The following is a 288,358-nucleotide window of genomic DNA, read 5'->3' as shown; positions in this document are numbered from 1 at the left end:
CATTAAAATATTATTACACAGTTTTAATACATTTTGTTTTGTTCTAAAATATTTCTAGGGGATTGTTAACATAGTCCTTTATATATAGAGTAAATGTGAAATTTAATACTTAATAGAAAGTTAATTGTCCCTCTGTATCCATAAGTATTTAAGTATGGAATACATGTCTTTGGCTGTTATGAAAATAGCATCTGACAGAGTGGCAGGTAAGGACTAATCCTGACATTGTACAGATTACTATGTCAATAATACAACAAGCATTATTCAAAGTCCCTACTTTCAGGGTTTGGACAATTAGTTAAACACTTCATGCTTAAGGAAAAGGGTCCTTTCTTTCTCAAGAAACTTAATTTTTTTCTATGCAACTAATGAGAAGGATAAAAACATACCAATACTCACGTCTGAGGAATCTGTGTGCTTATAAGTGGGCAGCTGGTGAGGTGATAAGGTGCTGAGGAGGCAGGTGTAGTGAACGGATAGCACTTTGGGTTTGGAGTCAGAAGACCTGAGTTCTCTCAACATAGTACCGCACCTTTCTCCAAGTTATGTTTAGCAAAACCCTTACAAGGTACAATGTGCTGTAAACAATGTCAGCAAGCAGCATGAGTAGATTGATGACTTCTCATGAATCACTTTGTTTTGTAGAGTCATCATGTGTTCTGAGGGTACACGGGTAGAAGTGGCAGCAGGTTCTGTTTTTCATTTGTATAATTCTAAATACAAATACCAAGTATATTCTACAGATTTCCCAAAGGAGTGATATGCATGCTCTATGAACAAGTGGGTGGTGAGACTTAAATTGTTAGAAAGAATTAACACAAAGGTAGACAGCTGCTGACAAACACAGGAGACATAGAGATTGTCTCATTTCCTGAACAGTGTAAATCTAAAAGCCCTTTCAAGTCTTTGCTGATTTCTGTGGCATGGAGGGAGGGAGTAAAGAAGTGAAGGGACTTGCATTCTTGTCTCTTTTGACTAATTCTTGCTTCCAGACAAAGTCCTTCATCTATGCCCTGTGGGTTGATCCACACGTAGAAACAGCTTCTACTATGGAATCACACTTCAAAGAAAGTTACGTGAAACAGCTTTTTCACTAAATTTTTACTAAATAATCAGCTTGCTCACCTCACAATACTCAAAATCACACAGCCTGTTTCCCACCAGAAGGCTATTCCCACATAGCACCCTGACCTACTGCCAACTTCTTGCTCCCCTTCTGACCTTCCTTTCACTTCTGCTAACTCCCCTCTCATGATCATGTAGAGCAATATTTATTGCTAGTTTCTGTCTCACACTTGCAAATCTACACCCATAAAAATGCTGAGTACAAATTAATGATATCCATGCTCCTGTGAAAGTGCTTGTGTTTATATAACATAATCATTATTTTTCTGTTACATGTATGCAGTATTTTCTATCTGTAAATATTGCTGTAATAGTGTGCATTGGCTTATACAATGCTAAGATAAAAACTACTATTGGGGTCACTTCATAAACATAAGAGCATTCAGATTTTCTGCGAGAGTGACAGTTTGAGTAAAATTCTTCCCTTGGCTGTGCCTTGAAGGGTAGTTTGCAGGTTGCTCTTTGAACTGCCTTGACATTCTGCTGGGGTTTCTTAGTCATTTTTTTCCCTGAGTCATGCATACAGTCTTGATTTTTCTTCTTGTCAATTTGCATGGTGATGCTACTTGTAAATGCCATGCTATAGTTGTTCTTTCTTATATAGACTGTTGATGTTAGTCTAATGAAATTCATTCCTTGTGTTGTTGATTCTTATTTGTAAAACTCATAATTCAGCATTAGAACAGCTGACCATTCACATTTGCACAACATGTGTTGCAGCGTTTGTGATTAGATTTTGAATGATTTTTAAAAATCCTGTGCACATATATCATAGTTGTTGCCAATCTATGTGTTGGTAACATAAGGCTTTACCTATTTCCATATATGAGGCATCACTGCAAATAATGATGATCTTTGAGCTGAGTACTGGCAGTCCAATTTTAACAATAACCTTGAGTATATGTAAGGGATAATTTGTTTTATTTTATTTTTTAAAGATTTATTTATTTATTTATTTATTTATTTATTTATTTAGAGAGAGGGGGAAAGAGAAAGAAAGAGAGAGAGAAACATCAAAGTATGGTTGCCTCTTGCATGCCCCTTACTTGGGACCTGGCCCACAACCCAGGCATATGTCCTGATTAGGAATTGAACCAGTAACCCCTTGCTTCACAGGCCAGCACTCAATTCACTGAGCCACACCAGCCAGGGAAGGATCTTTTAAAATGTCATCAGAGAGCTCAGAGGTAGAGAACTGAAAAGCACATTGCACTCACCTTTACAACAAGAAAAAATCTAGACAAACTGCCAAGTAAGGAATTTTCAGATCAAACAACTAACTCTAAAAATGGGGAGAAACTTGCACCGGAAGGGAAAAACAGGACTCTGGTTTTGGATACTTGGCCAGATACCAGCCAGTAGGAAGTTGTAGCTAGGAAATTTTAAAATCAATTGTTAAAGTTCAAATATGGGCTAGTGTGAAGCCTTCAAAGGCCACAGAGATAAGGGGTTTATACCCCCTTATAACCTTTTTCTCCATGAAAGCCAACAAATGCCCATAGGGAAGATTATGGAGAATCCTGAAAAGAGTCCTCTGTGGTTCTTCCTAGGCAAGGGGACAGCAGTCACTGCCAAAACTCTCCCCAGATCCATGTTTTTTTCTCTCCCTTGTGGAAAAAAAGCCTAGATTTTAACAAGGAAGGGCAACAAAAAGTGTTGTATTGAGGACTGGCGAAAACCCTTTGCAGATAGGGAAGAAATAGAAAACCTCAACAGCTCTACAAAGAATTAAACCATGATTAAAACCATGGTTCAAAAAAATAAAATTTTAGGCTCAAATATTTCATTGGCAAATACTACTGAACACTTAAGAAGGAAATAATACCAATCCCACATAATCTCTTCCTGAAAACAGAAAGGAAGGAACACTTCTATACTCATTCTATAAGGCCAGCATTGCACTAATACCAAAACCTGAGACAGACATTACATAAAGCATCCCTCATGAACAGAAACTTACATGTTGTATATATGTGTGTGTGTATATATATATATATATATAAATAATCATGCAAAATATATAAAATAAGAACAGTATATAACAATCCAATGGGATTCATCCAAGGAATAAAAATTTTGAAAAGTCAATGTAATTCACTGTATTAAAAGACAATACAGAAAAACATAAAATCAAATCAGTAGTTGCAGAAAAATATTCAACAAAATTCAATTTCATATTATGCTAGCAAACAAACAAAAAACATTCAGCAAACTAGAAATAAAGGAAACTTCTTTATGTGGTAAAGGACATCAGCAGAAAACTTACAGCAAAGCTCATATTCAATATTGAGAGTCTGAATGAGCTTTTCTTAGGGTTGTGAACAAAGCAAGGCTATTATCTCTCACCAGTCATATTTAATAATATACTGGAAATCCTAACCAGTATAGTAAGACAAGAATATGAGATAAAGACATAAGGATTAGATGGGTCAAAATAATATGATCTTTATTTTCAGACGATAGAATTGTCTACTTAGAAAATCCCATGGACCCTCTAAGAGCTCCTAAATAAGTGAGTTTAGCAAGCTTGTTGTGCATACATGAACAATACACAAAGGCAATCATTTCCATATCTTAACAACGAATGCTTAGAATTTGAAATTTAAAAATATCATTCATAATTTCTGAAAAATTAAATAGGTGTAAATTAAACAAAAATGTACAGGTTCTGAATGCTAAAAACCACAAAGCTGATAAAATGAGTGGAAGAATATCTAAGGAAGAGATGTTTCATGTGCATCGATTAGAGGCTTTGTACTGTTACAATGTCAATTACCACCAACTCAATGTACAAAGTTAACGCCATCCCAGCCAAAGCCCAACAAGCTTATATTTTTAGACATCAATAAGATGATTATATAATTTATATATGGAAAAGGAAAGAAACTAGGATAACCAAACCAATTTGGAAAACGGATAGATAAGTTCAGATGTGCTTTTTGATTTCAATACTTACTATAAAGATGCAGTAATAATTCAGTAAAACTTTGGGTATCAGTGAAAGGAGAGGTATATAGATTGGTAAAACCAAATGGAGAACATAGCAGTAGACCCACCCAGACACAGAACACTATATTAATTAACTCATTTTGAATAAGATGTAAAGGCAAATCAATGGAGAAAGGATAGTCTTTTCAAGTAATGGTGCTGGAATATTTGGGTAATCATATGCAGTAAACCAAAAAATAAAAATAAACCTTAACAATCACCTCAAATCTTATTTAAAATTAATTAAAAATGGATCATAATCTTGAATATAATATGAAAAGCTATAAAACTTTTAGAAGAATACAAAAGAAAGAATCTGAGCCATCTTGCCTTTGGCAATAAGTTTCTAGGTATGATATCAGAAACATGATCTATAATAAATAAAAAACTGGCCCTGGCTGGTGTAGCTCAGTGGATTGAGCGTGGGCTGCGAGGCAAAGTGTCGCAGGTTCGGTTCCCAACCAGGGTACATGCCTGGGTTGTAAGGCATAACCCCCAGCAACTGCACATTGATGTTTCTCTCTATCTATCCCCCTCCCCTCTCTAAAAATAAATATATAAAATCTTTAAAAAATAAATAAAAAAGTGATAAGTACTGTACTTTATTAAAATTAAACTTTTATCTCACAAAAGACAAGGTTTAAGGAAATGAAAAGACAAACCACAGATTCAGAAAAAATATTTGAAGTACTATCCAATGAAGTAGTTGTTTTTTGAAATAAATAACTTAAAATTCAATACAAAAAATTAAATAAATGCACAACAAATCTGAAGAGATAATTCAGCAAAGGTATGTGAAATGGTGCACCATAGAAATGGCAAATAAGCATATAAGAAGATGTTCACCATGATTTATTAAGGAAATGCAAATTAAAAAAATTGATAGCACTGCACATCTATCAGAATGGCAAGATAAAGTAACCAAACGTTGACCATGGTACAGAGCCATGAGTGGCCATCTTGCCCACAAACTTAACGTATTTACTATCTGGCCCTTTATAGAAAAAGCCTGGAAACTTCTGGTATATGGGAACGTCATCGTACTTTTTTTTTTGTCAGCCTTCCATAAGTCTAAAATAATTTCAGTACAAGATAATTTCAAATGCCCTTTGATTGAAATCACCAGTACATTTTCACCATTGTTTGAGAGCTATTTGGGAAACGCTTTGCTCTGTTTTCATGCATCACCCTAATTAGTCCTCCCAGCAGCCCCTTATAGCTCATCTGATTTTTTTCCACATTTTATACCTAAAGAAAGTAAGGTTAGTTAAGTCAGGTGACTGACTGAAAGGCACGGAATTCACATGGTTAAAAATGTAGAACTGGAATTTTAAAGCAAAGTCAGTCTGAGACAAAAGTCTAGTACCCTATTCTGTCATCCATATCCATGGGTGAACCCCAGATATGAAGAGTCATTTTCATAAAAGGTTCAGAATTCATGTACTGAATGCATTCAGCACCTACTATGAGCCAACTTTTCTACATGTCTGAGATCAACATGTCCCACACAATTTCCTGAGATCCATGGGAGGGCGATTCCATCAGTCTCAGTGCTCCTGAACTGGCCTCGACCCCTTCAGAGCTCTGATCAGATTGATAATCAGGTAAATGTCCCTTCCCGAACTAGTTTCTTCTGTTACTTTTCCAGTTGCACAGATATATATTTCTTTTCAAAGGATGAATTCATACCCCCTTTCCCTTACCCTTATAACGTAGTTTTCTATTACTTAGTGGCTTCTCTGTCCCTATAGTCTTTTACTTTTTCGTTAAATAAATATCTCAGGCTTGAAGCTTATTTATAGGCCTTTTATTGTGTTAAATTTTTGAAACGTCAGGTTAACTTTTTTTAGATCATTAAAAATTTGTCTAAAATACCAGTTACCTTTAGTTTGTTGGTTATTTGCATTGCTAATTAATGGGAGTTTACTATACTTCTTGTCCTAATTATTAAGTATTACACATATGTTATAAACACATCCTTTAAAAACTAACCGCCCTGGCTGGCGTAGCTCAGTGGATTGAGCGTGGGCTGGGAACCAAAGTGTCCCAGGTTTGATTCCCAGGCAGGGTACATGCCTGGGTTGTAGGACATAAACCCCAGCAACCGCACATTGATGTCTCTCTCTCTCTCCCTCCCTTCCCTCTCTAAAAATAAATAAATAAAATCTTAAAAAAAAAAACTAACCCTGGAAAAACAAATCTATTACATACTTACTCATACTGAGGATTTCTGAAGAGAGTTTCCATTAGTCAAAACAAGAGAGGAAAACAGTCACTTTGGTCCCTGTGGATACTTTATGGTTGGGGAAAGAGGAACTTTTCCCCTGGAGGCCTGTAATTCATTTTAGTGGAAGTTTAACTCCGGTTGACAGTATATTTTCAATGTGAAGATAAATGACTGACAAAACATTAAGCCCCATTGAACAAAGTTAAGCATTCTTGCTATCTGAGCCCTGGTTTGACACAGGCAGAGGATGATTTTATTTGAGCCACACTTAGAATTCATGACAGACTCTCTTTCAAACACCAGATCTCTGATGGCATTGCTGTCTCTACATGATGCTTCGATTCCCCTTTAAGAGGATACACTGCCTGTCAGGGGCTTGACAAGTAAAGCTAAGGTTTTAATCACTCCAAAGGTGTGCCATCGCTGGAAAAGAACTGATGAAAGGTTAAAAGAATTATTTGAAAGAATTATTTGAAGGGCACCTTATTTCTTTAGTATCATCACACACTTAAATGAAAAGCCAATAATTTTATTACTGTCAAGAAGCACTTTTTCATTTCTATAGCAACATCTCCATAGTAACACCAGTTTAATTTGAGATAGACTACATGAGGAACACATTTCATTTGCTTATTCTCTAGGCCATTCCTACACCTGCTCAGTAGTGATATCAATATGCACATGATGAAGAAACTCAACAGCACATGTTATTGGGTGGGAGAGAAATAATTCTGATTCTGAAAGTGACTTTGAAGGTTACTACCCTGCAGTAACCCTAAATTTAGTATTTGCCTCCTCCTTAATGATGTTTATCCATAAATGATTTTCTCAAATTCCTTGGGCTACCTTGTTGTCAGTATCTCTCTAATTGTCAAAATCTACTTTCTCCGCTTTGAAGGTTATGATGACTTTTACTGATATTTTTGTGATTTTCTAACAGTCATATGCTTTCTTTTTGTCCTCTAGTTTGGTTACCTCTTTGTTGTTTTTAAAGGTTATTTTCTCACCTTCATTGTGTGGTCTTTGGTTCATATCATTTTGATTTCAATGTGAGACTCAGTACCTTTTCTTAAATTTTGCCAAGCAAACCACTCATAGAAAGGCATGTGAGAAGATGGATTTGACAAAGGTTTAGGAAGATGAAAGAACATGGCAGCAACACAGTTTCAAAATCAAATATATTTTTGGTTTTAAAAGTCTCTTGGCTATTTTAGTAATGAAAACATTTTCCTGTTACATTACTTCAACTCTTTGCCTTTCCACTTCTCTACCTCCCATGTGACTCCCCTTTACTCAAGGCCCACTTTAATTCTGTCATCTCCAGCCTTGTTCCAGCTGAGCCTCAGGTCCCTTCTTCCTACATGGTCACTTAACTTGTTTTTAAACAAAGGCATATTCCTTAGTGGGAAAAACTTTAATATTAACATTTTCTTAGGATAATTACTCAATCACGCTTGGATATCAGGGCAGTTTCATCTAAGGCCAGAGTGATCATCAGTGTCTTAGGCTCAATCATCATAAAATCACTGGCAGCCTGGCTCAAATTCTAGATTATCTAATTATTATTTTACCATTTCTGGTCTGTTTTGAATGGAGACAGTGCTTTCCATAGCACGATTTTGAAAATTAAAAGGCAAATGTTTGATACATGCTGAGTTCCTTTCCACCCTTTCTCTAAACATTTCATGAATTCAAAATCTGACAATCAGAGAATTACCTCCTCTGAGCCAGTGCCATCCCCTGTTGGATTCCACAGCATCGATTACAGTCTTCCTGCCTACACTGGCGCTCCTGACAGGCAATATTGCCACTTATTCTTCCCATTCCCAATCTTGGTTTTACCACTCTCTTTCTCCCTTGCATTTGGTTTAGACTGAATACCTTACCTGCCTTCTACTAAATTATTTGTTTGTTGTTGTTTCTTGCTTATCACTGCCACACTTTAACTTTTTGCAGAAGTCTGAGGAGTTGGGCTACGCAGCTAGAAGGGACAGTGGTGTCAGTGGACAACTCTAGGATAGGCCAGAAATACAAACAAAGCTGGTCTTGTGGGCATTGCTGAATGCAGCTTCCTACTGGTTGCTGCAGACAATGCTTGTCTGTCTAACCTTATGCTTCTTGAGTTCATGCCTTTTTGCATATCTACAGTAGTCTTCCTTCTAATAGCTTTCCTGATTATGTTATTGATTATATGTTGTCATGAGCCTCCTTTTTACTCATTCTTTTATTTGTACCTCATGGTGTCATAAAGTCGCCTAACAAAACACAGTCAAATTAGGAGGTACTTGAGCACAGTTTCAAAATCTGTTAAAGCACTAGGAACTTGCTGGCAGGTATTTACTGTACATGTAGACTACTTAAATAGCAGATATTAGCAAAGTGGCAGCTGGTTACATTGTTGGTGTAAGAAACACATGAAGCCCAAAGTTAGAAGCCATTGCTGTGGTTTTAGTGCCTTGTAGTGTCAGAGGGGAAAGCTTTAGTGTGCTTACGGTAACTTGTGTGAGAATTTATAACTGTAATAAACCAGCTCTTAAGCTTAACTTACAAATCTTATTTTTTAAAAAATCCACTTTCTGCTTAAATTAAAATATTCATCTTATTTTTTATTACTGCTCAGCTTATAGATTTACCAGACTAAACTCCTAGATTTTAATACAACTTAGTTATTTGATTAATGAACATCTTTAACTATTTCACACTAAAATCTTAAATCTACTATATCTAATTCTCTTAAAAATATTAAATACAGATAGGATAGACCTATAATTCAATTGAAAGGGACTTCATAAACTCTTAAATTTGTCTTAGAAACCTGAAAATCTGTACACATAAATTTAATAACATATTTTTTCACTGTAAATATCATTTTAAATAAAATATGTATATTTTACATTAATATAAATATAAGAAAACAAACTTTTTAAAAATATTTAAAATAAATAAGAAAGTCTATACTGTAACAGTTAAGATTCAGCTGTTCTCAGTGTTTTGCACAGAAACACACGGAATACTGTGTAGGGAGAATCTTTGAAAGGCTTTGAAGAATAGGGCATGACTGGAATTACTGAATTTAAAAGCAAACTACAAAGCTTGCCATCCTAGGACCAGAAAGTCTCTACATTCACAGGCATCTCTGCTGCCCCAGCTTTGTCTCAACACCTACAAAGCTGATGACTGGACTTCAGAAATGCCAAGTTCAGCTGCCCCATCTTTCCTTCTGCCCTTCTGTTTCCACAATGCTGCTTATCAGGCGGACACAGTAGCAGAGGGTGTCCTTTGTTTCACTTCTACCTTCCAAGTGTCCTGAGAGTATATCCAACTAGCAGAAATTATTTCATATACAGAGTCCTGGCTGCCCAGGAGCCTGAGTGATGTAATTTTTATGCCGTGGCCTTCAGAACAGGAGGCACTCAGAAAGCTAGAACATAGCCTAGTGAACCAGATTGATCAACTCCACCATAGAAGCTCATCAAGTTTTTAAAGTTACACATTCAGGTGAGAGATTTTGACCATTGGTCCAGAATTCTGGGCCATGATATTTGGAAAAATTATCCTCAAATACACTTTTTTATTACTTGGATCCATTCTGGCAGTTTGTCAACCAATTTGTCAACCAATCTGCTTGTATCAACCGGGGACCCCAAATTCAAGCCTTTCAGCTAGGATTTAATGTAAGTTTTACAACCCAGGCACTAAAAATTCCCAATCCAATTTTATCATAACCTCATAATAATTACTTTCCCAGCTTTTTATCATCTAACATAACATCTTTGAACTTTAACCTCTTACGTAGATTGCAAGCAATCTTTTCATTGTCTGATATAGAGAACATAATTTCATCAGTAGGAGAATTAAGTTTTTGTTATAGGTAAAACACTTTACAACATAGTTTTGCTGAATAATTTTCCTCTATTTTTGCTGAGATAATTATTCTCTTTAGAAACATGAGATTTAACCCTTGATAATTTTTTCTACTAAGATAATAGACTTCCTGCAAATCCTCTTCATCTGGTTCATAATGGGACACACATGTTAGCCTGGCAAGTTGAGACTGGATTTTAAAGGCCTGATAGCATCAGATACTGGTTTAAGCAGTAATTGCTCTCTTGGCAGTTGTATTTGATCTTTTATTAAAATAACTGATCACTTTTGGGTTTTTAAGAGTCATTTATTCATATATGTGTGTATATATACACACGTGTGTGTGTGTATTAATTATTTATTTATGTACTCACACCGTTACTGAATTCTTAGTGCCTTGAGGACTAACCCTCATTCTGTAGCCTGCCACACCCAGCACAGGTACTGTGCACATTGTAGGTCAGTGCTTTTCAGACCATTTTAAAAACTATTTCATTTTCATTGACATAATCATCTCTTTCTTTCTTAGAAAGTTATTTAAAATTTCAAAACAATCTACATGTATAACTCAAAACTAATTAAAAGTAATGCTAATTGTACAAGGAAAAACATTTTGATCCTAAAAGCTATTCATCTCTTATTTTCTGTGATATGAAGGTGTGTGTTGAGACTGCGTGCATGCCAGTCATGAGGCTTTCTATGCCAACAAGTGTGGAAGACACGAGAGACACATGTTTTCAACAGCAGACCTGTTACATACATTGTTTTCAATCCACTTAATGATACCAGATATTTGTATTATACTTAGTATACTTCTAGTGTTATTTTAAATCCTATGGATATGCTATTTAATTAGTCTCACAGCACCCCTAGGAGGTTGGCACCTTTATTATCCTGACTTTATAGATGAGGAACCTGAGGCCCTGAGAGGTGAAGTCACTAGCACAGGTGACACAACTAAAAATGGTAGAGCTGAGATTCAAAGCCAGGCAGTCAACCCCAGAGTCCATATTGTTATCTGTTAGGCAGTGCTGTCGATGTGTCTTTAGCCCCACCTGAGATTCTTTAAATGTGCTTTCTGAAGGTATATGTTCCTCTGCACAGATATACTCTGTGCTTAATAGAAGTGCTTAACAGAAAGCAAATTAAAGACACCAATTAAATTTACTATTTATTCAGTAAATTTTGAATTTATTTGAATACTTTATTTGTTTACTGAACACCAAACATGTAAGAATACATACTATTCTTCAGGTTATATATATTTTAATATGTATTAATATTTTGTTATCAATTTTGTATTTAAATAATTTATCAAAGAGATCTAAACATTTTCTTTCAGTTTTGTTTTTCTCCACCAAAGGAATTGAAGGGGAAGTGAACTGATTTTTACTCCTAGCACTTTCCTTGCTTATCTATTAATTCATTCTAACTCTGACTGGGCAGAATCCTGCTGTCTAGTGACTGGTAGCCAGCAGAATTGGGCATCATTCCATTCCAAAATATATATATTTATATTTAGGTTTGAGATAACTGAATTGATCAAGATAGGCCACCATTATACACTGATTTTTAATAAACTTTTTATTTCATAATGAATTTATATTTGCAGAGAAATTGCAAATGTATTATTTAGAGTTCTCATATACCTCACCCCTTGTTTTTCCTATTAGTAACATCTTACATCACATTTATTTATCACAATTAAGAAGCCACTATTGATACATTATTATAAAGTCCATACATTACTCAGATTCCTTTAGTTTTTATCTAACATCCTTTATTCAATCCAGGAGCTCATCCATGATACCATATTACATTTAGTCATTCTATTCCCTTGGGTTCTCCTGGGCTGTGAAAGTTTCTCTGATTTTTCTTCATTTTGATGACTTCAACAGTTTTGAAGAGTACTGATCAGATATTTTGTAGAATGTCTCTCAATTAGCATTTGTCTGAAGTTTATCTCATGAATAGGTCATGATTATGGATTTGGAGGAAGAATGTCACAGAGGTCAAATACCGTTCTCATCACATCATTTCAAGGTTACACACTGTGAGCATGACTTACCACTGTTGCTGTTAATCAAGGTCATGGCTGAAGTAGTGTTGGGGTTTATCCATAGTAAAGTTACTCTTTTCCCCTTTTTTCCTAAGAAGTTATGTGCAGCCACACTTAAGGATTTAGGAGTCATGCTCCATCTCCTTGACCGTGGAGTATATTCATAAATTATTTGGAATTCTGCATAAGGTACCTGTCTATTTTTTCTTATTTATTTATTCTTTTGTTTATATAATCATGAACTCACTTATAATTTTGGTTATAATCCAGTGTTACTTTTATTTATTTTCTTGTAGGGCAGCAAACTGCCTGGCCTTGGGTTTGTTTTCTAGAATTGCTGTGTTCCAGTTTCGGACATAAGTGTCTCTTTCACACACTCGTGTCCCTTTGACATACTCCTTCCTTGTGGATTTCTTTAACAGTTCCGTACTTTCTGGTACTACACAATGCTTCTCTGGGATCATTTTATGCATTTCCTGCCCCAGTGCTGGAACTGGCCTCTTCTCCAAGCCAGCAGAGAACAGAGTGGAGCTCTGTTTTTGCTGGTACTGCAAATTCAAATCTGAATGCTAGGTGTGCTCCTTGCTGCTGGAGTGTCATTGCTTTTAAGCCCTCTCAGATGGCAGAGCAAGAAAGTACGTGTGCATAGTAACCCACGTATATGCACATATCTATCAATACCTACATTTATATTAGTTTCCTAGGGCTGCATTAACAAAGTACCACCAATGAGATGACTTAAAACAAATAAATTTATTGTTTCATTATTTTGGAGGCCAGAAGCTTGAGATAATCAGAGTGTCATCAGAACCATGCTTCATCTGAATGCTCTAGGGAAAGACTTGTTCTATGCTTTTCTCCTAGATTCTCATAGCTTCAGGAAGTCTTTGTCTTCTAGATGTGTTTCTTCAATCTTCTACTTCATATGGCACTCTGTTTGTGTGTCTTCATATCATCTTCCCTCCGTGGGTGTCTCATCTCCTCTCTGTATCCATTCTCTGTTTTTCTTAAGACACCCATTATATTGGATTAAGGGTCAACCCTGATTACTTCACTTTAAATTGATCACCTCTGCAATGACCTTATTTTCAAATAAGGTCACATTTTAAATAACAGTAATTAGGACTTTAATATATGTTTTTTTGGGGAGACAATTCAATTTGCAATATCTATCTGTATCTATGTTATGCTCAACAGGAGTTCACACTGACATCTCCTCCTCTAATCTGTTACTGTGTGGACAATGAAAGCCCCCTCTTCTTGCTAGTCCATAACTTCCCAATCCAATAAGAAAAATGACTTCCATTGTGTAAATAAATCATAGCATTTTATTCACTCATCTACTGATGGACAAGGGCTGCTTCCAAATGAATACTACCCAACCATAAAAAAGAAAAAAGTTTACTTTTTGGATGGACCTGGAGAACATTATGCTAAGTGAAATAAGCAAGTCAGAGAATAACAGGTACCATATGATTTTAGTCATATGTGCAATTCATGAATAGAGTTAATCAACAAGCAAAATAGAGACAGACTCATAGCTACAGAGCAGGCTGACAGCTCTGGGGAGGGTTGAGGGGCAGAGGGATGGAGCAAAAAGGAAAAAGAGCGAAAAAGATACAAAGAACTCATGGGCATGGACAACAGTGTGATAATTGGGTGTGAGAGGGAGGATGGAGGTGGAAGAAGATATAGGACAAATGAATGGTAATAGAAAAAATAATTTAAAAATTTTTAAAAACAAACTCCTACCTTCTACCATCCATTTTCTTACTTCTTCAATTACAGTATACAGATATGGTGGTTTTAGAATTGTTAATCCTTAACCCATGAGAAACAAGTTTATCAGCTAAAATACTGTGTTTCTCTGCCATTTGTTTTTGGCTTAATCTTACAGATTCCACTCAGCTCCAGAGTTGCTTAGGTTAGCATCTCTCCCCCCATCCTCTTTAGAGAAGTTGTTTCATATGCTTGTAATACTTTTAGATTCTTTTGTCACAGTTTGTGCTTCATCTCAGGATCCCCCAACTGCCTAAATTATTTTTTGAGTTTGCATATGTTAAGGCTCACTCTTAGCTGTTGTGAAGCTCTGTGAATTTTGACAAGTGCATAGTGTCTTGTATTTGTCATTATAGTATCATACAGAGTAGTTTCACTGCCCGGCAAGTTCCCTTTCCTTGTATTCATTTCTAGAGTCACTGTGACAAAATTCCACAGATTGGGTGTTTAATTAACAGAAATTTATTTTATCAGTTCTGGAAGCCGGGAGTCCATGATTCAGCTGTTAGTAAGTTTGGTTCTTCTGAGGCCCCTCTCCTGGCTTGCAGATAGCTGCACCCTTATGTCCTCACATAGTCTTCCTTCTGTGCAGGAGCATCTCTGGTGGCCCTTCCTCTTCTCATAAGGACACCAGTCACCCTGGATTAGAGACCCCGGTCAAACAGTGTTATTTTGACTCAATCATCTCTTTATAGGCCTTATCTTCAATATAATTACATTCCGAGGTAATGGGGATTGAAACGTCAAGTATGGGTTTGGGAGATCACAATTTTGCCCAAGCAGTCCTTCCAACTATTCAACCCTCCTCCCCGGCCCCCAAACCCTGCCAGTTTCTGATTTGTTTACCATCCCTTTGGGCTTCTCCAAAGTGTCATATAAGAGAAAACTGTATCAGAAGTCTTTCAGACTGTCTTCTTTCATTTAGCACTATGAATTAAATTTTCATTAATGTAATCCAATTAACCAAATTAGCCATCATCAATTAAATTAATCAATTTAAGTAAGCTGATTAATTTAATTAATTAATGTATTTCTTTTTATGAATTTTAAGATTCATCCATGTCTTCACATATCTTGGTATCTAATTATTTCTGTTAATGAATAGTATTTCATTTATGTCTGTACCATGGTTTATTAACCCATTCATGTCTTAATGTTGGCAATTATGAATAAAACTATAAAATTTGTGGGCAGGTATGCTTGTGGACCTACAGTTTTAAATCATTTTTATAAATACCTTGGAACACAATTGCAGCATTGTATGTTAGTCAAAGCTATATTTCACATTTAAGAAGTTGCCAAACTTGGTCTTATAAAGTGGATGCACCATTTTGTATTCCCACCAGCAATAAATGAGAGTTTCTGTTGCTCTTCGTTTTCACCAGTAACTGGTATTGTCAAGTTTTTGGATATCAAGTGTGCTAACCAATGACTAATGCTATCTCATTGTTGTTTTAATTTGCATTTCTTTAAAGACACATTATGTTGAGCACGTTAAAACAACAAGGAGAGTTCCTGCTTCTCCACCAGAGACTGTTCCTGTCAGATACGAGAATATTAGCTATTCTAATATGTGTGGAGTGGTTTCTAACTACCAATGGCAAATATTAGTATACCTTCCCTGGTGAGGTATTTTCAAATCTTTAGCACATTTCTAAAATTGGGCTTCTTTTCCTAGTGCTGAAATTTAAGCATTCTTTGTATATTTTGGATAAAAGTCTTTTATTAAACATATGTTTCATAAACATTTTTCCAGATTTGATTTGTTAATAATTTGTTGTGGATTACAATGGTAAGTGCACATAAAAATGGGATTATTTGGACCAATTTTTTTTTTGAAAATTCACATTTCCTAAGTTTGAAAAAATGCTGGTGGAAGCTATAGAATTAGAGAATTATAGAAAATGTGATTTTATTTGATATCAATGTCTGGCAAACATATAATGAGATTAGTGTAATTTTTGTTATTTCTTAGTTTAGGAAGGTAACCATTCATAGTTAAGAAGAATATAAGTAGTCTTGGCCAGGTTGCTCTGTGGTTGTATCGTCTACCTGGACACCAAAAGGTTATGGGTTTGATCCGGTCAGGACATACACTTGGGTTGCCTGTTCAATCCCTGATCAGGATGCATATGTAAGGCAACAGATCGATATCCCTCTCTCATACTAATGTTTCTCTCTCCCTCTCTTTCTAAAAATCAATAAACATATCCTCAGGTGAGGTTTTAATAAAAAGGATATAAATAAATTACTTAGGATCACACAACTAATATGTGGTGGAGCTTTGTTTTAGGTCCAGTTTTTCATGCCTTAAAAGTTTATGTGTTTCCCACACAACAGATAGCCTTGCTAAGAATAGGGAAGGTGGAAAATTGTTTCATTAAAAGCCATATAGCAAGTCAGTAGTAAAGTTTCAAAACTATATATATATACACACACATAATATATATATATATTTTATATATATAAAATATCTGTATTATCTATGTAGATTAACATACATAGTCTAAGGTATGTAGTCAAGATTATATGTATGTGTGTGTGTATGTATTGAAAATAAACTTCCTAAGCCATACTCTAGTGAGGAAGATTGGGACTGGCACGTGCCCATTTACTGTGAGAAACTGATACAGAGTCTATACAACCCAATTCTATATTCTTTTTAGAACTATAAAGAATTGGAATGCATAGAGTGTATTTCTTTAATAGTTCTCATATTTATAATTTAGTATTATGAGAACAATATGTGACATTCTTTTGGTGAAAGAGAAAAGGGAAGGTAAAGAAAAACTGATCTTTCAGTGCTCTCGAGGTGGTTCATTTTTTATCAGTTAATAATGCAAGATAGCAGTGAAATATTCAACTGAGTTTTACCAAAGGAACTGTTCATTTTAAATATATCCTTATAAACTAAAAAGTTACAGAATGTGTAAGATGTGCCTGTGAATTTATGAATATAAAATTGACATAATTAAATTTTATTTTAATATCATGAGATGCTATGTTTATTGTGTGGTCAAAGCATATAAGCTAACTAGGACTTTAAATATAACAATAAAACTATCCATAGTATGAAAAGAGATACACTTTCAAGAATTTGTTAAATTATGAATGCTTATATTTAGAAAAAATGAATTTCTGTGTGAAAAAACATGGCATATTTTTATGGTATTAAACAGAGGATAAACATTTGAAGTAATTGATAATCTCATATTAATTGCCCCCAAATAACTTTGTTTTCTGCATATCAAAGTAAAATTATTGACTCAGTTCAGTTTTTAAAACATTGAACTTTAAAATATCAAAAATTGATCTGGTCTATGTAATGACACGCAAATTCAGAAATTGTCCTTTCTCCAATTGAGTTCTTTTCCCACCCAGTCTTCTCACATGTGCAGAGTGCCTTAGCAAACAAGACAAGGTTCTGTCATTTCAGTAACTCTCCCAGCTGTCAACACTGTGGGGGGACTGTACACCATGCCAGGTGGGCACTTGCATTATCAAAGGGAACACTTCATAAAGTATATGTATGTCTATTGACTGTGCTGTATATCTGAAACCAATACAAAATAGTGTCAAATGCAAACAATGTAATAAAATAAAATATTAATATAAAAATTAAAACAATAATAATTCTCCCAACAAGTATCCTAAATCTTGGAGGATTACTTCAGGTGCTCAGGAAATCTGGAAGCTGCACCTGTAGGTGTCAGAGCGAGGAGGGCAAAAGCCAGAGGGGTAAGGGATCAGCCAGTGTCAGCGGCATTACATTGGTGTGTAGTTTATCACAGCCTGAAGACACAGGGTCACCGTTTAAAAGTGTAAATCCTTGAAAAGCAGTGGTACCAAAGAGCAACAAAAAAGCTTGGAGTCACCCTGGCCAGGTGGCTCAGTTAATTGGAGTGTCGTCCTGTACACCAAAAGATCGGGGGTTTGATTCTCAGTCAGGGCACATACCTAGGTTGAGTGTTTGATCCCTGGTTGGGGTGTGTATGGGAGGCAACCAATCAGTGTTTCTCTCTCATATCTATGTTTCTATTTCTCTTCCTTTCCATTTAAAGTCAACAAAAGTGTAACAAAAAAGCCTGGAGTTAAACAGTCTGGGCTGAAATTCTGGGCTCCACCTTTCACTGGCTGGGTGACCTGGAGCAAGCTACTAGTATCTCTGAGCCTTACTTCCCTCCTCCCTGAGTGGGAGTAGAAGTAGTTCCTAACTCACCATGTTGTTGTGAGGCTTCAATGACGCCACCCTGTTTAGTTCCTAGCTGGCACTTGATATTAAATACTGTGTAGTAGGAGTAGCCGAGAAGCACCCTATTATAGGGCATACATTCATATTTTTGTTATTCACATCCTTTCCACATTTCTTTGCTATACCTTTACCTGCTTCAAAAATGGAAGATGATGGTCCTCTCTGTTTGATAAAAATTTGAAAATATGTTGTGCATTTTCCAAGTAAAAAAAAACTTTATAAAATTCCAATTGACCAATAAACCTTTACATTTGAATAAAATTTAGATTTTCTCCTGCATGTACCTTAATAATCTGCTAAGCTTGGAAAACATTGGGGAAGAGAGAGCTCCTAAGTAATGAAAAAATTGTGAACTCCTTAGATTTCATTTGCATTGTTAAAAATTTTCAAATCTCATATTTAATTGTGTTTTATCTTCTTTTGTAAGATGAAGCATCAGATCTCAACAAGCTTCATTGTAAAACATGAGGAACTGTTAAGAACTCTATTCTCTTGTCAGCCCCTTAGGCCCTGAGTGTATCTCAGCCAGCAAAAATCGCAAGGATGATTTGCACTACAATTTTTTTGAGACTTAAGTAATCAAGGAATCTGCTCTGGAGGTCATCCTGACAGTGTATATGTGTATGAGGCAGGGTGGCTGGTGAATCCAATTTGATTATAATTATCCTCTAAAATTTTGGTGTATAAAGCTTGATAGTTTTAGGAAAAGAATTCAGCAACTTTGCATAAGGACAGAAATCTTAAACTCCCCTGAGATTCAGAGTTACTAAAATCTATTTAATGGACAGAGTAGCCTTGACCAAGAGATGGAAGCGGGAAAGTGCATCACTAGGTATTAGAAAATGGGTGGAATCAGCGGGCTGGTCTCTGCATGGGGCCAGTGGTCTTGAAGTAAGCATGCATCTGACAGCGAGCCTAGTCCTTACCTAGCCACCTTACAGCAAAGGAAGACAAAACATGAACAAATCTGGTGTTATACTTTTGTTGACCCCAAACTGGCCATGGTCATTCAGAGGAAGGCAGCTACTGAAGGAGCCATCCTCCTTTGACACTTGAAGAATGACCGCATCCAAGACAGGCAGCTGCTGCTCTGAAATTGAGGCAGGAATTCTGATCTCAGCCACATGCTTTGAACAGGGTCGGAGGAGTGTGCCAGCCTTGGCAATGAGTCAAGGTTTATGCATCCTAGATGTTACATGGGTGACCAGTGTCTACAAAGGCCAGGTTAGGAGCAAACTAACTGGTTTGGTTGTGCTATCTGCAATTTTTATAGGGTTAATGCTATCTTGTAAGTCAGGAACAAGTAGGTCTGACAAATTAGAAATAAAAACACTTTGAGAATTCTGAGGATTATCATAGAATTTTTGTGACTCTGTGGAAATAGCCTTTATGCTTTAAAAAGTGATGGAATAGTAGGTGGACCCTGCATTGACAAGGAGTGAGAACCCTTGTGCTTATGGGAAGGAGGAATTCTTTCCATTTGAACCAAGCAGCCTCAACCAGTGAGTATATTTGTTTCGTATCATTGCTACAACAAACTATTGCAAAGTTATCATCTTAAAACAATACAAACTTATTATCTTATAGTTCAAAAGAAAAAGTTATAAAATTATTGATGATACATTCCATCTGGAAGCTTTAAAGAGTAATCCATTTCCCTGTCTTTTCCATTTGCTACCAGCCACGTTCATTCCTTGGTTTATGGTCCTGTATCACTGTCACCTCTGCCTCTGTCATCACATCCCTGTCTCCTGACTCAGACACCGGCCTGCAGTGTCCACGGCCTTATGGATGAGACATGAAACAAATTCACATGGACTACCAAGTCCTGTGGAGGAAAAGGGACAGCACAGCTACTCTCTCAAGGGGAGAGTGCCTCAGAGTGGCCTAGCCACTCTCTCAAGAGGAGAGCGCCCTGACCCTTGCCTTGACAGGATTTTATTGTGTTCCTTTTGCACAAGAATACAGGTAAAGCTCATTAATCATTATCAGGCAGTAAGAATCAAGCATACAAAGAACTCTGAGGGCCTATTTTGAGTCAGGGTCAGATAGCTAAAGAGCCATAAAACTTTGAGGAACAAACTCACTTCTTGCTTGGACCCTTATCATTTAATTGAGAGAATTCTAAACAAAGAAGGTTTCACAGGATTTTACATATTCTTTCTTAAGTCTGATCGCCCTAGGGAACCCACCCTTTCCAACACATGGCTGTACCTACCACTAGCATTGTTTCAGGCTTAAGGCATTGTTTCAGGCTTAAGTCAAGCAGGGGAAGTTAGGCAGCCAGGAGATTAGGAGACTTCTTGCAGACAGAGTGAGGACTCAGGCTATGTCAAAGCCGAGGGGCGAGGGCCCATCACCCCCTTTTGCTATAGCCCCCCAAGTCCTTCCCTGGGTGTTCCTAGTGATAGTGCCTGTCTTAGATCGTTTCCCCCTTGGGGAATCTTACCCATCATTGGCTAACCGATCAAGCATTGGAAGCCAGGCAGGGTGAAGTAAAAGGAGCAGAAGTGGTGCTCCTGCCAGGGAGATAAGCTTTGTCTCCTTAGTGGCTTCTGGTTTGAAGGTCCTTCACTTACCCTTAGCCATGGAGGGTTGCAGCTCCTGAAACCAGGCAGGGCAGTTCCCAACAGTTTCTGACTCATCTATCCTTGCATCCAAACTCTTTGAAGAAAAATGAAGCTCAGAGTAGGGGCATTAGGCTCAGGTAACCATGGGTTCAAATCCAAGCTATGCTATGTAATATTTGAAAATCATATCCCTACATGATTAAATCATTTTAATGGTTGATGGGAGTAATTACAGAAATGAAATGCAAAAGCTTGTAAATTTTATGATAAACATTAAAACAATTAAACTTAGGTTTTTAACTATTTAAAAGGTAGATAAGAATAATAAAAAACATGAAAGTTATGAAAATATGAAATATTCTAGTCCTGGCCTGGTGTGGCTCAGTGGATTGAGCATGGGCCTAAGAACCAAAGGGTCACTGATTCAACTCCCAGTGAGGGCACATGCCTGGGTTGCCGGCCAGGTCCCCAGTAGGGGAGCTTGTGAGAGGCAACCACACATTGATGTTTCTCTCCTTCCCTTCCTCCTTCTTTTCTCCTGTCTCTAAAAATAAATAAATAAAATCTTTAAAAAGTAAAATAAATAAATAAAATATTCTGGAAACAGAAAGTTAAAAATCAGTTCTTCCAAAAGAGAAAACATTTAAACGAGTAACAGAAGTAAGCTAACACATTGGAATTTTGTCAATAAATGTAATTAGGTTAAGCATTTTATGAAGTTAAGACTGTCAGTTTGGGTGTGAAAAAATTATCTAAGAAAGACACCTGAAACTACATGAATTGAATTATTGAAAGTAAATGAATGGACCTCATTTCTGAAATAAAAAGAATAAGCTCCAGTTGGAATTTTACTTTCAGGCAAATTAAGAAAGAGAAAATTAAATGGGCTAAAACCTGTCATTATATTTAAATAAAAATAATATTCATGTGTTCTTTCTGGTGAAGTAGCACAATATATTACTCTAAGGTCAATGGTTTAGGGAAAAAATAGAAACACAAATGAACTTCAATAACTGTTTTTGCTACTGATAGATTAAGTGGAAAAATGCAGAAAATCAAAATTACATAATTAATAAAAATTAGTTATTTTTTATGTGTTAAACTTTTTAGCCCAAAAGAGACAGCAAGCATATTTTTTCACTTCCATAAATTCTTTAATACCAAAAATTAGGTTACACAGTAAATTCAGAACATCCCAAATAGCAGAAATTATTCAAGATAGATGTTTTCCTGACCAAAATGCTATAAAATTTCAAATTTACAATTAAAATTTTGTTCATTAGGTTTATTGGAGTAACATTGGTTAATAAAATTATACAGGTTTCAAGTGTACACTGTATAATACATCATCTGTGTATTGCACTGCGTGCCCACCACCCAAAGTCAAAGGTTCTTTTGTCAACATGTAAATGACCCCCATTACGCTTTACTTCCCCACCCCTTTCCTCTGGTAACCACCATACTATGAAAACTTAGAAGTAAACAAAACACCCAGTATTTGTTACTTGAGACAACAACAAATCTTGGCAACAAAAAAGCCAAAGATCACTATTTAGAGAGAGTGTTGGGGTTGCTTAAAGTGGTGAAAAAATCAAATTCATAGTCAAATGTTTTTATTATAAACAGTGAGTTAAAGTAAAAATTCATTTGTAACCAAATCAATCATACTTTTATATGGATATTTGCACATAATTTCTTTAAATAGGTTTCTAGACATGGAATTATTGGGTTAAATGGCATGCAATTTTATATGCATTTGATTTGTACTACAATTTTATTTTCCAGAAATGTTGAAAAAGTAAAAATAACAATTATTGTCTCTGTTAGAATATAATAAAAATTGACTGAATAGACATCAATCCATTGTGTACAATCTCAAACTTTATAAGTATTTTATAATATCTAATATCAGCTCTATTGTTGAGCTTGCATTATGTAACAGAGTCAGCAACATGGTTTCATTGTAATAAACATGGTCAAATAATTTTGAAGTCAGAGTCAGTCTGTATTACCAAGCGTATTGAAATAACTCACATATCTGTGAGGGTTCAGCTGCTCCAGTCCTTCCCTGACTGGTGTGTGGTGTGATGCACCCCGTAGTTGGTTTGGACATGTGGCCCACTTTGGGACTCAGCTAGGCACTCGCCTTACTGCTTGCCATGGGAGACTCTGGAGAAGCAGCCTGTGGAACATGACCCTAAAGACCCAATGATATACGCTTTGTTCTCTGCCAAGCTGTTCTTGAAGGTGGAGAGTCAGTCCCTGGCTTCCCCTGCCCTTTCCCCTGCTACTTTCCAAACTGGATCAGGGCTCATTCCTGTAAAAAAACACATGCATCCTTGCACATTCGTGGGAACCTTTCAGTATTCTCTTCTTTTCTCTTAATTGCACCTCCATAGGAATGTTGTGTTTTAGATATGCATGTAAGTGTGTGCACACATATGTATTTGTGTGTTACATACATACTGGTACTTGCTCATTTTGGTTTATTTTTCTTTTGCACAAGTTGGCTGGGCACCAGTCTCCATGAGAGCTTCAGATGAGAAGTACTCATCAGCCTATGTCCCAAACTGAAAGGGAAATTCTTCTGCAGATGGGGATGATCAGGGTGGGGTCAGAGTGGAGGCACAAGTCACATTCTCTATACACAGCTATCAATTGCACCCCACTTCCCCAGTATTTGTCACTTTTCCTTCAGTTTTATGTATATGCTCACTTCTTGTAGCCGAAGGAAGACAAAACCAGCTTTTTGGTGTTCTTCATTGTTTTAGTCTTACATCTTGCAGTATATTACAGAGTTTAAGCCATTCATAATTTGGGAATTATTCTCCACAAAGATGTGGATGTTTCCAAAAGAAGGAAAGATGACACAGAACTGGTAGTTGACATCCTGAGATACTGTGATGGAGTAACCACATTCATCATTTCATTGGAGCTCTGACGATTGACAGTGTGATACTGACAAAAATTATTGATGTGCAGAAAAATGGAATGGAATATGCATTGATGCAGTTCTGAATTATGTATATGCTAATGGAAGCATTACAAATGAATGCAGAAGGGATACCTTTACTGCATAAAGGATCTGGGGAAAAGTTATTTCCAGATGGATTGAAAAATTAAATGGGAGGAAAGTATGAAGGAAAAGAACTTTGAATATACATACTTTCAAATAAATAATATTTAACTATGAAAGTGAAATTTCTTTATTTTGGAGGCTTAGATAAATGAATCTCAGAAACTTTATCACAGAAAGATGACTTTTGCAATTACCCTTGGAGAAAGAACTCCAGCAAAAAGAGAAATGAATAGTGGAGGAAATGACACTATGGAATTATATAGCTCAGCAAGTGTTATTATTGCTTTAACAAGCAACAGTAATAAACAGAAAGACAACACAAGACTATATAACAATTCAGAATTAAGTTTCCAGGTGATTCTAATGTGACTTGAAATATAAGGGATGTTGGAGATCAGAGAGGGCTGAGAAGAGTTTAAGGGAAATACATAGGTATTAATAAATTTATGAAACTGATAGTTAAAAATAAAGTTTGGGCTTTAATTAGACATAATTACACAGAGACAAAACTAGTATGCTTGCTTTTTAAATAAAATTCAAGATGCCATCTTGTTAAAAATGCACTGTTTTTTCCATTTACCCCTATGAAAGAAAAAATGCTGCCAACTACATAGAAGGGCTGACAATCAAGGTATAATACTTTCTCATCAGTTAGAATTACAATTCATATGGAAGAAGGTCTTTTAGACATTATCATTCTCTAAAAACATAAAAACAAAAAATAAAATAAAGCCAATTAACATAATTGTAAACCTTCCTCACACTGAATTTATCTTTTCTAAATGACTTTTTAGCTTGGCATCACTGATATTTGTGTTTTTCTGTGTAAAATAATTTTCTGTCCTATAAAGAGTGGTAAGAAATATATTTTAAGAATTTATAGAAGTGAAACTACTATGCATTACCCATTGAGCAGGCCTACTTTAGACCTCTGCTGGTTAATGTTGATAAGCATATCTAGTTTACCATCTCCATCAACCTTTTTTCCCATATCGTTTGGTTCCTAGGGCTTAAAATAATTCTATTCTCTACCATTTTCTCTAGAATTTTCTTCCAGACTTCTGACACCCATTCTGCTGGTTATGACACTGACACTTTTGATATCCCTGCATGCTCAAGGAATGACAACTATGTTACAACTGGGGCTTGGCCTACAGGGATCAGGAAACATGCAGACTACGGACTGAGGGATGCCAAAGTTTTGCCAACCCAAATATGTCTTTTGGGGTACTGATCTTAACGCTGGTTCTTTAGAAACAAAAAACTCAGAAAGAAATCTTGACCCTCCTTTTTTAACTGCCTAATGGGATCCAGATAGAAAAACCTGCTTAGAAGAAGATAGCATTACCTTTTGCATTATAATACAAAGTAAATGTGGCAGAAAGGGAGAAACCTAGCAAAGCCTGTTCCCTGGATTTCCCTCGGTGTCCCATTGCTTCTATGTGACCCACCAAGAACTTGGAATCCCAGACCCTTGCTTCCTTCTCTTTAGTTCCAGAATGGCACATGTGCCTCAGTTTGTCCTTGTCCTCAGGTCTCATATTTTTGAGGCACTCACACATGTAATAAACTTTGGACATTTTCTCATATTAATCTGTCTCATGTTAATTTGATTTAGCACAGCCAGAAGAATTTATAAAGATGGGAAGAAAGCTATTTTTTGTGCCCCCATTAGACCCATCCCAATTTTCAAGGTATTTTATATAAAATACATGCATTTTATAAACCGTGAAATACAACTTTTTACCAACTAACAATATTAACTTTCTTAATGTAAAGTAGGAAATCAGAAATAAAAAATGATAAAGAAAATATGCTAATATAGAACACTAAGCATTACACAGAAGAAAATCCCATTATAAGAGTGATTTCAATAGGTGTGAGTTTTACTAAAAAAAAAGTCTAAAGATAGAAACGCATATTGGATTGAAGATAAGATTTTACAGTGTGTTGTTGTTTTAGGCAAAAGACCTTCAAGAAATAAAATTATAAGTATTCTGTGAGGATTTAATATAGGGAATTAGTTATATTGATATATATGTTGGATGAGCAGCAGAAACAAAAAGAGTAAGTGGTGATATCCAGACACCAGAAGTTTGCTAACACTCTTGCACTGGAGTTCAACAGTCCACAACTGCCAATATACCGCCAATGTTGTCACATCCTGTTCAGTACCCACAGAGCCTTTTGGCCAGGGCTGGAACCATGGCCTACACTGTACTGTGGCTGCTCCTGATGCTGTACTGTGTGGCTGTGCTGTAGCCACTCCTGCTCTGTCACTGCCGGTGCTGCTGCTGCCTCTGAAGACTGACTGCTAGGCCTAGGAAGCAGGATGAGACACAACCCCTCTTCCAGTTTACAAATTCCTATCAGGGCTCCTATAAACAGAACTTGACAGGAAAGCAGTTGGCAAGAGATCCTGGGAAATCTTATTTGCAGACTTTCAGTCTCATTCAACACATAGCAGAATACAGAAGGGGTTTAAAACAAACATGCAAAAAATTGACTTGCATTAAAAATGGAAGGATATGGAAGTGTTCATTTATTAATTTAGTAAACAAATACTTATGGAAGGACTCAGAGTGTCAGCTCCTCTTCTATGTGTGGTGATACAGCAGGGAACAAAACAGACAAAATACCTGCTCCGCAAGTTTTTGACCTGTAAACTTAGGGAAGACCGACAACAAACAGAGTGAATAGAGAAATCCTGTAGTATGGTGAAATGGCAAAACCGCTACATGAAAATTAAAGTGGGGAGGATGGGTAGGAGATCACAATTTGTTAAAACATGAACCTGGAAAAACCATATTGAAAAGGGACGTTTGAACAAAGATATGAAGAGGAGAAGCAGGAAGTCTGAATGAATTTGGAAATATTTATTTTAGTAATACTCCAAGTAAAGATTAGGGTGTAAATGTAATAGGAATAAAGAAGGCAACTACTTATTGGTAAAACGACTCTTAGATCAAGCAGATACAGTCATTACATACATAATTTGCATAATACCAGTGCAGCTGAGAACATGTACAGCAATAATGGTTAGGGTAATGAGAAATATGTATATCAAAATTATAGTTTAAATTGAGAAATATACTCTTAGTAGAGATTTGGCTAAGAAACTAAGAAAGTATTAGTTCTACGTAAAAATGTACACCCAATAAGAAACATAGATTCTCTTAATTCATTCATAGGACACTCTACATATAAAGTTGTAACAAATGATGGGCTCTTTATACTTCCTGGGGAATGAAACTTGTGTGTCTCTTGGAATTTGGGAAAATATTTTAAAGATGAGAGATTGATGAGAATAGACTGTGGTGGCAGAGACAACATTACATAACAATTTATAGAGTTTGAGGGCACAGGAGTATGTGTTTCCTCTAAGCTTCCTGGTTCTAAGAGGAAGTCTGAAGCGGTAACAGAGCTCCAGTGATGGAGTCTGTGTGAGGCACACACCAGAAGACAAGAGCTGAGTAAAGAGTCATAACTTGCTGGCCAGGCAGAATGTCCCATATTTGAAAACTAGGTGATGGTGCCTCAGAAATGGATCCTTGTAAATGGGTCCTGAGTGAACCCCCTAAATAAGTTCTTCACAAAATCACTACATTAACTATTAACCACATTCAAAGGCCATCAAGAACAGACTACATTGGTACTCATTAAAGGAGGTCTTTTTGCCTTTACCTCTCTTCTTCTATTTTCTTCCCTTCAGTCAGAGTCAGCAAAGTGATTCTAGGAGGGCAAAGTAGAAGATACAAGACCCTTGCTATAAAATATAATAATATAAACTAAAAGTAACATGTCTCAGTGAAAGTAAACATAAGCAGAATTCACATAGAAAGAACTCAGTCAAGCCCTGGCTGGCGTAGTTCGGTGGATTGAGTGTGGGCTGCGAACCAAAGTATTGCAGGTTCAATTCCCAGTCAGGATACATGCCTGGGTTGCAGGTCACAGCCCCCAGCAACCACACATTGATGTTTCTCTCTCTCTCTCTCTTTATCCCTCCTTTCCCTCTCTAAAAATAAATAAATAAAATCTTAAAAAAAGAAAGAACTCAGTCAATAACATCTAAAATTTTTAATTATTTTAATTATACATGCAAATATGATTTAAAACATTAATTTGACTATCACAAGGACACAGAAAGAAAAGGAATATCAATAATATTAAATATAACAGAGAACATACTGTGTTTTCTTTTTTTTAAAGTGAAACAATTGTTTTGACCTTTCTGGAATGAAATTATTTATTTACTCATAGATCTGTCTCTTTCTCTCTAACATATATAGCACATATATTTTACTTTAAATTTACTAGAAAAATATTTGTAATTTTAAAATAAATACACAGTAAAATACAATCACAAAGAAAAAATGGATAAATTTAACTACATTAAAATAGAAAATTAAAAAGGCCACTATCAAAATTAAAAGACAAGTGGTAAATTGTAGAAGTTATTTGCAACTTAAATCACAAATGATAACTATCCAAGATAAATAATGTCTGTAAAATAATATAAGAAAAACAAACCAACCTAAGAAAATAGGCAAAGGCTTTCAATGGCTAATAAACATATGTGAAAGATTTCTAGATTTACTAATAATAAGAGCTTACAAAATAAACTACAATGAAATATATTTCTGTTGCTTCAGATTGGTAAGAACTGTATAAGTAGCAAGTGCTGGTAAGGAGGAAGGAAAGTGGGAATTCTCATTCACTTATGACCAGAGTATAAATGAGGCCAATGCTTTAAGACTACTTCTAAATCTGCCACATTTGAATATGTCCATAAGCTAATATCAAAAATTCCATTTTCAAGTATATTTTATCATGAGAAAAGGGCAAAGATTAGGAACTATATTTTTAAAAACCTACTTGGTTAAAGAATTTCAATATAGGAAGGAGAATGCTCAGGAGCTTGCGCTGGAGTTGATGCCTAATTGTCTTAAACACCAAAATGAGAGGCTTTTAAAAGGGACTCTGGGTAAATTAAAGACCTGTACTTCCCTATTCCCTACATGCTCACACATTGATTCAAGAATTTCTTGGTTGAAAATATGTATACTCACAAGAAACAAACTTTCAAAGAGAAAACTTATTACATATTTGAAAAGAGGTCAACCATATATTCTTATAAACAAGGCAACTCAATATTTAATCAGGATAAATATGTTAAGATTCTGATATTGTAGATCTGTAAAAGGGTTAGAGGTAGTTATTTAAATTGATAAAAAACATTTATGTTAGCTGAGTATTTAACTAATTAACTGACATGAACTTTTTTTGATTGTTAAGACTGATTTTGTTATCACATCACCGAATCATTATTTATAGAAAGACAAGAGCAATAGTTTTCAGTGCAGTATGATTTGTAATAGTAAGAAGAAAAAGGATGGCAACAACCCCAAATATCCATGAATAGGTAAAAAGAGAAATAAATTTTGGAAGATTTATACAAAGGAATATTATACAGCATGCAGAGTAAAATAGACCTAGAAAATAAAACTCAGAAGCCAAAGCTTGAGTGCTGAGTAGAAGTTATTTTTATTGCAAGGAAGGGCCCAATTCAACACAGCATATAAACTTTGATGAATGGGTTCAAGGGAATAAAAATTGGCATGGCTTTAAAGCTGAAAAATCTAAATCACTTCTGTAACACATTAGGAAAGCCAGGTCTCAGCTCAGCCTATGAGTGGCAATACCTGCCATGGCTGGGGAAGGCTTCATCCGCATGTCTCATTTTGACCTTAGCTTGGGAATTGGGCTGTCTGGCTACCTATGTTGTGTAATTGAGTTTCTTGGTTTGGAGTTATGACACCCAATTATCTTTTAATAAAGTCAGGGCTGCTTCACTGTCAGTAAGCTAGAGAGCCAGGTCAGGCTAAGAATCAACACAGGCCAACCTCATGAAAACAATATTTAATGCAAAAAGCATATTGCAGAACCATTAAGCATGTGTCATTAGTGTAAATTAAACAACATGTAAAAATGTGTTATTTTGAGCACATTTAAGAAGAACATTCTTGGGATGATTATACACTACCTGTAGATTGTGCTTGCTTAATCCTCCTAAGCACTGAAATCAGGAAAGAACATTCTAAGCATATTTAGCTAACTGAATTTATTTATTATTCCATCAAAACAAAAATAAATGAGGAGCTGCTTCTATGTTACAGGAGTTAAGTGTCAGAACCACCAGGCACAGGCTCTTTGTGTGATTTGTGGAGTCAGGGGTTGAAATTTCCATCTAGTACAATGTTGTGCTTACATGCCCTACTCACAGCTCATGCATTGTCAACGTAGGAAGGGAGGCCCATTCTCCTTCGAGCATTTTCACATCCTGCTTTCACTGCTGCAAAATACAGACACAAAGCTTTATGTTAGAGCCAGACAGCCTTCTCTGGAGGAGCCATTGCCTTTCAGGGATTTCTGGGGACAGCTCAACACATCAGTGTTTCTTTTTCACCTGGTGGCAATAATTCAAGGACCAGGGGAATCATTCAAATATTTATAGGAGCTACCAGCCCTGACAATACCTAGGCTCTCATCAGACTTAAAGAAAGGCAAGGACCTTTTCTGCAAAGGTAGTTACTTTCAAAAGACAAACAACATACACTCTCACATTTCTTTAATCCAAAAACAAATCCTCATATTTTTACTGAAGGTGTAGGTGTCCATGCGACAATGATGTTTCTGTATCCCAAGAAATTATGCTGACATTTATTCTTCAATTGTAAAAATTTTTCCACTCCAGGAAAAATGAACCCGGGGTTGACCAAGCTTCACATTACATCCCTGTCTCTAATTAATGTTTCCCAACTTGCAAGCCACTGGAACATGGTCCTCAGATCGGCTGCTGCAGCTGCTGGAGCCTCACTGGGTGGCCAGATCCCAAGGCGGTAATTTTCCCTGCCCTAACCCCAAGGCAGTAAACCGCTGGGGCAGCAATTCAAAGGCAGAAAATGTTCCTTCCCCTTTGCTCTTTGGTAAGAACTGTCTCTTTGCTATCCACTAATGTAAGCTGCATTTTCCTGTGTTATTTTGTTTTTAGATTTAGTCAGGACTGCCAAAGGCTTTTATATTCACAGCCAGACCCTCAGGTGTTGTTCTGCAGCAAGTTCCTCAATGGACCAGTTCAGCTTACACAACCTGCTTTCTTTTTTTATTTTCATCTCCCTGACTTTTAATAACTCAACCCATTTCCTCTTCTCAACTGTGTTAGCAGTGTGATGTAGAAAAGGATTCAATCCACTTCCCAACTGTTTGTCAGTAGGCATTTAAACTGGGTATTTTAAAATTTGCTTTTGAGCCAGAGCTTTAATAGAATGCAATAAATATTCTTTCATCCTTGCTGTGTTCTTTATCAGTTAAGTAAAGCAGGGACTGTATAGAATGTTTACTAGTGATATAATTATTTGTTGTCAGTAGCCAAACACCTGCTGCAAGCTACAAATTCCCCTAAAGTTATATTAATTTGCTTAATAGATGTACTAAGGCACAGATACATTCAATAAATATCTGATCTTTGATTGGTTATTTCTGACTATATTTGTACCCACACAAATTTGCTTAAAACGTTTTCAAGTAAATTTGGCAAGCAATTGGGTCATTTTAGGCAAAACTACCAAACTGATTTGACTGCATATTTTGACTGAATATATTGTCAAATTCATGATATTAAAATAGCAGGCTTGTTTGTCTCGTAATTGTGGTCCCTACCATTCAAATAGCTTCACAGGATCTGAGTCATGGCCATGAGTCCTTGCAGCCCGCTAACTATTCAGCCTTCCTCCAGGTTGACTCTGAGCAATGGGAAATTGATCGTTATACTTAATTCTAAATCCTGCTTTTATTTCACCATCTCCTACTTCATTCATATTGTTTCCTTCCTAGTGCCAATATTTCTGTATCTGTTTTATGGAGTTGAACATTTTCATCCCCTGATTCAGCCCTCACCAATCTCCTACAGAGGATTTAGGAATTTCAAGCTTCATTTGGCTCATTCAGTAATTTCGATTACTTAATTTCAGGTACAATATGAAGGGTAGATAAAAAAAAATCCAGAATTTATTTATAAAAAACTGTGTATTTATTCTTACATGTTTAACTTCAGTGACTTTCAAATTACTCTCCATTTGATACAATACACCTATTGAGATTTTTTTTCCACTGCTCAAAACAGTTTTTGAACTTGTCAGTTTTGATGCCTTTTAGTGCCTCTGCAATTTTTTGTTTTACCTCTTCTACATGGCAGAATGTTTTCCTTTGAGAACTTTTTTCATTTGGGAGGAAAAAAGCTGCTTTGGGTGAGATCTGGTGAATAGGGAGGATGGTGTTAGAGGGTCATGTGTTTTTTGGTCAAAAACTGCTCAACACTCAGCGCGGTGCGGGCAGGTGCATTCATAAATCCCCCATCATGAAATGGGCAAATGATTTGAAAGAGTCTTCAAAAAAGAAAATTCACTGAAGCCTGATGCCGCCTCTCACAACATTGCCAGCTGGTACACTGATACAGATGGGTCCCTGGACACCTACTTATCTGAAGAAGCTTGTACTACAAGGGTCCCGCCCCCCAGAAGATAATTCCTGTTTTGGGAGTTACCCTTTTTATTTACTGGCTCCTTCCTAATGTCCAATGTCAAGTAAGACACCTGTTAAAAAATGAAAAAGACAAATCTTACCCTTGCAGAGTTTGTACTCAGGTGAGGGAGACCGAAGTGAAGGCACACACATGAGATTTGTACACAGAGCAATAAGCACTGCCCGAGCAGAAGTCAGAGGGGTGGTGTGGGGTGGCAGTTAAGGACACTGGTTCTAGCAGCATTCCTGTACTGACCCTGCCACTTAGAAATCACGTAACTTTGGCAAATTTCTTTTATTTTTTTCATGTCTCAGTTTCCTTACATTTTAAATGAAGGTACTACCACTTTCCTTACATTTTAAATTGAGATGCTGCCTATGGCCATGCCTTCAATGAGTCTAATCTTATCTAAATTGAGACCTATAGGCTTCCTTCCTAGAATTATTATGAGAAGGAGGGAAATGATACACAGAGAATACTAGGCCAATTCCTGGCACGTAGTGTGTAGGCAATATATGTTGTTGTTATTAAGATTATAATTATTATTAGTACCTACCCAACCTTGGTAGGTAGAGAGAAGAGGGAATTTGTGACAAGTGGCAGGCTACTTTTTGGATGATTGAGAACAAGGTTTGAGCTGTGAGGCTTGGTTTGGCTTCTGGATATGCTACTAGAAAGCCATGGTTCCTCCACCTTTCTAAAACTCAATGATTTTTTTGTATGTTATACACATTGGTTTTAATAGTTCATTGCTTTTATTTTCCTCTAAACTTGCATTATGTATAGACCCTTAAAGATATGTTCTTTCAGATCTCAGTATTTAAAATTAATTTCATTATGTTACTAATGTTATTTAAATAAATGTCCACAAAAAAGAAATAAGATATAAATTTTAATATTTTAAAACTGTCAATTAAAACCAAAACAAATATGTCTTGGTTTTGGATTGGATTGCTTTGATATGTCTTGATTCATTTTGGTTTGATTATACAGAGTACAAATAGATAATGCTTTTATTCTAGCTTCCACTATTGCCTTAAACAGACTCTATGAGATTTTCTTCCTTAACCCTTGATGGTACATTGGAAAATTTTTTTTCTATTACTCTGGTACTAGAATGATACTATTTTAGGCACTAGAAAGTCCAATGCAGTTTTAATCAGATGGCCATGGATAACATCACAGTAATGGCACAGGTTGTGACTGTATACCACATGACTGGGTGTACTGTGCAGACAAGAATATCACTTCTGTGACATTCCTGCCCAACACACAGAAACCTGAATCATATCATGAGGAATTGTAGGGTATTCTGTAAAATATGTTGCCTATAATTTTCATAAATGTCAAGGTCAGGAAAGTCAAGGAGAACTTCTCCCAGAATGAAGGAAAGGGTTTCGGGGCTGGGTGGAGGCAGGCAAAGGTGGGTGGGAGGGAACAAGGATGTCTCTAATAGTGTTGACAATAAAGATAAAGGAAAAAAAAGAGACACAACAGCTAAATGCAATGTGTTCCTGGACTAGTTCTATTTGCAAAAAGGGCAAATTGGGACAAATGGAAAAATTAAGTGGAGTCTGAGGATTTGAAGCTAGCTATATTATCTATCAGTATTGATTTTTAATTTTTATTGCTGCATTACAGTTTTGAGGCAGGACCCCCCCCAAAACTGGAATTATCTTCTGGAGGGTGGCCCCTTGTGGTACAGGCTTGCCCCTCTAGGTGAGTGTTCTAGAAACCCACCTGTATCAGTGAACCACCTGGCGTTGTTGTGAGAGTCTGCATGCAGCTTTAGTGAAATTTTTTTGAGACTCTTTCAACGCATTTGACCATTTCATGATGGATGATTTATGGGCGCATCTGCCTGCACAGTGCTGAGTGTTCAGCAGTTTTTGACCAAAGCCAGCATAAGCCTCTAGCCCCACCCTCCTTATTCACCTGATCTTGCCCCAACCAGCCTTTTTTGGTTTGCTTGTTTTTTCCCTCAGATAAAAAAAAAGTTCTCAAACGGAAACATTTTGCCATGTGGAAGAGGTGAAACAAAAAATGGCAGATGCACTGAAAGGCATCAACGTTGATGAGTTCAAAAACTGTTTTGAGCAGTGCAAAAATCATCTTGATAGGCATATTGCATCAAATGGAGAGTACTTTGAACGTGACTAGAGCTGAAACATGTAAGAATAAATACACAATTCTTTTTGCCCTGGCTGGTGCGGCTCAGTGGACTGAGTGCTGGCCTACAGATCAAAAGGTTGCCAGTTCTATTCCTGGTCAGGGCACATGCCTAGATTGTGGGCCAGGTCTTGGATTGGGGGCTTGCAAGAGGCAACCGATCAATGTTTCTCTCACACATCTATGTCTCTCTCCTTCTTTCTTCCTCCCTCCTCTCTAAAAATAATAAAATATTTTTAGAAAAGAAATAGACACACTATGTTTTATAAAATAAATTCCATTTTTTGGGTCCCTAATTATGAGTAAAAAAATTCCTTGTTTAGAGAAATTTCTTGCTAAGGTATTTGATGATGATGAGACATTACATCAGAGCTTACTTTCAAATGTTTGTACTTGCAATTTTAATATTATTTAAAAGTTACTTAAAAATGTTCTTCAATGGGCCTGGAAGGAAATATAGATATGCATATGTCTAATACAAAGCTAAATAGAAACTTCAACTTATTATTTAATTCAATATTGGTTAAATACATATTTAATTTTGTTTATTAATTAAATAAATTGATGTTTAATATTTAAGATTGATTTAATATTAATTGATGTTAGTTAGATTAATTATTTTTGTGTCTTGTCCAGTGTAGTCCTGAACTGCAATATTGCAGACCTCCCGAGAAAGGAGCGTGGTCTGTTCTATCTTTCCCTGCTTTGTGTCCTGTTCCTAAGCTCTCCTGTTCTCTTTCCTCTCTGTCTAGGAAATGGAAAAGGTGTGTAGAAGAAAAACATGAAATCCTACCTGTCCGCTGCACACTGTACCATTCCCTGATCCTGCTATTGCATGCTCCAAAGCACTCCGAACTCCTGCCCTCATGAACAACACTCCTGGTGTAAGGTTCTTTGTGTATCATCCTAGCCCTAGTAACTTCTGAGTGTGCATTTGGTGCCTGGGAGAACTCGCCACTCCACTCTGTCGAGCTCTGCATTTTCAGGCTTTTCTCAGTTATGCTGTCTATCCCCTTACAGCTATCAAGGGCACACCGACCACTCTCTAGCCTTGGGATTCATCTTAACAGATGCCAAGCACCTGTCACCCTCCTGAACTTTGAAGAAGTCTCAAGTGCTCTGCTCTAATCTTAAGCGGCGTATGGCTTTTTGCAGTTCATCAAACATCTAACAGGAAATAGGAAGCCAATCTTGCACTCTGGAAATATTGCCCCAAATATCACAATGGAGCACTCTTATTCCCCTTCTTCTTTGGTCTGGGAGCATGGGACAGAGTGGAAAACAAACACCGAGGCATTCTCTAATTCTACACGTTTCCTTCAAACAATCTTCTTTCTCTTCTCAAAAATTCTCAGATATGTGATGGGATCATTTAAAGGTTTTTGGGTTTTTTTCACCTCTAAGCAAGTCAACCTCAGATTAATTTAAATAATTTCATGTTATGATAAATGATGTAATTTTTGCTGAAACTAAATTGAATAAGCAACAAGTACAAGCATGGTACTGATGATAAACAGAAATTCTTGATTTTTTCTCATTTATACAGTGTAGTAACTCATTTCTCCTATTTCCTTTATTCACTCAAACTGTCAGCCACCTTGATGTATTGGTCATTAGGCAGACTAGCGTGGCTCTCTTATTGGCTTAAAATTATAGTTTTTGACACTTACATGATTGTAAGACATTATAAATTAATATTTTCCAACTGTGTGGCACTTACAAGGTGCTCATTCAGGTGGTTAAGAATATCCTTTTTAAAAAATTATCATTGAATTGCATACCTGCAATATGTAGATTAATCCTAATTTACAAAGCATTGACATAGAGTAAATAATCTTTTGTTCTCTTCCAAATATAGAATCACTATGATTTGAACAGTATAAAACATTCCCTTGTAATTAGTCTTTTATATGGTTGAGGATACTCTGGTGCTGTCAAAATCAAATTCGACCTTTAAAAACATCTGACCTATTTTCTTTTTATAGAAAGTCACCCTTTCTCAGCATTTTTCCTAAAAAAACAGTACAGAAAACTTGCCTGCAGACATAGAGGAGACTTTTTTATATGTACAAGATATATTTAAGTAAGAGGTATGCAATATGAACCCCACAATATTGTTAGAGACAGAATGACCAATTTATTTTAAATTTCCTGAAATATTTTTCTATAATGTGACAGCCATTAGGGTTCCTGCTCCTTTGAGTATATCTTTGTAACTCCCAAATTTGAAGAAGCATGTGGAAGAAAGGGTGAAAAATAGGTAAAAACCACCTCCATGTCCCCTGACCATAGCTAATTTGTCAAATGTTGCTCCCAATGGCTTTAGCACCAGCTGAAGAGTTTACTGACCACATCAAATTGCTAAGGACCATATTTTCCATTTTACTATATTCTTTTATTTTATTTTTGATTCTAGAGATGGGGGAAGGGAAGGAGAAAGAGAGGAAGAGAAACATCCACAGGCTGCCTTTCACATGTGCCCTGATCTGGGACTGAACCCATAATAGAACCAGTGACCTCTCAGTTTGCAGGATCCCAACAACTGAGCCACAGCAGCTGGGGCCCATTTTACTATATACTTCAGTTTCACATGCTGCTGTATATGTAGCAGTCTCTCTCAGCAGACTCATGATGTTCATTCAGGAATATGTTGAATATGGATCAGCTAGTTGCTGAGATTTTCTGTGAAATCTTGTTCAAAATTTTGTAATAAATAAATAGCAAGACTACTGTATGGCTTTGACTAAATTTTATGGTTTTTCTGAGCCCCACATGAAAGAGCTTTGTACAGAGTAGATATTTAAAAACAATAGTCAAAAGCAATAGGAAATCAGTTTTCCCTCTGAGCAACGTAACTCAGGGCATAGTGGTTTCTGATTTTAATCTCTTGGGCTGCACTCCCAGATGCTCCTGCTTTATACTGGCAGTCTGCATTCTTGATTTTTACAGTCTAGGATTTGCAAACATGCTGTGCAGGATACAATTAACATTGGGTGCATCTTATTCTCAAGGGTGCAAATGTAGAGAAAAGTGATTGTTTTCCAGTAGATTGGTCTGAAGGATTTGCAAATATTCTAATAATAATGGCACCAGAAATGTTTCCAGAAAATGCCTTTTATTTTTGCTGCAGTGTATTTCCTGTTTTTCTAACTAAAAAAATTTAGTAATGGGGCTTATCTGAAACAGAGGCATAGACTTTACTTATATTTGTATCTGCCTATTTCTTTTTAAAATCAAAATGCATTTGTACTAATTTTTTTACTTTAATCTTTTTCTATTTTTTCCATTACATTTAGTCCCCTTATACACTCCACTCTCCAGCAATCATCACACTGTAGCCCATGTCCATGAATCTTCTTTCGTTTTTCTAAGTCCCTCCACCTCCTAACCTCCCACACCCCCCACTAGCTGTCATCTGCTCTCCATCTATGAGTCTGTCTCTGTTTTGTTTGTTAGTTCAGTTTGTTCATTAGAATCCACATATGAGTGAATCATATGGTATCTGTCTTTCTCTTACTGGCTTATTTCACTGTGCATAATGTTCTCCAGTTCCATCCATACTGTTGCAAAGGGTAAATTTTCTTCTTTTTATGGCTGTGTAGTATTCCATTGTGCCAATGTCCCATAGTTGTTTTATCCACTCATCTACCAATGGACATTTGAATAGATACCTCTCCAAAGAGGACATGTAGATGCCAATAGACATAGGAAAAGATGCTCAGCATCAGTAATCATCAGAGAAATGCAAATTAAAACACAATGAAATACCATTTCTCATGTGTCAGAATGGCTATCATCTATAAATCAATAAACAGCAAGTGCTGGTGAGGATACAGAGAAAGGGGAAGACTTTACACTGTTGGTGGGAATACAGATTGGTACAGCCACTGTGGAAAGCACTGTAGAGACACCTGAAAAAATTAAAAATGGACATGCCTTTTGACCCAGTGATTCCACTTCTGGGAATATATCTGAAGAACGCAAAACAGTAATTTGGAAGAACATAAGCCCCTATGTTCATTGCAGTGTTATTTACAATTGCCAAGATATGGAAGCAGCATTTGTACTATTTTCAATGAGAAATTGTTTTCAAATAGTTGTTTATTAAAGTTACCATTTGGAAATTCTCTTTTATTTATATTTGCACTAGGAGATAATAACCAAGAAATGTTCAGGTACAGCTGGCAGTTTAAAAAATTATATACTAACTGCGCCAATAAAGCTCATTAGCTTCCAAAACAATGTTCATGCTAGTTATACAAAAGGTGGGAATTCTATTTGTTTTTTAAGATCCTTATTTTGACCAATAACAGGGAAGTTTTAAGAATGAACTAACTTATGAAATAAGGCATTGTTATTTTGTATTTTAAATCACCAAGTGCAATTCAGTTACTATAAGATAACTTTTGGCTGATTTCAGCTTGCTTATTTTATATATAAAATCAATATTCACTATTATATTAATTTCCCAAAGTACACTATCCAGGTATATATCATATACTATGTGTAAAGATCCATAAGTGAAAAGGAAAAATGCATTCAAAGAGAATTATGTAAGTGAAGGGATCATCTTTCAATCAATAGCTAAAAATAACTGAGTCACGTAATACCACTAATCAAATCAAAGGAGAAAAACATTCTTAACACTGTTCTCATTTTCTCTTGGTAATTGGTTTTCTTTCTTCCTACTTTTGAAATTAGAAAAGGCTTAACAGTGAAAGTAAAAAAGCACAGAGAGAAAATGAGAATGTGACAGACCCACAAAATAAACTGGTTCTCTTCAGATTTGTTAATGACAGGCTTGCTCATGATGTCTGTAACTCTAGGAAATCTCATTCACTGGCAAAGCACCTTTATCTTCTTTGTAGTGGTGGCAAATCAGGTATATTTGACTCATGTTTCTTCCTTGCCTTTTCCTTTTTTATACAGGTCTGTAAGATTTGTGTTGGATGGCAAACGTTGAAGTAAAAATGGTCTTTCCTTGGATTAGCCTTTTAAAACTAGAGAATCTTTAAACGAGGGTAAAGCTGTGTCTTTCCTTAACATCCTGCTGTTACTTCTTTTCAAGCAACCGTGGTCTAAGTACTTCATAATGGTTGTCAGTAGACTCCTTTAGAGATGAATCACCACCAAAGAAAAAGTTCTCATCTCAGAGCAGTGGAGTGGAAATGTCTTTGTTCAAGGAATCTGGTCAGTTCCCTTGGCTCTAGTTTAAAACTATTTCTCAATTACTCTGAAAGCTAGCAGTCAACCTTTTACCTATGAATTGGCAGAGGAAATATCACAATTCTCTCAAATATTATAATTAGGATTTTCTCCCTATTTCACTTTTTAAATCTAATCCATCATTATTATTCATTATTATTATTATTACACTTTTACCATCATACCTGATATGGAAGTCATATACCTTTTTTTGGAGAAAATGTGAAAATAAAGAAATGTAGGGGGAGTATATTCTACCATCCAAAGATGAGAGTGTTAATATTTATATATATATATATATATTCTGCCAGATTTATTTCTATGAAAACACACACTTGACAAATTTGATACTTTCTTTGAAATTTCGATGCATAGTCTGGTTGCATAATTTATCATTATCAAACAATACATTATTGGTATTTTCTTCTTAAACATGATATTTAATTGCTTCCATAATGTGCCTGATCAGTTTTGTTAGACCTTTGCTTGCTTTATATATTTATTGTAAATAATATTGCAGGAAATATCATCTTAGGTGAATTTGTGGATGTCTCAAATTACTAATTTAAATAAATTTTCTAGAAATTAAAATGTTATGCCAAATGGCAAATACTTAAATTTTGATGTATGCTGCAAAATTGTCTTTAATAATGTGGATATACAATTCATGATTTCAACAGTAGAATGAGATTGTATTTTTCCTAGCACTCTTGTCCATGGTATTCACTGCACAGATAGATTTTAAAACTGTCTTTGCCTACATAATAGATAAAATTTAACCTCATTTTAATTTTAATGTAGTTGATAATAAAGCTGAACATATCCTCAATATCAGTTTCTATTTCCTCTTCTTGACACTTTTGATACTGCCTAATCATAGCATTTGCAGTTTTTATTTTGATGTGTAAACACTTTTACATATTCACCATGTTTGTCTCATATTTTTGTCAAACATTGTCTATAGTTTCATTTTTGTGTATTAACTGTGTAAATGGTATTTCTGAGATACTTTCACTGCACTTTTTGTAGTCAACTATCACCTTTTTTTGTCTTTGTATTTTCTGTTATTGCTTTGCATTTAGACCTTTTTCATATCAAGGTGATATACATCTATATATGAATTGGGAATGATCCTTATTTTTTTGTTCCCTGAAACATTTTGCTTAATCGGGAATGATCTCTCCTAAAGAAGATAAAATATTGGCCACTTGAACTGCTTGATTCTGATGATATTCATGGAATTCTACTTTTGACAACTTTTCAAAAATTCCCCAATATTATTGGTAGGATTGGAATTCACCTATTTTCAGTAAATTTTCTTCTCCAGAAAATTATTTATTTTACTGAAAATTTGTAATTTATGAACATAGAATTGTGTTTAATATATTTTTCTAACTTCTTTTGTTGATCATTTTAATTTTATTTCTAAATTTGAGTTTTTTGTGTTCTCTTTTATAAATAAAATACAGTAGCTAGTGGTTTGTTTGGTTTATAAAATTCTTCAAAAAATTTTATTATAATCTAACATGAGTTCCTTCACTTCTTATATTCTTTGGCATGGCTGCCTCGAATAACAGCTTTTTATATAACAGAAAACATTCTTTTCCATCCTTTCAAGTTTTTACCTTTATCAAGTCATAGATGTGTAGTATGTACTCCATAATTGTTCAGTGAATGGGCTATTGAAGACTAGAGGTCGGCCTTGACTGGTATGACTCAGCTGGCTTGGATTGTTCTGCAAAGCAAAAGGTCACCAGTTCAATCCCTAGTCAGGGAACATGTCTGGATTGTGGATTTAGTCCCTGTTCCAGGCATGTAAAAAAGGCAACAGATAAATGTTTTTCACATCGATGTTTCTCTCTCTCCCACCCTTCCCCTCTTTCTAAAAACAAATAAGTAAAATCTTTTGAGAAAAGAAAAGAAAAGTAGAGGTTAGGGGAAGGAGGAGACCAAAAGCAGAGTGATGCAGAAAGCATAGATCTCAGGAGAATGAACAAACAGAGAAGTGAGCAAATATTATATCCATGAGAATTCTTTCTTTGCCTACCATCCTACATTACACAACGTTTAGCTTTAGAGCATACAGATATTCAGTTCTAATCTAATGCCTAAGTCCTGGAAATGCAGAAAAGTTTACTAGGATTATTTGTGCCAGATGCTGTCATCTTTTTTTCACTGTGATCATTTTGTTTAGGGGCAAGATACCCACATTCCCTGTGTGTATCATATATATGTTTTCTTCCTTTCCTCTCCTCTAAGCATCTGATTCGAAGGAGTTTGGGTTGCTTCAAACAATTTTATCACTTTGAAGAATACCTGTAAGGTCTCTGGGGATACGTTTTAGACAGATATGACCAGTTTTAATCCAAAGCATGAAATATTTGAATAAAAGTTGACATTTGAGTACCTTTGTGAACGAAAACTTGTAAATCTTTTAGAGAATTTTTTAAACTTACTCTGAAGAGATTAATCTCATTTCATATTCTTCACTGATCCACGTAAATTTCCTCTGTACATAGCAGGGCCTTTACCAGAAACATTAGAAAATGTGACTCTCTCTTTTCCCTCAGCCATATGTTTTCTTATCTTGTAGGTTGTTCGCTCTGTGCAGTGAGTAAGGGAGAAAAGAGAGGCGCATTTAATTAATGTCTTTGCTCAAAGCCATTCATCTGAAGTTTCTTACATCCACTACCTATGTTGGCAGTACTTTTTATGAGGACTGACAGCTATTTCTGAGGCAGCACAAATTTAACCTGAGTGTGTAGACAGGCTTTCCTGATGACATGGTTGATTTCTGAGAGGGTTCTATTTCAAACAAGAGCATGATTTTGAGAAACGGTAGAAATACAGTGGTGCAGACTTATTTTACAAACTCTTCTAAAATCCTCTTTTATTAAAGTCTATTTTCAGAGCAAGTGACACTTAAGTTTACATGATAGCAGAACTTTTTGAATATTGCAAAAAGCTTTGTAATTAATTCTTTATAGATTTTATTTTTTGAGGGCCGCTTTAGGATCACAGCAAAATTGAGCATAATGTACAAGGATTTTCCATATGCCTGCTGCTACCACATGTACGTGGCGTCCTCCATTATCAACATCCCCAGCAGGCTGGCACATCTGTTACAATTGATGAACCTCTAGTGACACATCAGTTATCACCCAGAGTCCACAGTTTATTTACATCAGTATTTGCTTTTGGTGTTGTACATTCTGTGGGTTTGGACAAATGTACAATGACATAATTTTTAAAATCATGATTCATTTAACATATATTGCTGTTTGCATACTGCATGCCAGACACGGGATGTTGATGTTTCAAAATAAAATGTGTTTTTTGCCTGAGAGAAGAGGACCGTCCTATTGGGGAGACAGATGTCAAACCTAACAAAACAAAGTGTATATTTACATGTTGCAATGAGCATGTATGTGGAGAGCAGTGTAAAGAGAACTAATGGAAGATATCTTCAATGTTGTGTTCCTTCATTTTGGAAGAAGAAAATGTAAGCAATGGCTAGGATTAGTGAGAGAGAAAACAACTGTGAAATGGGATAGGTGTTACCTTTACACTGAAAATGGAATGACGTTTAACATTCAGTTTATAAAATGACTTTAAATCTTCTCAGTAAATAATTTACTTTCATCCCAACTCAGGTCACTTACATTTCAAAAAGGAAAAAAGACCCCAGCAAAGTGAAATTCATCAAAGTTATTTGGGTATCGTCTATATTAACTGTTTTTATTTTCTGGTACCTGTAAATATCCATATACTTCAAATATTTTATTCATGACTTATTAGGAAGTTTTTGTTTTTCCAGAAGAGTAAAAATGCCTAAATATGGACATAAGGAGAACACTGACTCTGTCCATTGTAAACCCCACAAATAGGGCTTGTAGTCTTACTGCCAACATTTTTTACAGGAAAGAAGGTTATAACTGAATGGGTGATCCAAAATTATTAGGATCTTGTTGAGAAGAGTCAACATGTCAGGCTCTTGCATGTCTCCTGGGGAACCTAGAACCATGATTGACCCCTAGCCAACCACTGAGAATGGGACCATAGGAAAGTTTATTTCTTATGTTAATGATTGATGCCTTTGCTAAGCACATGAGAAGTAAATGGTCTGTGATATGCCAGCGTGTTCAGACTGTTTTGCACAAACATCATGGCTGAAGATGTGCACCTGGTATCATTGTTGGAGTCTTGAGTTTCAGTTGTCATGGCTGGTTACACAGCAGGATGTGTCAATGTGACCAACCCTTCATAAAAGTCTTGGGCCTTGTGGATCAAACAAGGTTTCCTTGAGTAGAGACATTCTGCACACATCTCTTTGGTTTGACGTTAGAATGCTGTGTGTCTCTGGGCGGGGAAGAAAGTGGAAGCCTGAAATTGACCTCTCTGGACTCTGCTTCGTGCATATCTTTTCCTGCTGCTTTCAAGGCACACTCTTAATCCCTAATTTTTTATCTCTAATGCCATAGTCTTTACTTTTTTGTTTTTTTGTAAGTTTTGTTGAAGTATAACAGACATATAAAAAGTGCACAGGTTATGAGTATACATTCAATTAATTTTCACAAAGTCAACATACATGTTAACAAACCCCTAAATCAAGAAACATTATTACTGGAATTCCAGAAGCTCTCTTGAACTCCCTTCTCGTCAGCACTCCTCCCGAAGTTAACCACGATCCTGACATCTGCCATGATAGCTTAATGTATTTATATGTGTTTTGGAAATAGATTTGTGTTGTAGGTACTCTTTTTGTATATGCTGCCTTTTTTTTCCCTATTTTCTTTTTTTTTAATTTTTATTTTAATCATTGTTCAAATACAGTTTTCTCCTTTTTACTCCCAGTCCAGCCCCCCTCCCACCCTCCCCACTTCTCTCCCATTACCACCCTCCCCTTAGTTTATGACCATGTGTCCTTTAAGTTTGTTCCTGTAAACCCTTCCCATTGTCCCCTTAAATTCCCTCTTCTTTCCCCTCCGGTCACCGTCAGCCTGTCCTCTATTTCAGTGTCTTTGGTTATATTTTGCTTGTTTCTTTGTTTTGTTATTTAGGTTCCTGTTAAAGGTGAGATCATATGGTATTTGTCTTTCACTGCCTGGCTTGTTTCGCTTAGCATAATGTTTTCCAGCTCCATCCACACTGTTGCAAAGGGTAGAAGCTCCTTCTTTCTTTCTGCTGCATAGAATTCCATTGTGTAGATGTACCATAGTTTTTTGATCCATTCATTTACTGATGTATATGCTGCCTTTTGATTAGCTTTGGATTTATGAGATTCATTCATATTCTCATTGCTCAAAGTATTCTCTTGTATAAATATATACCACAACCTATCCATTTTATTATAGATGGACATTTAGGTTTTTCCTTCTCTTTGGCAAATAGTACAGCTATGAACATTCTTATATATGCTGTTCGGTAAACATTTCTTGGTATCTGGGAGGCACTGGTCCCAGGACCCCTGAAGAAACCCAAATCTGCAATGCTCCAGGCTTTTATATATTGGGTTGGCCAAAAAGTCCATATGGATTTTTTTCTATAAAGTAAAAGACACATTTTTTCATTTTCAGCAAGAACTTTATTGATTTGGATGTTTTGAGTATGTCGGCTATCTCCTGCTATTGGCTTCTAGTGGGTGGAGGCCAGGGGTGCTCTAGACATCTTCCAATGCATAAGACAGCCCCACAGCAAAGAATTATTTGGCCAAAATGTCAATAGTATCAAAAAACTTCGCAAACCACTTTTGACATGTTCAATCAGTCACAGCACCTCCATACACACTGCAAACCATTTTTGCATTTCAGTTGTGTTTTGCCTTTCTTGAAATAATAAAGCATAATATGCCAAAATGTTACATATTTTCTTTCATCTTCGATATTAAATGGCTGCATGAAAATTCACCAATTTTGATGTTTTCTTTTTTAAATGCACACTGATATGACAGCTGTCATAATATAACCTAACCAAATTGTTTCAAATGAAGTTATAAACAACTAAACACTTCTAGAGCCATCATACAGAAAACAAAGCAAAATAAAACAAACAAAAAAACCCCATAAAGGACTTTTTGACCAACCCAATAAAATTGTATGGTGTTTGCACATAACCTATGTCTGCACAGAGGCTACAACAGAGTTCACTTCCAAGGCATCTCATGCGTGTGGATTCAGCCTAGTGTTTGGTATGTGGTGAATTCAAGTTCAGCTTTTTAACATACCTGGGATTTTTGTTTTTTCTAATATTTTTGATTCATGAGTGATTGAGTTGTAAGGCTGGTTGTATAACATGGAAGTAAAATTGCTGAGTCATAAGGATTACATATGTTAAGCTTTAGAAGATACGATCACACAGTTATTGCCACTTCACATTCTAATGAGCAGGATGAGTGTAATAGTTACTCACCACATCCTGACAGCACTTGATATTGTCTGTTCACTCTTTTGTCTTCTTAGTCATTTTGGTAGCTATGTACAGAAGCATATATTATGAAGAATTTAAAAAGTTAACTGTAAATGTTTATTGCACAATGTATACGTATATCAAGATATCATCACACATCATAAATATGCACAGTTTTTAATTTGTCAATTAGACCTCAAAAAAGATGAAAAAAAAGTTAAATGTAGTGTGCATAATTTTACCAGTAAAAAATTATGTGTGCCAAATATAGCTTTCCTTTAAAAAAAAAAAGCTGATTTCTTGGTTCCTTCAATCGCCACTTCTGCCTAAGTAGAAAAAGAGATTAAGCCTGCTTATTCAAATTAACTTAGCCTCAACCATTTTAAACATTTCAGGTCAATTCAAGGTTTAAATTTATTTCAGAAATTTTTGAGCTCTCAAAACGTCTCCTCTCTGCATGCTGGTGTCTGGGTAGAGAATGCAGCCCCAGGGCAGCAGCAAATCTCCCTCCAGCCTGTCTCCTGACCTGGGCCGGTGCTCTTCCTCTGTGGTCTCTGGTTGAGGTATGGTTCACCTTGTCTTGTTTGAACCTCCACCACTTTCATGGTTTCATTCAGGATGAAGTGCCTCAGGCTGGTGTGACTGGTAGCCTGTTCTTTCTGTGTGGACCAAAGCTAGGGATTTTCTTCTGTCCCTTCTTTACCTCCCTCCTTCCCTGTCTCTCCTCTTTTTTTCTCTCCTTCTCTCCTTCCTCCCTCCCTCCCTCCCTCCCTCCCTCCCTTCCTTCCTTCCTTCCTTCCTTCCTTCCTTCCTTCCTTCCTTCTTCTTGCTATCTCTGCTACCTTTTTTCCATATTCCATCTGTAATATATGACATTGTTTATTTTAATGTTCACATTGTTCCATCAATATTTATTAAATAAATAACTTTTTTCTCTGACTCAGTAATTCCACATTGAATATTTATTTAAAATGTTCTACAAAGACTCATAGTGAAAAGCTGAACAGCAGAAGAGTTAAACAAAGTGAATGGTAAATTCATTTTGGTACATTTTTATATGCAATAGTATGTAGCAAGTAAATTATTTTTCCCATGAATATTTACAATTTGGTTAAATGTTCATAAAAAATTAGGTTAAAAAGTTGAACACAAAACTATGCACAATATGTCTGTACCTATACTATACACATACACAGCCTGAGTAATTTCCTTAACTCTTCTCTTACATCTTTCAGTAGATCTTTTACAAAAGTATGCTGTTTGAATCTCTAAATGCTGTGTTCTTTTACTTCACAGTATCTTTTCCCTTTATTTCCCATGGCTACCTTCCTTCCTGTTGAACATTGTAAGATGTACTAAATAAAACACAGATTGTTAGAAAACAGGGTGAATGAACTGTCTTTTGTCTTGCCCCTATTTATAAGTGGTGGTTAAATCTTTTTCTCAGATGGACAAAGCATAGGTTTGTTTAATGCATTTTTTCTAGTTCATATTCCAAAACCTGGTAAGTGCTCACAGGTGCAACTCTGCTTTATTGCAGGTTTATCTTCCTCCAACCTGTATCTCCTGATTATCTGCCCCTCTCAGCAGTCACTGGGCCCTGAAACACTGCGCAATTCGATATGCACAGCTACCAGAGCTCTTCCTGTGATGGCTTCCACTGTACTGATTTTCTTTTCTGATTTATATGAGACTTGAGTCTTTGAGTTAGAAGAGAGATTGAAGAGGATGTAAGAAATATATTGATATAAGCTTGGCACTTTTTCAAAGAGGCAGAACTGGGGACAAATGCAATGTTCCTTTATTATCAAGCACTGTTTTTTAAAATACATTGCAAATTTGGAGAGGAGATGGTAAGAGATCACCATTACCATCTACTCTGCTAAGGAAGCCCTCATGAATTTGAGAGAATAGTGGGATTCCATAAGTGGAGGGCATTCTATGCAGAAGAACAACGAAAAGTCTGATTAAGAGTATGGCCCCAGCCTTGGCTGGTGTGGCTCAGTGGACTGAGTGCTGGCCTGTGAACCAAAGGTCACAAGCATGGGTTGCAGGTTAGGTCCCCAGTAAGGGGCATGTGAGACAACCACAGATTGATGTTTCTCTCCCTCTTCCTCCTTTCTTCCCTACTGTCTAAAAATAAATAAATAAAATATAAAAAAATATGACCCCAAAATATACACAGTGTGTTCAGGAGAAGATTGTCATTTGCTAGAATGGGAGTGGAGCGGTCACTTGTAAATAAGTGATAAAAGAAAAATTTGAAGCCAGAGTCTAGAATACATTGTTTCTTCTCTTTTTGTTAGCATTTCTTCTTTTAATTGAAACTACATCATATTTTAGTATTACCATGACTAGACAGGTTGAATTTTATAAGAGATGGTCAGCATCACTTCTTTGCATTTCAAACGGTTGCCTGTTAGCTTGTCTTTCAATAGATACCAGACCCAACCACATTTCATCTCTACCACCTCAACCAGTTAGCTGAACCCACCATTGGGTCTCACTTAGATTGTTATCTTGGAACTTTTCTAACTCGTATAACCAGAATTTAGGTCTTGAGTGAATAAGAAGATTTGAGAAGCCTGGGCCAGCAGTCAGTGGGGGCCGAGTAGTAGCGATTCTGTAAATGGGGCTCATTCTACAACAGTTTCTTGAATTATGTTTTGTTCAATGTCACGTTTTGATATAGCTTTGATGATTAAAAAAATTATTCCTGGCCAGGCCCACTGTCAGTGTGCAGTTTGCATGGCCTCCCCACGTCTGGGTGCATGTTCTCCGGGTACTCCTGGTTTCTCTCACATCCCAGAGATGTGCCTGAATAGCCCCAGTCTGAGTGAGTGACTGTGTGTATGTGTATGTGTGTGTGTGTATGTGTGTGTGTGAGTGCATAGCCCTGTGATGGAAGAGCATCCTGCCCAGGATGGGTCCTGTCTTGTGCCCCAACCTGCTAGGAGAGGCCCTGGCCACTCTCAACCCTCAACTGGAATAAACTATTTTTCTTCATCTTTCTCAAATGTGTGTATAGCTCACATTTATTTTGATGTTTAATATTAGATGTGTTCTGGGTCTTTACTTAGAAGTTTGGTGATGTTTTTGTGACCAGAAATATGTGACCATAGAAACATAACTCTTGTTTATATCAATTATCCTATGGTAAAGCGGTTTCATTGTATACATAATTTCATATACATCATTTCACTTAAAGGTGCCGTTTCCAAGAACCAATGGGTGACATTAAGTGAGAACTTGATGTAGTTTCATTTCCTATCTGGCTCTACTGCCTTCTGTCTGCTTGTTTCTCTCACTGGTGTTACTGCCCAATCAGAAGAAATTGGTTGTACCTACACCCCTCGTTCCACTTTTTTTTTTTAAGGTAAGGCCCTAACCTTACCTTTTGAATATTCTTTCAAAAAGCTTCTGTGAAAATTTTCTCATAAATGGCATGTAGAATTTTGGAAACAAAGCTAAATGACAGTGCAAAAGTTTTTATGATTCCTTAGGGATTCCTGATCAAAGTAATATTAAGAAAACACTATTTTGAGTTATCCTCTGTCCAAAAGCTTCTCATCTGAAAGCTAGGAATGCATGCTTTACTGGGAATAATCTGAATTTTAGCTGTCAAAATTCTGGGTTATAGCACTGTTAATATTTTATTAGTTATATTTTATCAAAGGCAGATGAAGACTCTCATGCTGTAATTTCATTTTCCTCTTTAAGAGATCATACAGAGAAGTTGTCAAGGAATTTCCTCTTGTCTGGCATTGCAGAGAGGACCTTCGAAAGGGCACTTGCTGCCTTCTAACTATCTGATGCCTAAAGTGCCAACTTCCTCAGGCTTTCCAACAATTTGATTAAATTAAACTTGTCTCTCTTTACCTTTTAAATGCTATTTGGCTACAGGGGCACAGGAGCAAGCAGTGTGAGAACCTGCCCTATATCTTCATCCCTCTGAATCCAATCTAATTGCATATACCTGTCTGTGATGTGGTGCTGGGATATCTTTGACTAAAATGTAGAGACTAAGATTTGTGAAGTAAATTCTTTTATTTTTTCTGCTCGCATAAGGTGACCAGTGTGATAGTGTGACTGAATGAATGAGTAATTAGGCTTTTGGTTTTCAATAAGTGCTGTATAAAAGCCGAACTCCCAGCTGACTAACCCTGAGATGGAAACACGTTCGGGTCTGAGTGCCAGCACTTTACCTGAGTGTGAAGCTTTATTTCAGGTGTAATTAGACTAATTACACTGCAGGTTTCCTAGAGGAGATAAACTTCTCTGTAGCATTCACGTGAAAGCCTTTGTAATGTTGCATTTTCTGTTTACACATATTAATTTACTAGGAGATGGTTGTAAATTTTAATATGTTTTAGAAATATTTTCATGATGTATTTGAAATAACAAATGAAATATAGTTCCTCTTAGGTCTACAGAAAAAAAACTTATGTTTTTAACCCTTTAAGCATAAAAATAATAATAATGTACTCTTTTGTCAATTACCATGATGCAGTTACATGAAGGTAAAAGAACATTCAGTTTTGTTTTATTTTGGATCAGAGTCTGTTACTTCAAATAAAGAACAAAAACCATGGCCAGTTATAACATTCAATTATTTAAGTTGATTCCTAATGTGAAAGAAAGTGGAAGGAAAGGATAATAAAAGAAGGTGTTCATTGTGGAAGTAATTTTCTTACTAATGTGTATGATTCTGATATTGTTCTCCCAAAATTTGGAGCTCTTTCTCTTATATACAAAACATCTCTTACTAACAATGAAAACATATCGGTAATTTATATACTCTATTCAAAATACTGGATTTATGTTTATGTACATACATAATTTTTAACTTAGCATATTGCAAATCATTTAGTGACCAATAAAACTCCTCATGATGAGAAAAGTTTTTTTTTTTTAAAGGCACTGGGTCTTAGTTAAACCTTGGCTGTAGGTGCGCTGTTGTTACATGTTTACAAATGTAGTTGGCTAAAGGTGTGCCTGTCTGTAACTCACCTATCAGGAAGTATCCTGAGGGAAGTTTAGGTGTCAAAGCAAAGGGCCAACAGGAAGTCCTTTCTCCGTTCATTTGAGTTTAGCACATTATAATGATTGTCATTTATTTGTGCCTGCTCAGGTGAATCTGCAGGTTATATTAATCAGTTTTGATAAAACTAAACCCCTCAAAGTTAACAGATGGTTTTAAAAAATCCTGGAAAGACATCATGGTTTGAATATATTACTAATAACACAAATGCAAATAAACAATAAGAAAATGATGGAGCTCACACTTTTAAACTAATACTGGCTGTTTTTCAGCCACATTATGAGCTAAAGTTAGTAACATAATAATATTTCAGATGTTGATACAAATATTTAAGATGATCCAGAAAACTTTGAAATTCATACATTCAGCGTCATTGAGAATGAAAACTTGTCCTAACTTTATTTAACCTTGAAGTGTCAGCTACTCATGGTATTATAAAGCCATTGTGAGTACCAGGGCAGTGAAAAACTGCACACTTGCAAAAAGATGACCATGTCTTCAGTAATATTTAGGGCCACATAATAATTCATTACTTTATGAAACTTAATACAATACAATGAATGTTAATGAAAATTTTGAGGTTTCTTACTAGTGAGGGCAAAATGCCATGAACCATTAAGAAAAAAATTTGTTCTTGCCCTGGCTAAAAAACAAACAAACAAACAAAAACAGAGTTGAAATACTATATTGAAATTAATATGTGGACAAACTGAAACATATTTCTTGTTCAAAAATTCTATTGGAACATACATGGCTGACATTGATTAAAAGTAAAGAAACTAGTAAAATATATTTTAGGCAGTTGGGAATTTTGTTAGATAAATGGATCAATTTTTAGGTTTTTCAACATTTAGACTATGGCATTTGCTCGATTATGTGTGTTTTTGTGAGCAACCAAAAGAAGATATCCCATAGGAGATGTATTCTCAATATAAATAATTTGACTAAAAAAACTAACTACTTTTGTTTTATGGACAAAAAAACTACTTTGTTTCATGAACAAATTATATGCATATAACCACTGGAAAAACTGCTGATTTATTTAAAATTATAACAAAGTTTCTGGTTGTGGTTTAGATCTTCACAATTGAAATTCATTTATTATTTATAGACTTTGAAAATGAAATTGCAACATTTTCAAATATTATGAATGCAGTTTTGTAAAAACAAGACTTTGAAACAGCTGACCTCTTTGATTTTTTTAACATAATAGATGTGACCAAGGAAGTCTTTTTTAACTGCAGCAATTTTCTGATTGTCTTTTTGAAAGTGTTCAAAGGAGCTGACGACCAAAAAAAAAAAAAAAAAGAGATACATTAAAAAAGATAAGTGTATCAAAATTATCTTTTGGGGGATAGGGAGGTATATCACTACCTGGAAGATATTTAAAAAAATAACCATAATCACAGAATCTGTCTCTTCAAGTTAAAAGTGACACTTTAACAATTAGTAAGAAAATAAATGCTTTTGCAAAGAACCTTATATTTTGACAAGATAATTTTGAAAATGGTTTCTTGGAAATATTCCCATCCTTATGTAGCTCTGTTAACAAAAAGCATCGTATGCATATCACCTATGCATGTCTGGAAAGAGAATTTTCTAATCTCTTTAAAATCTCCCAAAGAAAAAGCTTTTGTTTAAATCTAAGTTTTTAATATAACATGTTTGTTGTTTTGTAAGATCTGATTGATATCAGGTAAGGTAAAATTTACTAGCTCAATTTCATAATTATCCTCTCTTACGGCCAAGATAGAAAAAAGGTACTATGATTTAGTAGAAGCAACCACCGAAACATTTTTTTCTATTTGGATTTATGTATTTTTATAGAGTGTATTTTCTAGGTTTCTGTGCAACCTGGTCAAGTATGTAATTGAGCTGAATTTATAACCAGACCTGGAAATTAATAAATCACAGAGTTTGATGCAGCTATTAATAAAAATAATTTCTAAATATTACACACTGGGGTATATATTCATTTTTTTTACCATTGAGTTAGTGCGGGATAAAAGTGATACCAAACTCAGGTTCCACTGCCTGCTGCTAGAAAGCCAATAATTGAGAGACAAGGGTTGGTAAAAACAAAGTATATTTATTTGAGAACAAGGAACCTGAGGAGATGGTGGACTGATGTTGCAAAAAACATCTTAAGAATTGGACACAGGCAGAGGTTTTTAGAATTAAAAAAAGAACAAATGAATCAGAAGGAAGAGATTTGAGTCCCCTGTTAACTCTGGGGACCACGTGTGAGTTGGCAGAGTCTGTTCAGATATTGCTTCTCTTTGCCCACGTCTCTGAGATACCAGCTGTTAAGTGTCAGTGTTAAACACCATCTAGTTGCTGAGCCTGTGGATCAAAGAGGAATCTTATATTTTCATTATATGAATACCTCCACAAACGAATAAATTTTTCCATCTGATTCAGTCTTATAACTGTCAGAAAAGTAAACTTGCCACCAGATTATGCAGATGAAGAGTTTTAAAAGATTACATAGGTGCAAGCAGAGTTCAGGGAAAGCGAGAGAGAGAGAGAGAGAGAGAGAGAGAGAGAGAGAGAGAGAGAGAGAGAGAGAGGGAGAGGGAGAGGGAGAGGGAGGGAGGGAGAGATGGTGATAACCAGAGAAAATGATATCGGAAAATTATCTCCATCTCAAGGGCTAAAGAAAAAGGGGGCTACAACTTAGAAGAGCCCAGCAAGGCCTGAAACCTGGCAGGAGGTAATTGCTAATGTGAACTGTAATCACAGAGGGACACAGCTGTTGTTGGAAGCATGGAAGAAATACCTTGACCACTTTGTGCTCCTACCACCCTTGTAATCCCTGTCTCTGACTCCTCTGGGCCAAAGCCAACCTGAGACCATCTGGTAAGCTGGGCTGGGTGAGCAGTGTACAGAGACCAGCCTGCTGAGGGGCCATGTGGGCAGACAAGGAGAGGGGACAAAGACAGTACATCGTCTCTGGGCCAATGACTACCACATTTTTTCCCAGTTGGATTGCTCACCCAAATCCAATTTTCAGGTCAACTGTCTACCAGCTATTTCCACATGATTTTTTTGGTCTTTTTTTTTTGCTATCCTTTCACAGAGAAAATGACTGAAAGCAAATTCCGTTTCCTTTTAATGAACCTGCCTGTGAACTGGCTTTACATTTCTAGTCATGTCATGCTTGCCTTACAATTTCCTCTGACCTCTATCCTAGTTCCACTCTTCTAATTCCAGGGCCGCATTCCACTTCTACCTTAATGCTGGGACTCAGTCAGTACTTCGAATCACCATACTTCTGTAAATTTAATGCCTCACTTTGTTTCCAATGCCACTCTCATTTTGTTTTTTTCTATTACCCATTTCCTAGGGGGTAGGGGGGCAGAATTCTGTCCTTGTGACTGGAATGTGGGAACCTGCTGGTGGCCTTCTGAGCAGCTGTTGTCCATCTCGTCTGCTTTGGTCTCTGAAGAGACTACCCCACCTTCCTGCTCTGCCCATCTGTTGGGCATTTTCTGGGTGGGCTTTCCCACTGCTGACTGTCTTTATGGACGCCCTCTTGTGGCTAGTGGTTAGGCTCTAGATGCAGTGTTACATTTGCTAGACTAGATTTTTTCTGAGCCTCTGTCCAAATCTGTACTCCCTAGTGCCTGCTTCATTCATTCCCACAAGCTAATCTGGTTCTGGGTGTTAGATTTTCTCAGTTGGAGGATTTAACTGGGTTGTACAAAGTTATGGAACTATTATGATCTATAGACTATGAGAGATATTGACTTAACTCTAGTTTACTAAGACAGATAGTTTATCTTTATAATCTAAAAAATTGCAACTTAATAAACCCTGGCTGGCATAGCTCAGTGGATTGAGCGCGGGCTGGGAACCAAAGTGTCCCATGTTCGATTCCCAGCCAGGGTACATTCATGGGTTGCAGGCCATAACCCAGCAACCGCACATTGATGTTTCTCTCTCTCTTTCTCTATCTCCCTCCCTTCCCTCTCTAAAAATAAATAAATAAAATCTTAAAAAAAACAAGAACCACTTTGTTTAAAAAAATAAATAAAAAAATAAAAATTTCAACTTAATCGTAAAAATATAAGATGATACAAAAAGATGGAGAAATAAGCACAATCCATCTATATTTATAATGCTAACATCCAGAAATAAAAGCTAATAATATTTGGGGGTGATAATAATATTACCAAATAATATTTGGGGGTAATAATAATATTACCTCAAATATAAGTAGACATATATAACATATTGCAATGGATACATCATTTAATGTGCATACATATACAGGTAATTATTTATATCAATTAGTTTCATAATCCCTTTGAAAACATTATATGCATATTTACAGATAAAATATGTATGGGAATATACTATATATATAGCCACGTGGTACATAGTTTTGTATTCCATCTTTTTATCTTAATATTTTTATGCATACAACAGAGTCCTTAATAATTTTGGAAAATATTACTTTATTTGCTGTACAACATTTTGTGTAAGAATGCTCTATGATGCATTTGGTTGCTTACTTTGTTGAATGCTTATGTTGCTCTCAGCTTTTTTTTTCATAACGTGTCTTTGTTGAATATCAGCTTTTTTTCCCTTCTTAGGACAGAGTCTTCATAATGTAATTACTAGGTCAAAGACAATTATACGTATGAAGAGGCTCTGGATTCGTACTTCTAAGCTGCTATCCCAACAACATGGACTGGCTTGCTCCTCTGCCAGCCCGCTGGGGTGTATGTTCCAATGACCCTCTCCTGCCACACTCTTTCTCCAGTCAACATTTCCTCAACTCGTGAGGCAGAAATGTCCTTGTTGTTTAAATGATGCCGTTTTTGATTCATCACAATCAGCAAAGATTTTTTGAAGATGCTACACTCATTTTTCTGTCTCACAGTCAGAACAAAATGAAGAACATCTTACAGTTTCCCTGTTGCCTCTCAAGCTTGTTTTCCATGGAATGTGTTTCACCTGTTACTTTGCTAACCAGAAGTCAGGGAGATCTGTGCCTATCATGGAGGAAAGTGGAACATGATGAGAGCGTGCAGCCACAAAAGAACTGACACCACCACTGCTGAAGCCCCCCAGGAATCGTGCTGAGTACTGCACAGCAGCAGGTGCAAAGTTCCAAGTGTGCTTTGTGGGCACAGGGTACAATGGAGGCTGTAGCTGATGAGAAAATGGAGCTCGTGGCCTGTGACGCCAGCCCAAAACCCACTTAACTTTCATTTGTTCGGCGATAAAAAACATCTAGAGGAACAGAAGAGTTTTAATTCCCTTGTGTAGCCTCTTATGAGTTAAGAAGATCCTTCCTTCCCACCCCCATTTGATAAATGGAATCCTGGTTGATTGAAATGTAAGAAAATGAAGCACTATAATGTTCTGAGGTACTTTTCTTAATTTTGAGAAATGAGCCATAAAATCCTTCAAAGTGTGCCACTACAGGCATATAAGCTTTCCTGTTGGGGGAATTAGCTCACTAAACCTATTTCTGATGTTGCCTATAAAATAGTAAAGCCATTCTCCTCAGTTTGTTCCATGAAGCTTTGCTTCTATTTATCAGCCATTCCCTCAATAAGCAGAAGAGGATCTTGAAGATATATAAGTATGAATGCTATCTCACTTTATTAAAGACAATAAATCCTTCATGTGAGAGTTTATAGTATAAGCTGTATAATCTCTGTGACAAAGGAAGGCTAAGACAATAGTAGTATTTATCTTAGTCAAAATAAAAGCTCAAAAATACTCTTCTCATGTTAATTTCCATCTTTTCCTGTCAGTAGCTTTCTACTACTTCTTATCAAGTTCACACCAGGGAATAGTGCAAAACAAATAGAGGAGAGTTTGTGCCGTCTTCACTCCCTTAAAAGAGAATAGAAAAAAAAAGTTCAACTGAAAATAGCATTTAAATCAAGCTTATAGTTACGACTTTGATATTAAAAATATGTTTTCTGAGTTGGAGACTGAAAACATGGATTTAACGAAAAGCTTTTTCAACCAGAATTTTTTTCTTTTAGAAGAATTTGCTGTTTTCAGAGGTAAGTTAATAATTCCCCTGATTTATATTTAAGTCTGAAAGCTGTATCATCTTGAAATGAAGCATTTTAGAGATAATATATACATAATACTTAAATTCCTTTCATTTTTGTGTCATGTGTAGCCTTTTGTATCATTTATAGTGAATTATGTCCTTCTTGAATTCATAATTAGTGAAGGGAGCAGATGGCTGGGATTTATTATAAAATGATGTACCCATTAAATAGTTACTTATGTATTCCTGATGATTGCTTTCTGTAGTGGGATAACATGAATATTTAAGGTGAATATCTAAAAGGATACAGAGTAAGTATATTTTCTCTATTAGGTTAACTATCCATATACATCAGAATCACTTCACAGTTAAGTTTCAAGTTATTATATGCTAACTTTGTGGGATTTTTGTTTCAGATCTTTTTCACAGATATTATGATATAGACATTTTTTAAGAGTCCTACAATACAACCAGCAATTTTATCCTTTTCCACTTTATTTTCAAATCCTTCCTCTATGAAAAGTTATTTTCAAAAGTATTTGACCTGATTAATGGCAATCTTCCTTCAAAAGAAGATATATTTGGGCATGTGCCTCATTCTGCTGTGGGTAGAGACAGGTGGCCTAACTAATCTTTTTTTTTAAATTTAACATGTGTTAATTCCATAGGGTAGATACATGATTATTTGTTACATTATTCTTCCCACTTTTCTGTACTTTTCCTAATTTTTTGAAACTACTTTTTCAAATACAGTTGACATTCAATATGTTTATATTAGTTTCCGGTATACACCTAATGGTGAGACACTTACGTAATTTATGGAGATCCCCCAGTACATCTAGTGTGCACTTGGCCCCACAAGTAGTTATTACAATGTGATGGACTACCTTTTGTATGCTGCACTTTACACCCCCACAGAGATCATTTTCTGATTCTGTTCTAATTCTCCCCAGAAGATGCTGAGGGTAACCAAGTGCCAGAGGTGTGTCTCTTTCTCCCAGTGGTTTCTACACATTCCCAGCCACACCATTACAGTCAGGTCATTCATTCTTACACATAAACACTTACACACCTGTTGGGTACCTGCGTTTACCGAGCATGCTTACTTTCTCTTGGCATACATTTTGCGATTACCTCCTGATAGCTGTTGGTGAAAAGAACATTTTAACTTTATGAGACATGAGATCAGGGGTGGGGGTAGTCAAGTGCAGTGCTTTTGAACACAATATTATTATACCTTTAACATCCAACTTTCAGTTGGTAGAATTGTTAGACTTAAAATATGGCTGTGGAATTACAAGGCTGTATCCCTTGACATTCTCGGAGAGAGTTCTAGTCTTTCTACACACCCAGTTTTTTGTTGTGTTGTATCTCTACCTTTTCTCTGCTTAAAATGTTCTTTTAGAGAAAATGGTGGACCAGGCCTGGTGACTCAGTTAGGCAAAAATTTAAACCATGGGTTCCATTTTCAACTTTGCTCTGTGTTTTCATGTTAGTTAGTATGTGATTGTTAGTCTTTGTTTGAAAGAAAATGGTATTTGTATTATGTAACAACATTTTCTTGAAAATTCTGGAAATTTCTGCTTTGACATTTAGAGAAATAAATATGTAGATGCATAATGCAATAGTCAAATATTATGTTTTCTTAACTGGGAAAGAAGATAGCCTTTGCAAATATTTTCTAAAAATATTACATCTTTTGTTGAGAGAAAAAAAATTCTGGGTTACTTTAACACATATAATGAAAGCAATACAAAGAAAGGAGTGATGTTATGTTTGCAGTAAACTCTGGCTGGGCCTTATTGGTATTCCTAGTTGTAACAAGCCTAACATTTTTTGTACCGACTACTTAATGAATCATCTCTGAAAGCGCAGAGATTTACCTGGAAGACTTCCAAACTGGCCTCAGTCCAGGCCTCATTATCTTCAAGGATTCCACTGTTTAAAAAACAACCAGAAGTTTGGGAGATGTGGATGTTAGCAGGATTAAGACCCTGATGGGTGTGTGTGCATACCTTTTAAGTTCAGAATCTTAACTTTGGCATAGAGTTTTTCTTTCACAGTCCTAGACATCTGGGGCGACCATACTAAAGACTTGAACTGATCGAGGAAGCATGTTAAGATATTAGATCAGGGTTCTCTCCCCACAGACTTCTGGGGGTACCCTTCTTAATAATGTATTCAGCTAAGATATTTTTAGTGGAAATATATCCATCTGTTCCTTCTCCCAGTTGGCCACTGTTCTCATATGAAATGTACCCCTTTCAAAGATATGGCTTTTGTGTTTGATACTTAAGACTTGGCCCATGAGTTTAAAGGACCCTTGGAAGGTGCTCAGGCATGAATTAATGGGGGTTGTAGTGACTAACTACAATGACTGGTGTCCAGACGATCTTGCAAATTGGCAAAAAAACAAAAATAATTGCTACTGATACTGTGTTGGCTCTGTAGAGGCAAAAACTTTTAGTTAAATTTTTTCATATGTGAGAATATTGCATATGTATATAATGTATATAAGGGTATATTATGTGTTACATATACACATGTTACATATGTATATTATTGTTGGGAACCGCCCTGCCTGGTTTCAGAAACTGTAACCCTCCATGGCTAAGGCTGGGGGAGCGACCTTGGACCATAAGCCACTAAGGAGACAAAAGTTTATCTCCCTGGCAAGAGCATTGCTTCTGCTCCTTTTACTTCACCCATAACTGGCCCCCAGTGCTTGGTCAGTTAGCCAATGACAGGTAAGATTCCCCAAGGGGGGAATGACCTAAGACAGGAACGATCACATGGGAGGCCCCCAAGAAAGGACTTGGGGGGTACAGCAAAAGGGGATGATGGACCCTCGCCCCTCGGCTTTGACATAACCTGAGTCCTCATTCTGTCTGCAAAAAATCTCCTAATCTCTTGGCTGCCTTACTTCCCATACTCCACCTAAACCTGAAACAATGACAGAGGGTGGTGCAGTCCTGTGCTGGAAAGGGTGGGTTCCCAGGGCAATCAGGCCTAAGAAAGAATAAGTAAAATCCTGTGAAACCTGCTTTGTTTAGAATGCTCTCGATGAAATGGTAAGCGTCCAAGCAAGAGGTAAGTTTGTTCCTCAAAGTTTTACAGCTCTTTAGCTATCTGACCCTGACTCAGAATAGGCCCTCAGAGTCCTTTGTTATCTATTGTTTGATCCTTCCTGCCTGACAATGATTAATGAGCTTTATCTGTATTCTTGTGCAAATGAACCTAATAAAAGCCCATTGAGGGAAAGGCTCCTGGTCCTTCTCCTTTGAGAGATTGGCTACCTTTCCTCCCCAAGCAGATCATGTCTTGGTAGACTTATTCTCATGTGTTGTTGGCCGTGGGGGGGCCCTGCAGGCAGAGCCCTCCCACATATTATATATAAATAATATATAAATATAGTGCATATATTTAATAACCTTTTTTATTCCAATCACCCTCCCCCTTCATTTACTGTAAGCAGAATATCACCTGCCTTGTTATAATGTTTTGGACAATTCTAACTTGGCCCATTAACCTTTCATTAGATTCTGTGGTTTTTCTTTTTTGGTTTTCCGTTTGTATGGTTCTTTTATGTATCTATATATATTTATAACTATATTTACACATATATATTATGTATATATATATACACACAATATATAAGTTACTGCAGATAAAAACTATATTTTTCATCTCCAGATGTCTCTCTTTAATTACACGGAAATCGATACTATCTTTTTCTCACATTAATTGCTTCCAGTCAACTACAACTGTATACAGTAAATTATCTGACATAAAATGGGATTTTATCTTTCTTTTCTAAATTTTGAAAAAGTGTCTCTGGGATCTCATAAAAATTTTAATCTAGGAGAGACATTGCATTGTTAAAAACAACCTGTGTATTAATTATATTATTGACAATTTTTTTCTCCCAATATCTAAAAGATTTAATTCTTCTGAAATATTGTTGAATACTGGAGGAAAATTTCATAGCAGTCTCAGGAAAAGCAACCTGAAATTAAGACATAAATTTAAATCACCTTCCATCAGAAGCAACTCAGAATGTTCAGCAAAACCAAAGAAAAGCATATATTTTTAAAAGATTTTATTTATTTATTTTTAGAGAGGGAAAGGAGGGAGAAAGAGAGAGAGAGAGAGAAACATCAATGTGTGGTTGCTGGGGGTCATGGCCTGCAACCCAGGCATGTACCCTGACTGGAAATCGAACCTGCGACACTTTGGTTTGCAGTCCGCACTCAATCCACTGAGCTACGCCAGCCAGGGCTCAGAAAAGCATATTTTTGGTCACAAAAATGCCATCAAACTTAAAGGTAAAGACCCAAAACACTTAGAGTATCAAACATTGAAATAAATACAAGCATTACTGCTTGTCAGTTCTTCATCCTGTTAGAGGCCACATTATACAACAGGTATTTATGACAAATCTGTGATTATTGCTTGGGAGCAGAGGTTTTCTAGTACATCCTGGCTCTACATAGGTCAAGGTAAGGGGTTATTGATTTTAGAAAATATGGATTTCTTGGAATATGTTCACTGTGAAAACCCAACAATAGTTTCTATTAGAAGCAGACTTCTAAAAATAGCTGACTAAACTGGGACTTGACTTTCTCCCTGGGAATTCTCGACTGTCTGACTTTCTGAGAATTCAGCAGAATTCATTTATGCCTTTCCTCCTTGCACTAGACACCACTTCAGCAAATAACCTTAAGCATCCTCCTTCAATATCCAAATCAAAGGCAGGAACCAAAGCCTGCCTTCTCCGTTAGCGATTCAGTTTCAGGACCTGTCTCTTCTTTAGAGGTTCAGTGTTTGCTGAAGGGCTAATCACTATCAGTGATGATTAGTGGCACTCAAGGTACATGTCACTAGTAAAATTTATTTTTAAAAAATTAAATATAAATAAAATCCAAAGGCTAACTATATATTTTTATACAGATGTGAGGATTTCTAAAAACCAAAACCAGTATAATGAGGACTTGTGTATCCACCACATAACTGTTAAAAATCCATTCCCTTGAGGTGTTCCTCTCTGAGTCTTTGTTCCATTGCCTTCACCCCACAGATGTGACCATCATCTTCAATTTGGATTTATTATTTCCTTGTTTTTCTATGTAATTTACTTTTATGTTTTTATCCCAAACAATCTGTTGTTTAAATTAATGACAGTTTGAAGCATTTTAATTCCACCGAATCATACTCTCTCCCTTAGAGAGTATTGTACTCTCTCCTCTAAGGGAGGGAGTATGATATACACTCTCCATATATATGTATATATGTACACACAGAGAATTTTTTGTCACTCAAAACTATATATACATGTGTATACATGTATATGTACACATATATACACATCTATATATACATATATAAAGATATATACTTTCCATATATACGTGCACATATATACAAAAACAATTTTTTGCTCCTTATAATTATTTTCCTGAGGCACAATCGTGTTGTTGTATTTAGCTTCAATTCATTTATTTTCTCTGCTGTATCAGAATCTATTTGCAACCACTTGCAACAATTTATTTACAGATTCTACTGTAGGTGAATGCATAGCATTTGACGAGGTAATTTTCTATGGCCTCTTTCATATTCAGGACATTTTTCATTTTCATTTATTTCATTTCCACAAACAAGAAGTCATTGCATTTTGAGCATTTTTAAATTGCTGTAGAATTGCCACTCTAATATTACACCCACCCTGATTCTCTGTGTCCTGGCACCCTTCCATTCCAAGCATACATGTTCCATCACCTGCTGTACCCTGCTGGGAGCAGTGATGTATAAGAAGACTGAGGCTAAGGAACAGGATGATAGTCAGGAATGAATCTGAACAATCTGTTGATGTTAATATTTACTTGCTTTCTTTTTTTCCTACTTTTATTTTTAACTTGCTTGGCTCTAGTTCGACCTCAGCATAAGGCAAAATCCCCTGAAGTAATACATTTAAAACAAATCTAGAGAATAAACAAAACTGACCTTCATGCAAAGACTCACAATTTTTACACTTATTACCAAAAGTCAGAGTTCTCTTATTCCAGAGGTCACTGAGTAAAGTGCTGCCTGTCAAATTCTCTTTCAGCACTGTTTCCATCATTTCCTGGAGATAAAATATGGGAAACAGGAAGTGTAATGAAAGTAGGTGTGGCTCCTTGAGAGGCAGGCACTGATGTAAAGGAAAGTGGTTTTATTCAGGTATTGGCCACCTGGAAGATGGGGAATCTCATGTTTCAAAGCCCATCTCCACATCTCAGTGGAGGCAGAGATTTTTATAAGGAAGGAAAGGGGGACAGAACAAAAAGATCAAGGGAGAGGATTGAAAAGTTCTCTACATGTAGAGAACAGTCCATTCCAATAAAGCAAGTGACGATCCAGTGTGCATCATCCTGGTTTAGTCATCCTGGCTTCATGCCATCCTGGCTCCATGGGCGAAAGTCAGCAAATCTTCTGTAGCTGGGATGCCTGAAGGTCAGTGTCTGTATCTTTTACAGTTAGTTCCTAGGATTTTCCCCATTACTCTCCCCTTCCCCATCCCTCCCACTTCTACAGTCAATTCCCCACATTGTCTGTGCCCATGAGTCCTCTGTTCATGTTCTTTTGTCTGCCCCTTCCCTTTCTTTTTCCCATTGTCCCCCTCCCCCATCCCCTATGGTCACTGGCAGTTTTTTCTTTATTTTCATGTCTCTGGTTCTTTTTTGCTCATTTTTTTTTTTGTTTTGTTGACTAGGTTCCATTTGTAAGTGAGATCATATGGCATTTGTCTTTGCCTGCCTGGCTTATTTTACTTAGTATAATGCTCTCCAGTTCCATCCATGCTGTCATGAAGGGTAGGAGTTCCTTCTTTCTTTCTGCTGCATAGTATTTCATTGTATAAATGTACCATAGTCTTTTGATCCACTCATTTACTGATTGACATTTAGTCTGTTTCCAGCACTTAGCTATTGTAAGTAACATCGCAATGAACATTGGTGTGCATAGGTTCTTTAAATTGGTGATTCAGGATTCTTAGAGTATAGTCCCAGCAGTGGGATCACTGGATCGAAAGGCACTTCCATTTTTAGTTTTCTGAGGAAATTCCACATTGTTTTCCATAGTGGCTGCACCAGTCTGCATTCCCACCAACAGTGTGCTAGGGTTCCCTTTTCTCTGCATCCTCTCCAACACTTATTTGTTGATTTGTTTATGATGGCCATTCTGAGCAGTATCTCACTGTGGTTATAATTTGCATCTCTCTAATAGCTAGTGATGTTGAGCATTTTTTCATGTGTCTACGGTCCCTCTGTATGTCTTCCTTGGAGAAGTGTCTGTTTCTATGATTCTTATACAAACATGCTGTTCATCTACAAACCACATATTAGAGTCAGCACTTAAAGAAACAATGTCAAAAGAATGGTGCGGTGGGTTGCAATTTCCCACCAGTAATAATTTTCCACTGTTAAGACAGAGTGACAGTGTAGAAATGAACACTATTCTTCCCTATCCAATATTTCAACCTTTCCAAAAAGAAACTGAGGTGAAATTCCCATCAATAAAATGAAAGACACTAGAAATAGCAATTTCTATTGGACTCCTGAGTTTAAACATATATTGAATTTTTAAATCTGGTCATAATGTGATTTTCATAAAAATTATCAGCTAAGCTAATCTTGCATAAAAAAGTGTGAGCTGAAAGTGAAGGGCCCACTAATTTCATTCCGTAACAGTTGCTCATGTTAACTAAGAAAAAAATTGTTTATGATGTAAAAGAGTGAAATTTTATCTTTATCAAATATTCTGCTGTTTTCAGTTTCAGCAAGTAGTATTTTTAAATAAATAAAATGTCTTGATGATAACCCATTTGAATTCATTTAGTCTGTTGCCTTTTTCATATATAAACTCACAAAGCTTAGATACTAACATAATTTACTATGTAATTTCCTGTGGATTTATCTGCCTGGCTGGGAGTACCTGCATTTTGTTCTTTTTATCACTTGTGTTTCACAGGGGTAATTGCTATTGCCAACAAAAGGACAACTGGCAGCCTTTTCCTGCTCTGTTTTCAAAGATTTTCTGAGAAAGGAGTTAAGTCCTTGGGATGATAGTACCTTATAAAATGTGTAAGAGCTTATTGTGAATCAGGAAAGCACAGTGCTATCTTGGGGAGAAAGTGAAGGAAATTTATATGGGAGGTTAGAAAAGGCACTGGGTGGCTGAGTGGCTACACCAGTCTGCATTCCCACCAACAGTGCATGAAGGTTCGCTTTTCTCCACATCCTCATCAGTACTTGCTGGTTGTTGATTTATTGATCATGGCCATTTGGCAAGTGTGCGGTGATATCTCATTGTGGCTTCAGTTTGCATCTCTCTGATGGTTAGTGGCATTGAGCATCCTTTCATATGTCTATGGGTCATCTGTATGTCGTACTTGGAGAAGTGTCTATCTAGGTCCTTTGCCCATTTTTAATTGGATTGTTTGTTTTCTTGCTTTTAAATTTCTTTATAAATTCTTTATAAATTTTGGATATTAACCCTTATTAGATGGATCATCGGTAAAAATATCCTCCCAATCCATGGATTGTTTCTTCATTTTGTTGGTTTCCTTTGCTTTGCAAAAAAATTTTTAGTTTGATATAGTTCCATTTGTTTATCTTTTCTTTTGTTCCCTTGCATGAGGAGATACATCAGAAAAAAAATATTGCTATGAGCAATGTCTAAGATTTTAGTGCTCATGTTTTCTTCTAGGATTTTTATGGTTTTAAGTCTAACATTTAAGTAATTAATCCATTTTAAGTTTATTCTTGTGTGTAATATAAGAAGTTGGTCTAGTTTCATTTTTTTCATGTCTCTGTTCAATTTTATGTACACCATTTATTGAATAGACTATTGAATTACTTCAAACAATTAAAAATGGAACTGCCTTCTGATCCAGTGATTCCACTTCTGGGAATTTATCCAAAGAAATGTGAAACACTTATTCTAAAGAATGTATGCAACCTTGTATTCATTGCAGCATTATTTACAATAGCCAGGATTTGGACGCAGCCCAAGTGCCACATGCATTCACTCATATGAAGAATCTAATGAACAAAGTGAACTAACAAGTAAAATAGAGGCAGATTCATAGATAGAAAGCAAGCTGACAGGTATCAGGGGAGGGGAGCTTTGGGAGCTGCTGGGGGGTGGGGTGAAAGGACTGTGAAAAAAGGAAAAACATGAGCCCTGGCTGGTGTGGCTCAGTGGGTTGAGCTCTGACCTGCAAACCAAAGGGTGGTTGGTTCAATTCTCAGGCAGAGCACATGCCTGGGTTGCAGGCCAGGTCCTCAATAGGGGTGCAAGAGAGGCAACCACAATTGATGTGTCTCTCTCCCTCCCTTCTCCTCTGTCTAAAAATAAAATAAAGTAAAAAATAATCATTAAAAAATTTTTTTAAAAAACTCATGGACATGAACAACAATGTGGTGATTGCCAAGGGAGGGTGGGTGAAGGGAGATGAAGAAGCATATAGTGGGGATAAACAGTGATGGAAGAAGACTTGATTTGGGGTAGTGAACCACAATACAGTGTATAGGTGATGTGCTTGGAATCATGGACTTGAGACCTGTATGATCTTGTAAACCACTGTCACCTCAATAAGTTCAATAAAAAAGTGAAAAAGAAAAATAAAATGGTTTGAGATTTTAATAACAACAAAAAAGAGGAAATAATTAACCTTATAGGAGAGAAAACATGGCTCATATCTTAGGTCATCATTGAGAATTTATGATTTGTCTTTATTGGTTGATTTACTGTATTATGCTTGTCAGAAATAAATGCAATAAAGCCAAAATGAAAATGCCTTACATTGCACACTGAGCAATTTAAATTTACATTTATGTGCTATTTATTTTTTAAAAAGCACACACACAATCTTCTGTTTTGGTGTGAAAGGCTGTCATGCCGTGTCTAGAAATCTGTAATACTGTCCTCTTGTACCATATGGGTTTCAGTTCTGCAGATATTTATGTCTCTTGTAAGAAAATGAGCAAGGGAAGAGTCTAATTATTTTCAGGAGAACACCAGTCTTCTTTCTCCACCCACTTCTGATATCTAGCTACTGGGGCATTACTTTTGTTAAATTATAACATTACAATGAAAAGCAAAAATAATTATTTTTCCTGTCCTGTGTCTGTGACACACTGGCAAGTTTCTCTTTCTTTGTCCATATAAATAGAATGTGCTATTAAGAGAGTATAGCCTTAAAAATGTAGCTAGCGTATCAATTTCTCATAAATGAAGGTCTTAAAATTAATGAGTATTCAGACTGCAGTACAACCCATGTTTGTTAAGCTTGCACAGAAGTAGGCAATAGGGCTTACTCATCTTAAGAGAGAGCTAATGGCAAAACAGGAGTAGGGCATTTATCATGGTTGAAAGGCCTTTGGCTGGGCCAGCAGGCCTGAGCAAGGGTGCAGAGGGACAATATGGTGCACACTGGACTGATAAGGTATGTGGCTATGAGAATGCCCTGGCTCTGCAGCTGTGCCACTCTACTGGTGGGGTTACACTGACCTTGGGGTAATGACAACCTTTCCACTTCCATTTTCTCATCTGAATAGTGCTGTAAGCTCTATGGGACATATCTATCTACTTCACAGGATTATTATAATCACTGAAAATATTACTGAAAGATTTATAAGCTTTTAAAGTTATATTCATTCTAAAAATAATAAAATTGTTTGTGTTTACTTGACCTTTACAATGGCAGAAGTATGGTCCAGATGTTTTTTAGATGGTAATGATGCTCAGAAAGTCTATGACTTATCAAATGTCAGATTTAATGTTTTGGGAATTTCATTCTAGAGTAATCCCTATGACTCCTATTTTAAAGATGTTTAAAAATAGAGCTGATTTTTGGGGGGTGGGTATTTGTTGATGAGTATATATTAGGCAGAACTCTGTTGTGGTTGTGAGTGACAGAAACCCAAAACAGCTTAGAGGAAAAAAACAACAAATAAATGTATATATGTTTGTACAATTGGGTATTCAGCCTTGAAGATGGCATCGGCGATCCCCACCTCCTGGCATTTACACCACTGTGTAGACCTCTCTCTCATCACATCAGGGTTGCTCTGTGTGACCCATAGATGACAGCCCAAGGGATGCTTTGTGACTTCCCAGGATATATTCAGGAAGGCACTGCAGCTTTGACTTTGCTCTCCCTTGGATTGCTCACTACAAGGGAAGCGATCTGCCATGTCATGAGGATGCTCGAGTGGCTCTATGGAGCTATCCATGTGATGAGGACCTGAGGCCTCCAGCCTCCAGACATGTGGGTGAACAAGCCCCTGTGGAAAGAGTCCTGCAGTCCCAGATAAAGCCTCAGATAACAGTCCCCGCACTGACATCTTGCCTGCAACCTCGTGTGAGATCCCGTATCAGGCCACCCATCTCATCTTCTTCTGGATTCTTGACATCCAGGACTGTGTGAGATTGTATACGTTTGTCATTTTGAGCTGCCATATCTTAGGGTAATTTATTATAGGGAAATACATTCCTAATAAGTCCCATAGTAGAACTCGCTGAGGTTCATATGGATTCATACATATTCAAAACTCTGATCAGAGTTACACTTCATTTTATCTCTCGACTCTATATTTCTCCATGTTCTTTTATTCTCAGACTCTCTCCCACTGGGGTAAAATGGATGACCACTGAGAGAGTCAGGTTCCCATCAAATTTACAGCTTTTAATTTTAAATAAAAACAGCATAATTTATTTGTTACCCATTGGTAAATAAAATCATATACAGGATGGGAAATAATAGCACTATTTAGGACACATACCACCCAGACTAATTTGGCTATCGCCCAATTGGTTAAAATAAATATTTTATTATTGTATAGTTCTAATTATTTTCTAACTTCGATGATAGTTTCTTCTTTCACCTGTGAATTATTAAGAAATTTATTTAAAACAGGTGCCATAGTAGAGTACATGGAGGACAAAATAATTTCAGTAGGACATCGGGGAAACTCTCTAAAATATTCATTATTTGTACTGGGCGTTGAGGAATAAAGGCTTTCAGAAATGACTCTCGGTGGAAAGGTTATTTTGGCAAGAGCACTCATCTAGAGACTGGAAGGCCTCTTGGGAGTTTCCAGAGGGACTCAGACAATGAGCTCGAAGCGGCGTAGACCATAATCTCAACACTCCTGTGCGTGGTTTAGAAGATGTTTGTGCAAACACAGGATTTCTGATAAGGAATCTTACATGAGTTTCGCATATAAGTCTTATAGAAACCCCTTTATTTTAGTTTTAGGCTGTACTGAAAATTTCCATAAAAGTGAGCCATGTTCTCTAATTCAAACTTCTTTATACTGCAAGGAGAAATGAATTTATTTCAGCAGCCACATAGTTGCACTACCTCATTTGGAAACATTTGAAGCTGATATTCATCCTACTGACACAATTACTTCGTGTGTGTTTAGGTTTCCAGTCTGCAGCAATTGGGGAGAACTTAGCGAAACTGTCAGCATTCCTTGAGACTGAGGTGATGAGAAGAATCCTTTCAAAGGAGTGCGTTGAAGTTCAGAATGAAAAAGGGGTGGGGGAGGCAAGGATTTATATTTTTGTTGTAATTTTTATTCAAGCACATTATTTTGTGTCAGTGATAATTTTTTAAAAAACATTTTCAGTTTTGGTAGATTCCTTCATCTTTGGCTCCTGTCATTTCGAGAGTATTTTATTTTATTTTATTTTATTTTATTTTATTTTATTTTATTTTATTTTTCCAGCTCTGTTATGAAGCACTTCTTAAGCAACAGTAAAGCTTTAGCTGAAGGTCACCTGTGTGTGCTTTTCTGAAGCAACTTGCCTAGTGGGCCATGCCAGGGTAGTGTGGCGTGGTGAAATGTGCCTGCTTTCCAGTGAGGCTCACCTTTCTGCTCTCTGGTTCTGTGCCTGAAAAGTCATATAATTTTCATTAGCACATGGGTAAGATGAAGCTAATAATTAATCCTTCTACACACAGTGGTGGGAGTTAATCGTGCAGGTTGATCTGAGCAGTCTAACAGAGTTCTGACTCCTGGCAGAGCTCCATTTCCTACCCATGACTCTCTCTGAAACGCCACAGAAAGGCTTTCACTCAGCCTTACTGTGCCCTGGGCTAGTCTCCCTCTTGAACCTTTTTCTGTTCTTTGAAATGCCTTTCAAATCCACCGCCTCCCCTACTCCACCTTCTCACTCTCCAAGAGGTTGCAAACATGTATCTTTCCTGCAACTCAATGCTTCCTTCATGGCACTTGGCACCATTGGCAATTTTTAGTCATTGGTGTGATTATGGGTTTATAATTTCATGAGGATAGAAATCAGGTTTTTCTCACCATTGTTTCATAAGTAGTCTCTACATTTTATCTGGCACTTAGGAATCTCAGAAAAATACCTGTTGAATCTGTATGAATGAAGTGGAAAAGCAGAGCTTTTAAATCCTAATATAAGGCCCTTCCACACCTATGTGGACCCCATCATAGCTGGATATTGAGAATACTGGGGTCAGATAAGCTGAGATCTGCTCTGCCAGTTAATTAGCCAAGTGATCTTTAGACAATTTAACCTCTTTGGAGCTCAGTTTCTCAAAAACTGAGTTTCATTACCTCATTCTTAAAAATGGGGTAATACAGTCCCCATAGGATATTTTTGTATGAGGTGGGCACAGACTGACATGTGGTATGAACGCCATAAATGATAGTGTTAAATATAGGCAATGATAAGTTAATAGTAGTACTAATGAAAATAATACTATACTTAAAAATAATACTCTAGATTGAACATAAGAGCTCTGCTCTTTGTTAAAGTTAAGAAAATTTTCTAACAATAACTAAAATTTAATATAAGGCAATGATATTTTTATTTAATTAAAAAATGCAGCCCAAGATTGTGCTTTGAAGAAAGTTACTGGTAGGACCAACAGTCAGAATGCTTTGGTAACTGACAGAGTATGTTATCCTAAACATTTTGAGGTAAAGTGTATTTGAGGAACAGTCTGAGTTATTAATTTCTGGTGAAAGACATGAGCATTAACTCCATTTTACTAAAGATAGCACTAAGGAATGGCAAGTCAGATTGCAAACATTTGAGAACTGAAGACAGAGCATCTCATTCTCTCCATGACCCTGCTTTTTTTTGCAGGTTTATGAAGCTACGTGTGCTTAGAAAGGATTAATTTATGGCATACTTTTGTCTCTATATTGAGAAGCTCTTGGACAAGAAGGAGCCATTGATCGATTTTCTCCTTCTGCCAACTTCTACCATTATCTCTGTCAGGTGGACTGATGTGGCTGACAAAGAAGCCCTTTGAGAGGCTTATGAATAAGACCAGGAGAATTTTTAATAACAGAAAGACTTGCAGGCTGGGGAAAATGTTACCAGCAGAAGGCATAACTCACAGTCCACATGAGAAATCCTTGGTTATGTTGGGACCTGGGGTTACCCACACAAGAGGGAGAATACACATGTAACTCGAGTTAGTTACTAACTTCCTAATGAGAAAAAATGTTCATTGCAGAAAATCTGTCGAACAGAGGCGACTTTCATAAAACTTGGTATGCAGCACGCCTTATAATCTTCCAACTGCAGAGGAACCACTTTACAATTTATCGTATAATTTGATTACACAGTGATATATTTGTTAGACAAATTACAAGTCTAATTAAAAGGCAACCTTCAAGTCACATGACTACTGATTTACATTTCATTTATTTGATTCTGATGTATTTGTAGAGATAAATTAGATATAATTTCCAGGTAATAAAACTTAAGTGGTGTAAAATATCAAGGTTACTAAATCAAAAATGAATAGATAAACTCAAGCACAAACTGGGTGGTGTGAGCCATTGAATGAAGTGTTGTGTATCAGTCAGTTCAAAAGCAATGCTGGGTAGTTCACCTTTTGTGTTATGGACTTGTGAGGCCTACGTACATCTCCATATTGGCCTCAGTTTCTTCATCTGAAAACAAGTTGTTTGGATTTACTTTCCAGGGTTGTTTTCATTGAAAATGAATAAAATAAGAAAGTGCTCTGCATTTCTAAGGAGACGTGATGACAGCTCCTAATGAAGCTGTGCACCCTAAGCCATCTCGAGCCAGAGAAGCTTTTGTTTCCATATTCTAGAAAAATCCATGACTGTAGAATGTGTGTGTATCTGAGTCGTTTATCCTGTTGCCTGCATTTGAAGACCATCTGCAAACACATAAATTTTAATTTACCATAATATCAATGAACATCTGACATATTTAAATATATACACACATATATTTAAATATATACATATATATATAAATTCTAAGCTAACGGTTAAATTAACTTTGTTAGAAAATAACCTTCTATTTATATAACCAAAAACGTGTTACTTTTCGGTTATTCCAAGTTCAGTGACCTTTGAATTACGGCATCACTGTTTTTGAAGTTAGAAGGAAGACTGTCAGGCAGACGGACACCTGTCAGTGTTGATATCCTTCATTCTAAGTCATTAACGAAGTTCACTGCTTAATTTTTAAAAAAATGTTGTGGCACCGATAGGTTTGAACTAATCAACCTGAACATGGGCAAATCCTTTAAGTTTAAACTAGTTCGCGTGAGGGTAGACTGCGGTGGAGTGAGGAAGGGAGCAGAGTTAGAAGATGAACAGTGACTGGAACAAGGACATTCTAGGCAACTGCCTTCTATGCCTAGGGAAGTGTGGGCACAGCTGTTCGTCTAGCTCCCCTCGTGTGTGTGTGTGTGTGTGTGTGTGTGTGTGTGTGTACACAAGTTAAGGCATTTTAGAGGATGTTTCTTTTTCTCATCCTGGTCTACCTGTGGTACTGGGAATCCTACATGTAAGGCAAGCCACGTGGTTACTGATCTTCTCATCTGATGTTTGGATAAATGTGACTTTCTGTATCTTTTATAAAAGGTGTCTTTTTGTCCTCATTTCTCTGTCCCGCCGGAACCTCCAGGCTACTTACATGCATGAAAATAGATTCTCTCTCTGTCTGTAGTTAATCTTTTCTCTGCTTTTTTGTTTCTAGTAAATTATGCTCCTTGAGTTTCTCTTTAATCTGCTGTAACCACCCACCTTTGTGATATATTTATTCCTTCAAAAAAGCTGGCACTTTTCTATTTTTTTACACATCAAGCTTCTCTTTAATAGAATTACTTCCACTTATCTTCACATTTTATTATCAGTTCTTGTTTTATTTCAATCATCGTGCTTGTTCTGTCTTCTAAGATGAGACCTGGCTGGTACGGGCATTAGCAAGTTCGGTAAATGTAGCGTAAGGTGGGAAGCTGAGATAAGCTGCACTGTGAGTGTCTCAGAGATCCTTTTTTCTTTGTTACACTTTCTAAAGTTAGATTAAAGTGTTTTCCTTTTGAAAGCCTCTTCAGTAAAATCATTCAGGGAGAATAGTTACACAGTTATCAACTTGAGCACTGAGCCCTGGGGCTCTAAATTCTCAGATACATATGCTAAAATGTATTGAACAATCTCTGGAAAGAATAAGTGAGACCTAGGAATTGTATTTCTGTTCTTGCCATAATAGCCCTACAGCTGTGAAAAGTCTCTGGGTTGTAGTTTGTTCATCGATAAATTAAGATGCTAAGACTCAATCTCCAATGTCTATCCCCGCTCTAAAAGAAAATATAATTGGATTGATGTTCTGAATTTATCACTTTAATTTTGTAGTTTCTACAGATTTTTTTGTAGTAAAGAACTAAATAAGATTGTAATTTTGCCCACACTGTCATGTATAATAAATGAATATAAGACCTAATGCTGATTACTGACCAAAACATGGAAGGTGAATGAATTAATTAGTTGTTTTGACTGAAATATCAAGCTTTAAAAATAATCACACAACGTGTTATTCTTTATCACAATTATATTCACATGGAAATGTCAGCTAAACTGGGCTTAAAACATGAATAATGACAGTCAATATATAATACATGAGGTATTTTAACTTCTTATAAGCTACCTGTGAATTTAACTGATTTCTTAACTAAGAGAAAAGAAAAAAATCCCTTTGACTTATAGCTTGCATTTGGCCTTGATCATGGTATATGTTTCATAGCCTGCTGCTTCATTTTGTGCCTCCTCTTATTGACATGGTATAAAAGCATAGAGGGGAATATGAACAAGCACAGCACTAGAAATTAAGAGACCAGTATTTACTTTGTCAACCATGGACTATGTAACCTTGAGAAAGTCACTTGACTTTTCTGAACTCTAACTTATTTGTAAAATGAAAGAATTGTACTAAATGGCTTATTCTTGGCTTTATGAAGCAGTCAATTTCCATTTTAATGTGACCATTTGCTCTTTATGTTATTTGTTAATTTTCCCCTTTACTTGAATGCTTGTTCCTTTCAAAGGAGATTGCTTTGTGAAATATATTTGACATCAAAGTATTCTGTGTTAATATTAATATTCTCTTCACATTCCATTTGCAAGAAAAAAAATTATTTTTGACTGTAAATTGGAAATGATCACTGTTTTCTAAGTTATTTGTACTATTCAGTTATGTTCTCAGTTTAATTTCAAATTAATTTGTGAATATTTTTGCACATTAGTAAATAAGAATAAATGTTAATATTAGTTTAGAATCTATACATTCCCCTCAAAAGTCAACTTCTTCCAAATACTGGAACCAACTGTGTGTGTTTGTTTAACTTCAGATTTCCAACAAAGGCACATTTACTAATGTTGACAACCAAAAGTTCAATTTCATGATGTAATATAAAAACAATCCACATCCAGTATGTTAGTGTTTCAAAGAGCTAGTTAACTTTGATATGCTTGGTTTACCTAGAAATCCATTTTTCATCTGCAGAAGTTAATGGTAATAATAATAAATATTTTAGGTCCTGGCTGGTGTAGCTCAGTGGATTGAGCGCAGGCTGCAAACCAAAGCATCGCAGGTTTGATTCCCAGTCAGGGTACATGCCTGGGTTGCTGGCCATGGCCCCCAGCAACCACACATTGATGTTTCTCTCTCTCTCTCTCCCTCCCTTCCCTCTCTAAAAATAAATAAATAAAAAATCTAAAAACAATATTTTACTATGCTAAATACTGTAAACACATTCTTATTTAGTTTTTGTAACAATCATATTAAGTAAGGGATAAACATTTCTAAATTTACAGGTGAGGAGATTTAAGAAACTTGCATGAAATCAAGAAAATAATTCATGGACTTATAATGCATTGTGGTGTGGCATGTTGAGATGAATAACCTATTAGAATAGCTTAAGTGATTTGCATGTCTTTTTGTAATGCAAATTAGTTTACAGGAGATTGGTGAGGAAATTATGTCAACATAAAATGGGTAAGTGAAGTTGGCTCCTGTGTATTTTTTTCTAGTGTATAAACATTTTTGAAGCATACAAAAACCAGCATTTATATAGTTAAAGAGAAAATTTTAGCAATATGCAGAGGTAGTGAATGGTCTAGTGGTTTCCAGAAGCACAAAGTTATTTCGTGAAGCTTCTGTGAGTGAACAAGCTGTGAAGATATTTCTCTTATCTGAAGAAAAACAGAAAGAAGACAGACTTTGAGAGATAAATAAAAAAGATGCAGCTTCTTGAATCCCATTTTCACTTCTAATCAAATGAGATTCTGTTGAAAGCAAATATATTAAAAAATCTACATCTCTAAGCAGGATCAACTGACTAAGATGCTGGATGCAAAACTTCTGTGGCTGTTTAACTGTGCAAAGATTTTTTAAGTTTTTTTATTATTTTTTCAGTTGTTTTTGTTGAGAGAGAGAGAGAGGGAGAGAGAGAGAGAGAGAGAGAGAGAGAGAGAGAGAGAGAGAGAGAGAGAGAGAGAGAATGCATTTAGTCGTGAATTCAATGGTTGTTTCTTGTATGTGCCCTGACTGGAGATCAGACTGGCAGCCTTGGTGTATTGGGACCATGTTCTAACCAACTGAGCTATGTGGGCGGGAACTAACTAGACAAAGATTTTTATTACCAAATATTATTACTTTTGCTACGTTTTCCCAATAGCTTTATTTTGTTTTGTTTTATCTTTCTGCACAGTGAAGAATGCAACCATTGCAGCAGCAGCAGCAGCAGCAGCAGCAGCAGCAACTTTCTGTCACAGTCTCTGCTGCATTCATATTCATGACCACTGAGCTCAGCTGATAAATGTCATGTTTATGAGATTACTTCCTACTTCAGGGCTTCACACTGTTCTATGGCTGAAGTCTGTATTCAGTCCCTGATGAAATTAGAAGAAAGCACTATGTAGATGAATTAGTGCATATTAGTTATCACTAATAGAGAACTATTTTAACAAATGAATAATTTTTAAGGAAGTCTACATTGTAAGCAGCAGATCAAGTGAAATACTTTTTTTTTCTTATTAAAACAAGTGTAGCAGAGGCATTAACAAATTTTAAATCACCATTATTGCCCTGGCTAATGTGGCTCCGTGGATTGAGCACCAGCCTGCAAACCAAAGGGTTGTACATTCGCTTTGCAGGCAGGGCACATGCCTGGGTTGTGGGCAGGGTCCCCTTTGCCCACCTCCCCCAGCCCCGCACTCCATTCCCTCTGTATTTTTCCTTTCACATATTAATTCCAGATTTCATTGTTTCTCTTATTAATGAATATACATTTGAAGATAGTTGCAATTATTGCATGCCTAATATTGACATCCGTGTTTGCCCTTGTTCGGTCATTTACTTTATTTTTTTAACTTACAAGGAGTTTTATAATGTATTAGTGATGTGAGTTATAAAACCCTTATGTGCTGTTTGGTATTTGAATTGTTCACATTTTTTGTTATGCATAATGAAGAAAACATAAAAATATTTTGGTCCACATAGCTGTCTCCCAATTGTTAAGTTATTTTCTTAGAACATATGATAAAAATGTTTATTGGAGAAATAAATATTAAACTATTTATGGTAACTGATATATTTTATATTGTTTATCATAATGGGTATAAAGTTTAGAACTCCAGCAATATGGAAATACACTTGTACCACAATTTTGTCAGCATTCATTTGACATTTTTATTTTCAAAACTGGTGAGAGATATAAAACAATATTTCAATATTGCTTTTCTTACTATATGTTGGATTTACTAGACACTGGCCATTTTCCTGTAGAAATTGTCTATTACTTATTCATGAGGGACATCAATTTTTATTTATTTATATTTATTTTTTATTATTGTTTATGCTGCTACAGTGGTCCCAACTTTTCCCCTTTGCTCCTCCTCTGCCCAGCCTGCTCCTCCCCATGTCATTAGTCAATCTCCACACCATTTACTTTTATTTTTTAAGGCTACAGTTACACAGGATTCTCTATCTCTTCTCTGCACTTCCCTTTCTCTCTGCTGAAGTCATCATGTCTCTTTTTCCTGGCAGTCTTTCCCTTCACGTCCTAACACGTGTCCTGCTCACTTCAAATGCCATGTCCATCCTTTGTCTTCTCACGGGCACTTCTCCCTCCTGCTGCTGTGATTTCTCCCCTGACCGCATGGGTGCTCTATCTTGGGATAAATCATGGAAGATCTGAAGACAGAATTTGCGTCTTACTCATCTATAGTCTCCTAAAAACAAAGTACTGTTTCCTGCAACTAGTAGGCCCTAAGTAACTGTTAGTTGAATGAATAAATTACTGTTCTGTGAGAGGGGGAAGTGATTGTCTTTCACGCAATAATTCTACAATGGAAAGAAACTGCTTTCATTTCAAATTCATTATAAATTTATCACCAAAGAATTAAATAAATTATACCCTTCCTAATTTTCTATTTCTTTGAACATATGATTTCTTGGAACATTATGTCTTGTACATGAATGACTTGCTAGGTGACATTTTGCTTCCATTTTTTTTTGTCTGAAAATGAGCTGATTTCTGTTAGAGATTCTAAGGCCGTCTAAGGTGGCCTCACCTTTGGTTTCCATTCTGCTCACCAAGCTTCTGGGTTTCCCATTTGTCTGTCTCCTTCTGAGTCCCTGATGTCATATAAGTCCTGGTCTACAAAGAACACACGTCTGCCTTTCATGAGCCTACCCTGACCCTCTTCTCCCAGCCTTCTATGAGCCAGCCTCCTGTTCTATATGTGGGTACTTTGTTTCACATATATACACATATATTTGCTCTCTATGCCCTGTTCTAATCACTTATTATTGTCTAATCATTTATTGTCTGTTGCCTTAGTCCATGAATATCACATAATGCTGTACTTATTGGAATAAGCTTGCCTTTATCATCTAAAACTTCGGTTTACCCCTTAGTACCTGCCCTGCTTCAGTTGGCAGCACTATTTTTGGATCTCAGCTTCTCCCAGTTTGCCCTCTCCCACTGTACTTAAGAAGACCATATCTGCAAGACATTTGAGTCTAGAGGTGCTTAAAGTGGGAGGGGGGAAATGGGATCAAGGACTTTGCTTAATAGAACTCATTGTCAATGTGTGTTTTGTACTGATTTCAGGGCTAGTGTATTCTTTTAACATTCACAAATTCCAAGATAGAAGATGAGCTTTTCATTTTTTTGGTCATTTCATGTAATACACTAGGGATAACTTTATTAGGTAGTCTAATGAGAGAATTGAATGTGCTCAGTTATATTGGCAAATACCTCATAGAACTATTGGAAACTTCTCCTGGAGAGGACTTTTGATTTCCAGGATGTGAATACAGAGCCACTCTGATTTGTTGAGTCCAGTCCAGCCAAAAGCAGGCATCAAGGACTACTCAGGTTGCATCAGAGCAAAAAACAACTGGCCTTTAAGCAGCATTTTTTCAGAATGTTGCTTGGATAACTATTTTTAGGGGATGCAAATGAGCATTTCAGGAACATAGAGTTTCTACAATAGAATGTATTTGAGAAATACTGGGTTAAATAAAAGTAAACACACTTCTTTATTGAAGAATGCCTTATGGACTTTAATATATGAAAGTGCAGCATGAACCTCTAAAAAGGAATATTTTGCAAAGCATTTTTTCAAGTGTTTTTGACCACTGACCCAATTTTTAGTCAATGAGCATCACAAAGCATGAGTGTTGAACACTAGCCTAATTTGGGACATAGATTTAAGGGACCCATTTGATGCAGTGTTCAGAGGCAGAGAAATCATTTGCAAACATGGTTACTAACTAAAGTAAATAACATGTGTCAACAAACTTAATGAATGGCCTAATGGTCATGCAAATGTTTTCTTGAGCTTCTAAATTCATAATCTCTAAAAACAGTGTTTTTACTGAAGTAATTAGAGTTTGCATAATTAAAATCTCAAGTTTTAGGTCTGGTGATAGCTTTTGTGCTCAATACTTCATATTATGGTACAATCTTGCTATCCCAGAGGTATGTTAAGCCTTCAAGAATAATCTATTTGCCCTTTTATACATTAACTGTGTATTGTAGGGATTCATGTCCTTGGTAGCTTCTGGGAACTGAGTTTTATGGCAACCTAAAGTTAGAGGTATCCTGAAGTTTTTAAGTTCTCTTTAAGAATACAGTGGAGGGGGAGAAGACAAGGAAGACAGAACTGCCCTGAAATTTTCCATTTTCTCCAAACCAGTTCTATGCTCCAGGAAGTCTGTCAGACTGCTTGCGATGTGGTACAATCTGAGTTACCACATCACCAGCTTACTGTAGGTATGGTAATTCCCAAAACAGAACCTGGTCTATATGGCATTTTTTGTTTCAGAGCCTCTGACTACTGACTGTAAATTAACCAAAAACCAGTGTTCTTCCTGTCTCTAGTGTATACACCCAGTCATGTTCTGTAACTCTTTTCTATGATAAAAAGGACTTCCTCTTACTATTCAACAACAGAGGAATAATTTGGAAATCTAAGATTTTAACAAAAGCAATATATTTTTTGGATAAGATGGTTTAATAGAGACTGGGAGAACTAAAGAAAAGAGTTTTAGGAAAATGTGTTGCTTTTAATATAATAGTTATTGAGTGCTATGTCAGGTACTACTACAACTCTTTTATATGCATTAACTCATTTAATCTTCACAATGCCATAAGTAAAGTGTTGTTATTGTTCCTGTCTTCTAAGGGAGGAATCTGAAGTGATGAAAGTTGATATAACCTTCCCAAGGCCACATAGCTAGTGGTGAGAATGCCAAAAGTTGGATGTAAGCAGTCTTCATCCACAACTGACACATCAAGCCTCCAAACCACAGTGCCTCTCTCCAGCTAAAGTGAAATACTATTTACTAAAACACACTGGAATTGAACATGGGGATGGATAAGATGTATGATGCTATTTTCCATTTTTAATGAATTAGTTTTACAAAGATATTTGTGGCTTTGTTCACGCTCTATATCTGCTTACAAATTTTCAATGACTTTACATCATGCTGCAATATACATTGAATCAAATCAATCAGCCTAGTCTACATTTATCAGTTTGAGTGTCAAGCTCTCCACATTCTAATCTTTTCATTTTGAACACCCCAATGCCCTATTTAACATTATTCTTAGTGATTGTACCATTAAAAGCATCCAGGTTTATTCAATGGATCCTGCCTCTATGACTTTGTTCATATCCCCATTGGAAAGTCTATCCATACATCCTCTCATCTTGTTTAATTGCATTCTTTCTTCAGGGACTATTTCAGAACTCACTTTTTCCATGGAAATACCAATGGCCTTACCTGCTGTCTTGCCCTTTGAACCCTCTGAAAACTATTTGACATATAGAATATAGTTTGTATCATAGTGGACGTGACCCTTGAGCATAGTCTTAAAAAGGCTGAAAGTTCACTGGGCAAAGAAACTGCCTGGGAACTGGGTGGGTGTGGGGGCTATCAGAGAAGAGTGAATGTGACATAGCATTATAAGAGAGGGGTAAATAAGAGCTTAGAAATACTGGTAGAAGCCAAACTTAAAGAAATATATATGACTTGATACCAATTGATTAAATAACCTTTAAAAAGCCATTGCTTTATAGTCCCGGTAAAAAATGGTGGAGGTCCCATTGACTAAATGCAGCAATGGCAGTAGATTGGGAGGAAAAGGACATATTTACAAGATATTTCATGGGCAAGTGGATGTGTAGAAAAGGAACAGAAAGAATCAAGAATGATTTCTAAGCTTTTGGGCAACATAATTTGTAATAGTGCCCCTAAGTGAATACAAAACTAGAGGAGTACTAGGTGTTGAAATCCCCTCGCAGTGAGCTATCCAAGGCAAGGGGTCTACAGGATGTTGGAGGACAGTAGGCAACTTGGAAATTTGAGGCTTATATATGTAGAAAGAAGTCCATAATAAATACATACATTTGGGATCTCAGTCTCTGGGTAATTGTTGTGCATAGCCCTGAATAAAAACAATCTGGAGAGTATGAAGTGTAGTAGAAGGTGAGGATGCATGATGACGCACCTTCCAAGCTGGGTGGAGTAAAGGCTGAATGAAGACAGTTGGATAGATTCTCCTACCCACACCTGCACACACAAATTAAAATCATTAATAGATCTAAGCAGCTCCAAGCCCATTACAATAATGCAAGATTAAGGAAGCAAACTAGTGTAGAACAGTGTACATATGTACACTGTCATTTTTTACTTGGGGTTTGTACTAAATGTATAATCTGTAAAATCTATGTATTTGGTTTTTACATTTTAATTCATTATATATAGGAAATCTAGATTTACATGTAACTGAAAATTGATCTTCTCAAGTGAATGATTTTGAATATAAGCATTATAAATAACCAGCACCAACTATTTTGCACATTGAAATTGAATTCTTTTATTTTAAATATTCACAGTACAGGAATTCATTAAGTCCGAATAGAACATCATTATTTACACTTCCAAGGAATTACTTGAGTGGTAAATCAGTGAAGTACTTACATTAAATATAGGAATATGATTGAAGAGATTTCTTCTTACACATATAGGCTCAAGTCCTTTACACATTTATTTCTGCCTTGGGATCTTAGCACAGATTGCTGAAATAATATTACTTGTTGAACATAATTTCACAAAATTATAACTATAACGATTATATCACATATTTATAAACCTAGAAAGACACCAATGGACAGGAATCTACATTGTGATGGCATTTTATGGAAAGGAAATTTCAAATAACTCTATAATTTGTAGAAAACACAAATTTTCCAAATAGCTGAATTTACAGATTCCCTATGACATTTTGCCTTTCATGGTTTATTAAAATATTTGCTTAGCTGCCATAATGTTTTATGTTATTTACAGGTTGAATCTATGTAGGTACAACAATACAATAGCAAACTAAGAGCCCAGATCAGTACTCATCGAATGTCAGACACATCAACATCCCGGTTGGTAAAGTTGGACTGACTGCTCATCGTCTGGACTCATGCTTTATTCCAGAGTTCACCAAGGCTCTGTTTCATGATTTTTCACTTGGGGTAGCAGTTAGAGTCAACTTTTCGTACCATTATATTAACTTCACTGAGCTGTTAAAATTGAACTTGAATGAAGCAAACTTCTGTAAATAAATAAATACATAAATAGGATCCCTGCTCTTTTAATAACATAGCAATGAAATTACCTTCTGAAAGTGTAAATGTTTACATTGGTGTTTGAAGTCACCAAGTGCTATGTCCTAGCCTTACCACAATATGTCAAATGACTTATTTCATTGGGTTGGTGGCCATTGGTCCACAATATTATGTTTGAAATTGAGCCCTTTCAAAAGCACAAGTATATTTTCTGAAAAAAGAACACAAAACGAACACAGAAGCAAAACTTCACTGAATAATTTCTGTTCCTAAAGACTACTGCAAATTATCAGCATGTAGAGGCTTGGTCTCTGCAGCCAAAATTCATATTTTCTATGTAATTGTTTTTCCTTAATGACCCAAGTTACTGAGAAAAAAGATTGGGATTGCCTTTCCTTTTCCCCTCTACCTGTTACACTGATTGGCTGTCCACACTGTGTGGATGCTCTGTGTTACTACCCAATTTGGTGTTGTGCAGACCTGGCCTCAAGTTACCTCCACTCTGGCAGTAGTATTGATTTTGGCAGTGTAAAAAAAAAAAAGACACATCATTTTTGACTGTAGAAAAAGCTGCCAGAATATTGTGTTATAGTAAGGAACTATTAAGATGATTTTTCCCCACATCTTCATGCTTTATAATAGTAAGTTGCTATGCAGTAAATTGTATCCTTTGCCAACAAATGATTTTATTTGTTGTATTTTATTGCCAACAAGCAACTGCAAGGAGAAAATTGAGGGGGCGGGGGCGGCAAATTTACCACAATACGCTGCAGTATTAGAAAAAAGACAAAGCAGCTTTGTCTGTTGGCTCATCAGCACTAAGAATAACATTTTCACTTTATCAAAGTTTAAAAATGACTTTTGAAAGGACGTGAATCATGCACATGGATTGAGGCGTGCCTGCTTGTGAACTGGCAGTGTAAATTCCCCCAGAGTTGCATGATTCACCAACAGCATGCATTTTTGCCCTAATATAACACAACCTTAATATCATTTAATTTCTAACACATTTTATTTCAAACATGCATTGGCTACTAAAATAAAATTTTAAAGAAAAGCTGATGTTTGATATAAAATAATCATGTTTTTTCAAGTGTGGAAAAATACTCTACAAAAAAATAAGTAGAAAAGTGATTTCTGATCAATGTGTGATTTTATCTATAAAAATCCAGATGATCAATCAGTGTGCTTACAATAACCTTATAGGTCTGCATCACAATAATAACACGTACAGAAAGTTAACAGCATTAAACAACTATTAGCACAATGCAATTAAATCCTTATCAGAAATAACATGAATCTATAAACTGTACATTTGGCATTTAGGTTTTAGGGTCTGCTTAAATATGACAATACAATAGTGCAAAATCACATTACATTAATAAAACATACAATTACCAAATAGTTTATGGATTTCTTACTCTTACAGTTTACAATATTGGCTAGAATTGGCACATTTTGTTCATTTTGTTTCACCATGATCGTTTTGACCTTCCTCAATTGAATACATCATCTTATTCAAAGTTATACTTAAACTACCTAAAAAAGGTATAGGCATATACCTTGTATTCTTGAGGAAATGAAATAAGAGGAAGTGTGTAAAGTCCCCACTCTTCCTTTGCGAAACTCCATTGCAGCTTTCTTCTTTAGCAACCCTTTAGTTAGTGCTCCTAAAGCAATTGAGTGGTAACTTCTTTCCTTCCTCTCTATGGCTCACAGAACAGTGACATAGCCTCATGTTAGAGAGAAGGAGAAAAGAAAAAACATTCTAAAAGAATATATGGCAGGCATGTCCTGTGCCAGGATAATTAAAACAGAATGTCTAATGAAGCAATTAAAATTCATGAAGAGTTTCTCGGGTAATTTTTAATGTGAAGTCCACCACATTCCATTGACAGAAACGTGTGGCTCAGGAAAGCTAGAGAATTTATTCAAGAGATTGTGCAAACTAGAACTTGGGTTCTGATCTTTAGTTTACTGCTCCCTTTCTTGTTTCTTGTCAGCACTTTTCTCCTTTCTGCAGTTTGTGTACTTGAATCTACCTTTAGACTTGTCAGCTCTTTACTTTGGCCCTTACAAACCTTTATGACACGTTTGTGTTGTGCGGTTTCAGAATAAACCATAATTATTCCGATGAGGATGATTAAGCTCATTAATTTATTCGGAATAGTTTTGACTAACATTTTGACTGCATTTCCTTTAGCAAGCACTCCTTCTTTCTTTTGTCCTATACATAATATGAAAATGTTATTTTTATATTGTCATAATTACTTCACTAACCTTGACTCCCACCAACCAAACCTTTTAAAAGGAAATGAGAAAGGAAGAAAAAAACCCACATGAATAAAAATAATGTTTTTGAAGGGTGCCTTTGTGGTGATAGCTCTAGAGATTAAAATTTTTAATGAAGAGTAAAAAGGGTACTACTATTTTCCAATGCTTTTTTTCTGTCTCCATTTCCAATGTCACAGAGCCTGTCAATCTATAGGGCGAGAGCTCTTACTGATTTGAATGTAAAACATCGATAAGCTGAAAGCTTCTCTTTGTAAATAAACTGCCGGTTTCAGGTATGGTAGTCTTTGTCCTTCAATTTATTACTGTAAAGAAATATATAAAATACTTGAGAGAGGTCACCTGTATTCTAAAAGTGTGAACTGGTCCCAGTTTTACATACAACCAGACATTCTCAATTTGTTCAAGGGCTCTTAAAGAAGAAAATCAGAATGTGAAAGGCCTGCTCTAATAACAGTCTCTGGAGTCACATATTCTGCCCTACATGATAGTGAGATTTCTTTTGGCAATCTCACCTTAGATGAGGATGGCATCTTCAAGATTGTCTCATCTAAGGGACTGAAGGTGGATAATGAGGCCAAGCTAAGATCTGGCTATGCACTTTGATTGCTGGCAATAGTTCTTGCATAATGAGTAGTACTGAGCTGCTAATTTAGACTGTGTACCATTTCTGCCAAGCCTGCTCTTCTATCTACTACACCCTTTCTATTCCAAATGGAATGCAGCCAAGTGTATAAAGAGTCACTGTAGTTAACATACTTCTTTACAAAAGTCACTCTTAAAATTTTTCAGATCAATCTTCTATTTGCTATCCAAGAAGCCCTAATTTAACATACTTTACATATATATATGTGTGTGTGTATACACACATACATACACACACACACACACACACACGGCTAATTTAACAATATGCTTGCCAGAGAACTAAAAACCCCTCAATGTTTGAAGGTTTCTAATGTTGTATCTGAAATAAACATTCCTAATTTCCTTAAAGTAAGACAAGTAGGAACTAATAAAAAATTGCTATGTTGAATATTATTTTTTCCACACATAAATTTTTAAAAAATTTTAAGTTTGCTTTTTAAGTTTTATTACAGTACAATTTAGAACTTGTATACATAAGTAGTTGAGCTTATTCATGTCAAGATTCTATTTATTATGCAATTAACAATTAGGGTAGAATTAATCACAGTCTGGCTAAGAGTTTTTTTTATTGCTGCACCACTAAACAAATGTATTCCTGTTTGTTGAATTTATACAATATCATTTAAAAAGTAACTTTTAGCATTTTTAAATTTAAGAAAATATTAGTAGATAGAGATTTCATTCTGTTTTCTAACTTATATCGTTAAGTGGCTTTGGGGATAAGCTAGTGGATCAGTTGAAATGATGGATTAAATCAAGTTGTTGAATATTTTTAGATCAATTTCCTTACCAGAAAATGATCCCTGATAATCTTCCTGCTATTGCATTCTGTGATTTGAGCTACACAACTGATAATACACTAAATTAACTGTTAATTTACTGATTGCTCATAACAGTGAGGAAAAAATTAGGCCTGTTTGGATTATGATTATTTTAAGAAAAGGTGTATATGTTTAGTAATGCTTAGGCACCACTACTCTGCCAGCTCCCACACCCTTTCCATTGGTTACTAATTGAAAAAGACATAAATGCATACTTCTACACTATATTTACTTGTTTCCCTTCTCCTAAAGATTATTCCTTTCAGTTATTTAAATTGGAAATGATTCTTATAAACTATCTGCTTAACATTTTCAGAGTTTTAGAACAATTTGTGCAAATAAATTTGGACTCCTCACAGTGATTTCTATTATAATAAATGATATGGATTAAACAAGTTATATAGTCACTTAAATATAATTTCATTTGTCCTCACCAAAAAAAGTCAGGAAGATGTTACCTCTACTTTACAGATGGAAAATCTGAGGCTAAGAGAAGTCAAGTAACTTACACACAGTGAGTGAGTGGCAGAACTAGGATTTAATTCTAAATCTGTGGTCATCAGATCCAGATACTCTATCTTGTTGTTACATCCCAATTACCTCTCAAACCCATCAGACAAGGGTTTTGGGACATGGGAAAGAGGTCTGTTAAACACGCACAGGATAAGCAAATCATGGAAGCATAAAAGGATTGGTTGTAAAGGATCTTAGGAAGTGAATAGTCCAGTTTTTCATGTTATAAATACAAACATGAAGTCAGAGCCTAAAAAGACAATGAGAGATATTCTTTCAAGGTATATAATCATTTCTATTCCTAATAATTTTTCCAGGCCAAGCATTGCTCAAGTCTTTTATGCACACTGGTGATTGCTAGGGTTGGCCTCACATTAGTATTATCTGTGTAGCCTTTACAACTGTCCACCTCTGGGTCCTATCTCAAACTGGTTGGATCAGATCTCTGGAAGTGGGGTATGGCATCAACAATTTTAAATCATCTCCAGGTGATTTCAGATGTGCATCCAAGCTTGAGCTGTACTGCTATATATACACCATTTAAATTTGGAAGGTGTAGAGACTATAAATAACCTGAGCCACATCAAGAGATTAGTCAGTACCATGCTTGTGCACAGAATTATTAGGCACAGAGAATATCAAGACTCTTGAAGTAGAGAAATACTTTAGTGACATATTCAGAAAGATTCTACATAAACTAAAGACAGGCCATGGCTCATATCAATTGAGCAATAGGATACTTCCCATTTAACTGGTGGCTAAGAGGCAGACCTCAACCCTGACAGCAGATTAGAACTATTTGGGGAGATTTTTAAAATACAGGTTCCAGTTCTGATCTCAGACCCAAAGAATGAGAAGCTGTGTATTATTAACATTCTTTCATAAGGGAAGTCCCAAAGACACATGTGTGTTTGAGAACTGCTGACTGCCAGTGGTTCACAAACTATACATGGAACAGAAAAACTTAGGAAATGCATTAAAACCATGTTGGGCTTGTCTGATGAGATTCCAATTGCAGGAGCAGGGCCCAGAAATCAGTGTTGATAAACACTTCTGGTGATTCTCGGTCGGGGGGCCTAGGAACCAGATGGTTCTTTCCACATCTAGGTTTAAATAATCAGTTTTATACTTTAAATCTCTATTTAGAGAAATAAGAGGAAAATCTGCTTGGAGTATTACCTCTAAAAATTGAGATGGTCATTGGAATTTCACTTGCAAATACATGCATGTATTAGTTTAGATTTTAGATAAGAGAGGTAGTGCTGGAAGGAAACTTAAAAACAACAAAGTCTGGAGAGGTTCAGTGTCTTTCTCAAAATTACATTTTGTTGAACTAATAACCCCACCTGTTATTATTCATACATCTGGATATCAGGCTATCATTTATGTTCTGTTAACTGTTCTATCTAATGATTATGAATATAGATGCATTCAATATGAATTACTGAGAGGGAAAGCACTTTGGGTAGGAGTGAAGCTTACCTATTTGCAAAATGCTACAAAATCTCTAGATAAGACACATCAAGAAAAAAATCAGTGTAATTGACCAATGTTTGCAATACAAAAGAGTGCATTTACGGAGAAAAGAAACTATTTTCTCTCCATGCATAGTTGAGTAATAAATATATGCCCTTCACAGTGCCTACATTCTATGTTCACCTTAAATACTAATTGTCTTTCCTACTTGAAACAGGTAATATGTTAATATTTTTTTAAAAGATTTTATTTATTTATTTTTAGAGGGGGAAAGGAGGGAGAAAGAGAGAGAGAGAAACATCAATGTGCGGTTGCTGGGGGTCATGGCCTGCAACCCAGGCATGTACCCTGACTAGGAATTGAAACTGCAACACTTTCGTTCGCAGCCCATGCTCAATCCACTGAGCTATGCCAGCCAGGGCTGTATGTTAATATTTGAATAAAGTGTTTACATGTACCAAGTCCTTTATAGACTTTCTTGAAATATTACTTCTTTGGGGGACTTAGAATACAGTAAGACCGGAAGGACATAAAATGCCTTCTTTTGTGTTCAGGCAGCAAACTGATCAGTGAAAAAAATGTAAAATATCATCTCTAACTGGTACAATAAGTGGAACTGTTATCACATTTTTAAAAATATTGTGCATGAATGCAATTTTAAAAATTCATTTGATGATATTTGTGGAGATCTTCCTCTATGTTAAGCATTGAGCTTATCTTTTAGATCCTGAAGTTTGTTATATTTAACAGCTTGATTACAATTAATTTGTTAAGAAGTTCCCCTAAGTAAGATCAGTGTTCAAGGAAATTCAAGGACATATTTAAGTACAGAGTCATAATGTAAGGATCTAATCCTTGTTTGGTAATATTAATTCATACAAAGGTATTTTCTAGCTGATTACTTTGAGACTCATGGACTCTAGTTTGAAAACAGGCAAGCAAAAGATTTCAATAGTATTGTTTCTTATTCTTTTCATATTTAACCCCCAAGTGGAGGCAAGACTTTAAAGGCTCAGCAAATAATTCCTAAATATTCTGTCACTTTACACCTCAGTGCTCTGAGCTGTCTAAGCCCACACAACAGAAAACGTTACTGGACATTCTAGGAATATCAGGATTTATGCAGTAAATATAAAAATTTCAATCTGATATTAGTTTTTACCAGTTTCTGCTTTATATTTGCAAAGTTATGGCTGTCATAAAATGTGATTGTCATGCCTTTTTTAAGGGCATAATACTGCAAGATATAGAGAACTCAGTATATATTCTTATTAATAAGGCCTATAATAATTAACACTTCTATGTTCTAGTAAGGCCTAAAATAATTGATATTGAAATAATCAGAACATTGAAGGTAACAGATTTTTGATATTTTGAAATAAAACTTTTTAAATAGTCCATTCCATTTTCATATCTACAAGTTATCCCCTGGCATAATTGTTTTTATAGCCATTAGCAGCAAGCCAATTTTGTCAAATCAACATCATTCATTGTGAGAAATCATTAAATAGAATTTTGCAATCTACAGGATTCATTAAAAGAGTGGGTGAGAGAGAGCCACACACTATCTTAAGGGTTTCATTTTGCTTAAAATGTAGTGAAAGCCCATTTCCTTCTGCTAAAGCTCAACTCCTAAAATATTTAAACCAGAAAGAATGCTAACAAGTTTAGTGTTTTACTAATTATACTTTTTTCAAAAGTCAACATACTTCTATGTAGCATGTATCACTCAAAAGGTCCTAATAACCAACTAGGCATTCACATTTCTAGGAATTGAGACATACTTCTATGATAAAGTGAAAACACTATGAAAAAGAACATAAGGATTAAGAAATACAGGCCTCTACATTCTAATCTTGGCTACGTCACTAGCTGTGGAGTGTGTGTGGGTGTTTTTGTGTGTATGTGCACACAGGTCTTGAGTAATTATCTCTGGATCTAGTTAACTCATAAATAGAATAAAGAGATTGGTTTGTAAACATTGATATAATCCCTTCCTGCCCTAAAATTTACAGATTATTGGATCCAGAACTAAAGGGTCCAGTTGACTCATTTGTTTTGGCACCTTAAATTCAGAAAACTTAACCTTGGACTTGGTAATGAGTTTTCAATATACAGATGTGCCATTTATTTAATCACCTGGTATTATTGCCATGGCTTTGGTCATATGATCAGCATGTGTTTATAATCACAGTCTAAGAATGAGTCCAAATTTGTAGTTAACAATAGAGGCGATGTGCTCAAGTTTCTCAGGTCATTGAACTCATGAGCATCCACCACAGCAAAGGTGGGTTGTTGTGGCTTTTCTGCTTTTGAAGAAAACAGGAACTTTTAAAACATGTAGTAAATTCTCTTTCTATTTCTATACTTTTTATAGGTAAAAAAGATAAAGTAAATGTAAATGAATGAATGTGACTGTTTTAACATGACAAAATAAATGTGGGAGGAGACCTTTATTTAAGAGGGTATCCACAGAGACAGACTATTTCTTTAGTCAGTGTGGTTAGAAAAGATAATATGGAGGGAAGCTACATTGTGTTAAATGAGTAAACGAAGTTTGCAGCTCAGAAACAGTTGGGGAAATTTGGTTTCTTGCAGTGATTCATATAAACTCCATTGAGAGTATGATATGCATAAACATAGATTCGAAGGAAGCTTTTCTGTTATCTCTCTTACTTAATTGTAAGCTACTTTAAGGCAGTGATATCTCCTTGTTCATCTTTGTCTCTGCTTAAGGCTTTGCCTGACACAGCATGCCTATTCAATCATGGGTAAAGAAATGATTTTGAATATCAAAACCATCCTCCACCCAATACAAGAATCTTCCTCTGCTCAAAATCTTCTAGTGCTCTAGAGAGCTTATTCCCTCATGGTAGTCCTGTTAGAAACGGTACTTTCTTCTTACTGATTTGAAATCTGCCTCTCTTCCATTTGATGTAGAAGATTGTGGATTTGAGTTCTACTGATGTTGACATGTACTAGGGCTATTAGAATAAGTCACAAATAGACCCAAATAGATCTTATCAGAACTTTCTGGTTATTTTGAGAGATTTTTCCCTGAATGGAGTTAAGTCATTACAGGTTCTTTTCTTTTGGGAAACTCTTCTTGAAGAATCCTTAGCATCCCATCATTTCTCACCTGCTGTTCTTTGCTTATATCCAGCTCTTAACCTTAGGGAGGAGAAATGCAGTTCAGCAACTAAGTTCATGGGTGAATTCTCAAGAAAAACTTAATATAAGGACAAACATTTGGTTCTGTAAAGCCCTGAGGGCTACAGTCAAATGTTACAATATGAATAATTACTAAAGTGGAATATAAAACATCATCTCCAATGAGTACCTATAGACTAAAACTGTTACTTCATTGAAACAAAAAAAATTTTTTTCCCATGGTGTTCAATGTCATTCATTCATTTATTCATTCAACACATATATATTGAGAGCTTTTAAGTCCTTGTTTTATTATGTTTTACATCTTATATTTAACTTCTTGATAATAACTTTATTTAGGTTCTTTTAAATAAAAGGACAAACTTTTTCAAATGCTATGTCTATTTGTCTATATGGCAAAATAAAACTTTTAACAATTAGAGCTAGAGAAAATATTTTAAATTGATATGTGATTAAAATTGTACATCTATGTGCCATTTTTATAAATGTGATTTAATGTATACATATCATTTTGTCATATGAGAAATTATTTTTATTATAATAATAAGTGTTACCAGGATCAAAAAGAGAAGTGTTTTTGATTTTCTTAAGTGTTATTAGGATTATATCCTAGGTACTAAAATTCCAACAAATTGGATATTTAAAATACTTTAAATAATTTAACTTAAGATCATGAGAACAAATGGCTACACTTGTAAGTCAGCTTATTGAAAATAAATGGGAAATCTAATAGCTTCCTGAATAGAACAGTTCTGCTCTACTATCTTTCTTATTTACATGGCTATTTCTGCCTTCACAAACATGGTAAATAGGTAAAAATAGGTCAAATGACAGTTATACACTTTGCTCAACTTCGAAGTCAAAGAGGTTAGAATTCAATTATGACTACTTTTCATTTGTTACATTATGCAAACTTGGAACTAGAGATGACAATATTCAGTGAAAATGTTTCATATTTTAAGATGTATATCTTAGTTTCCCAAATAGATGAAACAGATGATCAATGTATAAACAGTAATTATATCACAAACTTACATTAAGGACAACTATAAAAGTGTGTACAATGTTTAAAAAAGATAACGAAGAATAAATTATTTTTCAGTGCAAATAATTAGGTATATATAGGATAATTTAAGACCAAATGGAGTGATTGCTAATGCTGATCTCTTAAAAATCTTCATCAAGATATATGTTACCCAAGATAGTGATCAAAATAAATTGTGACAGAAAAGCAGAATGTTGTCTCTCTTTTCATTCTCAGAACTTGAATGACATTTTATTAAAATAATTTGCCAGGTGTGCAAATGTTGGAAAACTCTAATTCCAAAACCATTTTTCTAAATTACCAACAGATTTATATTCTTGATGCCTTTTCACATGATCACAAGCCAAGCATGCATGTGATTCCCAAAATCGTGGAAGATTTACTGTGAAATCTTTCCTCCAGTTAAAGTAACTAAGGTATAACTTATTGTTTTTGTCAACTTCCTTCAGATACTTTGCTAGCTCACTGGGAGAGTTAAAATCTTCCACATGAATGAATGAATCTGCTGGAATATAATTTTCATAGTTTTCCCTAGGTGGCCCCAGAACAACAGGTACAGAGCCAGCTCGGAGAGCATTGTAGAGCTTTTCTGTTATATAATCTTTGTGGATTGAGTTTTCAAAGGACAGGTAAAATTTACAGGTAGATATGGTAGGAATCAAATTTTTATCATTCACATACTCTCCAAATGCTTGCCCATAAGTATGGATTTCAATGCTTTTGCTTAGCTCATTGTAATACTTGACCCTGGCATGCTCAGGGTTCCAGTTACTTACAACCCAGCACACTAACTTCTCTTTGCTTGGCACTTCAAACACAAAGGGGTTTGTGCTCACCGTCAAGAAGCCATAAGGCACTTGGATATCTGAATCGCGGCGATAAGTCAGAGTGAGATTGAATAGGTGCTCAATACCACTCTTTTGGGGGGTGTGTGTTGGTGATTCCAAATTCATCCAAATCCATTTCTGGAAGGGTGGCCTACCCTGCTGAGGTAAATTGGTCAGATCCCAACTGATGTCTCGGTGGTGGATCAGAACTGCGTGAGATTTGTTGTACAGCGAGCGGTCTGTTGTGAGATGGCATCCTTGGATGTTGAACATTGCTTGGCAGGACGTAAGGTCAAAGGTCTGCCCAAATGGCCACACCCAAATCAGAATAGTAGTTTCATTAAAATAATCAGTTTTGGTAGAGAAGAAATTTTTCATTTTCAGCACTGAGCTTGTTGACTCCATTGGACTGATGATCCAGCTGTTGGTGGGCTTGATGTAAATGAAAAGACATGCCATAAAGCAGCCCAGGATAATGCAGACAATTAAAAATGGGCGGAGAATTCCTTTGGATGCTGATGTCATAATTTTTTCTATGAAACAGAAAAAAAAATAGAGGGGTAGGTAGGGGTAGGGATAAAGAATTAATCATAAATATAATTTGAGACAAACAGGTAGTAAATCCTAAAATACACTTATTCACAAAATCAACTGAATTTTCTCCATTTAAGTGTTATTTATCAAGCCATGAGAAAAATACAGCTTTCATTTTAGCCAAGAAAACTGCTTTAAAAATGAATTTCTCCCTAAGTGCTACAAATGAGTCAGAATTTGTTATACAGTGACCAGCACAAGTAATACCCCTTCTTTATTACACAATACTAAATATGTAATTCTGTAACATAACAATATCATACTCAAGCACACCATATGATATTTTAGGAGAAATATTCAAAATAAAACTGTATTATTACACCCATATTATTACCCTACTAATCACACACAAGCAGGCCTACTTCTGCCGGACCCTGTATATATGTACCAGCGATCTTCAAGCCAAGTTAGATTTTTTCAATGATATCCTTATGTTTTATATTTTAATTTGTTAAGAAAACTGCATAACAAAAACCATCATCACCAAAGCTATGGCTAAAAATTTTAGTGGTTTGAAACCACATCAGACCTGTGAACATTTTCCAGTTGATATAATCACTTGTTTGCATGGGGTACTTTTTGAGATTGCAATATAACCTTGCAGTTCAGATGAAATTTAATTAAAAAATCCAGCTTGTAAAAGGAAAATGCTATGTGTTTATTTTTAGCATAAGATTATAGTCACTGTTAAAAATGCAACAGAACAGTCATCTTGTAAAAAAAAATGGTAACTTGATTTGATGTTTTTGTTTTGACTTTGTTTCTTTTAGTAAACTTACTAACCCCAAAAATACTTAAATTAAAACCACTCATTGTTCAATTTAAAATGTTTTTGTTTACATTTATTAAGTTCTTCCTACTATCTACTAGGATGTGATCATCAAATACCCTACTGACATTAGAACAACATTCACACTTAGGTAGTATTGAGGCACTAAAAATAGTTTTTCCTAGAATTAAAATAATATTAGTATACAATGACAGTAAGTAGATTCTCAAACAATAATGAAATTTTATGGAGAACAATATTCACCTTATGAATTTTTTTGTTGTAGCTGTAACAATGAGTCAAGGTTTAAATTTTAAAAAATATTTTATGTATTTATTTTTACAGAAGGGGAGGGAAGAAAAAAGAGAGGGAAAGAAACGTCAATATGTGGTGGTCTCTTGCACACCCCCTACTGGGGACCTGGCCTGCAACCCAGGCATGCACCCTGACTGGGAATCCAACCAGCAACTGTTTGGTTTGCAGACAGGCACTCAATCCACTGAGCCACACCAGTCAGGGCTAAATTTTTTTTAATGGAAGCATCATCAAGGTATTTTCTTTGTCATTCATGCCTCCTTATGATTATAAACACAAAGAAAAAATATGTAACATATTTGCAGAACTGTCTCAGTCAAATTCTTTTTTCAAGACTTTATTTATTTATTTTTAGAGAGGGAAGGGAGGGAGAAAGAGAGAGAGAGAGAGAGAAACATCAATGTGCGGTTGCTGGAGGCCATGGCCTGCAACCCAGGCATGTACCCTGACTGGGAATTGAACCTGCGACACTTGGGTTCGCAGCCCGCGCTCGATCCACTGAGCTACGCCAGCCAGGGCTTTCAGTCAAGTTCTTATGAACCTATTGAAACACATTATTCTCCTTATAATGGGGTGCTAAGCTAAAGGTCCCCCCAAATGGGGAAGCTTCCCCACTAACTTGGCTTGGGGCAAAGGGAAACAAGTGGAGTAGGCTCACGGAGAGTTACTCTGCATATCTAAAGAACTTGACCAGTATTTTAGTAATGTTAAGTAGCTGTGCCTGCGGCATTTAGAGCCAGGGAGATGGGTGTGACTCTAATTTGTAAGGGGTTTACCGTGCCTGCAAGAGAGGCTTGGAGGTGGCTCCTACAGGGCTCCTATATCATAGTGTCAAGCCTGTCCAGAATAACAATGTCAGCCAAGAAGGGCAGGAAATATGGGGAAGGGCAGAGGTAACCCAGTGTGGGAGGAGTTGGAAATGTAGTTACAGAGGAAGATCCATGCTGGGATCTGAACCCAAGTGTGGGGCAGCTGTTGCTCTCTTTACCATGTGGCTTGTGAGGGAGAAAGCTGTCTTGACCACATAGTTTGAAAGGATGCAGAAGGAACCCCACCGGTCCACCATGAGGAGGAGCCATATGGTTTTGGATTAAGAGCAGGAGCCTAGCTGAGTATGGATGACTAGAAGAAGCCAGAATACAGATGGGAATCTTCCCAGCTAAGCTACAGACTTCCAGTTATTTTCCTGAGAAACGGTCCTCTGACTGGCCTGTTTTGTCAAGGGGAGGCAAGACTGTATGTTTATGGGTGAGTTTTGTTTGTTTGCTTGTTTGTTTTTAAAGGAACTGGAATTTAATAGTAGAATTCTACAATTATTCTAAACCCGTATAACTTTTGAACAAATAGTTCCTTCCTTTTTGTAAGACTCTGGCACTGGAAGTCATAGTTTTTCAGCAGCGGGCAATTGAACCCAAAGTGGTTCTGTTACATTCTCACAAAATAATATGATCTTTCAATTTCAGATGCATTAAAATATTTTGAAATCTTGATCAAAGTAGTGTAAAAAACATTACATGGAAAAAACATGAAAGAAAAAGGGAGAAATTGTTCTTTATTTAAATGTTTAAATTTATGTGAACATTTAAAAATCCTATTTTAGTTATATAGTTTTTCTTAAAACCTATGATATTTTCTATGTGGTAAAGCTTGATTTCATAAGTCCAAAGATTCTGGACATTTTACCTTGGACACAATGCTAGATGAGAATTATTGGAATCAAAGACTGAGACAAAGGAAAACAAATGTGTATACTAACTACGCCAGGAAGTATTAATGAACTCTTAAACAATAGATAAAATCAAAAAGGAATATGAAGGAAATCTCATCTATTTAGAACTAAATAACATTGAAGGTACTACTTGTCCCATTTTGTAATATGTGGTTAAAACAGTACTTACAAGGAAATTTATAGGTTTGCACAGTTTTCAGAAAATTAACAAAGAGGTCACTCAACAAACTGGACAGAGAACAATGGTTCAAGGATATAAGAAATACAGAATTGAGATATGGATAAAAATCAACGAAATGCAGAGCAGAAATTTGAGATAATATCACATATAACTGCGCAAGGTGATGGATGTTAACTGAACTTACTGTGGTAATCATTTCACAACATACACATAAATCAAATTATTTGTTGAACACCTTAAAATAATACCATGCTACATGTCAATTATAATTCAATAAAACTGGAAAAAATACTATGGTAAAATATTAGGCAAGGATAGTCAAGAAGAGAAAATCAAATTAAATAACAAAAAAGGGTAATTTATTGATTTATCATAGAAAAAACTAGAAATGACTATTTAAAGTAATTTTATGGTAATAAATTTGAAAACCTAATGAGATAAATGGTCATATTTCTGCACAAATAGAAAAATGCCAATTTTAATAAAAAACTATGATTAAGCACCCTGGTTGGCTTAGCTCAGTGGATTGAGCATGGGCTGCGAACCAAAGCATCACAGGTTCGATTCCCAGTCAGGGCACATGGCTGGGTTGCAGGCTACAGCCCCCAGCAACTGCACATTGATGTTTCTCTCTCTCTCTCTCTCTCTTTCTCCCTTCCCTCTCTAAAAATAAATAAATAAATAAATAAAATCTTTAAAAAATTAAAAAAAAACAAACTATGATTAAGCAAATAACAATGAAAGAAATGGACTTTGTAAATGGTAACTAAAATCAAACTCTAGACCTAGATAGTTCTGCAGGAGTGATATCATGAATTCAATGAATAGCAAATACCATTGTCACTTAAAAACCATTGTAGAAAACAAAAAATAAGCAAAGAAGCTTAACTTATATGAAGCCAGTTATTATCTTACCAAAAGAAAATATAAAAAACTAAAAATGTTTTATTTCACTTATGAACACAAATGCAAAACTACAAGCATTTAACAATAAAGGGTATTCAAAATTTATAATGATGCAATTCAAGAACAGATTTATAGAAGTTTAGTTACATTTGACCCTACTTTATAAATTTATCTAGTCTGAGAATTGTTTTTTTCCAGACCCTGGGATCTACAGACTGAGAAAATTTACTGGGAGGATCTCCTTTTTAAATGGAGTAACATTAACCTTTACTGAACATGATTAGACTTAGCAAAGGCTCTACACGTTGCTTGAATGAATGTTGAGTAACCAATTACATGCAAGGTAAAATGTGTGGTAACTAGATAAGACAAAATGAACTAAATATGAATGAATGAATATATGCTTAGTTGCTTTCTTGGTACATTTAACATGTAGCTCCCTATAGAACTATTAAAATTGATATACAGGTATTCTTATCACTAGATGAGCAAAATCTCCCATGTTTGCCTATTGATAAGTATCTCAGAGGTGGCATCTATCTAATACATTTTAATTCCATGACCCTTTTTTAGCCAAATGAGAAAGAATTGGTGACCAGGCAGAAATAATATTCTGTCTACTGTGTGCCTGGATATTTTGTATTAGTCGAGGTGATTTTTTTTGTTGTTTGTTTGTTTTGGTTACCACTCTGCACACCTTCTCTCCTCAAATTTTCTCTATTGTCAAGGTCAATTACTAAACAGTAGGAGCAGTTTCTCAGTAACCCCTGCTTTGTTCAGAAACTGTCAGAAAAGTTTGCCTCTTGTAACTAAATTGACATCTGCTTGAAAGTAACTTTTTCACCTATTACTTGCAACTAAAATTCTGTTGGATGCCCAATATGTCTTATTTTCCCCATCGCCATTTATCCTTCCTATACCCTCTTCCACCTCCACACACTCCCCTTGCCACTGCAATCACCGTATTGTTATCTGTTTTCTTAAGTTTTTACTCTCTTTTTTTCTTTTTTGCTCAATCCCTTCACCAACTTGGCCCCCATGTCCCTGACCTGTGGTAAGAGCTGTCAGTCTGTTCTCTACCTAGGAGTCTGTCTCTACTTTGCTTGTTAATTCATTTTGTTCATTGGATTCCACATATGAGTGAATCATTTGGCATTTGTTTTTTTCTGACTGGCTTTTTTCATTTAGCATAATGCTTTCCAGGTCCATCCATGCTATCACAAAGTATAAAATTGTCCTTTTTTTTAGCCAAAATAGTATTCCATTGTGTAAATGTACCATAGCTGTTTTAGCCACTCATGTACTGATGGACACTTGGGCTTCTTCTAAATCTTGGCAGCTGTAAATATCACCACAATGAAAATAGGGCTACATATATTATTTTGAATTAGTGTTTTGGGTTTCTTTGGATAAACTCCCAGAAGTGGAATCACTGGGTCCTAGGGCAATTCCATTTTCATTTTTTTGAAGTAACTTCATATACCTTTCCAGTGTCTGCACCAATCTGCTCTTCTACCAAGAGTGCACAAGTGTTCCCCTTTCTCCACATCTTTGCCAACACTTGTTCATTGGTTTATTGATGATAGTCATTCTGACAGGTGTGAGGTAATACCTCATTGTGTTTTAATTTGAATTTTTCTGACGATTAGTGACATTGGGCATCTTATCATATGTCTATTGGCCCTCTGTATTTCCTCTTTGAAAAAGTGTTTATTCAGGTTCTTTGTCCATTTTTAAAAAATGGATTGTTTTTTGAGTGTTGAGGTTTATAAGTTCTTTACAAATTATGGATATTAACTCTTTATAGATGTATCATTGGTGAATATGTTCTCCCATTCTGTGGTAGAACATATTGTTGATGGTTTCCTTTGTTGTGCAAAACGTTTTTAGTTTGATGTAGTCCCATTTGTTTATTTTTTCTTTTGTTTTCTTTGCCCAAGTAGATATATCAGAAAAAACACTGCCTTGAGAAATGTCTGTGATTTTGTTGCCTATGATTTTTTCTAGGATTTTTATGGTTTTGAGTCTAACATTTAAGTCTTTAATCCATTTTGACTTTATTCTTGTGTGTGGTGTAAGAAGGTGGTTAAGTCATTTTTTTTTTTTTGCATGTATCCACCCAATTTTCCCAACACCATTTTTGAAAGACTATCTTTAGCCCATTGTATGTGCTTGCTTCCTGTCATCATCAAATATTAATTGACCGTAAAGTCATCAGTTTATTTCTGGGCTCTCTATTTTGTTCCATTGATCTATATGTCTGTTTATATGCTAGTACCATGTTGTTTTGATTACTATGGACTTGTAGTATAGTTTGATGTTAGGTAATGTGATTCCTCCAACTTTATTCTTCTCAAGATCAATGTTGTTATTCTGGGACTTTTCTGATTTCATATAAATGTTTGAAATATTTGTTTTAGCTCTTTGAAATATGCCATTGTTATCTTGATAGGGATTTGTTCACTCTGTAGATCTCCTTGAGCAGTAAGAACATTTTAATGATGTTAATTCTTCTTATCCATTAACATGGTATATGATTACATTTATTTTTATCGTGTTCAATTTCTTCACAGTCTTAGAATTTTCTGAGTATGGGTCTTTTACATTCTTTTTAAAAAATATTTTTATTTATTTATTTTTAGACAAGGGTGAAGTGGGGGAGAAAGAGATAGGAAAAAAACATCAATATGTGGTTGTGGTTGCCTCTCACATGCCCCCTACTGGGCACCTGGCCTGCAACCCAGGCATGAGCTACGACTTGGAATTGGATCAGTGACCCTTTGTTTCCCAGGCTGGCACTCAATCCACTTAGTCACACCCGCCAAGGTGGTCTTTTATATTCTTGGTTAAATTTATTTGTAGGTATTTTACTATTTTTGAAGCAATTGTAAATGGGGTTGTTTTCTTAGTTGCTCTTTCTGATAGTTCATTATTAGCATATAAAAATGTAACTAATTTCTGGGTATTTATTTTGTATCCTGCTACTTTACTGAATTCATTTATCAGTTCTAGTAGTTTTTTGGTGGAATTTTTAGGGTCCTCTATAGACAGTATCTTGTCCTCCACAAATAATGAGAGTTTTACTTCTATTTTTCCAATTTGGATGCCTGTTATGTCTTCTTCTTGTCTAAGTGCTGTGGCTAGGACTTTTAGCACTATGTTGAATAAGAGTGGTACTGTCTTGTTACCAATCTTAAGGGGAACACTTGTAGTTTTTGACCATGAGTATGATGCTGGCAGTGAGTTTGTCACATATGACCTTTAGTACTTTGATGTATGTACCCTCTATTCCAACATTGCTGAGAGTTTTTACCTTAAATGGGTGCTGGATTTTATCAGATGCTTTTTCTGCATCTATTGCTATGATCATGTGATTTTTATCCTTCATTTTGCTTATGTGATGCATTGCATTTATTGATTGGCAGATATTGCACCAATCTTTCATCCCCAGAATAAATCCTTCTTGATCATTGTGTATGATCTTTTTAATGCATTGCTGGATCTGGGTTTGCTAATATTTTCTTGAGGATTTTAGCATTTATCTTCATCAGGGATACTGGCTGATAATGTTCTTTTTTTGTAATGTTTTTTAAATGGTTTTTGAATTAGGATAAAACTGGCTTTTTCTTGCCTGGAAAATTCTTTATTTCTCCTTCAATATTAAATGATAGGCTTGCTGGGTAAAGTAGCCTTGGTTGTAGGTCCTTCCTTTTCATGACTTTGAATATTTCATACCAGTCCTTTCTGGCCTGAAATGTTTCTGTTGAGAAATCAGCTGACAGTCTTATGGGAGCTCCCTTGTAGGTACTAACCCCTTTTTTTCTCTTGCAGCTTTTAAGATTTTCTTTGTTCTTAACATTTGCTTTTTAAATTATGATGTGTCTTGCTGTGATATCTTTGGGGCTATCTTGTTTGGGACTCTGCACTTTCTTGGTGTGTATGTCCTTTTTCTTAACCAGGTTAGGGAAACTTTTGGTCATTATTTCTTCAAACATGTTCTTGATCCCTTGCTCTCTGTCTTCTCCTTCTGTACCCATAGGATGTGGATGTTGTTATGCTTCATTTTGTCCCCAGAATTCCTTAAACTATCCTTTTTTAAGAATTCTTTTCTTTTTATTGCTCTTACAGGTTTTTTTTCTACTGTATTTTCTAAATCTCTGGTTCAGTTTTCTGCTTTATTTAACCTACTGTTTTTTCTGCCAGTGTATTATTTTTTTTCAGATATTGCATTCTTTGTATTTGACTGGTCCCTGTTTATGGTTACTATGTCCTTTTTTATGCTGTTGATCATCCTTATAATCATTACTTTGGACTCTATATCTGTTAAATTTTTTGTCTTTATTTCATTTATCTCTTCTCTGGAGATTTCTCTTGTTCTTTAATTTGGGTCCTATTTCTTTGTCTTTCCATTTTGGCTGCCAGTTTGTGTTTGTTTCTATGTATTAGGCAGATCTGCTATGACTCCCAGTCTTGGTGGGATTGCCTTATGCAGTGGTGCTGGCTCCCTGATCACCTGAACTGGGCGCTCTAGCAATATCCCTTGTGCACATTATGTGGAGCCTCCTATTATAATTGAGTCTTGATTGCTATTTGCCAGTTCATGCATGAGATCAGCCTTCAGTATGGCTGACTCTGAGGCTCAACCCCCAATATAGAGTGCATGGTGCCACGCAGGTGCTGATTACACAAAGCAGAATTCACCTTAGCAGTGTTTGGGGCCTGCTGAGAGTTTCCTGTGGATATGTTGCTTGTGAAGCTTATTAGATCTTTTTCTTTTTCTATAAAGTGGGTCACTGGGTACGGGTCTGGGCCTCTTCAGAGGGACTCTTCAGAGGGACTCTGGTGCAGTCCTATGTCAGATGCTACCTGTGACTGGCCCTGGATAACCTGTTTGGAGCTGTCACTGATCCATAGCTTGTAGCTCCCTCTGCTGGGCCTAGATGCATGTGGAAAGGACCAAGGTGTGCATCAAGGCCAGCTTTTACCAGCTCCAGGGCAAGGGCATGTCAACAAACATCTCAAAGCACCCAGAGATCTGCCACCACCTCCAGGCTCCCACTTGGGCTTACACACTGAAATAGCCTCCAGCTGTACTCCTCAGCAGGGCATAAGCTCCTCAGTGTGAGGTGAGAGGGAATCTAGTGGGTATGGCTATTGCTTCCCTTCAGCCTGATGCTGCATGGAAGGGAGAGTTCTGTGCAAGAAAGATGGCTTCTGAAGTATGGGGAATGACTCAGCACATGGTGGCTACCCTTCAGCACTCTCTTCAGGGGCATCCAATGGTTCTAGTTTGCTTTCCTCAGTGGTTCTAATTCACTTTGCTCTCCCTTCTCCAGAGCCTGAGGTAAGTGGCTGTGAGAAAAATGTTGTTGTGCATTGGCTCTTTAAGAGGATACCCTCATCTCCAGCCGTCTCTCCCTAACAGACAGAAACCCTGCTGCTTCTCACAGCCAGACCTTATTTGGGTGCCTTCCCCATGTCTGGTGCTCTGGGTTGGGGAGCCAGCCTGGGGTTTGGACCCCACACTTCCCGGGGGAGCACCTCCCCATCCCTGGCTGAGGTATCTTTCTAGAACTTGAGCTGCCACTCTTTGGAACCCGGCCAGCCCTCTCACGCCTCCACACTTCCTACCAGTCTCTATGGCTTCTTTGGTGAGTCCTTGGTTATAAGGCTTCTGTCCAGCTAATCTTCAATTGGCTACTCAGGGCGACTTTTCTATGATTTAGCTGTAATTCCACTTTGGTGCTGGGAGGAGGTTAGTGTAGCTGCCAATTCCTCGGCAGCCATCTTGGGCCCCAGCTGGCCCAGGGTGGCTCCTCTTAAAGGGCCCGCAGCCGTCCCTGCCGCGCTCACCAAGGGCAGCAATAAACGTGCAGTGTAAGGCAAATTGTAGCAGTGCATTGTCTAATACACTTTTTCGATGATTTTTAATAGTTTCAAGTACTTGAAAAGATGTAATTTAAATACTTGAGCATTAAAAATAACAATGTTTAATAAAAGTAATACCTGATAAGACTTGGTATGCATATGATTCTGTTTTCCATTAAGAGACTACCTTCAGTAATACTTTAAGAATGTTCTACTGAATGTTAAGGAATGAAAGAGAGATTGGGATATAAAGGGTTTGACTTGTGCTTCTCAAACCACAAATATACTTCAGGGTATTAGGGAGAGAATTGTGAAACTGAGGAAAACAGGCAGCTTTTTTAAGAAATGGTAATTCTAGGTCTCACACTAGCAGGCATGTGGGGTTGGAAGAGATTTCCCTTTATGCCTTTAGGAGTTCTTGTGTCAAAGTGTTTGACAATAATTTTGTGGTACATATATTCTCTCTTTGTGGTGTGGGTGCATAGTCAACTATTTCTGATAAGCTGAGACTTTTTATCACTGGTAAAATTGTCATAGACTATTTGAACAGAACTTTAGATCCACTTGGGGTTCTTCAGATCAACTCAGACCAACCCCAAAGGCCAGAAATAAACTGTTGACAAATTGGTGGTTAAACTAAAATTAGAAATAGTCAAAAGATGAAAAGTTTACCATGTATAGATACATTGTGACTTTTTCCCGCTTCAATAAATTGGTATTTGTAAAATGCTTCTGATAGTGCCTGGCCCATAGAGTACAAGATGTGTTTGCAATTATGTGATTATTCCCTGGTCAAGGGAATTGGTCAAGAATCAGAGCTCTCATCATAGCTGAAACTCTCTTGGGATAATAGATCCCTTCCAATTTCTAATGCAAATTGTTACCATTTCTAACCACACACACACAATCTCTTCTATATTCAAAACATAATTCATTATGAATAATAAAAATTTCTGTTGAATATAAGGATCAGGGTCTTTCAGTTCTTCATGGAATCAGTCTTGTAATAGAAGGTTACTCCATAAGCATATTGTACTGAAAGGATTCTATAGCAGATATTTGCTGGGTTTTACTGCCTGGCAATTGCTCTCTCTTCTGATAATAGCACCCCAATTTCCTATTAGAATACTGCCTTTCCTCTCTAGTGTGCAATCTTGGGGATGGCAGAGAATGCTACTATCCCTTTCTAATCAGTGCTAAGCAGGGGAGCCAGGTCATTCAAACTCACTCTCTCTGGGACTTTGAACTTTGAGTGGAAGGGCTAAAAGGAGAAAATGTTGAAGCTAATTAATCACAGCAAGATTCACTGAGAAGGCAATTTTGCAAACCCTGCTATCTGGGTCTGAAGAGCTACTCAGGACCCTGCCTTCCTGGCCTTGGTTTTTCAGGTATTCTTTCAGTTCCACAAGCTACTACATAAGCTTGCAAGCATTTTCATTTGGTTTACATTAGTTATAATTACTTTATTGCTTGAAAAAAAACAAATAAAAAACCCCAATTAAACAAAAAAAGAATAATTTTAATAAAAAACCTGATTATCTCTCCACTCCTTTTTTCCTTTCTGCAGGATACGAAGTGTATAATTTGAGTCTTTCAAAATATGCCCATAATAACTTAGATTAAAAATAAACTGTATATAAATTCTCAAAACAGCAAAAAAACTATTTTCACTTTATGTTAAGCCACAGATTACACTCCAAGCTCAGGTATTTGTTGGTAGGTGGTGTCTAACTGAACAATTAGTACTCTGTTTAGGCAGGCTCAGAGACCAGTTTGCTCTCGATGTCATCATGATGGTGTTTAGTGCATGGTATCAGGGATTCTGTAAACTTCCTCTGGATACTATGATTTAGGTTTGCTGGTTTTATTTTTTTTGTGTGGGGGGGTTGTTTTATTGTTGTTTTGCTTTTACTTCTCCCTAAAATTTTTATGCTAAGATCCTTCAAGAATAAATACAGGGTCTGGCACAAATAATGCCCTGTTTTTATTAAAAAATCTTTTATTACAAAATCATAGGCATGTACTTCTGTAACATAACAATATCATACTCAAACATACCATATGACATTGTAGGTGAAATGTTCAAAATAAAACTATAAATTATTATCCTACCAACCACACTCAAGTAGTCATTACTTCTGCCGGACACTGTATATTACACTATACTTTCTATACTATATACCGAGATATATTCTGCCTCAAAGTACCATAAAACTTTATATATTCATTGCTTCACTTTCAAAGATTCCCTTGACACCTCACATTCCACTGAACCTTTCTCCTGTGCATTCTGGCTTCAAGTTCCCACAATTCTCCCATTAGATCCTAAGCCAAATGCCTCCTGCCTTTGGGAGAGATACCATTTACTCTTTGGCAAGAAGACACTGGTTGATCTCTGGAATGCTATCAGATTTGTGTTTGTGAACCGTTCACAAAGACCTTTGGATATATCCCTGGTATTTCCAGGGACAAGCCTCTGTTTTATTTTCTCCAAACACTGGAGAAGCTGCCACCAAGATATGCCAGTTTTAGTCACCAATCCTTTACCTGAATATTCCTCAGAACACACTCAGGCTTCATCTTTAAGGATATTACCTTTAAAGTTCTCAAAAATGTCCCTCTCTTTGTTTATTCCTGCTTTCATTTTTGTCTCAGACATCTGTTTTCTTTGGTGTGCAAGCCATCAACTGCCAGTTTCCCTGATCAGTAAACTTCATCTTGTGTAGTTCTGACATTCACTGTCTTTGAAATTCCCTTTTCAATTCAAGGATTAACCTTTTTTAGTTTGATCTTTTATCTGCTGTCTACTCTCTTCTCTTCTCATAATCACTAGTTCTTAACTGTTGTCTTTATTCAAATTAGAAGCTCTATTTATGGCTTCAGCTGAGAAGGAACAATCAGATCTGACACTGAGCCCAAGAGTAACTTGGCCCATGTGCCGCCTGCCCACAGGGAATACCACAAAGAGAGCCAGGTGCTGCTATTTTGGCATTTTCCCAGAACATGCTTTCTGGCTTCTCTGAAGGCTAACAGTCTTTCATAACTTGGCTGTCAGCTCCAGTGCTTTCTATGATTATTATCACATTTTAGCCCATAGTAGCCAGCCAGCAAAAGTCAATGAAAGCATTTTTTAAAAAACCTCTCATTTTGGCCTGATATATTGCTCTGCACTCCTGACTCTGAAGACAAAGCTTCTTTCCTCTCATATACAAAGTAGCACAATTAACCCAGTGTATTCTCCTTGATATGTCTGTCCTTCCAATCTTATACCCGACCTAGCACCAAATCCAGCCAATTTTGCCTCCTAACCATTCCTTAGATCAGTTGACTTCTCTCCACTTCCATAGGTTAAATGTCTATCATCTCTTGTATAGACCTTTAACACTGCTTTTTAAGTGGTCTACCAAGCATTCACTTTAAATCCTTTCATTTCATTCACAGTGCAGAGGACCAGTGGTTCTCAAAGTGTGGTTCCCAGACTGACAGCATCATTATCAGCATCAACAGGGATCTTGTTAGGAATGCAAATTCTCCCACCCAAACCTAGAGAAATGGAATCAGAAACTCTAAAATAAGGCAATCCAGCTTAAAGGGTCCTTCCAGTGATTCTGATGTGCACTAAAGTTGGAGAGTCCCAGAAGTAGAGTGATCTTTTCAAACCAGAGACCACACATTATGCTTCTGTTCAGGGACCTTCAGTGAATTCCAATTGCTTTTCAAGATAAAGTCAAAAAGTCATAATGTGGTTTAAATACCCTGCATGTTGGAGACTGTGCTCCTGTCCCCAGCCTGAATGCATGCCGAACTCCCTTTTGCATTCTATGTATTGCCATGCTGGGACCTCCTGCATGGGGTCACTGTACCAGCTTTTCCCTCTTTGTTCCCTGGAAAATCTATGTTGATTTACTATTTTTTACTTTTCAGCTCTCAGCTCCACTGAGAGTTGCTTATCCAGGGATTCCTGACAACCTCTAACACTCTTGCCCCACTAAATCAAAGGCCCCAGTACACATCTCATAGTACCATGTGTCATTTTGCATAGTGGTTACCACAGTACCAAGTTTACTTGTATTTGTATGATTATTTAGTTAATATTGCCACCTTTGTTTAGCTGTAACTGGGCTTATATGGTATATATTGGGTATTCTTCCTCAGTATTCAATCCCTAGTGCCTAGTTAGGCTTGGCATACCCTTGCGATAAACAAATGATTTTTAGTGATCCAGTAGCTAACAATTATTGAGCATTCACTCAGCAGGCATCAGGCTAAGACTTTTATATACATATTATCAGTTAATCTTTGGACAAAATTCTTCCTGTTCATTTAACAAATAAATATATATCATATTCTACATGCCAAACATGGTTCTAAGTATGTAAATATTAATTAATTAACTAATTAATTGATTGATTAATTTTATCACCTGAGGATCTGCTTAGAGAGAGAGAGAGAAAAGTATCAATGTAGAGAGAAACAGATTGGTTGCCTCCTGTATGCACCCCGACCAGGAATCAAACACCTTGACTTTCAGTGTATGGGATGATGCTCCAACCAACTGAGCCACTTAGGCAGGGCAAATATCAGTTCCTTTAGACCCCGTATTGACCAGGTTAAATATATACAACAAGTATGTTCATTTTTACAAATGAGGAAACTGATGTGCATATCACAAATGGTCAGTCGAGATGTGGACACTGGTAGCTAGACTCCAAAACATGTTGCTTTAAAAATACATGTTGAAAATTGAGATTCTGACTTACAATTCAAAGAAATCTATAAATTCCAGGAATGAACATTTCTTTTAAAATATCTGTTCCTCTGGAGTCATTTACCATTCATTAGGACAAACTAGATTCACCAATACATCCTCCTTGCTCTTTTTCTGGAAACCAGTGGCCTAGAATGTTGGGTCCAGAATACTAGCAATTTTAAGTAACTCTCCTCCTGTCCTCAAGAGAGTATGGGGGTGATTGAGAACAGGGAGTAGCCTAGCTTTGTTATATTATTGGGGTGTTTATAATGCAAATAAATACTAAAGACTATTGATGCATTCACAGTTGCTAACCCAAAGACTCTTCCAGGCCTGTGTGCTCCTGCTAGTCACACTCTTTCAGACAAATTCCTTATAGGCTGCTTTGTTGAGTCAGCTTTAAAAATAACTTCCCTCAAAGAGCCAAGTTGCCCAAAAACAATGAAGGTAGAGAAAAGGGCCAATTTAATTAAAATTTCAGTTATATCTTACAGTGTGTTCACGTAGTCATCAGTTAATATTTCTAAAGTATTTACAAGTTTTTATTCTAACAATTACTTAAAACAGAAAAAGGAATGCCTTCTCTATAAATTTGATATGCCAAACTCCCTGGATCTCACCAGAGTACTACATAAAGTCATATGCTTTTAATGAGCACATTATGCTGGTTTGCTCTCCATTGGTCTTACCACTGGAAACTTATCTTCTTTAAGGTATTTCTCAGTTGTGTCTGTAAAAGGTGGCAGGAGTTTCATCTGGACCTTAGACCTGTCTGTCAGTGCAGTCTGCATCCACTCTGTTTGTGCCTCATTGCCTTTGTCTACTACAAGTCCAAGAACCCTATGATGCAGCCTCATGTCTGTACTACCTACCCAATGTGTGGGTCTTAAATCCCAAATCCAGCTTTCCCTGACCTCTCCCCCTCAGGGTGCCAGAGTTTTGGGGTTCACATTGCAGTTGGAAAACTGGCTGTTTGAATCAAACTTTGTCTCTCCAGCAGCTTTGACTGTGCTGGGACACTACATCTCTCCCAGAACATTGTCCTTAATTTCTGGTTCTCTGCTAACAGCTGGACTAAACCAGCTGAGGGTTTAGTCCAGTTTGCAGGGCAAGAGAGTGAATCTGTGAGAAACAAACTCTATTTTCCTTGGCGTCTTCCCTCACCCTTGCCAACATAAAATTCTTGCTCTTACAGTTATGAAAACAGAAACAAAACATCACATATACCAAAGGACACTAACAGATACTAAGAAGAAGGTTGCCAGAATAAAAGAAAGAATATCTATCTCTAGATGTAAATACTGCATTAGATAGGGCATTGCCATGACAACAGTTTCTGATCAGACCAAATTTTGCAGGGTGATCATCTTTTGAACTCATGTGAAACTAATTAGCACCCGCTTTACAGGGATTAAATAAAAACACATCACTGTCATTAATGAGGAGCTTCTGAAACTTCAAGTTAAACCTACAATAAGAAAATAGGACAGTAAGAACTGAAATACGAAGGACAAACCACAAAGAAGTCAACAGCCTAAGAGACAATATGATAAAAGTGTGGCCAAAAAGATTGTAGGAGAGAAGCCAGTGTAATCAACTCACAACTGAATAATCTGAAAATGAACGATTGATTAAAATACTTAACAGAAGATGATATTGGAAAAAAGGCAGAAAGGAGGAATTTAGAAGTAAAAAATCCACAAGTGAGAAATGTTTAATCTTAGAGATACAAATATTCAAGTCCATAGATGGGAGGACTTCTATTATATTACATCATTACACTGACCCCATCGGCATCTTTCTCTGCAGCCTACATGACCCTAAACTACTGAGTAGTTGAATGCTCAAAAGAAAGTGCCATATTTGGCAAACATGGTGAGAGACTAGATTAAAAGAAAACATGTCCTCTCCCAACACAGAGGGAAAAGACAACTGTTTTCCCATTGAAGGCTGATCCCTCCTCATAATTCTGGAATCTAAACAAAGTAACCTCATTACAGTTATTATCTCTGATTTTTCCTAAATCTTCAACTTCTATATCTCTGTTACTTTTCATTATAATTTAAATATAATCACACTTATGATATCTTCTGTTGAAGAACCTTTACCTTCACAAACATTGCCCCTATTTTCTCTCTATTTACAAATAGCCATATCACCCACAAACCTGCATAAGCCTCCGACTGGAAATCATATATTATTTCCTTCCACTCCCTTAACCCAATGTCTAATCAATTACTATATTTAGTCAATTAAAATGCAATGCTATAGTATTTATTAAATCTCACTTTCTCCTTCCTATTGTCACTTCATTATAATGGACCACTAACTGTTACCATTGATATTGGTTTTGCTCTCCTCCAATTCACAGTAAACACTGTGACTTGAATGATTTTTTCCCCATGCTTTAATCTTTCAAAAACAGTTTTATTATAAAAGTAATGCTGGGTAGCAAGGAGTTAAGAGAGTGTAGCTTATGTGATGTACTCTTGGGAGCCATGCTTCATAAACCCATCCAAGTTTAGATTTAGAGAATATTGAGTCTCTTGGCCTGGGGGTCAAACTATCATGTTTACAAGGACATTAGAACAGGTCACCTTTTTTCTTTCCTTTCACTCCCTAGAAGCATCTCCCTGGTAGTCAGGAGGGATTACAGGCTAGGCTACCGATTTAAGTATAAAATAGACACATTTTATAACATAAATACTCCACATTGTGTGATGTGACATTGAAGACCCCTATTATTCTGGAGCAGAGACAATGTGTAATGCAAAAGGGATGGACTATGGAGATTAGCAGGATGTTTCAGACCTCTCCCTGACTCTTCACTGGTTGCAAATATTGGTAACATTTTATAGTAATCTCTGATTGATGGGAATCTTATGTGATAGTCTGAACCTTTGTATTGGCTTAATGTTTACTGTATACTATTTTGAAAATACACAAATATAATAAATGTAAGCAGTCTATAACACAACTCACAGAAATAACAGAAATATTTTGTCTGTTTTTCTAGTCTTGTATAGACCTGTGTAGTTATTTTAACTACTTACCTATCTAGATTTAATAGCAACAATGTATGCTATTTTGTTTTACACAATAGTGAGAACAAATAGATATCTTATTCTCTTGCCTATTTTTTTTAACTTTAAGTTGTGAGCATTTTGCTCATGTTCTCAAGAAAAAAAATTGATTTTTAATGGCAGGATAACCTTTCTTTATATGAATGTACAATAATTTATTCACCATTTGCTGGTTGTTGGTCATAAATAATATTTTCACTTCTGCTCTAATGTAAATATTATAACAATATGCAATTTATACAATGAATCTATGATGGCATTATCTCCCTAGGACTGATGTAGAGAAAGGGGAAAGTTATATGAAAAAGCATAAACAATTTCAAGGCTATATATATATATATATATATCATTAAAAAAGATGTAGGAACTCATATCATTTGTTTTTTAAAGGAAAGAACTCTGTCAGAATCTAGACATTCTGAGTATTATCTTTTAAGGTATATGTGCTTCTCTGAATTTGATTGAGAATTATAACTAGGTTTTCATTTTATTCATTTTCGATAACTAGTAAATTTATATTTTTTGGTTATTAATATTTATTTATAATTGGGCTGACCAATTGTCTATTTTCCAAATTGCTTTTATTATTTAGTTTGCTGAATTGAAGGAAACTTTTATCAGTTATTCTTATCAATAATATCCCTTCAATCTTTCAAATTCATATTTGTTTCAAAGTTTTTGGTAAATTGTCCTTTGACTTTTGGGGGGCTGTTTTGGGTACACAAAAATTACTAAATTTTATATAGTCAAGTATTTATTTTTCCCCATTGTTTCTTTTTGTGTATACTTGGAAAATATTTCATAACTAAAGATTAGTCAAGTCAATATGATTTTCTAAGTTTTAATTATAATTGGTTTTATGTGACTTTCAACTTCTTTGGAAATATTTACATACTTTATATATAGCAAAAACCAAATTAATATATTTTTTCAAATACATAGCCAATTCTTCCCAACAATACTTATTATATAATCTTTCATTTGCATATTGCTTAATGATGCTTTATCAAATAATTTCAGGTGTGAATTTATTTCAAGGATACATATCTATTCCATTTATTTATCTGCTGGTTATAGTGATATGTCATATTTTACATTGTTTATATTAATTTCCCCTTCTCTTTTTTTTTGAATTCTATATGTCCTATTTATTTTTTCAAATAATACTGGAATTATTTTTTGTCAAATCCATCCTTGAAAAAAACAAATAGTTAGCCCTAGCTGGTGCAGCTCAGTGGATTGAGCATGGGCCTATGAATAAAAGGGTTGCTGGTTTGATTCCCAGTCAAGGCACTTGCCTAGGTTGTGGGCCAGGTTCCCAGTTGGGAGTGCATGAGAGGCAACCACACACTGATGTTTCTCTCCCTCTCTTTCTTTTTCCCTTACCTTCACTCTAAAGATAAATAAATAAAATCTTTTTTAAAAAACAAATGGTTAGCATTTTAAAGAAATATTTTATTATATCTGTTTAAATATTTGAAAATAATGACACATCAAAATTATTTGTTCTTCTCAATGAAAACATTTCTTTCTATTAACATTGTTCATACCCCAGAATAAAGGTTGGTAGTGTCTTATACTTCCTCATTTTCTTGATTATTTCTGAAATAAAGCATAACCAGTGATTTTGCAATTTATACTTTTTTGGGACATTCTATGGGACTACTAATTCTAAAAATTTCATGTTGGTTTTATTGACTCTTTAAATAGAACTGCCTTATGATCCAGTCATCCTACTTCTGGGAATTTATCTGAGGAAACCCAAAACATTAATTCAAAAGAACATAAGCACCCCTACGTTCACTGCAGCATTATTTACAATCACCAAGATATGGAAGCAGCCCCAGTGTTCATCAGTAGGTGAGTGGATAAAACAGCTATGGAACATTTACACAGTGGAATACTACTTGGCTATAATAAAGAAGAAAATTTTACCCTTTGTGACAAGGTAATCTATGGATAGACCGGGAGAACAGTATGCTGAGTGAAATAAGGCAGCCAGAGAAAGACAAATACCATATGATTCCACTCATATGTGGAATCTAATAAACAAACTGAACTAACAATCAAAAGAGAGACAGACTCATAGATGGAGAACAGATGACAGCTAAGTGGGGAGGGGGTGGTTAGTGAGTGGAGGGACTGAGCAAAAAAGCTAAAAGTACTCATGGACATGGGCAATAGTATGGTGGTTGTAGGGGGACAAGGATATTAAAGGGGTAAATGGTAAAGGAAAAAAATATAATAAGTGCAGTACATTTTAAAAAGGTATATATGCATAGCTTTTATAAACAATGCATATATTTTTTAAATTTTCAATAGGTAAATACATTTTTCATGGCTTGATATTTTTGGAATAAGGTTAAAAATAAGAATGGTGATTGCCATCTTTGGCACATTTGTACTTGTGAGGTAGAGATACTGTTCTTATGTTAAGGAAGTTGGATTCTAGTTCATCTTTTAATCAATTACCGGTTTCATTTTGTCACTTACTTGTGTTCATTGTGTCTTTTTTCTTCTAAGAATATGATTTTTCTTATTAGGTCTTTAATGTATTAGTTTCTTATTTAAATTTTCCTTAAATTATTGACAAATTGTTAATCTTCTATGAAAATTGGTGCTGATTTTATTTGAGTAGTTTTGCATACATCTCTAGTAGTGACTGTATTTTTTGCTGTGGGGCCTCTATATTAAGTTTTGGTGGTAAGACTAGGCTAGCTATATAAAGAATTAGATGAAACAATGCAAGCATTGCATTGTTCCTAGCAAATTTTAAGTGCAAAATAAATGCTAAGCATTGTTATTCATACTTATTTAGCACAGCAGGTAGTATTATTGAGAGGCGCTTGCAGCATGTTTATCTTTCCTTGAGATTTTGAGACTAGTACACCCTGATTCCCCTTTTTTTTTAGTTCTTTGGTAACACTTTCAATTACTTTTAGTATGTATTTATTTTTTTCTACTATTGAGTTAATTTTGATCATATGCATTTTCCCCAAATTGCCCATGGAATTTACAAATATAGTTACATCTCACTGCATATACACCTTTAAAATATAACAGCAACAAAAATAATAACCTCTTCTGATTGTTTTCCTGTCACTTTCCATGGGTCTAATTTTGTTTATCCTTAAAGAAATCACATGCATAATTACCTCCTGTTAGGGACTGAATGCTTCTGTTCCCCTAAAAGAGGCCTTAACTGGTTATAAGGGTGGGGCATGAACTGATAGGATTAGTGCCCTTATAAGAAAGGACACCAGAGGGCGCATGTCCTCCCCATACCCTCAAAAACCCACAAAGAGGTCACATGCCATCTGCAACCTGGAGAGACAGGTTTCAGCAGACACCAACCCTACTGACACCTTGATCTTGAATTTCCATTCCGGTCTCCAGAATTGTGAGAAAATAAATTTCTGTTGTTTAAGCCACATAGTCTGTGGTATTTTATTATGGAAGCCCTAGTTGACTAATATGCTTCTTTAACAAATTGTTCTACATTTCCACACCTGTTATTGCAAATGTCTGTCACAGTACTTTCTTTACTGTATTGCTCAATACATATTTCTACATGAATAAAATAAAAAATCTCATATCCTCCTTTCTGAATGAAAAAGAAGTTACCTGTGTGTATATGTTAATATGACACATTATTTTTCGGTGCACTAAAAAAAATCCTATTTCTGAGCGTGGAGAGCAGAGAAACACATCCTGAAGTGTGTTTCAGGTGTTGCCTTTGATGCCTGAGCCCCAGCAGGTATTCTACAATATCACCTATTTGTCTTTTTCTAGTTTTGAAAATGTCTCCATGTAGCAGATAAAAAGGTGGCAATTGCTTAACTCACTATGTGTTCATCTATGACTCAAAATCATGCCATGTGAAATACATGCTAGGTGTACCTTTAAAAAATGTAAAATGGAAGACCTGGACATAGGGCCCATTATTCTGTCTCTAAGAACACCCGCTCTGGACAGAGCACAACTGGCTTCCACCTCTGGCTTTCTGTGACATTTTCGGGCAACATCCTTAACCTCTCCATGTCTCAGTTATTCTAATAAAAAGTGAGGACAATAACTACTGGTACATGATAGATTTGTGCATGTAAAATGAATTGATACATGTAAATTACTTAGAACAATTTCTGACACATAGCAAGCTCTCAGTAATTGTAAACTGCAATATTTGCTACACACATGTATATGGCTTAAGACTTAGATATTTTTTAATATTGAATATAAAATTACCACATATAGCAGTAACAATAATAAACTTTGTACTTCCTTTGTGGGGCAGGGTTGCAGGAAATTTTACATGGTGTAACCTATGCCCTTAACCACTGAGCAGTCAAAAAGTAAGTGGTATTTTGCAGCATGAATGTGTCATTGCTTGTCATTGGCCACAGTGCAAAAGGCAATTTGCTCCATTTTAATTTTTATTTTGTTTCATCTTTTAATTACTGGACAATTATTTTGTCATAAGCTGTATGCTCATTAGGCAAATCTGGCTCCATGAGATTAAGAAACTCATTTTATGTGCTTTGCCCCTCTTTAAGCTTTAATTTCTAAAAACATATTTTTTCAGGTGTTCTCTTTTGGAATAAGTGATTTTCATTTATTTTCATTTTCTTAATTTTCATTGTACTTGTGTACTGAAAGTCCATTTTTTCATAAAGCTGGCAAACTAACTGATATAAAGCTTTTCATATAACAAATGCTCATTAAATATTTTTAAGTTTCTGTGTTTATGTGACACAATATTATAAATGGGCATTACCACAAATACAATTAAGCTTCCTTAAAGAACTCATAAGAAAAAGAAGTAGTAAAGTAAGGTACAAATCCTGTTAAATAATACATTCTTTAAAAGATTTTTTAACTTAAAAAGGCCTTTCCTCCTTTGTGTTCCCCTAGCTGCTGTGCATCTTTCAGACACACTTGTATTATAAGAAGATCATAAGTCATTTTGCCTATATTCCTCCCCTATTGCCCCCTCCACTTCATTGGGGCATCAACCAAATTTATTTTGACTTTCTATTCTAGCTACCTTGCACAGTTTCTGGTATATGGGAGGAACAAATATCTATGATTTGAGTAGATGAATAAATAGATGGATGAATGAATGAATTAAAGTTCAAACAAACATTCTGACTTCATGGGTTTTTTTCTTCTTTCTTTGTGTTTGTATGGAGTGGAGAGGGGCACATTTTCTATGGTCATATGCAATATATGATGACAATACCCAAACTCCACATATCTGGAAATCTCTAGCCACAATAAGGTCAATGGTTTGAGAGAATGGGGTTTCTCTTCCTTGTGGCATGAAGACTCAGAACCTTAGAAATCCCAAAACTAAGAAAAGTGCAAAGCATTTTATGTTTGTTTGTTTACAGATGGTAATTATATAAAATTTGAACACATATGAGATCCTTAAGGCAAAAATAATATAGTTTTTTTTACTATGTGATTTTATGAATTGCTAACAGTAGATGCTGATGTGAAGCAAACAGATTAAGTTCAAAAGCCAACTCACATATAGTGATGAGAATGGAGATTGCTGCTTCTTAACTGTTTATAATATTAAATGATTAACATACTGATAGGGCTAGAAGACCATTAGTTATTCTACCAGTAACTTATATACCTTCCATTTATAATTCTGTTAAATAGCAAATCAAACAAAGAATTGAGATTCACGAGTAAGTATTTCTAAAAATTATGGCATTATTCAAAGCTTGAAGTTAGAGTTCTTTAATTAATGATTGCCAGGTGGGTGACAATGGAAATATTCCCAAGTCTTACATTGGCTAAAGATGAAGAGATTTTTGAGCATTTGCATTGATGATAACAGAAAATAATTAAGGCAATTTTTAGCTGTAAGATAGTTTTGTAATATCTGACAGTCTCATTTTATAGCTTGATAGAATTATGAAATAGACACCTAAAGTTAAATGATCACTAATATCACATATTTAGTGATACAGTAGAAACTTCAAATTATACATTTTGGTTTCTGGTTCAAGATTCTTTACATAGTACAGTATCTCTTCTCCCCAGGACATAGGGGAATATAGTTGTGATATCAAGAATTCAAAATGAAAAAAAGTCCAAATTTAACTCATCAGGTGGACTAGGAGGAAAAAATAACTCAAATGGAAAAATAAATTGAAAACAAAAAAGTCTTGCCTAGGTACTGAATCATCCCAGCAGCTTGTCTTGGCCATCTGGGTGCACATCCGTTCACTCCCTCCTTTTCCTCCACGACACTGCCAGAGTGTCCTGATGCCCGCACCCACAGGAGTGGCCAACAACAGGAGCTGAGCAGAATGACAGTGTAGGTGGATGTCAACCTTTGTTCTTCAGTCTGACACTCAGTCCTTTGAGAATGGGAGGTCCCTTACCTCCACAATGTAAGCAAACAAAGCCTGTCTACCAAGAATCGTTTCTGCTTTGGGGAAACAGATGTCTGTAGAAATGTTTTTTGGTGGGTAGGATTCTAACAAAAAAGCACTAATAAACAGATTATTATTATTATTGAACACTTATTATACCATATGGTACATTGTATGCTGAGGATTTTATTATACAGTGTCCATAGATGGGAATAATTAGTCCTTACATTATAGGATTGTTTTGAGAGTTAAATGAGCTAAATTGAAGTGTTTTAGAAACTGCCTGGCACATAGACATATCTTTCTTGATGAAAGAAAGCTGTTATAACAGTTATCTCATTTAATCTCAATGATCCTGTGCAAAAGTTGAGAGTTCATTAAGTTGTCAAGTGGTCAGAACTAATACTGGGGACTTGGAGGCCAGAACTCAGAACCATGTTCTTCACCTTTGTTTAGCTTCTGCATCTTCAGGAGCTGCTGTGGAGTGAGAAGTGGGAGTGAGGACAGAGACTAAGGTGTGTCTCCTTTTCCTTATACAGTAGCTGAGCAAGCATGAACATATTCTCCACACCTTAGTGTATGACTAAACTGCAATGACAACACTGACTCTAGAAGGCTGGTTTTGAAGAAATGTAAGGGAACGCATAACAAAACAATAGTTTGGAACTATGCACACATTTTCTGCTTTGAATTTTTCAGTGTGTGACCTTTATCCTAAAGGCTTATCTACTTAAATTATCATGAGGTTGGGGTCGGTAAGTTAGGACTGATTTCAGAATAAAAAAGAGAAAATGTCATCTTAGCTTCTGACATGTAGTACAAGATTCAAACTCAAGTATTATTTTGAGAGAGGATTTTTCAGGTGTCTATGTTCCCTTTTTAACATATCAAGATCTAAGACTAAAGGAAGCTCTCTGAGTTCTGACCTAAGTTGTGGATGGGGATGTCAGATGGTTGAGGGTAACAGTAAACACAGAGGGGAGCAAGGAGGCCTCTAAAAACCATAGGAGCCATCCAAGGCAGCTTGGTGAGTGCAGTCACACACCTGAAGTCTTGTTTAAAAAAGATTTTACTTATTTATTTTTAGAGAGAGGGAAAGGGAGGGAGAAAGAGAGGGAGAGAAACATCATTGTGTGGTTGCTTCTCTGTACCCACTACTGGGGATCGGGCCCACAACCAGGCATGTGCCCTGACTAGCAATTGAACTGGTGGCCCTTTGGTTCTAAGGCCAGCACTCAACCACTGAGCTACACACCAGCCAGGGCTAGACATCTGAAATCTTTGAGAATTAGCTTCCCTGAGCTGCTCTTGGTTTACATATGGTATGAGTGGGAAGCTTGCCTGTGAGGAAGGCCATGATGCAGCCCTGTCGGTTTGACTGTCTGGGATGGGACTGAGCTTGCCCTCAGCCAGACCCTTTAAAGGTCATAGCACCAAAGGAACTGAGGGGAACACACAGCAGCCAGGCAGCTCCATTGAGTGCCATTACTGGAAAGTCACAGATCATAGTTATTCTGGCCTTAAACTTAAAGCAGTAGGGAGAGGCAGAAGCAGGTAGACAAGAAGCTTGACCCTGAGTTGGGAAGATGTTTGACGGGAGGATGTGTATTGTCCTTCTCTTGGGCTTTATCTGAGGTTTTGACAAAGAAGGTGAAAGGAGAGAATTTTTAAGAGAATACAAAATATAAAATGACCAAAGGGTCAGTTTCAGTTGAGAGCTAGCAAACTGTATGCCTGGTGGTCAAATCTAGCCCTTGCTTGTTTACTGGACAACGGCCACACCCTTTATGCATTGTCTGTGGTCGATTTTGTGCTACAGCGAGAGAATTAGAAGCTGTGACAGAGACTGTATGGCCCACAGAGGCTAAGATATTTACTACCTGGGCCTTTACATAAAAAATTTGTGACCCCTGCTTTAAAACATCAGGTTGAACTTATTTTAAAATGTAATGTGCATCTACTTATTTATATATTTTTATTGATATTTGATGGCTCATGTGGAAAACCAGAGTACATTTAAGCAACAAATTCTACATTGTCTTTTTACTGCTAGTTAAATCTACACCAAATTAGATGCCCATGATATCTCTGCATAGGTAATTGTCACTACTAGCTACATAGTAGTTATAATACTTGATGACTAATAATTCTTCTCTGCTTCTGTTGAAATAACCATATTTCTCATATATATTTCTTAGCATGCAATGTAGTATTAGGGTTGTACTTAGATGAGATAGAAGGTGGGAGTAGGGCAGAGAGGATATAAAAATATGGTACCATGCCTTAAGCAATGAAGGCAGGGCTGAGCTCCTAGCTAGGAAGGTGATAGGGCCTGGCCTCCCAGAGGCATACTTTGTCTTTGATGAGCTCCAAGATTTATCTCCTAAACTATAGCCTCAAGGAAGTGGGAGTCAGAAGGACATTCCTTTAGCATTAAAGAGTCCCTGAAAGAATCTTGATTCCTTATTGAGACATTTTTTTTCATTTCCATTTCAAGAAAGAAGTCCTGCAATCTAGCTAGCTCCTAATTGTTGAGGCAAAGGCATGATTGCCATGGCAACACAATTAGAGCACACAAAGGTTTAGTATAAGAGCATGATATATTTTGGGATCAACTATGCCTTTGGAGTAGATGCACATTTTTGACCCTTATCTTAAAAAAACTAAAAAAGAAAAGAAAAGAAAAAAGATAAAGCATGTATATGAAATGGCTTACCTTTAATTTCAAGGAGCTGTTGTTTGGGATGTTTCCTAGATAATTTGTGGAGGACTTCAGATGTGGGCCAGAGAGAAGTTCTTTGGTTTCCTATGAATCATAGATTACTTTTTTAAATTCTTCTTTTTTATTTCCATCTCCTTAAACCTCTCTAACTTAGTCACACTTTCTGTGTTTGTGTTCACCTTATTATTACTTTTTTCTGGGTTCCAAATAAAAGCATTATGATGAAAGGTGAAAATAAGATTATAATGTGCATGTATGTCTTGTTATTGTGGTAGTGGTCAACCTCTTTTATTGGGGACCCTTGTGCCTACATCTATTGCTTGCTAGGGGAAACATTCTGATCAAAGCTATACTGTTTAACTTCTGTGTCCAAGTAATTCTATATTTAACTAGCAAAAGATAACTTCTATTGCAGTAGCCTTCTCCAGTGAAGATTTTTTTTAGTTATGATTTACATCTTTTTTCCTGACAGTTGCTACCATTTAAATTGGTTCTGTCTCCACGTAACTGGAAAACATCTAGTCAACTTTTTAATAGAGCTTTTTATGTTCTTAAAAACAGTTATCAAAAAACTCTCAGCTATCTTTTCTTTAGCAGTAGTCTAAGTTTCTTTAACATCTTTTAAAAAAATGTGCTTATCTTTAAATACAAAGCTGTAATTGTTAAGACATTAATTAGAGTTGTTTCATGGAGTGGCAAAAAGTTTGCATTTATCCAATCACATCTTTTTTACTTCAATCTCTAACACTTGCTTATGCATCTTTAAGGAGAGATGGCAAGTAGGGGTCTGTGACTTCAAAAGCAAATGAGAGGATTATTGGGCCATAGGATTCCATGTTTCCTGTCTCAATCAGTGAGGAAAATACCTCCTTTTAGAAGTCCTAATAAACACTGCTTTAGTTTCTAATTAGTCTTGATTCACAGAATAAAATTTCATATCCCTCTTTAGAAAAACTAAACAACAATCAATGCAAAACATATTATTAGCTACTTCGCTCTGCAAATAGATTCTTAAAAGAAATTTTAATGACAGCAATGTGGCAATCACATTTATTTAAAAACTTAAAACTCTTAACAATGCTTTAAAAATAATGAATCTTATAAAATAGTATTAGAGAAGATGAAAGAAAATCTGTAACATTCTTTTAAATGTTCATAATAAATGTTAAATTATCATACTGTAAATATAAAAGACTAGGTGTTCCATTTTGCCAAATTCGCACCTTTACAAGACCGATGTAAGAAAATTTTATTCATATTTTTTTGTTTTTATCGAATCAATTTTAAATTAGGTGAGATCATGGTCAAGGAAACCATGAGTGAACACAAAGTCTCTGAGATAAAGACATGCGTAACTCCCACTGCCCACCAGGGAAGAGGAAAGGTCCTGGTGTTATTTGTGGTAGATTCATCAACTCATTTAATATAATTTGTAATCAACTTCATGTTGATCAACTATTCGTTATCAACTATTCGAGTTGCTCTTAATAGAGCTGGTAAAGAAGATACAGAAGTTCTCTCATGCAGCAAACTTGTTAGTGGAGGATGACAGATAATAAATAAAGACAAGTAAACAAGACAACATCAGTTGAGGAAAATTTTTTGAAGAAAATAAAATACAGTACAAGAAAGTAACAAGTGTCTGCATAAATTTTATCAGAGAGAGATATCTAAAGGGATACATGGAAGACAAATGGGAGCCAGTTCTCATGGCTATGGAGAAGAGGCTAGGGACTAAAGGAAGTAGAAATAATGCCATTGTGCCTGAACCGAATGCTGTGTGCCTTGTGGAACTGTTGGTGTATTACTGTTTACAACAAATGCATTTCCTGCCCCTCTCTACTGGTCCAAATTCAAACCGCCCACTTTCTGTTTCTTCTCCCAAATTCATAAAGCCATCTATTTTTACTCTAGTCCTTTAACATTTTTCCATTAATAACATTTTTAACATTTCTGTGATACTGGGGAGATTTCATACCTAAATGCATATTACATAAATGTTTGTACATAGCTTTCTCATGTTTTGCATGTATACAGTTATCTCTTCAAGAATGAGAATTGTATCTCTATATATTTATTTCATCCTTAATAGTGATAATCCTTTTGTACAAATGGTACTGACCAAATAAGAAATTTGAAATCTGTTGAAGATCTACCAGGACTTGACATTGGAGTCTGGAATTATGCTTTACTCATTAGCTTTTCTACCTCTAAATCAGTTTTTGTAAACAGAAAAGAGGAGTGCCTCTGGGGATAACAACCACATCACCTGGCACAACAGTGACGTGACAGCAGTATGTTAGATAAAAGCAAAGTAGTTGACACTGCTCAGATCGGGCACATTTACCAATGAGTTCTAGAAACTGAATGCTTGGTTTAACTTAAACTTTAAGGATTGGAACATGCTCCTTAGCTAGTTGTCCGTTCCCAACCATAAACTTTCAACGATTGTCCCCTTTACTTTTCGATAACAAGCTTCCTTTTTTGTCTTGACTTTTGGCAGCATCTCTATCCACTGGTGCTGCGGGGCAGAAACCCACACTGTTCACACCCGATCTTTAAGAATGGGGGCCAAAAATTGCTTCTCAGCCTTTTGGCTAAAGTGTACTTCTTTAAGAAAGGGGGCAAAAGATTATGGTGGTTACATGGTTAATAAGCTTAACATGTCTCAGTGAGGTAGTGTTATTTTCCAAATACAGAAACAAAATAATCACCTAAAATTGTATTCAGACTCATAAACAATCACAGACAAGCATTTTGGGCAGGAATAAAATACATATAAATTGCATATGGTGGCAAATGGCAGTGCCAAAGAGAAATGTTAAAGGAAAGCTTTCATTCTGGTTAGCTCATGCTGAGGATTTGAGGAAATATTTTCTACTTTCAGAACTGTCAAATGATAGTCAACCAAAACATTCTTAACTATTAGAAAAATTGTTCTGTTAGGTGTCATTGGATAGGATCTCAGGATGGTGTTTCATGTCACTTGCCTAATTTTAGGACTGGGGTAAATGAGGGAAAACCAAGAATGGCACTTCTTGAGCTGATGGGAGCCCTTGAATAAGGTAGAGGGATTCAAACTTTTGCTGTGTGGGCTCTCTTTAAAGCTGCTATTTAAATTGTTTTAAGTCTTTAAGGTTAAACATATCTCTATTTTGTTTTATCTGGTGTCAGAAAAATAAGGGTCATACATGAGAGATAAAATCACGTAGGGATGTGGAAAATGGCAATAAGAATGAGATGTTTGGAAACCTTAAATGGGTGGCTTAAAAGAATCCAGACTGCATAAGGAAGGAGAAGGGTGTCCCAGACAACTGTGGTGCCCACTTTCCCATGTTCTGGGCCCCACTGGGCTCTCTACCTCTGCTGCAGTGAGGTGACCATCTTCAGCCAAGCTTCTACCAGCTCTGGCAAATGCAATCCAACAGTACCTGTTTGGGTCATGAACCAACCTCTGACTGTCCTGAGAATTCTCTGACACACTGTGTATGACATTCTTGGGACCCTGCAAAGCATTCGGAAGTTCTGGCAAGTTAATATCTAAGGAGTCAACCTTGTTCAAATGGGGGTGGGAACTGATAGTAAACTACTTTTGTCTTTCATCCCCTAGGCAAATAGCTCTGACTCATCTCATAAAGCTTCAGTGCCCGCCACCTGATTGGTGTCCAACTTGATAATGCATTCTGGAATAAACTTTATTACCTTACCATTTTCACTTGCCCTGTTCTGTGCTCTGTCTCTTAAAATCAGAAGCTCCTCAAAATTACTGACAATCAAGTCTTTGTTTCCGGCTCTACTTTCAGAATTGAAACTAATGTAGTAAATTTTTAAGAGATGACAGAAAAAAAATCAGGAAGAGTAAACCACAGATTGTCCCCCAAACAGTAGACTGTTAACAGGTTTATGTCCTCAATCAAGGCTGTTGAGTAAGAGAAAGTGACTTTTATAAAAAACTGGGATTTTTTGTTTTTTTGTTTTTTAGTTTCTACTTGACTCAGCGCACAATCCCCAAATGCCTCATTCTCCAGGGTTTCAAATGTGTTGTCTGAATGAAGAGCTAGAGAAATCCATTTCCTTCTAATCCCAGGACAGTTGCTCTTTGTCATTATTATCTCCTTTATGGACTTCTATTAACTTACAAAAGAAAGCATAAGAAAACCATTATCTTCAACTTCTAAGGCAATGATTCTATGTGACAGTAATAATATTTTCTTATTTTATTTCTATTCAAGAGTATGTATGTATGTGTGTATTTGAAATAGATTTTGTTTTAGTTGAACTGATTTTAACTGCCTATTCTTTGTTTTAAAGGACAATTTAAGTTTGATGTAATGTAGTTCATGACTCTAATGTATTAATGTGAGTTGTTTTGTGTTTATGGTTAGTATAAATCTTTGCTGTTAACATCAAACCTTATTTATAACTTATTTTAAACTTCAGCCAGAGACCATCTTGGTTTTCTACATCTAACAAATAAAACATTTAACTCTCATGAATCACAACATCAATTTGACCTACTGCGCAAATTGTAAAGTACTCACCCTCAATTCACATGAAATTTAACATTTCCATGATATTAGGTGGAAACTCAATTTTCTTGCATTATTTAACATCATTGACTTATAAATAAAAGAAAGCTTAAAATGGCAAAGAGAGTTTGAGCTTCTTGAGATGCCATCTATATACATACATTTCCTCCTCTGATCAAAGCTTTTATCTTAGTTCTTTGAAATATTATATCTGTAATTTCAGTAGATATTTCAAAACACATCAAAATGGAAGTATTTTTCAGTATCTAATTTAGCTGGAACTGCAGAAGAGTCCTATTTGTTTTCAAAGTTGGTTTTATTTCATTAAGTTAGAATTACTTGTTTTCTAAGTACATGTGGAAATAAATAGCCTTTTCACAGACTAATAAAAAAATCACTCACTCAACTTTATTTCAAATTTATTTGGCTGACAGAAAGTAATCTTTCAGTCATCATTACCAGAAGAAATTCTCTTTCTCAACACAATAAAAAATGTTGATTTGAAGTTCCCTAAATGAGTCCAAATCAAACAATTTTAAAGAGCTGAGGAGAAAGAACTGGTAAACACTGCATTAAAAGAGATTTGAGTAGTATTCCATTGTACAGGGTAGGGCAAAAGTAGGTGTATACTTCTGAGTACACAAAGTACAGTTTATTTTTATATAATTATTAATTATTATATTATTTTCCATATGAACAACTAACCTTGCCCCACCCTATATAAATATACCACCTCTTACTCAGACATAAAAATTTTGAAATATTGTCATTTGTGATGACAACATAAATGCATTTTAAGGATATTGTGCTAAATGAAGATAGTCAGATGAAAAAGGACAAAAATCTATGTGATTTCACTCCTATGTGGAATATAAAACAAAAAGTAATAATAGTTTTAAAAATATTTTAAAAGATTTGAACATGAAAGAAAAAAAAGCTTTGTTACAACACCTACTTATTTTAAAATAGTTCTTCAATTAAAAAATCTAAACTAAGTTTAAAATTATTGTGGCAATTATTTGGTTTATTACAAAAGAGGTTTAATGAGAAATGTAACACATTCTGCAGACAACATAAAAAATTAAAACATTAATGGCATAATGTTCAGATACTGCTTGTACCTGGGATTCTTGTTTAATGTCCAGTATTAAGAAAAGAATCTAGTGATCTTGGGTATCACTTTCATGATTAAAAAATTGACAAAATGAATTAAAAGATACAGCCTTTCAACAACTGGAACATATAAAAAGAATCAAATGGACATTCTAGAACTGAATATATACTGCCTGAAATTAAAAACTAATTTGATGTGTTTAAGGGTACACTCTATTTGGAGCAATGTTTGGTGTAAGAAACTAAAAAAATCCATTAATGCAATGTGGATTTTAGTTTACAGAAAATGTGAATTCATAGTACAGCATACAGCTAGATGTGTGAAGTTGTCTCTAGGTGTCATATATATCTGTGTGGTCCTTGAGAAGTCAGTCATGCCTACGTTTAGGTAGTAACCTCCAATACCAAAACTATTTTTCTATTCCTTCCAACTAAGTTAAATCCAATCAGCCTCTGTATATATTTATATATATTCATACCCATATCTATATCTATCTATAGCTATATAGCTATAGATACAAAGACTATAAAGACTATTCCTTGAGCTTGGTCTTTCTTGTGATAATCATTGTTTCTACTCTGGTGTTACATAATTAAAGGAGTCAAGTTTAATCAATTTATCCTACAGAAGTTTCCCAGTGATTTTTAATTTGTCTTTTGACAATCATAATTTAGGAACAGAATGCCCTTCTTTTCTATCCCTCTCTCTGTCATACATGTGCAGGCGCACACACAGTAACACTGATGATCATTGTCACCTTGTCATTCCGGTTATTTCTACCACACTATGTAAACAGTAAGTAATAGCAGAAAAAGCCCAAATGTGATAATTATTTGCCATGGAAAAGGATATCTATAATGTAAATGTATTTATCTTATTAATAGATCTCCACATTTTCATTTTCTCATGTTATCAACAAAGCACATTTCCATAAACAATTAAGAGCAAAAAATCTAGGATAGTAAAATTTTTAAAAAATAGCTGTATACATTATTAGGTTTTCTTTCCCAGAGTTGTGATTGATTTGAGATGATTCATTGAGTCACCAAATTGGACAAGTTTTTATTATACTTTATATGAATAATCTAATAAATAATACCTGGAAAATTTATAGTATTTTATGGCTTTTTGAAAGCTTTCATATATACTGTTCCAATTACAGTGACCAATTATTTCACTGGATTGACCCAAGTGGCTGTTAACCAAACCAGATAAACAAAACCTTTCTTATTCAACTAGAAACATAGTTAGTAATGGAAATGAAAGTGATTCTGTAAACCCAGACACCATAAATGTGTATCTTTCATCAGAACAAATAACTAGTTGTTGCAAGTTATTTGGACGGGGCAATCCAGAATTCCGTCGAAAGTTTCTTTCCCACAACTCTTCATAGGGCCATGATCCATCATTGGCACAAATTTTAGCATTCTCCAGTTTAATTCTGTGTGCCAAAAACTAAATTAGTGGTTTCCATACCATTTTAGGGTTTTTTTAATTTTTAAATTGGGAACATGGTATGACAGTATTTTTAAAGATCAGTCAGAAAGCCTATAAGGACAAAGGGCTACATCGATCTTTTACTTTTACATATCTAAGAAGTGTCCCAAGGGTTCTTTTGCCATTTTCTAATTTTCTCTATGTTCAGCCTAATTTATTTTTGTCTTTTTAAATTAATATAAATTTAAACCAATGAAAAAATATATACAACAAATGTCAGTGAATATAAAACAGAACAATGAAATGTAACAAAAAGTACATATGTTTAACTTTGCCACTAAGAAAACATGAATAGTGTGGTACAATTCACTAAAACTACTAATTACTTCTAAATCCAAAATAATTAATATGTTCTAAATCCTACTGATACAAGACTCATCTGTGAAGCTGTAATGCTTGATTCAACAGGTCATTCACTCTACAAATAATGTTCTCGTATTATATTCTAAATTAAAGTACTGTGCTAGGGGTTGAGGTGATAGAAAGATGAATGGAACTTGGTTATTGGCTCCAGGAGAAGACAGCTTAAAACATAAACGGTAATTTGAAATATGATGGGTAGACTTTACATGAATGAAGGAAAACAAATAAAAAAAGATTTAGGGAGCATAATTAGCTGACTCCTGTTTTGGGAAACATTTCTAAAAATTATACATTTTAAAATCATCTTATAGACATATAGGTCTATCAATTCATTTTTGTTATAGAGACCATATTAATAACTTATACTCTAATTTTCCTTGTCTTACTCCATTCTATAATATTTAGAAGTGAGTTCTAGAAGAAAGTTGCTTTTAATTATTTTTTTCCTGTTTGACTCAACTTCATGGTCAGTACATCATAATTTAGAGTCTAAAGTCAGGGACAGAGCAGATAGTTGATGAACAGTCCTTAACAATAAATTTAACAAATGATGCCAAAATTCTGAGGAGTCAAGTTATAGTTGGCTGATAAAGAATAAAGGAGAGAGAGCTTGTTTAGTCTTTGATGGTACAGAATGAAGTCATATACAGTTGGGGTGATCAGCCAGCAGCAGAGATGGTTAGAGATTTTTTTAATGTTTCCTCAGAATATTTGATCATTAAAAGAATAGAGCCAGTTCCTTGTGTGAGGGCTGGTTAATGAGTATCTGGCACCTAGTGTCAAAAAAAGAGTGACTAAAGAATTAGAGACCAATCCCTTTTGTGCTGTTGCAAATGATCTCCACGTGAGAAATTAATAAATTCCCTTGTCAGGCCATAAATTCAAATAGATTCAAATTTAATATCTATAGCATAGTAAGTTTAACTTACATCAAAAGTGCTTACATCAAAAAGATTATAGACCTATAACAGTACCTGTTATCAACTATACTACAAGGGCACTGTAATAAAAACAGTCTGGGCCTGGCTGGTGTAGCTCAGTGGAATGAGCATGGGCCTGTGAACCAAAGGATCAAGGTTCGATTCCCGGTCAGGGCACATGCCTGGGTTGCAGGCCAGTTCCCAGCAGGGGACGCAAGAAAGACAACCACACATTGATATTTCTCTCCCTCTCTCCTTCCCTTCCCCTCTAAAGATAAATAAATAAAATCTTAAAAAAAAACAGTCTGGTACTGGCAATGGAACAGAATAGAGAGCCCAGAAATAAACCCATATATAAACCATGGGTCAATTAATATTTGACAAAGGACACAGGAGTATAGAATGGAGTGAAAATAGCCTCTTCAATAAATGGTGTTGGAAGATCTGGACAGGTACAGGCTGAGTGAGAGACCTCCGGACCAGGAGCCACCGAGGAGACAAAACTTATTTCCCTAGCATGAATGTTGCCTGTTCTGTGCCTGACCTCCTGAGCTTGATCAGTTAGCCAATGACAGGTAAGATTTCCCATGGAGGGAAATGCCTAAGACAGGCATGAACACCTGGAGGCTTCTGGGAAGAGACTCGGGGCTGTGGAAATGAAGGGGTGATGGACATCAACCCCTGCCCCCTCGGCTTTGTCAAAGCCTGAGTCCTTGTTCTTAGAAGTGAGTTATCCAAGTCTCCTGGCTGCCTTTGTCTTCTCTGTTAACTCAGGCCTGAGGAAATAGCAGGGGCGGTGCAGCCCAGACCAGAAACGGCGGACCCCCGGGGTAATCAGGCCTTGGACATAGAATATGCAGGATCCTGTGAGATCTGTTTGCTGGAAGATGTTATTAGATTAGAATCTGAAGGCACAGACAGAAAACCAAAACTAGCCCTTTGAGCCCTGTTAGACCTTCCAAATGATAAAATTCTAAGCTCTGCCCAGAATCACAGTGGGGGTTCTGTCTGGATCTTTGTAAGTCACCTACTTCTTTTGATCTTTTCTGCCAGACTGTGAATCCACAAACTAAGTCTGTATTCTCAATAAAAATCTGCTTGGGAATGGAAACGGGGCGCTCTCTGCTAGAGAGAGTGGCCCTTCTGTCCCTATTTCCCCCTAGGACCTGGTTGTGTCTGTTTATGTTTTCCTGTGTTTCAACGAGCATCCACAGCGGAGATGGATACTGCTGGCCAGTATCCACCACAGGGAAACGTATTTGCCAATGATACATGGGACAAGGGTTTGATCTCCAAAATATATAAAGATCTCATTTGACTCAATACTGGAAAGACAAACAATCTAATTAAAAAATAGGCAAAGGACCTGAGTAGACACTTCTCTAAGAAGGACAAACAGATGGCCCATAGACATATGAAAGAATGCTCAACATCACTAGCTATTAGAGAGATGCAAATTAAAACCACAGTGAGATACCTCACCACCACTTCACACAGGTCAGAATGGTCATCATTAATAAATCAACAAATAGCAAATGCTGGTGAGGATGTGGAGAAAAGGGAACCCTGGTGCACTGTTGGTGGAAATGCAGACTGGTGCAGCCACTATGGAAAACAGAATGGAATTTCCTCAAAACACCAAAAATGTAACTGCCTTTTGACCCAGTGATTCCATCGCTGGGATTATATCCTAAGAATCCTGAAAGCCCACTTCAAAAGAAATCATGCACCCCAATGTTCATAGCAGTGTTCTTTACAATAGCCAAGTGCTGGAAATAACCTAAGTGTCCATCAGTAAATGAATAGATCAGTAAGTGAGTGGGTCAAAAAACTGTGGTACACCTATACAATGCAATAATACACAGCAGAAGGAAGGAACTCCTACCCTTTATGACAGCATGGATGGAACTGGAGAACATTATGCTAAGTGAAATAAGCCAGGTGGTGAAAAATAAATACCATATGATGTCACTTATAAAAGGAACCTAATGAACAAAACAAACAAACAAGCAAAATAGAACCAGAGGTATGGAAACAAGGAACAGACTGACATTGACCAGAGGGGAGTTGGGGAGGAGATAATGGTGAAAGAAGGGGAAGGGACTAGTCAAAGACATGTGTAAATGACGCATGGACATGGACAACAGGGTGGGGATTGACTGTGGTATTGGGGGTAGGCTGGGTGGAGGGAGAGCAAAGGAGCAAAAATTGAGACAACTGTAAGAGAATAACAGTAAAATATTTAATAAAAAGATTGTACACCTATATAGTAGAGAAAACCCTTCTATCCAGCATTATGATATGAGGATGATCAAAGGCTATTAAACTTTCACATTGTTTGAAAATCCATTTTGGAAATAAATCAGCAAGAATGTCCTCCTTTCTGTTTGTCTCTCTCTCTCTCTCTCTTTCTTTCTCTTTTTGTCCCTCCTTCTCTCCCTCCTTCCCTTCTTTCTTTCCTTTCTTCATTTCTTTATTTCAAAATATGACACATGGAATATAAAATTAGGGCAAATAGCATTGTGAAAATTATGGTAAACACTATTTTTTTTTCAGAAAAGCAGATTGCTAAAGTACTATTTGAAAGACATTATTATTAAGGTCATATATAATTACCTTTTCTAATAATGTTTGGTATATTAGTGATACTTAGAGACTGGGTTACATAATTAATATAAATGAAATTTCTTACATAGAAAAATAGCAGTGAAAATCATATTTGCTATATATATATTCCTTTCATTTGCATCATATTATGAGTAAATATATTTCTTTAATGAGTTTTTCTATAAAAAATAGTAAATGTGGAGACAAGTTATCATTGGATTATCAAAAGAGAAAAATGCAAGTTAGTGTTAGTCTGTATTATATGTGACTGATAAAAATTTTAATTGCAAGACTAAGTAGTTCTCACTAAGAAGTAGATTTATTTCTTGTTTCAGAAAATATGTATTTAAAACCACCAAGATATGGAAGCAGCCCAAGTGTTCATCAGTAGATGAGTGGATAAAACAACTATGGGACATTTATATAGTGGGATACTATTTGGCCATAAAAAAGAAGAAAGTTTTACCCTTTGTGACAGTATGGATGGATCTGGAGAACATTATGCCAAGTGAAATAAGCCAGTTGGAGAAAGACAAATACCATATGATTTCACTCATATATGGAATCTAATGAACAAACTGAATTAGCAAGCAAAATAAGTCAGATTCACAGAGAGCAGGATGACAGCTAAGCAGGGTGCGGGGGGTAGTAGGGGTGGAGAGGATGAATGAAAAGGAAGAAGGATTCAAGGACATGGACAGTGGTGTGGTGATTGTGGGGGAAGTGTGTATAAGAAGGCTAAATGGTAATGGGAAAAATACAATAAAAATAAAAATAAATAACAATTATAAAAGTAAATAATTATAAAAATAATTTTAAAATTATAAAAACAAATAAAAATTATAAAAAATAAAAATATATAATGTTTTGAAATGATTAGTTTAATTAGCTTTACAGTCCTCATCAGCATTTCTCAGGTTTAAAGTTTTAAATATGTCTGCACAGTTTTTGCTTCATTTTAAGAGTTATTTAAATCCTTGTTCATTTTTTAAGTGTCATTATTGGCTTAGAATAAATTCTAAACTAGAATTTTCCTTTTAGCTACTGAGGGAATTCAGAACAGGCCTCCCCAAGATGCGTTACTTTGGCAAGTAAATTATTTTGCATTGATAGCAAATGGGACCCTGTGGACTGAGAAACTTTTACTTCTCCTTAGAGTTCAAGTTAGGGACTTTGTCCATAGAAAGAGTCATCACAAAAAATATCTTTTTATGACATATCTATAGGGCAGGGCAAGTTTCTAATTACAGTGTGTCAAACATTAAATTATCTTCCTAACAATTACCCTTCTCCCTCCTGAAGTCTCAGGGCATCTTACCTCATTCCTTAGCTCAGAATGTCTTTTATACCTCATTTTACCTTTCTCACTCTAAACTTCTCATGTATATGGGGTCTCTGACTCTCAAGTATGTGGGGTTTCCATGCATGTGTATGTAATCACATTTAGTCGGTCTTCTCTTGTTAATCTGGTGCATGGCTATTTGATTAATAGACCAGCGAGAGGAACATAGGAAAGTAGAGGAAAGTTTTTTTTCCTCCACACTAATGTAAACACCTTCAAATTCAGGAATGCCATTCACTGTGATTCAGTGTACATTTCCCAAGTAGTTTTATTACAAACTTCTTTTGAGAGAAAAACCCAAAAAGAAATTCATCAGAATAATGGGAAATTATGAAAAGACCCAAGTGTCTTACACTTTGCCTTATTTAATATTTATTTAACAAATTTTGAGGAGCTGAAGGCCCTCCTCTGTGATATTTTCAGTGATTTTGGTAATAGACTTCTGAGGCAAAACAGAATTGTCACACTCATTTAACATGAAGGTGAAAGGTATTGATTATATTATATAGGATCAAAAAGTTAGTCGTAAATACAAGTAACCAGGTCTGTAGTCTTCTCAGCTAGTCATGATTTCATAACATCTTTATCTAGGACTAGATTCAGTTAACTCAGTTGCTTTGGGGACAAGGTGTAGGCAGAAGCTTTGTCTTTTATTTCTCTCCTTTTCTCTAACAACAAACCAATTTAACTTTAATGAGAACTGAGGGGAAAAATAACCATTCAAAGAAACACTTCCTGCTCATAATTTTATTTACTGGTAATATACTTCAGTTCTGCAGAGATAGGCAGTAGTAATTTATACATTCAAGATCCAAATCTCAGTGTACAGTAAAAAGGGGATATTTTGTAAGAACTAGAATCATGGTGAGATGAAATACAGACACGAAGCGCTTTAAGAATAAAAAAAGAAACAAGAATGTTCCCAAGGCCCCATGGGAAAACAACTAGCTAATAGCAGCAGAGTTGGAAAGGGGTCACTGTGATAGGTGTATTGGCTCATTGATTTTATCCTCAATTATCTGTAAATTTAAAGCCAAATTACCAGTTCTAGACCAGGGTAAAAATGTAAAAACTTGCCAATAACATAACATAACATAACATATTCCTTTTGTGAAGAGAAATATATCAGACTTATCAAGTGTGAGAAGTATGCTTTCAACAGCAGCAAAGTAATTATTTCCCTCCACAAGATTAGCTCTCCTTACTGGAACCACAAAACCTTAAATTAAAAAACTGAAAGAGGCAGGTTGGGTTTATAGTTTCCACAGGGATGCAGCTAGATAAAAAATGGAACCAGCAACAGGGGAAAATCCTAGACCAGAAAAAGGGAGAGGGCACCTAACAAAGGCATGTTAAAAAAAACAAAACTAAAGATTAATTGCTTTAATGATCAAATATTTAATGGCACATAAAAACCAATCCTTTTGTATAAGTTTGCTAGGGCTGCAAAACAAAATGCCAGAGACCTGGTGGCTTAAACAACAGAAACCTATTTTCTCACAGTTCTACAAACTGGAAGTCCAAGACCAGATGTTGGGAGGATTAGGCTCTCTTGAGGCCTCTCTCCTGGGCTGCAGCTAGCCAGCCTCTCGGTGTTTCTTCGCATGGCCTTTCCTTTGTGGGAAATGGCCCTGGTGTCTCTCCCTCTTCTTAGAAGGGCGCTAGTCATATTGGATCAGGCTTCCATCCTAATGGCCTCATATTAACTGAATAACCTCTTCTAAAGACCTTATATTGAAATTATGTTGTATCTGAGGTACTAGGGGTTGAGACTTTAACATAGGAATTTACAAGGGACACAGTTCAGCTCATAACACTTCTTCCCATGAAAGACAAGAAAGACCTTTTACAATAAATCATTTGACACTTTTTAAAATTTCTAACTCCCTACCAATAACTTTTGAGATTTAAAAGAAATCTAGAAATAAGTTTTTAAAATCTTTATAAGCTTTCTAAGAGCTTTCAAAAAAGCCAGGTGCTGTAAGAAAGGGAATCTCAATAGCTGTAGAATTGAGAAATACTTTGCTCTGTTGATTAGGGGCCATTTTATATGCAATAGAGAGAATGATTTTGTGATATAAAGATCTATAGGAATGTGAAGAAAGCGTGAGTAAGTACTAGAGCTATCACTGCCTCCTCACCAGTCACTTTACTAGTCTGTATGGTTTGCAGGTAAGCACTTTGGAGGACTAATCCCACCCAGGAGAGAATTTCCATTAGGTCCAATCCAATGCCGATCCACCTTCCAGTCTGCATGTACAGTATTTGTGTCCAGATATAGTGACTCTTTCAGAAGTAGGCATGTGATAACTTGGTCCAAGCAGAATGAAGTCTGTAACTTTTTAAAGATCTAATTAGTTTTATTAAGTGATTCATGAATCAGGCAGCATCCCCTCTAGCAACTAGAAGGGTGCTTCCAGAATTTTTGACTATTGGGAAAGAAGTTCTCTTTTTATCTGGATAGCATGGTGCATGGAAAGGCGTGCAATTATAGTAGCCATTGTGCAACCACAAATAACATAAGTCTAACAATGAAACTGTGGAAGAAGAAAGGGCTGAGAGAATTATAAAGAAATTGAGTTGGACTTGATTAGAATGTACCCCAAACCCCCACCTCTTGACTCTTAAATTATCTAAGTTAATAAAATTCTTTTCCTTTTAAAAAGAGCTTAAGATGTGCATTGTGGTTTATAATCAAAACCATCTTTACTAATATACTTTATAATTTCCAACTAACAACATAAATAGTTTGTCTTTTTACAACTGTTGTAATAAAAAAAATCCCTATACTTCTAAAAATTAAAACTTGGCCAGTTAATTGTGGCTATATAGACAATTAAGAGAGTCGGAACTGAAAACTCAAAATTAGCAGTGTATCACCATTTGGAAAAATTATTTCACTACTCTATGCCCTTGTATTCCTTTCACTTTGGCTAATATCCAACTCCAAGAAGCAGGATGAATATTATTAAAGTGATTAACTACAAAGTACTTTGAGTTCTTATTTAGAGAGTAACATAAAGTACATCATTAGTATCTGGAAGCAAATATTGTGTCAAGCAAGATTAAGCGCTGCATTGAAGTGTGGGGGTTGGGAGTATCCCCAGAATGTGTGACCACGGCATGCAGAGTAAAGCCCAAGGAACTCAGGAAGAACCTGCTCCAGGAAGGGTACCTTAGCACAATCATCTTAAGCATTTTACTTCAGAATCCAAGGAGCGGCCTGTCGACTGTGCCCACCCCTTGTTCCCAGTGTCACACTGACATCTAAGATCCTGTTTTCCCCTTTTCTCTTTTGTCCCAAATGATGTATAGACCCAATTTTACCTCACCGTCTTTGTAATCTCTATGCTTATGTGAATTCCCTGTGTGCATGTATTAAAATTTGATTGTCTTCTGTTAATCTGCTGATGTTGTTTGAATTATTTAACTAGTAAGGAGAATAAAAGGGATAGGGGGAAAGTTTTCCTGGCCCAACAAAGGCATCTGTGCCACTTTCTCCCATTACTCACACTGAATTCCAAGCATGAAATAAGGTTAATGAGGTAGAAACACAGTCTGATAATTAAATCCAGGAAAAAAAGATAAATGTAGTAGCTCCCCCTCCAGGAAAATTAAGAATTCAATCATTTCATTTTCAGATTGAGATAGCTGCTGGCCATTAATCGCAAAAGAAATGTTTCTGAAAGGGGCAGGGAATTAAATCTATGGAACATAGAAATAAAGACATTCTTTTTAAAAATAATAGCAGTGATTCCAGCATTCATAATGAAAGACTCTAAAGAAAATGAAAAAGTAAGATTTGAGATGTGGCCATAAATGAGAGGCTTCAGGAGGTAGGCAGATTTCTCACATTCTCATTTAACAAGTTATTATTTCTCTCTCATCTGAGTGCAGACCCTTGCAGAGATCTAAGATATAGTGGCCATTATCAGGATACAGACAGCTTTCCAGTGGAAACATATGCCTTTGCATTTTTTTTAGCTTAATTCAGTCTGACATCGCTGACTTTTTAAGGATATTTCTCAATTTCATTCCAATTTCTCAGAAAATTGGAAAGTATTCATAAATTTCTCACATTATCTACTTATAGGGAATCCCACACACTTAGAAAAAAAGTGATGCTAAGCCAGTTTTTTTAATAGTAGCCCCAGAATACAGACAAATGCAAGGTGTCAGTCAAAGCCTAATGTCCTTCTGTGGTTTTAAGAAGACAGCAGGGAGGAATGAAGCAGTGCCTTCTAAGAGAGAGGGCGCAAAGCACACTCCAGATTAATTGAGAGGAATTAAGTGTCAGATGGTCTGATTTACTGCTTTTCAAAATTTTTACTTATATTTACACAATTTGGATTCCTATCCTACCAATTATCTACAATGCATATAATTGACATATACCATTGTGTAAGTTTTAGACGTACAACATAACAATTTGATATATATGTACTAAAAATGATTACCAAGTAGCAGTTAGTTAACATATCAATCACTTCACATAGTTACAATGTATTTTGTAATGAGGACTTTAAAGATCTACTCTCTTAACAACTTTCAAATGCATGATACAGTAAATGTAGGCACTCTAGTTTCATATCCATTTAATAAATGGAGAGAAATGATGGACTTGATTTAAGGCGCTCATTCCTTATTAATGTGAAGAATTAATAACTGCGCTATCATACTTAAAATTGCCATGTCTGTTTAGTGTTGTTCCTGGCCAGGTTCCTACACTTTTCCAGGGAGGTAGCCAGATGCAGCAGGCCTGTCCTCTCTGAAGAAAACAAAGCTCAGCTTTCACTGAAATGTACATGTGGGAATAAAACACTTTTCATATTATGCTCTTCGGGCATTGCTTTGAATGCATTTTTAGCAACATTCTTCTGAAAGGCAATCATTCTCCAGTTACAACTCTGTCAATTGAATGGAAAGTGATATTAAATTATTTGTACTTGGCAGAATATTCATAAGCAAAGTCATGCAGCAGATCATAGATGAAAAGAACAATACTTAGTGACTCAGGGTGCTATAATCCTAGGTAGAAAGGCACACGGACAGGTCCTAATGGAATCCTTTCATCTGAAATGGCAATGGCTAGAGAGCACATTGCTTCAGGACATTTTACAAAAATATAATCATCCAGAGTTATCCACCCCACTCCGTTGATTAATTCATTTAAGAAATACCTACTGAACAGCTGCTAGGTACCAGGAGCTAGACCTCTGAAGGGGACCAAAAGTTTTGCTTTTTGGGATTGATTTTAAGCTGGTTATTAAAGAACAAGACTGAGAAACAAAAACCTTTGACCCTCCTCCCTTTCCTGCCTAAGGGATTCAGGGAAAGACCTGCTCCAGAAAGGAAGTCTTAGAATGTTTTCCTTAGCATCCTAATTTGCATTGAGTATGGTGGATGGGAGGGCTTCGGGCTGGCACCTGTGGACTAGATTCCCTAACCCCCTCATTGTTTCTGGGTTGCCTACCAAATATTTGCATGCCAAGTATGTTCAACTCTCCCTCAATTATCTATAGATTGTCTACTTCTTTTGAAATTTCAGACACCTACCTGCCTTTTCTCCTTAGTCAAAAATGACATATGTGAGATATAACCCTATTTTACCTCACTGTCTTGAAATTGTCATGCTTATGTGAATGTGTCATGCACGTGTCATAAAATTTGACTTTTTCTTGAAATCTGTCTCTGTTAATTTATTAGCCCAGCTAGAGGAACTTTGAGGTGGGAGGAAAAGTATTACTATTAAATTTTTTTAGCCTCCACACCTCCAAAGATGAATAAAATAGACATAGCCCCAGCCCTCCTAGGACTTTTGGTCAAGCGAGAGGGACAAAGTATAAAGTAAGCACTTGCAATTCTATGTGAGAGTCACATGCAGGGTGACAGTGCTGTAGAAGACAAGGGGGACACCAGATGCCATGGGAGGGATATCCATGTGTGAATCAAGCTCACTATTTAAATCTGAACCTCAGGGGTCAGATCTGGGTTGAATTTATAGAGGTGGGTATCACCAGCATATACAGGATGTGATAGTTGCAACCTGACCGAAGAAAAGATGACCTGGAGGAGGAACCATGTTCAAAGGGCAGAATCCTGTGTAGCCCTACCCAGGGGCCTCTCAAAACATAAGACTGACCTCACCCAAAGTAAAGATGAGAACAGTGTCAATGGCACTAAATATATCTCTAAATTTTTCTGGCAGGCTCTGGCATTAAGTGGACCTGCCAATAACTTTCTGAATCCTCAATTTCATCACTCGAATTCATTGCTTGTATTTCTTTAGGTTTGCCATTGCTTTCTACTGCAAATTATGGAGCCTGAGAGATGCTTTCATGATATGAAGAAGGCTCCAGTGATTAAAAACAGTTTCAAAGCTCACAGTGTGTCTCCTTTCTGTAACTCCTTTTGTGTTGGATTGTTGCTCCCTTAGAAAGAAAAATGCTAAATTCCTTAGATCCAAAATGTCCTAGCTGGAACTCAAAGCTCAGGAGAGATGAGGATGGTGAATCTGTATATGACAGAATTCTGCTCATAGTTTTGTGTAACAGGTCTCTTGAGAATTTGGGGGTGTTTCATTCTGCAAAACTTTGGCAAGTGAACTAGTACATGGATGTGCTCTGAGGCTATTTACATAGTCCTGAATTAAGTAGGAAGACAAGACTGATGTCTTCACCTGATAAAATCTTTAAGGAGGGCTGGTCTTCTTCAAGCATTTGATCTGATAACATACAAACAATTTCATTTCATTTTAGGCAACAAAGACAAGAAAGGAAAGGATAATTTCTCCTGTTCTTTTTGATAGATTTTCTTTTCTCTGTGTTAAAATGAGATTATCTCTTTCAGACATTGTAATATATTTTGGGAAAAAAGCCCCAATTTCTATTATTCATACTCTACAATGGCCTGGCCCATGGAATGAGGCCTATATTGAAGTAGGATTTACTTTGAGGATAATTCACTACCAAGTTTTCCAAAGCATTTAAGCCTCAAGGAAACAAAGCTCTCATTACTTTCTTTTAAAATATAAATTTAACACCTATTTAGCCTTCAAATGACTTTAGGTTAAAACATTTTCTTTCTGTTACTACATCTGTGGGCTTTGGAAATCATACATCCAAAATATCGATTAGCCTTCTATTTGTTACCTGCAAATCTCCGTTACGGAATCACCCTTTCCCGTGTGCAGCATCGTTGATAAAGGTAATTAGAAAGCTGGTATCAGTGCCATAGCTCAAATATCAAGATGAATTAAGTATCTTGTTATTACAAAACTTTAAAATCCAAAAAAGGAACAAAGTGGGAGTTGTTAAAATACCATCTTGCCACTTACCCTCAATCCTAGGGAATTACATGTGCCTTTTGTTATAATCATTGTACCAGGCTGGCTCCCAAACCTCAGGTATAGGAAGGTTTTAACCGCTCCCGGAACTGGGGTAGTCTGGAAAGAGATAGGCAGTCTTCCTATTGGGTGCTGCCCATGGAATGTAGGTTGATTTTCAGTGGCACACGGATTAGATGCTAACACTGTGCTGTTGAGCTGGCATCACCTCCAGTCCATCCTGCACACAGCTGCCAGCATCACTCTCTTAAAGCACAGCTCTTGTTCTGTCTTCCCCCATCTCAAAATCCCCCATGCTTCACCCAGTCTGATGATTAGGGTCCACATCAGGCATCGAAAGCACTCTACTCTGTCTAATGCCTAATGGGCCACTGCTGTTTCACACACACAGTGGGGATGGGGTGAGAGGAAGTGAGCTTTTCAGTAGGTGCCTCACACCTCCCTTGCTGGCTTTTTTCTTTCTTCATATGGCTCTCTCTGCTGGGAATGTTGAGCCCAACCCCTCCAACCTCTGGCCTCAATTTCCACATCCTGACAGTCCAGGCCCACTCAAAATGCCCCTTCTTTACAATGACTTCCTGATCCCTGATAGTTTCTTCTCCTGAATTCTCATGGTGATTTATTTGAAAGTCTCAAATTTTCAGCATTTTCTTTCCTATATTGTGGTTATTATTGGATATGTCTTACTTAGAAGAATCAAGTTCTAGGGGAAACTTTGCTCTGGAAATATAGTTATTTAAAATTCTGGGAAAGAAAGGTTTACTTTTTTTTCAGTAATTTATAAATTTATTTTTTTACAATAGATGTACTTTATTTTATTTTTTATATATTTTATTGATCATGCTATTACAATCGTCCCATTTACCCCTCCCCTTTATTCCCCTCTGCCCTTTAGTTCATGTCCATGGGTCATACATATAAGTTCTTGGCTTCTATATTTCCTATATTATTCTTAACCTCCCTCTGTCTATTTTCTACCTACCATTTATGCTACTTATTCCCTGTACCTTTTCCTGCTAAGAAAGGTTTACTTTTGATGGAACTTGCAGCTGTGTCTGTTTTTTTTTTTTTTTTTAGCAATGTCCATACTTCAAGAACTTTATTCTTCACTCTGATGAGTGTGTATAATTGAGTTTTGTTTGACGTTGATAATATGGATCTGATCTAAGGAAACTGAATTTTAGCAGCTTAGTTAAATGAGAGTAATTTTTCCAGAAGGGATATACTGAGAAAACATTTCTTTTGTAAGTATATTGATTATGCTATTACAGTTGTCCCAATTTTTTCCCCCTTTGGGGGAAAACCCTGCACCCCCCAGCCCTCCAGCATTTCCCCCTTAGTTCATGTCCCTGGGTTGTACATATAAGTTCTTTGAGTTCTCTGTTTCCTATACCATTCTTAACCTCTCCCTGTCTATTGTATGCCTACCTATTATGCTTCTTATTCCTGTACCTTTTTCTCCTATTCTTCCCTTCCCCCTCCCCATTGAAAACCCTCCATGTGATGTTCATTTCTCTGATTCTTTTCTTCTTCTAGTTGTTTGCTTAGTTTTTGTTTTCACTGTTTTTCTTTTTTCTTTTTTTTTAGGTTCATTTGTTGATAGTTGTGAGTTTGTTGTCTTTTTACTGTTCATATTTTTGACCTTCTTTTTCTTAGATAAGTCCCTTTAACATTTCATATAATAATGGCTTGGTGATGATAAACTCCTTTAACTTGACCTTATCTGGGAAACACTTTATCTACCCTTTATCCAAGATTACTCTATCCAGCAAAGCTATAATTTAGAATGGAAAGACAGAAAACATTTTTTAAATATTGGCTCATTTTGGGTTATAAGATGGGAGGGAATAAATTTTAAGTCAATACTTCTATTCTATTCTATTTTGGTTTCCAATACAGGCATTTTGTCTGTTGTAAATTCAGATGCATATCATTTAAGTTAGTAATCATGTTCTTCATTAAAACAAATGAACTCTGGTGATGGTAGAAAAATTAAATTCAATTTAGCAAAAATGCATGGAGGACACTGTGTAAAATGATAGTAGGGAATTATATAATGAAAGTGGTCTATTTGCTTAAGTAGTTCAAAAATCAAACAGCACAAGTTTTAAGCCATAGTCATTTAAGAGCAGTAGAACATTTTTTCAGCATTTGTGGGCATGTATACAGTCAGAAAAGATATTGAATTTGTTTAAATTTTCTTTTACTTATACCACCATAAGAGTCATTATTTAATTTTTATTTTAATGTGTCAACCCTATTACAAAATATATACCTAGGACTTCTGGCCAAGATGGAGGTATAGGTAGACACACTGTGCCTCTTGTAAAACCAAAAGAAGGGCAACAACAATTTAAAAACAAAAAACAGCCAGTACTGACGGAAAATGGAACTGTATGGAAGTCCAACAATCAAGGAGTTAAAGAAGACATATTCATCCATATCGGTAGGAGGGGTGGAGTCGGGCAACCAAGGAGGGGAGGACTTGCGGCAAAGCGGTGGCTGGAGGGCCCCAGGTGCGCAGTGTGGAGGCTGGCAGACCCAGCGAGGCAGGGGACTGTGGAGCACAGCGTGGTTTGCAAGGCAGTGGGGATCTCACATTCGCACGTAGACAAACCAGGAGAAATAGATAAACCAGGTGAAATTGGGGAGTGAGACAGACTGCACAACCCAGGGCTCCAGTATGGGGGAATAAAACTTCAAAATACCAATTGAAAACATATGTGGGGGTTGAGGTGATGGGAGAAACTCCCAGCCTCATAGGAGAGTTCATTGGAGAGATCTACCCATCTGGGAACCAGCACCAGAAGGGCCCAGTTGGCTTGTGGGAAGCTGGGGAAGTGACTGGAATCTGGCAGGGAGAGGAGCAAGCGCCATTGTTCCTCCCTCTCGGACTCCTGCCCCACATACAGCATCACAACCCAGCAACTGGGTTGTCCCACCCTGGTGAACACCTAAGGCTCCGTACCTCATATGTAACAGGAGCGACAAGACAAAAAAAAAAAAAAAAAAAATGGCCCAAATGAAAGAACAGATCAAAGCTCTGGAAAAAATACAACTAAGAAATGAAAAGATAGCCAACCTATCAGATGCACAGTTCGAAACACTGGTAATCAGGGTTCTCACGGAATTGGTGGAATTTGGTCGCAAATTAGATGAAAAAAATGAAGGCCACCCTAAGTGAAATAAAGGAAAATGTACAGGGAACCAATAGTGATGGGAAGGAAACTGGGATTCAAATCAATGGAGTGGACCAGAAGGAAGAAAGAAACAACCAAACAGAAAAGAATGAAGAAACAAGAATTCAAAAAAATGAGGAGAGGCTTAGGAACCTCCAGGACATCTTTAAACGTTCCAACATCTGAATTATAGGGGTACCAGAAGGAGAAGAGGAAAAGCAACAAGTGGAAAAGTTATTTGAACAAATAATAAAGGAGAACTTCCCCAGTCTGGCAAAGGAAATAGACTTCTAGGAAGTCCAGGAAGCTCAGAGAGTTCCAAAGAAGTTGGACCCAAGGAAGCACACACCAAGGCACATCAAAATTATATTATCTAAGATTAAAAATAAGGAGAATCTTAGAAGCAGCAAGAGAAAAGAAGACAGTTACTTACAAAGGTGTTCCCATCAGATTGTCAGCTGATTTCTCAAAAGAGATCTTACAGGCAAGAAGGGGCTGGAAAGAAGTATTCCAAGTCATGAAAGGCAAGGACCTACATCCAAGATTGCTCTTTCCAGCAAAGCTTTCATTTAGAATGGAAGGGCAGATAAAGTGCTTCCCCGATAAGGTCAAGTTAAAAGAGTTCATCATCACCAAGCCCTTATTATATGAAATGTTAAAGGGACTTATCTAAGAAAAAGCAAACTCAGATGAAAAACATGTACAGTAAAATGACAGCAAACTCACAATTATTAACAACCACACCTAAAACAAAAACAAAAGGAAACTAAGCAAACAACTAGAACAGGAACAGAACCACAGAAATGGAGATCACATGGAGGGTTATCAAGACGGGAGTGGGAGAGGAGCGAGGGGAAAAGGTACAAAGGGTAAGCAGCATAGATGGTAGGTATAAAATGCACAGGGATAGGGTAAGAATAGTATGGGAAATGTAGAAGCCAAAGAACTTGTAAGTATGACACATGGACATGAACTAAAGCGGGGGGGGCGGGGGCGGGAATGTGGGTGGGAGAAGGTATGCAGGGTGGAGGGGAGTGAAGGGGGAAATGGGACAACTGTAATAGCATAATCAATAAAATAGATTTAAAATATATATATATATACCTAGATCAATATGTATCTTGGGCAATATTAAATTGTTATAACCTGAACTTCCCCAAGGCCACTCCAGGCTTTGGAATATTTCACTGTTCTCATAGGGTCAATGAAGTATTCAAGCACCCGGGAACAACAGCCTTCTGATCACATCCCCCAAGCATGCCATGTAATTTTTATTAAACGCAAAACAGTAACAATTGCAAAAGCCAGTAGTGAAAGTTTGTTTTTGATGCACTGAACATTGACACATTATCCACCTCCACGATGGGACTTGTTTGATGAATATTTATTCATGTTTTGCTTGTTTAATTTTTGGTGATGGTTGTGGACTGCATTCTATCCTCCAAACTCTCCAGAGAGCTCTGGAGCTCTTAGCATAAGATTATTTCAGGCACAGAGGGCCTTAGTGATCTCTCTAGCCCTCATGTCTCATTATCTAGGAAGAATCTGAGACCTAGAGTGGTAAACTAATTGCCCAATGTCATTTAGTAATTTACTGTCACTAGAACCTACATTTTCACATTTTTAATGTAGTGATTGATTAGTCTGCTACAGTAAGCAGTTAGAATCCTAGCTATCAGCTTTGTGAAGCATGTGGTAAGTTAAAAATGGTTTTTATTGAAGGACTGGCCTTCAATTAATTGTACACACACTGCCTTGATTCAACACCTTCCTCCCAACACAAATGTTTCTTTTGAAGGCTTTTCTTTGTAGTTGTCTCTAAAACTAATTTTCCTTTTGGGTCTCTTTATCCACTTTCAGTGATTCTTTTACCTTTATCTCTGATGTAAAACCATATAAAATGTACTTTTTTCCCCTAAAATATTAACTACAGTCCAGCTCATGAATACCTCTCATCTAGCATGGTTGTGATATCTTCAAAAAGTTCTTGCAGATTAGTTATGCAAGTCTGCATTCACCAGGGCTAGCCATCAAATGATGCTCTAGTGGGCACTTTGGGTGAGATGATTGTTTGAGCACCCCTGGGGTCTTCATCATTTCAATTAAAAAACGAAGGAGAACAAGGAAATCTTCACTCTGGGCACAAATGTTCCCATTACTTTTAGATATACAAGGAAGGCTTACATCTGTCTTTAGGTTTAAAATCTATAATTATATACTTTCTGAAATTTAGTTTTTCCCAGAAAATACACCAATACCTTTAGTATTTCTATATCCCATAGTTGCTTAACTTTTTATTTTGCTTTAGTATAAAGGTGAGGATAATAGGTTCATATACAAGCTGGCAGAAAGGATTGTGATATTCTCATATTAGATAAGAAATAAAAAAAGGGAGAGTGGCATTACCTCCCATGTGAGAAGGTAATTGCATAAGTACTGATTGTTACTCTTTGGCCTGTTAATTCTTTGTTCTCTATTTAATTTCTGGAAGAGAGGCATTTGCTTGTATGATATTTTATATTTCATTATGAAATAATAAGAGAGGTAAAGCAAGCTTGATAATGTCTAAAACCCATTCCCACAGTTCGTATTTCCCTACATGTTTATCTTCCTTAGTACTTATTATTATTGAACATACTTTATATTGTACTTATTTACTTTTTATATTGTCCATTTTCAAATAGATTCCAAGATTCTTTATGGTAGGAAATTTTGTTTTCTATATGCTCTACTATGTCCCTACTGCCTGAAACATTGCCTGCCTCAAAATAGGTGTTCAGTAAATATCTGCTTAAGGGATGAACGGGTAAGAAGGCAAAGGGATGCATTCACCAACAGCTATGACATAATAAAGAAATCACAAATGGTATAAGCAGAGAATGGATGCAGTCATTAGGTTATGTGAGTCTACAGTTCTGTCTTTTGGAATGGAGCAAGTGGAAGTCTTTTGATCTTTCTTGTATTTTCTGTGAATGGGCTTATGCGGTTAATAAACTACCTCCTTCCTCCCAATAATACCAATGATAGAGTGCTGTTATTTCTTTAGATTGCTTCCCATTTTGAATAGGAGCTAGAAATACATCTATTCTTTTCTGAAAGTTATTATTAAAATTCATCTTCAATTGTTATGAATAATTTCACTTAAAAATATGCAGTGTTTGATAATAGATCTCAAATATGAAATTAATTTCTTCTTTTCCTTTTCTAATCAGCCTGCTCCTATTTGGTGTTTTAATAGCTGAAATAACAGAGATCCATTGTGGTTTTAGTCAAATTAGAAAGCAAATTTCCTCCTTTATTGTGCTTCCATAAAAATCTATTTAGCATAAAATAAGAATGCTGTAACATTTCCAGACAGTATTTGATTATGTACAGACTTAAATGTTTCCAATTCTAACCAATTATTGGAGGGTGCATTTAATGATATCACTTCTAATTCAGCAATTGGTTTTTCCAGTTCTTTCAATCTGACATATCAATCTTTTCTCCTCTCAGCAGAAAAAGATATAACAGCCCTGCCTGGCATTGATCAACCAATTTTCCTAAATGAATAGCTGCACTGGAAGCTGCAGACAAATATCATCATTTGTTCAACTAATTGTAAAAAAGTCACTAAAGAAGAAAGAAGATTAGGAAACTAACTTCCCTCAGAGTACAGATGAAGTGATGAGCAGGTTTCCATTGTGTGTGTGTGTGTGTGTGTGTGTGTGTGTGTGCAGCTGAAGACCCCGTGCTGTGAAAACATGTCCAGGTCCCAGTACCAAAGGAGAGAGGGGAAATCAGGAGTTGCAATCTGGGGAGGAAGAACACACAGACTAAGAGGTATGGTTCACTGTGGATCTGAGAAGCCTCACCTCTTCGCTCACCAAGTCTGGGCTTATCTATCTCCAAGTGGCAAAAGCAAAACAAATGGGGTTGGAGAGGCATGGGGAGGGGGCATCTGCTAACATTATTTCATTGATGTCTTGTCACTGTCCTTTGCCATACAGTTCCTTCTTAGCTTCTAATAGGACAATTGTATGGTTCCCACTTACCTTCTTTGTTCAGAAAGACACACAACCTGGCTCTCTCCCATCTGAAATTTCAATCAACTCGCTAAGTTCATATATTTGTAATTTGAAATAATCTTCTGGAACAAATACTGCTAATATAACTGCTGGTAATTAGCCTGTGCTAAGCACTGACATGTACAGAGGTTATGGTGTGCCTGATGATGGGAAGCTGGAGCATGGAAACTGGTGTGTACTAAAAAGCAAGAAAAAAGAAAGGGAGGGAGAAGGGAGAAGGAAGGAAGGAAAGAGGGAGCTTTTGAGAAATGATCACCTTGTGTAACCATTAGCTTTTATCTCATTTGGGGCCCTTATCATCCTTAAACTGGAGCCATACTAAAATGCTTAGTTTTCCAAGTGCCCTGAAGCAGCTGCTGTTTCATTGCCTCTGCTCACTTTCTTCTCTCTCTGGAAATGCCACATTTTAGGAAACAGTCCCTAAACCTGCAGACCTTTCCTGACCACTCTGTGCTGGATGTACAAAAGCCCCCTTCTCCACTCTTTCTATCTTAATGATCTTGAAATACATTTGGCAAGTATTAGTTTGCATGTGTGCATTTCTTCTTTGGGTGAGAAACCACTGCAGGCAAGGAATTACGACTGTGAAGTTGTTTGTCCAGTACCTAGCTCAGTGCCTGGTGTATAATACATGCTCAGTGAATGTTTATTGACTGAATGCCTGTAAAGGAATCCTCAGCGTTTCTAATTTCTTCTCCTATTTTATTGGTGAAATATTAGCATAAGTAGCATTTGTGTTCCTTGATATTGAGCTGAGAAGTTACACTCAGTATATCATTTCATCCTCAGAACAAACTTGAGGTAAAGGACATTGATGCCTGCATCTTCCAGGTAGGGAACTCAGGTTTCAGGAGGTTAAGTAATTTTTCCAAGGTCACACAACTACAAACAAACAAAAAAACCCACTACACACAGAGAATTAGGCCTGGAGGCAATATAGTAAGGACCATTTTAATCTACAGAGTGTGTAGAGTTAAAATGGTTTTGACATCATTTCTACCTATGACATTGACTAGCTATGCTATTTATGGAAAGGCCCTAAATTTCACTAAGATTCAATTTTTCACTTGCTGAAATGCAGGCAAAATACTTGTTTTGTCAATATCACAGGGCTTTTATGAAGGTCATATGATATCAACTATGACAAAATATTTTTAAAAAGTCATATATTGCTATGATTTTAAGTTTATTTATGATTAAAAACTTGATAATCCTACATATTCTCTACTCTAGCTATGCTTTTTCTCTGGTAAAAATAACATTAAGAAGAAAATAATAACAATATTGAGAAGCCCATATTAGCACAATTACCAAGATAGAAAATGCTAATGAGTAAATATTATTCCCTGCACATAGTCTGTGTGTGCATTTTAATGAGATTTTGAGGATGCATAAACAAAATAACATATCATAGTTCTTCTGGTAGCTATTCTTTTCTGTAAAATTTTCTGGGTAATCTGCAATATTTACCCTTTAATAGACCTGAATACAGAGAAAATAAACTACTTGGTGTGGGGGAGGAGAGCTGGACAAAGACAAAAGAGAGTAAGAAGACAAACACCTCTGATCTAAGATCAGATTCATTTAGTCATTCTGTGTTCATTAATGGGGAACCTGGAAGTAGCTGCTAATCCAAGTCCACCTTGATTCGGATCATTCTCCTCCTTGTAGACCTTCTGGGATTCGGTCTTTTGTTCATTTTTGGCAAAATGCAGCCAGCTTTCTCTCTCAGATTCAGGCTTTAGATTGGACACTGACATCGCTCAGCCCTTTTCTAGTCACTTCTCTGATTTATAACTTGATCATGTCTTATTTTTTCCATGATATAATTTGAGTACTGCCATAAACACATATAAATCTGGCCTTTAGTATCACTGTTAACATAAAAAAAGCTGTGCAGATGAATTTAGAAACTAGAAACTTGCCTTGGGACTTGGAAATTTTAAAGGGATTGATTTTCTTTGCCATCATTCTACAAACTGTTCCACCTCTGAAATTACAGATTTTTAATAGGATTTTTACAGGCAAGTTTATGAGCAAAATACTCATGTGTACATGTGGTTGGCTTTATCCCTGGCAGTGCCATTAAAATACCCTTTCACAGATATCCATATATTGCTTAGATGTGTTTGGACTAATTAATCCCTACAGAGGCCTGGGATATAAAATGGAAAAGGGTTAAAATTGAATTTGGAGAGTCGTATCTAGCAGACAGGGAGAGGGAGAGTATGAATTGTAATAAAGAAAAGTAGCCAAGTCATAACCAGCTAAATCTCAGAGAAGACAGCCAGAATTTGAAGAAGCAGAATATCAGTGTGTCAGCTCCTAAGAAGTTCTGTTCTATCATCATCAAATTCCTCAGATTTTCTGGGTTCTTAGCTTGTAACATAATTCTAGAGGTCTCTGAAAACTTGGGAAAGAATTAATTCATGCAGCTTCTTCTCTCTGCCACCCCGGATCCCTACAGAAAATTCAAGCCCCTGTGAAAATCCACCCTCTCCTTCCTTTCACACCCCCACTGCTCTGCAGCTCGTCCTCCCACCTTATGACACAAATGCCTGCTTTTCCTTGGTGCCTTCTGAAACCCTCTGTGTTCTCCTCTTAATTTATTGGCTCTCACAAAAGGCTCTGCATTCCTCCATGCTTTACTAGCCTTGGAGACTTTTCAATTCTCCTTTACTTTTTATCCTCTACCTTTGGGTAAAATATTTTAATATATTTGATGCTCTGGCTATTCAGGTAGACTACATTTTTTTCTCTTACTACCTATTGTACTTTTCTGCTTCCTGTGTGTTTCCAATGGCCCCTGGGTTATTTGATTTCTGACTCAGTTTTCCTGTTACACTAATCCTGCCCTAATTGAGGGAACTGCAGCAATACAGAGTCCACATAGATAAGACACCCAATATTATGGCCCCTGGTTACTGACACCTCCTTCAACAAACATCCTCATTGCCAATTACCATGACCTACGTCTTTACATTTGACATTTGAAATATCCTTCAACATCTTATACTGCCATGTGTCTCTCTTCTTTGCTTCCACTGAATGTGCTATTCAATTCATTTGAGCTGTAAACCTTCTAAATCCTTTGCCCTCCTCCTATATTTATTCCCATTGTCTTACTTAGACTTTATCTCACCAAAACTCTCAACTCCTTTAAACCTTGACCCTGGGTCAATCTGTTTTCTCACTTCCTGCATTCAAACAATCATACAACAAAATGGCATGGTGTCATTATAAATTCATTGTTCCTAACTCAACTGGATCCTCAGTGGCCTGAGAGAAAGTCCCTAGCCAGTCATCTGTTCCTCAGGGTGCCTCTTTTCCTAATCCTCAGAACTTTCCTATAGCCCCTATGATTTAAACTTTTCATCTCAGCAGAAAAAAAAATGCCTTCTACTTTTTAAAAACAATATAAAATCCAGCAGAGCAGAAATCCACCAGTATTCCTCATTTAAACTTACCATGTTATCTGCAGGTATTTCATCATCATTATTTTCCTTTAGTCACTGAGAAAGATCAGTCCCTCCAGATCCAATCCCTTCCTGCTTCTTCAAGATGTAAAGCAACCAACTATCTTTTTGCCTATATATTCAGGGTTTTTCCTCTTCACTGGACCTCTCCCTCCTTAAATATCCAAAAAAGGAAGAACAAAATAATATTCTCTACTTACATCTTTCATATTCACTATCTTGTCACTCTCTTTTCTACTAAATTAAATAATTGTTAACATTGTTTCTCTCCATGCCACACTTCCCACCAAATCTTTTAGCCTGCTTTGCCTTGCTGTTTCCTTGAAATTATGCTGGCCACAAACAATTGATTTATTACTAAATCCAACCATAGTTTTATACATATATCCTTCTTGACCTATTCTGTTGTGTGGATAATTACTCCCTTTCTTGATCTTTTCTCTACACTTAGGTTCTGTGATCCTGCTCACTTATGCCTTCCTATTTGTAGAATACTTTACTCTGCATATTGCAGACTATTGTCTCTGAGTGCCTCCAACCAACCATTTCCGTGATTTTACCACCTATTTAGTAGTATCTGTCTGGAGCCTTTTTTAAAAAAATTTCTTTCTGGAAGCCTATAGTTCTCTATCCAACTATACCCTGAGAATCTCTATCTTGACTTTTTACAGGTGTTTCAGACTCAGCATACATAAAGACAGATTCTCCATTGTACCCTATCTAATTTCTGATGCTCCCTTTCATGTTCCTCATCCTTGTTCCTCATCCTGGGCTCCAATATCCACAAAGCAACAAAGCCACACCCTTGATTAACTCTTGAATTCTGATCATTAACATTCAACAAATCTTTAAATCATGTCATTCATTTCTAATATATTTTTAATTTTTCTACTTCTTTCCAGCATGACTATAACTACTTTTGCTAAGTTTTTTTGGTTACTGAAAAACGTTCCCCAAATATGCATCTCACTGATCCTTTACATTGCTACTCAAGTGGTCATTCTAAAAGAAAAGTTTCAAACTTTTCAGCAAGACATAAAAGATCCTTCATAATGTGGATGCTGTTTGCTTCTGCAGTCTTACTCCCACTGCTTTCAAGATATTTCTGGCAGACATCATTTCTACAGGACTTACCAGAACTTTTGTATATTGATCAGATGAAACGTGGAAGAGGCTGGTAAGCAAAATTTCTGAAACATATTTGTTCATGGAATGTTTTCTTTTTCATAGAATAATTTTTTTAAAATCTCTTAGAACTAGTAGTTTTCAAATCTTGGGAAAATGATCTACTAGACCATCTTGTGTCTAGATTTCATCATCAGAATAAATATTGTTCAAGTATAAAAACCAGTAAGAAAAAGCACATTTTGGAAGAAACTGATCATTAAATCATCACCTTCATGTTGTGTTATAAATAACCCATCACAGACAGTGACTTTGGGATAATCTGAGAAATATTTCAGATTATAATCAAAGAAATAAAAACAAAGATCTATGTGTCTAGATTTATCAAAAAGTTATTTACAAAAACTCTTTTTAGTATCCAGAAATTAAAGTGTTTTGTTTTAATTATTACCTAATTCTAAGGTCAACACAGGACATAAAACATTTCATATATCATTTGAATGTAACTGCCTTTCTGTAAAAAATTAAGTTCCATAATGCATGGCATATCTTAGATATCTGAACAGTAAAATAGAAGAATATGAATATCCTCATCAGTAAAAACAGCTTAGAAGCAAAAGTCTTGTTTGTAGCATATACAATGTTAATTTCTAACACCTGGACAATTAAAAAAACCCTGGAGATTAAATCGAGATTTGCATTTTCTGCAATGAAGGCAATCAATAACTGGTTGATGAATTTTTCTGAAAGTATGACCTCTGCTTTAATTGTGTCTAATTATTGTGACACTTTGTGAACTTTTACCTGAACGCATCAAAATAAGGTTAAGTATTTCTGAAAGACAGACTTCTACTTTAAACAGATAGCACATGCTGCACAAAGGATAGGCTTTCTTCAATTGTAGAATTCATTGGTAGGCTCTTAAAAATGTCTCTGTGTTACAGTGATGAATGATATAAGAAGTTGACAGAAAGGAAATGAAAGGATGCCTTATTAATGAAGCCAACTCAGTCCTGCCTGCCGCTACCACAGCTTTTGCATTGCTGACAGACTTTACACTGGTATAATTTTAACCTGTTAATTGTGTCCTAAACCTTGTCGCTAACCATCTGTGCTAATAGTTTTTGCTCTCTGTTTCTACATTAGAAAGTGCTATTTTCAAATATCTCTTTCCTTGTAAAATTAGAGTGTTAAAAAAATACATGAGTGCTTGAGCTCTGTTACCCAAAATATTCCCTCACATATCTTTCTTTGGAAGCTATTCTTTTTCGTTGTCAACATTCAGATCTACTTTTATATTGCAATAAAGGAAAAGGAAAAGTGCATAAAAGAAAGAGTAAAGAACAAAAAATCAAATACAACTCCCCTTTTGCTAAGATTATCCTGCTTCTTTCATCTAAGACTGTAAATATCTCTTTCCTTCTCTACAAAGTCACTTCCCCCAAAGAAACTGTCAAGCCCAGTTCTGTAAATATTAAAAAACTATTGTTGCCCTAATTTTTGTGATCAAGAGAGGGCAGGACTAATTCAAAAGTGAAAAGGTCAGTAGCTTATCATTAAAAGAGACTGTAAGAATGGTGACCTATGTAGATTATGCATCAACACAAGAAACTGAGAGAACAGCCCAGCAGTTCTACAGATGCATAGTCACACACACTTTTTATTTTTCTTTTAGCTGCTCTGGGATGCTCTATAGATCTCCTTAAATTATAGCTCCAGGTAGCCCTTTATATATAACTTCTTCAATCAAATTATAATTTTAGGATAATCTGACATTTACAAGAGTGTGGCAAACATAATACAGAGAATTTTTGTATACTCCTAATACAATTTCCCCTATCGTTAACATCTTACACTACTATGGTTCATTTGTAACAACTTCTGAACCAATACTGATGTGTTATTCTTCACTGAACTTCATACCTTGTTAGCCTTTCCTTAGTTCTTATCCAATGTACGTTTTCTGCTTCAAGATCCCATCCAAGTTACCATATGACATTTAGTTACCATGTCTGTTCCCTTAAGCAATTCCTTGCTGTGATAATTTCCTCAGACTTTTCTTACTTTGAATGACCTTGAAAGTATTGAGGAGTACTGGCCAAATATTTCGTAGAACATCCTTCAATTTAGATTGTTGATATTATTTTCCTGATTATACTGAGTTTCTGGGATTTGGAGAGGAAGACTAAAGAGAGAAAGTACTGTTCTTATCACATCATACCAAAGATACATGCTATCACTATGACTTGTTATTGATGTTTCCTGAGTGAGATAGTGCTTATCAGGTTTCAAAATCATAAAGTTCCTACTTTTCTCCATATCAATATTGGGAGGAAGTCACTACCTGCAGCTCACACTTAAGGATCTGGGAGTTAGGCTTCCTCTCTTTGAGGATGGATTATTTATATAAGTTATTTGGAATTCTTCTGTACAGATCTTTTTTCTCTCATTTATTTATTTAGTCACTTATTCATAAAAGTATGTATTCATAGATATTCATTTAATACATTAGGTTATTCTAAAGTATTTATTTTGCTGATAAAATTTTCCATTATACACTATTCAAATTAGCCATTGGGAACTCTTTGAGTTTTCTCCTTTGTTCATTTGATTGCTCCCCATTTTTTTAAAGATTTTATTTGTTTATTTTCAGAGAGAGAGGAAGGGAGGGAGAAAGAGAGTGAGGGAAACATCAGTGTGTGGTTGCTTCTCACATAGCCCCCACTGGGGACCTGGCCTGCAACCCAGGCATGTGCCCTGACTGGGAATCGAACCGGCTACCCTTTGGTTTGCAGCCTATGCTCAATCCACTGAGCTACACTAGCCAGGGCCCCATTCTTTTTTTAATACTTCCTTTTTTTCTGGCAAATGAGATCCTTCTGTGTATTTCTTGCCCCAGCTGTAGAGAGAGTCCTGTTTCCTTTTATTGCAGAATAATATTAGGATGTCTTTACATTTTGAATGAAACAGGTACTGATTGGATCTACAGCAATGTAAAAGAATCTAGGGTTGCTTTGGCTAAGGAACACAATTGATCAAAAAGAAAAAAAAAACATGTCCCTTTACAGATAATCTGTTTTACAACTACCATGGAACAGACAGGGAGAAGTTAAGAATGGTATAAGAAACAGAGAATTCAAAGAATTTATATGTATAACCCATGGACATGAACTAAGTGGGGGAATGCTGGAGGGTTGGGGGTGCAAGGTGGAGTGGGAAAAAGGGGGAAATTGGGAAAACTGTAATAGCATAGTCAATAAAATATACTTTAAAAAAGAGAAACAAAAAAGAATATGTTAAGATTGCTGTACTCTTTCAGATGAAACATATGTGAAAGAATTTAGGATATGAGAAAGACGAAAATAAAACTATGCAAATCTTTGAGGAAAAGATTCATGTCTCATGGTTTCCATCCCTACAGTGCCTCACAATATGCCTTTAATTAATGTCCTTCATAAATATTTGCCGATCAATTTGGGATTAACATAAATCTAAATTTAAAACATATATGTTTTTATTTATTTATTTCTAGAGAGAGGTGAAGGGAGGGAGAAAGGGAGGGAGAGAAACACTGACCAGTTGCCTTTTCCATTTCCCCCAACTGGGGATGTGGCCTGCAACCCAGGCATGTGGCCTGACTGAGAATTGAACCAGCAACCTTTTGGTTCACAGGCTGGCATTCAATCCAATGAGCCACACCAGCCAGGCCTAAATTTTTGTTTGATGCATGTGGAAGACAAGAAAAGGTAAATGCCAAAGATTTATAAACTTTAAGTTTCTATGTGCTCATAATTTACTCTATTTTTCACTGTGTAGTCTGTATGCTGTAAAAAAAGTTTGATTCATAAGTCATATTAAGTTGATTATTGTGATACATGAGAATAGCTTTTGGTTTGAGAGTACCATCAAATTTTTTTTTCCTCTTATTACTTTAAAACGCTGAATGTCTCCAAGCTCCTACACACATGACTTTGGCACACTTAAGTGATTCTTTATTTTCTTTGGAATAAAATTTGCTCTCCTAGGTGTTGGAGAAAAGGGGACCCTAGTGCACCGTTGGTGGGACTGCAGACTGGTACAACCACTATGGAAAGCAGTATGGAACTTCCTCAGAAAACTAAAAATGGATCTGCCTTTTAATCCAGCAATTCCATTGCTGGGACTATATCATAAGAACCCTAAAACACCAATACAAAAGAACCTTTGCACCCCAAAGTTCATAGCAGCACAATTTACAATAGCTAAGTGCTGGGAGAAACCTAGATGCCCATCAGTAAATGAATGGATCAAAAAACTATGGTACATTTACACAATGGAATTCTATGCAGCAAAAAGAAAGAAGGAGCTCCTACCCTTTGCAACAGCATGGATGGAGCTGGAAAGCATTATGCTAAGCAAAATAAGCCAGGCAGTGAAGGACAAATACCATATGATCTCACCTTTGACGGGAACCTAAACAACAAAACAAAGAAACAAGCAAAATATAGTCAAAGACACTGAAATAGAGGACAGGCTGACAGTGACCATAGGGGAGAGAAGAGGGAATTTCAGGGGAGAATGGGAAGGGTTTAGAGGAACAAATTTAAAGGACACATGGACAAAAACTAGGGCAGGGAGGTGGTAATGGGAGCGAGGCGGGGAGGGTTGGGTGGGTGGGCTGGAATGGGAGTAAAAGGCAGAAAACTGTACTTGAACAATGATTAAAATAAAAGTAAAAAAAAATTTGCTCTCCTGAATATTAAAAGCATTGAAATAACTTGCAAGGGTTGTGAAAAAGATATTCCTAAGCATGACATCAATCTGCCAGCACCTGCAGACCTCTTAATGGATAATTAGTATGCAAAAGAATTTCTAATTTTATTTATTTTTTTACTTTTAAAATATTTTATTTATTTATTATTTTTAGAGGGGGAAGGGAGGGAGAAAGAGAGAGAGAAACACCAATGTGCGGTTGCTGGGGGCTGTGGCCTGCAACCCAGGCATGTACCCTGACTGGGAATCGAACCTGCGACACTTTGGTTCGCAGCCCGTGCCCAATCCACTGAGCTACGCCAGCCAAGGCTAGAATTTCTAATTTTAGATATAGTAAAATGTTTATCACAATTGGAATATAAAGATAAAATATAATAAAACATAATACAATTATTTCATAAGAAAGATGATATTGTTTATATCTGACTCTAGGATAAATATGTTCTAATTAATTCCATTTCCTAGTAAAATTAAGTATAAACTTTTGATTATATCTATTAATATTCACCACAAGCATAAAGAGGCTCTGTTCCATAGTTTTGAATACTGAGATCCAACTTCTGGTGTTTCATCAGATATTAAGTCAACATATCATGCTCAAAACTAAAAGGTTAAATAATTCAACTCACTCAACTATTAGCAAGTCAAGTGTAAATGGCTTTCTAATTTACTCTTCAGTGATATTTTCTCTGGAATAATTTTTTCATGATCTAACACAGCATATGGATGTGATTTTTAAATATGCTCAACAATATCACATCAATATATTTCTTAGCCACCTAGGAAATAAAGGAAATTATTAAGTATTGGGAAATGTCAATCTACAAGTGACTAGGTCTTTTGCATGATTTTCTTTTGGTCTTGTTAAGAGATCCCATTATCTTTATTTCAAAAAAGTCGTTTCTCAGACAATGAGTAAGTGGTTTGGGCCGTGTCAGATACTGAATATATCTTTGAGGAATGGTACTTGAGCGAATGACTTGAAACTACAGACATGGCAGTGTTGGTTTTGAGAAGAAATGTTTGTTTCCTCCCCCTCATTTCAAAAGTGCCTTTCTTTTCAACAACCAGTATACTCTAGAAGAGAAAAGCAGAGTTTTACATTTGCTATGCATACCTTTAAACAGCATACTTCATGCCCATAATCTTATTATATTTCCAGTGTTCATGATTAGCTTTTTTGGTTTTGAACTATGGCCGGGATTAATTAGATTGGCTGCTCACTGGTCTCTGGCCTAAAGCTAGCTTAAATATTGGCACTAAGATACCACCATTGACATTTGCTTGTTAACACTGTTCCTTGGGGTACAATACTTGTGTTAATTCACTTTTAATTTCAGTAGAATATTGTCTGAGGTTAGAATATTTTTCAAAAGAATAATAAGCATTAACTAAAGAAATAAGAAATATGTTAATTTTTATACTATATTTATAACATATTGTATGTTAAAAATTTTCTCTACCAGCACACATTTTTGGTGAACAAAATGTTCTTCATGTATATGAATTATACATATGCTAACAGTCTGTTATATACACATCTGAGCCTTGATGTAACTGTCAGCCAGAGAAAACTATCAGTCAGAATACTAGACAATAAGAGCTTCTCCTTGATATTGTCTGCCATTTATTAGTTCTCATTAATAGTCATCTGATAAGATAATTTTGTCAGTAACTTGTTCTGTTTTCTTTCCAAACAACATATTAATTCTTAACTTGGCCACTGGTTTTATAAAATCCTCAGCAATTGTGTGATGTCTCTTTTTGAAAATGCCATAAAATTTGAATGCATCACATAGCTATCTGACAAGGTTGCATGAAAGACAATGCACTGGGGACTAGGGACAAATGAATTACAGTTGTCCTACAAAGTGGAATTTAAATTATCCATCAAAAATAATTTAAATTTTATTGAAACAAATTGATCAGTACTAATAAAAATTTAAGATGTGTATACTGTAAGTTAGAAATAGAATAGTGTAATATTTACAAACATGGGGTTTGGAATCACTTGTATGGGTTATAATTCTAGCTTTCTGTGGACTTTTGTAAAATTATTCACCTGTATTAATCCTCAATTGCCTGTTTGGCTAAACAGAGTTAATGCTGGAACTTGTCTCACAGGGTCATTGTAATAATAATAATATATATGTGATAATAATATATAGTATATAATATCATACTATATATTTTGTACAATATATAAAAAATCCACTTAACGTTGTGAATATCACACATTTGGCATTTAATCATTGGAGGCTACATTTGAGAACTGGAAGAAAAATATTTGGAGAGGGACACTGAAAGTTTTGTAGAGGGATAAAACCATTGCTTGCAATATCTAAATATTAGATATAAGGTAAATATTCTAAAATAAGTAATTCATTTAAAAATTATGGTCCAAACAAAGAATAAAATGTTATCCAGTTCTTAAACAACATTACTGACTCATATGTGTTGAAATAAAAAACATCCAAGAAGTAGTAAGAAGGCAAAATAAACTTACAAAATTCTATGTATGGTATGATCCCATGAAAGAAAGCTATTTAATTAGCCTTATATATGCAGAGAAAAGATTTAAAATCTACACACCAAAATATTAACCTTGTTCTTTTTATCTCTTGGTATTAACTGTGCTTTTATAATGAGCATATGTTAATTTATAATCAGAAAATATTTTACTTTAAAAGTGCATTTTTCTTTCTCTCTGCTCACATCTCTTGATTTTTCACATTTAATTCTCTCCAAAACTCTTGTATCTAATGTTTTTAACTTTGTCAACCTCATATTTTGTGGGATTCTGTGTTTGGAAATCAGGAAAAAGGATAGAAACATCTGTTAAACACACATCTTTAAACATATGTGCCTGAAATCATTTTAAAAATCACTCCTATGTAGTTCAATTATTAAGTTTATAGAGTAAAAAAAAATGAAACAAAATGAAACTATCTTCATTTAACATTGGACCTAGAGCCTTACAAATAAATATCTCTATAAAGATAAAAAAAAACAAGATTTATATTGTACTTGAGAGACTTACTAATTTTGCAAATAACTTCTAACAGGATATAAACTACACAGGCATACAAAACCAGGAAAAACAAAAACAATTTTAGGTCAATCTAGAAATTAATAGTTTGTAATCTCTCCTGTAGAGTTGTACAACTAATATTTAACATTGTTGAAAATGTATTACATGTGAGGTACTAAGTCCAATCTTTGAACTACATAACCTCATTCCATTAACTGCCTGGGGAGATGGGAGATAGTTTTATCTTTATTTCTTAGATAAGAACATGCAGCCTAGAGTGGTTAAATGATTTTTCCCAGGGTTTCTTAACCAGCAATTTGTATAGCTGAGGTCTAAGTCCCACTAGTCTGCAATCACTATTTATTAACTGAATTTTAAGACATACTTGTATTTTTTTGAATCAACTACTCTCAAGTATTTGCAATGACTTCATTACTGTTTTCCTTTTCTGAGTTTTACTTTTATTCTGTGTACTCTTTTGCTGGCTGCTTTCATGGTTATATAACTAAAGCACCATAGGGAGTGAAGGTAATATTTAAAGCAAAGTATTGGCTTCTGAATATGGGAAAATTTGCTAAGAGTTCTACTCTCTAGGGCATTTTTTGGATATGGGTATTTAAAGTTTTTAACTGTGATCCATAGTAAGGAACACACTTTACATCATCACCCAGTACATATACACACACACAAACATGTGACACACACATGAACAAACCATACTGTCCACAGTGTGCAAAAATAATACAAAGTGCACTGAACTAAACAGAATAATACTCTTTTTGCATTTTTGTCTAGCATTTTTAGAATAAGTGTTTGTATTTAAGTCTTTGTTTTGGTGATTATGTTTCATTAAGATGTTTAAGAGAACTCCCAGCAATTGAGCCTTGGCTGGCATAGCTCAGTGGATTGAGCGTGGGCTGCGAACCAGTGTCGCAGGTTCTATTCCTAGTCACGACACATGCCTGGGTTGCAGGCCACAGCCCCCAGAAACCGCACATTGATCTTTCTCTCTCTCTCTCTTTCTCCCTCCCTTCACTCTCTAAAAATAAATAAATAAAATCTTAAAAAAAGAGAGAGAACTTACAGCAACTGACACATACTTCTTTTGGCTTAACACAAATTCTATTACAGTATCCCAAATCACCTTAAAAATTATTCCTCATATCAAAAGTTTGTGTCAACCACCAAAAGGAGAACATGAACAAAATACATGAGTATAAGTGTAAATGGCTAATAAAAAGTGCCAAGGAGAGTGTTGACAGATGCCCAAACTGCCCCCCATCCCTTCACTACAAGTCCAAGGACAATTTTCAGCTTTTTTGTAGAGATATTAAGATAGGCTTCCATATTATATATTTTCTACGGTCTAAGTCATTTTTATCATCTGAACCATGGTTCTGCTGTAGAATGCACACCTACACATGACAGCTAGATGCAACATGCAGCCAAAGCCAGAGGGCACATTCTCTTTGGGGCAGAAGAACCATCATTCTGCTCATTTCAGAAGCAGCTTATAAATGCTTGTAGGGAAAAGGACAGAGGATATGTAAGTTCTTACAGTCTTTGTATTGTGCTCAATTGCCCTAAATGATGTTGAGTATTAAGACAAAATTGCTATCCCAAATAATTTACTATTTATTTGTGCAGAAAAATATAAGAAATTACACGAAAAACAAAAGTCTTTCATATTTGTTCCAACATCGTGATGCAAATGTAGTCAGTTCTCCCATCTCTAAACCCTGCAACTACTGATCTGTTTCCTGCCTCTATGTTTTGTCTTTTCTAAAATTTCATACATATGGAATTACACAATATTTAGTCATTTGGGTCTGCAGTTTCCATTTAACAAAATGCACTTAAGATGCAACTAGGAGGCCTTCAGCCATTTCTCTGTTGTGGTAGCTGCTCGTCTTTGTCCCCCGAGCCAGGACACCACACCACAAGAAGAGTGAGCCCTCTACTCCTGTTTTCACAATGGAGGGCTCTGGGAGAACTTTCAGCTCTGAGGAAGAAGAAGGTGACTATTGGAAATATCTGGCTATGACCTACAAGCAAAGGGCAGAGAATACACAAGCAGAGCTCTGAGGATTCCAGGAGGGAAGCTGAGAATATGAAGCTGAATTGGAGATACAGCTACAACAAATTGAAACCAGGGACAGGGATGTCCTGTTGGAAAATAATCACCTTTGCATGGAGCTAGAAACCATCAAGGAGAAGTTTGAGATGCAGCATTCTGAAGACTATCGGCATATCTCTGCCTTGGAGGATGGCCCAGCCCAGACAAAGGCAATTAAAGATCAGCTGCAGAAATATGTCAGACAGCTGGAGCAAGCAAACGATATCTTGGAAACAGTGAAGTGGGCCACAGTTATATCTCTGGAAGACTGTGAGCAGGGCTTGAAACAAGCTATCAAGAGAAAAGTCTTCCTGGAGAGTAAGTTTGATGAGAAAGAGAATCTCCTAGAAGCTGTTCAGAGATTAAAGGATAAAGCCAGTGATTTGGGGCTGGAATTGGCTGTGCAGCAAAAGCTGGAGAAACCCAGAACCCCCATGCCCAGCTCAGTGGAAGCTGAAAGGACAGGCACAGCTGTGCGGGCCACTGGCTGCTTGACATCTACCCCCACGGCTCACCAGGGGCCCAGCTGTAGCTGAACCACACCAGGGACATTGAGACGTGGGGTGGATGACTCCATGGGAGGGATCCCCCTCATGCCTGCAGCCCACTATCAGCCCTCAACACCATGAAGGACCTGCTGCAGAAAGTAGAGGCGCTGGAGTCCCACTGGGAATTTTGTGTATGAGCAGTCCCCAAACCGAACAAGTGGTCCCCCCTCAAGGCTGGGGAGCAACAACAGAGATGATAGTGACAGATGGCCAAGCAGCACCTGCACGCTACTGGGTGATATAGGGAGAGAAAACTGAGACACAGTGACACTGCTCCTGACTCTTGATATTCAATTATAACTGTGGCCCAATGATAGTCAGCCTGTAACTGCTATAATGTCCACTTAATTTGGTTTGCTCTGTCTGAAGGTTGGGAAAATGCCTGGAGTTTGGGAAGCCACCTTCAAACCTGTCCTCACCACCACTGCCATTAGCCCACGGTGTAGTCAGGATGTTCCTTTAGGAAACCCACAGATGTGAAGCTACTGGTGCCTGTGAAGGAGCTGTTACCTTTCTCCTCTTCACACTAGGTTTTTGTTTTTTAAGTTAGTTTGAGAAATATGGGCATGCAGTCCCACTAGCCAGTGACTGAGGCCATTCATTGGTGGTTGACCCTGTGAAATGTTGTCTCTTAATCCCCAGTCTCCTTGCTGGTGTGTTACAGGACAGAGAAAAGCTGGACCCTCTGGAAAGGGTTTTGAAGATGTGGGTGCTGAGGCTACGCCATCATTTTGAACCGACCCAAGTCCTGACTGGTCTTGAGAGGCATTGTGAATATCTGAAGACACTTCACAAGGGGGATCTGAACCCACCTCAGGCTCACCTCAGCCCCATTTAGCTGGAGCTTTCTTCTAGAACTAAGTCTCCCAACACTGTGTGGCACAGCAAGGATCCATGCAAAGAAGTCGTGTCTAGGAGCAGACGGCAGACTACGCATATGCTTATTAAAACTGGTGTAGTGTACCTCCCACACTTTTTCATCTGCCTCTTGTTGAAGCTTTTACAAGTGTGCTTGAGTTTCAGAGTACATTTCATGTACAGTGGTCAGTGGAAAATACGTGTCCTTTTTAGGTCTGTTCTGACTATTCGTTGTCCTGAGCCCCATCCCTGAGATGAGGATGACCTCCTCTTCAGGGCCCTCAAGGTCATTGGGATGCAGTGGCCTTAGAAATATAGTCTTTAAGAACAAGATTTCATTCAAGGCCATGATGAAATAATCAGGGTGGCCTTCAAATAAAATTAAACCACCAGGATTGTTGTTGGAAGCTTCCTTGTCAAAAAAGAAAGAAACATAGGACTTCCAGCCTGGACAGTGTATACACTTAGCACTACTCATTGTGAAGTGCTGACTCACGCTTTCGGTCACAAGTAAAAAGAAGACATGAATTCAAGAGCATGTGTGTAGTTTAATGACCTTGCTTTTGTTACTAAGGCATTTTTTCCAAAAGGACAGCAAAAATATTCTCAATTTGAAAATAGAACTTTTCAAGTGTTACTGAAATTCTGCAGAGAATTAAACCTCAGGGTCTGGTTCATTATCCTAGAAACATTCTAACCTGTATTGGTAAAAGATGCACTTCTATTTTTTTAAAGAACAATAAAATCAACAGAAACTAAAAAGAAATGCATCCATGGTATTGCATGAATTAATAATGATTTCCTTTTTATAGCTGAATAGTATTCCATTGTATAGAAATGCTACAGTTTGTTCATGCATTCACTATTTGAAGAACAACTTTGTAATTATAGGTAAAACTGCTATAAATATTAACATATAGGTTTCTGTGTGAAGTTTTAGATTCATGTTGGTAAAAACCTAAGAGTGGGACTGCTGGATCATATGGTAAGTATATGTTTAATTTTATAAATAAAACTGACATGCAGTTTTCCAATGTGGCAGTATCATTTGTAATTTCCATCAGCAGTGAAGGACAGTCCCTGTGACTGTGCATGCTTGCTAGCATTTGATACTGTCAGATTTAAATATACATATATACCATTTTAATAGGCATCTCATTGTGACTTTAATTTTGCATCTCTCTTAACTAAGGGTGGTAAAAATACTCCCATATACTTATTGGCTAGCTATACATCCTTTTCTTTTTTTGGTGAAGTTCAGATCTTTTACCTATTTTTAAAATGGGTTGTTTATTTTCTTGTTATTAAGTTTTAACACTTCTTTATGTATTCTAGATATAAATCCTTTATCAGCTATGTGACTTATAAGCCTGAAACTTATATTTTCACTATTTTTTAAAATCTTTTTTAAAAGATTTTATTTATTTATTTTTTAGAGAGGAAAGGAAGGGAGAAAGAGAGAGAGAGAGAAACATCAGTGTGTGGTTGCTGGGGGCCATGGCCTGCAACCCAGGCATGTGCCCTGACTGGGAATCAAACCTGCGACACTTTGGTTCGCAGCCCACGCTCAATCCACTGAGCTACACCAGCCAGGGCATATTTTCACTATTTTAACAATGTCTTTCACATAGCCATTTAAAATAATCCTCCTTCCCTCTCTCCCTCCCTCCCTCCCTCCCTTCCTTCCTCCCTTCCTTCCTTCCTTCCTTCCTCTGAAATGGGGAAGGGTGTTAATTCCCATTTAGTACAAAAGAACATGCACACTGAATCAAATTATAAAGAAGTTCAATATGTCTCATAGCCTGGAGATTTTATCCATAATTTCTTGTATAATTTATCAATAATTTCTCAAATATATGTTCTATAAAATGCCATTTTAGTCAGATGTGTAGAGCTTGATGATTTTTTGCTCATTATAAATTTGAAGTTATATACTTCATTGGTGTGGTCTGATATCAGCCTACAAAAAAGTCATTAGGTAGCAGAATTATAACATTAGATCAAGAATCCTTTGGAAAATAGTTGTACAATACAATAGCTACTAGACACGTGGGACTGTAGAGTACGTGAACTATGGCTAGTATAAATTAAATGACATTTAATTTTAATTAATTTAAATTTGAAAACTGATACTCAATTTAGTTATTGAAAATTTTTTAAATGTGTGGAACAGCTTGATTTTGTGACTTACTCTTTTCAGCTATAAATTTTATAAAATTTAAATACAGATCAAAAATATCCAATAAAAATTCAGCATCCAAATGATCTCAATTGAGATATGATATAAGTACAAACTGGATTTCAAAGACTTAGTATGCAAAAAAAAAGAATGTTAAATGTCTCATTAATAGTTTTTTATATTGTTCACATGTTTAATGACTGTACTTTGATAATATAAGATTAAATAAAATTTATTATAAAAACCCATTATACCTGTTGTGTTTTTTTCCTTTACAAATGTGACCACAAGAAAAGTTTAAATTACACGTGTGGCTCATGTTATATTTCTATTAGATAACACTGCTTTAGAACCATATATTGTGTATTAAATTATATTTTGTGTCAAAAGGCATTCATTTAGTGTTCTAAAAAGGCATGCTAATGACTGTCTGTTCAGCACAACTTCCAACTTGCACACCATAATCAGGCACACCTTATTCTCCTGCCTTTGCAGAGAAGGATCAAGTCTCACTGAATTTCAAGTCCCTTGTGATATATTTTTTATCCTCAGAAAGGGTTTCTAGCAAGAAAAAGGTGGAGAGAATGGAGAGTAATGCTTGAGGTGGGCATTGCAGAATCAGGTGTTGTTCAGGAACGGCATCTTCTGAGGCCCTAAATGTACCAGGAATTTTGGGAGTACTGTTGACTAATAAGGGCTCCAGTCATGGCTTACTTTCTTCTGAGCAAAAAGGGAGTGCACTACCTCCTTTTCTTCCCACTGTTGTGAGTTAGTACTTAGTGCTTAGTACTTCTTAACTCAAAAACAAAGCATAGTATCACAGCCCTTTACTTCTCTCCTTACTTTTAAGCAATGTGAAGTTAATGGTAAAAGTTTTCACTACTGAATCAAGAAAACTTTTCTCCCTTTTCTTCAGTTTATTAAATAAATTGTGTGTATATACACACATATTTATATATGTATGATGGGGAACCCAAAAAGCCCTGGAATTTATTTATAAAAAATTGTGTTTTCTTGCATGTTTAAACTTCAGTCCCCTTCAAAGTACTCTCCAATTGATGCAATATACCTATCAAGACATTTTTTTCCACTGCTCAAAACAGTTTTTTAACTCAATCATTTTGATGCCTTTTAGTGCTTCTGCCATTTTTGTTCCACCTCTTCCACATTGGCAAAATGTTTCCCTTTAAGGACTTTTTTCATCTCGGAAAACAAAAAACAAGTCACTTGGGGCATGATCAGGGGAATAGTGAGGGTCGGGGATGGGGGTCCTGCCATTTTTGGTCAAAAAGTGCTGAACACTCAGTGCTGTGTTGGCAAGTGTGCTCGTAAATCACCCATCGTGAAATTAGCAAATGCATGGAAGGAGTCATTTAAAAAATTCACTGAAGCCAAATGCAACCTCTCACAACACCACCAGCTTGCACACTGATACAGATGAGTTCCTAGAAAACTTGCCTAGCAGTGGAAACCTGTACTACAAGGGACCCACCATCCAGAAGATAATTCTGTGCTTTTGGGGGCTCCCCTTTGTACATCTGTATATGAATGATTTAATGCTAAAAATATCATCTTACCAGAACTAAAACAGTTTTTAAAAAGATAACTAACATAGGAAAAATTGAACAGACCTTAAAAAATAAACATTATGTTTTAAGACATTTCAGTAAACTTTAACACTTCAGCATAAAATTCTGCATATCCAGTATTTTTAAAAAATTTATAGAAAAATAAGAGTGGTATAAAATCTTAAGGGCAGTAAGTATAATATTTATAAAAATGTAATTAAACATAATGGATATATTATTCTACATGATAAATAACTGTATTAAGCTTTAACTTTGATACAATGTTAAATCTAAATTTGCAGAACACTTCTTCCTATAAGATGACCTTCTAATGCTATTCTGTATCTTGAATGAATTGTAGCTTATCCTTTTCTAAAACAATCTAAGTTATCTACAAGTTCTAACTAGACACATTTATCTCACATATGTAAATGTAATAATATATACTTGGGATATGTAAACATATATACTTACAATATAGAGAACATATCATGGAAAGCACATAGACGGTTGTTAGATTATTCCACTGTACTTCAAATTCTTGAATTAGTATATTCTTAACCTGTTGGGAAGGAGAGAAAAGTTATGTTGGTTAAATGTACTGAGTGTACTATATATGTAACTAAATAACCAAAAGAAAGCTAAAATAAATCATTCATTTTATAACCCTAGATCTTTCCAGATATACTTTTGTGTCTTTGTTTACATTAATTTATTACTTCTTTTAATTTCAGAAGAATGCTATTGAATCAAAATAAATACTATTATTAAAATTGAATGTTGCAATTGAAACTCTAAGGAAATAAGTATATCTTGTTAACTGAATATATTTTGTAGTTTCTATTTTTGTGTGTTTTTTACTTACAGAATAAATTGAGCCCATAACTCAAAAACCTAAAATATAAAATATAAAAAGTTTATAAATCATCTTGATGTTTATAATTATCTGAATGCTTAATAAAACAAAGACCAAATAATCAGATGATTTGTCTAAACATCTTTAACTTCCGGTTGATGTGCGTCAGCTGCCATGGTTTAAATGTTTGGGCTCCCCACCCCCCTCCCCACAATTCATATGTTGCATCCTAACATCCAAGATGATGGTGTTGGGAGGTGGGAGTTTTGAGAGGAAAATAATTAAATTTTCCCCTAATTTAGTACTTCTCTTACTTATACTTCTATTGTATTTAAACACAGTTAAAGATAATCAAAACATGGAGAATAGATGGGGTATCTATCTTATCTTTAAAACAGAATGCTACCTAATCTTTTCTCAAAGGTATAAAAGGCAGTAGATGAACAAGATGTCTATATTTTGTCTCAACTGTTGAATGTTTTCTGATGTGAATAATCTTCATTTAGTCATCACAGCAATACCATAAGGTAGGTTTTATTATCTCCATTTTACAGGGTTCTGATCATTCAGACATCTACTCCATATAAGAAGCTAGAAGTTGTTACAAGCTGGGGAGCTGGGGTTAATTCAGCCCTAATCCAAGTGTCTATACAGAAAAGTCTTCACTTGCACACGGCCTCCTGGACACTGCTTATAAGATAATGCTGCCTGGATATCTACTTTGAATACCATTTGAGCCCCCAATTTGAAAAAAAAAATTGTTTTATGAAGTAGATCAAGTTTCTCTTTTGAAACTTTACATATCTTGTACTTGACACTTTTAAGTAAATAAAACTACAAACATAATTATTGCATAAACATATATAAAGTGTTGGATATATATCTTGAAATTAAAGATTAATATATTTAATACTATTAAATATAGAAAAGGGGCAAAAAGGGGCATTCACACCTGTCTCAACTGGTTATAGACTGTATTATATTTGAGTATCTGTTAATTTTTTGACAATAATATTCTCTCAGCATCAAATGCTATTTGTGCTCTGTTTTTATCCTACAACATCTAATTTGATGCTTTTGAAAAGTTTGTTTCTGGAAAGTTAGAAAACCCAACATTTAGAATTGTATCTAAAATGAGAGCAAATAATGGGAACCAGGAAGTGGCCTGAGTCCTGTTATCTATTTGGCAACTCAGATTTGTGTGTGTTTGATTTTCTGACTTGCCAGAAAAAGACATTTCAAAAGCATTAAATCAGATGTTGTACAGTAAAAACAGCAAGAACAGCATTTGATTTCTCATATACTTGTCTTTCTGCTGGAGAAGTCAAAACATCTGGCTGACATGGGCCAGAGATGGGCACAAGACACTCAGTTTCTGTTATCCATGTTGATGGATGGTTTAAAGCGAGTCAGTCCTGAGAAACAGGGAATTCTAAATTCCTTTAGTTCCATCTTACCTATAAAGTCTAAACTTGGTGGATTAGTCCATTATTTGGATGTTTTGTCAAGATCTGGAGGCTTAGTAACACAAGCATAAAACACTAAGCTGATTCACTGAATGATCTACTTTTTGTCTTGATGTTATTCAGCAAGCCACACATGACTAAGTTTTCATGGAATTTTATTAAAGAGTTTCAAATCATGCAGGAAGCAATAGGAAGAGAGCCTTCTTCACGTATACTTTTGAGATATACCAGGAAAAGTGGAGAGAAAGATCATATTGGAAGAGGAGAGTGGCTGCCACAGCTCTTGTTTTCTCCTCTTAGCTTCTTGAGGTCAAACATCTGGTGGGAGTAGCTTTAGAAATTCATAGTTAAGGGAACTCTCTGGGTTTTGCCCATGATTTTGAGAAGGGCTACTGCACTGAGTAATCTCACACTAACACATGGTGACTCAATAGTGTCACAAGGTTCCCGTGGTTAAAATAAAGCCAGTTTGCAATCTCAAATCTCCCCTGGTTATTGTGTGGCATGGATAATGGGCTGAGGAAAACAGGGCCTACTGGAGGCAAAATGGATCAACTACAGAGGTTTGTGAGGTTTTTCCATTCTAACTAGGTGTCAGAAGAGGGAGGTAGCAATGTACATAACAGTAAGGACTCTGATGGACCTGAATGCCAAGATCCAGTGCAGAGAGAATTAGCTGGACCATTAGGCAGACAGAGCGAGGAGAAAGAACTGTGAGATGTCAGCAGCAGAGCAGTCTACAACAGTACTGGACAGTCTCTTTGGCCAGGGGCAGATAGCAGAGATAGCTTCATGAAGGAATCTGTGTTTGATCTGAAGATAAGGAGTCAGCCTTATCTTCAGGATCAAGCATTGCAAGGAAAGGGGATACAGGATACAAAAGCCCAGGGCAGGATCAAGCAAGGCATATTCAAGGAGGGAAAGAAACCAAATCACATAGTGACCCAGGGCACGGTGGTGGTGTGGTGGAGAGTGAGGTAGACAGGTAGACAGAGGCCAGGTCATGCTGGGCTTCACCGGTCTCTGTAAGGAGGTCAGACTTTATCCATTATACAATGGGGACAGGAGGGGTTTGACTAAGTAACTAATCAAAGTTTAAAAGATCCCTTCAAATATTCTGCAGGTAATAGAGAGAGGCAAGCTGGGAAGTGGCAGCCAGTCAAAATACTGTAGTGGGGCTGGGAGATGACGGTGAGCCTAAGTTTGGTGGCAGTGACAATGGAGAGAAATGTTTGGATTTGTGATATATTTGAATAAAGTATAAAATTATTTTCATTAATTTCACAAACAAATGCATCTTTGATCCACCATGTAGGATAGGTTATTTTTCCTCTAGCAAAGAGTCCATTTAAAAAATATAAATTACATATTTGTTTATATAGGCTACTTCAATTAATTTGAGTAAAATTCACTAAAGGGAAAAATATGGAGAAACACTTGTATTTTATAATTGTTTTTAATTATTGTTGATTAAAGATAGTATAACTGATTACAAAAACACTATATGATATTTAGAAATAAAAGAACAGGGGAATAGAAAAATGGAGCATTACTTATCAACAAGAAAATTTTACAGGACCCCAAATGATGTTAGAAATATCTCAGGTACATTAAAAATTGGATTCCATTAATAAGAGTAAGTTCCCTAATTTAATTCACCAGATGTGATTAAAAGCCATTGAATTTTGAACAAATAAAGACAATTACTTTATGCAGTTTACAGTGATAAATGAGATTTGCTGGCAGAAGAGGTCACTGAGCCAATTCCTGTGGCTGTACTTTAAACAGAATTTTATGACTTCAGAATTACTACACTTGGCCCTTAAGCCTTCTTTAATTCAACATACATTTCCCTAAATGAGTTCTGTATAACAGCTGCTAGATGGTATGGCTAAAAGGGTGACTAAAAGATTCTTCTGCCCTTGAAAGGTTCATAGTCCAGAGGAGGAAGAAAAGAAAGTGGAATGAGGAAATTTGCACAAAATGTCTGGTCAGGGGCACAATTATAGTGGTATTAATTTACATGGCTGAAACTTAATAGATAATAGGTTGTGTCAAGAGAACGTTGAGTTACAAGTAGGTAGTACAGTTTGAGCAAAGATAAGGAGAACAGAGATAAAATAGTCTGGGACTAAAAGCTAACTTGGCTTTAGTGGAGTAAAGAGATAAGCAGAGTGTGCCCGTAGCCTGTTCAGGAAGCAGCAGAGGTAAGAGGGGCTGGCCATGGGAGGACCCTCTGGTCACACTGAGAGCTTGAACATCATTAACACTATTAAGAATACCACCTAATAATAATAAAATGTTCACTATATTCCAGCCACAGTTTTAAGAGTTTCACATAAATGTTTTCATTCAATCCTATCAACAAGTGTGTAAGGTATTATTTTAGAGGATGAAGTATTGACAGCTTAAGCAGTTTGTCCTAGGTCACCCAGCTTGTAAATGGAGTAACTAATGTGGAATCCAACCAGACTGATGCCAGACCTTCTTTCTTGGTCCCACAAGTCTGCCTCATGTGATCAACATAGGATGATTTACATGTAAGGAACTCTTTTTCAATATTTTTTTCTCACAGTACTAAATATTGATTTGCTCTTTATAGTAGGTGAAAATGGGACTAAGAATCCTGAACCTAAAAACAAGTGAGGAAGAAAGAGGAGAGAAAGAGAAATGAATGAATGTTCCTTAAGCAGTTTACTGTGGGACAGATTCTAGTCCAGGTGGTTTAATGGTCATCTTCCTTGGTCCCTATCTCTGCACAAACTGGAATAAAAGGGAGTCTGTGGGAGAAGTGTGTGATTCGTGCCTGTTTCTGTGGCTCCTTGGTTATTGTCATCATCTGTATTGGGCCTTCTTCGTTCCCTGCTATGCAGCTGGCTTTGGTGATGTTTCCTGACCCCTATTTCTCATGGGCATATGAGACAGATCTTTGTGAACTCAGAGAACGGTGCTGGGGCTGGTGAAGTGAGATGTCCCTCATGCGGACACTTCTGCTTGTTGAGTTGCTGTAGGAGATAGGGGATTAGTAGTTTTTAGGACCATTCACAAACATTGATATCTTGTGGACTTTAGATATACCTATGTTTGGTATAGAGGTTATTGTTATCCACAGAAATATTTTTCAGGACACACTTTTTGATGTAGGGAGGATTGCTTTGTTCTCTTAAAACCTGCAGAACCCTTCAAGGAAAATTATTGAGCTTCTCCTAACTGGGACTTGAAACAGCACTGAAAACCTCACTGCGCATTCTTCCTAGAATATCCATTTTACTGAAAGTTTTGGGAAAACGAAATTTACTCCAAAATAAAGATATATCATAAATAAAATGCAGAATGTACATACATTTTTAAAGATTTATTTATTTAACCAAACACTTATTGACTCCCTATTATGATAGACACTCTTCTGGTTATTGGAAATATCTTGTCCTGGTTAGTGAGAAAAGAACGTAGTATGTTTTAACATGTGTATGGGATTTTTTTCAATTTTATTGAGAAATAATTGACATACCTCACTGTACAAGTTTAGTGCACACATCAATATGGTTTGATTTACATATAATGAAATGAATACTACAGTAGATTTAGCTAATATCCATCATCTCATATGGGTACAATAAGAAAAGTAAGGAAAAAAAGAAAAAATGTTTCCTTGTGATAAGAATGCCTAGCATCTACTCTCTTAATAATGTTCATATGTATCATACAGCAGTGTTAGCTACAGTCATCCTGTTGTACATTACATCCCTGATGCTTATTTATCTTATAACTGTAAGTTTGTATTGTACCTTTTAACTCCCTTCCTCCAATTCTTCCCCTAGCCCCCTCCATCCTCCATTTTTGATAAGCATAAGTCTGATTACTTTTTCTATGAATTATTTTTAGATTCCACATATAAGTGAAATAAGACAAATACAGTATTTGTTTTTCTCAGTCTGACATATTTCACTTAGCCATTAAATAAGAGGAAGTCCTACCATTTGCAATAACATGAATTTCCTCATATTTTATGGTCGAATAATGTTCCATTGTTTATATATACCACTTCCTTATCCATGCATCCCTCAGTACACATTAAGGTTGTTTCCATGTCGTGGCTATTGTAAATGATGCTGCTATGAATATGGGGATGTGGATATCTCAATTTCTTAATTTCTTTTTTTTTTGGAAGGGGAAAATGACTTTTATTTTTTATTGTATTTTTTTCCATTACCAGTTAATCCCCTTACAGTTGCCCTCACCCCCACAACGACCACACTGGTGATCATGTCCATGAATCTTTTTTCTTTTTGCTCAAGCCCTCCCTCTCCCTGCCCCCCTTAGCTGTCATCCTACTCTCTGTGAGTCTCTGTCTATTTCCCTTATAAGTCCGGTGTGTTCATAAGATTTCACATATGAGTGAAATCATATGTCATTTGTCTTTTTCAGAAAATTTGTTGTTAATGTATAGATAAAGCTGCTGTTTTGTGCATGTTCATTTTGTATACTGCAACCTCATTGAATTCATTGATTAGATCCAACAGAGTTTTGGTTGTGGCTTTAGGATTTTCTTTACATAAAACCATGTCATCTGCAAATAGAGAACATTTTACTTCTTTTTTTCCCTAATTCTAGTACCTTTTATTTATTCTTCTTTCCTGGGTGCTCTAGGTAAAACTTCCAGTAGTATGTTAAGTAAGAGTGATAAGAATGGGCAACCTTGTCTCGTTCCTGATATTAGAGAAAAAGCTTTCAATCAATCAACATTTAGTATGTTAGCTCTGGGCACATCATATGTGACCTGTATCATTTACCTTCTATGCCTAATTTTTAAAAGTTTTTGCCATGATGAATGTTGAGTTTTATCAAATGTTTTTTCTGCATCTGTAGAGGTGATCATGTGATTATTTTCTTTCATGTTGTTAATGTGGTACATCACACTGATTTATACATATGTTGAACCAGCCTTGAATCCCAGGGACAAAAGCCACTTGATTATGGTGAATGATCCTTTCAATGTGCTGCTGAATTCAGTTTACCAAATGTTGTTGAGAATTTTTACATTTATATTCATTCGTGATGTTGGCCTGTAGTTCTCTTTCCCGTGATGTCTTCTTCTGGTTTTGGTATCAGGAAAATGGTGGCCTCGTGAAATGAGTTTAGGAGTGTTTCCTTCTCTGTGAGTTTTGTGTTTTTTGGGGTTTTTTTTTTGGAAGAGTTTGAGAATAGTTGGCTTTAATTTTTCTTTAAATGTGTTGTGAAGTACAGCAGTAAAGCCATCTGTTCCTGGGCTTTTCTTTATTGGAAGAAGTTTCAATTACTGATTCAATCACCTTACTAGTAATTGGTTTATCTGAATTTTCTACTCCTACAAGACATCTTTTTATGGAATTCCATTCATGAGTATTTCTGCCTTCAAAACTGGAGAAAACCCATCATGATTGTTTGGGTTTAAACATGGGATTAGTAAACTGTGCTCTAAAGAGCCAGATGGCAAATATTTTAAGCATCACTGGCCAAGAGGTTAAGTCAAAGAGGTTTTTGAGGTCCTCATCTATTACACAGTTTCTGTCGCAGCTCCTCACCTTTGATGTTGTAGTGTGCAGGCAGACACAAACAAATCCTGTGTTTGTGATCCAGTAAACCCTTGTTTGCACACCCTAGCAGCAGGTCAGACTTAGCCCACGGACCACAGTTTGCCACTCTCTGGTTTGGACTGTATGAATCTGTCTCTTTTTTTTTAATTTCATGGAAATTTGGGATTAAAATGGTTTAATTTTATTTCTGTCTTTAAATTGAATCAGTAAAGTTTAAGGATTTCACCCGCCTCATTTCTCTACCTTTGAGGGGGTGTTGTTGTAATTAATTCAATCAACAATATGTCCTGATTTGTGAGAAACAAGCCAGTTGGTAGCCCAGAGGCATCTGACGAGAGGATGGACACTGGGCTGAGGTCCAGTGGCTGTTCCCAAAAAGCAAGGGTGCTTCTTCCTTGTTCAGCTGATATTTTGATTTCTGATCCTGCTAGTTAAAACCCTCCCTGGATGAAGGATCTGAAAATGGGGGACAGAAAGTAAAATCATGATAAAGACTATATGATACCTATATCTACCCTCAGTCATACTCATCCAGAGTGAGATGTCTGACTGGGACCAAGGATGGGTGGCAGGCCAGGGACAGATGGTTGATGATGATGTTTCTTATCTTTTTTGTCTATGACAATAACAACTAAAACTATTGGACACTTTTCTTTATAAACAGATTGATGAACTATATTTCCAAGAGGTGTTGATAAATAAGTGTGTGGGGTAGGGTCCAGAATTTCTGGATATAACAAACCCTCCCTCTCCCAGTGGAAGTTGTTGCAGGTGTTGGGGAGAATGCTGCAAAATGCCACAATGAGGTAAGTTCCAGAATGTTCAAAAAGCTGAATAAAAGCAACTATAGAAATTCATATGATTATTTAAATAACTATTAAAACATTTTTGGTGCAATGTAATTGCATAAAAATAAATGTATTTTATTTATAAAACTAAGCTATAGCTCAGACCAAAATCTCTTGAAAAATCAATAATCAAAATGAACTTAGCATATTTTTTATGATCCACAAAGAAGAAATGTTAATCAAAATATAAACAGATATTTTATGCCATGACAACTTACTTTAAAATCATGTATTTACTCTTTTGTAAAGTTGCATTTAAACTGATGAAAGATTTTTAAAAATCAAAACTTCTTATTAAATGCCAATCCTCAAATAAATAATGTTCTGGGAAAAGAAAAAGAATCTAATCCAACTTTAGCTACAAATGTTTCATTAAATACAATGGTTTGAGCAATATATTGATAGCATGTGATTTAATAAAAACCAAGTTATTTTAAATAATGAAATACACTATATAATTCAGAATGTAGGGTGATTTATAACAAAGCTGTACTCTGAGCCATTGCATACAGGGAAAAGCATTTTGTATTAAAATGCATTCATCTCCCTTGGAGCCCTTTTAAAACTTGAGTTTTGGGATTTTCATGGCCTAAGAGAAGGCAGCACATTCCCCTGTCCTCGCCCCTTCCAGGGGTGAGTGTTCCGCAACAATGACTAGAGACTGACTCCACTAAGCAGCACAGAAGAACCCAGTTACCTGATTTAAGCTTTATAAAGACTCTCTAAACTTGTTCCTACTCTTCTCATTTACATTTAGGAAGTGTTTTTGGAAGAAAAGAAATCCATGCCTATGAAAACTATTTACATGTGTGTAGTTTTCTGCACTGAAAATTTTGCATGAATGTCCTTCATATTCTTCATATGTCCTTTATATATAGACCATGTTTGAGAACTGTTCAGATACAAATCCACATTAACATGGGGAAATTAAAATAAAATATAAAGCCATTATTTATATAATTTAATCTAAAGAAAATATTTAAGTATTTATCATAAAAGTGAAAACACTACTAAAGGAAAGGTAAATAAAATAAACAACCTAAGTTTCCTCATTTTGCAGCTGGTCCACTCTGGTGCATGGGTAGGAATGTAGACCCTCAGCCTTGGGTTTGCTGAAAGTGAGGAGTTGTGAGCTCTGGACAGAAAGCAGCAACCAGGAAAGCTCTAACACCACACACTTGTTCGGATCTGCACATTTGTGTTACAAAATCCTTTAACAATGCAAATGAATCCTAGAACAATTTTTATATACATTGACTTTGTCCTTCTAGCCAACTAGTTGAGATTAGCACTCCCACACCCCCTCATTTTGGTGGATTGAATTATGTTCCTAAATGATCTGCTGAAATTTTAACTACCCAGTATCTGTGAATGGGTTCTTATTTGGAAATAAAGTCTTTGCAGATATAATGAAGTTAAGATGAGGTCACACTGGATGAGGATGGGTCCTAAACCCAGTGACTGGTGTTTTTATAAGGAGAGAAAAATCTGGAGACACAGAAACACAAAGAATGCCATGTGAAGCCAGAGGCAGAGATTGGTATCAAACAGGTATAAACCAGCAAACATCAAGGATTGCTGGCAACTACCAAAAGCTCAAATTATTCTCTCAAAAAAATATAACTTCCAGAATTTTTGAAAAAATAAATTTATGATGTTTTAACCTTCCTGGTTTGTAGTAATTTCTTACAGTAGCCCTACAAAATTAATACAATCCTCAAATGTTTAATTTGTATTGGGGTGAGGGGGCTAGATGAGGTAATGGTGGGATTCTGCAGTGATGGGTTCTTGAATAACAAGGCAGCATAAAACTTCTGTTCACATAGGAGATGGAAATTGAGGGACGTATCTAAAAACACACACATATATATTGTTCCTGACTGAATGTGAAATCATCTTAGATAATGCTGTTACTCATTAAAATATATGTGATAATCTTTCTGAAATGTTTGCTGGGCTCCTCCTCTAGACCCATTCATATGTGTAGGCCACTCTTTCTTTGCTCCCTCAGCTACTGCCGTGGGGTTGAAAGCAGGCAGCCTATGCATCTGCCCCTGCCTGTGATTTTCCAGAAGCCCAGGGCCTTAGGGGAGCAAGAGGGAATCTAGATCCTGCCTGCTACTCTCTGAGCCTTGTTCATTTTGTTCTAGTGACTGTGGTTTTTCTCAGTTCCTCAGATGGCTTTCCTATCCTAATACAGGGTGGGGTAAATGTAGGTATACAGTTGTGAGTATGTAAAACAATTTATTCTTATAGTATTATTTATTAATTGTTGTATTATTTTTCATATGAACACTTGTACACCTCTGTTTGCCCAACCCTGTGTGTAATGTATGTTGGCTTTGGTGGCATGCGCCACATTCTAGTGTAGGTGGATGTGGGAGGAACATAAGCTTACACTATTCTACCTGGTGTAATGTGAAGACGTTCTCCCTTCAAATTTGGTGTGCTGAAGTAATACACATTCAATTTTTATGTGCTATTTGATGTAGTATTAAACTCAACTACATCTATATAAGATTTATGATCCTGGACTTCAAAATCAGTAAGTTATATGTAATTATAAGCCACCTTACAAATTTAAGGCTGATAACATACAAATCTAAGTAAAAGATGACTATTATAGCTGAGTGTTTCTGAAAAGCAGACTTATGGTCTATTTGGTATAGCTTTGAAAGAAAAGAATTTATAAATCTTCTGGGCTTATTAGCATCATCAAAACTTTTATGTACTAGAACTTAGGAGTCATAAGAGCCATATTTTAATTCTGGCTCTACCACTGAGTAACCATAGGGAAATTTCTTAATTCCTCTGTCCCTTAACTTATATACTTGTAAATGCTGGAATGGTAATGGATATATTCCTCTGAAAGACTATTATACACATTACGATAAGGTGAGTTAAGTTCCTGGTACAACGGAATAGGTCCAATTCATGGAAATCAACATTGCTATTAGCTTCTGCCTTTCATTGCAGCTGTGTTGGCAAAGCCCCTTCCCTCCACGTGGAAAGCTCTCTGAAGGCAGAGTTGGTTTCTTACTTATCATGTGCCTCACTGCACAGAGCACATGTTCCCTGTCTACCCATACATGATGCTCAATGAATATAAATAGTTGTTGAGTTGAGAGGATGAAAATGCTGCAAGGAACTGCTGTTACTATTTTTATTCACTTCTCATTTTAGAGCTGCTAAAATTTTTTTAAAATTCTCTTTTTGTGGATCCTTATGTACTTACTATCTTTGAATCATTTTTATTCTTACTTCAGGAAGAATCATGATTATATGTTCATATAATATAGACATGAAGAAAGGCATATTCCAATCCAGATTTTTGTTATGGAGATCTTTTCTGTGGCATTTCTTAATTCATAATACAACTTAATTTATTAGCTCTTCTATGCATTTTCTTTATATATAAAGAAATGTATTTATTTATTTTATATATAAAATAACTATTTAAATATTTACACATTTATTTATAATATATTACATATACCTATATATTTAACATATTGCTATTAATAATGATCAGCATTAATAACTATAGATATGGATATAGATGTATATATATATGAAGCCAAGATTAGCATATCCTTTCCCTTTATCTGGGAAATACCCCATTCAATCCCCGTGGCACTAGATGCTGTTTACAAACATAGCATCTACCTCTTCTCATCTAGACAGACACACCTAAGTCTCTTCCAACTCCATCAGTCACATGGGAAAGATAAATGAGAGCATAGAAGAACCCATAAAAAGAAAAAAATTTTCAAGGGATTAAAATAAAAATAAACAAAACATAAAACAAGTGGCTTTGCTGGTTCATCATCAAATTAATAAATATTTGGTAAGTACATGAATTAAGTATATGAATGTGCAAGAACTATACTAGATGCTTGGTGATACACTGGTTAGCAAACAAATATGGTCTCAAATTATACTAATTATACAACTTCATAAATAATGGTAAATAACAAATGGGATAGAGCCCCAGAGAGAAGGAATAGTATGGAATGTTACAGGGGTAAAACAGGGAAATCAAATCTGTGTCTCCTGAGTAACAGAGGAACAAGATGAGAGCTAAAAGATAAGTAAAAATCATGGAGGAGGAGGAGGAGTAAAGACAGGATATCCCAGGAGGAGGAAAGCACAAGTGCAAAGGGCCCAGAGAGAGTTGTAGCATGACCCATTCGAGTGTTGGAGAGAAGCCAGGTGAGGCTGGAGCCCAGAGCTAGGAGAAGATGGCAACAGCACAAAAATTTGGAGGGAAAATAGAAGTCTACCATTGTAATGTTCTCATGCTACATGTAGGTGGTATCACATTACTTGAAGATGGACTGTAACAAGTTAAAAAGGTATGTAGTATAAATCCTAAGGCAACTAAAAATTTAGTTTTATTAAAAGCCAAGATAAAATAGATGACAAAATATTTAAATAATTCAAAAAAAGTAAGCTTTCAATGTTACTTTCTGGATCTATGAGCATGAGACTTTTCCCCATCTAAAAACAAGAGCTAAGTTTTCAAAAACTGACATTATAGAAAGAAATGAAGCTGAGCATTGGACTTCACCCTCATGAACAGTTTGGCTCCTTTCCAATCCCCATGTGTTAAAATGGCCTTTGTCTTTCAACCAATAGTATTGGAGGCACAGGAACTAACCACGAATTGGCAGGCTGCACAGTCCTAAATTTCAGGCAGCCTGTGCTTTCTGACAGCTGAACCCTGCTACCACCACATGTCTTTTAATATCTAAGCACAGACAGATTCTTTTAGTGTGAGGGTTAAAAAGAGAGACCACGTAGAGGAAAATATTAATTATTTGAAGAAGTACAAGGGTGCTTGGTAGATAAGAACTTCTTAGTTGGAATTAAGGTCTAGAAACAAAGTAAAAACTCTGCGGTCAAAACTGGGCTTTTCACACAGAGAAAAAGTTGAGACCCTAGTGTAAGCTAATTATAAGTTAAAGTCCAGATGGATTATATCCCTAATTATGAACAGCCAAACAATATAATCAATGGAAGAAAACACATAGGAAAACATTTTTTGTGACCTTAAGATGGTGAAATATTTCTTAAACAAATTTCATAAGACACTTAAATTGTAGGGGTTTTTTTTCACTGTAAAAGGTAAAGAGTTAACTGATTTATTATATCAAATTAAGGATTTCTATTCAAGACAAGTTAATGGACAGGTGACAAACTGAGGGCAAATAATATTTAAGTCTAAATATGACTCCCAATGCATATTTAAAGTAAAAATAATTAAAACCTATGAATTTGAAATTAAAAAATGGAAAAGACTGTAACACAAATGTGCATATAAATGCAAATGAAAACAACATTGTGCATATCAAATTGCAAAATTAGAAATTTAAAAATACTGAGTATTAACAGGTACCTACCCTGTCAGTTGGAGAATAGGCTAGTAGTATATTAAGTATATGCAAGCAACCTGTGATTCACAAGAATATATACACCTTGGTCTGCCCAGTTTCTGGTGATGCCATTGTTCCAGTATAATTGTTAGCAATGCTCTCTCCACTGTCAAAATTGTTTCAGTGTGGTAGATAAGTTAAATGATTGCCCTACTGATAACCCAGCAATCCTACACCTTAGTTTCTCACACAGATCTTTAAGAGGGTATGGGTGAATATGTGTGTCACAGTGCTGTTGATGGTAGTGGAAACGAGATTACCTAGATATCAGTCTCTGGGGAAGTAACTAAGTAACATCTAAAACGTGCAAGACATGGAAGCCTATCAAATTAGTTTTTTGACTAGGCAAAATATACTTAACTTTAATTATTAGGCAAATAGGTGTTTTGGTTTTGCTTCATTTCAGCTCTTTATTCTTTCACTGTTACCTTAGGCATAGAAAAATACACCTTAAAATTTAATTTTATTGAACTCTTCATCGCTCTATGTAAACTCTACTAAAATGAGTCCTAGATTCTAGATAAGTATTAAAGACATTACCTACAGCTACACTTATAAAGCCTCTTACAAATAATCATTTCTCAAAAACTGTGTTGTCATTCTTTCTAGCTATTGTCTTAGAAGCACAATTAAGCTTTATTTGTGGGAATTACTGAGAAATGGATCACAATACCATTACATAAATAAAATGTTAAATATTTATTCATAAATATTTTATGCACCATTGTTCTTTTAAATACAATTCTGAAAATAATTCAAGGACATGAATAAATGCAAATTTGTGTTTCTTTTGCTTTTTAATAGCCTCGCTTTACTCTGTGTCTTTTTTTAAAAAAAAGAGTTTATTTATTTATTTTTAGGGAGGGAGGCAGAGAGAGAGAGAAACATCAATGTGCGATTGCTGGGGGTTTTGGCCTGCAACCCAGGAATGTACCCTGGCTGGGAATTGAACCTGGGACACTTTGGTTCCCAGCCCGCGCTCAATCCACTGAGCTATGCCAGCCAGGGCTTACTCTGTGTCTTAATGTATAGCAATAACAGATTGACAGCAATTGACAGATAAAGTGTAGTATAGGTGAGGGGTTTCTCTTTGGTGATAATCATTATTGCTTCTCCATTTTTTAAATAAACTGGATCTATTTTTTTGTGTCACAATTACCTTTCTTTTTCTCAGAGTTCATTAGATTTAGCAATTAGTTCTTCCTAAATTATTCAAATTTATAATTGTCACTCTCTTTATGCCAAAGGACTTCCAAAGTAACTTCTTTTTTTTAAAAAACATTTTTATTTATTTATTTTTAGAGAGGGAAGGGAGGGAGATAGACACAGAGAGAGAGAAACATCAATGTGCGGTTGCTGGGGGTTATGGCCTGCAACCCAGGCATGTACCCTAGCTGGGAATCGAACCTGGGACACTTTGGTTCCCAGCCCGCACTCAGTCCACTGAGCTACGTCAGCCAGGGCAACCAAAGTAACTTCTTATTGTAGAACAGTTCTTAGTCCTGTCACACACATTATAGACTAAAATTCCAGGTGTGCTTATTTTCCATTTTCAGACTGAAGTAATTTTTTACACTAGAAATCGACTCTAGAATGATGGGATTTATCATCTCAAATGCCCTCAGTAACATTTGTCAGTATATTAAAAGGCAAATTGATGTCACACATATCTGCAAAATTAACAAACAATACACCATTAAAAATGGTGGATCGATCTCATGTATTTTCTCTATTTCCAAAAACTTCACCAAAATAACTGTGAATGAATAAAGAGTTTTTAAACATTCAAAGAGAAAAGGAAACAGGAATATCAGCAGCTGAGATTCAGGAGGAGCAATTTCAGGAGGACCAAAAGGGAAACAGGAAGAGTAGTAACTGAGTTAACCTCATTAAAGAAGCTTCCATCCAAATGCCTAGACAGAGGGAGAACAATAAGAAATTGATCAATATAGCCATGACATCCTGGAAAGTTCAGCATTAGAAGACACCAGGTAATGTGTGAAGTTATTTGAAATGGAGGATTGGTTGAAAGAATGAATGTGGATCTGGTGTTTTCTAGCCTTCTTTCTCATCTTAAAAAATAAGGTATCTACAAACAAGGGAAAGAAACCAAGTGTCTATTTTCAAGAGAAACTAAACCACAGTGGCTCTTAATAAAGGGATACAGAGAAGAGTGAAGAGATAAGGCAAAGATCAGGGCTAAATATGGGATGCAGTGTGAGTCTAAAAACATAGTTGGACTCTTTGATCTGATCCCAAACCTTCAGCCACAGGGATATACACCTCTTGGAAAAGAAATCAAGGAGTCTTTAAAAACTCCATGGGGGAGAATGGAGAGTAGTAATATAAATACTGAAGTCTCCCACAGAAAAAAACAACTTCCTATAAATTGATCAATCAAACAAATTCTATTCCTACACTAAGAGCTTCAATAGTCTATGTTTGGTTTTAATCTTCATAAATGAATGCCAAACTAAGGATCCTGGGGCATTTGGTTAGCCTCTGTGTGAAAAAAGGGGATCAAAGCAAGCACATTAGAAAAAGGATCATGAGAGAAAGAAAAATTACAATAAATATCTCAGAGTTATCAAAGAAAATGTATCTTGGAAACAAAAGTCGAATGCTATAAAGCTAGAGAAGCCGAAGAGCAACTATTACAAAAATTAGATTTCTAATAGTAAATTTGGAAAATAAACTTATGGAAATCTTTCAGAATAAAAAAAAATGATGAAAGGGAAAGGAGTTGGAAATGAAAAAATAAGACAATTAGAGTCAATTTCAAAAGTTCAACATCTGATTTATAAGCACTGTAGGAACAATCCAAAGAAGAAATAATTAAAAAAAAGGTTAACACAACTAAAAAATAATAAAGGGCATGACTGAAAGTGTTCATTGAATAACTAAGGCAATGATGATTTAAAGAGATTCATACCAATATGCATCATCTTGAAATTTCAGAGGTCCAGGGATAAAAAGTAAATAAGATTACAAAGGGAATGTAAAAACAAAACACCTGAAAAGGAACAGAAAAATTAACAATTTCTTAATTCTAAGAAAACACTGGATACCAAGAAACATTAAAATCTGAGGGATAATGATTATCCACAGAAAATTCTACAACTTATCAAATTATTAGTTGAGTGTGAGCAGGGGAAGAGGAAGAGTACTCCAGGAGAAAAGACACTAGGGTGGGGGGAAAGCTGATAGATTATATGGTAATTTTCAATATTTTTTAATTATTTGAAAAGGCTTTGATGGGTTTGATAAACTGGGAAAGTAAGTAATAGGCACATGGAAACCATGCATATTGGAAAAAAAGTATTAACTCCGAGAATAATAAAAAGTTGTACAAGAAATTATAGTGAAAATCTAGATCATAAATGACTATTTAGATCATGATAATAGTATAAAAACTTCTAATTAAAGTTTGTAGTATTAGTAGTTTAGGAGTTTGGATAAAAAGGATTTGTGTGCACATGTGTGTTTTTAGGGGTTGGGAGGATCCTGGTTTCATTTACTGTAACTCAAAGTGAAAAATTAACATAAATATTGATTAGTTAATTCATAGAAGCATAAAAATGTATGAGAACTATGGTAATGCATATTTGGGAGTATTATGCCTCTGGAGTGCCAATCTCTGGGAAGAAAAAAAGGCTTGGGGAAGGAACTGCAGGTTTTTTTCAATATTTTATTTATTTATTTTTTAGAGTGAGGGGAAGGTAGGGAGAAAGAGAGGAAGAGAAACATAGATCAGCCCCAATGGGGGCGTGGTCTGCAACCTAGGCATGTGCCCTGACCAAGAATCAAACCAGCGACCTTTTGCTTCACAGGCTGGCACTCAATCTACTGGGCCACACCACCCACGGCTGCAGTTATTCTTTACTAGACTTTGTGTGCTATTTAATGGTTTTAAGCTATGTTAACATAAAGTTGGATCAAAATTTTACAAATTAATAAAATAAAGAATGAAGAGTCAATGGTGAACTAATAATCAAGGTTTCCCCATTATGGTCTATTTGTTTATATGAACGTAAACCTGACTGAATGTTCCCATCTGTGAGCAAGGTAAACAACAGTTGCTGCAGAGCACTTCATGGGATAAATCTGAGGACAAAATATCTACTATTAGAAGCACCTCTGCTGCCCTAGGGGAAACAATACTATAAACACAAACCAATGTTTTAACAGACTTATTCTGAATTTCCATTTTATTGGGAGTTAAGCATGTATTTATGTATTTTCCCATCACTTAACCCCTTCCCTTTGGCAGCCATCACCTTGTTCTCTATATCTAAGGGTTTGTTTCTGTTGTGTTTGTTCAGCTGTTTTGTGATTTTTAAAAAAATTCATATGTAAGTGAAATCATATGGTATTTGTTTTTCGCTGACTTATTTCACTTAGCATAATGCCCTCTAGGTCCATCAGTGTCTTTGCCAGTGACAAGATTTCATTCTTTTTGTATTTATGTAAACAGTACGATACATTATCAATAACTTATTTTATACCTATGAAGTTAGTGCCAAGTATATATGTCAGTCTCAGCAGTTCAATTTTCAAATGAAAATAACAGATCATTTTGCCAATTCTATTCCATATAGTGAAATGATAAATATATCCTTCTAATGAGCCTAACTAAAAAATAAATTTTAGATAAAAACTGAAAAAATATGTTGATATTTGTCTGTTTGGATAAAGAAAGATTATAATTTATATTCACAAGGTAGGATAAACTACTTCAGCAGCCACTTGAAACCCTCAGGTAACTTCCAGATTACTGGAAAGACTATGTATTATGCAAACCTGCCATCCTTGATGTTTCACAGGTATCTAAATAATCCCTATCAGTGTTTTCTTCTTTAGGCCTTACTCCAAAAGAAAATAGTCTTTCTGCATTCCCTGAAATCTCAACATTAACTAAAAAATACTATTTGCTGTAGAAAATGCAAACATTCTTTGGTACCTGCTCCTAATGAAAGGTACTGAAAATCTGAGCTATTTCCACATCCCATGGAAGTGGCATCCACCAGCTCAGAGACTGCTCTGGCCACAGCTCACTTCAGACCACACGCCCAGTCTTTTCCTTATTCATAGTAGACAATAGGCTGGTGACACAGTGTGAATAGCATAGCTTGTGTAAGTACCCTTTTCTGGTGTGTTTTGAGAGGCAAAAGAACAAAAGTGCTCTAAAAATGAGCTATTTGGGGCTACAAGTATTTATTAATACCCACTACAAAACATGTAGGAGGAGAAGAGAAATGTTACCCTCTTAATTAACTTACTGTATATATTGAACTTTAAAATCTTACGTGGCTCTTTTATTGAGCTACTGTCAAATCAGTCTGTGGACTTAAGTTGAAATAAAATTGAAGGAATCAGCTAACCAATATTAATATTTAACTGATAAGGCAATCAACTAAGATTAGCAGTTTGAAAAGTCTAAAGGTTTAAAATGAGTTTTAATTTCCATTATATTCTCTTACACATTCATATTACAAGAAGATCCCAGTCTTTACAATATTTGACCCATTAATTCTCCTTTCAAAATACAATACAATGAATGAAATATTAAAAATTTTAAAAATAAAAGTTATATATGACTTCAGTTTTCATATTTGCCAAACTTGTTTCTGCAAGAAAGAATATTTAAATATTTGTTTTTCAGAAAAGTGAGATACATTTCTGAAACACAGAATTTCCATTATTTTCCTCTGGATGCTAATATGAAATGGCAAAAAAGTTAATATTTGAGGATTCCGTGCATTCTCAGCTTTTCATCAAATCCTGGCCAATGACTTTGTCACTGATATATCCAAGGCATACATTCAATCTCAATTGTTTTCCCACTATTTAAAATTTTCAACATCATTAGTTTAAAACTTGGCTCCTGACACAACCAACTTTCTGTTTTGGTTTTGATTTATATGATGTAGGAGCTTTCTTCTAGTAGTTGAATCTTCTTAATAAGGTATGTGTATATATATATAATCTAAAAAGTAAAATCTATCTATTGTTTATATTTTATACAGTTACAATACCTGATATAATCTCAAGAGCAAGTTTTTAATGGTAAAAATAGTTTTCTTATTAAAAAATAATGGGTTATGTCGGTGACTGTTTTTAAATGACCTTATTTTTGATCCCCAATGTTCAAAAGAACAAAGAGGCTCTTTTAGAAATGTTCTTTGGGAGAGATCTGTGAAGTACTAGGTGAGAGGAATTATGATCCTATCCCTTTACAAAGAAGGAAAGTGTTATGTCAGAAGGCTAATTTTAGTTTCTTCCAAGAGCCTTCTAATTAGAAGGTTAAACAATTAACAAAAATCTGACTCCTAGCTAGATAGCAATAAACCAGACTTCTTTCAGAAATTCATGTCAACTCTTTCTTTCATCATGCTATTTTCCTTCCTCCCAGAAAATGACTGATTTCAAATTCTATGTCTTTGATCTTTTTAAATTGATTTGAGAGAGAGAGACGAGGAGGGGGGAGAGAGAGAAAAGGGAAGAGGGAGAGAGACAGACAGACAGAGAGAGACAGAGAGAATGAAATATCAATTTGTTGTTCCACTTATTTATGCATATTCTTTGGTTGATTCTTGCTTATGCCCTGACCTGGGATGGAACCCACACCCTTGTCATACGGGGGATGGTGTTGTAAGGAACTGAGGTACTCAGCCAGAGCCTATGTTTTGGATTTTAATAAACCAAAGAAAACAGTTATCATTGCATTTTATGTAAACTGCAGAACTAATGGCCCATGTGCATCTGCCAGCAGGCTACATTCTTAGTGCTGGGAACCATGTGAATATTGTTTGGTGCAATATAAATTTTATGTGAAAAACCAGCCACTGCAAATATTCATTGAGATAAGTTTTCAGAGCTAAAAGAAACTCTAATAACCATCTGGGCAAATGGTTTGCAATGTTTTAACCTGTAAGTGTTCTTTCATTATTTTAGCTACAGATCCTAAATTTTGAAGGATTTAAAAACAGGGGACAAGCGGCAAAGTGAACAGTAATTTTGTAATACTGATCATCATATGGAGTTTCCATTTAGTTCAAAGAGCTCTGTCACTACCTTTGGGAGCCCAGGTTGGGAATGAATGAGTCCCCTTCCCTTGCTCTAGATACCAGGAGCTGTGCCAGGGTATGCATGAGGGTCAAGGCCACACAGCCAAGGAGAGGTAGCACTGGAGAGAGAACCAGTACAAGGGGGTATAGATTTGAGAAAGCACCATCTCTGACCCCTCATTAGCACTTCTTCCTCAGCATGCCCCCTTTAATGCTTGTGGTTCCCATTGTCCTTTCTTACTTCAAATTTTCTAGCTCTGCTTCTCATAGACTGCAAATGTTTTAATAGCTGGATCTTGATGATGTTCGACCCATTTCTCTAAGCTAACCTCCCTCTTGAAATTCAGACCTATTTCCTATTTCCTACTGAATACTCCAAACTCACAGACCTTAAGGTTTTCACTTGACCTGTACATTTATTAGTAATATCATCCTCCCTCTTTTCAATGCTCCTTCAGCAAACAGTGCACATCTCATCTTCTGTAAAAGTCCTAATTTCCATCCTCCCACCACATCCAGGTAGAAATCATGTGTTGTTTTCTGTGCCTGCTTATGTTTCAAGTTATAGAATTTGTCTTCCCTTCTGATTGATTGTCCATATGTGTCTCTCCATGAGAATGAAAGAATCCCAAGGGTAGGAAGAGTGCCTGGTTCCTTTTTGTAATTCCAGTGCCTACATAGCGCGTGGCCTCAATGTGTCTACAAAATAAAGTTTTATCAGTGGTGTAAAATTTGATGTGTTCAAAATACAGTATTTGTTATTCAATTTTCCCCTCATATTTAGAGTAACCATAAACTTAACTTAGCTACATTTGTGTATTTCTTACATCAAAATATTTTAATTAAAATATATAGTGCAAGAAGGGGAAAGGGCAAGTCAAGGAACATGTATAAAGGACTATGGACAAGGATTATGGGGGAGGGAGGATTGAATGTGGGAGGTAGAGTGGGCAGGGCAGGGAAGAGCAATGGAGGAAAGATGGAAACAAATGTAACTGAACGACAATAAAAGAATTTTAAAAAGAAAAAGCTTCAGTCCCTTTTTTATTTTTTTAAAAACTTGACATTACAGAACTCAACTGATATGCATTAATAATCCACTTTTACATCTTAATGACAAACAGAAAATAACATATAGTGCAAAATGATGGCTTCAGAAAATCTTTCACTAATAAATTAGTGAACTTTGTTAGAGAGAAAAATGTGATTTATTTATAAAAATTATGGCAAAAACACTGTTAATACAATGTTGAAGTTATGTGCTAAGTTTACAACAAATTACATGTCAAAACATTATATATTACTAATTTCAAACATACTCTTCCCCATTATTTTTTAAAGATCCCAACAATTGTGTATGGGGAGAAAAAATTTCTGTCCTTCTGTGTATTCAACAAGGATATATCTGTAAGACAACCTATTAGATGCTGTGAGAAATAATACGAGTAAGTCATAACTTAATAAATTGAGTGAATTTAGTGAGTTTCTTCCATGCTTGCAACCAGATGTTAATATACTCTGGGTGCTTAAGTATGTAGAAATAGAGAGAAAGTGTTGTGTAATGGCTGTGAGTTTGGGATTTGCAGTCAGTTGGGTTTGAACCCTTCCTTTGCAGTTATGTGACCTTGCAGAATCCAACTGCAGTTATGTGACCTTGGGCAAGTTACCTAACCTCTGTAATTTCCTACTTTCTTATTAAAAATGCAGGTAATAATAGAACCTATTTTATAAAGTCATTGTAATAACTAAATAAAATAATGCATAAGGAATACTTTGTGGCATACTTAGGTGAGTAGTACCAATAAATGAAATTATTATTATTTCTATAATTGTGGAGTGACTGTTATTGGAATTTTGGTCATAGGAATTTACACATAGAAGGGACCTTGGTAATAACTTAAAAACAAATGCCTTATTTTACAGTTGAAGAAAGTGAAGTTTAGAACAACTGTGAATCTTGCTCATGTGGTAACAGTTAAACTGGGACAGCCTCCAGGTGTCTGGAATTGCATGCTTGTTATACTCTGCACTAAAATGACAATTAAATTTTATTTTCTATATCATTGATCTGCTGTCAATAATATTGATTTTTACTTCCAGAATTACTTTCTTTGGATCATTTATTTGAATGAAGTGTCAGAAAAATTAATAATCATGATATGTAGGCAGATGTCTGAAAATTGTTTTAAATTCTTAATTTCACATTGTGCTTTTCATCCTCATCCTTCTCATAATACCCACTTTCCAGAACACACTATCACTTGCCAGTGATAGAACAAATAGAACAAATAGAACAAATCCTATGGCTCCCAGAGCCATGTCCACACAAATCCTCATGTAAGGATGCTGTTCTAATGCCTGCGCCTCAAGAACAACCTCTCCAACCTGCAGCTTCCTACTGTAGACACGTCAACTGTCAGATCTGGGCCACTTGCTGCTCTGCTTCTAGGAACTTCTCTGCTACCTTTTGGATTTCTTTTTTACTTTCAACTTGTTAAAAAAATGCAGAATTAGGTTTCAATGAATTATCCTATATGCATTAGCTACTTTAATTGACCGAGATTGTTTTAATATAATTTTTGGTCAAATAATTTTAGGAAGTGCTCATATTTATTTTAATCTGGGCAGTAATATTAAATGTATGTACTGAATTTACTGAGCAGAGTAATAGCTATCTGATATGCTTCTAATTACATTACATACAGTTCAACTCTTCTATTTAGATTACTGTGTCCTTAGTAAAGTAATGAATAATTCAGACCCTGAGAGGAAAATGGTTTAAAGAATCTCTGGGATATATTACACATATTCTGGTATAAATCAAGTTGCATATGTATTTCTGAATCTAGCTTTTTACTCAATGTTTTATAATAATTTTTACCATGTAATTATAATTTTAATGCTGGCTTAATATTACATATTATAGACTGTCATAATTAACTTTTCTTATTTTATGTACATTTAGGTTGATTCCAATGATTTGTTGTTATGAAAAACATTTTAATAAGCATATTTACATAAATGTATTTTTATATTTCAATTTCTTTAAAACAGCTTCATAGAATTGTAATGATAAGAAAAATACTATAACATTTAAAGCATATTATTATTTCTATTAAAAATAATAAGTGCCCCTCATATATCAGCTAATCAAAAAAGTAAAATATTTTTCATCGTCATATATTTAATTATTAATGAGGCTAAATATTTTTCATTAATAGTTGTCTCTAAATTAATGAATAATTCATAATTTATTCACATAGTGTGTCCATTGAGGTATTTTTATTTTTAATTGGTTTTTAAGTTTAATTATTATTTAAACGTGCTTTACAAATTTGTTCTAGTATTTACTCACCTTTCTCAAAGTTATCTTACCAAAAGTTGTTTATTTAGATGAATTTGGAGTTGACTTTTAAAGTTCCTAAAGGTATCCTTTTGATTTTGATTAAAATTAAATTAAATATATAGACAAATCTGAAAGTAAATATTTTTGTCCCGTCTTCCCATTCAAAAATCTGTTTATTTTATATTGGTTAATATTTGCATTAAGGCATACAAAATATTATAGGTCTCATTCATTTCTTGTTAAGGCAAATCTTAGCTATCACATTTTACATTTGGTTATGTACATAGAATCATTTTATCACTATAATTACTAATTGGTTATTATTTGTATGTAAGAACTCTCTGGCATTTAATTTGCTTATCTCCAGAGAGTTTATTTGCCTCAAAAATTTTACTTCTTTTTTTCCTCCAGTTAATTTTCTTAGGTTCTTCATAAATGGGTACTGTGTTCCTCAACCCATGGATAAAACTTGCAGAATCATTTACCTTTACAATGATGTGAATAATAGTATGGGAGCAAATTTACATGGCATGTAATTCACGTTCATAGAAAATGTGTCTACAATTATGTTTTTACAAAGTATAGCTTTCCTCATATCTTCATTAGTAACCCACTGAAGTCTGAATTGCATACCTGACATTGCTTAAACTGAGTTTTTAGTCTAATATTTATTTTCAATGTAGTCACATGTTAGTCAATATGATGGGAACAGTATGAAAATAACTTTCTATGTCACCAGTGATTTCTCAATTATCATAGTAGTTAATTACTTCATTGACAATAATGATTTGTTGAATTTCAGTGAGTACTCTTTAGGCTATATCCCATTTTTAGAATTTTCCAATTCAGTTTTCTTCATCTTCTTCTTTATTGAGTTCTATCTTTTTGGTTATCTGACCCATTTTTCCACATTTCTTCTTCATATCTCTGATTGATCTTCAGGCTACTATGAAGGCTATCTTCTGCCCATGGTTTAGATATTGATAGTTCCTGGCAGCTAATTTGTTTGCCATTATTCCTTCCTTCCTTTGTTTTCTTATTCTTTTCCTTAGGCAGTCCAAACTATTATTTCATAGCCTCAACTGTGACCTGTACAGTTGACTGCCAAGCTTATATATTAACCATCATCTCTTTCCAGAGCTGCACTTCTAAGTACCTACTTGTCACCTCTGCCTAGGTGTGTGACTGAATGAAATGTTCCATCAGTCCAAAATGGGATTTTTTATGTTTTCCTCAAACTTTGTTGAAATTCTTTATTTTGGATAATAGCATCATATCAGTTGATAACAATGATGTTTTATGATAATAATAATGATATAACAATAATAAGAAGGAGGAGAAGAAAAGATTTATTCAACACTTACTATACTCCAGGCACCATTTTAATATCATTGAATGTATTAATTCATTAATCATAACAATCCTATGAGGTAAAAATAATTATTATACCTGTTTACAAGTAAGAAAAGTTAGGCACAAAGAGTTTGAGCAAATAACCCAAGGTCACACTGTTAAAATGAAAAGTGGTGAAAACAGTTTTATAGCTTCACCACAAAGTCCATTTTTTTAAAAAAGCCACAATTCTCTGCTTCCAAGCTAAAAGCAGAGTCATCCCTGACTCATTCCTTCTCCTCATACCCTAAATAACTTATCAAGGTCTGTCAATTTGCTCTCTCATATATCCTTAGTTAATCTCTTCCCATCACCTCTACTCTCCATTTGTTTTATCAAGCAACCACCAATTCTTAAAGAGTGACCAAGAGTTACCATCTCCAATATTTATTGCCTGTATGATGCCTTCACTATACTCAGGCATAATTCCATTATTCTTATGTTAAAAACCTTTCCATGACTTTTTGTTCCGTACAGGATAAATTCAAACTCCTCAACAAAGTACACAAGATGTTTTGTATTCTAAAATTGTCTTATGTTTCCAGACATTTCCCACTTACTTCTTAACCTTACACCAAACATATGCTGTCACACTAAACTACTGTCATTACCTAAACAGATACATACATGTGTATATGTATATACATATATACACACACATATACATACATAGATATATCCACTGCCTAATGAATTTATATATATTATTTTCTCCATTGGAATAGGATTTTCTCAATGGAAAGATTGTACCTTATTCATCTATTTTGTTTGTTTCATGTTAATAATATACAATATACCACACATGGCAGCTATTCAATAAGTTTTGAAGGGAAACATAAATGAATCAGTGAGAAAAGACAGAAATTAAATTTTCATCAATTTGGTTTAGTATCTCTCACATTGAGAGAGGAAAACTTTGTAAGTGAAGGAATCAAGCAAGATTCTGGAATAAGAACAACATACTCAAGTGCCTTGAATATTTAGGGAGTAGAATGAAAAAAATCTTTCCAATGTCTGTAAGCAATTCCATTCTTACATAGATCTGAAAATAAAGTTTATGTACTTACGTACTTTTACTTGTACCAGTTGTACAATGATTTTCTCATATTCTCTCAGCTTACTAATTACTGGGGGCTTGCTCTCCATTTGAAGAAGCTAGCCTATAGATCCCATTCTTTTAAGAAGTTAAATGGATTCCAAATTCACCATCATGTTTGGAATGTATAACATGTTAAATCAGGTGACCAGTGGTCTCTTTTAACAGTAATTCAGAGTGGTAATAGGTATAAATGACGATAGATGATAATAGAGCTGTCAAGCATTGAAATGATAATATCAGACCTGTGGTTCAATAGGACTCATATCAGGGAGTAAGAGGTATAGAAGCAATTAGTATACTTGTTAGAATTGTTATACCTATTTTAAAATAATTTTGAGGATAATTCTCCCTAGATTTAGCTTTTTATTTGAATTTCTATCCTACTAACTTATTGAATAGGCATTTTAATATGAACCATACTAAATTACATTCAGGAAATATATGAATGCATAAAAATTCTAATTAGAAAGAAAAAAACTAAAAGATAGCCAAATTAATTACTTTCTTAATTGTTTTCTCACTGTAAGACATTTCATGGACTAAACAAAATTATCACTCAAAAATCAAGGCTATATAAACCAAAATAATGCCGTAGTGGCCCAAGTCATTTAGCTGTACAGGTGAAATGATAGCATCTAAATCATAGATCAGCTAGGATGAGAAATATAAAATTTTTGGACTAGAATAGTTCTTGATAAATGTATCCTACTTTTCTTCAATGTCTACATTTGATAAATGGCCAGACTTGGCCATGACTTTGCCTTGATATTTATCTTACAGTCAGTAGCCATTATCTTGTGATAACAATCTATCTTTCTGTTATCTTGCAGCTCATAATTGTTAAGTCTTCTCACTGAAGATTTACTATGAATTTTGTAACTTATGACAGATAGAGGGCTAAACTTTCAACTAAAGTATTTTAGGCATATGGCTTATAACTAAAACTTAAAAATATGAAGGAGACCCCCCAAAATGGAATTTATTTATAAAAAAATTGTGTATTTATTTTTGCATGTTTCAACTTTAGCCACCCTCAAGGTACTCTACATTTGATGCAATACACCCATCCAGATGTTTTCCACTGCTCAAAAACAGTTTTTGAACTTGTCAATTTTGATGCCTTTTAATGCTTCTGCCATTGTTTTGCTTCGCCTTTTCCACAATGACAAAATATTTTCCTGTGAGGACTTTTTTCATCTGGAGAAACAGAAAACAAGTTGCTTTGGGTGAGGTCTGGTGAGGGTGGGACAAGGGGGTCATGCTGTTTTTGGTCAAACTGCTGAACACTCAACGCAGTGTGCACAGGTGCGCTCCTAAATCACCCATCATGAAATGGGCAAGCACATTAAAATAATCTTCAAAAAAAGTTCACTGAAGCCAAATGGAGCCTCTCATAACAATTCCAGCTAGTACACTGATACAGATGGGTTCTCAGAACACTCGTCTAGTGGGGGAAGCTTGTACTACAAGGTGCCCATCTTCCAAAAGATAATTCTGTTTTTTTTTTGGGGGGGGGTCCTCCTTGTAATAAACCTATAACAGTTTTGTGGATATTCACAACATACATATACTGTAGAGGGGAAATGTTGCAGAAAGCAAAGCAAATACCTAACATTTCAAAAAATTCAAAATTCCTTAAACTGCATATAAATTCCAGAAAAAAATTCATAGACTTGCAGCTCAGAGAGACACAACAATATTTTTTTTCTTATTAACATACTAATCACATCCCAGTACATAAGATGGAGTAGTAACATTGCCAATTCCTCAGAGAATTGAACAAGTTGCCAGGACCTTGTAACCACTGGCATTCCCCTCACTAAATATATGTCACCCAGAGCACCCTAGAAATGACAGAACTGCAGGGAAAACCCTCTAAGAGAATATTGTTTGTTTGAATAGTTCATCTTAAAACACTTAAACTGAACAAGTACACAATGACTTACATTATTCTACAGTCAGAGAAACTAAGGTTCAGAAGATTTTTCTAAGTCACCCAAGTCTACTTAGAAAGAAAGGAAAAGCATTAATGTGACACTAAAAACTTTTCCAGAAACATCTAATCCACTATTTTAATAGTCATTATTCTTAGAAGTCACATGGAACACCTGCTAAAAATAAAGTTTTCTTGATCCCTACTCCAAATCTGTGTTACCGCTAAGGAATCTACATTTTTATACTTTAGGGGAGTCTGACGTCTGGGGGATTCTAATGTCATCTATCTAAAAATTTATTTTGAGGAACATTGTTCTATATCACATTTCTTCATAAATTAAGGTAATCTTCATCATTGTTTTGGCTGTACACTAGATTTCTTAATAGTGGGGTTACCTGGCCATTCAGCTTTAGAGATATCTAATGCAGACTGAGGTGGGAAGGGGATGGAGTGGTGTGTGTGTGTGTGTGTGTGTGTGTGTGCATGCAAGTGCATCTGTGCGTATGTGTGTGTTGCCATGAAAGTTAAGAAGAAGAATGGTTTGGCTATGTAGTTAATATTCAGCACAGGCAAGGTCAGCTTTACATGGTTATGTGTTTTTTCTTCCACAGACTATAAAAAGGGTGGGCACAGGGAGCTTTATTATAGCTGCATAGTTAATATTCAGCATGAGGAAAGTCAGCTTTATATCTTCATCTGTTTTTTTTCCTGCAGATTGTAAAAAGAGTGGGAACAGAGAGCTTTATTATAGCTATATAGTTAATATTCAGCATAAAGGTAAAAAATGCTTTGGGAAGGACCTTGGTCACAAAGGAACCAAAAGTATCATAGAGAATAAATCAAATTGATTCAGGATCCAGCCATTTTTATATATTAGAACTACTTTTACATATGTATTTTTTTTGGAGTGTGGGTAAATGTGTGTGCTGAGAACCAAAGGAAAATTGCTTCAGAGCGGAGGCCTTCAACTGTAGGAAAGGGGAACATTCTGCGAAGAGCTCCTTGTTCTAATGATGCCATCAGCCCTCTCACGTTTTCTTTGCTGACATTGCCATGCATTTGCATGCTAGTTTCATCTTTTTGGGGCATGGCCAATGTGGTATGATCGCTCCTCAACATCACATTCCACATGATCCTCTACTATGCTCTCTGTGACCTCCGTTCTCTGAGGTGTCGTGCTAAGCATACAGGCTGTCCATGCTGCGGTGGTCAGCTCATAGATAACCTGCTTCCCAAGGTCAAATGCTATGACAATTACATTAACAGTGAGATGTGTTGGGAACCGCCCTGACTGGTATCAGAGGCTGAAATCCCCGCCTAGGCTAAAGCTAAGGGAACGCCCTTGGAACCGTGAGCCAGCAAGGAGACAAAAGCTTATCTCCCTGGCAGGAATGCTGCTTCTGCTGCTTTATTCATGGCTGAACCCCCAAAAGCTTGGTCGGTTAGCCAAAGACGGGTAAGATTCCCCACGGGGGAACGACCTAAGCCAGGCATGATCACTTTGGGAGGCCCCCCAAAAGAAGGACTTGGGGGGCTGCAGCAAAAGGGGGTGATGGACCCTTGCTCCTCGGCTTTGACATAGCCTGAGTTCTCAGCGTCTGGGAGAAAATCTCCTTATCTCTTGGTTGCCTTAGTTCCCTTGCTCCACCTAAGCCTGAAACAATGACAGGGTAGTACAGCTCGGTACTGAGAAGTGCGGATTTCCTGGGGTGATCAGGCCTAAGAAAGAACATGTAAATTACTGTGAAACCTTCTTTGTTTAGAATGCTCTCAGTTGAATGAGAAGGGTCTTAGGAGGAAGTTATTTTGTTCCTCAGTCTTACAGCTCTTTGACCCCCCAACTCAATAGACCGGCAGAGTTCTTTGTTTTCTATAGTTCCTTACTTCCCCTAATGAGTACTGTACTTTACCTGAATTATTATGCAAAATGAGCCTAATAAAAGCAGGTATGGACTGTAAATCGGCGCGGTCCCCACTAGGGGGGGTGGCCATTTCGTCCCTACTTCCCCACAGAAACTAGTTTGTCTCTGTGCATGTGGTGTTTTTTTCTCGCGTGTTTATCGTCGAGCCATCCACAGCGTTCCGTGGTCACTGCTGGCCGGTGACCCACGCGCAACAGAGATGTAGGACAGTTCCCTATCATAGACAGCCAGTATGGACACATAACTGCTCCACTAGTGGTTAACTGGAGCCAATGAAAATATGAGTTCAACTTATATGCCAGCATTTCTGGCTCTCTCACCCCTAATCTCCTGTGCACTTTGCAACAATTGTGCCATTATACATTATAAATGGATCTAGATATATGGCAACCCTGAACTTGTAACAAAGAGTTTGCTGGTTCAAATAATTGAGTCATACTATTGTCTCATTTTAAGGCTTTTCCAGTGAGTTTAAATAACAGAAAAACTTAATTTTTGGTTTAATTATACAGATTATTTTCCCCATAAATTACTTGCCAGCCTAAATATATATTAACCTTTTGACTCTCCATGATGTTGTCTGGGGTACTTTGGAACACCTGCCTTGTGGACAGAGCACTGACAGCATCTGCAGAATCTTTCCCCAAACTCCCTCTCCAAAGGGGAAACTGATTGCCCCCCTACTGTATATACTGAGTGGACTTGTGACATTTTCCATCTACAACACTGTAATGCTTCATTGCCTTTACTTGTCTCAAACAGCAGTGGGGCATTTAAGTCATGAATCATCTACCTGATGCCCCAGATAGTCATCAAATGTCCATATTTCTCATGCTCCATAAATCCACAAATTCTGGATTTACCATAAAGCAATCCCAAACCAGGAATGTTCTGCTAAGAGCAGTCCATAGATAAGATTCCTTTTTCTCACAAACTGCATCAGTTCATTTACCAAGAGGTCCAGTTTTCAGTGATTATATTGAATTACTGTTCCCTTTTCCCCTCAACAGCATCCTCATTTCTGCTCCTTACAATAATAGTGAATGGTTCATAGGCCAGCTGCTTTATCTCCTTCCTCCTCAGTATTAAAGGAGATAATTTAACTGAAGTCACTTTGAATACTATCATATAACACTATTACAACTGTGGCACACTTATAAAAGTGTTAAATTACTTCAGTCATTCCATGAGAAAGATAAAGATCAACCAGCATATAGATCACATAAGACAGAGCAATATCTCCATAGTTGCTTATGTTTTATGTAACTCAAAAGTGGCATTGGCTCAGTTTTTCTTTCATGTCCTGGAAAGAACTATTCTGAAAGAGTGCTTCTAATAAAACAAGGGAGGCTAACAGTTTTCTGAGTTTGCTAGTGATTAAATATAATGAGATCATCAGCATCTGAGAAGAGAGGATTACAATATAAATAACAGTAACCTTGCAGAGTAGCTAGACACCATTAGAATGAATAACAGGAACACAGCACATAGGTAAGCAGCCACAGAGAACAAGAAAAGATCTCAGCATCACAGTGTAAACTTGTTTCACAAAATGAAATAAGGACAAAAAGAATAATATATAAAAGCATCAAATGAATGTTCCATGAGACGGCATAAATTTAAGGTTGTAAGAAACAGGTAATTCTAAGCAGATAAGATGCAGATGCTTCTCTGGTCAATGCCACTATAAAATAAAACACAAAGAGTGAAATAATTTGTAAAACCAGATCCATTAGAAACCAGAATGTTAAACATATCTGGATGAGAACAGATTTTATGATCTATAAGATAATAATATATTCTATGGTTATTGGACTTTGCCAATCTCCAGAGAAGAGTTTAAGAAGTGTCATGAGACCTTTAAAGAAAAATAGATGATAAATTCATTCCTAACAGAAAATGTGGCTAAATAGTAGCGTGTGTACTAAAATATGTTGTAGAATCTACTTAAATCTATTATAAGATATTCATGTACCACAATAGGTAAATTCTAAAATGCAACAGAAGAAGCTATTATGTCCTCTCCTATTTCTGTAATGCAATGATAACAGTCCCTGGGATTACTAGCGAACTTCAAGTTTAATGTTCATTAGATCTATTAGGTCTAAAATACATTTCATATCTAATTGTTAATTTGCTGTTTGTGGCTTTTTTATAATATTTTTGCAAAAGCAAATCAAAAGAAAGCAAAATGACACAATCATTTTTAAGTTCTGTTTTAAAGTTAAATCATAATAAAAGGTTTTTTTTATTAATTGATTTCCATGATTGAGGTGCAACGAATGTCCAGCTAATAACGTCTCTATAGATGCTGAGTGTGCTGAAATTTCCCAATAACCTTTAATAAAATGATAAGGAGTTTCTTAATACTGAATTCATTATTTTAAATATTATATTAATATGTGAATGATGGTAGAAGCACTTGATAATTCAACATAATCTTTGTGTATTTAATGGTTCTGTGTTTCATGTTGTATAATTACATTTAAATTAGGATATAAATGTTATTGCTGGAATATTTGTTGGTACCTGAAATGATTTTAACTAGGTGTTCATATTCTTTGAAATATTCTGGGATTAGATAATTATTGAATTAAAGAGTTTTCCCAAGTGAAGGCTCTTCATAAGTGAGTTTGTATCTACTCAATTTAACACTAAACAAAGAGTTTAATTCAAATGAGAACGATTCCTTGTGTTTTGATAATTAAGAGCTACATGAAGTTTTGTTAGACTCTGCTTATCACAAAGGGAGATATACTAATACAGAAATTATACTATTGTTCTATGCAAACAATAGACACAATGTGTTTTTATGTACCTCTTTTAGTATTAAAGTTACTAAAAGTATTAAAGTTCATCTTGTGAATACAGAACTACAGACTATAAAATTAGTACTGAGATACCATTCAGAATATTCACCTCAGTTAGCCTATTCTAACCATGATTCATGCTGGAGAATATTTTAGCAAATCCATTTTAGGAACTGTTTTTAGAGAGCAGATATAAGTCAAAAAATCCAATCTCATTGTTTTACCTTCATATTTTGAAAGAAAGGTAACATTTTTCCATTGAACATTTTATTTGTGGAACAGCCTGAAAAATCATTTCACAAACTAAATTCAAAACAAAAGCTAGAAATTAGTTGTCTTCCATGGTAATGCAGTCAGAAATAGGCCTCAGATGGTATTTTAAATTCTTTCCAACCCAAAGATTCTATCATTTTTATTTGATTTTTTTTCTGACTCAGGATTTGGTCATGTTCCACTATATCAGAGTTATTCCTCTTCTTTAAACACTTGTATGCTAGGTGATTATTATCCCTCTGCAGCATCTACATGGTCCAGTGTCAGATCCTTGCTCCAAAGTGGGATGATATTAGCCTGCTAGTATGTGCATGTGCAAGTATGCATATATGTATGCTGTGCATGTGTGCAACTGTGCATGTGGGGGGGAGTGCTAAGTAGGTAATTATTAATAATGAGGTAGAAAACTGGCTAAACCTGATTAAGATGGGAAACTAGAGTTTCACAGAAACACCATGGGACAGCTGCTTTGCCTTGCCAAGAGGATTAATATCCTTCGGTTCCTCTGAGTAGGAAGGAAAGACCAGCTTTCCAATCATTCCAGGGAACAACTGGCCTATCAGCCTGTGTTACTGGTGGGGGAGGAATAAACAGAAAGGGGAAATTCCTTTACTGGGCACATGCGCAATAGAAGTTAAGATGGCTCAGGAGAAATTCCTTCTACTAAGTGCATGCACAGTGGACGCCAGACAAGGAGGAAAAACTATGAGGTATGTGCAGTAGAGGCCAAAATGGCAATCATAAAGGGAAGGAGTCTAACCTGGGAAAATCTGTGGTAAAGACCAGGTAGGATAAGCACAAAATCCTAGAAGAGCCAGAAAAGGAATAGGATAGGGGGAGGCAGGAGCACAGCCCCAGGGAGATCCAGGAAAGGAATAGGATAGTGTGAAAGAAAGCCTGCTCTCACCAAAGCCCAAGGAGATATAATGAAAGCTTAACAAAGGCCCAAGGGCACTCGCACACTCTCTCTTCAGCAGCTGCACCAGCCAATGGCAAAAGTTGAGTGCCCATTGTGGGTGGATAGGAACAGAGACTAAGGTAGACTACTAGAGCCCCAGATACGAGGTAGTGTCACCACACCTCTCCATCCTAGCCTGACTCCTGGGCTTGGGGGGCCCAAGTGTGGGCCTATGGCCCCAGAGGCTAGACGTCTTTGGCAGAAAGACAGAGCTGGGTTACCTGGCCATGGATGAGATATGGGGTTTGGTGTACCTGAAGGCAGTCATTTGTTTTTGCTCCAATAAATATTGCCACCATACCTCAAATTCTCCTAGGTGTGTATGCATGAAATGCATTTTTTGAGAGACTGTGGAAGAATCTCGTTTTCTTTGGCAACACAGGTGGTGGGCCTAACATTACTCTTGGGCTTCCTCTGTTTGGAGTCACTTCAGATGGGTATGGAAAATGAATCTAAGGAAATCTGGCCCAAAGAAACCATTGGAATATTTAGGGAGGATTGCCAGCACCTGATCCTATCTACTAAATACTTAACATCTTATACCACATTTAGCAGAAAGCACATTCTCCTCCAGAGTGATAAACACTCTTCAGGCCTTTTTCTCTTTAGGTCCCAACCTCCACTGTCCTCTACACACATCTGATTTTATAGCAAAGTTACTGAAGCTCAATGATTTTCATACCATTTTTAATTTAAAAAACATCATATGTAGCAATATATTTTTAAAATCTCATGTTTTGTGCTCTCTTAACAGATCTAACATTATTTTAACATTTTTCATGTAAATGCAACTGCCCCTCCTATTACTCTAAGTGAAATATAAGACTGTTTAGTGCATCATTAGTCACCATATGAATGGGCAAACAGTTTTTGTAATTGTCTAATTATTTTATTTCTTTTTGCCCATGTTTGAAACTCAGTTTGGAAGCTCACAAAAGTCTACTGAGCAAGGGTGATCAATATAACTAATACCATGGCCACGAACCAGGCAAAGCATTCAAGACGCAAAATAACTTTTGAGAGTTAACACTTTGCCAGGTTTTTCGTTGGTTTCCTCCAAGTAACAACATTGCCAAAATGCTAAACACACATCACCAAAGGGTGCTACTGCTGGGCCTCACTACATTAAACCGTTATAAATTCATTACTTAGTACTTCAAACATCCATGTATATTTTCTTACATGGAATTATTATGCATTTAGCTTTTAATTCAGTTTTAAAAGTTCCACTGCATTACGTCTTCAAAGAGATTTTCAAGTGTTCAATTACTTCTTCTAACTGTGGCTTTTTTCTGTTTCTTGGAAAAAAGCCAGGTTCCCAGTCTTTGCACTTTCACTCTTACTCTCTTCATCCACTTGTTCCAGGGGTTGTGAAAAGAGGTTTTCTTTCATGACTGCCTCAACAGTGAGGGTTCCTTTCTAGCTTTAAAAAATTCAAGCTTAAAAAAAATTTAAACTGGCATCTTTATAATGCTGTCGCTTTTGCTCAGTGAGGAATCAAACCCTCTGAACAATGAATGCTTGTCTAAAGCCACTATTCAGTGAAGGTACTGCCTTCTGGGGAACGGGAAAAGTTTTTACGCACTGACAAACGGGAGTAGCATAACAGAAGAGAACTGAACCCAGTGCAAAGTGCCTCCCATTTCCAGCACTGAAACAAGGAGATCAGTTACAGTCCCTCTGCTATTGACCCGTTATAAAAAAGAATGCTGAAGAATATCAAACAAGATCAAGCAGCAGTCCAGATGAGATCATGTGAATTCTTTGTACATGTCTCTACAGATTTTAAAAATGTTTGGAGAGGTTGGAGGCTTCTCTGTATCTGTGAATTAATACTTGATGATGGAGGTTAGTGAGGGTCTGAGAGACAAAAAGAATACATCTTGAGAAAATAGTCTATATAAGTAGGTTTAACAGTTACTTCAAAATTTAGTTTTTCATGTTATATCATTTAGGTCTCAACACTTTCAAAGGCCTCTGAAAGGAATGTGAACCTCGGAATATCATCTGTCATCCACTCCTGATATTTATTAGCCGTTCTCATTCTACAAAGCACCTAAACCAATTATACAAAATTAAAAATGCTTTGCTTTATTTTTCTTATTTGAAAATTGAGCCATCATGGCTACTGGTTTGTGTTTTGATGAGAAAGCACTTCAATTTCTTGATCCTATTCTTGATGTTATTGGTGGGAACGGGGGAACAAGGCATGGAGAAGTTGATGGGCTTGGGGTGCCTTCGCTTTGTGAGCTATCTTGTCTATGCTCCTCCACTTTCTCCTTCTCATGTCAGTGTTGTGCAGCTGGGGTTTCAGGGGCAGCTACAGAGACCTTACATTGACTTACAAAGGAAGCAGAATCAAAGGAATGTGAGGGAGAAAGGTGGCAGCAGGCATGTGTAATACAGAGGGCAGATACAGAAAGAGGAGACACAGGAAGTTTTAGAATGAATGGGGACCTGAGGCTCCTTCTGGTGCTGACTAGTCAAAACCCCACTGTTAGTAAGTGATGAAGTCAGGACTAGAATGTCAGGCTCTTTTCTGTTTAGAGCATAAACAAGTCAGATTTCTTGGACATGTCTTGAACAGACTCTCAGTGCATGTTTCTATAAACATGAACTAAAAGAAGCTACTTTTTAGTAAGTTCTAGTCCTTGAAAAGGAGAATATTATCTGATTGCCTCATATATGGCTGTCTGAAATACATCCATGGAACCAAGATAAAGGTGAAACTTCTACTTCAGATATTCCTTGTACTTTTTCTTATGGTCAATTATTGTATTTAGAGTAGTTTGTTTTCTCTCCCCCCTCTCTTAAACCGTTCTTCTTTTACGGTCCCATGGCTTGCACTCTAACTGTCACTTTCCTACAGGCAGCATGAAATGTGAGGGAAGGCAGGCTTTGCATGTCCTCCCTGGATGCCTTGGCACCTCTGCTTTGTCCAGAGTACTGTTGCCTATTTTGATGTATCCTGTTCAGTTTTCTCCAACAGCTGCTTCCTGTGTGTATATTGCGTTTTATCCTGTGGTACATTAATTTTCTGTAGCAAAAACTGTGGTAAAGAATTCTCCCAATTTAACATTTTAAAGCAAAAGGTTTTAACCCATCCTTATGGGCTGAGAGAGAACAGTTTAAAGCTTTTCAAGTGTGTTTACAAAATCAACAAATATCAATTTTGTCCATTGTGACTATTGATAATATTGAGATTTTTATATGTGAGTGGCAATGTAACTACTTTAACAATTCAGTTTTTATTTTTCTTGCTGTTTCTGTGTGATTCAGGGGATGTGTGTAGAGCATGTGGTTTATTGGGGCTTTCTCTTCTACCTCTGTCTTCCACACATAATCAAGAGGTATGTATATTGCGACTATGTGAGATAATTATTGTATTAGATGGTTAATTGGGAGAGTTTTTTAGACTTTTTTGCATTATTCACTGTATTGCATTATATGCCTTTCATTTAAAATGCTGATAGTGTGGGTTTCATTTAATTATTACCTTTTATTAGATTGTAAATCCTGCTAGAGCAGAAGGAACTTTTTAAAAAAAAATCTTTGCAGTCCGAAGATCCAGGAGAGTGCTTGGATCATAACAGTTATTCAAAAATTGTTGACTGAATACATGAATGAGTGAATGAATAAATTGCACAGAGCACATCTCATATTGTACACTAGCACGTGGGCTTGGGCTTGGGTTACAGTATCTGGTAAACTGTAACTAGCTGCTAGACCATATGATCCATAGAGGCTAAGATTCACATCTGTCTCACATTTGTTATAACCCCAGCACTGAGCACAATACCCAGTTCAGAGGAAGGATACAGTAAAGAAGAGTTAATTGGCTAAATGAATGGATGAGTTTCCTTCCCCCTTCCTCCTCCCAAATAAGGACAAGACTTCTAGGCCAACAAGGCCTTGACAGCTATGAGCACTTGGTGAAGTAGACCCTGAGGCAGTCAAAGAGTTAGTATTCTAGCTACCTTACTCTTCACAGCAACATTATATTGTGATACCTTATGATATCCTGTGTTTCATAGCATTAGTAAATATATCTAAAAATAAAAAATAAACCTGGTTAGTCTGATTAGTCAATTCTATAACTCATATCATATTATGTTCACAATACAGCTTCACAATTTCCCTAGAATCATAATTTAACATTACAGATAAATATGTATGTATAATTTATGCTTCTTGTGTAGCCAATTAAATGTTGAATAGCTTTCCAATAGAATCTTGCAAAATTGATAGTAAATATGCAACAAGTGATATTTTGGCTAGTGCTGAAGTGATTATTTATGTAAATATGTCTGTTAAACTTATTTTCCTCAATTTAAATAGTTAAGAATTTCCTTCTTTCTTTCCATTTTAATTAGAGAATAGAAAAATTTCTTTTTCCATTTAGTGTACTAATAGCTCTAGTAATATTTTGATATAATAGTTTTGAAGTTCCAGAAGTAAAACTACAACTGAAATTAACAAGTGGTTTGGAGAAAATGCATTGCTTTAATACTTCTTAGATACATAAATTCTCTAAATCTAGGATAATCCTAAATTATCTCCTTAATTCAATGAGATACTTTTATGGAATATAAACTTCAGAATCATTTTGATATCTTTTAGATCCATGTAAAAACTATTCTTCCATGGCCTGAGAAAAGGGCTTTCCAATTAATCTCATTTGGTACTTGGTTTCATAAGAATTTAAGATTGCTTCACTCTTGGTAAACTTTCAGTGATTATTGGGCTTGAAATTGTACATGTTAGGGCAGCAATTGAGTAAAGACACAAGATTATTTTCATAGTCTTAATTTTTTATCTGATTAAATATTAAAATGTTCTCTAATTTTCCCCCTATATCCCCCTCTCTGTACACTCTTAATAAACAAAAATTGACAAGTATAAGAAGTCTAAGTAAAGAAAAAATTGTGCATTTAATATATAATACCAATTTGCAAATTTTTAATTAAATAATTTTACTTTATTTTACTGTTTATAAAAGAGAACTCCAAATAAGTCAAGTAACAGTTTCTGAATTATCAAGAATTATTTTTAAAAAATTTTTAATACTATTACGTAAGCTAAAAATGTAAAAGAGGCATGACAGCTATGTATCCCCTTATCATTTGTAAGTGAGTTAAAAGACATATTTCCAATCAGTTTATTACCAGGGACTAATATAAAACAATTCACTTCATAACTAAAATGCAATTAGGGGGTATTCCTTAGTGCTACTTAAATTTGGTATGGTTTGCAGACTATTTGTTCCTAAGTACCATTGAGATAAATTGAGGCAGAGTAAATAGGCCTGTAAATGCTTTTATAGCAATCTAACATGAAGATATTCAAGTGTGTGCTTTTCTGTTTTACAAAATTACCTGTTGGTGATAGATTGGAAGGTAAAAGTCTTCCTCTTCAGGCAGCTGGAGAAGCTCTGAGTTAGGTAATGAAGAGCATGGTTGCTCGTGACTAGAGCACTAAACCACGAATATGAACATGGGTTATATTTTTTATTGATAGAAATGGTGGTACACGAAGCATTGTTTCTGATAGGAATACAAAGTGGTGTTTTGATATTTTTAAAATATTACATTTTATCTCAAAGGAAGTTGAGTTAAACCCCGGGAAGGCTCCATGAACATGTGACCTGTGCAGTCACACAAAGCCCAGCCACAAGAGGGCCCTACCATTGGTTTAATGCTCTGCCCTTGCTTCCTTGAAACTCCTTAACTTTATCTCTGAACTGCTGTTTTGTAGGTGAAACCCAATGTGACCATGGAGCATGTATATGAGCAGAGGAGGCAATCCAATGGGCACGTCCACCATTCCTTGCTGTCCTGTTTGCATATAGCCTTCCTGATGTCCCCTGAGCACAAAATTGAGGTAGAGGCACAATGCAGAATGTGGTGAAGTTCAACACAACTCAGGGAAAGTGAGTTCAAGGTCAAAGTGTTCTTTCTCTGAAGGAGTAAGGGAGGGGTGGCACTGGCCACACCAAGAGGTAATGTCTTCCATTTGAACCAGAACTTGCTTTGAATGTAGACAGAGGCCATGCTATTCTAGGAAACACAAACAACCAAGGGATCCTATCCTATTCCTTTTTATTCCAGTCATTTGTTTGTATTAGCCAACCATTTACACTAAAAATTATGATATAGAAAGAAAGGTCAAGGTAGGGCTACCCATTGCTCCTTTCCTTTTCAGTTCTTACTTATTTTTGAACAAACTGAAAGTAGAGTGTTGGTGGAATGTGTACATATCAAGAAATGAAATAAAAACACAAAATAGTTTTGTGCAGAATTTCCATCATAGTAATAAGAATGGAATGCACATTTATGTATAAGCTATGAAATGTAAATTATAATTTTTGGTGATTTTGCATGTGTATTAAATTTTCTAATATTTGCATTTAAGATTGTCATTATACACTATAAAGATGAATAGTAAGACTCATGCTCATAATTTAAAATTTGACTTTATTTTTCATTTTAAGCAACATTGAATAGGAAGTAATAAACACCATGACATGTCAAGAGAGAGACAGCAGAAGGAAGAAAAGGATTTTATATTTAATATTTTTAAAGAAACATTTTTCCTGCTTTTGACAAGGGTCACCACTCTTTCATTCTGCACTGGGGCCCACAAATTAATGTAGCTGACCCTGGTTAAATAGGATGGGTGATGCTTGCATTAATTGGTTCGATTTGCTATATTCCAACCTACATGGAAAATATAAATTTAGGGATGATACCTTCAACAATATTAAACAGCTTTCCTTACGACAAGTTTCTTAACACCTTTAATAGATCAACGTATGCTATGAAGAATTAGGGAAGGCATAGAGTATGCTGCACATTTTCCCTGCTTTGAGCCCAGAGCTATTGTCTCAGTATTTCCTGAGAAAAACCTTCCTTTGGAAATACCAGGCAATTAGCTCCATAAGTTACTTAGCTTCTTTGAATGTCGGTTTCTCCTGCAAATAGAATGCCCAACTTAATGTTTGTTATAAAGATTTAATCTTTAGCATGTGCTGAGCATCTAGTGCATGCTTAATTTTATTACTGCACTTAATTTTGGATTATTTCCAAATTCATCAAGTATATATGGAAAAGCTGCTCTATGGGAGCAATATAATTAGTTTTGTACCATGAATCCTTTTCTAAAAATTTTGGAAGATCTTGTTGTTCTCCATGAAGTAACAAAAAGAAAGCATAGAAAACCTTATAGGAATAGAAATTATTATTCATAATGGCCTGGCATATATTACATGCTCGATAAACATAGCAAAAATGAACTAATAAAATAATCATAAACCAAAATAAAAAGTATCTCGAGTATAACTAGATTCACATCTGGGCTTCTTTCATTAGTCAGATTGCTTTCTCACTTTCCGCATTCTTAAAATAAAGATCGCATCTGCCTTGCAGAATTATGACGTGGAATAAATGAAACGTAGCATTTTCAGACAGTGCCTGACACAAAACTGTTCAGTCCATGTTTAACTATGCCAATATGTTGAGAATTTCCCCTCTTTACCAAGGTTTTACTATAATCCAAGTATCTGGGTGTCTTTTCTGTAACTAAAAAGAATGCTGCTTCATGAATTCATATTCCAAGTAAAATAATAAAAATAGATACAACAGATTAAAGAAAATTAAGTCAAAACTATTTTCCATTTGTGTCATTCGCTGTAGAACTTGAAAAAGTTGGGGCCAATAGTTGGGTAAATCACCATTTATTTTCACCTATCACAAATGGACAAGTATTATGATCACCCCTCCTTTAACTCTATCTCTGCAAATTTCTACTGGAGATTGATTTTGAAATGGAATGGCCTCATATGAGACATAGAAGTAAGAATAAATTTTTGCTGACTTGATAGGACTAAAACATAATTCTTTTACTAGACCTAGATACATAAATTGTAAATAAATGTTTCACTATTCAATTTAAATACTGAACATTATCAGGAAGTAGCATGCATTTTGGCGCATTGATGACTGGCAGTCCAGAAACTGAATGTTCCTAGCTGTGTAATTCTTAGATAAAGGCTACAGAATAGCAGCCTGGGAATTAGGAATTCCAGAGGACATCTCAGAGGAGACCACGCCCTTGTGAAGAAGGGATTATTTATGAGATTTTTCTGTCCTCCTCTACTTCCTTGTCGTTACTTTCCAACTCATACCAATCAAACTCTTACTTTAAGAATCCCTTTTATAATTGCCTCCTTGTCTTTCCATAATTGCAATTAGTATTTATTTAAAAGCTAATCTGCGTCAGGCACTGTTCTAAGAACTGTGCATGTATTAACTCATGAAGAAGATACTTTCATTATCATGTCCATCTTATACAAAAAGAAACTAAAACACTGTAAAATTAAATAATTTGCTGGAAATGGCTCTAGGAGGAGGTAGCAGAATCAGGGTTCAATCACAAGCAGTTCCAGTTCAGGGTCCCGGCTCCTCCTCCCTGGGCTTTACTGCTCCTGTTCCACCTCTGCCAGAAAACCAGAACCTGGATGGGTTCCAACTGTGCTCAGTCAGTTTCCCCTTCCTATTTCCCACAGTTAGGCACTTAGGAGGTTTTCAGAAATATTTGCTGAATGAGTGGATATATGTAAATCGAAATCTTCAGTGCAGATCTTTTTATTTGAGATTCAGTTCCATGGGTATACGTACTTCTTCATGGGAGTGTAGCACAACCATTGCAGGAATCCTAAGTCATTGTAGCAATATAAACTCGCTATCCATTATCCATCCTCTCTTCTAGCTTCCATCTTCCTGAATGGAACTACCATTTAACCCTCTGCCCAAATAGTAAACCTTGGAGTAGGTTTTTTGTTCTTCCCATCTCTCATTCCCCTTTGTCAGTCCTTTCTAGATATATTATATAGCATAACTTTCTTCTCAAACTACCAACACTTCCATTGAAGACTTTTTTTTTCTTGAGTATCTATGGGAGCCATTTAATAGCTTCCAAGATTACTGTCACATTCTTGCCAGATTTATCCTTCTAAAACTCTGATCATTCAATGATAGAAAGAATAATGCATCCCACAAAGATGTCTATATGCCAATTCCTGAAACTTGTGAATATGTCACCTCATTGGCAAAAGAGACTTTGCAGATGATAATTAAGTTAAGGACCTTAAGCTGGAGTGATACCCTAATATTCTGGCAGGCCTGGTGTACTCATGTGGTTCTCTAAAAATGGAGAAACTTTCCTGGTTGTGGTCAGAAGAAGATATTATTACAAAAAAAATAGAGAAATGTGACATTTGTTTATTTTGAAGAAAGAGGAAGGATACTATAAATGAAGGAATGCAGTAGTCTCTGGAAGATGGAAAAGACAAGAAAACACACTGTCCTATAATGGTCTAGAGGAGGGTCACAGGCCTGCTGTCCTCTTGATTTTAGTTCATTGAAACCTGTGTTGGACTTCTGAATTAGGGAACTATAAGATAATAAATTGTCTATAAGAAATTGAACTATAAGATAATAAATTTAAGCCTAACTTTGTGGTAGCTATTACAGCAGCAATGGAAATCATATACGTCTTCTATAAATCACATAGGAAATGATTCCTTTTACATTTAGGGATTTCTTTCTTATGCTTAGTGTCTGGCTTGGGCCCCCTTGTATTTTCTCACCTCGTACCTACAGTAGTTTTCTATTGTAGTTCTTGTCCTAATTTCATACTGGTGTGGGGATGGCAGAAAGGTTTCCCATCCAGCTGTAAGTGAGAAATACATTTTCTTTCTGATAATCGTAAAATCTATATTCAGTGAATGTAATTAACTATCTCAGGGAATAAACAGAATTTGGGGTTTAAGAGTATAATGAGTGATTTGGAAAATACAATTCTCAACAAAGATACCTGTTAATAGTCTCAGGCTGGGAGAGAAAATATGTGGTTGCAATTCAGTAAATGAAAATTGTACTAATATTACTTTACAGTCGAAAAAATATCTTGCAACTAAATGTGCACCAAGAAGCAGAGGCAGATACATAGTGTGAAGTGAATAAAGCTCAACATTGTCAACTTCCTCACTTGCATGTCCCTCCTAAAGTCCTGAAAGGGGCTGGAAAGGATTATACATTATAGTAAATTTTGCATAAGTGAGATATTTCCACTGCAATCAGTTAAGGCTACTGTTCTTACCATCTCTCCATCACATGCTACTTTCTGTTGGGTGACATTGGAAGGACATGTTGTATTTGCAATTTTCTATTCTTAAAGAAGCTCCCCAAATTGTATAAGCTGTAGGTCATGCAAAACGTGGATACTTAACCACTTAGAGAAAAGTGAAGACCACACGGAGTTTGGATTTGCCATTAAAGTACAGTAAAAAGAAGGAAGTATCCTGTTTCGGAGACCAGGTTTTGTGGTCACTAGGAGAGGAAAAGCATTATTAAAGAGATGTTCTTTCTGATGTTATTAAAGTCAAAATGCATGACTAATTCTCCCTCCTTTTGATTTATTATCAAACTTGATATTTTACGTGGCATGCCCTTAGAAGGAGGACACAATGATCTGATGATAATACTTTCCAGGTTGACACTAAATGGTATTTCTCACTGCAAAATAATTTTTGGGAATTTTAGAACAGGTGCATACACTTGATAGTTGAAGCATTTAAATTCATTAATCACTTGCCACCATGAGGGATTCATGAGGAGGCAACAGTGGAGAAAATGGACTCTCCTCTCTCATAGAACTCGTATATTTATAATGGGGGAGTGGCATAAGATAAAAATAAGTGAATGAGATTGTTGTCCACAGAGCCGGGGTGAAAGTCTACTTTAGATGGGGTGATAGAGGCAGTCTGCTCCGAAGCAGTGATATTTGAGTGGAAATTTAAAAGAAAAGAGATCTCTAGATGAGATATTTAAGGCAAAGGGGAAAAACCTTCGAGTCAAGTTACAAGGAGTCACAGATCAGTGTTTGCCAAATTGTGATTTGTAACCAATTTGTGGGTCTTGAAATCAAGTCAGTGGCTGAAGCAATTGTTTTTAGATTCTTGAAAAGCTGGAAAGAATGCTACCACCCGCCTTTATGATTGGAAGAGAATAAAATATAAAAATTAGAGAGCATTGTCTTTATTAAGAATATAGTTTTCACAAAATGATTGTTTTGTGTATGTGGGTGCACACGAGTGTGTCTGTATCTGTGTGTGGATGCATATATAAATCAGGATATAAAATGTAAGTTTCTTCCCATGAGTCCCAGTAAACTTTTGAGACACTACTGGGGAGCTTATCAAGGGATCTGAATACTACTCCACATACAATAAGACACTTGACACTGACAGAATGCTTTAAGTCATGTACGTACATACAAAGAAAAAATGTGAGCTGCTCATGAGCTGGGTCTATTGATCCACTCTCATTTCTTGAGTGAAATTAGAGTTAAGTGTTTGGAAAGCTGAAAAATCAGATCCCAGGTTATGGGGCATTTTATACCTAGGTGGCTTCTTAGAGGTTCAACTAACAACTCTCCTCCTCGAAGGACCCATCCTGCTTTAAGCTCTCTTGGGCAAGTCACACAAAAAGATGCCCCCTTAGAAAGGACAGGTTAAAACAGAAGGTATATCCTCTGAGGTGCAGTGCCATGGCAATAACCTCACTGGTGTGACCACTTACACAGTTTGGTGGGGAGATTTCAGGCTGCGTTTCAGCTCCCGCTTTCCTCATGTCTGAGTACATTTCTCCTTGAAGGAACTACACAACTCCACTCAGGATCCCTGGGCATTCCCTGAATCTCTTCTGCTTTGTGCCTCACCAGTCAATTTCCATCAGTATTTTCTCTCTGGGATGGTAATTGCTTGCGTTTTAGTACTTGGGATTTTTAGGCACTATCAATACTTAATATACTGTGTGCTTCAAAATTATGCTAAAAAGTGAAGCAAGTAATTTAAGAATTAACTATCTAGGAATCAACAAAGTGAGTATACTATATGGTCATGTCAGCAACCTATGTCTATAAGCTACACATGGAACAAACTAACATAAAACACAGCTGGAACAACATCTAAAAGTCAGGCCAAGTGATTTCTGGCACTCTAAAACTCTTAGTCTCACTTGCTTCAACTTACTACTCTTGATTTCTGTGTTCCTTTACCTAACACTCACTTTTTTTCCTCCAATTTGACTGTTGGTGATTGCTGAGCACTTGCTTTGACATTTCCACTGGTCTCTTTGTTCCAGCATAATTTGCCTTTACTCTCCAATTTCCACTTCTTCAATTGCTCCCTGATTATGATGGTTGATTGACAGTTTTGGTGAATATCATCCTGCTGAAGGCTCCATCTGCCATATGTCTAACTGCCTGAGTCCTGACATCTCCAGTCCAGTGAGCCTGGCCCATTTTACCCCTTTCGTATCACCCAAATTAGCTTGACTTCCTATACTGAGCCTTCATTTATCAAATGATATTAGTCACCTGGCATACCAAGCATTTTGAAATGTTCAGATGACAGGTAAAACCTATAAGACTGTATATATCAACAGTCAATGTTAAAATAAACAGGGTAAATTTACTTATGCTAAGATTGTCATTATTTAATTAAAATGATTAATTTAGCCCTGGCTGATGTAGCTCAGTGGACTGAGTGAACCAAAGGGTCACCAGTTTGACTCCTAGTCAGGGCACATGGCTGGGTTGCAGGCCAGGTCCCCAGTATGGGGCACGCAAGTGGCAGCCACACTGATGCACACACTGATGTTTGTCTCCCTCTCTTTCTCCTTCCCTTCCCCTCTCTAAAAATAAATAAATAAAATCTTTAAAAAATGATTAATTTGTACAGTACTTTCATGCTGAAAATAGGAGAATTATTACTTAAAATCCATGTGACTCATTAATATGGTAATTAAGAGAATTTTAAAAAGTATTTCTAAATAAAATTTTTATCATGAAGATTTAGCACAGATTGTGCTTCTAAAAATGTGATTTTAGCTGTGGGTAAGAGAGGAAAAGAAACTGAAAAAACTACTAACCAAGATTCCAGTGCCTAATCCAAGAGTTTCAGTTATGTAACATTATGTGCTATTGGAGATATTTTGTCAATGCAAATATCAAAAAAATATAAGAAGAAACTATGTCACATATCGGATTCAGTAGCAGTATTGGAAAATAAAGTTTACTTACATGTTCAGTTTTTACTTTAGTTTATCAAGCATGGTTGAGCTTTTTAAGAGATATGGATTTTTGCAATATCTCCATTCAAGTCTGAGTAACTGTAAATGCAAATGGACCTGTTAAGTAAGCTCAGTCTGTGGAAAAAAAAAAAAGCTAAATAACTGAATTCAGAAAATTTAGTGAGGACTCAGTTAAGTTTAAAGCCAATTATTTAGGTCATACTGCCTTAACTTGGTCTTTGCTCATGAAGTCATTTCTTCAATTTAAAAGGAAATTGTAGATAATGGAAAAATCACCGAGAATAAAGGCTTTTGTTTGTGCACATACACACTGATATTCTTTGAATGTAGATATGTGCAAAAAGTATGTAAGTTATAATATCTCTGATAGTTTTGTTCCTCCCTCTTCCCCACATCCACCTACTCACAGAGAAATATAAATAGAATTACTTATAGCTTTTTAAAAAAAACTCAAACATTACTTTCAAATGGTTCATTTTGAGCCTAAGTGACATTAAAACAGACAAAATCAAATTGAGCCAAAGACAAGATTTATTTCAAGGTGGTTAAAACCTGGACCTGTATAGACTGGTAACTCTGGATCAGATTTACAGATAGCAGTAGGAATGCCGTTTTTTTTTTTTTTAATGATACTGATATCCTTATTGTTTCTATCATTTAAAAATGTGTGTGCAGCTTCTCTGTCTTATACTTTTAAAAAATCCCTTAGCATAAGATTCAACCGTCAGAACAGGAAACTTAGAAACCATTTGACTTGAGCCCTGCGAGATTATAAAAAGACATGGTGAGAGCATTCTTTTAATACAATAAGTTAAATGCATAAGATTGCAGTGTTTAGTTGTGATAAAAATCAGTGGTTCCCACATTTGGGGATTTTTATGGACCAGGAAATGTTCAAATAAAATAATATTAGTATTGTCTTTCTCCTAAGAATAATAAAACAAATAAAACAGCCAACCATGTAAAATAAACCTCCCATCTATTGTTATAATTTTCAAAAAGGAATGTCATTTGACACCAAACAACTATGAGTTATATTCCTACAATCCTATGAATGAATCAAATTTTAGTTTATGAAAACTCACTATTTTAAAAATGTACTCTATTTTGCCATAACCATAAACATTTAGTCAAGAACCACAAAGGCCCAAACTGATGCCTGATAACCACTGTTATAAAATCTTCTACAGTGCTGAGTGCATATATAATTTGCACAAAGGGAGCTTAATAAATTAATCCTAATTATTACCTGTCTTAAGCTCTATTTCCTTATATGTAAAATGGGCATAATAATAGGACCTACGTCATTGAAATGTAGTAAGAATTCAATGGGATAACATTCCTAAAATCTTTAAAACTAAGTCTGTCACACAAGGTAAGTGCTCAGTAAATGTTAGCTATTGTTCTTATTGTCAAAGTAGGGTTATTGTCAAAGAGATTTGATTCATCTCTAAAATATTCATCTCTCAAACCCACATTAAATACCTCAAAAGGAAAAAGGAATCATAAACAGATACTGAACTCCAGTTTATGATGCACATGCTGAAGTGTATGGGTGAAGAATACTGACGAAAAAGATGAATTGACAGAGGGATAGATAGGTAGATATCCAAACACAAAGAAAATGTGATATAATGAGAGCTGTAGAAGGGGTACATATAATACTCTTTCAAATTGCCATGTTCTGCATGTTCATAATAAAATGAAAAAAAATTAAAGGGTACAAAAATATAAAGAAACAATCTTAAAATTTTTAGCACCTATTAGTTAAAATAAGAAGCTACCAAATGCAGACATTGTCCCTGACATGTATCTGGAAGTTCCGCAATTATATTTAAAATCAGGGTTTCTGCTGCTTGCCTCTAGCTCCAAAATTAGTAGTTATGGTGGTGCCCCTACACATATAACCATGTTTGCCCTGACTCTCACTTTAACCACATATGAGAGACCTTGGTGTCTGTAGGCACAATTTCCCATCTACTTCTGACACACTTGACCACTCTGAACCTTGTAGCATGGAAGATGAGCATGGGAAGAGTGTGGAGATGACTGAGGGTTCTAAATCAGTCTCCAGTCTAGAGTCAAGTTCTAGGAAAGCACCATTGGTGCAATTTGACGATAATGTCCTGGAGAAATAGTGCATTGATTCCAAAAACATAAAAAACAATAAAAATGTGCTGACTTCATAACTTGTCACTAAACAACTGGCATAGTACAGTTTTAGTTTTGTTTAAAACATTATTTTTATTTTGAATATATGATGATTGTCTGGAAAAAGTCCAGCCATTGTTAATATAAGAATGGCTTGCACAACTTTGATGTAACCTGGCAGCCAAGGAGAGTGGACTGGAATGTACATGTGTGAATAATGACAACTTCACTGTACTAGTCAGTGGGGGCAATAGACTCTATTGAGGGAACATGTGTACTGTGTGATTGTCACATTCAAAATAACTGAGTGAGTGGAGCACTGATGCTGCATCAAATTTTGCACTAAGCTTGAATGTCCCTCCATGAAAACTATTCAAATGATTCAGATGGCCAAAGCTATGGGCAACTGATGATTGGCAGCTTCATCACAACGCACTCATTCATGCATCATGTCTCTTGCAGAGTTTTTTAGCAAAACATCAAATCACCCAGATGACTTAGCACCCCCTATGGCACAAATTTGGTGCCCTGCAATGCCTGGCTTTCCCAAAACTAAAATAACCACTGAAAGGGAAGAGATTTCAGACCACCGATGAGATTAAGGAAAATATGATGGGGCAGTTGATGGCAACTGGGAGAACAGTGTGAGGTCATAAGATGCCTACTTTGAACTGTCCTGTGCCCAATGTTTCTTATATCTTGTATCTTCTTCAATAAATGTCTCTATTTTTCATATTGCATAGCTGGATACCTTCTGGAAAGACTGTGGTATATATTATTTATATGACAGACTCTGTTTTAAAGATTTCATGTGTGTATATATATGTATATGCTTATACATTGCACTCTTAATGGCTACGTGGAACTGTAAATTGTTTTTTATAATACATTGCCATTTTTCATAGATTTTTTTGTCTTTATAATCTCAATCAAAACAGTGCTAAGGTTTTGTTTGTTTATTTTAACTGTTTTAAACATGTTATTGGCTATTAAAACCTAAATAATAACTCAGTGTGAACCCAGAGCCAGTTGTTGTGGAAATTATTATAATATCACCAGGAAAGAATTATGATTTTATTTTAGAAATAGAGAAAAATACTTCAGATGTTTAAAATGCAATATAAAAAAAGGATTAATGTTAATCAGTTAAATATTTGGCTTTCTGTAGGAAATTTCTAGGTGTTTCAGTGATGTGTCTTCTGGATGCCAATTAGTTTATTCCTTTTTAACTATATATTTTCTTCCAGGTTTTCTAGAAGGAAATCATGTGTCTGCAAACAATGATAGTTTTGTCACTTCTTTTACAGCATTTATACATTTCTCTTTTTCTCACTGACTGTGATATGAAACACAACTGTATACTTATTTCTTCCCTATGCATGGATAACTATGTAAAAATCAAGTTCAGGCAATAATAATTCTGCTTTAATCACTTTGCTATTTTCAGTAAACCTTTTTTTTCTGCATTATCCATATAATAATTGCCATTCTTTTCCCTATTTCTACATAAACAGTATCAAAGACAATACTCTTCTTCAACAATGTTTTGACACAATATGGTTAGGCCATGACTAGAGGAGACTCGTTAGGATTAACACAAGTTAGAAGTGATGACTATAAATGTGTTTATATGTTAAATGTGATTGTTTAGTGTCCTGAATAGAGTTTCAAAAAAAACACAGATCAGACAAATTTGGAGCCACAGATGCTTTTAGAAATGTGCTTTTATGAAGAAGAAAATTAACAATTAGGACATTGAAAAGATGCATCTCTCAAGTCCATCTCTGAGCCAGGTAAGTAGCAGAGTCACTTGGTTCAGTACTTTTTCTCCTACCCCACACTGAAAATACCTCTGCAGCATTTCCATTATTTTACTATGCAGAAAGATGACTTTAAAGGAAACCCATATGAAAAATTATTTATCTTAATTTGGATAGATGTCTGTTTATATTCAGGGACTAGTGATGAGATCATATTTAATTTTGAAATATTTATGCAAGGCTTATGCAATTTGCATATAAATTTCAAAAAGATATTCAACTAAGCACAATAGGGAAGAACTGAAAGTGATGGAGAACACTTTACCCTGGTTTTCATGGTTTGAGAACACTAAGAATTCATACATCAAATATTTATTTTAGGTCAGACACATGGGTAGCTACTTCATGATGCACATTAACCCTGCCCTCAAGAAGTTGGCTATTATATGGGTAAATTTACTGGTATATAAATAGCATTTGAAAAGTTGTGTTTTGCAAGACTGATCAGGAAAGTAATAAATGGTGAGGCATGGGCATGTTACATTAGCAGGCATACTGGCCAAGTATGGGGAAGGAGCAAAATGACTCCTAAGGGATTGAACAATTAATGGTGGGGTGTGAGCAGCAAGTGACAGGCACAGAACAAACAGTTCAAAACCTGAGAATTCTGGTGGATCAACTTCCCTTTCTCTTCCATGGCCCCTGCCCCACCTTTTAGGCATTAAAAAAATTGTAAAGTTCAAGAACAGAGAAACTGCTATAACATCAACCCCAACAAAGCTGACCCCCTTCCAGTGTCTTTGAATGTCACTGCCAAGCCACAATGAGGGAATCATCATGCATTGCTCCTTGACTTTCAGCTCCACATTGCATTTTCTAGTTTCAATAATACTATTGAGTGCTTGAACAATATTGAATGTTTGTATGTCCAGAAACATACCATGGTTTCACACTGCTGAGCCTTTCCACTTATGGAATACCAGCGGCTAAGCAGTGCTTTGTTTAGACCACATGACTGCACTAGTGAGCTGATGGATAAATACATGGATTTATTGCTGCCCTTCTTGGTTGTAATTTTTCAGAGTCTCAAATAGTATCTGTTTTTGTTCTCCTAAATGGACCTTAAATAGGTGGGACATTTAAATAACTATGTATTCACACCATGTTAGACACTTGAAAAATAAGGTCAAATCACTCATAATCTCTGCTTATCAAAATAGTAGACAATGTTCAGAACAGCTTAGAAATTTAGAATATTTTATTTCAGTTCATAGTACACAGTATGAGGTATTAGTTAATGATACCCAGCAAGCATGTGATAGGGACCTGATATATTTGGAACTAAGAAGAAAAGAAAGCAGGAAAACAAGAAAGCAAGCAACATGAAAGAACAGGAAAGAATTAGTTTGGATTTAAAAGTGCAAGGGATGATCTCACATATTTTTAATCCAAGAAACCCTTATATAGATATTATTTTGTAAGAAAACTCAATATGTAAAAAATATATTTTCCATTCCATTAGGTCTACACATACTTATGGATTGCTTGCTGCATGTTTTGACTGTGTTAGGTGATAGAGACAGAACAAAGAACAAGAGCTGTCCTTCTGGAGTTTTACTTTTAGCAGTGAAGATAAATAATAGAAATTTTCAAGTCAGGGGTGTCAAACTCATTTTCACTGGAGGCCATATCAGCCTCACGGTTGCCTTCAAAGGGCTGAGTGTAATTTTAGGACTGTATCAATGCAACTACTCCTTAACAGTTAAACAAGAGCTTGGCGCTGTCACTGGGTAGAAACAAGGTGGAGGGCCGGATTTGGCCCACAGGCCTTGTGTCTGCCACCTGTGTACTAAATGAATAAATAAATAAGGTGATGGATGCGTTAATTAACAATATGGTTTGAATTCTTTCATAACTTATATAAAATCACTACAATGTACAATTTAAATGTCTTACAAATGTGTCAATCATACTGCAAAAAAAAGCTGAACCCGCCCCCAAACATTTCCTGAGAACCTACTATGTCTATTGCTTACTTAGTGATAGGAATACTGCATGAAAAACAGAGTACTTGTCCTAAAGACTATACAATATCAAGGGTCAGACACATTTACATAATTTTAGAATAATACATTAAGTGCTAAGGTAGAGATATTAAAAGACTGGGGTGAGGATCAATTAACCCAGACCGATGGTTTGGGCAAGCCTTCCTGGAAGAGGTTACACCTCAGTTTTTAGTTAATTAACCAGGCCAGAAAGGCTGGTCCATGTACAAAGAAGTAAAAGTTAAAGAAGAGATGCATTTTCTTTTAGATGGATGCAAAGAAAGTCTATCAAGTCAGTATTACTAAAGCTTAAAATATGAACTGAGAACCAGTGGGAAATGGATTTGGGACATAAGAAACACAAGGAAAGGTGTTATGATTATTTCAAGCTGTTCCAACACTGTCCTGAAGTCAACTAAAACCAATGATGGATGTTGGAGGGTAGACTGGACTTGGTGAAATTTGAAATTTAAATAGATCTCCAGCAGCTGGTGGGGAACATCCTGGAAATATTTTCCCCCAGCTATTACCTGGGAAGAAAATTGCTTCTCTAGAAATGACAAACCTATTCTGAATTTTTAAAACATATTTTGACTTTAAGATGTTTACCAAACTGGTAGAACAGTTTTAAAGAGAGTTACCTAATATGTACCTTACAGTCTCCAACATTTTTCTTTTATTTATAAATCTATATAATTATATATTACATATGTTTTATAAAATTATACATTGACTTCATAGGTTAGATACATGATGGCAAAGAGGAAGAATAAAAGAAAGTTAGTGGGAGAAGTTAGTGGTCTGCCTTATTAGCTAGACACTCTGCTGACAGAAGCCTGAGATGTCCTTAAATTTCTAATATTATTCATGTATACATTCCAAAATAGCAGTGAATTCCCTGACAGAGATATGACAGGGATTTTCTCTGATAAGTATTTTCAACCTTTTTGCATCTTTCCTTTGAAAACCTTTACTCTTCTGATTTGATTTTACAATAGAAAATTAAATGGAAAGCCATACCTTTCCAAAAATCCTACAATTATGCATTTTGCATTTTATCTGTGTGTGTCCGCTGTCATCTCACATATCTTACTTGCAGACCGTTCACCTTTGGGCAAGTCGCTGAAGCACTGCTCTCAGTTCAAGGCAGCACATACCCCTGGTAAGGATGGAGGTCTCAGGTGTATGGTTTTGAGTGTCCGTATTAGACCTTAATTAGCTTGCATGCCTGGAAACTCCTAATATCTTCAAAATAATAGCCCAGCTTCAAGACAGTCAATATTGGCATCAACTCATTATTAAACTATTTTCTCATTCATCTTACCTGTCACTGGAGTAATTCTTTTAAGAACCTCAACCTCTGCCATTCCATATTTTTTAAGTTAGCCTATGTGGCTAATGGTAACATGATATAGTTTATACATTTCTCTGGAAAGAGGACTCAAACGTTTTTTGTCATCATTTAATAATTGATTATTTTCACAAATTTATTGAGCATTTGCAGAGTTTTATTCAGATAGAGATAAGGATACATTGAAGGGCTTTAAAGTATGAGATTGTTGTCTCGATCCTTCTTTTTCCAGTGTTTGCTGTTTACAGGGAGTTGGCCAGTTTCCAGATCAGGTAACTAATTTTGACTTACATTTTTCTAAACCCTGCTGTTTCAATTGAGTGAGGATTCATTTTCTTTTGTAACAATTTTTATTCTACCTATGGATCGCTATGCTCCATTTTAGGGACTTTGTCTCACCAGGAAAAAAAAAAGTCCAATTCAATCGAAGTTTACTAGCTACTTAGCACTTTTACTAAAAATTAGAAAGAGCTCTGCCCAAGATGAAGGTGTAGGTAGAAATGCTTCACTTCCTCACACAACCAAAAGAAGGATAACAACCAATCTAAAGTCAATAAAAAACCAGAAGTGCCAGAAAATCAAACTGCATGGAACTCTAACAACCGAGGAATTAAAGAAACATTCATCCAGACTGGTAGGAGGAGCAGGGATGGGAGATAGGCAGCAGAGTGGAGAGGATGCACACACTGCAGGGCAGGGGAGGCAGGGAGGAGGTGAGGCAGGAAAGTCAAGACTCCAGGCTAGCTCTAAAATACTGAGGGGGTTACCACAGCAGGAGAAACTCCCAGTCTCACATGAGTTCACTGGAAAGTGTGCTAGAGAAGAGCAAGTGAGCAGCATTGCTCCCTCTCTGACCACTCCCGCACAGACAGCACTACAATGCAGCAAAGAGGGTTGCCCCGCACTGGCCTATACCAAAGACCCTGTCCCCTTAGAGCATAACAGGTGTGCTGATACAAAGAAATATGACCCAAATAAAAGAAAAGATCTCCTGAAAAAGAGCTAAGCAGTGTGGAGATAGACAACCTATCTGATGCATCTGATTACCTATCTGGTAATCAGGATGCTTAAAGAACTGATTGGGCTCAGTTGCACAATGAAGGAAGAAATGAAGGCTACCCAAAGTGAAATAAATCAAAATATACAAGGAACCAACAGTGAAGGGAAGGAAACCAGGACTCAAATTAAAGATTTGGAATGAAAGGAAGAAATAAACATCCAACCAGAACAGAAGGAAAAAACAAGAATTCAAAAAGATGAGGAGAGGTTTAGGAACCTATGGAATAACTTTAAGCTCTCTAACATCAGAATCATAGGGTGCCAGGAGAAGAAAAAGAGCAAGAACTTGAAAATTTATTTGAACAAATAATGAAGGAAAACTTCCCCAATGTGATGAAAGAATAGACTTCCAGGAAGTCCAGGAAGCCCAGAGAGTCCCAAAGAAGTTGGACCCAAAGAGGAACAGATCAAGGCACATCATTATTAAGTTACCCAAGATTAAAGATAAAGACAGAATCTTAAAACCAGCAACAGGAAATGAGAGAGTTACTACAAAGGAGTGCCTATAACATTATCAGATGATTTCTCAAAAGAAACCTTACAAGCAAGAAGGGGCTAGAAAGAAGTATTTGAAGTCATGAAAGGCAAAGACCTACATCCAAGATTACTCTATCTGGCAAAGATATCATTTAGAAGGGAAGGGCAGATAAAGTGCTTCTCAGAAAGGTGAAGTTAAAGGAGTTCATCATTACCATGTCCTTATTATATGAAATGTTAAAGGGACTTATCCAAGAAATAGAAAAAGATGAAAAACTATGAACAGTAAAATGACAACAAACTCACAACTATCAACAACTGAACCTAAGAAACGAAAACAAAAACTAAGCAAGCAACTAGAACAAGAACAGAACCAAAGAAATGGAGATCACATGGAGGGTTTTCAGTGGAGAGAGGGAGGAGAAGAATGGGGGGGAAGGTACAGGGGATAAGAAGCATAATTGGTAGGTATAAAATAGAAGAGGAGAGGTTAAGAATGGTATAGGAAACAGAGAAGTCAAAGAACTTATATGTACAACCCATGGACATTAACTAAGGAAGTGGGGAATGCTGGAGGTTTGGGGGTTGCAGGGACAAGGGAGGATAAAGGGGGAAAACTGAGAAAACTGTAAAAGCATAATCAATAAAATATACTTAAAAAAGAAATCAAAAAGTTATCAGTGAGTCTTAGAGATGAGATATGATTGCTTTTCTTTCATGAAATTCAATCCAATATATTCAGAATCTTAGAACAAAGCTGAGCGATGGTTATGAAACTACTGATAATAAATGGGCTTTCAATATTTTTCAAACTTTTACCAAGAGTAGTTTGCTTTTAAACTTCTTTTTTATCTGCATAAGGTATAACTAATTACACAAAATTCCATCTCCCATTGTAGAGAGCTAAAAGCCACATGTAATTTTTCTTAATGAATTGGATTATTTTCCTGGTTAGCAGTATATAAACTACCTTCTGAGAATCACAAAATTGTTACACCAAGTTGAAGTGGATGCAAATCTGGCCTGAAGTTTTCATGCAATTGCTGTAATAATATGCACTGTTCATGTATTCCTCAGGTTGCCATTAGGGATAAAAGCATGTTATCTCAGTGGGATGCTGTAATCTCTAAAGTTACACAGCCAGCCTGCACACAGCGCCTGGCTTAAACCAGGAAACTGAAACGCTGTGAGAACGCAGAAGCATGGAGATAGTAATAAGTGATTCCCGGTGTTCATACCTGGTTAAGAATAGCTAGTCTTGAATAGAGGAAACAAATTTTACTGCCTACTTTTATATATAGTAAATTGTGGTAAATTACCCCCTAATACATTTATTTTAACACTGTAATATTTTATGTTATTACAGAATCTTTGTAACTAGGTATCAATGAAAGAACAATGTAATGAAGAACTAAGGTACATCAGACTTATTCAGATATTTAATAAACAATATACAAATATATTTGACTATGTTTTTCTCCTTCCTTCCAAGTATATTTGACTATGTTTTTCTCCTTCCTTCCTTCCTTCTTTCCTTCCTCCTTCCTTCCTTCTGTACTACCTATCATCTTTCTTTCTAGTTGTTTTTTAATTTGCTGTAAATTTAACTGTATTATGAGATAAAATAATTTGCTGGCCAAACAGGGTAGGAGACATGACATTAAGTGAGATCATTCATAAATTGAATCATAAAATTAAAAAATCATATAATTGAAAAATATATACCACAAGCCCCTTTACAGTTATTAGGGAGAGAAATGTGGCTCTGAGCTTCTTAACAACCATTGAAAGGGAGAATTACTCATTCAATATGATCAATAATAAAATCAGTATGACTTCTATGAAAAACAAAGTATGAGAAACATTTCTTCCACAGATAATTATAAAAGGACCGTGTATAATGTAGTGAACTGGATTTTTCATAATGTCTTTATTTTAAATTCAACACTATCTTCCATAGGGCTCGATGTAGACTGAAAATGAGGTGAGAACAATGTATTCCTGGTCCTAGGTCTCAGTTTCAGAGTATCTAAAGGCAAGCCTGGACACTGAAAAGCCATAGGCCAGCTTTGGTCACAGATCTGTTGCATTTGTCTTATTTTTATTTAATTAGTTTGCATACCTCAGAATCAATTCTTCTCAAACTAATTGCAGTGAAGCACTAGTTTTGTTTTTAAATGTTCTATCTTTCAAGAATCAATAGTTTTCTAAAGTGTAATTACAAATAAATTAGACACAAAGAAATGAAAAAGGCAAAAATATAAGCCCACATTTCTATTATTAGATTTAAGAGACATAGATTACTTTCAACTTCCTGTAACGTTTTCTAAATGTTCCCTCTCATTTTGTACATGTATCATGCTCCTATAAGAAGCACTTTGCAACCCAACCTGGGCCTGCAAAACTGGTTTTGTCTTGATGAAACCAATCACCTCCATTACTCCATTTCCCACCATGACCCAGTGTCATATCTCGGGCCCACTTCACCCATTTACATTGCAGGTTTCGCAACTGGTAGTTAAGTTTTGGGTGAACTACCCTAGAGCAGTGTTCAATTTTCCAAACAATGTTAATTAATATAACTAGTCCTTTAATGTACACTTGATATTCTGGAGTCAAAGTTTTATACAAAATTATTCTTACAAGTTATGATGATACAAATTTTCTGGAGTACTATCTAAGGATGCACCATCTGTTAGAAAAGTAGTATGCCATTAGTGGGGACAGATGATCTTTCAACAGTCTAAGCTGCCATACTATTATATTCTGGGGGGGCAGCCACCCTACTTCTACATGCAGGTTAGCTGCCTCTGTGTATGGTGTCTGGTCATGGCTCCAGCACACTCTCCCTCCAGTGAGCCCTGCAGTCTCTCTGAATTACTGCATTCTTATCTACTTATCACCTTGAAAAGGTTGTTCTAGTAACAGGCTTTATAATGAAGATCAAATGAAATAGTGTTTATCAACATTTTGGAATGTTATTTGCAGAAATTAATTTACATGTTTACTAACATATGTACAAGTGTTCAAATGCCAAGGAATTAAAAATTAGTTAAATAATTACTGCACTATGTGTAACTTAGGAGATATCATTGACATGCACTTTACTTTTACATGTTATAAAACCCCAGCATACTGTCACTGTTGTTGTTTTAGACAATTAATTACCTTTGAGAGCAATTAAAACTTTAAAAAATCTTTTATATTTACCTTTCTTTGTACCACTATGGGAGTTCTTTAAGTCTATGTGTAGATCCATGTTTCTTCTGATATCTTATTCCTGCCACATGAAGAACATTTTTCATACATCTTATGGTAGACTTTGCTGCTTTGGTTTTTTGTAGTTTCAACGTGATATGTGGAGGTGGGTCTATGCACGTGTGTGTACTTTGTTTGCTCAGTTATGTTGTTTGGAGTTCTTGACATTTTGGATATGCACTCTGATGGCTTTCATTATTTTAAAAATATTCAGAATAAGGGGGATAAATGATAGTGAAAATAAATAAATAAATAAATAAATAAATAAATAAATAATGAAGATATTCAGAAAAATAACTAGCTCAGTTCCTGTTTTTGTAAGACAGTTTCTCTTATTGCTTCAAATACTTCTTCTGCTTTGTCCTCTCTCTCTTTTTTTAGAATTCCAATTACATGTATAATAGACTATTTAATACTCCCCCAGAACCTTCGGATGTTCTGTTCTGATTTTTCTCTTGGTTTTCCTTTTATTCTTTTTATCTTTTTTTTTTCCAGTTTGGCTAATATCTAATGACCTGTCTTTAAGTTAACAGATTCTTTACTCAGAGATATTGAGTCAACTAATTGGCACGTTGAAGGAATTTGTTATAACATTTCCTTTAATTTCTACCATCTTCATTTGGATCTTTCCTATAGTTTCTATTTTTCTGTTGAAATTCCCCATCTGTTTATGCATGTTGTTCACCTCTTTCATTGGGTCCTTTACCATATTTGTAATAGCTACATTCATGTCCCCATCTGATCATTCCAACCTTGGGTCATTTCTGAGTTTGGTTTTATCCATTGTTTTGACTTGTAACCATGAATTGTTTTTTTCCCTCACAGATTTGTAGAGCTTGTCGTTTTTTACCAAATGCCAAAAATAACAATAGAGACTTGTGAAAATGATTTATGCCTGGAAATAGGACATGCTTTCTCTACTTAAAAGCCATAAGTTTGGGGCATTGCGCTAGAAGTAGAGCTTCAGTGTACAGATGACTTCAAATTTCTATAGAATTTGGAATTCTTGTGCTTAGAAGGGCACCGGGGCACGAAGAGAGTGGGATTTTGTGCTTTACCTATAGTGGTGGCCATTCCTTGACTCTGCATCTACATTACTGAGGGAAGCTTCCTCTTGTCTGTCATCTACTATTTTTGTAAGCACCTGATACAAGTCCACATAAAAGCATTAGTGAGTCCAAACTTCCGTGTGCAATGGGTTACAGAGAGTCTCTTCTATAATTTTAACCCACATTCAGCCTTTGGTAATTTGTTAAAATTTTAGCTGATTTCTTTTTTAGCCATTGCATGGTAGCCTGGTGTTCTCTGTTTTCTGCCACATATGACATCATCCCCTGGACCCATTTCTCCATTAGACCCATGGGATTTACCTGTGGGTTTGCAATTCTGGGAATCTTTTGACCCAGGAACTCAGTTTTCTGATGGGTTCAATAAAAAGTATAATTTCCTAATTCACCTGGCTTTTTCTTATTGTTAGGGTGGGATATATACATTCCTTCCAGTTTTGTTCATCCTAGGTAAAACAAGAAACTTTCTGTTCATGAGTTTTCATAATTGGTGGAAAATGTTATACCACACTAACCTAATAATTTGTTTTCCATGTATATGCTTAATTTTATCATGGAAAGTATTAGTCCTGGTATTAGTATTAGATTCCTATTAGTTTTGTGCTCATTATATGCTACTACCTGCATTGCTATTTAACATTCTGAAAAGTCCAAAAATTTTCCAGTTTTCATGAAAAAGGGGATGTCACTTGATAATATGTAACTGGAAACATACACTAATTTCACTGGTACAAAAGGAAATGAAGGTATGGAGAAAACATATTTACTGAGTGAGAATTTACAGTGCCATTCAGTGCTTTAGGGATTTCTACATATTATTTAATGCCATATTTGCAACAATCATGCAAAATCTCTACATAATGGGAAAAAGAGTCTTAAAGATATTTTACTTTGGTCTTTAAGCAACTACAATCAGATGGGAATATTAACCCAGTTATATCTAATCAGAAATCTATGCTTTTCTTCTATAAAAATAATGCAGTTTCCAGGGAGACCTATTATGACATAGGTCAGCGATGTTCAAACCTGTTCATCTCATGGCACACATAAACTAATTGCCAACATTCTGAAGCACACTAAAAATATATTTTTTGCCAATCTGACAAAAAATAGGTATAATTTTGATTCATTCATACTGGATGGCTGTTTTGTTGGTTGTTGTCAATTTTTTATTTGACAATCTAAGGGAAAGAAGGTCAGGGCATCTGACTAAATAGTTAGGTATTGTATGTTTCAAAAATTCTTGCAGCACACCGGTTGAAAATCGTTGATGTAGGTAAGTATTTGTCTTTACTGGTCTATAATATGCTGCTTTGTCCCATCTTCCCTTTACACGATTGTCCAATATCTTCATCTTTTCCTTTGTCGTGCAAGCTTGCCATTGTCATGCTCCAAAGAAACCAGTCATTTTCTGACCTCCCACTCCTGCCATAAAACCTTACATGACTAATATCTGACTCACTCCCACCTTTTACCCTCTTAAATAACACATATATTTTATCAGTTCTAAAGTATTCCTTTGTTAACGTTGCTATTAGAGTAACAAGGCAATGTAGGGACAAAACGGTTACCAAACACCTGTCTACTATGAAAAGTATATAAAAACTCAGTTATTCAAAATTCAAGAATTTAGAATTCTCAGATTTCCAAAATGTCTCCAGAATAAAATCAGAAAAATATAGCCCTGGAATTGAAGGGGTAGCCAGCCCATGAACAACCAGCAGACACAGAACAAGCACTAGAGAGCCCGTCATTTCATATGCTCCTTCAAGTTCACTGCATAGGAAGAAAAAAAGCTTTCTCTTAGAGAAAGACTTGTCCTTTATGTTGTTTTGGGAACACAAGTAAGCAATAGAAGGCAGAAGAAATTGGGAAGTTAGAGGACAAAGAAGGAAGGGAAGAAGTGCACCACACGCACGGTTGGCAGCACTGGTTCTAAAAGCAATAACCACCAGGGCACGGTGGTGACTGAAACTGCAAAGACAGGCTGCGTGAGTCACAATTATTTGAACATTAGAGGAAAAAAACAGGATGGCAAAGAAATAAAGTAAGAACATCTGTGCATAACAGCAAAAGGCTAAAGAGAAGTATTTTTATCTTCAGTCTAACTCTTTGATAAAGGAGAGTCAGAGACTCAGAAATATCTAACCTGGGTTAGAAGCCCATCCTGGATAATCTACATATGTGACTACCAGACTTTGATGATTAAACAAAGCCCAACATTTAATTTTACGACTCACCCCTCAATTTCTAAAAGTATATAAGCTATATAAGTTTTTGAGGTTTCACTATAAATGTGACATACTTTTAAATGTTTCAGGATGTCACAAAATAAGAAGGAGCATCAGAATTTGGATATTTGCATGGCTGTAAGTAAACAAAGAGCATTGAAAACTCTTAAAGGTTATTCCACTTCATGTATTTTACACATCTTCCATCCAGTTATTGATTGTGGGACACTGTTTTCTAAAATATCTCATGATAAGTTCAATGTTAATGAACATTGTTACCTTCAGTTTGTATCTACAATATTTACTGAATATCCTTCATGCAGTAGTTAGGGAGCTAAGCACTAGGAATATGAACTTCAATAAGCAACTAATTTCAGAGTAATCCAGTAGGGGAAATACATATAAATGTATCAAGCCAGTGTGATATTTTAAGGTCCTAACGTGGTACAGATAAGCTTGCATATTATACCAATACAGAGAAAGGGCCTGGGGTATCCCAGCCTGGGGTATAGGCGATGCCTATTAGAGAAGATGACAGCTATGCTCGGTCTTGAAGAAACAGTCTAAAATAAGCAAAATAAAATAGCAATGAAGCTTTTACCTTTGAATATTTGGATAAGTGTAGGTAGCTCTCAAACTGTAAAGTATTAGAGACATATGAGTATTAAGGCCAAGGGAAACATGCATATTTTCATCCCATTTTTATTTAATGATTTTTATTTACAGTCTGCTATGATTACATAAAACAGACATTTCTTACATCCTATGGTTTAGGCTCAAATTTTAACTTCCTGACATAAAAATTCTCAATTCTTTAATCTTTACTATAACCAGTTTAGTCAGAAGTAACTAAGAATCTAATGATGTACATTAAATATAATACATTTGCTTTAAAAGTTTCCTTCTTGGTTTCTGTTTTAGTGAGAGATTCATCAGTCTCAGCTCTCACATGTTTAAAGCATTCCATCATTAGGAAGTAGCAAGGATGAACATATATCATACCACAGATAAGGAGCCTACCAAAACAAGCATTTATTGAAGTACTTTGTCATTGTTGAAAAACGATTTCCCAGGGGTCTCTCACATTTCTGCACATCTTATAACAGAAGCATTGGCTACTTTTGTTCTAAACTATTTTTAAAAGATATTTGTAAAGCAAACAGCCTTGGAAGATAGAAATAACAACTCCTTGCAAAGCAAGGGGAAGCAGGCTTACCGTCCATTATAAAAGACTGACATTCCTTAAATTCAGGGTTCCTTTCTTATAATGTTTAGGTATAATCTGGTCTGCTATGAGTTGCCTGTGGAAATTGGGAATCAGTGCAAAATGCTGGTACTCTTGCTACTGTTATTGCTGTGAATAATGGTCTTTCATCTGTAATCCAGTAGTCTAATATCTTCTGCCAGCATCCACGAATCTGCAGAGGGCTTTCATGTGAGCTTAAAAGCAAAGTAACATCTCAGACCATTCCTAGTGTTTTGTAATGTTGGTGATAAGGATTATGGGATGCTGACAGAAATGTGGCTTTCCTTCTGGAAAAGGAAGAATGAGGACCACACAGGTCCATTAATGGAGTTGAGGGAAGTTATGAAAACCAGTAACAAATTATATAGTCAAACTGGTAATAAATACACAAGCTTCCACTATTTTTGCTTGTTAATTAAGAGGAATTGAGGAGGTTATTGCAAGATAAATAACAAGAAATGGATAAAATACAATACCAAAATGTTGTTCTGATGCTAATTCTTTTTGAGGTGCAAATCTAACGGTGAGCCTCTGCTCTTCAGCACGGATCTAAGATTTGTACTGGTAGGCAGAAGTTTGCTCCCCATTTCAGACAGCAGTTAGAGAGATTTGCACATACATTGCGTGTAAAAGGAGGGATCACATGACCATAAATCAGGTGAATCATTAAAAGTTTGACAGATTCACATGGGAAAGAGAGAGACATGGGACATAGTGGTTGTTAAGGAATAACAGGCGAATCACAGATTTTTTTCACAGCCAAACCTCTCCTTCACTTCATCATGCCAAACTTAGATCCATTTGGATGTGACAGTAAAAACTCAGAGCTTTTATAGTGGATTCTGGCTTCTATAAAAGAGCACTGGCTGTCTTGGGCAGCTTTCCCTGAGATAGAAAAACTCCTGTGGGAAACCATAGGTAAGATCTTGGCTAGCATCTGAACTCTTACTACTCTGGATTGATTTTAGAATTCTGATGATGTTGACTGACTGAAGCATGAGAAAGAGGCTCAAAGAAATCTAGATAAATTCTTAAGGTCACCACCAATGTGCAAGAAAACTCCCTCAACCCTGATGTTAAAACCACTGGGAACTTCAAAGATGTTGTCTAGACAATGGGACAGCGAATGGCCAAAATTATGGTGAATGACTTAAGGAAGGTCACCACCATGTGAGCCAAGACTGATTCAGTCAAAGGTCACAAATTGCATGGCCCTAGCAAAACAAAACAAAACAAAACAAACAAACAACAAACAAACAATGTGGCTATGGTTTTTGAGTCCAAGAATTCCCAAGGCTGACATAGGTAGTATCAGCCATGAGGGCCTTGCTCTCCCAGACAGAGTAGTTAGTATGTGGGCTAAAAATCCTTGAAGTTCGTTTTGGTTATTCCATGAGCCATTGCTACATTACTTGAAACTGAAAGTACTTATGAAGCCTCTCTCACTCCTTGCTGTCTGATTCCTCTCTGCCCCTCTACCCTAATGTATAATTTAAAGAGAAGCATGATTAGAGACCAAGGTTTCCCTATCTCCAACAGGGATCAAAGGACATACACACCCACATAAGTATGCTGGAGAATTTCAGGGAGGAGAAGGAATCAAACTTCTATGAATAATGTTGATTGTAGGTGCCCAAGATGTTCTCTTACCTGGATTTATAAAACCCAGATTGAGTTAATGGTGTTTAGGTAGAATTCACAGTGGGAAAGCAAAGTAACATGATCTTGTAGATGGACAACTTTGGGCCAGTTCAATGTATTATTTTTGTTGTTTCTACATCTGATTGTATAACAGGAATTAATGAGTTACATGCTTTTATTTCATCACCCATTAAGTGCATGAGAAGATTATCATAACTGGGAAAGGCCACATGTAGGGAAATGCTAATGGAGCATGTAAATCACTTTCTAGTCTCCCCATTTCTTCCCACATGGTCCAACAGACGCAGTATAAAATCACGGGAGGAGAGAAGGAAATTACAGCTCTGATTACAGACTTGACAAAAGCATAGGTAGCAAGAGATGCAGTATTTTAATACAACAGCCTAATAAGACCAGTGAAAAAGACTGAGGACTGGAAGCTTAGAATGGATTATCACGAACAGCTGATGTAAATGAATCCTTTGCCAGATTAACATTTGCTCTTCCATCTAAGATGGTGTCAGTGCCTTATTTTCTATACCACTGGCTCCTAAGGACAAACACCAACTCATATTCCATCACCACCAATATACATTTGTAGTAATTCCCCAAGTTACTACACCTTATCTCCAGGGGTAGCTAAATTCCTCTGCAATTTGCCATCAGGCAGGTGGATAGTATAAGTGACTCTACCCTCTAGTGTACAAAGTTTTAATCATATCATGATATTCTGTCTATGACAAAGTCAAAAGCTTCCATTAGCCATGGCTTGACTGCGATGTTATCATACTTCCACCAGCCAAGGGGGTTGATACACCCTGAAAAATCAGGGCTTTGCTTGTCATTAAATTTTCTTGGGACTGTATGGGCAGATTTGCAGTATCCAATCCCTGTCTGGCAGTCAAAGAAAAACTGCTGTCTATTCAACTCAAAACAACAACAACAAAATGCCCAGCACCTTATAGGAATCTTTGGGTACCAAAGACAATATGTGCCTTACTTGGACATTGTTCTTACATATTCATTTTAGCTAATGCAAAAATTAGCATCATTTGACTGAGGTCCTAGCCAATGCACACTGTTTGAAGCTGTCCAGTAAGATGTAGCGTGCTCAGTACATCTAGGGCCCCACATCCTTAATAGACCTGTGAGATACAAGTCTCTGTGGCTAAACTCTGGAAAAGGGAGAGAACCTTCACTGCCAGCTTTCCTTTGGGGTTATGGACTGGTTACCTCTCTAACACAGAGGGTACACTCCTACCATGTACACATCTTTTGAGAAACAATTATTAGCTTGCTACTGAGCTCTTATGAAAATTTCTTACCCGTGGAGATTTTATGGCTGTCTGGCCTACCATTTTCATTTTCGGGTGGGTCAAGTCGGACTCAGTAACTAACAATGTGTGAGAAAGGATTCTACAGACCCACTTATCAAATGAAAATGTTATAATCAAGCCTTTGCTTGACTTTCTCAAGCTCCTTGCTCCCACGGCATCTCAGTTTCACATAAAAAAAAAAAAGGTTTTCCCAAACTGTTTCAAGAGTCTTAAATTTAACTTTCTATTGAATCTGTTATTCCCTGCCAGACAGCTCTGACTATGATTTGATCTATAGTCCCCTTAATCTAAGCAAGCAATGTTATCAGAAATAGCAGGGGATGTTCCCAGCTTCTGCATTTCCCATGTGAAATACCTATCAACACCTCTGCCTATCTTTCCCAATCCCATTTCTGTAACCATTGCTTGCCATTCAGTGGGGCAGACAAATGCCACAGGGCTGTTGATGTGGACAAGTAAGACAAGTTAGATTGACTGCCCTCATGCAGCCCCCCCCAAAAAAAACAAGGACTAGAATCAATTATTCATGCCTTACCTAGAAGCCTTAAATAATAAATCAATTATTCAAGACCCTGCCTAGGTCTTGTAAGTCAGCAGGGATGGGCTATTGAAATAGTCGTCTCCTATAGGTCAAGGCAGTGAAGGCATCATTATCATTATCATTATCAGCCCTATGTCCCTTGGTATCGTATAATCATACCTACTCAATAAATACTTGTTATCAGAGTAAATGGAATACAGTGATTTAAAATTACCTGTTTAAATTGAAATACATTTAGTTAAAGCAGCTTATAAACTTTTAATTGTTGAAGATATTACAAATACCATTTGCTGCCTCCATTTACTCCCTCTTCTGTACATTATCTTTGAATGTAGGAATGTACCTTGAAATTTTAGGTTTCTTAAAAGACAAAACTGATATTTCAAACTTATTTTAAAACTGCAAAATAAATTATATTTCCTTTGAAAATCACCTATGACCTATAACAACTTAATCATTATCAGTTTCATCAGTGTGGGACATTCTATATCAGTTCAAAATAATAGATGCCTGCTGTGTCAAAAAATTTTTGTCAGAGTTAAAATTAATATGGAAAGCAATGTAAACATATTCTATTTTAAAGGAAGATTATTTCTGTGCCAAAATTTAGTCATGCCATACCATTTTGGCAAGGCATACTAACAGTAAGTTGTAGTCTTTTCTATTTTTCTCTATAGGTTCAGTAGCATGCAGGCTGCCCTAGATTAATGCCAGCTGGTGTCCCATCACTCCTTTCTGTTTGTTCTTATCTGTCTCTGCAGTTATACTGTAAGCTGCTTGAGGTCAGGACTGTATCATAATCATCCTGGCGCCCATAGTCACCAGTTCAGATTTTGCTGGGTAGGAGGCCCTCAATAAATGGAAACTGAATTACCCTCCAAAGAAATTAGGTTATGGGAGCCTTAGAGATGTATTTCTCCTTTCAGTTAAATCTGTATCTTAACTGGTTTAAAAAAAAAAGTCATTTCCTAAGAAAAGGTTTCCTCTTCTGCTTTTGAGGCAGCCACACATCTGTCTGAGATCACAGAGCCCCCTAACTTCCATCAACACAGACACACTTAATGTAGTATTCTTCCATATAGATATCAATGTATATTATTATGTTATTCCTTAATGAGAGATGACACTGATGAACTCTCATGGCCAAGAATACATTTGAAAGTTTATTTTTTACCTATTAATGATGAGGTTCCCCATTGATTTAGTTATTCAGTTTCACTATCTGCCTAGCCATCAGGGGAGAGAATGCTGAAAATGCCAAGACTTTTAATTGTGGAGTTGGAAATTTGTAAAACAAATTTATTTTCCCTGCAACCTGATCTATTCACAGACTACGGAGATACATACATACACACTCACACACACACACACCAAACATGGATACACAAACTTTCTTTTTGGTGACAAAAAGATTAAATATACATAGACATGAAACTATAAGAAGCAGTTTATTTTCACTGTTTTGCTTATAGAAGCCAAAATCTGTTTTCAGGACTATTTTTCAATCAACTATTAAAAATTAAAATGGAAGTGTCCATAACATACCATTACTATGAAAGAAACTGATACCATATCTGTGAAGAATATATCATTAAAACTAAGCAAAAATATTTACGATGAACCAATGACAGTTAAATTTGTAAAATATTCTCCAAGCTTAAACCTGAAGGTGAGAAAGAGTGAGCATAAAAAGATTACTTTCAACTATGAAGGTTACAGGACTAGGCATTCCCTGAGGAAGGCACAAATTTTTATTTTATTTCATTTTCATTTTTCTTTAATACTGAAATTGATCTCTCACTTATTATGTTCTCAAAATAAAATAAGTGGTAAACTGATATTTATTTTATTCAAAGACATACAGCACAGAATCAGAAGACCTGGTTTTAATTGTTTCTATTAAATACTTAAGAACCTGGTGCAGCCACTATGGAAACAGTATGGAATTTCCTCAAAAAACTAAAAATGCAACTGCCTTTTGACCTGGCAACTCCACTGCTGGGATTATACTCTAAGAATCCTGAAACACCAGTTCAAAAGAACTTATGGACCCCAATATTCATAGCAGCATTACTTATAATAGCCAAGTGCTAAAAACAGCTTAAGTGTCCATCAGTAAATGAGTGGATAAAAAAACTGTGGTGCATTTATACAATGGAATACTATGCAGCAGAAAGAAAGAAGGAACTCCTACCCTTCGTGACAGCATGGATGGAACTGGAGACCATTATGCTAAGTGAAATAAGCCAGGCAGTCAAAGACAAATACCATATGATCTCACCAATAAGTGGAACTTAATCAACAAAACAAGCAAAAGAGCAAAAAAGAACCAGAGAGATGGAAATAAAGAACAAACTGACAGTGACCAGAGGGCAGGTGGGAGGGGGATAATGGGGTAAAGAAGGTGAAGAGTCAAGTCATGGAACATGTACAAAGGACTCATGCTCAAGGACAATGGGGTGGGGACTGTCTTTTGGAGTAGCCATTGGACGGGGCAGGGGAGAGCAACAGAAAGAGGGAAATGGGAACAACTGTAACTGAAAAACAATTTTTTTAGAAAAGTAAAAGATAATTAAAGAGTAAATTATTAGTAATATGAAGGAAACAGAATGCCCTCTATATCTTCTAATCAATGCCTAAGTTCTGTGATTTCTTCTATTAAGAATGCAAAGGATTTCATTTTCAGGTAAAGAAATGAAAATGATTTTCACACCACCCTATGTAAAATCAGAATCTAAATGGTTCTTTCTTGTGGGAATTTAAATTATACATGAGCTTTGATCTTAAGAAAGTGATAGCATTGTTATAAAACTTTGGTTGAATCATCATTCTAGTTTTGAAATATTCATTTTGTTTGTCTGCTTTTTGAGAATGTTTTTGTAATATTCCTCCCATTATAGAATAAAGATAGAAAACAAAGCCATGTATAAACATTTATGTAATAATACGATGTTTACAAGTACAATTTGCAGATTATTTTGAACTCATAAAATTTGAAGCATTTAAAAATATACAAACTCTTTTGAATTTATAAATAAAAATAATACAATCAATAAAAATTGAATAATACATCAACAAATATAAATAGGGAAATATGAGAGTGATAATTAAGCTATGAAAATATTAGGGATCCCTACACTGAATCTTCTTGCCTTTATAAGACAATAAACCACTTGTCTCTTTATCTAATATTGTAAGTTCAGGTATATGTGAGTTTGTGTTTTCCTTCCTTCAAAATTTTATTCTTAAATGCATCAAGGATTTTATTTAGGTCAATTAGTTTACATAAAATAATTTGCCCATAAACCCTGAGTTTTACTGAATAAGATGAATGCATCACTTTATGTTTTAAATTGCATTTTTACTGCTGTAAATAAAAAGACATTTCTTAAAATTCAAGTTGGAAAACAGCTTTTCCCAAATACCAAAATAATGGGACCTGTATTTAATTACTTTTACCGGAATAAAGAATTTAAGCAAGTATTCAAGGTTTTTATCCTTTCTATTTCTCTCTTCTTGCCTGATTTCCCTTACTCAGCCCACCCTCTTCATCACACACAAGCTACAAAATGATTTTACATGAAATGTTCAACTAATAGCAGTCTATTGGTGAAATCATCTATATCATTTCCACAATTTTAAACTACTCTTTACCAAATCATCTTCTAATTCTCATCATTGGAGTTCTTAAATCTTAGAAAACATTACCAATATTAAGTGCCTAAAGACCATTTAAACTTTCTTTAACACTGAAGCAGTTGTGTATGTTTGAATGGATAAAATAAAAATACTCAAGGAAAAAGCTCTGAGTGCCCAGAAGGAAGAACTATACTAGTTGCTAGTCTGCTTTGTATTAGGAGCCACGCTATATTTTTCCAGCATTAATAATCAGGATAATTAAATTAAAATGTGGCCACTTTGTTAAACTTAGGAAACTACAGTTCTGAATTTTTGGTTAAAGGTTTTGGTTGCTATAAAAATGTTATTTTGAATATATTTAAATTGTAAGAATAAAAGAATTTTTTCATTTAATTGGAATGATTTTCCACAAATAGGGTAGGTTTCCACAAACAGGGCAATTGTAAATTTAAAGCATTAGCATTTATTAGTGAAAATGCATATATTCCTGTTCCAAGAAACATGTGAATGAAGTTGAAATAAATGCTTTAAAGTTTACTACGTCAATAAATATAATAAGTGCTTTAAAGTTTACAATATTGCCAAGGGTTTCACAAACCTCCTCTTGTATTCATCACTTAAGTCACATAAAATGATTACAACTAAAAAAATTACACTTTACCACTGTAAACATTTAATTTAGACCTATCCCATCCTCTAGGTGGCATATAGTTATGAGCATTATAACCTACAACTCGATAGTCCAAGATATGTCATTCAAATATTGGTATACCTTCTCTCCCCAAGGGTTATATTTGGTGTTTTGCAGACCCTTGATAATGACAAAGACATTAAAGTTAGGCAGATCTTGAGCTCCAGCTCACCAAGAGTTCTTAACCAAAATACCTGCCATAATTTACGGCAGATTAATTATTTACATTCTGATAGATAATTCTGAGACTATTTTAACGTTACATGTACACATGCTTATATCCTTACAAAAGAAAAGAGACATTTCTGACATTGTTTAGAATATGGCATATAATTATGTGAACATATATTGTCTTGAATTCATCATTTACACAATTACAGGCAATAACTGATCAAAGTCAGCATTGATCCTTGCTTTCCCTTTTGTTCAATCTGGGCGTATCCTTTCTAATACCTATTCACTATTGTAAGACATATTACACATTGTGAGCACTCCACTATTGTCCAAAGGATAAAAATGTTTAGGGGAAAAATTAAATGATCTTTTGATTCATCTCATAATTTACCTATTATCTGGCTACCTGATATGACCAAAGTGACTATTTGCAGTAATTGTAGGGCTAACTACTTGGCCTTGAATATTCTTTTTAGTTAAGCATGAAATCTTACCAGTTAAAATTTCTGAATGTAGAAAACCAACAATAAAGTCATAACTCACAGCCCCTCCTGACTTCAGATGCAGTTCTTCACATTTCCAAAGCCACCCTTGTCAGTGATTTGCCCACTGCCTTTCTGCCTATGTCTACACATGCAGAGAGAGAGAAAGGCTTGAATACATTTAGGGTTTAAACAAAATTTTTAAAACATCTTGACATTGGAGAAGGCAAGATCTGAAGGCAATCCTTACTAGACAAATTCTCCAGGTAACTGCTCACCTTCCCCTCTCTGTTTCTTACATAGGCACAGACTTGCTCACTTAAGGTGAGGAACCATACATATCTCTTTATCATCTGGGAGAGCAAAAATGACTGTTTAATCTCCATTTCCTTAAAAAATTTAAAATAAGAATACTACTATTACCAGGAAAGTTATATTCACACACTACATACTCTAATGGGGCACCTTTTAAAGTTTCTGACATATGCTTCTGAAACAATTATATGTATTGCTTAGAAAGCCTTATGACCAAGGGTTCTACAGAGTAAAATATGCTGAAATTTAATACAATTTTACCACATCTTTAACAAACTAAATCATAAATTGCATGAAGATATTTTCATTTTTAAGATTTCCATACATGGGGAAACAGGAGTACAAATTTTAGTATTTAAATTCTCTCTCCCTGTGCTCACTCCTTCCTTCATCTCCCTGGCTCATATTCATTCACAGAACACAACTCCCTTTTTTCTCTCAAGCCAATTAGAAATACTAAAACGTTAAACATGATTTCAAAAGAAAGGGCTACTGCAGGAAGAAAACTTCTACAGAAAGACAGGATGCTAAGATACTACACAACCAAGCACCAAGATAGTGCAGGAGTTTTTTAGATCGTTTTCCGATCCTAATGTGTGCTTCTGTTAGCCACTAAACCTCAAGGAAAATAAGGGCTTTGGCTTATTGCAAATCAAAGATTTCAAAGGGTCAGATTGTTGCTACTCTATTTTCAAGAAAAAGCTTCTTAAGAGTTGCTGAGCTTTTGGTAGTGTTGTTGCTAAAGGAGATTCATCATCCAGTCAGATACATGGTTCTCAATCTGGAAAGAAGACCGATTCCGGAAAAACAGGTAAATTGGGGAGGTCCTTGTTACTAGCTAAGAAACCTCCAAATGAACACAACGAATCTAACTGATGTCAACGGCTGTACTCTTTAAAGCAACCAAAAGTTTAGTTGCAAAAGGTTTATTTTTGTCTTTGCTCGTGTTCTATTATACCCTAAACAACCCAGGTGCTGAGAAGCACACAAAGTAACTGTACACAAGCCAAGATCACCGCGTGTCTGTCAATTTCCTGAGGTCACTTGTCAGAAAAGCTGGAGAGGCACCCGGTGTCCAGGGACTGAGGTCAGAATTCACTGGGAGGACCATTTGCTGTGCGAAGGAATACCGCGGGACAGCAGCGGCAGAAGAGCCAGGCTTTGGAAAAGGAGGGAAGGTGGGTCAGGGGAGGACTTCGTGGAGAAGGCTTTGTCAGTGCGAGACCCGGTAAAGAGTAGCTGATGCGGGCGTTTGCGGACTGGCAGAAGCGGGAAATCAGAAGGGGGAAATGCGGGGTCGGTGAGGAGAGTGAGGACCCTGTTAGGGGTAATGGGAGGAAGGGTCGGGACGGTACAACCCTGCTGCTAGTTTGGGAGATGGAAGTGAGGCGAGACCCCGAGCTGCTCCAGAGGGAGAGGGGTTCAGGTGGCCAGCAGGTGGAGTCGAAATCAAACAGCCCTTCGGGGACTATGGAGCTGCGCCTTCCTGAGACCCCCAGCCTAAATGTTGAGGAATCAGCATTTGTGTGTGGTGCCTCCTAAAGCAAAGATGTTGTCTCCGATCTTAGCCTTGGCGCCCGCCCCGCTGCGCCTTCCAGGCTACTCACCGGTCCTGGGAGGAGAGCGCCAACCAGGCGCGCGCGAAGGCTGCGCGGCGCAGGCGGCGGGCAGGGCCGGTCGGCGCGCGGCTCTCCTAGGCGCGGGACCGGAGCCGGGGGACACGGAGATGGCGAGCGCGGTGGCGGGGGCGCAGGGAGCTGCGGGCTTGGAGAGCCGCGGATCCCGAGCTGCTGCGCCGCGCGCGCTCTCTGCCCATCTCCGGCTCCGCTAAAGCGGCTGCCGCCGCGGGAGGGGGAGGGAGGCGAGGGGGAGGGGAGGAGGCACGCGGCCGGGAGGGACAGTGGAAAGAAGGGGAGATGATCACTCAGGGTGAAGGGGAGGGAAGGAGGGAGGGAGGGAAGGAGTGAGGCGCGCGGGGAGGCGCGCAAGATCCCATCAAAGGTACCCACCAGAAGAGCTCTGGAAGGAGAAATCCAAGAGGAGATAGGTGTCTTCCCCTCCCCCACCTCCCCTCCCTTTCTCCCACTTCTTCCCCCTTCGCGCCCTTTCCAGGGGCTCTTCCTTTCCGGGCTCAAGTTTCGGGGTTACCCAGGCTCGGTAGCTGTGGGGGCTTTTGCGAGCTGGTACGGTGGTTGAACTCAGGAGGTGGTGATCCCAGGAGGTGGCCGCGACAGCTCTTGGCGCCGAGGGCCTGAGGCACCTGTACGCGGTCACACCGCCAACCGCTCCATTGCGGCGGCTCCCAGGCAGGGATCTGCGGGCCCTGGCTCTCCTCTCCCCTTTCTGGTCAGATTATGATCATGACTGTGTATCAGTGACATCTGTGTCGTCCCCCTATTGTCTGCTTCCCTGGACGCTCTTCAAAAGACACCGGCAGGGAGCTCAATGTAGGCCACCATCGCCAGCCCACTGGAGCTGTTGCCTAGGCAGAGGTGACAGTGTTTGTCGCCCGGTTGACCATCTAACGAGGTAAAAACAAACAGAGAGAGAGACAGAGACAGAGACAGAGAGAAAGAGAGAGACGGAGAGAGACGGGGGGGGGCCGGGGGGGGCGCAGGGAGAGAGAATATGAATGAGAGAATGAAAGAATGTTCTATGACCTGATTGCCTAGGACCATGGCTCAGGGGTAGTCTATTACCGTCTCTCTTGGTTCTTCTCTTCCTTTTTCCCAACATCCTAGAAAACCAGGACAGGATTTAACGCGTTTAATCAAATATTCCTCAATCCTATAATTGCAGAGCTTTTCATTTTCACGCCAGTTCTTCTAGGGTTGTCCTGGCGTTCCTATCGTGGATTTTTTTTTTTTTTTGCTTTATTAGACTATGAATCAATCCTGTTTACTGGCAAACTACAGAGACTCCCATAAAAATAGATACTGTATTTAGCGCCTATACACTTACAAGATAGAGTAGGGATGAATCCACACTTTCAGTAAATGTGAGAACAATCGCTGCATTATTGACTGATTTTCCTGAAACATTTTTGTTTAGAAATGTTCACTTGGTAGTTGAGGTAGGCAGAGAGTAAAAAGGTTATGCGTGGAAAAGATATGACTCTCTCTCTGGGGCGGAGAGTAGTAAACTCGCCTCAAATAACATAATGTGAAGTGATTAAATTACTCCCTGTGAGCACCCTAGAGGGAAAGTTTCTGATTTTTTTGTGTTTTTATTTTAGCAGTCTTTCTGTTACTTAAGAGTCATTTTTAAAAGTGAAAAGGATCCCAACCTTTAGAATAAATAAATTAGGCATTTTATTTCAATTAAGTATGCCTTATATAACAAATGTACTTACATTAAAGTGGGTGCACTACTGAGAATACTGCAGTATGGAGAAGCATTTTTAATACAATAAAACATACCCAAATGTTGATAAAACACCACTAGCTCTTCCCATGTACATTCACATGAGAAAAATGTTAATAATAAAGTATTACTCGATGGTCTATGTATTTCCAACTTGCTAGAATCTTTCCTGGTGGAAATATTTGTTTTCACATCTACCTGATAACCTGAATGAGAGGAGCACCTCCTCATTAAGGGAACAGATATCAAATTCTTCTAATACACATCAACTTTAAATGGTACATGTTACTCTCTCCAGATGTTCAACAGTGCACCATGCAAATTCACCACATGCTATTCTTTCTCAGAAGATCATAGAGAGAAAATGGTTGGTGAAGACCTACAGTTCATTTGACCCTAAGTCTTCTCAGCTGTGACTATATTATAGACAGGAGCAGTGACTTTCTTTTTCTAATACTGGTGGCTTCTTGTGCAAGGAGTGGTTACCAAGAATTAATTCTTCATTTTCTCATCCTTGTTTAGGAAATTCCTCATTTCTCCTTTGCTAATGTGATTTGCCTTTGAGAATTTGTGCTGTTTTCCTCCTATGTTTGATTTTGAAACTGTATTAGCAATATTTGTATAGTCTCATTTTATGATTGTAAAAAGGTGGAGAAACAACACTAACTAAAATGCCTTAAGGCCAAGAGAAAGGATGACATTTAAAGTACATAAAGACAAGTTCTAACTCCTACTCCCTAGCCACATGGCCTACCAGAGACAAAAGTCAGCGGGGTGATAAAGATGGAAGGACATTCTAGTTCCCTTGCTGGAGGAATTGGATTTCAATTTAGAGTCTCGGACTGGTTGAGAACTTTTATGTCACCTGTACCACAGCATTTTCTCCCTTTCATATTCTTTCTCCTACATCTTTATTGTTGTCATACTGTGTTAAGCATGACAACATGGGAAGCCAAATAAATAAAATAAACATCTTCATTACACTGACCCTTTGAAGTAGTTGAAATCAAGTTCTCACATTGAAATTTTCTGAAATCAGAAAGTTTGAAGCTATTCTTAAACAAATATTGCACAAGTGCCAGAAAATGGTTAGCAAAAGAAATATCATTCCTCTATTTATTGAACACATTTAATAATCACCCTTTGGGGCCAGGTACTATGTTAGGTTCAGGAGATACCACAGTGAAAATTGGTAAATGTGCCCTTGTGAAGCTTAGAGTCTAATGAGCCAGCAAGTGCTTTATCACTCGGAAAGATGTTATGATGATGGTGGTGATACATTTGAAGCCCAAAGAAGAAATATTTATTAATTAAGGACGTTAACAAGGTTATGAGAAAAATAATACAGATTATTAGCCTATGCTTGTAGCCAGTTCTTATATGACTTCTTAAAAGAGAAAGAGAGTTTAGGGAAAAGAGTAACATTTTTTGTAAAAGTAAACAATGGAAATTTTTTAGGCCAGTGAAAATTTTGATGAGATTCCACTTTTAAAAATTAACATCTGCTTGTATCAATGGGAAAAATAGAAAGTAATAAGTGTCTTTGAGGTTGTAAAGACTTCTAAAAATTTATGTATGGACTATGTAATATGTATAATTAGTACTGCTGAATATATGAACAGAGTCTGGAATGAAGGTGATGACAAAAATTAGCAACTTTCCCTTTCTCCTTCTGAAGCATATACCAACCAACAAGGAGAATAAAAATAAATAAATGAATAAAATAACACTGCAAATTCTCTTTTTAATAAAATCAGGAGATAGATAACCTTCAGTTTTCAAAATGTGTGTACGAGATGCCCAAACTGCTGAGATCACCAGAAGTCACATAAGAAAAAGTAAGAAGAGCAGAGAGTGGGCCCAATGGTATATAATCTTAGAAAGCTTTAAGATAAATATAATTCTTGAAAGTGAGAGTTTCACTGTGAAATGTAAAAGCTTTTTCCTTTGGTTATAGCAGGAACTCAATCTGGTCTATAGCAGCATAGGAGGAAAGGACGAAGCCTGGTAAGTGTAGAGGACTCAGTTGTGGCTAATCTCACAACCAACTCCGCGCACACACACACACACACACACACACACACACACACACACACGCTGTGCTTCCTGCAGCTGAATTGCATTGCTTTTCTTGATTTGTGAATCATCTACATCTTATTTTCAGCAATTAGTGTGGGAACTGCAGTGAGTAGCACTGTTGACAAAAGCCCTCTTGGATTTGTCCCGTTGGAAGCAATGGTGGGCTCCACAAAGATTAAACAGAGGAGTGATGATTACCAAACGCAGCCTACCTCTGTAATAGCAGAGAGAACCAAAACTTTGTAAATCCCAGATATCTATTTTCCCTTCTCCTTTTCCCAGGAACCTAGATGAGAAAAATGTAACTTGGTTAATTATGAGTAATAAAAGAACAGCCATATTATTAATACAAAGATAATACACGGAAAGACAGAAGAGCAGCAAAATGTACCAATTGTTCAAGAACACATGCCATAACATGTTGCCAAGGAGAGACTGAAAAATTCATCCTAACATTCTGCCATGAATTTTCATAAGGACACAATGAAGTAATTGCTTTTATGAATGATAACTGCAAGGCACAAATGCAAGAACTTGGGAGTGATTGATAAAACGGTAGGAGCTGATGACCCAAAGCTGGCAAAATTTGGGAGAAAAGTGGAAAAAAAAAGAAAATCCATTCTAAATTAAGAAATAGATATGGATAAGTTACAAGGTAAAATATACAGTGAGGTAGACATGATAAGGGAAAGAGAGCAGAAATGAGTAAAGCTAGCAAAATGAAATGGAAATAAAGAGATAAACAGGATTAGAGAGAACATAAAAGGTAGAGAAGAAAGGCAAAGTTAATCTAACATACATAGAGAACCTAAAGAAGAAAAATAACAAAAAAGAATTGGTATTTAAACATAATATTTAATATTAAAAAGGAAACATTCTTGGAGTGAAAGAAGATTTCAAATTTAATTTTTAAAGGACACAATTTCTAGGGAAAATTACCACAGAATCATCAATATCTAGAAAGCTTCTATTAATCATCAGCACCAAGATGTATCCTAATATAGTAAGTAGAATTTAAATATAATAAAGAAATTTGCAGGTCTTCAGGCAAGAATAATCAGTACATTAAAAAGGAAAATACTGAGATTTGCCTCAGAATTCTTTAATACGCAATTCATTGCAGAATAATCATTTAATATCATTGAGGAAAGCCCAAATGATACCAAAGAGAGAGCTATATGTTATTTTTGTTTTTGTTGTTGCCTTTCTTTTATTCTATGTCTTCACATAGTTGGGTTTTTTAGTATATTTTATTGATTATGTTACTACAGTTATCTCATTTTTCTCCCTTTTATCCTCCTTTGCCCTGTATCCCTCTTCCATCCATCATTTCCCCCCGCTTAGTTCATCTCCATGGGTCATATAAAGAAGTTCTTTGGCCTCTCCATTTTTTATACTATTTTTAAGCTTCCCCTGTCTATTTTGTACCTACCAATTATGCTTCTTATTCCCTGTATCTTTTCCCCTATATTCCTGTCTCCCCCACCCCACTGATAACTCTCCATGTGATCTCCATTTCTGTGATTCTGTTCCTGTTTTTGGTGTTTGCTTAGTTTTTTTTTCTTGTCTTAGATTTTTTTAAAGTCAGTTGTTGATAGTTGTGAATTTATTGCCATTTTACTGTTCATATTTTTTATCTTTTTTCTTAGATAAGGCCCTTTAACATTTCATATAATAAGGGCTTGATGTACAATGAACTTTAACTAAACTTTATCTGGGAAGCACTTTATCTGCCCTTCCATTCTAAATGATAGCTTTACTGGATAGAGTAATCTTGGATGTAGGTTCTTGCTTTTCATGCTTTTGAATATTTGTTTCCAGCCCCTTCTTGCCTGTAAGATTTCTTTTGAAAAATCAGCTGCTAGTCTTATGGGAACTCATTTGTAGGTAACTATCTCCTTTTATCTTGCTTCAAGATTCTCTCTTTATCTTTAGCCTTGGGTAATTTAATTATAATATGTCTTGGTATGTTCCTCCTTGGGTCCAACTTCTTTGGGATTCTCTGTACTTCCCAGACTTGTATGTCTATTTCCTTAACCAGATTGGGGAAGTTTTCTTTCATTATTTTTTCAGAGAACTTTTTAATTTATTGCTCTTTGTCTTCTCCTTCTGGCACCTCTATGATTTGGGTGGTGGAATGTTTAAAGTTGTCCCAGAGGTCCCTAAGTCTTTCCTTGTTTTTTTGAATTCTTGTTCCTTCATTCTGTTCTGGTTGAATGTTTACTTCTTCCTTTTCATCTACTTACACCTCCATCTTGGCTGGAAGCCTTTTTTTTTTCTATTTAGCCAAAAAGTCAAGTTTATGAAGTATAAACAGTTTAGAATCTGCAGGAACTAATGGAACATTATTCTCAAGAACCCATCTTCAGGAAATCACCAGAATAAAGAATGGAAATTAGCTTTTTAAGAGATAAAAGGAAGAGATATATTGGATCAAGGACTGATTGTAAATATGGAATATATGTTCTATAACTGTTCATCTGAGATGTGAGGTTATGAGAACTAGAACAAAATAATCAGACACAAATCTTATAGACTCTAAATATTATAAAAGTTATATATCTAAACAAATTTGGCTGAGAAGGGCTAAAGAAGACTAGTTATAAAATCATTGATTATATAACTGTTGATATTCAGAGAAAATCAAATAAAGGAACAAATAAGTAGTCTAACATGTTTAACAACACAAAGGTAAACTGTAACAAGATACTATCTAATTATTATGTAGTAAAATAGGAATACAGAAAAAGGAAAAACTAATTTTTATCATTACTTATTTTAACAAACTAATTCAGTCTATAAAAAGAGAAAGAAAGCTAATGTATAAAGGAATAATCATAATAATAACAAAAATAAAAATCTATAAGTTTTAAGAAAACACAGAAAGTGAAGGAAGTTTACAAAATTAAAAACAAAAACATGAAAGAATATGGCAGAAACAAGAGTAAACATATTCTGCCCTGGCTGGTGTGGCTCAGTGGATTGAGCGCCAGCCTGCGAATCAAAGGGTTGCTGGTTCAATTCCTAGTCAGAGCCCATGCCTGAGTTGTGGTTGAGGTCTCCAGTATGGGGTGCTCAAGAAGCAACTGCACATTGTTATTTCTCTCCCTTTCTTTCTCCCTCCCTTCCTCTAAAAATAAATAAATTTTTTAAAAGTAAACATATTCATATGAATAAATGTGAATAGGATTATCTCACTTTACATTACAAAATAGAAATTTTAGATAGAATCATGAAACAAAACAGAATTTTATGTTTTATAGTCACAGTAAGAAACCTCAGAATGTTTGAAAAATAAAGGTATAGACAAAAATAAACCAGACAGATGCACATAAAAAGTAAGCAGGAATTGAAATTGAATCAGAGACATGGTGTCATACAAATAAAAAACAAAATAATTATGAATATCTATGTACCAAGTAGTGTACTGCTAAGATAACTACATCAGAAATTATAATATATACAAGAAGATAGCATGATGCTCACTATTAGTAAAACTTTTTATACTTTTAATTTACAAAAGTCCACATGTACAGACAACAAATAAACATGTTTAAGATTGAATTTCATATTCTCTTTTATAGACCAGCATGACAGGATCACCAATGAAAAATCCTAGTTAAAATATTAACAAAAATCCTAGCAACATATTAAAAAGCACAATATTTTCACCAAGTGGTTTTTTAAAGAATGTAAATATCTTTCTATACTAGAAAACCTATTAACAAACTTCATCACTTCCCTCATCTGTAAAATAACAATAATATATCAGTACCCACTTTATGAGGTTTTTTGGCAATGATTTAAAGAATTACAGCTTGTAAAATCTTTAGAAAAAGAGTGCCTGGAATATAGTTAGTCCTTCATATATGTTATCTGTTGTGTTGATCAGCTTTCATAAAATATTAAAAAATGACTATGCTGTGATAGTAATATAAATCATTTTCTTGAATAAAATAACTTCTTGTGTTGGTTTATTAATGCTGTGTTCTCATTTTTTGTTCTTTCTCCTCATGGTTTTCAATTATTTTTAGGTCCTCTATTCTCTTTGTATTACTAAAATCCTGAAAAGTATTAAAATCAATTTTCAAATTCAGAGTGTACTACAAACTATCCACTTAAAAGTAATTTCAAATTATAGTAATATATGAGTTTCTCTCTCTCTCTCTCTCTCTCTCTCTCTCTCTCTCTCTCTCTCTCTCACTCTCTGCCTCTCTCTCTATAGCCTTTAGTTTTTAAAGCAGCTTTAGGTTTGCAGCAAAATAGAGCAGAAGATACAGAGAGTTCCCAAATATCCACTGTCCTCCCTCCACACACAATCTCCACTACCATGTACACTCTGCGCTAGAGTGGTGCATTTGTTCCAACTGATGAACATATAGAAACACATCATCATCACCCAAAGGCTATAGTTTACATTAGGATTTACTCTTGGTGTTGTACGTTCTATGGGTTTTGACAAGTATATAATGATATATATCCACCATTAGAATCACATACAGAATAGTTTCACTGTCCTAAAAGTTCTCTGTGCCCTAGTCATTTTGCCTTCTACCTTAATCCCTCACAACCCTTCTCTTCATAGTTTTGCCTTTTCCAGAATGTTATGTAGTTGAATTGTATAGTAAGTACCCTTTTCAGATTTGGCTTCTTTCACTTAGCAATATGCAATTAAGATTCTTCCATGTCTTTTCATGGCTTTTTCCCCCATTGAATTCTTCTTTTTAAAATGTTAAGATTGTTAAAATCTTTGTTTTTTTTCTAGTTTGGGGCCAGGATATATTATTATATCAATGCATATCAAATTTTCTGAGTTTTTCTTTTATAAGGGATAACATGCTTAGAATGCCTTTGCTAAGATATAAAAACTCATTTTCATAGATAAGGGTAACTTTATTCTCATAAAATATATTATCTTGCACCATCATACTTTGTTATTGCTATTTATTATGCCTATTTCTTTTTTCTATTTTTCCCTTATTTAATTACTTGACTTCTGTCTCACTTATATTGTTTTGACATTTATTTTCCTTTTCATTTTATATTTCTTTCATTCCTATATTCATTTTCATTATAGAAATCATCCTCAAAATTTGATATCAATATCTTATATTAAATTGTCATATCAAACATAAAAATTGATTATTGGCAATATTATACTCCTGAAAGAGAAGAACATACAATTCTCTTAACCATGTCTATACCCCATGTTAATCCATCCTGCTTCGTGCTGCATCACACTCTACCATGTTCTGTCTTGGACTTTAGTTCTAAGTGATTACTTAATATTTTAAATCATTATCAAATTTAACCTTTATTCATTTCTTGGTTTCAAGTCTTATTGAAATTGTATATAATAGCTGCAGCAGTCTTCAGCTACTGTGGAAAACAGTATGGAATTTCCTAAAAAAACTGAAAATGGAACTGCTTTTTGACCTGGCAATTCCACTGCTGGGATTAAACTCTAAGAATACTGAAATACCAATTCAAAAGAACCTATGCATCTCAATGTTCATTGCAGCATTATTTACAATAGCCAAGTACTGGAAACAGCCTAAGTGCCCATCAGTAAATGAGTGGATCAAAAGTGCCCATCAGTAAATGAGTGGATCAAAAAACTGTGGTACACGTATACAGTGGAATAATACCCAGCAGAAAGAAAGAAGGAACTCCTACCCTCCAAGACAGTATGGATGGATCTGGAGAGGATTATGCTAAGTGAAATAAACCAGGCAGTGAAATACAAATACCACAGGATCTCACCTATGAGTGGAACCTAATCAACAAAATAAACTAGTGAGCAAAATAGAACCACAGACATGGAAATAAAGAACAAACTGACAGTGACCAGAGGGAAGGTGGGAGGGGAATAACGGGGGAAAGAAGGACAAGGGTTAAGTCAAAGAACATGTATAAAGGACCCATAGACAAAGACAATGGGGTGGGGGGCACAGAATTGAATGTGGAAGGTGGAGTGGGTAGGGCAGGGAAGAGTAATGGGGGGAAAATGGGGACAACTTACTGAACAACAATTTAAAAATGTAAAAGAAAGAAAAATTATATATAATAGAGTTCTATATATTATATATAATAATAGTATATAAATAATAGTTATATAGTTTATATATAGTTCATATATTATATATATTTATTATATAGCATATACTATATTATATAATATAAAGTATGCTATATACATAATTTAATGAGCCTTATATATCTGAAAGGATATTTATTTTATCTTTGAATTTGAAAAAAGAAGTTATTGTGTAATTCATAGTTCTAACTTTATTGTTACATTTTCTCAGAATATGAATGACATTTATCTAATGATTTTTTTTCTTTCCAGTATTGCTGCTAGGAAGTCTAAATGTTATCTAATCTTTCTTTAAGCAACCTCTCTTTTCTCTCTGTCACTTTTATGAATTTATTTATTTCTATTTGACCTTCTCAGAAATGTCACTTTAATGTTTTATACTATTTGACACTTGGTAGGTTTTTGCCATTTCAAAATTATTAATTCTTTGGAACTAGAAAATTATCACCAATAATTTTTAAAGTACTATTTTTAAAGTCTAATTCCATGTGTTTGAATTAGTGGGTTGTATATAATTTGGATATGTTGCTACTTACTATAGATTCTTATTGTATATACTGATTTGTATATTTATTTGAGTCCAACATTATTAATATCCTTAAAACTCATTCATAAAATCTGAGGTTTCCAAAAACATAATTGGGAGTCCTGACACCATTTTCCTTGGGACATTCTCAAAGTGAACACATAGCCATAGGTGTATATATGGGGAATAGAAGACAGGCAAGAAAGGCAAAGCCCAAATCTACCGAAGTCAAAAGCAGACAGTGAAATAGCAGCAATTGCAATGACCAGTTCAAATGACATCTCCTTAAATATTACTGAGTTCCTAAAGGTAGAACTAATGGCTCTTTTCCTTGTGTTCTCATAGTACTTTGTTTACATCTTTGTCTTACCACTTGCTGAACACTGCCTTAACTGGAGTTGCAGCCCTTCTGAGTCTCACCCTCTGTCAATCAACCTGATGTCATCCCCCTGCAGGGTCTCCAGTAACTGAGCAGATACATGTAAATAAGGTTCAAGGCAATAAAGATTACAGTTTAACTCAGATAGGATTAGAAATGTTCCTTCCACTGTAATAGGAGGGAACACAACATGTGGAACAGAAGTAGGAGGTTGATTTATAGAAAGATGAGATAGTGGTATCTACATCAATTTTTTAAAAAGAGCACATGGTGGAGACATTACCTGCTGTGTTAGCGATCTATTGGTACATAACAAATTATCCTATATTTTAGAGGCATATAAGAACATCTATTATTTCATAGCTCTCTGAGTCATTCATCCTGTGGTACAGAATGTCTCACAGGGCTGCAATCAAGGCATCAGCTGAGGCTGCAGTCATTGGTGGCTTCACTAAGGCAGAATTTTCTTCCATTCTGACTCTAATGGCTGGTGGCAGATTTCAGGTCCTTGCTGGATGTTGGCTGTAGACATCAGTTTCTTGCCACATGAGCTTCTCCATAACACTACTCGAAGCATAGCCACTTACATCCTCCCAAGTGAATGATTCAACGGACAACAAGGGACAGAGTGGCAAGATGGAACTTAAACAGTTTTTTTGTAACCTAATCTCTGAACTAATATCCTATTACTTTTCCTGTATTCTACTGTCAGAAGCAAGTCACTAGGTCCAGGCAACATTTATACAAATGTTGCATAAATACTGGGCATAAATACTGGGAGGTGGAGGTCAGCAGTGAAGGGGGAAGAGGAAGTGTTTGCCATGTTGGAGGAGAATGGAAAAGTTTGAAACAGTGCTCTACTAAGGAGAGTGGAAGTATCAGTAAGCTTTTTCTCCACTATACTACCTATTTTGATTTGGATGAATGAATGCAATTTCGGCGTCATTGAGTCATATAAGTTTACAGAACTTAGAAATGCCCCTGAGGAGAGTTGGGTGAGCTTGGGTGATTTTAACACAGAAAATACCCAAGCACTGGCAGATTTTATTTCTTTGAGTTCAATTTCAACTAAGGAATAAACTCTTTCTCCTTTTTGCTGAGTTTTTCTCAGGAAGCATGGACTAGAAAAAGAAGCTTAAAGTAAGGAAAGATAGCTTTAAAAAACTGTTGGAATTAGACAAAGAAAACATAGCGGACCATTTAATATCATTTCACCTGGCCAAATTTCCCAGTGGTTTCTTAACATTTTCCGGAAGACATCTTTATAAAAGAGTTTTTTACTGCTTTTCTAGGTATAGAAAGTATAAGTTCTTTTTTTTTGCAGTGAAAATACCCAGCTACATAATTGAACATATGATGAAGTATAAAATGAAGTAGACAGACTTAATGAATAATCAAGCCAGTGAGGAAATTTTGAAAGTAGAATAGGAATATAACAAACTACACCAACCATTTTTTCAGAAGAGGTCAGAATTGATCTCCTAAATCCCACATTTTGGGGTAACAACATTTGTCAGCCATCCACAAGTGACTGAATTAATTGGAGAAGAGGATGAAGAGGCACTGCATTATTTGAAAAGAGTTGAAGTGACAGAAGATCTTGAAGATATTAATAAGGTTACAGAATAGATTTTTATTCTGATGAAAATCCTTACTTTGAACATAAAGTTCTGTGCAAAGAATTTTGTCTGAATGAGAGTGGTGATCCATCTCCAAACTCCGCTGAAATCAAATGGAAATCTGGAAAGGATTTGAGGAACCTTCAAGTCCAATGCAGGTTAAAGCCAGCAGAAAGGGGCAGCATGAAGAGGAACCAGAGAGCTTCTTTACCGTATTTACTGACCATTCTGATGCAGGTGAAGATGAGTTAGGAGAAGTCATCAAAGGTGATATTTGGCCAAATCCATTATGGTACTACTTGGTTCCTGACTTGGGTAATGAAAAAGGGAGGGAGAAGAAGATGATGATAAATAATGATAAATAGTGTTGGAAGACATTGATGAAGAGGGGGGTGAGGATAAAGGTGAATAAAGTGAAGATGATATTAGGAGGGGGAAGGAGAAGATAATGAAGGGAGCACTGATGAATTTTAACCTTCTTTAAAAATTTTTCTTTTATCCCTGGAAGTAAGTTTCAGGCTTTTTCCCCCTCTTGTGTTCATTTACCTCATTTTTCAAATTTGTTTTCTTACCTTTACACCAAGGTTCTCACCTTATTTTGTGGAGATAATGAACAGAAGAATATACTGGGAGAAAAATCTCTGTCCCTCTCTATTCAAAATTCATTTTTATCTTCTCTTGACTCAACAAAAACTTTATGGAACCATCACCACCGTGCTCTGTGGGGGTGGGGTGGGGGTAGAAAAACCTGTTCCCATGCTGTTTTCTTACACGCTGATCTTTCCTTGGAGAGGCATACATGCAATATGAAACTACAATGGGAAATTGCAAAGGACACTGTGCTCCAGGAAAGAGGCTCTCTCAACCCTCTTATCCTAACTTTTTATAGGACTGGTGTGAAAAAAAGCCTTACGAATATCTAGTGAAGGGTGGAAATGTAGTCAGATTAGCTGCCAGATGTTCAAGGGAAGGTTTCATGCAAAGACTTGGAACACTGTTCAAAAGAGTTGTTTATGCAGCAATAATAACATCTGGAATCCTTGTGGGTGACAGACACCTTTGCAGTCCTTTCTTCTAAGTAAAGGGAAGTTATTTTATTTTATCGACCTACTTAACATGGTATCTATTGATTCCACATTTTGCAATATGCATGCATTAGCACATGTATACATATGTCTCTCAACTTCTATTCTCCAAACACCAGAATTTTTTTAGTGTTTTTTATTCTTACATTATTACCTATAAATATCTTTTCTTCTGAAGTGATTAGTGTCTTGGTTGGCTTAATTTCAGTTTGAAAGAGATGAATATATAGATAGTTAGATAGATAGGACTTTTAAAGTTATAGTAGATTCCAAAGACAGTTATTTATTTCCACAAGTTGTGCAGCTTTTTTTTTTCAGAGTAACTAGTCAATGTTAATGATATGGCTACTTGATGTAGTATCAATTCTTGAACAAGAATAAAAATTAATCTAAGCTAAAAATATCAGGATTGTCACTGGCATGAAATTCAATGCTATACTTTCTTTTGGTCATATTACTGCCCATGAACTACAATTTTTGTGATAAAATATATAACCTAAAATTTCCCACTTTAACCATTTTTAAGTATACAGTTCAGTGGCATTAATGACATCCACAACATTGTACAATCATCATCACTATTTACTCAAATAGAAACTCTGTAATCATTAAACAGTAACTAGGGTAATTCCCTATTCTTTCCAATTCACAACTCCTGGTCACCTCTAACTTATTTTCTGTTTCCATAAAGTTACCTGTAATAGACATTTCACGTAAGTGGAATCACACAGTATTTGTCCCTTTTTTGTCTGGTCTGTTTCATTCAGCACAAAGTTTTCAAGTTTCATCCATGTTGTATTATATAGCACTGCTTCATTCCTTTTTATGGATGAATAATATTTCATTATATATATTGTATGTAACACAATTAATTGCAATTTTTTAACAAAATCATTCTGGATTTGTGCAATGGAGAAATTCTTCTGTTGGTTTAAAAGCTGGTGATAAATTTTAAAAATGTATTGAGAATATTTTCTTTCCTTTTTAAAGCCTGTGGTAGAAATTATATACTAATAAAGTCTAGATTTTGAAACACCATTTCCGGATTTTCCTGTTGCACAGCCTTTTCAGGTATAGTTGCTCTTGAAACATAAAACATTGCAACTCAGATTACATAGAACAAGGAAAGTTATATACCTCCTCCCTAAGTTAAAGCTTTCTATGATATGACAAATATTTGCAGGGTATACATAACTCTTATACCTGACAACACTACAAAACCTTCTACTCAAGATGGATCATAAAATTTGAAAAAGATCTATCATTGTAGATAGCTCAGTGTATCAACTAAACTGAGAACTGAAGAGAATACACTTCTAAGATTGATAGTGGGTTGCGCTGTTGTCAACATCAGTTGTTCTTTATTATTATAAGTTTGTTACTACAAATGTATTTTATTCTAAAAATACAGTTCTAGCCAGGTGGTTGAAGCTTGGAATATATTTTCCAATGACATAATGTTTGCAAAACTAGTTAGGCCCCCTATTAATCCTACTAATCAATATGTAGCTAAATCTAAAAACTCCAAAGTTTGCGTCACCAAAACTGCTGTTTGAGGGTTTTTTTTCTAAATGTATTCGTATTAGTGACTTCAGAAACAACTTTCTCTCCACTTATTTCTTCTAAAACTTTAGTAGTACTCTTGCCACCAGTATTCTATAACTTATTCTTGGAAGAAACTGACCCTGTTACCTGGAATTGTGAGGAAAACAGGATTTCATTGGCAGGTTAGAAGCAGAAACATTGGCTAAAGTTGGATATTTATTCCACTTAATTCAATTAAATTATTTATATGTATTCTATTGTGCTAAAAGGTATATAAAATATAAAGAAAAATGAGACACAGTCTCTAATCTCAAGGAGCCTAAAGTTTAAGGAGCACAAATGAGATCAAGATATCTGTGATAAAACTTGTTCTGGAAAGCACCATAAAGAATTATTGAATAAGATTGTATAAATGGAGATAATGAGTATATCTATTTGAGGCATCATGGAATGTTTACAGAGCAGGTGACAGTACAGTTGGACAAACCATGAATGATCCAGGGATTTTTGGAAGTCAGAGCTGGAAGTTTGGCAGGAAGGTTGCTTCAGTAGTTATGTAGAAGGTTCTGAAACAGAGAACAGATTTTTCAGCTCTCCAGCTGCACGATGTTAGAGCACTGAAGGTGGAAAGTAGAGAGGGAGAACATCCTCTGAATGCATGTTGTTTTTTCAATGTTACTGTGACAGTCCTGTGCACATGATTTTTTTGAGAAAGTAAAACCAGATTGGGAATGACAGAAATATTTGTCTCTATCTGAACTTGATTTTAAATAAATTAAAAATTGTGAGTGAACAGTTGGATAAATATCTACTTTAACAAGCCTTCCCCTCCTTTTCATCAAAAACTACTAATTCATATGTTACTTAAAAACTTAAAAATACTAATAGAAAAAAAAAAACAGAGAAATAATTCCAAATCAAAGTCTTAGTAAAATATGTCAATATAAAACCAGGCATTTAGTCTTCTTTCATGAAATAATAGAAATATCCACATAAAAGTAAAACTATAAAAATAATTTATTAGCTTTGAAGCTGAGAGAAAGTGTGAGCATTACTCTATAAACTTGGACTGAAATCTGTTATTTATATAATAGGTGAGACTTTTTAGAAATATGTATCCAAGTATCAAAGGCAGGATGTTTTGGAAAAAAAAAAAAGCCTAGAGAAGCACTACAAGTGATCCTAATTTGGAAAGATGACGGCTAGAGGGAAAGGCTGATGATGAAAGAAGTGGAGATTGTGTAAGTGCTGAGTAGGCTAGCCTAACAAACACTAAAATTTCAGTCCCTTAAAAAAAAGTTTCTTTTTTCTTAGCTAGTAGAGTTAGGCTGTGATTCAGGCAGATAGCTGACCTTTCTCTATGCACACATCCAGGGGAGATTGATGGCTATTCAGCCATCTTATAATGTAGATGCCAAGGTCAGCAGAGGCATGACCATCAGCCTGAAATGAGGGTAAAAATGTGGAGGATTGCTCATGAGAAGTTTATATGGGCCAATCTTTGAAGTGATGCACATCACTTCTCCTGATAAATCATTTAGTAAAACAATCATGTGTCCATATCCAATTGCAAGGGAGGCTCAGAACTGCAGCCTAGCTGTGTCCTCAATGTGTATATTGAGTGTGTGTTTGTTGGTGGACAGCTAGCTATTTGCCACAGAGATTACTCTGTTGATTCTTTATGTACTATTTACTAATAAATTATTGCCATACTAGAGAAAATCTCCAGGTGAACTAATATTTTTATTGAGGTGAAAATCACCACAAATGTTGTGAGCCAGAATATACCCAACTGTTAACATTTGTATGGTTATATTAATGTCCTTTTAGATCTATCTACCTATCTATGTAATATTGCTCCCTTAATTGTTTCAAAGATTTTAGTTGTCAACCATGGAGTAAAATCTTATAATTTTAAGTGAAAATCAATTTATTTTAAAATATCAAATAGGCCCTGGCTGGTGTAGCTCAGTGGATTGAGCACGAGCTGCGAACCAAAGTGTTGCAGGTTCGATTCCCAGCCAGGGTACATGCTTGGGTTGCAGGCCATAACCCCCAGCAACCACACATTGATGTTTCTCTCTCTCTCTCTCTCTCTCTCTTTCTCCCTCCCTTCCCTCTCTAAAAGTGAATAAATAAAAAAATCTTTAAAATATCAAATAGCTTACAGATTCATTGAGAGTACCGGAATAACTGGTTTTAAAGTTATGTTTTTTATGTTATGTTTGTTTTTTACTAGTTATTTTAGCAACTATTTTAACCATACATGTAGCTAGCCATCTACTGAACAATGTTATAAGTTCCAAGAGTTTTTCAGTTTACTTTTATATGTTTTCCAGTTAGGCAAATACATCTGCAATAATGATATTTATTTCTTCCTAATATTTATATCTTACTTCATTTCTTTGCTTATTACATTGACTATTTTACCAACATAATATTAAATAATACATGCTTATTCAGGGCCTCTCTAAATACATATAAATACTTGATGACATTTGTAGTCATAAAATTAACTTTAAGTAGATGTTTGGTAAAAGGAGATTTAATTGTGTCTAAATATTTTGCTTTCCCTGTTTGCTTACACAGGTATCTTTATGGTGCATGCAAGAGAAAATCAGGGGTTCTTAGACTCCAGCATGAAACTGTAATTAGACTCCCAAGGCTCTGAGTCAATTTGGGTAGTCTAGGATCAGTATACATGACCATTTGAAAGAATTTTCAGTAGCAGTAGACATTTTACATATAACTATGTGTTTTATGTTTTAAGTATATGAGAAACTGTGATGTATTTTGAATCAAAACTTTTAACTGTCCCTACTTAGGGTAAATACAAGTTTCTGTTTGCCTTGACTTTGTCCCGAATATGCAACGTAAACCAAATCAAACATGATTTTAAGCTTTCCATTCTGTGTATAGGTTGAATTAATATAAATATTTAAAACTATTTTAAAAGTTAATAGACACAGAAGCTTTAGAAATATAAATAAGAATAATAAGTAAAAATTATTTCCATCTTATCATACAACAATATTTCAAAGCGTTACCTTCAGATATATGTGCATATACAACTAGAATGTATTACATTTACTGTTTTATAAAGTCTTATTTTTATTTAATCTAAAAGCATCTTTCCATATCATTAAATTTCTTTGAATCATGATTTTTAATGAGTAAAGTGATCTATTTTGTGCTTTTTATAATAACTCATATAACAATATATTTCCTCAAAATGTTTGTGTTTATAAATAACAATGTGTAGAAAGTCCTTGCAGCTGAATCATTGTGTAAGTTCTGTTATTTTCTTATGACATTCCTAGAATTGCAATTTTATATAAAGTTATTTCATGAAATTTTTCATATCAAAATTTTATTCAAAAATTAATATTACACAGAATATATTTCTTTGATAGAATATAATGAAATTGGAAGTTATTAACAAATGGATAAAGAACAATACCTATATTTTTGAAAATTAGGAAGTTAAACATAAGTGTACCTAAGTTCAAGCTAAAATATAAAAACCATAGAAGACTTTATATCTTTCCTTTCTAGAATAAGGTTAGAGAGTACATAAATATGGCCCTGGCTGGTGTGGCTCAATGGATTGAGTGCCAGCCTGAGAACCAAAGAGTCACCGGTTTGATTCCCAGTGAGGGCACGTGCCTGAATCGCAGGCCAGATCTCCAATGGGAGATGTGTGAGAGGCAACTGCACTTTGATGTTTCTCTCCCTTTCTTTCTCCTTCCCTTCCTCTCTCTCTGAAAATAAATAAATGAAATCTTTAAAAAATAAACACACACATATAAGTAAATAAATAAAACTCATGGTATGATTTCAATTTCATGTGGTTATTAAAAAAGCAATGATATATATAAACATAATTTTGGAAACACTTAGAAAGTCAGAGGCTCAATAAAGAAAGATATATATTGCAACACTAAATCTAACTTTTTGTGGAACAACTAATATGGCTGGTTTCATTCACCTTGGAGAAATATATTCCAGAAATTTAAGCAGGTACCAAATCATGTATCTCAGCTGTATGGGGCCACTGTGAGCTGTTCCCATGATCTAGAAATTTTATTAAAGCAATACTCTATTGCTAGAACAAAACATAGATAGATGATAGATAGATAGATAGATAATGTTTTATGAGTATATTCTTGATTTTGGGATATGAAACCAATTTCACTTACACTGAATTTTTACTTACCATAGTTTTTGGACCATAAGATGCACCTAGGTTTTACAGGAGGAAAATAGGGGGAAAAATTTGAAGCAAAAAAATGTGCTAAAATATTTAATAACATAAGTAACATAATATTTCACCAATGTAAATGTAAACAGAACTCAACAGCAGCATTAACAACCATTATTCCTCCCAAATTTGGTGGGGGAAGGGTGCATCTTATAGTCCTAAAAATATGGTATAGTGGTTATATCTAACAACCTTGGAAAAAGAGATTAGACCTTTAGGATTCTAAAGGCCCAATTCTGCAGAAGTCTGCAGAAGCACTGAAGCTGGTGCTTTCAGGACCTGAAAAATTAGTAAATCAAGGCAAGTTCTTCTATGATCTGATTTCATGTGATTTTATAGACCTGGAAAAATATTAATTCAGCTGTAGCAGTAACTTTAATTTTAATTTTATTTTCCTCATGTTTTTTCCTATGAAGTTGAAATTATTAGCTTGATTACAGTGATAGTTTCAGAGGTATATGGATATATTCAAACCCAGCAAATTGCATGCATTAAATATGTGCAATTTTTTAATTTTCATTGTTGTTCAAGTAAAATTTTCTGCCTTTTACCCCCATCCGAACCCATCCCCCTGCCCTCCCCACCTCCCTCCCATTTCCACCCCTCCCTTGTTATTTTCCATGTGTCCTTTATACTTGTTCCTGCAAAGCCTTCCCCTTTTCCTGTGAAATTCCCTCCCCTCTCCCCTCTGGTCACTGTCAGCCTGTTCTCTATTTCAGTGTCTTTGGTTATATTTTGCTTGTTTGTTTGTTTTGTTGATTAGGTTCTTTGTTAAAGGTAAGATCATATGGTATTTGTCTTTCACTGCCTGGCTTATTTCATTTAGCATAATGCTTTCCAGTTCTTTTTATATAACAATTATACCTCAATATAGCTGTTAATAAAAAGTACTATTTATATAATATATATCCACAATGTAAGAAGGACAATCCATTGAAAACTAACTATTCATTTCATATGTTCTCATTTATTCATGGTTCATTTTTTTTGTTCTTTCATTAATTATTGTTCATCCTGTGTTACTGGAGGTACCAATATGAAGAAATCCTTGTATTTTGGAAGAGACATATGTTGATTTTTATGATAATACAACATGCTACCATATTTTGCTATGCATAATGCATATTTTTTTGCCAAAATTTTTGAGGGAAAAATAAGGGTGCACATTATACATGGGTAGTACTAATTTTATTATCTATATAAATTTTTTTTAAATTTCTTGTACTTTGTATTTGTTCTTGTGATTTGTAATTATTTGTTACATGAAATTTCTTGTACCATTATATGTTCAAAAATAAGTGCTAAAATTCATTTCTAGTACAAAAGACAACTATCTAAATATAAACAAACAAAAATTGAATTAAAAATTAAAACAGAAGATTTTTTCCTAAAAGTTTAGGCCAAAAACATGTGTGCACATTATACATGGCAAAATATGGTATGTTTGGGTACTATGTTTGGGAGGCAGTAGTACTCTTAGTAGCTTTGGCTCCCAAATCATCCTGTATGACTTTAAAGTGTTCTCCATATATCACCAGCCAAGTGGCCTTGGACAAGTATCTAACTCTTCTGCACAGTTTTCTCATTGTTAAATGAGGCTGATAACAATACCTACATAATGGGATTGTTTTGAGGAGTAAGTAAGGTAACACTTGTCTCTGAATTAGTGAATGGTCCATAATTATACATTTATGTTAGCTATTGTTATTGCTACTCTTGTAGTTATTAAAGAGTGGTTGTGCTAAAATGTCAAAGAAGAAGAAGTGACCTATGAACGGTGAGAAAGGAAGGAGACCATAATTAAGTAGAGAAGAAAGAAAAAGGAACCTCAAGTGGAAGATGGAGGGAAAAGAGTGGAAAGCAGTGAGGCGTGAACTAGCAGAGCAGGTTCAGAGGACAGTGACCTTTCATATTGTAGTTGATGTTAAATGATGACAAATTTGGACTTTATCTTGGAAGCTTTTAGTCTTTTAAGAAAAGAAGTGACATGATTCAATTTGGATGTGGGGTGTTATGGGAGAGAGAAAAGGAGAAGGTTTTTAATGAGATATGGAAACAGACCTCAGTGAAGGCAAGTGGGATTAGGGTCAGAGACTCAGTCAGTTTGTCCAGGTTACAGACTGAGGACAATCTAAAGCTAGAACACTGAAGAGTTGACTGACGGATATGCTCACAAATTTAAAATATGTATATGATGAGAGGGTGGGATTTAAAGCTGACTGTCAGATTTCTAGTTTGTGCAACTGTCTACACATGATGTTATTAGCTGAGATAGGGGATGTAATAAAAATATTTTAAATATTTACTTAGATCTTAATTTGTACCAGGCTCTGCTCTAAATATTTTTTGTGTTGATGTACTTAATACTCACAACAATGCTAGTGGGTAATAATATTTCCATTTTTCAGATAAGGAAACTTTAGGAGATGGGGAAGAAGTAACTTGCCCAGGGTCACATAGATACTGACTGGCAGAGTGGGATTCCAAATGTGGTTGATTGTTGAACAGCCTGTGCCTTTGAGTTGTATGGCCTTACTACTCACAAGAGGAACAGCTTTGAGGAGAAATTTGGGGATATGAATATGAATAAGACCTACCTTTAGAAATTGAAGAGTTTTGTATTTTTTTCTGCAGCATTTGCAATGCTAACACAACACAATTTTAGTTCCTCATGTTAATTACTAATCAGCTTCATTGTGTCTTTATTACAATTATCATTTCTTTCAACCAATGAACTAGTAACTCCATCAAAAATAATGTGGGCTTAATTTTGAATAATTTATTGTTTATCATTATATGCATGCTAGTTATCCCTTTCATTGTGAATGTGCATATTTTCTATTATACTGAGCTCTGTTGTATCTCCTTATGGATGGAGACCTTTTTATATATTTCCCAGACATACAGCTAATTAGACACTTATTTATTATGTGAATCTAGGTGATGGGAATTAAATATAAGCCTAAGCCTGTGTATCAAGAAACCAATAAGGATCCTCTCAAAATTCCATGTTGGCTTATTATTATATATTTATGTTAACTGGATGCTTTTATTTATATTAATAAATCCTTAAGTATGCTAATAAACAAATCTCTACACATATACTAAAGCATAAAATGTTAGGATGTTATTTACTTAATGAATGATCATGTATATTACAAAATAAGCTGAATGGCTGGGCAAATTTATAGATGTGATAGGAAATCCACCTTTTCTGTTTATGTGGCTTTCACCAGCTTTAATTTTCATTTTCTCCTCATGGTACATAAATCTAGAACATCAACAATGTGCATATAATCCTTGGAATTAATGGGTTTCTTAGAGAACATGAGAGGACAAAAAAAGCATATAAATATCTTTATTGATTTCAAATTTAATAAATAAAATGTGTATTATAAAATTGTTTTTTTAAAGTAGGATAGATAAAATGAAAGTACAAGTGTGAATTGACTTGGTACCAAACCAAATTGTAAATATATTCACTCCTCAGTGCTCCATTTTGAATCAGGAGACTTGGAGTCTTGAACAGCCTCTTAGCTTTCTCTTTCATTCTCCCCAGAAGTTATTTCAATTTTTCTTCTCTCGAGTCTCCTATGAAATCAGGGCACTGCTCATAATCAGAGATGAATTTGCCTTGTCAGTGTTAGAGAAAATGAAAACCATAAATAGGAACTACCTCACTTTTCTTCTCTCATCTCATTAAGTTCACAAAGTGTCTTTTCTCCTCAGGCCATTCTCTGAGTTAGCCTTTTTCTTCTTCTTTTCCAGGGACTTGCTCCATCGGTAGCTCCTTTCTTGTCTGTCTCCACTGAGACAAACATGTCTCACTTCCTGGGGACCATTCCCAACATTTCAACTTGTGTAAGTCTTCCTGTCTATATTAATTTCCTGGAACTACTACATCACAAATGGAATGGGTTAAACAACAGAAATGCATGGTCTCACAGTTCTGGAGGCCAGAAGTTCTAAATCAAGGTACCCGTGGAGCCATGCTCCTTCTGATATGCATAGGGAAATCCTTTTTTGCCTCTTCCCCAGCTTCTACATGTTAGCCTGCAGTTTTGGAGTTCTCTGGCTTGCAGTTGTACAAATCCAAAAAATATCTACCCTTGTGGTTACACCGTATTCTCCTTTTGTGTATTTGCTTTCATATGGCCATATTCTTATGACACTGGCCATACTAGATCAGAGACCCATCCTACTGCATTGTTTTTATCTTAACTAATTATATCTGCAATGACACTATTTCTAAATAAGGCCATATTCTGAGGTACTGGGGTTAGAACTTCCAACATATATTTTTTTGGAGGTGACACAGTTCAGTTTACAACACCATCTTAATAAAACACAATTAAATTAAACTTTAAAATATTATTTTATTCAGACTTATTGTTTTAGTTACCATTTTTTATCTTTTTATCCCTTTATAATCCAATTTTTGAAGGTTTTGCCACAAATTTCTGCCTTTATTTTTTCATCAATCCATTTACTCTTCATCATGTTCTTGAAGGAAAAGTGTCTTTCTTGGTGTGCATGTGTGTGTCTTAGTTATGCAAAAATAAATACTCAACCTGACAGTTCTATTTCTCATTCATTGCCAAATAGAAAACTAGTCTACCTGGTTTTGTAATTTGCCAAATGAATCCCCAAGTCATGAATATTTAAACTATAGTACTGACAAACAATTCCATCTAGGAATGTTATCTCAGACGAAAACATCATTTTTAAAAAGATTTTATTTATTTATTTTTTAGAGAGGGAAAGGAGGGAGAGAGAGAAACATCAATGTGCGGTTGCTGGGGGTTATGGCCTGCAACCCAGGCATGCACCCTGGCTGGGAATTGAACCTGCAACACTTTGGTTCGCAGCTCGTGCTCAATCCACTGAGCTATGCCAGCCAGGGCTGAAAATGTCATTTTATTTCTAAAAGCCCCACATCAATCCTTCTTCACCTCTCAGGAAATATCATTGTGAAAATGAAGCAACCAACAGTAACTTTCTGATTTTATCACCCAAAGCACACTGTTACTGGCATCAGGACATATATCCTTTCTCATCAATTTTAACCATGAGAGTCACATTTACTTCTATTAAAGGTCATCACTTTCTTTTAACTTTCTGGTTTTCTCTTCTTCTCAGCTTACAGGGAGTTCTTTTTGCAGTTTCTATTTCTGTTTCCTTCATCATACTGCCCTGTTTAGAGGACTATTCTCAACATGTAAATGTTTTTTATTTCTCCTGCCTTTGTTTTAAACTCTATTGTATCTTTTCCTCTTTTACATCAAATTCTCAATTTTGGTTTAGCTTTACAACAAAACTTTTTGAAAAAAATTATTTTCATTTATAGTCTGAAAATTTTTTACCTTCATTAGTCTTTTAACTTTAAAATATAATTTAAAATCCTTTAAACAAACAATACAGTTGACCCTTGAACAGCATGGTATAAGGGAAGTCTCCCCCTGCCCCATGCAGCCAAAAATTCATGTATATATTTTGACTCCCCAAAAACTTAACTACTAAAACTTAACTCCACTGTTGACCAGAATCCTTACTGATAACATAAACAGCTAACACATATTTTGTATGTTATATTTATTATTTATTTATTTTATTATTTTATCCTTAGAATAAAATAAGTTAGAGAAAACATTAAGAAAATCATCAAGGAAGAGAAAATAATTTGCAGTACTTCTTGAAAAAGATTCACATGTAAGTAGACCCATGCAATTGAAACCTGTTTGGCTCAATGGTCAACCATACTTATATCTACTATTTTATGGTGAGATACACATAGTACATGTGACATATTTATATTTTAAAGAACAACAATAAAAAGTAATACTTAAATAGACACAAATTTAATAATAAAACATTAATTTTAAAGCAACTTGGGTGCTTTTCCCTAATTCCTATTTTACTTTCCCCTGAATTTTTGTTAACCAATTTGTTGCTTTTTTTCCTATTTCTGTAGTTACTTTTCTTTTGTAAATATAATAAAAACAGAAAAGTTTGTTATGTAAATGTACAGCTTTAGTAATTATAGAGCTAGCACCCATGAACCACTTCCAAAGTCCAAAACTGAACATTGTAAGCCCTCAGAAGCCAACAAAAACCTTATTAGTATGGTATGAATTTATCAATAGGATTTAATTTTAGGCAGCTTTAAGTTCGCAGTAAAATTGAGCATAATATATGGAGAACTCCCATAGACCTACAATTGCCCCATTACACCAAAATCTTCCCCACCATGAACATTTGGCACAGTGTACTTTTGTTGCAATTGTCAAGTTCCTGGAGCTAAAACTCACAAGTGCTTGAGGGCTCCCCTATGACGGAGGCTCCCCTATGACGGGCTCTCCCTAAAGTTTTTAACTCAGATTTGTGCTCCCTGAGCCTCCGGCAGTTTGTTGATTACAGTTCAGGTTTTCCTACCCCAGCACTAGTTCTGGCAGAAGTTTCTGCTTGTGGATTTCTGCTTCAGTAAGTTGTCTCCATATTTCCCTATCTATCTCTAATTTTTAGGGCAGTAGTTTGCTCTGTGACCTTACCTCTTTGATGGATTTAAGGAAAGTTGTTGATTTTTCAGTTCATATTTTTACTGGTTAGGATGGAGTAGCATTTCTAGACTAGAGCATATAAAGTTTCCCTAGATAATTTTTATAGTTAATATTCATTTATGTTTGCTCAATATTTATCCTTTTTATTTCTTGGTATGTTTCCTCTATCTTTATGTTTCCATTTGAAATCATTTTTCTTCTGCTTAAATTATTCCCTTGGGTTATCCAAACTTTTGGCATCTCTGGGACATACTGGAAGAAGAAAAGTTGTCTTGGGCCACACATAAATACACAAACACTACAGAAAATTGATGAGAAAAAAAAAGTTTTAAGTAAATTTACAATTTTGTCTTGGGTGGCATTCATAGCCACCCTGGGCTTCAAGTGGCATGAGGGCTGAGGGTTGGATACCCCTGCTAGTGCTTCTTTTAGTATAGAACACTGGTCATAGAGTTTCTGATTTTGTCAGAAAACATTTTTATTTCATTTTGACTTTGAAGGGTATTTTAACTAGGTATGGAGTCAAAGCTGACCATTCTTTTTCTTCATTGTAATGATGTCATTTTTTTAAAAAAAACAGCTTCTCCTGTTTCTGTTGAGAATTCTGTCTGTTTTGTTCATTTTAGTTTAAATATATTTTCTTTTTCTTTGTCTGCTATTAAGATTTCTTTTTGCCTTGATTCTCAGTAGTTTTACAATAGTGTGCGTAAGTGTGATTTTGTGTTTATCTTGCTAGGTTGTAGAGCTTTTTAAATTGGTGGGTTAAAATTCCACAATAGTTTTGGAAAATTCTCAGCCATTGTATCTTTATACAAATTTCCACTAACCCATTTGCTTTTTCCTCTCTTTCTGAGTCCCCAGTTATACATATATTAGAAATTATATTTTTGTAATACCTTTTGTGAAAGTTACCAAATATTTGTGGTATGTAATAGGCACTTTTGTGACTAATACATATTTTACTTCCATTGTCAGCAGAATATAGTCTATAATTATGATTCTCTGGTATTTTTTATAAATTTATCATTTGAAATTTAAACATAATTTTATAAGTGATATATACATATACTAAAATTATGTATTCAGCAATTGCATGGTATAGAGTACTGTATATTTCCATTACAGTACTGTGTTAGTGGTTTGAGTCTCTTATAGCATACTGAATGTTTCCATTACTCAATTTATTTATCTTTGAAAAAGTGGTATCATTGTTATTTCTGATTTATAATTTTATTTGAAATTCAATAAATTTCACATATATTTTTAAGTCTATGCTACCTGGAGAGTACAAGTTTAAAACAATATTTTTTTAGACTTTATTTATTTGTTTTTAGAGAGAAGGAAGGGAGGGAGAAAGAGAGGAAGACAAACATCACGTGTGAAGGAAACATCGACTGGTTGCCTTTGGCAAGCACCCCAACTGCGAGCAGTGCCTGCAGCACGAACCTATGCCCTGATTGGTAATCGAACAGGTAACCTTTCAGTTTGTGGGATAATGCCCAACCAACTGGGCCATGCTAGCCAGGGCTTACCCCACTAATTTTGAAGGCACCTTGACTTCTGGTACAACTAGATGTCACAGCCTAAAATAGAACCCTTTCTGCCATAGACCACAAACTAGACAATACTTCAAGAAACTCGTATTCCTTTTGGTTTTTCTCAGATTTTTTCTTTTCCCATTTTTCACATTTTACTTACTTGTTTTACCTTTTCTTTCCAAGACATGTCTTTTTTCAAAATAACAATGTTACATATATAACACATACACAGACTGATTTTTTTTTTAAAGATTTTATTTATTTATTTTTAGAGAGGGAAGGGAGAAAGAGAGAGAGAGAGAGAAACATCAATGTGCAGTTGCTGGAGGCTGTGGCCTGCAACCCAGGCATATGCCCTGACTGGGAATCAAACCTGCGACACTTTGGTTCGCAGCCCACACTCAATCCACTGAGCTACACCAGCCAGGGCATACACAGACTGATTTTGATAGAGAGAATTCTGGTATTATTTAACATTATGAAACTTAGTGATAAATAAGGGCATATGACCAAAATTTTAATTTATTAAATAAAATGTCTGACTTTTAACTAAAGTGTGAACTTCATGCTGACAAGCTTCCAGATGTTAAAGATAAGAAGGTAAAGATTACACAGATGCTAAATCTAGTGGTGAGATTTTGCATCAGTAGATTTTGCATTATGGCAGAGAAAGAATAAAGATGTATATCTAAACTGCTAGTATTTACTATAATTATTTATCTGACTGCCCTTAAGTTCACTGTCCCATTTCATATTTTGAGGAACTAAAACAAACCAAAAAATCAGTTGATTAATTATTTTTTTGATAATCTACTCTCATGCTTTTTTATTAACATGGCATCCAAACTATTAATATTTTAGTAGCAATATCAGCTATTTTATCTAAATATTTTTGTTAACATTTCACAGATAGATGCATTGGTTTCATCTTTTAGGTTAAAAAAACAATGAGTATCTGCTTGAAATTTTAGATTCAAGATTAGGAAATTTCAAAACAAAAATATTAAAATGCTTTGTTTTGAAATATTTATGGATTTAAAAAATCTCCCCTTGACTATGAAATAATGTATTCCTTTTTCAAAGTTCTCCTCTGTCATATGTAAACACAATCAGATCTAATCCTTTTAAAGCACTTTGATGTATGTACATTTTCTTTATACATGGGCTATACATTAAGTTTGCATTAATGTGTTATGTTTGCTATATTTGTCTGCATAAAAATAAGTGACTTTGCCGTAGCATTTTGATTTTCTTTACAAAATTAAGACATGATATAGGAATTAGTCATTATTTGCATTTAGTTAACAAGAAGCAGTAGGCTCATAACAAAGTTATTGTTCTTCCTCTGGTCACAACAGAAATGAACTTTTCAAAATAATTATTTAAATAGCACTAGTTTTTATTTACATGTCAGAATTTAAGTTCTTTAAGTTTTTGAAGAACTTAAAGAATTTATAATAAGAGAATCTTACGTTTGGATTTCATCTTCTTGAAACATTTTTCTATTTTACTCTCTAAATCTCTGAACAATTATCATTGTAGATTGTCAAAAGAGCATAACAGAAAAGTAAATAAATGTCTAACATATTTAGAAACTGTCACATGAAGGGTCACAGTAAAGAAAAAAAAACATTGTTAATGACAAAATATTTACAATTATAAAATCAGCATCTTACATGCATGCAAAAGCCCAACCTAAAGGTGACATTACTTCTTAGCTTCCCTCCCTATCTATTCCTCTTATCTTCCTTCTTTTAGTTATATGGCAACATTTTCTACGTAACAGTCCATACCAGAGATTTAAAAAAAAACATTTGATTTGTCTATCTACTTTACTAACTATATTGAGTAGATCACTAAATACTGTTGATTTCTAAGCCTCTTCATCTTTCTTCTCTATATGAACTCATATAAAGTTAAAATTCTTATTTTTCTAGATGATAACTACTATATCAATAATAGTTACAACTGTAGCTTTGCTCAATAATATCCATCCTGCTTACTTTTATGATTTATCTTTATAAAATAAATGTTATTCTTGTTACTCCTGCTTAAAGTACTGTAATGATCCTCAAGGCTTTGTAATGAGGCAATAATGAGGCACTCTCCTTTTTAATGTTATTTTTCTGTTCTTTTTACCCTCATCACCAAAGTATTCACTCCAACTATATAAAATAATTTATGGTTTCTCATGTACATCACTGCTTGACTGAAAAGACTTCTCCCAAATATTCTACCACTAACTAATTCCTACAAATCTTTCAAGACAGCTCATGTGCTGTCTTGCAGCACAAGTAGGAAGTTTAGATAGGAAACATCACTAAATTCCCCAAAAATGCTGTATTGAGACTTGCCTCAGTCACTGAAGATAAAATGGGAAAGAAAATAGTTTTGGCCCGTGTCCAGTGGTGGGAGACAGAAAGAAAGAGGAACAAATAAAAGTAAAATAATCACACATTTTGATTAATAGTTCAGGAAACAGAACACTGAGAGAAGTAGTGAGAGTGGGTGGGCAGATGGTCAGGAGATGTGCTTTGGAGAGGGAGGTCAGGAGAGGTGGCATTTTGGCTGATACCTTAAAGATAAGAAGGCAGTCAAACAGTAAAAAGAAATATTCTAGGGAGAGAGGGGAGCATCATGGACGTAAACTTTGAGTTCTGTTGTAATTTGACAGTCTGCTTCCTCTATTTGACTATGAGTTTCTGAAAGGCATGGTCCATATATTTTCCCTTTAGAGTCCCAGTCCCTAGCATATTGGATATTCTTAGAAGGTGCCATCATTTAAATTAATAATTTACTTATTTTTAAAAGATTTTTATTTATTTATTTTAGAGAGGGAAGGGAGGGAGAAAGAGAGAGAGAGAAACATCAATGTGCGGTTGCTGCGGGCTGTGGCCTGCAACCCAGGCTTGTGCCCTGACTGGGAATCCAGCCTGCTATGCTTTGGTTTGCAGCCCATGCTCAGTCCACTGAGCTATGCCAGCCCGGGCTAAATAATTTATTTTTATACATGGGCTATACTTGTCTATACCATTTGTTATTCTTTCTTATATTTTTCCCTTCAACTCATCACATATTCTGCAGCTTCTGATAGAGAATATTTTTGACTGGCATTTCACTTACTGTTTTGCTCAAGTATTTGATGGTGTGCAAAAAGAACCCATATTTCAGCGATGTGACTTTTTTCTCTGATTCACATTTAAGATTCTTACAACTTACACCCATACTTTCAAATTATTTAGTTCCATTTGAATAAGTGTGTAGCATTCCAAAGAACATTTTCAAGAGCTTTTTTGGATGCATAGAATCTCATACATGATATTTTGTTTTAAAAGATTTAAGGAAAATGGTTAATAAAATGAGAAAGTGTACTTAGTAGGATTTTTTTGGCTTGCCTACATTTTCATTAAAAATATGCTATTTCATTTTAAATTTGACCTAAGTCTCTACAATGTTTACTTTAGTGACTTCAAAAACAAGAAACAGAATAAAGGCAAGAGCAACATAATTCTATAAGCTGAAAAGCAGCAGATAGACAAGAGGTAACTGGTCTCACTCACTAACTTCCCCAGAAAACTCTCTTTTATCGCTCCACAACCCCATCAGCAAAGCTTCTCCTGAAAGCTTTTCTCTAGTAATGACTATATTTCTTTTTCTTAGGTGTGTGCTTACTCTTTAAGTTTTCTTTTTTTATTAAGTTTTCTTTATTTATTTTTTAGAGAGAGGAGAAGGGAGGGAGAAAGAGAGGGAGAGAAACATCAATGTGTGGTTGCCTCTCATACACCCCTACCAGGGACCTGGCCTGCAACCCAGGCATGTGCAATAGAACCAGCTACCCTTTGGTTCGAAGGCCAGTACTCAATCTACTGAGCCACACCAGCCAGGGCTTAACTTTTCAAACCTAGATATTCACACCCAGATGGAAAAATTTACATGGAAAAAGAAAATGATGAACACAAAAGTCTTTCTAGAGAATGAGAGTAATGTGATTTTGTAGAGACACAGAAATTGAAGGGACCAATAGTGTTCTTTCTTTTAACCTTAGTGGTAAATGGTACCACAATATTAATTTATTTTCTTAAAAATGTATATGTATATAAATATACATATATATACACATATATATACACACATATAGATATGTGTGTGTTAGTCCTTTCAAACTACTATAACAAAAGTACCATAAACTAGGAGACTTAAACAACAAATATTTATTTCTCACAGTTCTAGAAACTAGAAAATCCAAGATCAAGATGCGAGCAGATTGAGTGTGTGGTGAGAACTCACTTTCTGACTCAGAAGGCTGTTTTCTCATTAAATCTTCATATGGTGGAGAGCCAAGAGAGCTCTGTGAGGCCTCCTTTAGAAGGGCATTTATGATGGCACCCATTTATGATGGCACCATCTTCATGACCTAATCACTTCCCCAGGCCTTATCTCCTAATACCACCTCACTGAGGGCTAGAATTTCAACATGAGTTTTAGGATGATACATTCAATTCATAACAATAATGGATTAAAAAAAATTTTTGGAAGAATTTAGTACTGTCAAATATGGAGAAATAGGTTTATTTGTACAAGCCTGATGGAGTATTATATAACATTGGACAAAAGGTAAATTGTACAAAGGGGCTGTAACTGGACAAGGTGGACACTGACCACTGAGAACATACTTTTAGGTGCGTACCTTAGACAGACTTCACCTATGTGCACCAGAAGACATGCAGAAGCCTGTTTGCTGCAGATTTTTTTGAAATAGTAAAATCTGACCTCTAAATAATCATCAAAAGGGAAATGAATTAAAAAATCATAGGTATGTTATTGTGTAAATGTTAAATCAACTAGATTACATGTCCAGTTGCAAAAAGAAAGTTGTTGAAACATGTGTCCACATGACACCATTTATGTAGATAAACGCATAGTTAACTAATGTCTATGACTTCAAGATAATACATATGTACTGCAAGAACTAAAAACACTGTTTTACAGAAGACACTCCAAACTCATGGCAGTGGTTGTCTCTGGAGAGGAAATAAGAAGTACGTGACCAAGAACAAGAACATAAGAGAAGTAGACATTATTTGTACAGTTTGCTTCTTTTATATTTTTAAACAATGGAGTAAACATGCCAAGATATTAACTTTTGGTACATCTTGGAGATTTACATTTGAAGTTTGCTATATGTATTTCAAGGGATATTCAAAACAAGTGAAGAAATTAAGGAGGATTGGATTGGGGAAAATTGAATTTATAATGAGACAAATGTGATTTCAAGTTAGGCTGGAAGTTGTGAAATTAGACAGACTGATTTGAATTCATCTCCAGAATTGCTAGTTCTGATATTAGTAATTTTTTTATTGCTAAGACTCTGTATAACCTGCATGTCAAATAAAGATATAATCATATTGTGGATATGTTTTTTTAAGGTTGAAGGAAAGAAAATGCTCAAAGGTTTAAGTGAAGTCTGAAAACTCTAAGTTTCAAAGTTTGTGGTTATTTATTGTTCAGTGAAAAACATTGATTTTAATATCTATGAAGTAAAATGCAAGCCAAGCCAGTCACATATATAATGATCTAGCCTATAACTACCAGGCATATAGGAGACTATCCGTAGAGAACAATTAAAATTGATTCTTTTCATCTCAAATGGCTCAAAGTGCCTAGCATGGCTCAACACAATAGTCCTTTGTTGAAAGTCATCCATTATTTTCTGTGACATTGTATACTTTGATGACACAATGCATCAGGACACCCACTATTGGTATCCCTCTTAAAACAATAATCTCATCTGTGGTCCCTTTTACTCTCACACAGGCAAAGCAGTGTGCAACATTTAAAAACTGGCTAACCAGCCACAGTCTCTGCAACATGCTCATTCAGAGCTACTGAGATTCACAGATGGATACACTATTGTGATAATGTTGGACTGTGCTTCTCCCAGATGAACTGGAAAGTTGTCTTACTCATTGGAATACAGAGAGCTGTTCACTGTTATCCCATGTCTGTGCTATTAGCTCATGCTCCAGAACCGGCCTATGTTTTGGCCTGCAGTGTACAATAACTGTGTTTTAGATGCAAGTTCATGCTGTCACTTGGTTGAACAAAGTACAACAATAGAACAAATGCAGCCTATTATAACTCCTTGTAGTCAGCAGATTATGTTTATGACAATAATTAGTGGACTGTATTTTTAGCAACAGCAGTGATGACATAAATATAAAATACAGAAGGATGATTAGATTACTCACAGTTTAGGGAGCTGTTTATAGTAAATCAAGAAGACAACCAATAACAGCACTACTGAACCACAAACTGAAGTAATGTATTTCATACAAAAGACTAATGTTGGCATATCTACCACAGTGATGTGGATGTAATTACAAAATCATCTCACCTAACCATATGCTACAGTGTGGATCCATACAAATGGGCTTTACTGAACTTAATGGAAAAAAATTCTCTATACGATACACATGAATCTATTATGTCTCTTTAGTAAATTGCAGCCTTGGAACAGATGGTGATGGAGGTCACTTATTACTTTCTTTCCTGAAATTGCAAATTCTGGAATATCATCTAGGGATGTTTTTCTTATGGAGTAAACCAAATGGCTACTTCCTTTCAGATAATAAAGCACAGTAATTCCATTACGGTTTACTGAAACAAATATACAGTAATTCTGTTACAGTTGACTGAAACGAACATACATTAGAGACCACGTAATAAGACAAAAATTATTCTAGACCAGAGATTTTCACACTATTCTCCTCAGAATCCTGAGAGCTGTTTGTCAATGGTCAGAGTGGGCAGCTTTAACCATAGTAGGTCCAGACTAAAACCAGGGGTTCATCGTCCAACAATGCCAAGCTACACAAAAAGTATTTCAGGTATAATTAATCTATGACCCATTGCCCTAAAAAGTATGAATAAATTGTAATACCTATTTATCCAAATTAAAAAACTGGAAAAACTGTTGCAAAGGTACAGGTAAAGGAAAAATGCAAAAAGATGATCATATTTTTCAAAAATAAAATGTAAGGAGGTAATAGGCAGCATTTATAGAATATTTATTAGATGATAGACACTGATCTAATAATTTCCACATATTAACTCATTTCTTTATATCCTCACAAATCCTATAATCCTAGCAGTCCTACAGTGATGATGAAAATCCTATACTTTTACACACTTTACATATAAAGAACATAAGGTGAATTTCAACTGATGTGACAGTGGACAGAAAGTACTATAGCTGGGACTGGCTCTGAAGTCTGTGTTCTTAACTATTATATCACAAGCACAGGGCTAAGTAGTGGAGGGAGGGCATGCCTTACTTATACTGTCATATATCACAGAGCTAAAATAGCACAGTATTATTTCAGAAATATAGAGATGATATGACTAGGGAGAACAGAAAAAGTGATACCTATATGAGAATTTAGTATATGAATGAATGAATTTCAAATAAGTAAAAAAAAGTAAAATGAAGCACTAAATGGAATAAGGACGGACATTTACTTGGAAATATATTTTTATTTCAATAACTACCTCATTGTTTATAAAAATTGTTAGATTAAGATCTAAATATTTTAAAACATAAAGAAGAAAATGAAGAGAAATATTTTTCAAATTTAGGGCTAGGGAAAACTTCCTAAACAAGATGTAAAACTTAGAATACATAAGGTAAAAGTTGAAAGAATTAAGTATGCAAAACTTAAAAATATTAGTAGACATCATAAAGGACAAGCGCATGTAACCAATGCACAGTTTTTAAAAAGTTTGACCTCTTCAGTAATTCTTAAAACACAAGTTAAAATCATCATAAAAATAAGTTAGACAAAATTTTCAAAGTTAATATTCAGTGGTGAGGAATCTATGGGCAAATAAGACACTCATACATTGCTGAAAGTAATGGCAAATTATTCAGATTTTTGGAGGCTGATTTGGTGGAATCAATCAGTATTTAAAGTGCTTATATCTTTTGATTCTATAATTTTACTTTAGGAACTGTTTCTATAAAATACTAGGGCAGGCCTATTAGATACAAACAAGTATAAAATGTTGATAAAATATTGTTTATAAAATTTAAAAAAATCAAAACTACTTAAATACCTGCCAATGCCTATAAAATAATATGACTCTATTAAAAGGAATAGAATAATAATATATATTCTTACATGAAAATATATCCAAGTTATATGGTTAAGTGAAAAAAAAAACCTGGTTGCAGAACCGGGTATTTAATCCCATTTTTGTAAAAGTAAAAGTATGTATATTTATGTAAAATAAAAATAAGCATATTTTTAATCATTTTAGAGTATGTTCAAGACACCGGGTTCCTTTGCCCTTAAGTGCTTTTATACAGGTAGTTAACTTCTGTTGAGCAAAGATATGTTCTTACATCATCTTATATCTTACATCATTTTACATTTAATCCAGAGTCTCTATTTAAATTCCATCAGTTTCTCCCAAAATATCCTTTATAGCCATTTTTCATGGTCCAGGACTCAATCCAGGATTACTCATTGCATTCACTAACCATATTTCTTTAGTCTCATTTAATCAGGAAAAAATCAGTTCTTATTTTTTGTGCTTATTGACCTTAACCTTTTTTAAATGTACAGGACAATTATTTTACATACTCGTCCTCATTTTGAGTTTGATATTTCTCTCATTTGATTCAGGTTATGAATTTTAGGCAAGAATACCACCGACCTTATTTTGGATTCTTGGTGCTTCACATCAAGACACACGTATTGTTGGTTTGTGCCAATATTGGTGATTTTAATTTTGATCACTGATTTTTCATCTGTCGTTTTGTTCTATGGCTTCTTTAGAGGTGACCAGGTCATACTCTGTGGGAGTTTGTTAAGGGAGGGACTGTGACTTATGTATAGCTCTGGTTCTAAAAGTCATACTGTACATACACATATTTAGTGCCCACCTACCAGGGAACACAGCACTAGTCAGGTGCTAACAATGAATTTTTTTCTGCCATTTGTTTATAGCTGTGGTGCAGTTTGAATTTGACAACCACTGCAAGAAATAAAGAAACTAATTGATGTCCTAAATATTTTGAGACGTTAACTCTTTAGGCCACCCATTTTCTGACCGATACTGAAAGTGAATTATTCAGGTAACATTTCCATGACACATAAAAATATTATATTTAATGTGATTAATCTACTTGTAGGTAATAGCCTCTCACTTACTGGATTTGTCCCACTGCAGATGGTTGTAAATGAGCAAAAATAATTTGTTGTTTCTAAAATATGCCTTAAAGGCTCTAATTTCCTATAACTCACTGATTAATACTTACTTACCTTATGCCAAAATGAAAGGGCAATATTGTCAAACTAGTGGGACCAAATTGGCAACTAAACAATAGTAATAAATAAGTCATTTGGTATTTTTGTGGACAAAAACCTACCTGATTAATTATATCTTTTGACACTATGTTGATACATTCATAAATAGCACTCATAGGTACTCTAAATCTTTTCAGGACAAGGATTCTTTTATGTATTTGAACCTTGTTGAGAAAAAAAAAAAACTTGACATTGTCAGTGCAAAAGTAGTTCACATTAGAGTGTTATGAGGATTTACAGAAGAAGCCACATCAAGGAAGAGGGTCAAGATGGCAGCAGAGGGAAATAACATGGGAAAAAAGTGAAAGAGATGTAAATAACCATGAATGTGGGACCCATGGATGGAGCCAAGGGGGGGTGGGATTAAGGGTAGGAGGTGGGCATGGGCAGGGCAGGGGAAAATGGTGGTGGGAAAATGGAGACAACTGTATTGGAACATCATTTTTAAAAAATGGTGGCAGCATAGGTAAATGCTGCTTGCTTTCTCACTCAACCACATCAAAATTAAAACTAAACAGTAGAAAGGCCATTATTAAGAAACATCAGAGGCAGAGCTGAATGAAAGTCCTACAACTATGGAATTAAAGAAGAAACTACACTGAGACTGGTAGGAGGGGTGAAGACATGGAACGAGCTGGTCCCACACCTACATGTGGCAGGTAAAAATGAGAAGAAATGTCTCAGGAGCAAAGGGCCCCAGCCCCACACCAGATCCCCCAGTCCAGGGTTCCAGTGCCAGAAAGAAGTCTCCATAACTCCTTGCTATAAAAACCAGCAGGACTGAGTCTGTGGAACACAAACTGCTGGACTCCCTGGCAATACCCTTACTGGGCCCACACACTGACTTGGATTCATGCCCACTGAGCTCCAGTGCAGGGACAGCAGCTTGAAAGGCATCAGACACATAAGGAGAGAAACTGAATTGTCCAGCACCAGGGTGAGAGCTAAGGGGCATCTTTCTCCCAGACAGAAATATGGGAGAGAGCACTGTTCCTTTTCTGAGCCTTCCCTCCACAGAGAGAGCAGGCAGGTGCCATATATGAAACTCCATCAACCTTGCTCACACTGTTTGTTCCACCATCCTGATTTCTTGAGGCTCTTCCTCATCCAGCTTTCAGGTCCACCCAAGCTGATTCCAGTGGCTTTTCCATATAAATAGCTTCTCTTCGTCTTCTTTAAGAAGAAGAAGATAAAAATATGAACAATAAAATGAACCCCAGTAAACCCTCTACATAAACATTTAAGAATCTGGTTGGTAGGTGTGAAGATCTACTCATTTTGTGGCCACTCAGGATAAGTCTCACATATAAGTTCCCTTGCTTATTAAAACTGTTACCTGCCAGTCTAGAGTGATCTTCTTTCTTTGGTCTCTCCTTGACCTCTGTGTATGGGAGCCACTTTCTGATTTTACCCCAGGGAACTCTTACATTTGTGAAGCAACACAAACTTAAGATAGATAAATGCTTGTCCAGTTCTCTAAGGAATGAACAGGTGTCAAAATGAATAAAAATCAGAGTTTATTGTTCATTCTTTCAACATTTAATTCTTATGCCTTTAAAATGTAATTTTTCTTTTTCTTGAAACCCTTTTGATTAATAGAATCTTGCTCATTTTGTCAGTCCTTGTGAAATAAAATATTTGTCTGCTATTGCAAGTAAGATAGAACTCTCTGATTTAGTATGTAATAGGCATAGTTCTTTTCTAGAACAATGTGAAAATTTCTGAAGTCCTCTCTTACCTTTTTATAAGGAACATAGTTATGACAACAGAGAATACAGAAACAACTTAAAAGTCTAATGTTATGTTTTTTTCAAATAACAGGTTATCTAAACTGGAGAGAATAAAGGAAAAAAACAAAAGAAATTTTCATGTATAGGAGAAATTTCCTAAACAAAATTGAAAGCTTCTATTATTTTGTATAAATTGTCCACACTATCACCAGTATTGTCAATGTCAAATATACATATGTAAATATGTATGCTATATATTTGTATGTCAGTATAAATATACATATTTAAAACTTTATTTTTATTTTACTAATAGAAATCATATTAATATGTTATTAAGTGCATTATAATAGTCTAGAACTAAGAATTATCTTTGTCAACTGAAACTTTAAAATAAGGCAATTTGTTAAATGCAAAGATAACATTGTAAAGCACCAAATCTCTGTTAGGCACTGGACAAATCATTTCATGTGATGACTTTTTCAGTCTATTTTCAGAGCAACCATAAAAGTTATTTACTTTAGCTTGGTTTTACAGATGAGAAAACCTAAAGCTCTGAGAGTAATCATCTGGTTCATATTCAATCACCATTTATGCTGCCATATCATTAAAAATTCAAAGAGTGACACTTTCCTGGGAACTATTCAAATTAAAAATCCGAAAACAATTTACCCAAAAACTTTTATCCCCACAAGGATAGATATATGGATAATACAAAATTCCTGATCTGGATTGAGCCCATGAGAATTGACTCCTATCACTCCCAGTCCAATTCAAACCCATTTATTATTTAGGGCTATGCCTTGTCTTATCACTTAACCACATATGTGGATTAAACATATGCAACATGAAGAAAAATGCTGATTGCCTCTGAGATAATACCACCACTAAGAGAACATAGATCCAGCCAATCTGCCAAAATTTTTTATGGAAATCAGTCATCAGTGTGTGCATTCTGAGCACATAGATATGCAAAGATTAAACGTTATAGTTAAATCTTTATAGTTTTGCCAGTTTTGAAACAAGAAGCAGGCACAATGATTAAAGGTTATCTACAGTCTTTGGAGGAAGAAATGGAGAAAGATTTTTTGTTTATTATGTATTTTTTATACCTACCTAGTAATTAAAGAATTTAATGATTCCTGCCTATAGTTTGACTTCAAAAGTAAGGTTTATAGAATTTATCATGACCAAGTATTTTTATTTTAAAAAATTGAACAACCTAGAAGGACCTATAACCAGGCATTTTATGTAGGTGCAAGGGAATTATGAGGATAATTAAACCTATAATGAGAACTAGATATAATTAACTTCAGATGGTCATTTATGACACAAACCATAAGTACTTATTGATTCCATGAATTAGCTGTAGATATTTGAGAGTATAAATTTGATGTCCTTTGTATAGAAAATATAGAATACAATAACATTTCAACAGAAGCATAATTCTATGAATTTTAGGACATAAGAGAATATATTTAGAACTAAGTAACAATGTGATAAAAATTTGGTGAAAATTAAAATTCAGTATTCAGAATTATTCAGTAATTCATTTGCACAATATCTTTTAACTTAAATCTGTGGGTCTCTCACAGCTGTTTAAAATGTGGCTAGGATTGAATGAGCCAGTCATTCTTACTATCTATTCTTTGATTCTCTTTTCTAAATTTTATTAGCTACCACTCAAAGCAGGCAAAGTGAATTCTTTTAAATTGGGAATTTTACAACTTTACAAACAATCCTTAACAAAGTACACAAAATATATTCATTTCTATTAACCTAAAATTTTATTTTTTTAATGAAATACAACATATTTACAGAAAAACATTGAGTTACATGTAAATCATGAGGTACAATGAACATAAGAGCAAACCTTGAACCTGAGGGGAACATGGCTTATCACGCCAAAGTTATGCAACTTGGTCATTACACATAAGTGAAATCCATGAGATAGTGGTACAGATGCAGCCTCAGCATGCCCATCAAAAATATCTACATGAACTCAGTAAGCTTTTGGGGATAACTTCTGTAAAGTACTACAATGTGTCTGGCCAAATTAATTTGAAGTTCTTTATTTTTTCTTATCCCTTAAGTTTAATTAAATTTTGTTCAACACACATTTATAGAGAATCTGTCATGATTGTTGCCTGGTCCTAGATGTTAGAGACTACAAAATGAAGAAACTTTTTTTCCAATCCTGAGGTTTGTCTATTATTATGGACTTAACCAGTTAACATAACTACATAGGCTGTACATCTTATTAAATATATTACTGAACTCAGTGAATTTCATCATCAACCTCTAGCTAAAGATAAATATAGTAAAAAAATAAACTTATTTTATAAAATTCTGTGTATGAACCACAAGGCAATCTTAAGATTTGTTTATTGATTGGTCCTTTATTACACCAAAGGACTAGCTCAGGAAGATTGTGAAGAAAGAGAATCAAAGCTAAATTATCCATAGTGAAAGTGTTGTTTTAGTGGGCAGTCAACCATAAACATGATTTTGAAGTGTAGAAATTATGTATTTTATGCAAAGCAGCATCTTTTATTCCTTGAGAACTAAGGATATTCTATGTTGGGAACCACCCTGACTTGTATCAGAGGCTGAAACCCCCGCCAAGCTAAGGCTAAGGGAACGCCCTTGGAACCGTAAGCCAGCAAGGAGACAAAAGCTTATCTTCCTGGCAGAAATGCTGCTTCTGCTGCTTTATTCATAACTGAACCCCAAAAAGCTTGGTCGGTTAGCCAAAGACGGGTAAGATTCCCCATGGGGGGAACAACCTAAGCCAGGCACGATCACTTTGGGAGGCCCCCCGAAAGAAGGACTTGGGGGGCTGCAGCAAAAGGGGGTGATGGACCCTCGCTCCTCGGCTTTGACATAGCCTGAGTTCTCAGCATCTGGAAGAAAATCTCCTTATCTCTTGGTTACCTAGTTCCCTTGCTCCACCTAAGCCTGAAACAATAACAGGGTGGTGCAGCTCGGTACTGAGAAGTGCGGATTTCCCGGGGTGATCAGGCCTAAGAAAGAACATGTAAATTACTGTGAAACCTTCTTTGTTTAGAATGCTCTCAGTTGAATGAGAAGGGTCTTAGGAGGAAGTTATTTTGTTCCTCAGTCTTACAGCTCTTTGACCCCCCAACTCAATAGACCGGCAGAGTTCTTTGTTTTCTATGGTTCCTTACTTCCCCCTAATGAGTACTGTGCTTTACCTGAATTATTATGCAAAATGAGCCCAATAAAAGCAGGTATGGACGGTAAATCAGCGCGCTCCCCACTAGGGGGGGGGGTGGCCATTCTGTCCCTACTTCCCCACAGAAACTAGTTTGTCTCTGTGCATGTTTTTTCTCGCGTGTTTATCGTCGAGCCATCCACAGTGTTCCGTGGTCACTGCTGGCTGGTGACCCACGCGCAACAATTCTAATTCGCTTGATGATTGAAGTTTTGTTCATAAAGCTCCAAATAATAGTTGAAAACAGAAGGCAATCATGCAGTTATTTCTGAAGATATATATTTTAACATTGTGAAAAGCAGTAATTTGGATAGCTGAAAAAATTTTAAAAACTCAGAAATTAAAACTAGAAGCAACTTTAGATATCTTTTAGTCTAACGGACAGTATTGCAACCTATATAGATTAACCAAACTTTTCAAGATCCCATATTAGATAGTGATAAATTTGAACTACAGCTCAAACACTGACTAACTATTCATTGTTTATAAATTTAAATTTATTGCCCTAGCTGGCGTAGCTCAGTGGATTGAGCGCGGGCTGAGAACCAAAGTGTCCCAGGTTCGATTCCCAGCCAGGGTACATTCCTGGGTTGCAGGCCATAACCCCCAGCAACCGCACATTGATGTTTCTCTCTCTCTCTCTCTCTCTCTCTTGCTCTCTCTCTCTCTCTCTCTCTCCCTCCCTCCCTTCCCTCTCTAAAAATACATAAATAAAATCTTTAAAAAAAATTATTTATTTATTTTATATTTCAAACTAATTTTTTAAATTTAAAACACTTTCTTATTTTATTTAAATTATATAAAATAAATTATTTTATTTATTTTATTGATTATGTGATTACACTTGTCCCACATTTTCCCCCTTTGCCTCCTTCACCTAGCACCCCTTGCTCCCTCAGGCAATCACCACACCTTGTTCATGTCTGTGGGTCATGCATATAGGTTCTTTGTCTACCCCATTTCCTATACTGTACTTTACATCCCCATGGCTATTCTGTAACTACTTATTTGTACTTCTTTTCCCCTCACCTCTTCACTCATTTTCCCACACCCCCTTTTCATCTGGCAATTATCAAAATGCTCTCCATAGCTATGATTCTGCCTCTGTTCTTCTTGTTTGTGTGGTTTGTTTTTTAGATTGTTGGTATTTTTTAAATTGTTGGTATATGTGTATCTTTTGCCATTATATTGTTCATAGCTTTGATTTTCTTCTTTTTCTTAAATTTGTCCCTTTCATATTTCATATAATAATGGTTTGGTGATGACAAACTCCTTTAGTTTCTTTCATATCTGGGAAGATCTTTATCTGCCCTTCAAATCTAAATGATATTCTTGCTGAGTAGAGCAATCTTAGCTAGAGATCCCTGCTTCTCACGACTGAATATTTCTTGACAATCTCTTCTAGCCTGCAAAGTTTCTTTTGAGGAATCAGCTGATAGTCTTATGGGAACTCCCCTGTAGGTAACTAACTGCTTTTCTCTTGCTGCTTTTAAGATTTTTCTCTTTATTTTTAAACTTTGGCATTTTAATTATGATGTGTCTTGGAGTAGGCCTCCTTGCATCCATCTTGTTTGGGACTCTCTGTGCTTCCTGGATTTTCATGTCGATTTTCTTCAGCAAATTAGAGAGTTTTCCTTCATTATTTTTGCAAATAAATTTCCGATTTCTTGCTCTTTCTCTTCTCCTTCTGGTACCCCTAAGATGTGAATACTGATGTGTTTGAAATTGTCCCAGAGGCTCCTTACACTATCCTCATTCTTTTGGATTCTTTTTTGTCGTTGTTGTTGTTGTTATGATTGTTTTTGCTTCCTTATTTTCCAAATCTCTGATTTGATTCTCAGCTTCATCCACTCTACTGTTGTTTCCCTTTAAATTGTTCTTTATTTCAATTCATGTATCCTTCATTTCTGACTATATCTTTTTTGCATATATTGAGGACTTTACTAAGTTCCTTGAGCATCCTTATAACTGGTGTTTTGAACTCTGTATCTGACAGATTGCTTATCTCCATTTCATTAACTCTTTTTCTGGAACTTTGATCTGGAGTTCTGTTCTTTCATTGGGCTGTATTTCTTTGTCTCCTCATTTTGGCAGCTTCCCTGTGTTTGTTTCTGTGTATTAGGTAGAGCTGCTTTGACTCCATGTCTTGGCAGTGTGGTATAATGTAGTAGGTGTCCTGCAGGGTCCAGTGGCACAGCCTCCCCTATTATTCAAGCTGGGTACTTGAGGTATACCATTTGTGTGGGCTCCATTTGTATATCCTCCTTTTGTAGTTGAGCCTTGGTTGTTGTTGTCAGATCAATGGGAGGGATTTACCCAGGCCAGTCAGCCACAAGGATTGCCTGTGACCACTGACCATTAACCACCATCCTCTGATCAGCTGTGCAGGGGTGGGGTGGTGGGGCTCTGATGTGGTCTGTAGCTGTCCACTGGGTGTGTTGGCCTTGGGGTTATCTGGGTGGTACAGGCCAAGGTCATCCCCCATCAGCATTTTTCCCAGGGCCACACTGCCTGAGTTATAAAGCAATCTGAGATGGCTGCTACTTGTGCTGGGCTTGCAGATTCCCAGGCAAAGCCAAGCTGTTAATCTAGGCTGGCCATTGCTAGTGCAGGCCTGGGCTCACTAAGGCCAACTGTTGCTTATTTGAGAGTATTTAGGAAGTTGTGAAGCATGAGCCAAGATTAGCCATTTATATGGAAAAGCAGCTTGGGTGGGCCCATAAATTGGGTGAAGGGGAGTCTCTAGGGATCTTCAAGGAGGGTCAAACAATGTTAGCCAGGTTGATGGAGTCTCAGATATGGCACCAGCTTGCTGGCTCTGTTGGGGGAGGATTTAGAAAAGGGACAGTGGCCTCTGCTCACCTAGATGCCAGACACTTCAGTTTCTCCCTGTATGTCATTGGTGACATTCAAGTTGCTACCCTGGCACTGGAGCTCAGAAGGAGTGAGTCTGAATAGGTGAGTCTGTGTGTGGGTTCTTTAAGAGGAACTTCTTGGGGTTCCAGAATTTTCTTTCACTGACTCAGTCCCTGCTGATTTTTGTAGCCAGAATTTGTGGGGACTTATCTTCCTGGCACTGGAACCCTGTGCTGGAAGGCCTGGTGTGGGGCTAGGACTCAACCCAAACTCACTTTTTAATTTTCCCCTGTATGTATTCTATCATTAGACCCCACCCACCTGTGGGAAACATGCTCAAATTCTTGGAAGGAAAGGCATTGACTTTAATAAGATATACTTTTGACAGGCATCAGTAGATATTTAATGGATAGTTTTGTCCTTAAATCTTGTTCACTTTAATTCTAAATGTGTAGAGTGTGAGGAGCCTAATATGAAATAGAAATGTCTTGATTTCTTACAACATAATGAATGTGTCAGTCATGGGTATATGAACAAGAACACAAAATTTTCCCCCAATTGCTCTCTTTCTTCCTAAACTTCACAGCCTAATCGAGTTTGTTGCTTTATGTTTTTCTTAATGAACCAGCAAAAAATTTATGGCTAATTTTTTTATCCTTTTGCAATGGGAATGGTAGGACTAATGTTATTCTCCTTGATTTATTCAATATTAAAACTATGTATTTTTTCTTTGTAGTCCTGTGTGCTGATCTGAAATTGAAGAAGAATGTACCATTTAACTATAGTACTGAAGAATTCAGGTCAATGAGAGGAAGAATGTAGGTTTTCCACTAGAAAGAAAGCTTTCACTTTCATGCTCGACAAGCTTGAGTCACCTACGGATGACCTAACATGGGCAAATATGAATAGGAGGGAGGTTTCTACATCACATTTTAGGTTTACAGTCTTGTACTTAGCTTTA

General features: G+C 35.8%; 1 protein-coding gene, 1 long non-coding RNA gene and 2 pseudogenes across 7 annotated transcripts; 3 read left to right on the top strand and 1 right to left on the bottom strand.

The window, feature by feature from the left end:
* Window positions 1-82,080: 82,080 nt before the first annotated feature.
* FUT9 (fucosyltransferase 9) lies at window positions 82,081-243,977 on the bottom strand. Of its 6 annotated transcripts, none has more exons than XM_045843142.1 (4): window positions 243,862-243,977; window positions 168,034-168,121; window positions 120,938-121,027; window positions 82,081-94,170 (listed from the first exon to the last, which is right to left on the bottom strand). In XM_045843142.1, the coding sequence occupies exon 4, from the start codon at window positions 94,160-94,162 to the stop codon at window positions 93,083-93,085; it is 1,080 nt and encodes a 359-aa protein (XP_045699098.1). In that variant the 5' UTR covers window positions 94,163-94,170; window positions 120,938-121,027; window positions 168,034-168,121; window positions 243,862-243,977; the 3' UTR covers window positions 82,081-93,082. The 6 variants fall into 6 exon arrangements, with proteins under 6 accessions (XP_045699098.1, XP_045699097.1, XP_045699101.1 ...); XM_045843141.1 differs by lacking the exon at window positions 243,862-243,977 and adding an exon at window positions 242,770-242,970; XM_045843145.1 differs by lacking the exons at window positions 120,938-121,027; window positions 243,862-243,977 and adding an exon at window positions 242,770-242,970.
* LOC123821600 lies at window positions 147,350-153,822 on the top strand. The gene is made up of 3 exons (XR_006786145.1): window positions 147,350-147,661; window positions 152,460-152,559; window positions 153,452-153,822. It is a non-coding gene; the product is annotated as an uncharacterized LOC123821600 (long non-coding RNA).
* Window positions 162,265-163,417, top strand: LOC123821598 (annotated as a pseudogene).
* An 11,015-nt stretch (window positions 243,978-254,992) lies between the features above and the next one.
* On the top strand, window positions 254,993-255,699 carry LOC123821828 (annotated as a pseudogene).
* Window positions 255,700-288,358: the final 32,659 nt, after the last annotated feature.

The sequence above is a fragment of the Phyllostomus hastatus genome, unplaced genomic scaffold (genome assembly GCF_019186645.2).
Source record: "Phyllostomus hastatus isolate PE091 unplaced genomic scaffold, TTU_PhHast_1.1 phas_contig_40, whole genome shotgun sequence".
In the NCBI taxonomy this organism is placed as follows: Eukaryota; Metazoa; Chordata; class Mammalia; order Chiroptera; family Phyllostomidae; genus Phyllostomus; species Phyllostomus hastatus.
The sequence above is the reverse complement of the archived record's forward strand: the minus strand, read 5'-3'. Positions and strand labels throughout refer to the sequence as shown.

Bases quoted from the DNA above. Each gene is read 5' to 3' on its own strand.
- FUT9 (XM_045843142.1), bottom strand. From the start codon at position 94,162: ATGACATCAGCATCCAAAGGAATTCTCCGCCCATTTTTAATTGTCTGC.